The 216052-nt window shown below is 33.4% G+C and overlaps 2 protein-coding genes and 3 long non-coding RNA genes across 6 annotated transcripts; 3 read left to right on the forward strand and 2 right to left on the reverse strand.

Annotated features, from left to right (window-relative positions):
- The first annotated feature begins 6813 nt into the window (after positions 1-6813).
- Positions 6814-7873, forward strand: LOC135194193 (uncharacterized). The gene is made up of 2 exons (XR_010309707.1): positions 6814-6995; positions 7538-7873. It is a non-coding gene; the product is annotated as an uncharacterized LOC135194193 (long non-coding RNA).
- A 3666-nt stretch (positions 7874-11539) lies between these two features.
- Positions 11540-12095, forward strand: LOC135194195 (uncharacterized). The gene is made up of 2 exons (XR_010309708.1): positions 11540-11623; positions 11796-12095. It is a non-coding gene; the product is annotated as an uncharacterized LOC135194195 (long non-coding RNA).
- A 4171-nt stretch (positions 12096-16266) lies between these two features.
- On the forward strand, positions 16267-17505 carry LOC135194189 (uncharacterized). Its single transcript, XR_010309705.1, has 2 exons — positions 16267-16422; positions 17205-17505. It is a non-coding gene; the product is annotated as an uncharacterized LOC135194189 (long non-coding RNA).
- An 8786-nt stretch (positions 17506-26291) lies between these two features.
- LOC113391986 (E3 ubiquitin-protein ligase CBL) lies at positions 26292-108490 on the reverse strand. Of its 2 annotated transcripts, XM_026628158.2 has the most exons (13): positions 107668-108490; positions 45060-45206; positions 42620-42763; positions 41980-42105; positions 41094-41209; positions 39952-40058; positions 39366-39478; positions 38394-38488; positions 37414-37505; positions 32218-32455; positions 31456-31571; positions 30432-31047; positions 26292-30294 (listed from the first exon to the last, which is right to left on the reverse strand). In XM_026628158.2, exons 1-13 carry the CDS (start codon positions 108207-108209, stop codon positions 30077-30079), a joined length of 2670 nt encoding a protein of 889 aa, XP_026483943.1. In that variant the 5' UTR covers positions 108210-108490; the 3' UTR covers positions 26292-30076. The 2 variants fall into 2 exon arrangements, with proteins under 2 accessions (XP_026483943.1, XP_026483944.1); XM_026628159.2 differs by lacking the exons at positions 26292-30294; positions 30432-31047; positions 31456-31571; positions 32218-32455 and adding an exon at positions 35502-35696 and having other exon boundaries at positions 107668-108482.
- Positions 108491-109108: 618 nt separating this feature from the next.
- LOC113392018 (uncharacterized) lies at positions 109109-113421 on the reverse strand. The gene is made up of 3 exons (XM_026628218.2): positions 113298-113421; positions 111828-112723; positions 109109-109262 (listed from the first exon to the last, which is right to left on the reverse strand). Exons 2-3 carry the CDS (start codon positions 112721-112723, stop codon positions 109172-109174), a joined length of 987 nt encoding a protein of 328 aa, XP_026484003.2. The 5' UTR covers positions 113298-113421; the 3' UTR covers positions 109109-109171.
- Positions 113422-216052: the final 102631 nt, after the last annotated feature.

A 216052-nucleotide genomic window follows, 5' to 3' on the forward strand; every position in this document is an offset into this window, starting at 1 on the left:
ATGTTTTCCTTCACTGCCGAGCAAGAGATGAATTATAAACACAAATTAAGCACATGAAAATTCAGTGGTGCTTGCCTGGGCTTGAACCCACAATCATCGGTTAAGATGCACGCGTTCTAACCATTGGGCCATCTCGGCTTCTTGATTGATGTAAATAATATAAATTAAATTGGATTGACTTAAAACCTTTCAATGTATGCAGAAGATACATGTCTGTTTTACTTTGGTTCATCTATTCATACTAGCATAACAAATGCATACACTGATCTTAATAAACTTAACGAATGGTTAAAATATAATTTGTTAAAAATTAACTAAACTAAAACATGCTATATGATTTTTTATGCCATAAAAATATAGTAAACTACTTACCTTTAATATTAATAATTGTATAATAAAGCGCTCAATTCGAGAGAAATATAGATAGATAGATAGATAGATAGATAAAAAAGCTTATTTGGAAGTTTCATATTGAATCTATACGAAGTTGTAATCCAAATTATATTAAAGAATTTTATGATATCAATACATCAAAAAATAAACTGAAAAAACATATACAAAGCGAGTAAAAAAAAACATTAAAGAACTGCAATATATCACAGAAATATAACACAGGTGAACTCTCTTTTCCCTCACTCTTATAATACGTTGGGACATAAAATCCGACTTGAGTGGAAAGAGATCAGGCGCAGGAGCAATGGCTTTAAGTGATTTCCGAGGTCCGGGAGTGTACCAACTGCCAACTTCCAGTCTCCGGGCTGTTACTGAGAATTTCTCGAAGGAAACCCAATAGCTTTTTATTGGCGTGACGTGTGAACGGAGGGTCTCAAGATTTGCAGCGTTACATCTAGTCTAAAGGTATACTATATACCTTTTGAGGGAAAGGTATGAAGTTTACTCCACCAATGCGGGTCGGTGGAAGCACTTGGTAGACTCCACGCATCACGTGCAGGTTTCCTTACGATATATTCCATCACCGCTGAGTATGAAATTAATTATATAAACAAAATGAAACATATCAATTCAGTGGTACTTTGTGTCCCAGGTTTGAAAGAATTATCGGTTTAGGTTAACGCCTAGTAACCACTGCTCATTTTTTTAGGTCTCAGGTAGACGACCTAAAAAAATCAGCGGACGTGCTGCGAAAGCGATCCCTCAGCCTCTCCGTTTCCGTGCTGATGACGGCCATCGCAGGGATTTTTAGTGAGTAGAAATCTCACATAACCCGACATCCCCATCTGCCATTAGCGCTGTAAGAAATTTAACGGAATTAAACCATTCCTGTCTTTTGTCCAAAAAACCATACTTATCGTTTACGACATAAATAAAAACTAAAAATCTCGTAAACTATTATTGTGTGAATCCTAGGAAGAACGCTGATAATAAAACAATATAAATTGTAACTATGGTAATATAAAAATAATACCACAAATCTTGGGAATTAAGATGTCCCTTGTGTCTGTTGTTATATGGGCTTATTCATCCATCAAACCGGAATAACAATACTAAGAATTGCTGTTATCTGTGACGGTAGAATATTTGATTAAACTGTTGTTATATAACGCAAAGCGCAGAATTGGATTAGCAACACCCGATTTGAGACGTAGGATGCAGGTTGAAGGATCAGAATTAAATATTTTTCTTTATATAACATAAAAATAACAATATTATTTTGAATAATTAAATTTAACTATATATAATAAAAAAAATAATAAAGGGTACTGATGTAACGGACTATACTATACTATTTACATATATACGTGAGAATGAATTATTATTTTAATATTATTTTTTTTTATATAATAAACATAACATCGGTCGCAGCGCCACCTACCGGGTTCAATATAAGCCGTCCGTAGACCCAGTTAAGCACATATTAAAATTTAATCAAAATTGGTCGAGTTGTTTTGGAGAGTTTATATACATACATACATATATAGAATCATAAAAACATGCATACAAATAAATTCATGAGATTGCATAGTAAATGTATACATATACATGGAATAATAAAGGATATTTAAAGGAAGGACATTATATTAAGCTTACTTTTTTTTCATACGTTTTCGGTGAAATCGTTCGTGTATTCAAGGATATGTTCGTGTATTGCCGAAGAAAATGACGTGCCACTTTTTGAGGAAAAATCTCGACGCCAGCTTTTTTCCATACAAAATTCTATAGATTTTAGGTTGACCCGCGCCGAATGTCATACTCGTTGCGGAGCATATATATGGGTATGATGCTTGACAGCTCGGTTCAAATTGGACGCGTGGAGTGATGCGCTCGCCGCATCGGCCGCGTGCAAGAATGCATATCAAATTACATAACTAGAAGTGATACTAGGCGGTGCAGCTGTGCGGGTTATACTGCGAGGCTGCTAGCTATGGTTGATTATTCTGAAATATGGGAGTGGCGCAGATCCGTGTGTCGGTGTAGTGCCTACTCATATATCAATGGTGGATGTATGGCAAAATATATTAAAATGCGAATGTGCTTCGTGCACTTTACCTATAAATAATACAAATGATTATTACAAATGAAGGTATGGCAGGCCGTCATATAAATGAGTGTTCTCGATGAGACATCATATTTATTACATAAAAGCGATATAAAGAAGGTCGGGGTTTACCTCGAATAAAACATAATAATGAAATTAATATGATATAGAAACGGTTTGATGGTAGCCGACTTGCGAGAATATCTAATTAAAAATACGTATGTACTGGGCGATACATACTGATAGTAGAGGGTTACCTCGATGACTATTAATTATGAAATTTAAATCAAGTATATTAACAAATAGGCTATAAATAATGATTGAACTTCTTTCAATAATAATTAATTTGTTTAAAATAACTAAACATATTGCTTGTCAACTTTGTCTTCCATGTTGCATATTCTTGTGAACCGTAAGCGAAGCAAGTTGTAGCGATATTATATTGTAAAACTGTGACGATCGACGGATGCAAGTTCGTAAAGCGGTCGTTATAAAACTCTTCAATTATTATCAGTAAACAGATTCAAGTTTGGTATAACTGTTTGGTACGATCACGACCACAACGATCTAATGATGTTGATGTTTTAAGATATTTATTGTTAAATAACAAAACCTTTATAATATATTTGTACTATGCACATGCAAAATGATCGCGCACGAGTACTGTACTGAATATACTCTGGTGGATTCTTGATGATTCGACGCGTGGTCTGAGACTATATGGCTTGACCGAGAGTCGCTGCATTAGTGTCCCTTGTGGCGATGTCTTCTTGAATTGCTTCGGTGATGCAGTTGCGAGGTTTGAGGTTACTGTATAACGTCTTCGGCGATACGATAGTGTCCCTCCTTCTGTTACCAATGAGGCTGCCTACGTGAGATAGTTTCGGGGTTTGAGGTTACTGTATAACATCTTTGGCGATATGGTAATGTCCCTCACTCTGTCTTACCGGGTTACTAGAGTAGTGTATGTGCTATGTGTACTGAGCTATGGCTGGTTGACGTTACGATGACGTTATTGATGTCTCTCATCAATTAGTAGTACCAGAATCACGACCGAATGTTGCAGGGCGTTGCGGAGGCTGTAATAATGCTTAAGTGATACGTTTATGCAGTGAAGGACCCAAATAAAGGATTTCATCCAGGCTGGCATCACTATATATGGCGCACTAATCGCTTTATACGAGAAGTGTCGTTTGTAGCAAAATGTTCGTCCTTTTAGGGACGCCTTCTTAGCTCAATGTTAAGGATATTATAAGAGACATTGTAGTAGGGCACCTAGTTTAGTAACAAGGCTGCGTATATCTCTTCGAAGTTGGTTATCATGTGCAAATAATGATCTGAGTTCTAAGCTGGTTTAGATAATCGACTATCGGGTGTGTGCCTGTTGTAGGCTAGAGTTAAGCATATCCACCGTATAGTTATAGATTTAAGTAAAACGTGATACGCGATGCGTATATAAGGTTTATAAGCTAGTTAAGAAAACGTTCGATTTAGTTATAAGTCTTAGTTATAAGAAGAATACGATTATACGTTTATGATATATGATATATATATTCATACTTTTTAACCTACTACGGTAGAAAATTAACAAATTATGTTAAATCCACTTAAATGATTCCTACGCGGTAATCTATGAGTTTCATTGAATATTATTCCACTATTTGGAATTATTACTTATTATCTTACGATAAAACGACCCTCTGCGACAGTGGATATAGCAACGAATAACGTTTTGCTTGCATTAGGCCGCCTGATGGTCGTGCACTTGAACTGGTATGAGAAACAGTGATTTAATGCAATGATAATCCAGGGTTTAACCCATTGTCTATAGATTTCCTCAGCTATGACTGATTGACTATTTATGGGACTTTGATCCTTATTTTTATTATTATTGTTGTAGCATTGGCTACTTTATAAACACCGCAGTTATGGCCGTGAAGCCCACTGAACCACGGTCTAGTTTGTTGATTTATTTATAAGTCTAATCGTCGATTTGAAAAACGTAGTTATTACTGTGCTCTCCGCTGGACTACGGTCTAGTTATTAATAAGACTGTTAGTCTTTTATACACCTCAGCTACGACTGTGATACCTGCTGGACTTAAGTTCTAGTTCATATATTATTTAGCAAAGTGTTGACACACTATAAAATTGCACTTCCCAAGTTCGAGGATCGTTCGCCGATCTATGGTTGGAATCTACAGTTGATGGCGGGCGCGGGGCCAATTCAACCTCCTCCCCCTTTTATATTTTTCAAAACAGTTAAATATATAAAGATGGGTAGGAGCGACATCCTTCAGCTACTCGTAATAGGTGTTAAAGGAAATGGGACCGGTATCTCATATTATTATTCAAATTAATTAAACAAAATATTTATATTAAAAACGCATTTAAAAGATAAACCTGGTTTTATTTGACTCCTCTATAGTCGATTGAACTTATAATCTCTGACGCTCTAAAAGAACACGGTTATTACAAAAAGTCAACGTTATATGGATCCTAACTAACTAGATGAAATCACGAGCCAAAACGATATTTAAATATTTAATATACGTAAAATTATATTTTAACTAAGATAGGAAGGGAATAGTTACATGTCTTTATTTATGATCGTTCAGCAGTTCCCTCGTCATGAGTTATCCTCTGCAACAGCTATATTATGTTGACACTTAAAACGAGATATCTCAATTTACTGCGTTTTTAAAGTTCTGTGTGTGCTATTAATCGTTGACAAGAACTCTAGTCAGGAGTCAACCTAAACAAACGAACTGACGTATAAATGTTGCAAGTTAAATAAAGCCTATTAAAAACGGAACAACCCAATACGTTTTTTTTCTTTGAGACTAAAATGTAATTAGTAACAGAATATTAATCAATATTTCGTAAAAATAACAATTTATAAATTGTATTAAATGTATTTTAATGAAGATATAATTTTTGTGACAAAAAATGAAAAAAAACTATTAAAAAGTTTCTACGGGTCCTTTCAAAAGCTTTTACAGAGAATTAATCTCAAAGTGATATTTCTCTGAGCCATTACATAATATTTAGGTCGCAGATATTGATATCCTAAAGACATATACTTTGAAATCTAATTCATTTATAATATGTGAAAAATGTAAGTGAAAAAGGGTTTAAAAAGAAAATAAGGGTGGTCTGGAGGAGACGAGAAAGGCTAATTAGCCATAAGTCCGCCCGTTATAAAACACATAAAATAATTGTTTATATTTTTGTTTTGAGTATTATTTCTATATTTAGGAAGGGAATAATTACACTATTATCCGATATTTTTTTAATCTCACACGAAATTGTTATTAAGGTGTGGTATTTCGGCCACCATAAGGTACATACATCTGGCGGCGCAGTGACCTGCGCGAGAACCTCACATACCTCTTTTAGAGTATGCGTCACACCTCTTTTAGACTGCTTGACTAAATCACAACCCTTCTGTGTGCAAACAATAATTGTAAAAATTACCGCTGAATTTCTTTCGCCGGTTCTTGTCAGGTGCGGGATGTTAATTTCCGAACCGATGGTAGATTTTTGACTATCAATAAGCAAGTTTAACACTTCTGAATTGAATAAAGATCTTTGACTTTGATTTTGACTTTAGCTAAGTGACCAGCTCGAGAGCATGGATAGCTCTTCGGGGTTCCGTCAGTCAATGACATGTGTAGATTCTTAATCGTATCTGTATATCATCTCCTTTTCTTTTCTTCTACCCTCCAATTTCTCATTCTGTGTGCTACCACAGGGGTGGCGTACGATAGGTCCAGCCTGTTGAGTGGGGATAAACGAGAACTAGGACTAGGAATATATAGCCAAGGAGAAGTTTGTTTCGTCTACTACGTACTTCCGCCACCCTGGCACTTTGAGGTCCGAGCGAGGGACTCAGTAACTAAGTTGGATTCCTCGTTCCAATTCATGGGATGACCGCCATTGTGCCGTCAAAGTTACCTACCTGCCGTCAAAGTTCCCTACCAAATGAGATACGGTAACGACGAAAACAGGCTTGTAGACAATAGTCGATTTACCACTCCAGCAGTAGACTGCAGGCCTGCTGCTTGACCTCGGTGTCATTGGTGATCGCTTAACTTAACTTAATTAGTAATTAAGCTTAACTAAAACTCCTCGACACCGTTATACCACCGATTGCAGAATTGCTTTTCGTCGCCGTCCTTCTCTCCGTCTGATCGGAATCGGAATTAAAAATAGCGACGCTCCATACGCCCGTTTTCTAAATAGTGGAAATAAATAAAACTATTTAGCAGCTCTATAATAATATAATTTAAGCATCAATAATTAAATTATTAAAAGAGGCATCACATCGATTATTATTGGAACAGGAGTTATAACGAACCGATCACAAGGTCTGTACAGCCACGGTAAATTATATGCTCTATAAAAGTGTAGGCAGACAGTGTACTGATATCATTGACTACAAAATGAGATTCTTGGTGCTATTTTCTGTGCTCTTTGCGCTTCTGTGCACGGCAATGGTACTTGTTTAATAATATAATATTTTTAAATGAGTTTGATTTTTGTAGGTTGAAAAGTTTTTTTTTTTTTAATGATAATAGACATGTTCTTCTGTATAAGATAATATGGATTATAAAATGAGTTAGTATTCGTTGATTTTCATGCAGGAAAATTTAATTATGTATATATTATGCTTATAACATGTATGTGATTGATGAACCAAGTAACTCTTCAGCTTATTACCGATTTGTTCGAATCTGCTATTCGATCTGTTTGTAGCTTTAAATTAATGTTATCTTTCAAACGAATTATTCAAAAGCGCCTGTGCCTACCTGAAATAACTATTATATTTTTTAGTTTTTATGCTATAATTCAGATCAGCAATTTTAAGTATACTTCGGTTTGAAGGCACAGCCACTAGATAAATCTTAGGTCACGAATTTGATGGTGCATTGGTGATGTAAATGATGTTATAAAAGAATGAGGTTACCCATTTGTTAGCCCTCCTACCGTATCGAAATAAAAAAATAAGAATGTAAAATCACATTTTTAAATATTTCAGGGTGACGATGGCTGGAGCAAAAGATTTGGCTACTCTGCGAGACACCCACAACTTGCTGCCCACCTCCCAGAGCAAGTTAATATACAAGATTTACTTGAGGCTCTTGTAGCAGCTGCCCGCTTACATATACAATAACAATTTAATTGTTTGTTTAACTTCAGCTCACTTTTAATTATCTAACGTATTACTTCAAGTTATAACAATCTTCGTTCGATAAATTTAATTGGCGACCAAATGTCGTGTTACAACGCGAATATGCCACGTATTAATATGTATATGTTTCATAATTAAAACTGATTATATTTTACTTAGAAGTAATTAAAATGTGCTCTTGTCCGTAATTGTTTTTATTTTATTTCTTATTCATTTTACATGAAACCTACTGGCGGCGCAGTGGGACCCAACACGACTATAACGCACGCCTATTTTAGAACATGTGGCTCGCCAATACTTTAACTCCTTGGCCAGCAGCTAGTGAGCGGGATCGCCCTAGATGTCCCTGTAGTCTGACAGAGTCAACAGATTGTCCATTTCCTGTTCTACCCTCCAATAAGTAAGCGGTTCTATTTCGAATGAGAACCGCCATGACGCCGTCCAAGTCCTCTACCCAGTAAGGTAGGATGAAAAATTTTGCAATTTGATGTTTGCCAGGAAGAAACCCATGCTAATGTAGTTATATAGTAACAAAGGTAGTTTTTTTCTCAATCTGGCACTGTACGAAGTTGGTGCTTGTTAACCTGACTAAAATCGACTTCTTTACGGAGGCAGCCACTATTTGCGCGAAGCTGGAAGGTCCTTTTCACCTCAGTTACCGATGCCTAAACTTCTGCAATTTTCTGGTACGAAACTGCCAACTCTTTCAATTTCTTGATGAAGCCATCCTTTAAATTTGAATGAATAAATCGCCTGTTCTATAAAAGTATGGGTAGATATTGATACGGCTCATTGGCTACAAAATGAGATTCTTGCTGCTATTTTGTATGTTCTGTAGTAAGCGTTTGCGATTATGTAATATCTGTGTTTTTATATGAATTTGACAATGTGTAATTGGATCAGATAATTTGGTTGTAGGATAACAGTAAATACTTTAATTTAAAAAATAATGGTGCAAAAAGCTTCATCGGAAGTATAACACCTAGCCTTATTGCCTCCACTGGTGACAGGAGGGCTGGTTCGTTTTTAGCCCAGAGGATCGGAATTGCGATTCAACGGGGAAATGCTGCTAGCATTCTTGCCACCATTCCACGCGGTCAAGATTTACACAGTAACTATTTTTAATTCATATTTGTATATAAGCACTTAATGTTATCAATTCTTATAATAAATAGTTGATTTTTTTAAATTTATATTTATGGATAAAATTAATACTTATTAAAAATGTATATAAATAATAAACGAAGTTTATTATATTATTAAAGGTAATACTCACGCTAAAAATATTACAGTTAAAAAAATTAAGTATCACTATGAAAATGTCCTACTGGGCTAAAACCCTCTTTAAGGAGAAGGCTAGACTAATAGTTAGTTTCATTGATTTTCATATAAGGAATCTTTACTAATGTTTTAAATGCGAACGTAATTCTGTACGTTATGTTTTCATGGCTAAACCACTGAATCGAATTTTATGAGATTTCGTATGAAGCAAGTTTGAACCTCAAAAAAAGGCAAAGACTACTCTTTTAAATCGAAAACCTATTTGCCAATGTCTATGGAAAGTGACGACCACTTCCCACCATGTTATGAATTTGGCAGTCTGTCTGCCGTATCAAATAAAGTAATAATACGTATAAGTAACAATATATTTTTATATATTTCAGGGTGATGTCGATTGGCTAAAAAAAATTTACCACTCTACGAGACCTAACCGACTTGCTGGCCATTTCCCAGCTTATGTTAACGTCCAAGATTCAATTGCTGCTCTTGGAGCAGTCGGGCGCTTACATTAACAACAAATTAACTATTTGTAAATTTAGTTACTTAACTTCAAGTTAGAACAATCTATTTTCGACAAATTTGATTGGAGATCAAATGTCGTCAAATAACACGAATATCCCTCTAACAATCATATATATGTTTAATGATCGAAACTGTTATTATAATTTTTGAAGCTGCCATTAAATATAAATGGTGAATATAAGTAATAAAGTGTGCATATCTGATATTGTTTTTTATTTTTATTTAACTAACATGTCATTGAGGTTTGCTATTTCGAGCGACCACCAGTATACCTCGCGCAATTCCTTGAGGACTCAGCATAGCCACATCGCACATATCTTTTAGAGCATGCAGCTCGCCAACACTTCGACTCGTTGATATGCTTATCCAGCAGCCTACTGATAAGCATATCAACAATAACTTTTAGGCTACAACAGTAACTTTTTTGTTAAATTCAAACGCGCACGAAGTCGCGGGCAGTATACAATATAAATAAACAATAAACATTGAAAAATAAGATAAGGTTTCAAGTTGTCGATTTCGAGCGATTTGCCAAATTGCTTGTTTAATTGAGGATTTTACCGTGATGTTTTCCCTTAAGCCATTATTTTATTAATTGATTACACTAATTGCCAAGCCGGTAAACGAAGTTGGCACGTTGGATTTAATTAGACAAAAAGCGGGTAGAGACCTATCTCTGGGAGGTTCCAAAATTGGACGTATCGTTGTCTAACACAGGGAATAGAATCTCCATCTCTTACTGTACCATTTGGGGGGCCGGGCGCTTTTCCTTGGTGTTTATTATCAAAGGAGATCACTCGCTGCCGAGCGGTGACAAATGCCATCCTTGGAAACGAGAAGTGCTGGAAGGAGTTGGCCTCCTTCTGCGAAAACGTCATGTCACAGAAGTAGGCCGTGAAACGGGTGCTTGTAGAGAGTGCCCCCGCTAATACGCTCCGCCAAAGATGACTGGGGAGCCGCATCGGCGTTATGCGCACCTTCTCTCACCACCGTAAGCGTCGCAAGGACTAGGAGGGTTACTCTAGCTTAAAGGCCCGTGTAGACTAGCAACACAACGAACGAACAGTCGGGGCGTCACGGTTGTATGTACAAGCGATCCCGTAGTGCTCTTCGAAGGTATAGAGAGAGCACCGTCGGATTTTTGGCGAGTTTTCCGAGTAGGAGAGTAGGGTGTGGAACCTACTTTCCTACTTGGATGGTCTTCTCTCTAGGGTTTGTGTCAGAGTTTTCCAGGCACGCGCTAAAGTCGCCGAGAACCATTATCGTTTTCGTTAACAGCCCAATTCCGCAGCTCTGACACAAGTTGATCTTCATTCAGAGGAAGATGAGTTTGTCACTAATGTTAACATGGGAGTTTCCTCCTCAATCTGGCGCTGTGGTTGACGAAAATTTGGTATCAACTTAACAGCTTCGACTTCTTTGTAGAGACAGCCATTATTGGTATCTTGGTTCCCAATACCAGAGCAAAATGCTCTGGAGTGAAAATGCTCTGGAGTGAAAATGCTTAGTCGTTCAATTTATGGACTTATGGGGCATCTCAAGAATGAGCGCTGCGTAGCAGCCAGGTTCTACACGCAGCTCCACCGTGACCATATTATTGATATATTTAACTTGGACCTCAGATCGAGTGCTTTTTTAGGAGTCCAGTATTGTTTTAGGCATCTTCTCCCTGAATGCCTGACATAAGTGCAAGCGTTCAAAATCCTCATCCTCAGGCTCGGCGGCATTAACCTACAGCTTAACCTCAACAGACAGGGCCACTATCATTTCTTATCGACGCCATTTAGCCACAAATTGTAGGTTTGCTCTTTGCTATTCTCGTCTTCGTCTCCGTATCCAAGTCAGAATATCACAACGCCAGATATGCCCATTTTTTAAAAAGTCTTATTTCAATAATGCATTTAAATAATATATTATAAATAATTGAAGCATCAAAAATAATTCAATAGGCGTCAAATCGATTATTATTGGGATAGGCTCTAATAATGAACTGATTACAATAACTATGAAGCCATGGTTCATTACCTGTTCTATAAAAGAATAGTCAGACATCGTAACGATATCATTAACTACAAAATGAGATTCTTGGTGCTATTTTCTGTGCTCTTTGCGCTCGTGTGTGCCGCAATGGTAAGCGTTTTTGATAATATTATATATGTTTAAATAAGTTTGTTTATTGGCAGGTTGATCACAATACTTGGTTGTAAAAGTTTAATGATGGATCATTTCCCATTACGCAATTGAAATTTAATAATAATTTGAAAAAAGAATAGACATATACTTACATTTATAAATCTTTCAGGGTGAATTCGACTACACTGCAAATTACGCCAGGCTTGCTACCGAAATGCCACCCAATGTCAACGTCCGAAATTGGGTTAAATCTCTTCATGCAGCTAAAAACTTACATCAACATCAATAGCTATTCGACATCTCATTGAAGTAAATATGACTTCGAATTATAAAGATCTAATTTTGATAAATTTTAACGATAGACCAATTCTCTTACACCTGCAGATATGTATATCTCACTAATTTATATTGATGTTCAGTTATCGAATCCAACGTTTTATATTAAAGTAATAAAGCGTGCTATTATCTATTATATTATATTGTTTTAATTTAAACCAGCATCCTAGCCGGATTTTAGAAGCAACTTACAGATCACCGGACTTTAGTCCCTCTGGGTAGTTATCGTCCACTCATTATATATTCTACCACCAAGCACCAATACTATGTATTGTTGATGGGTGAGTGAGCGTTGTAACTACAGGGACAAGGGTTATAAAATCTTAGTTCCCAATGTCGGTGGCGCATTGGAAATATAAGGGATGGTTATTTTTCATACGGTTCAATGTTAATGGCCAATAGTCATCACTTAACACGTCGCCCATTTCCCTTCTACATAAAATACAATATTTATATTGGAGTTTGGTGCGGTTGAACAGAATCCTCTGATTAATCTGAAAATGCAACCGTTCAAAAATATTCTTGGCATTGTACAGTCAGAGTAAGAAAACCTTCGTTAGTTTTCAAATTCATTCCTTTATCAAGTCGTAAACTCTTAGTACCTTTTAAAACTAAAGCACTAAACAAGCAACTGCATGTAAATTTGAAGTAACAAAGTATGATAACTTGGTTCAAAATAGTGTAAAATCTTTGGACTACGTCTAGTTTCATATCAATATGAAACCTTTTTAATGGCCTAGTTAGTCATTACAAGATTTAAATTAGAAATGATATCTTCTACTGAATTGTCAAAGTCTGTCACTGTCATATATTTTCTTGCAATATTTTGCAATCTTAGAATAAAAACGCTTGTAATATTATTCGGCCGTTATTTTAAGTGACGGTTAATGTAATGACGTGACATGTGATGAGTGGTTCCATCGGCACCGGGAAGTGGTGGTTCCTTGGCCTGCAAAAGCGGCGCATATAAACTTTATCGAAAATCTATGGGATTTAATGGTGCAGCGGTGGATAAATAATAACGATAGAACCAAAGCAGCTGTCATAGAACATTGTTTGGGAGGATTTCAGAGGAACCGACATATACTCTCGCCTTGTTGGATCAATGCGACAGCGACTACAAGCTGTGACTGACACGAATGGAAGATATGCTCGTTTTTTCATAAAACAAATAAGATTTTATTTCACAAACTTTCGCGTTTATAATATTAGTAGGAAGTAGGGTTACTACTATGCACTCTCTTTTATAAGAGACAAGACAATATACTAATCTCCGATGTTACACGAGCATTAATATTTATATTAATTTATTTTTATTTGACTATTTCTTCTTATTATTATAGCTTTTAAGCGCTATTTTACTCTTCGCTAAATGCGACTTATAATGTCATTGCGACGCAATATGTCATACTTAATCGGTAAAGCAGATTATCGCTCACACTGAGCACAAGAAAATAGATCTTAAGGTGACGAACCTTTTTTTACACCGACTGTACCTAGAATGCTGGCGCTATGAACTCTCTGAACTAATAGGCTTAGTCTTCAGTGGCTTAGCTATGATAGGGCAAAGCGGTACCGTATAACAGGGCCTACTAAGGTGGGGATGACTTGACGTACGTAGTTATTGCTAAGCGATATCTTTGACGTCTATTTCAAATGCTATCTACCGTTAGGGCGCAAGGAAAAAATAAATTCAAAATCCGTATAATAGTAAAATCAGTATTTATTTAATATATTATAAATAGTATTAAAGTATATATCGGGCATGGGTTTGTTCTTTCTTAATGTAATTTTTGGGTACTTTCGTATTATATCGTATAGGTCGCTCGACAACTAATGCGGGAATAGCACTTCTTAAACATATTTACGATGCTTGGGAAAAATCACAGAATGCTATTGGAGTATTCTATGATTTGTCTAAATCATTTGATTGTGTAGAACACGAGACGCTTCTTTATAAGCTCAAATACTACGGTATTAAAGGTAAAGCTTTTGATCTCATTGCTTCATATTTAAGTCAAAGAGTCCAGCAAGTCTTCTGGATCTACGGAAAAATGGGTGTTCCACAAGGATTAATTTTGGGTCCCTTTCTATTTCTAGTATATATAAATGATCTTCCTTTCTATGTTAAAGGTATTTGTGATATAGTGTTGTTTGCTGACGATACTTCACTGATTTTTAAGGTAGACAGGAAAAAAAGTGACTATGACGATGTGAACGGTGGATTATCACAGATACACGATTGGTTTACAGTAAATAATTTAGTTTTGAATACTCAAAAAACAAAATGTGTAGTTTTTACGCCACCCAATGATAGAAAGCAAAATTATAATATATCTTTAAATGGTAGCCGTTTTGATGTAGCCGATACTACGGTGTTTTAAGAATAGCATTGGATTCCAAATTTCAGTGGAGTCCTCATTTATCGTCCCTGACAAGAAGACTTAGTTCCGCAGCATACGCGGTTAGAAAAGTTAAACAACTAACTGATATTGATACGGCTCGTCTAGTATATTTTGGCTTGGTTCGGTATATTTTCACAGTATTATGTCATATGGCATATTACTTTGGGGTAATGCTGCAGATATTGAATCTGTTTTTATTTTACAAAAGAGAGCAATCCGCTCATTTATAATCTTGGAGCTAGAGACTCTCTTCGGGATGTTTTTAACAAAGTAGGAATACTCACTGTTGCGTCACAATGTATTTACAACAATATTATGTATATTCACAGTAGCGTTGATCACTTTGATAAAATCAGTGATAATCATTGTATGTTCACAAGAAGTAAAGGTAAGCTTATAACGCCAAGATTCTCACACCGCAAAGTCAATAAATCATTCTTGCGGCAAGATATCCGTTACTACAATAAAATTCCGCAGTCATTTTTAAATTTGCCGTTTCATAAATTCAAATCATTTGTAAAAAATACATTTGTAAAGGCATATGTATATCGAATACGATACAAGATTATATAGATGATAAAATAGCGTGGAGTTAATACTTGTTCACTTCCAGACAGTATAAATCCATATATAATTGTATTTAACTTACATGACTGTATTTTTAGATATTGAAAAAGAGTAACTACTGAGTTTCTTGCCGGTTCTTCTCGGTAGAATCTACATTCCGAACCGGTGGTAGCTTTACTTAAAATAGTTTGTTAAATGACGATTGAAAAGTATATTTTGATTTTGTAAAGGCAGGCCGAGCGTCAGGGCGTCTCGGTAGCATGAAGAGACGGAGAAGGTACCGCTGGTTTTTAGTGAGTATTTCGGTGCACCGGTGCGCACTCAGCATCCAGGGTACGGGCGTGTCCCACATACCCCCCTTCTCACTTTCACGCGGTGGAAACGCGTAAGACTTTTTTCCAGCGAGGTAAAAAAAAAGATTGGATTTTATTTATTTTCCCGTGGCGCACCCTGGCAAGGGCATTCGACGCCTCTTCTCCGCGTGCCTAGATCTAGGCAGACTCTTCGTTGAGAGGTATCCTATCTCGCCATGCCTGTGTGTGTGTGGCTTTTGCGGTCCACCGCATTTGCGCTCTCGGCCACGAGGTGGTCTTATACAAATCGGAGGCCCTTGTGTTCCATGGGCCTCGAAATGCGCCACTACCGGAGATGGTCATCACAGTCGGCGATACCTCCATCGGCAAATGGTCGACAATGAAACTTGAAAGAGTCTTTCGCGGGCTTCCTAATGCCATATCCGCACCTCTTGAGAGTAGAGCTGGTTCTCCTCCGCTTTTGCTGCCTTATCCCACCAGAGGTTATTTGAGTGGGCTTCGGCCTCGAGGTTCCACGGTGGGCTTCCGGACAGAAAGCAGGCCGTGGTGTACACTGTGGACACCGTGCGGTATGCTTGAGCCGCTCTGAGCGCCGTGGCCCGCCGCGGCCGTCGCAGCGAAGCTACATTTGCGGTATTCAGAGCGTCCACCCATATCTGCGCCCCATAGAGCGCACCACACCAGGCGCCTACAGGAACCATCAACTTAAGAGCTGCGAGTTATTTGCGGAGGCAGTTATTATTGGTATCTCGGTTCCCGATGCCAGAGTATACAAAATGCTCTAGAGCGAAACCACTAACCCCTTCAATTTCTGGACTTATGGGTTATTTCCATCTTTTTGCAGCCATCCTTGTCTTTCTTATATTTCTCCGTATCCCAGTCAGAATAGCAACACAACGCCAGATATGTCCGTTTTCTAAATAGTCTTATTTCAATAATGCTCTTTAATAATATATTATAAATATAATTGAAGCATCAATAATAATTATAAGGGTGTCACATCGATTATTATTGGCGCAGGCGTTAATAATGAACTGATTACAATAACTATGAAGCCATGGTTCATTACCTGTTCTATAAAAGTATAGTCAGACATTGTAACGATATCATTAACTACAAAATGAGATTCTTGGTGCTATTTTCTGTGCTCTTTGCGCTCGTGTGTGCCGCAATGGTAAGCGTTTTTGATATTATTATCTCTTAAATAAGTTTGGTTATTGTTAGCTTGACTAGAATACTTGGTTGTACAAGTGTAATGATAGATCACTTCACATTACGCAATGGAGAAAATTAATAAACATTTTAAAAAAATTGACATGTTAGTCTGTACAAAATAATATAGTTTATAAAAAGCTTGGAGTCAGTATACGTTGATTTATATTCAGGATGTATATATTTAATATTCAGTTTAATGCCGTTTTTGTAGATCACAATCAGAACTGGCTGTAGCTTGAAATTTCATTTATTTTCCAAAATAACTATCCATAGTTAGATTTATTGTGTATTTTCTAAAACGGCAGTTATTAGCATATCGGTTTGAAGGGTCAGTGAGATAGTGTAGCCACAGGCACAAGGGATATTCTAGTTCTGAAGGTTGGTGACGTATTAAAGATTTTAGTGATGATTAAGATTTGTTACGGAGCCAATGTCTATGAAAGGTCGTGACCGTTCAATATTATGCGTATATATTGCCATTAAAAGCTTGGAGCTAATACTTGTTGACTTCCAGGTAGGATGTATAACACATATATATAATTGTATTTAACTAACATGACTGTATTTTTAGATGTTAAAAAGAGTAACTACTGAGTTTCTTGTCGGTTCTTCTCGGTAGAATCTGCATTCCGAACCGGTGGTAGCTTCACTTAATATAGTTTGTTAGATGGCGATTCAAAATTCTACTTGAATAAATATATTTTATTTTTAATTCTACTACAACTTTTTTAACTCTTTCAGGGTGAATTCGACTACACTGCAAATTATGCCAGACTTGCTTCCCAAATCCCACCCAATGTCAACGTCCGAAATTTGGTTAAATCTCTTCATGCAGCTAGAAACTTACATCAACATCAATAGCTTTTTGACATCTCATTGAAGTAAATATGATTTCGAATTATAAAGATCTGATTTTGATAAATTTTAACAATAGACCAATTCTCTTACACCTGCAGATATGTATATCCCACTAATTTAAATTGATGTTCAGTTATCGAATCCAACGTTTTATATTAAAGTAATAAAGCGTGCTATTATCTAATATTGTTTTTTTTTACACTATCGGTATTTTTAAGACCGACATACTGACGACCGGACTTTTGATGACATTTTTTAAAACACTAATTTTACTTGATTAAATCTTAATTCCCGAGGTCGACGGCGTATTGGTAATGTAAGGGATGGTTATTTTTCATACGGTGCCAATGTTAATGGCCAATAGTCACCACATAACACGTGGTCGATTTTACGTTCTACATAAAATACAATATTTATATTGGAGTTTGGTGCGGTTGAACAGAGTCCTCTGATTAATCTGAAAATACAATCGTTTAAAAATAATGTACGGTAACAATATCAATGTTGACCACTTAACGTTTTATGGACCAATTTACCTTCCTATCTATGCCATAAAAAACACAATTAATAAAAACACATTCCTTCAATTTATATATTTTTTTATAATATTACATTATAATTAATCACTGTATCTGCGGCGTGAAGGGAACAAGCGTTCGTAATTAAGATTAATGTCAGATGGATGAGCGCCCGGCCATTCGCGTCGAGCCTGCCTACCTATAGGTATGTAATCGTATGGCACCTGTAATAAAACATATTATATATTGGAATTTGGTCCTCTGATCAGTCAGGTATTTTTATCACCAAAACCTAAATGTAACCTAGCAAATTGATCCAAGGCGTTATTTCTGGTGATTTCAACTATTTTCTGGAGCGAAGAGTTCTATCCTTATAACAGTGTTTCGAGTGATCTACATATTATAGGACAGTTTTCATTTTTTTTTTATGATCCTTTGTAATGTTTTCGTATAATTAAAAATTGTAATTGTTTTGTCTTTTGTAATAAAAAAACAATTATTATGTTTTTTTTTTCAATCCATTATAATATGATTGGAACAAAATGAAATGTATATCTATAATGTATTAAGAAATAATATATTTATTAATAACATAAAGGCCTTAATTTTCAGCTAAAAATTAAAAATAGTTACTGTTTCTTATTAATAATTTGTGGCTTTACCCCGCGGAATTTATGAAAGTTTACCTATAGCATACAAACTGACACCCACATTTTATCTCCTAGAGGAGTGAATTCAAAAAAACTAAAATTGTCCTTTCCCGGAACTCAAAATATCTTAATTTACTTTAACATTTATAAAATTAGTATAGATTAACTAATTTTATGACGTTACACAATATATACAAATTGTAGAAAATACAACCGTTCAAAAATATTCTTGGCATATATCCAGAGTGCTGGTGATTTGTACTCTCTGAACTGATAGGTACAGTCTTCATTGGCTTAGCTAGTACTGATATAACAGGGCCAAATAGGGTGTGGGGATAGCTCGACGTACGTAATTATAACAAAGCGATATCATCGACGTATACTGATTACTTTTTAAAAGCTATCTACCGTTACAAGGAAAAAAATATATAGAAATAGTATGTTAAGAAATTGCCCATTTTACGTAGAGGTCCGGTACTTCTATCAGCCTTGCTACGCCACTGCATCTCTAGGCTCAGAAATGTAGACACAGTTTCTCAATAAGGTATTTAGTTTATACAAAAGTTATCGTGATTGTTAAATAAATTAAAGACACCAGTCATAAATATGCAATAACTCACCTGGGTCATAACATTCGTTATTAAAACGAATGCCGTTATGGCAACGAGTAAAATATTCATTGTTACGCGATGACTGTTAAGAGATAGCACACAAATATTTATATTACTACTTTTTCGTGGTTGGAACGCAATAATTTCTAATTAAAATCATGTTATGGACGCTTACGCAAATAATCTTGTTTAATTATTTTTTTTTTAATTGACGATGAATCTCTGAAATTGTGTCCCTAATTTGCATGGCCGGATTTAGGGGAGGTTAATCGGGGCAACTGCCCTGGGGGCTGCACAGGAGGCCCTACAATAAAGGTTCCGAAGATTTAATAATTTTAATTTAGAAAAATCTCCGCCTTAATCAACTACTTTGTTGCCCAGGGCCTCCACTCCTTTGTGGCCCCAGGGCTTCCAGACCTCCAAAATCCGGTCCCGTTAATATGTGTGTATATATATTTCATTTTGATGTAGAGGGTGAAGAAAGGCATTGCGAAGAATCATACAAATAAGTGAAAAGAATAATGAGACACCATTCCCCAATTTTTGTTACATGGAATTGGAAAAATGCGACCTAACAGAGGATAATTCTATGTGACCTTGGGTTTAGCTTAAGCGTATTAAGGATGGGGAATTGATTTGACTATTAATGTTTTTCTTTACAAATAATACGTCTAACATATTCGCTTTTCCAAGTTTTTCATGTTGAAATTTCTTACTCAATAACATTATTTATAAAGGTATAGAAGGTCTAAAAATAAAAGAGACCAGTAAGTAGAGTTAAGGTTTAATTTTGTAGTTTTTAATTAGATCGGGGATGAGGTTAATTCCCCTTTATTTTAACCTACTGATAAAGGGTTTTCCATTAAGGGCGCTTGATCTTTGAAATGCAAAAAAAAATACATGTAGGAGAGATATTTGCGAATTTTTTTTTTTATTTGGAAGGTCTATCGACCCCATTATGTATGGAATATGACATCATTCAAATGACTGCCTCGGCTTCGGTTGGTGGCGCGCACACGAAAGGTCCAATTTTCGATGACTCTGGCGCACAAATCGGGCTGTATTTGATCGATGGCGTGGCGTATGTTGACTTTGAGGGCATCGGTGGTTTGCGGCTTGTTGGCATAAACCTGCGACTTAAGAAAACCCCACAAGAAAAAGTCCAGCGGGGTCAAATCGCACGATCTCGGTGGCCAGTTCACGTCGCCTCCGCGCGAGATGACCATGTCCAGAAATTGCTCGTGCAGAACTTCCATTGTAGCGTGTGCTGTGTGGCACGTAGCGCCGTCCTGTTGAAACCACATGTTGTCCAGATCCATATTCTCGATTTCAGGCCAAAAGAAGTTGGTTATCATCGACCGGTATCGCTCACCATTGACGGTGACGGCCACACCATTATCGTTTTCGAAAAAATACGGACCAATCACGCCTCCGGCCCAAAATCCGCACCAAACAGTCACTTTCTGCGGGTGCATTGCCACTTGGTGAACCTCGTGTGGATTGGTCTCGTCCCAAATACGGCAATTTTGCTTGTTGACATAGCCATTCATCCAAAAATGCGCCTCGTCGCTGAAGATGATTTTTTTGCCAAAATCGGCGTCAACTTCCAACTGCTCTAATGCCCAGTCAGCGAACACACGGCGCTGTATATGGTCATTAACCTTGAGCTCTTGGGTCAGCTGGATCTTGTACGGGTGCAGGCTCAAGTCACAACGCAAAATTCGCCAAGTTGTCGTCTGCGAAAGGCCGAGTTCCTGTGCGCGACGCGGAATTGACTGCCGCGGGTTTTCGAGGACACTGTCGCGCACAGCGGCGATATTCTCGGCAGATCTCGCGTTACGTTGACGCACGGGAACCGGCTGATTGTTAACTGACCCGGTTGACTCGAATTTGTCCACCAATCGACGGATAGTCGACTCGGCAGGACGATCATCGCGACCGTAAAACGGGCGAAGTGCGCGGAACGTTGCTCGAACTGAAGACCCATTTTCATAAAACAATTTTATGATTTGCACGTGCTGCTCGACACTGTAACCTGCCATGGTGGTTTGGGAGGACGGAATGAATATAACACCCTGCATTTGACAGCTGTCACTCAAACAACATGGCCGCAATCAGCTGTCAAAGTTCAAGCGTCCCTATTGGAAAACCCCTTAGTAGTCACTGCCCTGTGTAATCTATTAGCTAGGTTAGCGAGGATGAAGACAGCAGGTGAGACCGTTTTAAATAACAAATATTTTACCTAGGCGATATTTCTAATGTATTTCAATTATTTCAACTTTCGGGGAGAGGATTGATTATCCTTAACACGGGTTATTTAATTAGCCTAGCTAGGATAGCCTTGTACTTGATCTGTGTTTCGTTTGATGACCATGTCAAAGTCAAAAGTCAAAAATCTTTATTCAATATAGAAGTGTTTACACTTGCTTATTGATTGTCAAAAATCTATCACCAGTTCGGAATTTAGCACCTCGGACCTGAGAAGAACCGGCGAAAGAAACTCAGCGGGATATTTTTTTTTTTTTAACCTTTATTATTATTGTGTTATTATAACATGTTATTATACACTGAGACTTATTGTCCTAGATCAACAATGGAATTGTTTATAAAGATGTATTTTGCGGAATAAATATTATTATTATTCTAATACAAAGGTATATATATATTTATTTGAAATAAAATATAATTCTCTAAAATATAAATTTCTTTATATTGACTACAGTTGTAAATTACAATTTTACGACCGAGTTACAGAAAAAAATCTTGCAACAAATATGTATTTTCTTTTGGTTACAACTTCACTTATGCTTAAAATATATTTATTTGAAGCAACAGTAAGTTATTTTTGTATTTTTGACACTTTACTAAGTCTATTAAATATTTTTTCGTCATTTTAGCTACCGCTGAAATCACCTGGGTACCTACTACTGTCTAAGATCTTACCTAGTTTCTTATTGCAAATTGTTATTTAAATTTTATTTAATTTTACGTGTACAAATGTGTCTATGGCTTTTATTAAAATGTTTAATTCTTTTTTGGGTGGTCTGAAATTAATCTTCTACTGCTTCTCCGTTTTTTTTTATTCTCAGTTATCTTTTTAATTCTTTAATAAATGTTTTATTTCTGGCAAGTGTGAATTTTCTGCCTGATCGTATATATTCCGTATTGTATTTGTGTGAAGTTTATTTATAGAAATTTTAATGATTAACAATACTTGCCTCGATTTTTATTTTCCGCCTGTTTTTAAATTTTATTTTAAATAACAAAATAATATGATAATAAATGTTAAAATTTAATTGGAATAAATTACCTTTCAGCCTCAACCAGACGGTTATAATCCGGAAATAAATGATCAATTTGAAAAAACCACAACAACAGACGATAAACCTTATAAATCCCTAAACTCTAATGTCATTGATGAGAACAATGAAATACTAGACAAAGAATTCGAATCACACAAAGAAAACAAATCAGAGCTAGCTAATGTTGAAATCACCACACCCGTACTAAGCTTTTATAAAAAAATAACATTTGCCATACAATTATTTTTGTGTGCACCGAAAATAAAATCCGTTCTTACAAATATAGGAACATGTATTGTCAACGGGGTGATGGAAATAGTTTCTTTCTATTTACCTGCACCGTTAATACCTCTCTTAGCAAGTGCAGCTGGTATGATTATACCATTCGAACCGGTAGTCATGTTGAGAAGACAAATGCCAGTAACGAGTTACAGAAGAGCATTAAAAACAGCTGTGAACGGTTTTCTAAATACATTTAATGTTTATAAATACGACAACGACGATGAAGATCCATATATGACGAGGAGATTTAATCGAAGATTTATGGATGCTCCTAAAGAAGAAGTTAATACAAGCAAACCTTTTGATAAATAAACTACGTTATTTTTAACGATAATCCTAATACTGTCGATTGCTTTTCAAATATTTAAACCTCTTGTGCAGCAAATATTCTAGTTATATAATAAGTATGGTTGATTTCGAAAAGGTCGTTAATATTAAATTCATCATTAATATTTTTTTCCAAAAAAAAAAAACAAACAGTTTTACAACATTTATACAATACTTATACATCAAAATTATTTTAAATATATCTTATGTTATTTAAATTATTGTGTATTTAATATTATGATCATTAATGTCTTGCAGTATCTTTGAGATCATCAAAATGATTACCAACATTAGTAGACATTGTAATAACACCAAAAAATGGACAAAAAAAAGTAGTTCTCACAACAGTTGACTTTTCTCTTAAACTTTGTTTAGCTGGAGTAAAGATATCTACTTCTATTTTCTTCTTTCTTCTTGGTTTATCTTTAGTTTTAATTGTTGTGTCATTTTTATTAATATTATTGACGGTAGAAATTTCTTTCTTATTGAGTTTAAGTAATATATTTTCTTTGTCGGAGTTTAAGGTCATTGCTTTGTCAGATAAATGAGCTTTGCGTAAACTTTTAGGTCTAGAGATCTCCATGCCTTTCCAGAAATGTCTAAATCCATTTTTATCTAAATATACTTTATCTGTTGGAAAATCTCCACTGTTCCTTTTTTGTATAAAGTCTTTGAAATGATCTCTTACAACATGTACCGTTGTTTTAAGAATATTGTATTTTTCATTTCTAAACATTGTTTCAGATATCTTCTGTAGGTCTATGTGTTCTTGGAATTGACCAGATATTTGATGGAACTATAAAAAACAAAAGAATAATATAGAAATCAGATACAACCTATAATAAGCTACACGATTGGTTAAACGACCGCAATGACATTTTTTAATTAGCAAATAGACTGCTCAATTAAATGTCCTTCGTAGGAGAACGTTAATCGTCTAAATGTTTGTACGGTACTGTCGTTGTAATATTATAAATTATATTTCTAGACTTATATTATCGTAAGCTTCTTTCCCTGGTTTCACTCGGATATGATTCGTGTTGTCCTTTTTGGTCGCTGGTAAATTGTTCCTTCCACCGTTCTCTGGGACTATTTAGGCGCAATGGCCTAGTCTCTCTTGATAATGACTACCGTGTGTGAAATCGATCAAGGGGATATTATTATTATCGTCTGGGCAGCTGGCAAGCTCCTACATACCTCCTTCGGCTTTGAGAGTTTTGCAGGATACTGAGCAATGTATTAGCGGAATCATCTTGCTTTTGCTTACGTTCTGCTACCTCCACCAGTGCGATTACCACCTCTCGTAAGACGGGTGCCGATAAGCCCTACTTGTAATGACAATGGCACTATCGCACTGGATAGCTAAGGGCACTTCACCTATGACCACTGATAGGCTAAACATCTAAGATCTTCACGAGACGCACATCAATAGTGTGTAATCATTCAAAATAAGCACCTTGACACCTGATGCTGGTTGTTATAAAAAAAACCGTGTCTGTCAAGTACTTGTGTAAACCTAAATAAGCCTGTTGACTGAGCGATCAAAGCGAGGCTGAACTACCTACACCTTCACCAGGCTATTGAACTCAGATCCTCCTTCCGTCTACGGTTCAGAGCTCGTTGAGTAAGAACTCTAATCTTCTGAAAGTAAAGAATCATGAACGTCATCATAGTCTTTTGGGAAAACTTAGCTTAAAGTTTTCCCCTTTGTCTATAATGAAAACGAACGGGGCGTGCCGAGCTTTGGAAGAGAAGTCGGTTAGTCGGCAAGCTACGTGAAAGCGGGGGTTTATAACCGAAAAAATATTAAACCCAGTTTCAATTTCGTGCTTAGAAATTTAAAACATATTATACTTGAAGTTTATTTAGTTTGCCAATGAGGGCGAACCTCAAAAACTGATCCGCTTGAATCAATGGGCCCATGCAACCATTGTTTGTATTGACAAAACTACACCTATTCCTGGTTAGTATTTTTTTTTAACATACCTAAGCCAGTTTTTTTTTTGCTTAAACTTAAATCTTATGTAAACAATAAGTGCATCTTAAAATATATTTCAAATACGAAATAGACCTTGTAAACACTGAGGAAATAATACCCTTTTTTAATCTTATTTGATGTTACTTACCGTAATACATAAAAATGTTAAGTATATAAAATCCATAGCGAAATGTTCTGGCGATGAATAATTGATTTTCATACACAGAAATGTAATTATGATTCCGAACATTAACTTTTCACGCTTATAATACTATTTTTTCATTATCTGATTTTCTCGAATTAATTTTAACATGTTTTTATTTTTCTAAGTGAATTGTGATAGAGTTTTGTTTCTTTTGAGTACTTTTATTATTTACGTTACTGATAGAAGGAGCATATGTTTACTTCGATCTCTTAATGTTAGCAAATAAGACTAGATCATATTATTAGTAGGTACTTAAAAAGTACAGTTAGCAAAAAAGGTCTTTTTTATGCATAACCCTTTTTCTAAGTAATATGATATAACTTTTTTACCCGTGAGTCCCAGTCTTCATGTGGGATGGGACTTCTCCAGCGATACCAAAAAAAAATGGAGGACTTATCTGGTGGATTGTTTTGTCGGCATTAATTAATTAAAATAACCCTATTGTTTGTACACATTTCTATATACTAATGTTACGCAGTGGTCGAAATTCGACTATAAAAATTATTGAAAATTTGGGGAAAACTTTTATATTTTTTTTGTTGATTACATTACAGCTAATAAATATCAAGAACAAAAAAATAATGGAATAAATTAATAAAAGGAAGAAAAAGTTACTAAACTGTTTTTTCGTTGCCTATTTAAGTAAGTATTCTCAGTGACAGAGGAGAAAGTCGGAGCAGAAAAATTAAACTCATTCCAAAATTCACACACAATCGCACACACATACTCTAATATATATCTTCTATAGGCATCTGTTTGTACGCGATTATCACAAAAACTAGTCATGATAATTTCAGTCGAATTTTCTGATTTATTAGCGTTAATAATTATATAATATATATAATAAAATAAATTATTAGGTACCTATTAAGTTTTTAATATTTTATTAAAGTTAGCTAATGATAGATTTTGCCATTAAGGTCAAATTATGTTCGCTTCAATGGACAAAGGTATGCGAAAATAATATTGAGATGATCTACTCAAGGAATTCTATATTAAAATCTACGTCGGTTCTGTTCTCTTATCTGTTTAGTGTGTCACTGAGAAGCGGAAAGAGTTCTTTGAACAATATTTGGTTTTAAATAAAACTTCAAAGATAATTTTGCTTAAATATATTTGGAAACATACCTTGATGAAAGCGTAAACAATACCTAGCCTCACCAAAACATACATTTCCTTTAAGCCGAAACAAATAAAATTGTTTTTTATATTGCAAGGAAAAAATCTCAATGAAATATTAAAATAAGTATATTACAAAAGATCTTCGTCGTTTTCAATTTATACAAATCCACCATAAATAAAGATTAAAAAAATAAAAATAAAATGTTGCCATCTTCATGTTATTGATAAATTTCCACTAGAGTTGCTGCGATATAGAAAAATATATTTCACGTAGAACATAAATGATTTAATTTATTTAAACAATTTTAAGGAGATAAAATATTTAAAACTTTAGCGAATGTTTAGTTAAACACTGATTTCTCTCTTTCTTTCATTATTGGTTTAACACTCGGAAGAAAAAGACACAATATTTGTTTACTAATCACTCGCTTAACAATGTTAAAAGGGCGCTAATATTTAAATTATTAAAATAATAAATTTAAATTCAGCTATATTTAAAATAAAATATCCAGTGGAAATCCATCAGAGTTATACTTTTCGAAACCGCCATTAGAATTGTAATCAACAACTAACATTAGTAAAAGTGCATGATAAACGTGTAAATATTGTCGAATGATATGATACTAAATTTAATAGTTCATTCATACAATCACGGGCACTTTTCAAATTGGTACCGTAATAATCACAATGTTGCCAATTAAAAAATTTAAACGAGATATGATAAAAATAACTGTTTAAAATAAACGGTAGGTTTTTATTAATTTGACCTAAAGGGATTTATATTTCGATATATTTAAATAAGCAAATAAATAATGCTATTCATTATAAATAACGCCTTTTATGACAATTAAAAAAATATGACTACAGATAATAAAAAATAAACGTCATAAAATATGAAAAATAATATATGGAATAGGTTTATTTTTTAAATTAATCAGTATATATCAAGTATTAGTGCTATTAATGTAGTATAAAAATTACAATAATTATTATAATAATAAAAACTTCAGAGAGTTAAATTTACAAACTTTCGACGTCAAATTTAAATTCAAATCACGCGGAAAAATTATGAAAAAATCGCGTTAAATTTATCGTTATTCTGGTTATCATAATGCGTTATCACTTTTAAAGTTACGTTTAGAATATTATATTGTACGTACCTACGATTACTTTTCTATATATTTTATACAGAATATCAACAAAGAAACAATTATTAAAAAATATCGCAATTTAAATTAGTGAAATTTCTTTGAGCGAGATTTCAATGCAACGATTCTATGTCACGTTTATTCGCAACGGATCAGAACGAGATTTTACTTCTGTCACGTATACTAGTGCATGTTTTAATATTTGTTTATTTGTAAAATAGTAATTAGTGTTTTTGTTACACTGTCAATTTTTAAACTAATTTAATTGAAACGAATTGTTATAATACTTCAGAATGATTATCGTGCATCGGCAAACATCGGAAACATTCGTATTTTAATCTAAAGAACGTTTGTCTAAAGTAATTTGGTCCTAAAACATTTTCAATTTAAACTCTATTACTAACTAATAAGTGTCAATGTTTTTAAAAACAACAATAGTTTCAAGCCGTGCGAGCGAGACGGCAAATCTATGAAACATTAGAACTAAGATTTTGGATCATATAGAGACGATGTAATTCATTCAATTTCTCTAACTTTTTCAAATTTAATTATGAAAATCGTTATGACAGTTTGTAACAGATGCGATGGGTCATTCTTAAACATGATGTTAGCCGAAGCAAAACACTTACTCTGAAGTTCTGTACATGATGTAAGAAATTATCTCAAAAGGCATATGAAATATCGCAGTAATAGTTCTTTACAATTAGTTATGAGCCCACTGTGTACAATTCAATGAAGAAACAAATTTATCTGGCCCGGCGACTGTCAATGTCATCGATTTCAGTGTTGCCATTATTATTTTTACGCTAATTAGGGTAAAATAATTTCGAACAATTTTTGCAATTATTTATAATGACTCTGAGGAGTCCTGACCTTTGCTGATATTGAAAAATGGTTAGATAAAAAAAATCTGATCATTATATAATATTGCGTTTGACAAAATGGCGTCGTTAGTTTACCTGTCCAGATAAATTTGTAGCATTTTAAGTTGGTTATCCATTTAAAAGACATAGAGAATGGACTAAGAGTTCCCTGTCAAGTAAATATGGGCGGATAAGTGTGACAGAGACGGAACGATTATGAACAAGGAAGGAAGACAGGTATCGGCCGCTCAATCGCTTCGTCTCTATATAAACAATGGTCAATTTTTTGATGCTATTCTTCAATCCATTCTCTATGTCAATGCTTACTAATAATTAGTTATTTTTCCTTACATTTAATTTTACTTTTGACGTAAATATTGCTATTTATAAAGAGGTTTTGACAAAAAAAAAGTTAAAAACCAACCTATCAAAGACAAACGCATTGTTACAATTTTAGATAAAAGTACTCTGTCCTTCTCTTACACCGTAGTAACATCAAGTATGACATTGACAACAAACCTTAGAGATTCGATACAACTACAGGTGCGAAAAGGACAAAATACCTGAGAAGTTTGCATCTCGATTAGGCCTACAGGTTATTATGTATGTGGACTTTTGTCCGTTAGTTTGACTAGTTGATTGGTGGATATGTACTCATATGCTAGAGGCTCGTGGACAATAACTACAATTCTATAGATATTACTATTGTAATATTATAAGACTTAAAAAGAATCATAGCAAGATTAAGACTAGTCGTATTTTAACCTAAGTTTCAGTCAATTCATTCATCATTCACAATCGATTAAAACGAACGATTCGATTTTGTATTGAATTTTTTTATCAATAACAATATTATTATTATTTCATTTAGAAAAATATCAAGAAGATCGAATATAAAAAATGATTGTCGTGTTTATATTTCGTGATTTAAGCTCATCGGTAAATAAATTTACTTTTGTCCGTCTGTGAACCGAATGGTTGAAGTCGTGTAAGTATTATATTTACTTAAACAATATTTAAAATCGATTCTAAATTATTGCGAATATCATAAGTCGAAGTGTCGAATTACATATTTTAATTATGAATATATATATATTTATGCAATTTTTAAGTATTTTTTTTAAGACAGCGTTTTTATACGAAAATATAGAATTATATGTTTATATACAAAGCTAGTATTGTTAAAAAATATAGCGAGAATTGAATACTGATTAGAGAAACACTGGAAAAAATTATAATGTATTTAAACTATTTAAACCGCAAATAAATACAACATTTTAAAGTATATTTTAAGCTAAAAGTATTTTTTAAATCTATAATACTATCGGTTGTATCGATCATTTGTGCATTATATCTAGTGTTGCCATATGCGAATCTGGCATTTTTTACAATTTGCCTAACCAGCCCGTAACATTTGAAAAATTTAAAACGCGTTTATGTACAATATATTCTTTTTTTAAATTCATAGACGAAAACGCTAATAGATTCAACACGCTAAACCGCCATATAACCACGTCGTCGCTTACTTATTTAATAATTCTATAAAATTTATGAAACTTTCTATTTAATTAGATTTAAAATTTAGACCTAATATTTATCACGGAATAATTTTAATAAAAAAACAAGTAATTGAGAAAAATCAAAGCGTGCAACACCAAAAGATTACCATATTAAAAATCTGCATAGCCATTTTAAAACCACAGACTAAAAAATGTCAAAAATTAGTGCCGCTAAATTTAAAACAATTTTTTAACACTTATGCTGTATTTTAGACCCGAATTCGTGCAATATATCGCAAGCCATTTCTAGATCATTCCGCGTGATACCCAATGCTCTCACTACAATGTCTTTTGGATAACCCTCCCCAACTAAACGAGCAATGTAGTCTAAATTTATATTTTCATACGACACATTATCACCGTACTTCCTGCCGTGCTTGTCGTGGGTCAGAGGATTGATTTTTTTGGCTGTAACAAAGAAAAAATAAGTTTAAAGAGTTGTTATATATTATAAGTTACAAAAACACTTAAGGAGTTATAAGCCTATTTTTCTGTCCTTATCGCTAAAACGACGGTAATTTATTTTAATTCATAAATAAACTTACGTGCAACCGCTAATTCATTTTTCTCCACCGCAACATTTTCGTAAGGCGGGTCCTTGATCTCTTCAGAAGGAAATTTCGGCATTGTCGTCGATTTCGTCGGCTGATTGTCCAAGCTTCCGCTAGTAGTTGACGGTAAAGATCTTTGTCTTGGCGGCGCTCTATTTTCCACTCTCGTATCTCGGTCGAAACTCGATCGACCATTTTGTCTATCTGGTTTATCTGGTCTTTCTGGTGGATTTCGGAAGTCTATGTGTCTTTCTTGCATATATCTCTCCGTGTGCCTGTCCATGATTCTGTTCTCTGAATTAGATCTATCCGTTCTATTATCTGAAACGCTTCTATTTTCTAACCATTCTGATGATCTGTCGTGTCTCTCCTTGTCTGCGAGTCGGTCGTTCTGGTGTCTGGTGTCGGCTAATCTGTCCGGAGCGGATCGTTCTGGCCGATCCGTTATGTGTCGTTCGGGTCGGTTGTCAGTGGATTTTTCCGGTTTAGGGTCCGATGGTGTTCTGTCTAATGGTTGTCGTTCTGGTGGCGGAGCGGGTAAAGGTCTACTGTTTGATTGGGGGGTGCAAGCTCGTCTTGGTTTTTCGAATGCTCTTGGATCTGGAGGTATCTGAAAAATGTTATAAAAAATCTTTGATGATGATGTATAGTAAGGAAAGGCAAAGCGAAATGCTTAAGTCGCTGATTTTTATATGTTTTTATATTCACAAGTAATCCCTTATCAGCGAGATTAAGTGAAATTATAGCCGAATCCTTCTACTAGTAGAAGAGGCGTTTGTCCAAAATTTGGACATGTTACATAAAAAAGTGAGTTCGTGTATAAGAAAACTAAGATTAAATTTGATCTAACCGATTGAACCCATTTTTTTAAATTGCTTTAAAGTCATAATTTAATAAATAGTCTATTTTGCAGCTGTAAGATTTTAGAGTGAGATCAAAATATACACTATTCCTAAAACAATTGGATAATAAGACCATTTACCTAAAATAATTATATGAGTATTTAAAAATATTTTACCTCGTGATTCCTGGTATCGATGAGGCCCGTGATAGTTTCAGTTGAACCTGTGATGACGGAGGTGAGGCGATGTCTGGAATCTGGTTCAGGTTCCAGGGACGAGCGGCGACGAGGTTCTAATTGAAAAAATAAATCTTACTGTAAAATAATGTTATTACAGGTTGAAGGCTAACGAAGAACGATATGTCTACGTATATGGACTTAGTCAGCTTATTGTACCACAACGTGCTGTTTATCAGCTTCGAGGACAGAGGCTGCCAAGTGGTTTGCCATGATTCCAACTAGTACTAGAACTTCGGTTCGGTTCGGCCCGAACCTTCGGTTTTTATTATCGGTAAACTTTCTATTTCGTGTTCTGATACAGACTGATGTTGAAGAGCCTTTTCGTCAAGTTCGTGTTGTTCAAACTTTTGTCGTTCAATGGCACAAAGCCGAGGCATAGAAAAGTTGCAATTATCTTCAAAACTGAGTTTTTTTTTTCCTTTTTAATATTGTCACTGAGATTTATTAACTTATAATCGTACGAATGAACTTTTATAGTCTTTGGATAAATTCCTTTTTTTTAGCAAAAGATCCAAGGGTGCCTTTAGACACAACCCCACCCACTCATCATACCGGCAAACGGCAATACTCAGTATCACCGTGGTCGGGTTTGTAAGGTGTGTCAGGCAGCCAAACAAACCCTGGCGGGAAAGTGCTCTGACACCAGTCTGTGTCGGAAAACGTGTCAGAAGGTCCGTCGCACCCTGACGTACAACGTACCCACGACGGAGGCCGAGGCGAGGTCCTGCACGCTGGAAGCGGCGGCGATGGTGTCGGCGGGCGACAGGCTCTTGCGCGGCGGCAGCGGCGGCGCGCGCAGCTCCCCGTACGCGTTCTCGGCGGGCGCGGGCGCGCGGCGCGCGGCGCGCGGCGAGTGTCGCGGCGACGCGCCGGCCGAGCGCACGCCGGGCCGCAGCGCGTCGATCGTCGACGTGGCCGCGTTGAACTCCGCCCAGTCCTGGGGCGGGGGCTCTTTGTAGTGGAATTCGTGTCTGACCCCACTTATTTGCGTTTGAAAATCGTAATACGTGAAAAATACTTTTATTATCTCACGAACTCGTCCTACTGACTTCGACACGGCCACCCGCTTCGAGTACCAAGCTTTATTGAGTTCTCGCGTGCTTGATTTACGATGATTTATATATATTTTTTAAATTCCAATATTATTGTCGTTTGCAAATTGTAAAACGTGATAAATTATCTCTCTCTCGTAAGCGTGGTGTAGAGCTGACGTGGCTCTCGGGTACAGCCATAGAGTTAGAACACTTAGTCGATATACATGAATTCAACTCCGACAAGCATTATTGAGATTTCACGTGCTTCGTGTATTTAACATTAATCGGTGAAAAATCAGTGGGAAAATATTCATATATCAAATGAAATTCTGAAACATGTGCATCCAATATTCACTGACCCGCCTTGAACGAACCGTTACTTTACAAACACAGCGAGTTGATCGTATCTAATCGAAATCAACTAGTGGTCCTTGTAACCTTTTGGTCTAATCAAGGCTTAAATAATTAAAAATATAATCTAAAAACTTTATTATTACTACTATTAAGCTTAGAACTCGAACACAAATTAAAAAAAAGAACTATCATTTGTTTTGTGAATGTAAATTTAATTTGAAAATAAATACTTTCATTTAGGTTTAGTCGGCCCACTATGTATTACAGAAAACCCTTAATGGTACGCGATATATAATGTTTACTAATTAAATACCCTAAATATATTATTCATGAAGATTTTTGTATTGGAATTTTTTTCTCACATTATTTTACAACATCGTAGAAGTATGAATTAAATACATCGTACTTTAAAGTCGGCTAGAATGACACTACTATCCTTTTCGATTCCAATAACTCAAAATGCTCCTTTGGTTAGTCTATTCAAACCTCAGATCGGGCCAGTAAAAAGTTATTTGTTTTTGTCAAAAAATCTCCGAAGTTTGAAAGTTGGGAATAAAATGCTCATGCTTCGAAAAGCACGTAAAGCCAGTGGTTCTTGATAGAACAGACCATGTAGTGAGAGAAAGGTGAATGCATCTGTGATACACAGTTATTCAATATAATATATCCTGGCTAATTCGCCTTGAGAATAATTGGCGTGGCTCAAATGAAATAAATAATAATAATAAATATTGGACAACATCACATACATTACTCTGATCCCAATGTAAGTAGCTAGAGCACTCGTGTTATGGAAAATCAGAAGTAACGACGGTACCACAAACACCCAGACCCAAGACAACATAGAAAACCAATGAACTTTTTCTACACCGACTCGGCCGGGAATCGAACCCGGGCTCGGAGTGACGTACCCATGAAAACCGGTGTACACACTACTCGACCACATTAGTAGTCAAAATTAGAATTCAATATATCAGGAGGCCATCATTATTCCATAAATATTATCCATCGCTTGGCTCGTGTTCTTTGAGTGTCCACTAAGAATAGTGTTTACATGAGACCTCGAAATTCGAAATAAAGTCCTCCCTTTTTTATTAATCTAAATTCAGTCCACCGAGTACAATAAAGGCTAAATAAATCTGATGTGTTACAATCTAATTGAATCGGTAGATGAAACAACAATTATGAGTCAGTCGTACATAAAAATATAACAATTCATGCTCCATGCAGTCATGCCATCGTCTTATAAAATTTGAATAAAAAAAAAAAAAACAATCAGAAAAACATTGTTGTGTCATAGGATAATGATAGGACAAGCGAGGAAGCAGACGCAAAGAAAAAACAAAAAGCACATTCATTCAAGCGTATATTGTCAACATTTAAATTACACTTAAAAATAAATAATTCATGGACATCATAAACATAAAAACTACAATTTAAAAATAATATGCAAATTAAAAAAAAAAAACTTAAACTATAATCCATAATTTATGGACATGCATAACCGAATCTTATATGTATAGCTGTGCTTTTTTTTCATTGGAAAAAATAATATTGTGATGTATTTTTTGATATCGGTACTAGTGACGTCATACGCCAAGTTAAAATTTTATTATCTTTTGTCGAATTAAATATTTTAAGCACAGCTATCCATACAGTATACAAACAACTAATTTATCTTGCACCATGCCATGTAAAATCAATAATTTAAACATGTATTATATTTAATACATACTTATATTAAATACTACCGTCCTAGCTTACAATGTAAATATACCATTATAGAAATAAAAAAATAATCACTACAAACTGCATTCTTTCCGTCACCGGGGAAGATAAAATGGCGCGAAAGGGCGGCCATTTTGCGATATCACTTACTCGAAAATTACATTAATATTTTCAGTCAATTTTGCAATCATAATTGTTTAGATATAAAATATTATAAATAAGATGAATTCATTCGAAGTAAAAACATTCAGTACAAAGTAAATAATATTCGATCATTTAACTTCTAAAAATCTTAACGTTGTAAAATTACGTACAATCACTAGAAAAAGTCGTTTCATTAATACAATTCAAATGTAAACGAATTCTCTTTTTCCTATGACAGTACGTTTTACTAAAGATAAAAATAACTCATATTTATATTCGGACTGTAGTTTAATATTATATTAATGTTTAATAAAGGCGGATTATTTAATTTCGATAATACTTAATAATAATATAATCAATTACACAATAAAACTATATTATAAAATACTTTGAAGTTAATCTACGAAATGCCTTAGTCAATCTTCAAGTAGCTATTCTTAAGTTAAAATCAACCGTAGGTTGATTAGTTTATATTACGAAATTAATTATTTTATATGTATACGTATTTTGAATGTTTCAATAAAATAAAATGTGTATTTTCAAAAGAAAATGTTTACTTTTATAAAATAAAAAGAAACGAACGACTAAAACGACTAATTTATACGAAATCCTCAAAAGAAAATTTATTTAAATCAATATCAATAAAAAAATCACGAAAAACTCTTAATAAATAAAACTATTGATTAAATTTCATAAGCAAACACGATACAACGCGATAGTACAGATTAAACTAAAGTCCGCATACAAGGAATAAATCGAGCGCGTGCAACTCAGCACACGTGTATGTAGTGAAACGTTTATGCATCAGAAACGTTACTGAATATCGATCAAAACGTTTCACCGAAACAACGTATCATATAATGGAATGTTATCGTCGCTATTTTCCGCGAACTAAACATGCTGTGACTTGGTCCGTCTCTGCGAAACAAACGACATACTTTGACTATGCTTACATGCGACGTATGAAACTTGAGTGCATTGAAAAATGAACTTTATACTTCATACAGTAAATTTCAATTTTATACATAGTATAATAGAATGAGCATTTTTAATTTAGATCACTTGGAGCTTAGGACTCTGTATTGTTGTGTTCCGGTTTAAGGGGCGAGTGAGCCAGTGGAAATACATGCTCAATGACATAACTTTGTTCCAAATGTTAGTGATGCATTGGGCGATGTAAGGAACGCTTAATAGTTCTTACGGCGCCAATATCTGACCACTTACCATCGAGTGAGTCATTTGCTTATTTTATAAAGAAAATTTAGAAATTTCAAATCTTAATATATTAATTTATATGTTTGGTTAGTCTATCATACTGAGTCAAAATCATTAGACTAATATCCAACAAAACCTGCACAGACTATGCAAAATCAAATGAAATGATAAATAAAATAATTGCTGGAAAAATGTTCTAAATTGATAACACTGTAGATTCAAATCAAATATCAATGCAAAAAAGTTTCAAATATACAAAAAAAAAAAAATGAGCACTATAATTTATGACAAAACAATAAGCATAACATAAACCCACATACATACATGCGAGTGGCATAAACAAAAATGCATGAACCGTGCACATACTAAACAAAAACATCATTTACATTCACAAACACAGTCATTGTGATTTTTCTTATGTTTTAATAATAACTACATAATAAAATTAAAACTATTTTAAACGGATTTCAGCTTTAATTAACTACTTACTGTGTTCTCATTATAATGTAAATTATTGTGTGAGTGATAAGCAGTAAGTGATAACTTCTTATCGCTTCGTTACGTAACGCGTTACGACGTCAGGGGTAGGTAGGGAATAATTATATTTATAATGTAGATACACAAAATTCAAATGTACATATTCTATAATATAATATAATATATAATATATTTTGTAATCAATAAAAGATTTTATTAATAATTAATCTTTCCTTACATTATCATCAATTCAGTCAACAGGTAACCAATATTAAATAGTTCAACTTAGATTGGTTTAGGTTTGGTCCCGAAACGCATATTTAAATATTTTTGAATGTTTTGTTATTCACGTGATGACTTATTAATAAAATACGTCACACATTTTATTATTTATTCCCCGTTTTTTTTGTCTATCGTCAGAGATTCTTAAATAATTTGCATCTTTTTAACTGTCTGTTCCGAACCCAACACAGTCAGAACGTCTCCACGAGTTGTCTATATTAAACTTTTATTAATGTAATTAATAAGAAATTTTATTAAATATAAGGATAATTTACCCTAAACCCCTATTTCTTGCTCCACCCCGTTGCATTGGATGTACCTCCCCTCTTTTTAATTCGTAACGATCTTTATACAAGGACAGACAATATTTCAATAAATATCGTCGTTGTCATTGTATTCTAGTAACAATGAATACTACCATTATTAAGTATGTATTTGAAAGTAAAAGCTATAATTATTATTTCTCCATAATTACGCTGGCTCACTAGCCCTTAATAATTAGAACACATCTGTACCATACACTCAAACCCGTTTAAAATACGTCTATATACGTTAATAATTTATTTATAACGTAACACATAAAATGAATATTACTTATTAATATTCATATTTCGAAATTTTTATTTATATATGTGGTCAAATAGTATATAATGTTATTTACCTCGGAATCGTCAATATCGTCCGTCAATCCGTTAAACGTTGCGTTCCTCGACGACCAACCGTTCGAGCTACTCGATATTGTGACTTCAGAACCTGGAAACAAAATTGTTTAATTAATCACACACGTACACGCACACGCACGCACACGCACGCACGATCGCACGCTTGCGCACTTCAGAGTCTCTTTTATATACTTAAAACTAACTATAATTTAAATTTTAGAGAGAATTATGATGAATGAGATTAATCATTCGTAGATTTTATTTAACACCCAACGATGCCGACATATAAAAGCTAGTACAATATAAATCACTAATTGTTAAATCCTATTTGGGTTTCGATGACCAGCGATATAAATAATACATTAAGTTACTTCATTTCATTTTGACCTTTATTTGCCCTAAGTAGGACTATTATTTGAGAAAAAAATTTTTACAGAGTAGCATCGCGGGACCGGAAAATTATATACATTTTTTATATAAAATCTAAACGACATATTAAATATTATTTGTGTCTATAATTCTTAAACCTTCATGTGTTCGTATCCCGGTATAATTTGATCAACCGCAGTACAGCAGTACGGAGTACGATCTAATTCTAACTCCTCGAAGACAGACTTAAGCTCACTCCATTTAAGAAATCAAAAAATCAAAAACAAAATATACTTTATTCAAGTAGGCTTTTACAAGCACTTTTGAATCGTCATTTAACAAACTATTTAAAGTAAAGCTACCACCCGATCAATGTAGATTCTACCGAGAAGAACCGGCAAGAAACTCTGTAGTTACCCTTTTTCAACATCTAAGACCCATCACTTTCTTATTTCCTATTAGACGTAAGTGTTTAAGTTATCTTCGTGACTTATATTCCTTTTAAACTAAGTACATACTTAGTCCAATCACACACGGTCAGATTTCATAAACAAACAAATCTATAAATTCCGCCCACTGGTACGCACACTGATTATAACATTGTACTAACTTGAACCATTACAGCCGGATGAGCCGGATGAACCGGATGAACCACCAGACGAATTAGACGATACGGGTTTAACGGCAGTCTTCGTATTCGGCACTCTGGAATTTAATCGGTCATGATTAAGTACTACGCATATTAAACATACCATACTCAGGGGTAGAGTGGTTTCAATCGCACGTACACTTTGAATAAGTAATGGGTACTAGCTACGTTACTGGTTGGAAGCAGTTCAGGTTTAATTCGACTTCCTAACTGTTAGTTAACATGTTTTTTATTATTGTTGTTTTTAATTTTTTTAACTTTTATAATTGTGTCGTGTCCTAATAAACATTTATTTCTTCCTTCTCTTTATTTAACTACGCCTCGTGTCCCATAAATTAGTATTTACAATAAAACATATGACGGTTAAACATTTCACATAGTCGATTATCAAATTCGTAACTTCAAAAACGACTATCAAACATTATACTTAATTTAACAGCTGGATAACTAACTCTCAACTTAGTTTCCACAAATGTGCATTGTTTTACATGACGTCTATATTTATACCGACAGGCGCGTTGGTATGCCGCAGATCCCGAGGTTATGAGTTCAAACCGCAGGTCGGGCTTATGAAGAAAAAATCATTAGATTTTTCTATCAGCCCCAAGTCTTGAAGTTGGAGGTGTGTACACTCCTGGCCTCGGGTACCACGATAAACCGTTGGTCCTGCGCCTGAACTCATTTCCATCATATCGGATTATGAGTGATGAAAAATACAGTGCACGTGTGTTCGCACACACATATCCTGCGTAGCCGGCTACGCATTTTCCCTTGAAACTAGCCGCCGTGGCTGAAATCGGTCGGGAGAAGGTAATTTATGCAATATAAGGAGCTACTGTTGCGTGTTTCATCCATTGGTTAAGGAGGTACGATGTCAGTCGATATTTTTATATCCTCGATGACCTGATGCAAGAGATAACAATGCAAACTAACTTGGCCTCACTCGTCGTGTTCGGCGGCCTCGGAGGGACGAACGCGTCGACGACGACTTGCTCCGTTCCCTTGATCTCAGCTCGACAGAACGGACAGCCCTGACCTTCGGAATCCTGGAAAATTTTAATTTAAAAATAAAATTCGTCCATTGGAATAAGCATCCGATTCAGACCCGAGGAGAGCATCAATCTTTAGTATATTCAAATGGCAGGAGGAGCTACGACAAAAGGAAGCTTAGTTTTAGATATTCCATGCGATTTGCTAATATATCTACTTTATTATATACTATATACAATTCTCTGCTGGTATGTATAGCAGAACATTATTCTACTTAAATACTTAACTCATATCAATTTTATTTTCAAATGTTGAAACTTCTTTAAACTTACTCCTGCTGCCATTGAATTGGACTACTAAAACTGACTAAAAACTCAGATGTAAACCATCAGAAATTCCATGATATTCATCCAAATAATTATTTCTATTGAAATTTGTATAGCTTAAAATAATATATGGATATCATTCACTTAGAAAAATCTAACAACCAAAGCAGAATAAAAAAAAAATATATATTAACAAAACTCACTATCTGCCACGCTGTAAGGCAAGGGGTGCACAACAAATGTCCACAAGGTTCTATTCTAATGTCTTTGTCGTTTTCGGCACAAATCTTGCACAACTGGAATGTGCTACCTGCAATTAAAAAATACAAATCAAAATTAACATAAACTTCAACCAAGGCTCTCATAAAAACCGACAACAAACTCAGTAGTTACTCATTCTCATTACTATATTAATAATAACATTTTATATCCTGTATAAAGATCAACGAATACTTTAAGATTTATTTTATCTACGTTTATATTTTATTAACATGAAATCAAATGTATTATTTGGTAAATGTAAAATACAGCACTTTGACGCATAATACACTCTGAATCAGTATCACATTAGCAGCCTGTTAATTTCCCACTGCTGGGCTAAGGCCTCCTCTCCCTTTGAGGAGAAGGTTTGAAGCATATTCAACCAAGCTGCTCCAATGCGGGTTGGTGGGATACACATGTGGCAGAATTTCGTTGAAATTAGACACATGCAGGTTTCCTCACGATGTTTTCCTTCATCGCCGAGCACGAGATGAATTATAAACACTATGCACATGAAAATTCAGTGCCTGCCTGGATTTGAACCCTAAATCATCGGTTAAGATGCACGCGTTCTAACCACTGGGCCATCTCGGCTCTTCAATCAATATCAATTAACTATATTTCATAATGTGACATTTCATTTTTAAAAATAAATAGATCTTGTAGGACATAGCACACAGGTTTAAAAAGTCATCTAAGTAATTTCTAACTAAATACCTAAGAATATATATAACCTATTTTGTTTTAAAATTTCTTTGACACACTATCTACTTACGTTGCCTGCGCATATATTGTGCAATAGCACAGTCTAGCTTCAATAAGGTATAAAACATAAAATAATATATCGTTTTGTCTGATTGTAATTAGTTATGCGTGTTTAATAAATAAAACATAATAATACTCAGATCTAGATAGATGACCTAGTACTGTTAAGAATTCAAATAACTCTTTTATTGGATCGCATAACCAACGAATAATATATTGCTGTCTCATTCACACGATCGGATTAAAAAAGTATGAAGGATACGAATCTGTCTTGTATTTTAAATAGATAAATCCCCGATAAATCAAAGCCAAGACGTACCCATTTCACAGTACAACTCGTACTGTTCCTGTGTGACTGTTATGTGATCTTCGGCGGGTGATATGATCGCACTGCTCAAATCTGGATTAACATCACGGCCGTTCGGATATAGATAGCTGAAAGAAAATAGTTTGTTCGATAAAAAATAAAAATGAAGCTGAACCGTCAATAGTTTTCCCCACTAGCACAAGCTATAGGCTAAATTGGAGGCTAAATAATAGTATTATTAATCCTTTAAAAATGGGCCGTTGCTACTATTCTATATGTAATTAAAAAAAAAAAAAAACTTTGGACAGGATTCGCGATAAATGTCATGTTCAAATTCTGCAATTAGCACTTTTGTATCATACATTTGATAGAAATTTATTGTACGTATAAAGATTTCACTCGTGTTTACTTGTACTCGTACAGTGCTACGTGTGCTTTATGGTTTTTGGGCTTCGGTCAATCTGTATGACTTTACAGAATTACCGTGGAACGACAAAGACCCAAATAAATATGTACATATGTATATTTTTCATAACGTAATTATACTTTTTAATAATCTACACGGAGTGAAACCAATCAATAAGAGACTACATGACACATATTATTATTTTTATATCTGTGCGCGAATTCACAAAATAGATAATATAAAATCCTAAAACCAGTTTTCGGATCCTAAAATCACATAAATTTAGCACAACATACACAATATTGCAAATTCTTTGATGTAATTAAAATTCATAATTAATAAAATTGAAATATGAAAAACAAAATATATCTTTGCGTCCTTTCATTAAATGTACATTCACACACGCACGCACGTACGCACACACGCACGCACGCACGCACGCACGCACGCACGCACGCACGCACGCAAAAATTAAGTAATAATTGAACTCACAATCCTTCTCTATAGCCGTCCAATAGCGCCTGCACTAAACTCTTGTTCTGCGGTATAGTCTGTAATATTTCACCATCGACTGTAACGTAGCCGATAGCCCACTGACCGAGACGCGTACAAGACAATCTGAAAAAATATAATTACATTTTCAACTTTATACAACATACGTAAGGGTTCATTTTAAACATTGCCCGAGTAGAGGTTTTTATCATAACGTCCTATTGACGCAGGTTTTTTTTATAAATAAATATGATACAGTTCGCTTACTTCATTACATAGTATAAAACAAAGTCGCTCACCGCTGTCTGTCCCTATGTATGCTTCGATCTTTAAAGTTACACAACGGATTATGATGCTGATTTTTCAATAGATAGATTGATTCAAGAGGAAGGTTTATATGTATAATACATGCACAATTTAGTAGAGAAACACTGATCATTTTAGAGGTTTCCAAAGTGATGTAAATAAACACATTTTTGAGCTTACATTACAAATGCTGTCTCAACCCTACGATATAGATCAAAATAATGTACTACAGTATCGTACACCTTAAAACATGGACTTTGATATGATGGTTAAGTTAGGTTAGTAACATTTTTCCGAAGAATTTGAATGAAATTTAAATAATTTTCAAACCTACCTGAACACATAGCTTCCAGCCTTATGTATACACTTCTGAAGCCTCGCCTTAACTTCATCGTATGTTAGAAAGGCGACGTAGCCAGGATGAGTGACGGCCAATAATTGCCAATTACGAAGTAATGTGCTCCACGGCTGGAATAATCTGTAAAACAGAGGGATATTTAAATATAGAAATATATATGGAAAAATTATACTGATGAACTATAATGTACTGCTTAAAATTAAACCGTATTTTTTCTCTATATTTACAATGAGTAAATAGATTGGTAAATGGGCAACTTGTTGGTATAAGATCACCGACAGCCAGAGCCAAACATTAGCGCTGTAAGAAAATTGAGCATTCCTTACATCGCCAATGCACCATCAACTATGAAGTTATGTCCCTTGTGCTCGTTTTTTTTTTATGGCACCGATGGAAATGAAAATGTGCCACCTGATGGTTAGTGGTCACCACTGCGCATAGATATTTCTTAATAAACTTGGCAACTATAAAGTTTTTTTACTTGGCTCATTTAGCTCACTCACCCTTCAAACACAAGAATAGTAAGAAATACTGTTTAGTAGCACACGAGTGGGCAGCACCTATTCAGGCTTGCACTAAGCTTCAACCCCATTTCTTTTAAACTATTTCAATTTTGATCCCTTTGTTGTTGTTGTCGTGTGGTTTATCTTTATTTTAACCTGGTTATGTGTTTTTTTTTATTGTATACATAATGTTTTAGTAATTGCCTTTATTTGATATTAGATTTCGTTGATTTTGAAACGATCATGACGTTTTTATGAAATAATTTTTTTTCCGGAAAACGAAATGTTAACATTGCGTGAAACAGTATAAGAGATATACATTCACAACTGTATGCAGGCTTATTCTTTTGTTACGAACAACTTTAAATGGCTGCGTCGTTTTGATAAAGGATTTGAATGGGGTAAGTACACCGAAAAGACTCCTAGGATTATCCTGCTCCGGGGCTCGTGGAAGACAACAATGCGACCAGACTGTAAAATTATTTACTCTACGCATATTATATAAAAGTACAGGAAATATTTCGTACCGAGACGATGCCGAATGATCAATTTTTTTCCATTTCACAGTTCGAAATAAAAACAATATATTGAAAACAAAATATCACACTTGAATTGGCATGACTTCGACAGACTTAAGAAGTTTTTTTTTTTAATTTACTTTAGATAGATCGACTAACTAAAGGGCTATATGATGGTATTTACCATCATCACCATCCATAGGAAATAATAACCTTTCCTAACATTGCTAATAGGTAATGTCCCTTGTCGCTGTTAATTACACTGGCTCACTCAACCTTTACAACGGAACACAACACTAATAAACGGCACCGTCTAGCTGTAAGTGATTATTAAGTAGTTTGTAGTAAGAGTTCGCATAGAAGCCTACCATATTATGATATATATATATAATAACTACTGGTTGTCGCCCGCGACTTCGCTCGCGTTTTCGGGAGTTGATTGTCATGTTTTAGGCAAAAAGTAGCTGATATCTTTCCTTGGAGTTTAAGTTTGCTTCATACCAAATTTCATCAAATTCGGTTCGCTGGTTTGGTAGTGAAAGAGCGACAGACAGACAGACAGACAGAGTTCCTATCACATTTATAATATTAAGTATATATTAATTGTTTTGCTTGTTGCTACACTTGTATAAGTACATAGTCGTATTATTCACACTCAAAGGTGTCTGGAAGATATCTCTTACAGAGCCCATAAGCTTTCCTTTGTAACACAGTATTTGTTCCTGTCATATATTTTAAGTACACGATTGGGACAGCTGTTCAATATAATATAATAAATGGGAAAGTAACTCCGTCTATTACCTCTTCTCGCTCAAACCACCGAACCGATTTAGATGAAATTTGTTATGGAGATAGTTTGAGACCCGAGGAAGGTTGGTAGGGCTATGTGCAAGCCCGTCTGGGTAGGTACCACCCACTCATCATATATTCTATGGCGAAACTGCCACAGTTAGTATTGTTGTGTTCCGGTTTGAATGGTGAGTGAGCCAGCGTAACTACAGGCACAAGGGAGATAACATCTTAGCTCGCAAGCTTGGTGGCGCATTGGTGTGATGTAAGGAATGATTATCATTTCTTACAGCGTCAATGTTTATGGGCGCTGGTGCTCACATACCATCAGGTGGCCCAATTGTCGGTCCTACCTACCTATTACATAAAAAAGGACGTTAGGCTTCTTTTTTAATTCACCCCCGATGTGCCGGTTTGTGTGCTATGGGTAATTTTATAAATTTCACGCGAGTAAAGTCGCAGGAATCTTTCAATCCACGGATATTACAATAACATAGTAAATGTTATTATAAATATTATAACTTAAAACATAAGAGATAAAACAAGTAACATCACATTAATATCAGTTTTCAAGTTATTGAATTGAATCATACAAACTTAACTTACCTCGTAAAGACATCAAACTCAAAGTTCGATATGAAGTCGTTACAAGTGAGATCTATTGTAGTTTTAAGCGCCATCGTTTCCAGTCCTGAAGATATCGGGTGCACGTTGTTCAACTCCTCTCGGAAATGTTTCCACGGCACCAATGTACTGTAACAAATACCATTTAATATTAGCATATGTTTTTAATTTTTTTTATTTATTTTATGATATAGATTGGCGGACGAGCAAATGAGCCTCCTGATGGTACGTGGGACTGTAAGAAATATTAATCACTCCTTACATCGCCAATGCGCCTTCAGCCTTGGGAACTAAGATGTTATGTCCCTTGCGCCTGTAGTTACAGTCGCTCACTCGCCCTTCAAACCGGAACACAGCGATACTGAATACTGTTTGGCGATAGAATATCTGATGTTTGTTGGTACCTACCCAGACGAGTTTGCACAAAACCCTACCACCATTAATCCGGCGAAAAATTTTTTTTATAACCAAACAAACATTTAAAAAAAAAAAAATTATTTTGAAAATGTTACGAAATTGAAACCTTGAATCGAATGACCTTAAAATTCTATACATCTATAGTAATATTGTAAATGCAAAAGTAACTCTGTCTGTTTGTTTTGCTCGTTCACTTCATACCACTGATGCGAATTTTAGGAAATTTTGTATGAACGAAGCTTGAACTTCAAGGAAAGACATAGGCTACGACCAACACCTAAAGCACGACCGACAACTACTACTAGTTTAAAATAATCCCGTGAAACCGGTTCAGAATGTAGATTACATCGAGAAGAACCGTCAAGAAAAGTGGTACTCTGGTCGATTTGTTGAGCTCATAGATCACGTACAATAAAAACATCGAAAATATAAATACAAATAAAAAATATAAAGACTCCGTGTTGTGGTTAACGGTAATACGAAGTATAGTGCCAGTCATGGAAAATTCGACGTTACTATTAATTTAAGGCGTTGTCATGGAATATTTTAGCCCTGTTAGGTACAATTCATTTACAAGTTAAAGGGAAGGGTTCACACCCACGCAAATTTGTAAGTGCACGTACCAACTCGATTATGACAGTCAATATTATTATTAAACGATGTCAATGGAAAGCTGTTCGTATAGAATATATCCCACTAATTTTATGAATGCGTCTGTATGGTCGTTTGTTACTCATTCATGCAAATACTACTAAATTAATTTTAATGAAACTATACAGTAATATATAGTGGAGTGCCTAGAGCGTCAAAATCATGCAAACCTCGGACCTTTGTTACAGTGGATGAAAAAATAAATAAAAAAGGGAATGTTTAGTTAATAACATAAATAAAAAAGTTTACCTATTGAAAATTTGTGATTTTGTTTTTTTTTTTAAATAGATGATTCAAATAGTATGTGGCATATTAGGCTGTAAAATGATTTTTTATATCAAAATTAAGTTAATTTATATTTTTCTATAAGCGTAATAAGTGGGAAAATGGAGTAATTCAATGATAATCAAATAAAAGTTACATTTAAAATAAAATTTTGGTTTATTTAGGCATTTTAAGTCATTGATCTCTATCAAATATTCTCTTCCACTTCAGTTATTTTAATTTTTTTTCCTTTTTTGCATTGACATTTTTTTTCATAAGCAGGAATTGCGTCATTTTTCTTTGAAATATTTTTTTTATCTTTTATCAATTAAAAAGTTAAAAAGCACAAAAAAATTTTTGGTAAACTTTGAAAGTTATAGTATAAAGAAGAAAATGCCACTTCAAGCAAAAAAATTCATTCACTATAACCATTTTCTGATGTCAAAATTCTTAGGCGCTCCACTAATAGCTTATACATCAGAATAGCCACAAAGGCTATAGTTTATGAGGATATCCTGTAAATTGAACGATAAGTAAAAGTTAAGTAGGTCGGTTTTTTTATTTAATTATTAATTGTAAGAGTTACATGAATCTATACTAATATTATACTAATATTGTAATGAGGTAAAATTTGTTTGTTTGTATGTATCGGGTAATCTTCGAAACCAATGTTCCAATTAAAAAAAATCACTGGTAGTAATTATGCCTGAGAGCTACAATGTTAAAAATATATTTATATCATATCATTATATTTATTAATAAATTGCGCCCGTGCGAAGCCGAGCTCGAATAAATAACTTATTCAAGTAGGCTAATAAAAGCACTTTTGATTTTGTTTTTTTTTATACGTTCAAGAACGATAAAAAGTTGGGCTAAAGTGTCCTCTTTTTGCGGCCACCAATCTGCTCCAATGCGGTTTGTGGTCATGTTGACATATCGCAAATTTACATCCGATGCATATTCCTCACTATGTTTTCCTTGAACGCCGAGCACAAGACAAATTGAACACATCGAATATTAGTAGAGCTTGTCTGACTTCTAAACCACTGAGAAATCTCTGCTCAGGAGTATAATTGTATCACACGCATTACAAATATTAAATAGGTAAACTTAATATACAAAAAAAATTAAAAGTAAATTAACAGCCTGTAAATTTTCCCACTGCTGGGCTAAGGCCTCCTTTCCCTTTGAGTAGAAGGTTTTTAAGCTTATTCCACCACGCTAATCCATTAAATTAGACACATGCAGATTCCCACACGATGTATTTCCTTCGCTACAAATTATAAACACAAATTAAGCACATGAAAAATTAATTGGTGCTTGTCTGGGTTTGAACCCACAATCATCGGTTAAGAAGCTCGCATTCTAACCACTTGTTATTTTTGATTTGACGTTCCTTATACCATTTCAGATAAATTATCGGGTTTGACATCAATTCGAATTGATATACATACCTAGTTAATATATAAACGCGATGTTTATCTTTTCAGCTCATTACGTATTCCCTCCATTCGTAACGTAAAACATTTAAAGAGACAACATTTGCGAATGCGGTTTAAGAATTGCGAATGAGAACAATTCAAAATAGTGGAGCTCGCTCGGATGCTCTTTTATTACGAACCACAGACTGACATTGAGATATTAACTATTATTCGCTATCGTCATCATTTAAATACGACTCTTAATGAATCGCTGAATTATTAAACAATTAAATCACTCCAGAGCAATTAAATGAAAATTTTGTATTTCAAATGTATACCTACTTATTTAAATATCGGAGAGAACATGTTTATAGGACTTAATATAATAATCAATCAAATTATGCTTCATTTAATACAGGATTTTAATGGAAATATCGAAAAGCGCCCGAGTATCTTTTAAATATTATAATTGTAATATTCAACGTCGTATACTTGAGTATTCCTATATTATTAAACCTACTTAAATCAATGCAAGAACTAAACCAATATTCAACAAATATACCAAGCATATATATGTATTAATAATTTCGTGCAGGTCTACGATGGACCGATCGAAACCTATCCACAATAGGCTATTTGACAATGCGAAAAATAAAGTGTCCCTTATTGTAATCAGTATGTATGATGACTTTAAAAATGGATATCTATTAACGAAAGTTGAAAATAATAATTAATTTATTCAAAAATCCATAAATAGAAATGCATTTTTTAAACGTTTGTCACGTGACGCAAAACGCTCCTGATTGGTCGGGCTTATGATGACGTCACTTGCTTGTTAACCTCGTTCGCATACTGTATGTGGATTACATATGCTACAGATTACAATACAGGCAAGTGACGTCACCGACCCCATTGTAGCGCCTTATTGTCAAAGTAGGGTTTTCGCGCGCTATTTAAATATTGAATTTTTAATTTAATATTTTTCAGCAAATATGTACTCGAATTAAAAAAAAACAAATTTTTACTGGGTTCCTTAACCTCTACTAAATAATATAAAATGGATTTTAAACACCACTCAAATATTACAGATCGTTAAAAAATTATTACTTTTTTTGGACAGCATGTAATCGAAATATTTCGATATTAAATCCATGAAATTCAATGACATGCGGTTCGTGACAGTTCAGCGGGCGGCCATGTTTGAGGTTTACGGGTGCGTTCAGAAAGTGTGTTCCAAATAATAATTTCGTGCAGGATTACGGTAGTTAGTATATTTATATTTATTTAGTTTTATTTATTTTACCCGAGCGCAGCCGGGTTTTCATCTAGTATCAATATAATCTTTTCAGAATGAACGAATAAAACGACTGCGACATTCGAGGTTATCGTTACATATGAATGAATCTCAACACAATCACACATAGATATATACAAAGATATCTGTAAATAATTATTTCGCCCTTGAAATAAACAAAGCGGAAACAGATTTCCGCTATTAATATTTGTTTATCAATAGATATAGTGCACCTGAATTGTGATAAATTACTATGACTCATATCCCTTATCGTTCGCGTTATAAAAGCGTAACGCCCACACGATCAGCTGTAAAATGTATTTTCTTTACATACGAAGATATCTCTTCATATAATCTATCATACGAACAGGAAAAATTATATATTATGTGTAAAAAAAATGTTATAAACAGTAAAAAAATATCACTCGAGAGTTATGTTCGGACGATCAGAAAAATGCTTTTTAAAAATTATTTATTTCACAAAAATATTAATTCGTGTGCGAACAAGCAGAACTGAGACAAAAGTGATTTATTAGTATATAAAAATTATACAAAATAAAAATCCTGCGTTTGCATTTATATTGATAAATCTACAATTAAGCTGTATCACGGCGCTGGGGTCCTGGTAACGCGAGTCTTTGACATTTAGTAATTTAAATTGATTGAATTGGAGAAATTCTTTATTTTATAGCATCACATGCAAATGCACCACCTGATGGTAAGTGGTCACCACTGTCCATAGACATTGACGCCGTATGAAATTTTAACCATTACCTACATAACGAATGCGCCGCCCACCTTGAGAACTCAAATGTTAAGTCCCATGAAACACAATTATACTTAGTAATGCTGCATGGCAGAAGGATATATAAGTTATACTGTGAGTTAAAATATTAGCACATTATTGCATTTTAACAATAAACACTAACCAATTAAAAAAAAATAAAGTATACTTATTTAGCTTCTCGTTGAATGCCTCAGATACATAAATATTGGACAACATCACATACATTACTCTGATCCCAATGTAAGTAGCTAAAGCACTTGTGTTATGGAAAATCAGAAGTAACGACGGTACCACATACACCCAGACCCAAGACAACATAGAAAACTAATGAATTTTTTCTACATCGACTCGGCCGGGAATCGAACCCGGGACCTCGGAGTGGCGTACCCATGAAAACCGATGTACACACTACTCGACCACGGAGGTCGTCAGATACATTTATTATTGTATGTTTATTTAATTAGATATTAACACTTGTCACAAAGAAGCCGTAGCTATTATTACAGCAGCGTGTTTGGCTTCACGAATACTGATGCAATGTTTGATTTGTATCATCACTGTAAACTACAGAACAATCCTGTCCTATTTTATTTTAAATAACATCAAACAATTTTGAATTACTTTATTTATTTCCGATCCAAAATTAAGCTTAAAGCTCGAGCTAGTTGTGGGGACGACAATAGCCCAACGGGGGCCGGATCGAACCTGCAACTTTTTAAATACACTAGGCGGCATGTAAACCATTACGCTGCTATTATTGTATTCCTAACTAATGTAAGATCTCAATGAATGTAGCCGACATTCAGACGATAAATTTCCAGTAAATAATTAACAATGTTAAATAAAAATGTAGTTGAGATGGTCAGTCATTGACCTCAAATCATGAAAATCGGTTCATAACCAAAAAAAAATAGTTGGGCTTATGCCTACTGTCTATTGAAAAAGTTTCGAAGCTTATTTCAAGACGCTGCTCGACTGCGACCATACCTACGAATTGAGAACCTTATCCTTTCTGAAGTTTCAAATTCAAAAATCTATATACTAAAGTTAAAATTAGATGTCATTTAACTTAAACCGCTATATTACGTAGGTATTCAATACAAACACGGTGGTTTTCTAAAACATAATAGAAAATAGGTTTATTGAAAACCGCAGAGGTTAGAGTACGGCAGCAACATTGAGTTAAATCCTATTACTGTACGCTTTGAAAACTCCATTATAATATTCCGTCCTCTAAGACCTCAACGTTAATAAATATTAAGATATATACATATATTAAAATAAATACTAACATAATATATATTAATACAAATATGTCACAAAAATTTGAAAGGGATATAGAACAACAATTGATTGTCAGTTTATATAATTTTAGTTACCGTCCGTAGCTTTGGGGGGAGGGGATGTTCCGATATTCCTGTCTTTTTCTGTCCTAGACATCGCGTCTGCAATGATGACCGGCTGAATAATAGTTACAATGTGAAAACGTTACAAATAAACAAACTCATTCTCTTATTTATGTTAGTAAGAACGAAAAAAAAAAAAAAAAAAAACCCGTAAACAAAATCAAATCAAATCGTATTGGTCCAAAGTAAGGAATGTACGTTTCAGCGAATCTGGAAAACAGGAAGTGCGTGAAGTTTACTTCCCTTGACGAATATATCGTAGTAGAATCTTTATTACCGTAAGTATTTTTATTTTTTTATTAGGATCTTAACATATGTTGTCCGTGCCTTTGCTGTATCTTTAACTCGTAATTCATTTTTTTATTTTTGTACGTCTAATGCCTGCATAATTTTGGTACTACGTATCATAACAATTTAAGTTTGAGATTTAATTTTTTTTTTCGTTCGTAATTATTTATTCGAATTATTAAGTATGTATTACAATACATTTAATCAGTAACGAATCCTATTAACTCTATTTTTAAATGAGATTTAGGTAAAAGTTCAATTGATCTTTTATAATTTTTATTCTTAACTGTCTTAAACTTAGGGTAGGGCTTTGTGCAAGCCCGTCTGGTTAGGTACCACCCACTCATCAGATATTCTACCGCCAAACAGCAGCAGCAGTTCCGGTTTGAAGGGTGAGTGAGCCAGTGTAACTACAGGAACAAGGGACGTAACATCTTAGTTCCCAAGGTTGGTGGCGCATTGGTGATGCAAAGAATGGTTAATATTTCTTACAACGCCATTGTCTATGGGCGGTGGTGACCACTTACCATCGGGTGGCCCATTTGCTCTTCCGCCCACCGATATCATAAAAAATAAACTTCAGGTTTCTTTATAGGTATATTTAACATCTAGTTTTCAATGTCTAGTTAATATTATATAATGTCTCCACATTTATGTGTGTAACAACAGCGGATACTCATCATGAATAGAATTAATCCGTTCCCCATGCCCTTTTTAATTAAAAATAATTTTTCGTACAACAATTAAAGGGATGGTAAAGAAATCTGACACTTTCAAAATATGAGACAGCTTCGAACGAGCTTGCGTTGATCCTCATTTGGAGAATCTTACACACCTCGAGAGCACTCGACTACATACAGATAGTACTTACGCCTAAGTATTCGATATCGATAGATACGAGGGCTGCGCTGCAATTGACAGAGTAGAGGCACTTGAACGTGAAACAAAGCGGTCACTTACTGCTGAAGGCGGCGACACGCACGCGTAATTGTATTGGGTAGTCACGTGAGAACTATTCCTTTTAGTTCTCTTGAAAGAGAATTTCATATAAAAATCCTTTGTTAAACTACACCTTCAGTAAATATATAAATAAAATCCACCTGTAAGAAAGATAGGAGGTTCATATTTCGTCCTGAGAATTGGAATTGCGATTCAACGAAGAAATGTATATAATATACGTCATCATTTATACAATAGTTATTTAATTTTTTTATATGCATATATTAATATGTTAAGGACATATTAATATATGCATATAAAAATTGCAATTAAGTCTTATTTATTTCAGTTAAATACAATGAATAGTTAACAGGGAATTTTGAAAATAACTCGTTTTATATCGATTAGATCATTACCCTACAACTTAACTTAAAATTAATCAAAGTCAAGATTCTATTTTTATTAATATTATAATACCTAATAATAATCTATTGTTATTTATATTATAATACCATTATTAATCAATTTAGTTACAAAAAAAAAATTAAATAAAAATCTATCACCGATTCGTCACGTAGATTCAACCGAGAACAACCAGTAAAAGAACTCCAAATCAAAATATTATTTATTCAAGTAGCTTCATAAAAGTTGATTTAAATGTAGAGCTACCGCCGGTTTAGAAAGTAGATTCTACCGAGAAGAACCGGCAAGAAAGTCATTCGTTACTTTTTCCACCATTCTATTTGGACAAGAAAATTACATACCAATTTCAAAATCCGAACCATAAAGATTATCAGATCGCGAACGTAGAAGACGTTACAAATCGTAACAACGTTAAGTACAGTACTTAACGGTAAAGACGTGGGTCAAGTAGAACACGAATCAACACTCACTTACCATCTTGACGTATGCTTACAAATTAGCTGCTACTCAAATACACAAACAAACCTCCGTAGGGCAAAGAATACGTACCATTAACCCAAATCGCTAATGTAGTGGACGTTTGGTTAAGTACTTGTGACATTTACGGTAATTTGAAAAATATTTATTCTTGTTCAGCTATTTGAAAAGTGAATTTTTATACTGCTCAGACTCACTTGGGTAGCGTGACGTTGTATACAGTATAAAATCTTTCCTAATTAATGGATCTAATGCAAGAAGATTTATTCAAAACGTACTGGTAGATCCTAAATTTACCACGTTCAAGCTCTTGATTCAAATATTATTAATTAATATAAATGACAAAAACTTAAGATTTCACTCTCGATATAATAATCACCTTAAAATGTAAAAAAATATAAATACGTGAGATTAAAAGAAAGAAAGAAAAAACGTATGCATACATCCAAAATCATTATTTATATTTCCTTCTAAAAGGTATCCTTCTCGGGGGACGGCACAACTGGCGAGGTTTAACAAAATTTGTACATCGGAAGTTCATTTTAGTTACAAATAACAAAAGTTTTATGCATGCAAATAGCAAACAGTATCTAAATATTAATACTATGCTCAAAAATATTATTATATATTAGTAGTGTTTTAACAACCTATGTACATATAAATATAAGTAAAGATATGTAAATGATAAGCATTTGTCACATAGACGTTTTCCTGCACAGCCGAACACAACTATTTGTCCGGTTTTGGTATCATAATTTCCTTGACGTTTACCCAATTAACTCGGGAAAGGCGAAGCGTATTCTCTTTTTAAATGTCACAGCTGCTTAAAATATTTGGCAATATTAGTGACCACCAAGATGATTTCAATCCCCCTTGGAAGTGATATTCCTTGAGCAAACCAGCAGTGTTGTATGCTCATATAATAAATGCTTCAAATTACTTTTCAGTCGCCATCTTCCAGAGTAAGTGTGGATCAATTCTAATTTCTGGAGCACTTCGCCGACTTTAATAAATGTGAATCAATAAAAGATATATGGAGAAATTGATTCACTTAACGATATAACTCTGTGACACGTTGAATCTTCTAAGTGGATTTAGAATTGTGCTCACGCAAATAAAATAGTAATTATGCATCTTTATTGCTTAAGTAATTAAGAAGAGAAATAAAATTTATATAGCTACTTAAAACGAAGGATATAGAAGTAATAAATCTAATGGACGTTTCGTCTATTTACTCGTAATTCTTAGCTGAAAATCTTTTGGAGAATAATTGTAAGTTATAGCAAATGTTGCTTATGCAAGTCCGTATGGTACCAAAATTCTACCAACAATCTCAAATAGTTTGTAGTAATGTGTTCTAGTTAGAAGGATGATTGAGCAAGTTTAATTACAAGCATACGAAACATCATACTAATTTATCTGATCGGCGACGTGTTCACGGTGTAAGTAATGGTTAATAACACTTGCCAAATAAATAGATTTAAAGCTGATGCAAAAATTTGTGTTTATAATTCATCTCGTGCTCGGCGGTTAAGGAAAACATCGTGAGGAAACCTACATGTGTCTAATTTCAACGAAATTCTGCCACATGTGTATTCCACCAACCCGCATTGGAGCAGCGTGGTGGAATATGCTTCATACCTACTCCTCAACGGGAGAGGAGGCCTTAGCCCAGCAGTGGGAAATTTACAGGCTGATTATGTTTATGTTTTATGTTATGCAAAAAAATAATCCGATCACGATTCGATATATAGAAATCGATATACACTGATCCTCATACAGGATGAATACTTTTAACTGTAGACGATATATAAAAAGATGTTCTACATTCGAACTGTGAAATGAAGATTCAAAATTGAGAGTCAGATCCTTTAATGAAATATAGATATATTTTGATTTTTATAATTTTTTCTTACTATCAGACGACAAATTATGGTATTTTGATAAATACTATTATATTACTTTATAAATATATTAACCTAATATTTTCCATACATATTAATATTTTAAAGAGACATGTAGGGTGAAAAAGAGAAATCAGAGGAACTAATGATTCAACTCTAAAAAAAATTTCAATGGTAGATAGGTACATTATTCCTGAATGCTATCTATACTAATATTATAAATGCGTAAATAACTTTGTCTGTATGTCTGTTTGTCTATCTGTTGCTCACAGATAACCACTATTTGATTTTGATGGAATTGGTACAAAGAAAGATTGAACTTCAAGGAACTACATTTTTATGCCAACACCTAACTAACAACCCCTAAAACCGCGAACGAAGCCGGGAGTGACAACTAGATGAGTATAAATATTTTCTATATCATATAATTTTATTTACTAATTAATTGCATCCGTGCGAAGCCGAAGCGGGTCACTAGTTAAACATAAAGCTGTATCCTGTTCCGGACATTTCTGTCGATATTTGGATGATCTACATTGGTCTCATAGAAAGTTTTCGTGTAAACGTTTTAGTTCTGGCAAAGTTTGCGTGGAAAGCGCCCGGACCGACAGTTCACACTAACTTCGTTGACATATTAATCTACACTTCAAACATATAGACAACTATTATATAGCATATAAGTCCGCTTTGAAACTAAAATAATTTAAAGTTCCATAGAAATTGTACTTTTGGAAAAATAACCGTATGAAAATTCTATGTACCGTCCACTAAAATAAATTTATGTTAGTATTAATAACATTATCTAAATCATTTGAGGTGGTCCTCGGTAACCATAAAATTCTCAAAACTTCGGTACAACTTCGGTGCAGATAAATAACATGAGATCTACAAAAGGCTTGGCTTGAATTCTCAAACGTGACCTACTTACATTTTGTAACGCCACAGCTCGGGCAGCGCAGACACGGTTAATACTCTTTACCGTCAAACTTTTACTGAGATCGGAACAATACTTTCAAATTTCACAATTCAATTGATTTAAAAGTAATGAATATGCTCTACTAATGCCAGACACTGGCTATACCAATTTCTTGAGAAATCTGAGAATTCATTTAACATGTTTTTGTTTTATTTATTTCCATTTACAAGAACTTTTGGATTGTCATTTTTTAAATATCTCTCGTCAGAGTTCCACTTGAAGCAAACTCGTATTGGAATGTAGTTTTAAGAAATATAAAAAAAACAGCGTCTACTTTTCCCAGTGGTAGGTGACGCCCCCTCAACTTTTAAGAAAGGTTTGAGGCTTGAAGCTAACCTAACCTAACCTACCAATATACGATCTTAGTTCTCAAGGTAGGTTGCGCATTGGTGGTGTAAGGAATGTTTAATATTTAGCCAGTCCACCTACGTACAATATAAAAAAATACGCATGTAGCCGATTACCAACCGACCCATAACGTTACAGGTTTTCTCATGATATTTTTCTATTTCACCGATCACCAGATGAATTATACATACAAATGAAGCACATCAAAATTCAGTGTCATGATGAACGTAGAATTTTCGGCTTGAATTAAGAGTTACAACAACTTAACCATCTCGGCTTTTACGAAATACTCTCTTCAGTATGAACGTTATATCGTCTGTACGTAAATTAATATTGTTTAGCACATGAGCCGTACGAGTAACTCGTGTCTACGGTTGTCTCGTATTATTTGATTGTTTAACTTTAATAGTATTCGCACGCCCATTGTTCGCTTTGCGCAACGCTTTGTTTCACGTGCACATATATGGGAGGCTTTGTATGAATTTCTATCACGCTTCTAATACGTTTAAGGTGGCTAGTTTCAAATTGCATTTAGAAGCGTGTGTGTCATTTGAATGCGGTTGTGAACTAGGTATCCAATATGTTATGAATACGTCTAGTAATCTAAGATATGCTTTGGTAACTGTAATGGAAGACGCATATTATTGCAATAATGTTGTCTATGATATACTTTATATATGTATAATAGCTGCATGGTTTAATCAGATATTAAGGGACCGTTCTCACAAAGACGGACCGTCTATTTGGTCCGTCCGTCTAAAGATACGGATATCCCAGTGGCAATTAATATGACACTATTCCTAGAAAGTGAACGGATCACGGTTTTTAGACGGATGTTTTGCCACTGCAAAGAGCCGTCTAAACGCCCGGTGTGAAGTGTGAACGAAGCTGCCAAGGAGACGACTGACGGACAGACAGGCGACAATGTGCCTCACTCTTACGCTAAACCAGGCAAATATTTTTTCGTCATCCCCGCTCGTGCAAAATGGACGTCAATCCTTGAAATATGAAATCGCTAGTCGAAAATAAAATTTGTGCGACAAAACGTTGGAAGAAAAGAGAATAAGAATTTCGGTTGACTTGATCAAAAGTTTAAGCAACGTAAAATCTACGTATATATTTATTCACCACTAATTTCAGGATTTTCCAAATTCCGCCGGATAAGGATAAAAATTGTTGTTTTGCTTTCGATAATATTGTTTGGTGTTAGGATCACTTTATTTGAAATATAATACAAACAAATTGAACGGATGTAAAATCAAGGGGCACAGCTAGTATATATACCAAATGAAATGAAACCACCAATAGAAAAAAAATTTTTTTTTCAAACAATATAAAATCGATCTAAACGTATCTATAAATTTATAAATCACAATAATGACACACCAACCGTCGCAGATGAAGTGTATCTTTTAATGTCTGTTGAATGAAGGAAATTGGATGAATCCATTCGATTTACGACGCTATAAAATGAATGAATGATATCAGAACGAGATACGAAATTTGTTTACTTGGGCCTTTACGATTTTATCTCGATGTCGTGATTGGAATACATGTAATTGCTTTCCACTTGACCTATCGACGAATTTACGAACTTGTCACGTTATTATCGTTGGATTTATTTTGTTAAATCGATTACTATTTCCTATTGAAACGTTGATTTTAATCAACAACTCTTTGTTCTTTGAAATTACAATCAATTTCTATCCCTAGTACAGTATATAATTATTCTAGTAATATTTTAGTATCGAACGTAGAATATTTAAATTCATAATTAAAAAATAAATGCATTTAAATATGAAAGTTGAAATGCAATCATTGTAATTGCGTTAGTTAGTTAATCTCACGTCTAAATTGAGAGCTGGCATGACCTTAATTTTTAAAGATTATCACTAGTGTAAAACACGGAATCTGGTTAAGATTATTACATTTCTTGTGGACAAGCAAGGTGGTGTTAATATCCTGGCGTCACGGTAGCGGGCGCAAGCGATCCCGTGATGCCCCTGAAGAGACGGAGTGGGTACCTCTGGTTTTTTAGTGGGTCTTCTGGTGAGCTGGGGCACACTAGGGGTTCTCGGCACCAGCGATACTTATATCACCCCCCCCCCTCCCGTAAGAACGTTTTTAAACCAGAAAAAAAAGGTGGTATCAATACATAACATACACCAGGAAAAACAACCTCTACTTATCCCAGAGCTGGATGAAACCTCATTTTCTATGTCAACAACATAATCTATTTACTGTAATCGAGTTCCATATAGAATATAATAATCATTTCTTTCACTTATCCAATTATATACAAAAGAAAATATTTCTATTTATTGAAATAGAGATCGAATAGAGAGTTCTAGTTAGCATGAAAAGACTTAAAGGCATATGAATGCTTTTGAATGAAAGTTTAATAGAGCGTGTATTACAATATCTCTGATAAGTATCAAGATTTCCTAATGATGCATAGATATTATATTTCTATACTTTTCCACAGGCATTTTATACAGTGAAACGAATAAGAAAAAATAAATCTGCGATGTGCGTAAGAAAAAGCTAGTTTTTATTAAGTTATTGTATCTACGTGACGTGACGTGTTGACGTGAAACGATTAAAATAACATGTAATCCATGAACCGATATGCACCAGTGGTTAGGATGCGAGAATAGTAACCAAAGATTACGGGTTCCAAGTTCACTTGAAATTTCGCGTGCTTATTTTGCTCGAGAGAAACGTAATACCGGATGTAATTCTTCAACATTTGCATTCCCCAACCTCTCGCGTCGGGCTGTAATTAAATAATCTGGTATAGCATTCAAGCTGAATGTACATAATATACTACGAATATATTATATTAAAAACAAAATTTTCGTTCACACTGCATATTGCGACACGCGTACTGTGACACATAAAAACAAAAACGATTTTGAATTTTTTTTTTTCGTAATAAGAACAAGGTATAATCCAGATGAGCCTAATTTATCCCATCTTTCGATTGTCGATCGAATCCTGACCAATGGGCACAAAATAAATCGACCATAATTTTATAATAATAATAAATTAATTTATGTATCCAGTATATTCCTAATATTACTAACATATATTATATCTATATTGGAAACATCATAATATATCATTAATATAATGTTAATCTCGGACACAGATAATTAAATCCGCTTCGAATATCGAGAAGTTTTACAATACGGATATGACTACCATTAGCAGTAATGTATGCGTCTCTCAAAGCATGCATCTTGCACAAAACTAAAATCACATTCGTACCAACTTTATGAGTCTGATATTTTAAAGAGATTACTTATGTATGCTATTATTCAATATATGCGTATATTTCACATCATTGCTATACTTCAATACGTAGGTATATAATATACGACTTCTAATTGTTAACTGATTCATTGGTCTATTGGCTAACATATGAGGCTGTTAAATCCGAGTCCGAGGCTTCCCTTGTCGGATCAAGAAAGCCCGATAGACTTTCTGACAGACCTGTATATCTATCATGATATCTACTGCACAGTTGGCTTGTCCGTAGTGTTTGAAATCAGTCCGGAAGATCATCATTTAATGTAAAGTACGAGATTTTATTTTACAACGAAATAAAATAACCTAGATACGAAATGGCAATGTAATTCACTCACAATTATCGTTGTTAAATCATGTCTTTATTAATATACGATCAATCGGTGAAAACGAGAATATACAGAGTATTTTGCCGGTCACTTAGAACATAATGTACAACCCATTCCAATCGAAGTAAGAATAAAGATAAACAAACCTTAGATTTAAGCATTTCATGCGATTTGCTAATAACTTAATATATATTTATTTATAATACAATACCAAAATTCCGATCACACTTTCGTTGACGTTCAAAACGCAATTTTCTCACGAATCCTTAGTAATCTCATATTTTAACAAGCTCTCGAACAAAAATATCACGTCAATTTTCCTTTTGTTTATTTGCCTTTTCTCCTATTATGGTGGGGATAGACTATAAATAAAGATATTCTTTTATAGGATGACCTAATTTCTAATCCACGTCTTCATTATCCTATAACATCATAAGTAAGATAGAACTGTAGTTTCTAAGATGCAACTTTGTAACTTGATTAAGTTAAGACCCATGGAAACTGCTGAGAAATACTTCAGGATGAAATAAGGCTTGAGATCCATTACTTAATCAGATTATAAGATATATATAATTTTATATCCTTTATGTATTTCTTATTAGTCTAAATTTTATCCGGTAGGGAATGGCTTCAGGTAGTTGTTGCGTTTACTATTTTAATCAATGGTGTCCCGCGTTTGTCTAGTGGTTAGTTTTTAAGAATGAAGATTACGAGATTAAGTGTACACCCCGGATTGAATCAACAACAACAAAGTACTAAGTTATTGTGTCGAGAAATTGTCAGTCATAATCCTGCGTAGTTGCCTATTCCCCTTGACAATTATTTTTACAATTGCGAAGGAATATACGTAGATCGAGTCACAAGATAATTTAAATTGATTGTCACATTTCGGGTAATACTCGGTCGTGGAAAACTATGTTAAGTATCGTAGGTGGTAGGACTTTGTGCTAGCCTATCTGGGTACCGCCCACTCATCAGATATTACCGCCAAACTGTAGGACCCAGTATTGTTTTGTTCCAGTTTTAAGGGCGAGTAACTACAGGCACAAAGGACATACCTAACGTCTTAGTTCCCAAGGCTGAAGGCGCATTGGCGAAGTAAGGAATGGTTAATATTTCATCTCCATTGTCTATGGCCGGTGGTGACGACTTACAATCAGATGGCCCATTAAATAGAAATATCTACCTAAGGAACAAATATTATGAAATAAGCCGATTTCATTTATTTTACAAATATATATTCTTAGCTAGGATGAGTAAAAGGCACTACAAAACAAAGGAATCTATAATAATATTATGGAGAACAATACCTATACAGTACAATAGGATGGAAGGAACTTTAGGTATATAGAATTCCTAGTAACCACATTCTACCTATACCAAATATCTTGCTTGAGTGCGAAAATTGATACTTTAAATGATAATTTAATTCGTCAGATCTTTGTAAGGCTAAGTTTTGACCAATCAACGACCGATTTATTTTATATATATATATATTAATATAAATAAAAATAATTATATAAAAAAAATTTTAAAAAAATTTAAATTTAATTATAATTTAATTCGTCAGATTTATTGGAAGGCTAAGTTCGGACTAATCAACGACCAATTAATTTTATATAAAAAAATATATATTTATTAAAGTAAAATACAGATAATCGAAACCAAATGTAAAAGTAATGATACCCATGCGATGCATTTACAAGCAGGAAAACTGACGATTATTTAAAAAAAAAACACTCGCAACTCAGTTGTTACACGTGACAGAGGTAAAACATTTTCGCGTCAGAATCTTAAATACATTATTTACAAAAACCATTGTCGAAAATAAACGTGAAAATAAGAAAATCATATAAAAACTCATTGTTGTCATTATGTATGTATGAATGCGTGTATCTATGTACACACATAACACGTGTATGTATTTACCTAATAGTTGTGATTTGTACTCGCTGCGTAAATTAATTGTTCGACAATAATTGCGAACAGGACAATCTTATTCACACCATCAAGACAATTCCATGACTAATCGCTAAATTATAATGCGTGACATTTTTATAATTATTTTCGGTGTTGAATTATTGAACGTCATCGGGGGGTGAATGAACTGCATCATTACGAAGTTGCAATACGATATGACGGTTAAAACATGACAGATTTAAAGTACGTTGATATTGAACCTTTTTGATTTAAGTTATATTTAATTATATATATTTAATTTATTTTTAAGCTCAAATCTAAATAGTACATTTCAATGGCATGAGGAGTAAGGATAGATTAGATTTACATATGTAATATTGTATTACAATTACCAACTTAATACATTTGTGTTACTAACAGCAGTGCGATTCTGGAAGAATTCACTTCGTAACTCACTCGTGAAATGTTGACAACCGACTTACGGTGATACGCAATTCTGATACGAGAGACCTATAAATTTTATAACAATTACTATTCTGAAATTTCACGCTCGTTTTCTGCGGTGAGTTTCGAGTTTCTTCTTACACAATACCTTTACAACTCTTCATTTATACCTATATAATTATTTAATACAACAATATTCCATCCTACTTTTGTTTACATCATTACAACTTCGCTAACATTTAAAACGCCATTTTTCACGTTGCTGTAATGAAAACCACAGACTATGTAGATGTCGACTAATGTCATGTCAACTCAAGGACAAAGTTATTTGTCCTCTTGTGATTGAAATAGATTTTAATATACAGCTACTGAACTGTTTATGTATCTAAATTTTATTTTAAATTTGTATTAAGTAAGTAAGTAAGTTTTTTAAATTGGTTATTATATTAAATCAATTTTCTGGGAGAGCGAACTTTAGTACGAATTCGGTCATGTTCGAATACGAATTTCCACCACCGTCCTTTCTGATCATTTTATTTCGGTTGCTTTGAAATAAATTCCTAGTTTTTATACATTTTCGAAAAGCTAGATTCAACACGAGATTATCATTATTTAGATGATAAAAAAGCGTGCAGCTAATAATTGATGACTTTTGACAGGCTGTATTATATATATTATTGTTATATTATATATAATTGTATTTAATTGACGTACGTTCGTATTTAAAATTTTAGAAAAGCGTAACTACTGATATTCTTTATAGCTCTTCTCGGTAGAATCTACGTACATTCCGGACCGGCGGTTAAGCCTAACGTTTAGGTAATAAAGTTCTGTAAAATAACAATTCGAAAGTGCTCGTAAAGTACTATAATAAAGTATATTTTGATTTTTATTTGAAATGATCTTAAGACATCTTACTTAAAGTATGAATAAATAACATATAACTCACAAAGCAATAAAAACATTTTCATCGCATTTTATACTTTCTTTCAAAAACAGGTGTATTTAATTATAATATCATAGGGATATTTTACATATATTTACATAGTTTTACAGATCAACGAGTATATTAACTTTAAATAGCGGAGATATCAATCAGTTTTTAATTTTGTTTTTAACAAAGTAGGAATACTCACTGTTGCGTCACAATATATTTACAATAATATTATGTATATTCACAGTAGCATTGATCACTTTGATAAAATCAGTGATAATCATTGTATGTGCACAAGAAGTAAGGATAATCTTATAACGACAAGTTTCCGACTCCGCAAAGTCAATAAATTATTCTTGGGGCAAGACATCCGTTTCTATAATAAAATTCCGCAGATATTTTTAACTTTGCCGTTTCATAGATTCAAGTAATTTGTAAAAAATACATTGGTAAAGAAAGCATATTATTCGATACAAGATTATATAGATGATAAAAAAGCGTGGAGTTAATGATTGTTGACTTCCAGAATATATAACATACATATATAATTGTATTTAACTAACATGACTGTATTTTTAGATGTTGAAAAAAGAGTAACTACTGAGTTTCTTGCCGGTTCTATTCGGTAGAATCTACATTCTGAACCGGTGGTAGTCTTAAGCTTCACTTAATATAGTTTGTTCAATGAATATTCAAAAGTGCTTGTAAAAACCTACTTGAATAATGTATATTTTGATTTTGAGTATCGTGTGCCTATATCATGTGAAAATCTATAAGTAATGTGGAAACGTTTTTTATATTGTTATGCCTAACTGTAGAAACTACTATAACAAATTACATAAAACTTATAAATGACGATACAGGACGTTTCAGATAAACTTTTAATATATATATTACAAGGCCGGCGACGTCTGCCGACTGTTTTGCTTGTATTATTAATATTATTATATAAGGACCTCTTTACAGTTTCATATACACTAAGATTATTAATGCGGATGGAACTCGGTCTGTCTGTCCGTCTATGACTCTGATTTCGATGATGATGATGAAGTAAGAACTCCAAGAAAGGTCATATTATGCTACTTTTTATGCCTAATAACACCTGGCCAATCCCTAAAACACGAGCGAATCCGCGGGAGACAACTAGTGCGCTATAAATGTTGACTTGACGTGACGAGCGTGAATCTCATGTTCTTTTTTAATATTTTCTGCTCATCTAAGCTTTATTCTAGTGCTTAGAATGGCCAAGTATCAAGAAGGGTCAAGTGTATAAAGGTCTAAATTATTCAGAATTAATCAACATTAAAAATAAAACTAGTTTATACCGGTTTCATTAAAAGGGTAATCACAGGAGAGCTTACATTTAGTATCAACATGATGCATGTTTCCGAAATTCCTTTCTATATTAATTCGTAGGTTCCGTTCTTTGACCACAAAGCTGAACATCGCAATTACCAAAACCAAGCTTAGGAATTATTTCATTACATCGTGGTAATAATATTTAGCACATGTTTTGACGAAATGTGTCCTTATATTTTATGAATTAATATAAATATTAAAATGTATTTTTATATTCATTTAAATAAAGTTAAAATATATGGTTGTCTTTCGAGCGGAATTAGCTAGAAAATGTGAATCTTAGACGAAGATTGCCGGTTCAAACTCAGGTAAGCAGCACTGAGTTATAATGTTTAATTTGTGTTTATAATAATACATGTCCTACTCATGAAGGTGTGTATGTGTGTATGTATGTGGATGTAAGCTCCAAACCTTATTTTAGACTAAGTATTAATTTTTTTATTCACAAGAGAACGGCTGGACGGTTCGTAATTAAAATAGACATATAATTCGATTATTTTGTGAAAGTAGACATGAGGTTTGTTTAACGACTATATTTTAATTTATTCCCAGCAAATCGAAAAGGTGACAACAAACTGTCGATAAAAAAATTGGAAAATACTATGAAAAATTCTATAAAATAACACTTTTATACCGACGAGGTTAACCGTTCTCACACCCACTGTTTTATTTTGCCCCAAAGGGTCAATATTAATCTCATTATTGTATTGTTACCACGTCAGTACATTGTCAAATAAGGTTGAATTTATACATAATAAATTAATACTAAAAAGCAAACAGATCTTATAATACTTTTTAAAGGCGTAACATTTGAATACTAGGGTATCTTTATTTAACGAATCGTTATTTTAGATCATTAACCAACAATTTTTGAGTTACGTGGTGGTAGGGCTTTGTGCAAGCTCGTCTGTGTAGGCACCACCCACTCATCAGATATTCTACCGCCAAGCAGCAATACTCAGTATTGTTGTGTTCCGGTTTGTAGGGTGAGTGAGCCAATGTAACTACAGGCCCAAGGGACTTAATATCTTAGTTCCCGAGGTGGGTGGCGCATTGGTGATGTAAGGAATGGTTACAGCGCCATTGTCTATAAGCGGTAGTGACCACTAGTGTAGTAGGTAGCCGCTTGCTAGTCCGCCTACCGATATCATAAAAAAAAAGTGTTACAAGCCTTTAAAGTCCGTTCTATATCTATCTCGTTTTATTTATGCCTCGTAGAATATTCTACCATCGGTAAGCAAAACAAATCTATCCTTATTAATATTATAAAGGCGATAGTTTGTATTTATGGATGTTGACTCATTTACGCAAAAACTACTATAATAGCTATAATTTATACGAAGATTGTGTGAACAGTACCTAATAACCAACCCCTAAAACGCAAGCGAGGCCGCGAAAACTAGTTGTTTAATATACCGTTAGCCTTAATGTATATAGTTAGCCAACATTTTTATCTTTAACAAGTGACTATAAGGAAAATAATAATGCTAAAAACATACCATACCAAGAAAATAGTGAAAAAAGCAAGACAAAGAAGAAAAACAAGAAATACGGTCCCGAATTCTTCAGCTTCTCCCAAATCGTCAATCATTCGAGTAATTGATACGTTACCAAGTATATTCTGACGAGGGCTTACCACGAATTCGATGCTGTCACGGTTGCATGTTAAACGTATAAATATGTCCCACGCATTTCCTACGCGTGAGTAATTTAAGCAAAAGTCATCGTTACCTATTTACATATAAATTCCTAATTAATTTCGGCCTTTGCACTATTCTCTAAAAAAAAAAAAAGAATTGTTATAGGTAAGAAAGAAAAACATAATTGTAATAAATGTTGAACAACATCACATATATTACTCTGATCCCAATGTAATTAACTTAAGCACTTGTGTTATGGAAAATCAGAAGTAACGACGGTACCACAAACTCAAGACAACATAGAAAACTAATGAACTTTTTCTACATCGACTCGGCCGGGAATCGAACCCGGGATCTCAGAGTGGCGTACCGATGAAAACCGGTGTACACACTACTCGACCACGGAGGTCGTATAGTAAAATGTATATTTAGATGATTACTGTGCAGGGGATGATTAGCTGCCTTCTTCTATCGAATCTGAAATCAATAATAACTGAAATCTGATTGATTCAAATGCATACCATACAAAAACGTTCCATAATTGAGTAACTTTAGGAGATACTATTTATGCTTAAAAAATACAATAATTAAAAAAAAAAATAACCAACATCACAATTCTAATATAATAATTCTAATATATAACCTCTATCACTACTAACACTTTCCACGGCTGGGCTAAGCATTGCCATCTGTTCCAGAGAACTACTAGGACCTTATTCGATCGCATTATTTTCAAAAATCAATATTTACAGCAGATACGTCTGTTAGATACAAACTTACGCGTTTTCCGTTTGTATTGCACTATCGACACCCACGATCAATGTTTTTATCCAATAGGCCATATCAGCGGAACAAACAGAACGCAAATATAAAACGGAGTCAAAGAAAACATAATACAATGTCGAAACTTTCGTTTTCATCGAAGACGTTGTGAACAAGGCGATGGATCATAATGCCAAACTAAGTTCAGGTGATCTGAAACGTCGTTTAATTTTTGACATAATTCGAAAAATTTCAATAGATTTAATATAGCGTCAGAACAGACAAAATGCTCCAACATTAATATAAAACACAGTCTTATAATATCGCTAATCAAAATTCTCACGGCGTTGATTGAAAGGCAAAAATTTTAATAAGTGAATATTAAAAATAGTTTTAAATAGGATGATGTAGAGAAATACGCTCAATACGATTCAGCGCTAATAAATAATTTTCTAACCCAATAAAAAAAATCATATAAATTTGGTTTAGTATAAAGAATCGGTGGACTTAAATTATAAGAAAAGAAAATCTGTTTTAGGGTTCCCACTTTGATAAGTTCAGACACTTTCTTTTTAATACATATATTTATTGAAGGAAATAAAATTACAATTTGTAAAAACCCTGACAAACTCCTGGACAAGATATAAACCTATCTCACGGAAGTAAGATCAAGTTGCATTAAATGTAAAAAGTATCGATAATTATCTAAGTGCTTCCAACCTAACTAAACTAAACTAACCATCTGATTGGATATGACACAAAAATCACAAATCGAAATCATTTTTCACTCAATTCACCTATGTTCAGGTAAAAGATCGATATTCCATCTACAAATCCACCCACGAGAGACTTTGGCACTTTGAAGTTTAAAAATCCTATCTAGTATCAACGTGACCTACTTTTTCATTAGCACTTGTTCAAAGAAACTTTATCAAGCTCAATAGAATCTTGTGAAGACCGATAAAATTAAATAAAAGATCTCATGTTCTTTTCAAACTTTAATAATGTGGTATTCGTATAGAATTCATTTCTTGGGTAATTATTACGCATCAATTTAAAATTGTATCAATATTTATAAGGCACCCATTCAGTACCCAAGCAGAAATACTTGAAACTTTAAACATAGATGTAATTGTCATATGCGGCTTGAAAATAAAGTCTTACCAGAGAACTATGCGCCGACCATCATCAAATACAGCATTCAGATGAATACTTAACCGACCACAATGACATAAAACTAAGATATGAAAATAAGACTCAGAATATTTTAGTTAACGAACTTCATTACGATAATAATCTATTTAATATACATGGTTGACAGTAAATCTGAATATTAAACAACTTAGACGAAGTAGCTCTCTAATTAATGCGCGTTTAATTACAATCACTGTCAAATTGAGGTCGACCTCACGTCAAAGGCGACACGTCAAAATCTAACTCTGCTTCAGGACGTCTTAACACAATGATGAATTTTGGTTTTTAATTAACTGTTTTTTTTAATTGAACTTAAACACTTGAATTTGTTGTTTCTACTCCATCTGATCAAAAATATCAACAGACCTTAATCTATGAAAATTTCAAAGTATCCATTTCGAATTCCTTTGATTTAAATTGTTTAGCTTAAGACGAAGACATACATCACACATACGAAATATTTCAAGACTAGAGTTCAATTAAAATTACATCAGTTATCCTAAAATATACGTTGTGATGCTGCCTGGAAAAAGAAAACTGCAGCCACATGAAAAATGACGTAAATCAAAACATCTAGACAAGATACACCAAAGGCACGGACAAAACATCTACAAAGATTTGATTCTCTGATAGAAAAAAAAAAACTAATTTAAGAATCTAGGTTCTTTTTTACCAAATTTTATTTATGTAATTTTCTACGTCGATCATTATTGGATCATGCTTTTTCCTATTTTTTATTTTTTCTTGTAATTCATGTGTAGCGTGCACATCTTCAATCAATGTCATATAATCATTTCTTTTTAAACACGTGTGTACGAAACCCACTGCTTGTTCCTGAAGATATGAGAATGAAATTACTTTTATGTGTAGTAAATTTTAAAATTAAAAAAAATATATAGCTATTTTGTATCGTCATCGTGTAAATCAACTTTGTAATGTAGACCGAATGTCTACCGAAAAAAGAACCGGCATACAACTCAGTAGTGAGTAACTACTGAGTTGTATGCAAATTGTTCCATCAATACATATTTATTTATCCAAAAATTCTTTAAATAAATTATATAAGTACATTTGCGAAAAATATTGCAAATATCTGAATTTAGAATACTGATCAACTTAGACCTATATATTTAATGAAGGTATTTAACTTTTCTTTTGATACACCCACTGATGATCTTAAACAGGTTGAGCTTGAGTAATTAAGCTACTGAATGAAATACGAAGATAGCCCAGAAACTAATGTTTAAAATAATTGAAACAATATTTTAACTTACGTCCATACATCAATTACAGAATCGCAATCGGCTTGAGTCTGAATTATTCATTCAATTCAAGTTCAGTATTGCCCAACACCAACCCAAAAAAACACCTTCTATTTTTGGCCATTCATTTTTTACAAACAAATGCTAAACCATTAATCGGATTTTGAGATATATTTTCTGTCTTCGTATTCGAATAGTTCTTTTTTTAAAATACTGAAAAGAGCCCTTACATCTTGAAGCTCATATGACACGAATTCGCAGTTCGAAATGCAAGGTGTTTGACCTACTTTATCCAATACCCATGAGTGAATGGCATTATTCAAAACTTTTCTATATGTTGGAGAGCAAGAGTGAACTCTTCCAGAATACTTCACTCGACGACTCAATAAACGAACGCTTTTAATAAAAAATGCAGAAGTTTCTAGTTACATTTTTTTATTTTGTATTTCAATACTAATATCTACAAATTCTTGTCAGTTTTATATTTGAGAATTAATTGATAGAAATTTGTTAGATTAGTAAATGAAGATTCAATTATAATCAAAACTTTTACAAAACGATAAATGATATCATATGATTGTTTCATCTCATTCGCCAACAACTCGGCGATTATCTTTACCAATATTATAAAAGCGAAAGTAAATTTGTCCGGCTGTCCGTTGCTCTTTCACGGCGAAACCACTTAATCAAATTTGATAAAATTTCGAATAAAGGAAGGAAGGAACTCCAACGAAGGTCATGGGCTATTTATTTTTTGCCTAACATTTGACGATAAATCCCTAAAACACAAACGAAACCTCGGGCGAAAACTAGTACATGCAACACATCACAGTTCGTTTCTAACTGGTCTCGATATATACCTTTATTTATGTCTTTTAAAGACCTAATACTTATAAGATGAATTGAAATACACGTTCTATTGAACATTTTATTTAGGAGGTTTTTATATGTCGTCAAATATTTTCATACCTAGTCCCTATACAGAACACATTATTTTGTATAGGAATATATAATTTGAATGAACTATCGTTTTAAACGTAGAATAGATTGTTTTTAAAATAAAAGCATGTAGAAAATTTAAAATTCGTAAATTTGAATGAGACGTCCGTTATAAAACGACAAGAACTTCTTACAGGTGCGTTCTGTTTTCGCATAAATTTGTAACATTTTTAAACACACTATTCGTATTTTATTTTAAAGTAATTTTCGGCAAATATTTTATGATGATATATGAACATATCTCATCTCAATAGAAGTCTTAGCTTAGCTCAGTAGTGGAACAAGTACGAGCTGTTATCTGTCTCTAGACTGCAATATCTATTTGGAAAAGTAAGCCTAAAACATCTTGGAAAATAAGCAATTTATAAACACCGACAAATTTGATATACCTTCCAATGATTCGATATGGATGTGAATTCAATTAATTATTATCCAAAAAATACACGATATCTTTCTCTTAAAAATATTTTTTATCGTATTTAGCCTTCAAATTGTTAATAATTTGATTTTTCAACAAGTTATTGAGCATCGTTTTCAAGACTTTTTATCTTTATAATTACGCTGCCCCAGTTTCAAACAAAGAGGCACAAATTATGTATCTTTGCGTTGCTTTTTAAAAAGGCTCTTCAAACATAAAAAGCGCCATTTGGCTCACTAATGTAGGATAACGAAGATTATTCGATTCAAGAAAAAAATAAAAGTAAATCTTTTAGAATGAGGAAACTTTATGAAAAAAATATTATCGCTGGGTAAAGTGATTGTTCTCGATTAATACAAAACAAGTCGGCTTTTCTCGGTCAACTATTTGCACTGCAACAGAATAGGGACAGTATGTGACAGGACAAGATTCTACCAGCTTGCAATGCACCAGCGTCGTGAAATCTCTTCCAAGCCTTCCCAATAACAGGAACGAAGATCTTTGCTTAACAATGGAACACTAATGGACTTAAAGCAATTAAGTGGCTTATTTTAAAATTAACTCAAGTTACAATCTTATAAAAAATAACACAAAACGTTTAATTAAAGAAACGCTTGACAGATTCAACAAAAAGCCTCTTAAAAAGCAATGACTACATGAAAACGTAACAAATATCATATTTAAAAGATAAACATGAGACGAGCATATTCCACAGTCCTAGTAACGAATGCCGTTACTCGAGCCAGATCAATTAATGGCATGAACCGTTAAGTCGCAGGCGCATCTTAGATCTTCGACTGTCGGCTGCACAAAACTAAGTGCCGATTTATCTACATTTGAATAAATTATGTGTTAACGAACAGGTGTATCGAATATTTGTATAAAATCACCAGTTACCGATGAAGATTTATACATTTATCTATTTAACATGTATAAATGATTAATTAATATTACTTTTTCGATCCTAATATAGTTTAATTGAAAATCAATTGAGAATTATCAAAGAACAAATTTAATTCAAACATCGATTTGAATAATAATTTAAAACGATTACATACAATTAACGTATTTTATGTTACTGATTTAAAAAGTCTTGTATTTATGACAGATTATAACTTAATCCTAATTCCTATACCTACTTCGAATCGTGTCAAGAACAACGTATATTTAATAGCTCAACCACCCCCTGCAGATTGAACACGAGAAAACATTTAAGCTCATCAGCATCAATGTTGAGTTTCTCTTAGAACACACTTATCAATTATTTTCCTATTAAATATACATTTAAAAACAATATTCTTAGTTAAAATATTTTCTTGATGGATATATTTACAGTTTTAATCAAGCTTCAATTCTGGTTCTTATATATTTAGTTGAGTCTTTAATAGAAATGTATTCGATTTTAATAGAATTCTCGAAGTACAAAGTAAGTATATAGAAAAAAATTTTTTTTTTCTTTTGGAATTTGATATAACAGACATATATTTATTGGGATCATAAATGGTGTACTATTCTATAGCACACTTCGTATCTCAATCGTGAAATGTAGAAAGCCGATGTTGATACGCTAATTTAATCAATACATACCTTAAATACTACTATGTATTCTAGTATATTTCACATATAACTGACATTTTATGATCGTTCTCTGCGGTGAATTTTGTGAACAGAATCCTTCGAGAACTCGTCAGAGAGAGAGAGGAGACATCAGACATCTCCTTTAAACATTCTAGGGCATAAGACTGTCTAATCGCGCAGCGTCGTTATAGTTATACAAAAAAAGCTATCCAAATCGTTAAAAGTTCTTCCTCAGTTTACAAATAAACTGTTAACGGTAGTATCAATAATAAAAGTATAAAGTGTCATAAATCATTGCGATAAAATTTCGCTTTAAAATATAACGGTACAATCGAACACAGTTAGGTTTTACATTCAAGAACTGGTATCGCAGGTGAAATCGCATTAACCATACAAATTATTCCATTTAATATTATACTTTGTCGAATTATTGCAAAACGATAACATTAACATTGTGATTCTGGCAAATATATACAAAATAATTGTTACTGGATAGTGTTTGTTTGAGATTAATAGTCTTCGATATCGTTTGAATGATCACTATTAAAGTCGGTAATGGTTGCAATATGTGTGTCAACGCTGTATGGCGCTTCATCAGCGCTTGAACTTCTTCATCGTTCAACCAATCTCTGTGACAATTGGACTATAAGGCGATACTTCTGGCAATTTTTGCTAGTATTACGTATAAACATAACATTAAAATGGATCGCAAGATCTTAAAGGCAAGATTATTACTCTTAAAAAATAAAAAAATAAAAAAAATAAACAACTAATTGTAACATTATTTATTTGCTATGTACCTGCTTTTTGTTTCTTTTATATTTTATTTTGTTATTATTGTATAGTTTTAAGTCTATAAGTGTTGACAACGAATACCGATGTACGGATAAATCTAATAGGGTTTTTGTTACATCGTTTTTAATACAGTACAATATAAATAAAATGTATATTCACTTAAAATAAGTAAAATTAACGTGTTTAATTTTGGATTTGGCTAGTATTTAACAAATTTAACAATTTTAAGATGAATTTATGTATCAATTTATGAAATATATTCTGACATGTATAAACATCTAGCCTGTAATTAATTAAACAATGTAGCCATCAATGCCTTATGTTTTGTTTAATTTTTAATTTTGTTTCATTTAATTATGTTTAACTTTAATCACAATTGTTTAAACGTTCCCTTAGTATACGTTTATTGATCTCATTAATTGTATAATGTTACCTATTTGATTTTATGAATGTTAGTCTTATTTTTTAATTTTAATAATTATGTAATTAGTATCAGTGGAAACTTAACTGATGATTGTAATATTGTATATTTTTAATGCCGAAAGTGTCATATAAAGTGCCTAATATAAAATATATATATATAATTTAAATACAGAATAAAATCATTGTAGTAGATTTAATTTACTATGAATATTTATTTAACTCTTGAAGAAAGAAAGAAATTACGAGACATTTGACGTCTCTGCTTCGGTAATTTCCCTTATAAATATAATAGAGCATACCAGAGCCAATCAAAGAGCGGCATGCCTTGTAATTTAGACGTAACTGGAGCGAATTTCATTTCCAATTCAGAAGCCATTCAGAAATTAGAAAAAATCAACGAGTAATTTCAACAACCAACTCCGAATCGTATTCGACGAAGAAAACTCTTTCAGAAAATAGGTAAACTAAACTTTAAAGTGCATTTGAAAAAAAATAACAAATATTTACTTGAGAGATATAAAATCTTAGCAACCTAGGTTGGTAGCGCATTGGTGTGATATAAGGAATGATTAATATTTATGGTCACCACCATTCACCATCAGGTGGCCTATAGGCCTGACCGCTTAGAACTTATTTCATAAAAAAAAAACTTACTTTAATTAGTAAAGAATATTGAAGAATATAAAATTTATTTTAATTTTGATTTTTTAATTTGTGAAATGAAATCTTATCAACCGTATTTTTATCAAATACAGACCCAAAAAGTACGACTTGAAGACGTAAAACAATTTGTATGCAATCGACTAGAAACCGCTTGATTAGTACTAATCTCTTTTAATTTCCATTTAATGGGAAACAATGGCCTCAATGTGTCCTTTGCGACAAACAGCTGTAATTAAACCAGTAGGTACTTGGTTGCGGTAGTGCCTTTGCGGGGACACAAAGCAATTTATTTTATAGAAACTAATATTATCAAGTGAGACTGGGTCTTCGGGGGCAATTTTCGCGGCAATCTCTTTGTAATTTCTCATTCGCGGTATACATACAATTACTTTGTTATGGATAGGTATTTAATTAACTCTATATTCAAAATCGAAATATTCTTTATTGAAGCCTACTTGAATCGTCAAGTTACAATGCTGAATTAAATTTAAAAGCTACCATCCGTTCGGAAAGTAGATTCTATCGAGAAGAACCGGCAAATAATTGAGTAGTTACTCTTTTCCATGATTTTAAATACAGAGTATCAGTAAGGTTATTGAGTAACTAGCGACCCGCCCCGGCTTCGCGCGGGTGCAATGCTGATACTAAATATACTACAGAATCTCTTACAACGTTCATAGTTTTTCAGTCATTAGACAATACAAACCGCATTACCAATGTAAGCGCAAAAAAAGGATTTATTTACGACATGACTTCAGAAACCTCTATTATTATTATTAGTGTTTCTCTACTATATTGTGCATTTATTATACATATAAACTTTCCTCTTGAATCAATCTATCAATTATAAAAAATCGCATCAAGATCCGTTGTGTAATTTTAAAGATCTGAGCATACATACGGACAGTCAGCGGTAAGCGACTTTGTTTTATACTATGTAATAATATTCCTTATTTATCAATGTATTTTGACATGAGCTTCCTTTTAGGTTTTCGTAGATATCAATGTATATTATTATTATTATATTGAAGAAAAGGTAATGACGTTTTCCGATGAAAAAAATATACATTTGAAATAAATCGATAGTTGTAAATTAATAAAGATAACATTTAAACAATTAGTAAAACCAAAACATTTTCCTGTCTGAATATATAACGTACCGACTAACCAGGCATTCAGTTGAACCGTAGGCATTGAATTTATTAGAGCAGCGTTATTAATATAGGATAGGAGCTTACCCACGAAAAAAGAAAAGTGAAATATATCACTACAATAGAACTAAAACAAGCTGTAAGCCTATAAATTATTTTATATAAAATATTTATAAATAATCATTTAAGGTTGTATAGCTTTTAGCTATTGACTTATATTCAATCACAGAATTATATAAATGTGATGAATACTTTTTGGTTTGACATTTTTATAATAAAAGTAGAGGAAGAATATTTTTTAGAATTTGACATGAGAATTGTTAATCTGGGTCGAAAAGCGGAAGATAATGGATGATTGTAACAAAAACTGGAAAAATAAATATTGTAAACTATATTAAATATTGTTAATTATTTGACGTTCCTGTTTACTTGAAGCTGGGTCTTCAAAACGAACCAATTTTATTATCTCAATTTGCGTTACAGCTACTCTTGGTACTCACCAAACGTCATAGTTCTTTATTAGTTGCATGTACTTAGTAGCCAAATATCGCCACTATTTTTTCCAACGCATTCTCAGTTCTAATGGTAATCCGTCAAACGGTGTCGAATCGTATTCATCACAAAACGGAAATACCAATATCCATTTATATATATATACATACAGTTGCCAGAGGATCAATCCATAAGATCTAAGATGCAATTGTGAATGTGATGTATTGAAGCGAAATCATAAAACCATTAATCAAACATAACAAAACAAATAAATACTTATCGTCAAAGAGTATAATATTATATTCGGGCGGTTATGTTACGAAACGTTAAGCTTCTAGAAAAGTAATTTATTTATTACGTTATAACACAACATGCAAACAATTTTCTTAGGGAACAGTAACAAAGTCGACTTCGTAACAATCTGAATTACCTTATAAAATACATTACGAATATGAAGTTTATTTTCAATATAATTGAATTCGCGGGTAAACATACGCTCCTGAAGAATGATTCGTTTTAATGTTTTAATACAGGTTATATTGTATGGTGTGGGTAAGTCTGTTTTGGATAGGTTGTATATTATTATAAACATTAATTTAATATGATGTCTTGTTGGCTAACAGAATGGTAACAGTCTGTAAACGTCACTCGGGTAGGCTTAGATTCATCTTCGTTTAAGGATCGGGATGGGATTGGGGCATTTTCTACCTTACTGCTCCAATACGCATGTGGAACCTTCGCGTTCAAACCATTAAGGTTCATTCCGGCTCTTTGTATATATATTTTTAGGGTATATAACAATTTTAAAATTTATAAATAACTACAATGATTCCTATTTATTTATTTTTTCAAAATATTGTGTAATTTTGTTCTCAAAAAATTGAATGGCAAGATCAAAAGATTTCCACACGGATATGACGACGAAATTAAAACAATTTCTTTTCAATGATTTTAATAATATTGGTTGGCTTCAAATTCTCCAAATTCTTGCTTTTTTATTGCTCTTTTATATGATTTACATATACCTATTTTGGCGGACGGGCAAATCGGCCACCTGATGGTAAGTGGTCACCGCGGCCATAGACATTTAAGCTGTAAGATTCACTTATAAATATTCCTTACCAACTCCACCAAGCTCGGTAGCTAAGATGGTATGTCGAATGTTCGTAGTTACACTGGCTCACTCACCCTTCAAACCGACAACAACACTATATATTTCGTTTTTCTAAACTCATCTTACAAAGCGATTATATTATTAAAGAAAAAGTTTAAAATATTAATAAACTATGGTTTAACTTTTTCATTAGTACGTTACAATATTTCGGTCCTGTATTCAAAACCAGTGTCGGAACAACAATAAATTATTGGGATTTTCTGTACTGATATTCGCATTTTAAATATCTCTCTATTACCTATACTACATATACATACAAACATATATACGCTTGTTTTCTTTATATTGTTTTTCGCTGTTGCATAAACAATTTGGTAATATGTCTGTCTTTGCGTAAGTTCACTACCTAACTTGGTATTATGATATTACAGAGACCTGTCCCGGAATCGCGCGGGTGTAATATTTTAGTAAAGATTTTTTTTTTGATATAAATATAATTTACACCTATAGGACCAGGAAATAGTGTAACTTTTTACTTGTAATTTTTTTTTATTATTATATTAATTCGGAAAATATAATATATATATATGTACAAGTAGACTCTTAAAATATCTAAATATACGTTAAAAAAAGTCATATAATCTTTATTCTAAAACTCTTACAAATGTTTAGTGATAACAACAAAAATTACAAAACAAGAAAAGTTAATTTCTCCAACAAACAGCAGCCGTATAAATGACAGATCGGCTACTGAAAAGAATCGTGCAAACAAATTCCGAAATTTCTCAACTTTAATTAGTTTCCGAGAAACAATAACAAGTGCAAACAATCAAAATGTACTCGATCCAAGAGCCCGCTCGAATAAAGTATATTGTGATTGAACTTGAATTATATAGTACTAGCTGAACCTGCGCCCTTATATACTTACCTATACATACCTATATCACACAAATCCCTCGAGGTTTTATATACAAAATAGCCTATGTTCTTTCCCGGTACTTCACATAATACAACAACAAAAACTATATCCATACAAAGTTTTATTAAAATCGATTCAGCGGTTTAAGCGTAAAGAGGTAACATATAGAGTTATTTCCGCATCTTATATACATATATATAGTATTTACGGGACGATAGCTGCACATAAACAATCGGTCATGGTCTCATTTTGAACAGCTCCAGCCGTAGATGTGCAGAAAGTTAAGTCGGATTCTTGATTGCTATTTAGTAAATGTAACGATTTAACAAATAATTAATTTCAGAGAGTGGAAAAACGTTACTGGCCGGTTAGAGAGACGACCTACGGCTGTTTACGAAATTAAAAACGTAAACAACATTAAAATAAATTGCTATCGACAAACTCCAATTCTAACTGAACTATTATTTGATATTAAAAATTTAATGTAAAAGAGTTTTCATCATTTTGGCGCCAGCGGTTCGCAATGTAAATTCCACCGAGAAGAATTGGCAAGAAACTCAGTAGTTACTCTTCTCCTTGAAACAATGAATATAAATAAAATAATCATATACAATTTTATTATATTTATATATCCTGAATTAAATCAGCGAACAGTCAAATCTTCAATATCAACACAGTCTGTTATACTTTCGCCTCTTAACTACTAAACCGATCATCACGATGATATCGTAGGATGATTTGATCATTCCAAATTTCGCGACAAGCGAGATGTCAATTAAATAATTAGACAACGATGATAACATTTCTCAATCTCCCAAATTAGGAATAAAACAGACTCTTTTAACTCTGACTCATAAAGAGATCAGTATTGTCCATAGGTTGTCTAAAAAAACCGAAGCCGCGAAGATGGTGATTTTGTTACGCAAAGAGAAGGTACTTACTGCACTTCTCGTAGCGCTGAAGGCCACCGCATCTCGAAGAATAACAATTGTTTTCCTACCACAAAAAACCAACCCACTCCCCCCTAACACGACAACAATTCATCTAAAAAATACTTATATTCAATGATATCAAACTCAAGCAATTCGACGTCACGAATCGAATCAATCGAACATAGTGAATCAATTCGCATCAAGCACATGTTTTGCAACGGTCACGTTAGGTAAGATTGTTTACAAACACGTACAAATTGTTTACGCGCAATGGTCGCCATTGCTTAAGAGTATTGTTCACTTGTATTTTACTATCTTAACATCAATCCATATATCGATAAGGTATGTGAGTTTTAATTTTCAACCGTGTTACAATTTTTTAGTAACAGGAAGGAGGAAATTGGCGAACTGTAAGTGATGGTGATTATCAATCAGTATTCAAATAAAATATTTAGACACGTGTCACGATAGACGCCTTGAGTGCAATGGAAACATAAAGAATTTTATATGTGCTTAATTCTAATTTTATGGTTTATCTTATTGGTTTTATTAATTATTATTTATTATATAAAAGTTAAAATAAATGTATAATAAATATTGGATAACATCACATACATTACTCTGATCCCAATGTAAGTAGCTAAAGCACTTGTGTTATCGTAAATCAGAAGTAACGACGGTACCAAAAACACCCAGACCCAAGACAACATAGAAAACTAATGAACTTTTTTCTACGTCGACTCGGTCGGGAATCGAAAACGGGTCCTCGGAGTGAAGGAGTTTTTAATTATTGCTTATGTTAATTTATATTTTCAACACATACATTGTGTAATATGATATTGCACGGTGAGACTACCTGTAACTTGTAGAACTTTTGTCTTGATAATTTTGAAATGTAATTTATTTTTTAAGTGGTCAACACCACCCATAGACATGGGCCCTGTGAAGAATATCATTAATTACTTACATTACACCAACGCGCAACCAACAAATTTTATTGCATATAACACTATTGCCAATTACCAGATTCCTGGCTGCTAAGAATTACACGCTAGATAATCTCAAAATCGTTTTTACGACATGACCTGGTTTGACACCGGGACCTCGGGATCTGCTGCACTATAAGCTACCCACCACGACGAGGCAGATAACAATTCACACATATTAAATTAAATCAATAAATAGATACCTATGTGCAAAGACGTGTAATATTTTACGCCTATTAGAGTAACCCACGTGGAAAAACGAAATTGTACCTTTTATTTAAATGTTATTGTGTTAATGTCAATTAATTATAATTGATTACCACACACTGTAGTAAATTTTTCATTGCATTCTCCGGTGATGTTTTATTACCTGAAACAAATTACACAAATGAATTAAACACATTAACAAAATGAAAAGAGCAGAGATGACCAAGTGGTTACGACACGTGAATCTTAACCGATGGATGCGGGGTCCAAAACCAAACAAAAAATGGTACACGCTTCAGCATGAACTATCTCTCGTACTACTCATTATATAGTACATATGTTATATTTTTCTGGATACACAAAAAAAACTAATATAATGATACTTTTGTTTATTTAAACACATATAACGTGGTACGGTGCTTTCTATTGTCAATGGAAAATCTTAATTATTAATATATTAGTTAATTCTATTTAAATTAGCTCAATATCTATTCTTAATCGTGACTTAGATGACATATTGTTGGTACCAACGAACGCATAAAACCTTTAAATAACCTTCTTGGTAAATATTCTTTTTGGTCACCAATTCCTATAGACGTTGACGCCGTATGAAATTTTTAAGTCTCACCAATCTTGGGAACTGAATTATGCTGGGAACTGTTATGCCCCTTTTGCCTTTGTTTAAACTGGTACACTCCCCCATCAAGCCGGAGCACTACAATACTAAGTATTACCTGCCGGTAGAATATATGACAAGAGAGTTGTATCCACCCAGGAGGGCTTGCACACAACCCTACCACCAAGAAAAAAGGTTTTCGTTACAACAAAATTCTAAATATGGAATAACTATTCACTATTAAAAAGTTAAAAAAAAAACTATAAAACAGTAAATTATATAATTAGTATACAAGTTGAGCAGATAATTATTTTAATACAAATACGTACGAACGGTGCAAATTAATATTGCAAAAAAACTTGTGTCCGTTTCAAATCCCGTGGGAGCGAATAGTTACGGCTATCGTATCGTCCAGAAACGTGTAAACAGTAAAGAGAATAAAAACGAAATTAATAAACAACTCAAATGAATCATTAAACAGATACGGTAGGGAGAACTTGATTGATTAAAGACCGGTAACTTCGTTATGTTTAACGAGAAACTTACGTTTACTGGGAACAGAGTACAGCCGTAGCCCTTACTTTGTATCCAGATACACGATCGTTAAATTAATTCACATAAATTAAACTAACATTGCGTTTGCATTTCTTTAAGTTACCTAAATAGGTAAATAAAAAAACAATGCTATAATTTCGCAAAGCTGATATAGTCCAATTAAAAAAAGAAAGAAATTAAATTAACCAACGATCATATTTCACCTATGACATTGGCGCCGTAAGAAATTATAAATATTCTTTACGCCACCAATGGGTGACCAACCTTGGGAACCAACATGCTATGTCCCTTGTAGTTACACTAGCTCACTTACCATTTAAATCGAAACACAACTATATCGTTGTTTGGCAGTAGAATATATGATGACTGGGTGGTACCAACCCAGGCGGGTTTGCTCAAAGCCCTACCACCAAGTACCTCGTTGCGTCGTGAGGAAAGACTAGTGTATCACTGCGAACTGATGCAGCGTAGTGGATTTATCTCTAATCTTCTAAAGTTAAAACGGTCTGTGATTTCTTTGCCCAGCAGTGGAACATAAGCTGGCTGTTACTTTATATAATTCCACCGATCGCTTTGATGAATTATATTATAGCAGAGGGCAAGCACCTCCGAAATTTCAATTGTTCGAGTGATATTAACTATTCAGATCATGTTCTTTTATAAAGGAAACCTTCCCGAATGAAACTAAATGGAGCCTTCATTAAAATAATTTATTAAATATACCAAAGTTTATTATTATTTCATATAATAGACTGATCAACATGAATTCGTGTTTTTATTTATAAACTGTATTGCATACTAGTTTCGGCCTCTGTCTGCGCCCACGTGTATGGGAGAAGATTGCGCTTTTAACTATGTCTAATGTTCTTTTCTATGCTCTACACGTGTATACACTTTGCTACACTCTCACGTTCAGACTCAGAACTAACTTTAGCTTTACTGGCGTGTAAAAATGCAATATTCATGAATTTCTCGAAAGAAAACCAAAATAATATTGAAGACCTGATCCAGAGTTTGATCACAAGACTTGAAGATCTACGGCCTAAAAAAACATTTAGACAGTCAAAAAAGAAAATAAATCATCTGCTTGGGCACACGTACTACGAGACTCAATTATCATAATATTATACAACATGAGATGAGACGGTTCAGTGGTTAGAACCCGTGCATCTTAACTGAGGATTACGGATTCAAACACGAGCAAAGCACCACTGAATTTTTATATGCTTGAGTTTATAATTCATCTCTTGCTCGGCGGTGATGAAAACATCGTGAGGAAACCTTCATGTGTCTTATTTAAAGAAATGATGTCATACATGTCAAACAAACATTAGAGAAAACTTCTCCTCAATAGGAATGAGGGCCTTAGCTCAGCAGCGGGAAATTTAGACTACTTTAAAAAAAAAAAACAATTAGAATGTTTTTTTAAGTACGCCGAAATAACAACACAATTGTATATCAATAAGAATCACTTTATCATATTAGGTCTAAAAATACATTCATGAGAATTAAATTACCAAGGGACCGTATATTTTTTTTGGTCTTTCCGTAAATTAGAATAGAACACGTGAAAGGCGAGGAAGGGTTTCCTCGTTGCAAAATCAAAAAGGTCTCACGTTGAACGCTATCGTAATTACCATAAATATTAATGCGAATGAATAGGAAAATTAAGAATGATCACATTACACATAGATAACAATAAAATATTACACTTGATACAGATAACAGAAAACAGTTAATTTATTAGAGCGTAAAATTTCGTTCGACGTTATTTTACAACATGAACGTAGTACCGTAATTAATACAGGATTATGTACGAATAAAATTTTCAATGGCATCACGTGACGTTGCTATAACATTATGAATTAATGAAGTTGGCAGCGATGTTATCATAGGTAGGTATATAATATATAGGCCGAGATGGCCCAGCGTGTAGAACAGGTGAATCCTAAGCGATGATTACGAGCTCAAAATCAGGCAAGCACTGTGGAACTTTCATGCAAATATGTTTCCATTAACTCACATTGGCACAACGAGGTCGAATAAACTCCAAACGTTCCCCTCGATAGGAAAGAAGACCTGAGCCCAGCAGGACATTTATATTTATAAAACCTCACTATCTAACAGTACCCTTATGGCAGTTTAGCTTTTCTTACTTTTATTACTGGCTACCCATCTCGACTTCACGCGGATACAAGAAGGTATATACTTATTGATGGAAGAATAAACACAAAGTTTTTTTTTAAGCTAGGTAACTATAAATTCTTGACTATTTCGTATGCATGTATTATAAATTTAAGGTCACCTAGCCTAAAACCTAAATCTCAATCTTGAATCATTATAATTATTGATGAGTCCCTCATTAAAATACGCTGCGTAATTTGTAAGATCTAAACGTACAGACGAGAAGCGACTTCGTTTTATATTACGTAAAGATAATATGTTTTTAGGAAACAGTAAACTATTGTTCAAATTTCGTTAAAAACAAAACATTCAGAACCACGTCTTTAATTGTTAGGTTTTTTATTAAAAGTTTCGATAACTAAGCAAATAAGTTAAACAAAGGCACCGACGGTTAGTCTGTGAAGTTTCAATAAAAATAATAAAAACTGTTTCATCGAATTTCACCTGCGTGGAATTCGTTTTGTTCATTGAAACAGTTTTGTAGTGCATATAAAATATTTTAACAGAACACTTTCTTCAATGTAAAATGAATTATCCATTTTGCCATCGGATTCTTTCAAAATATATTCATTTACTGTAGGCATAGAAGCGAGCAAATTTATCTAAATGCAAGATATTTATTGCATATGTGCATTTAGTAAGGTAAAATTAATAAATTAACTAAAAACTCTTTTAAAAGAAGGTTTTATATATATACAACATAAAACGTCTTTGCTATTAAACATTGAGGACATTAATCCCCTGGAACCAATCCTGGATCTAGAATCAGGTCAGGCTTATCATATATCATAAAATTTCAACTCCGTTGACAAAAAGGAAGCTGTTTGAAGCTTGCAATATTTAACATGAACCAACTAACAAACATCGCAAGTTAAATATGCTTATAAACATTGATTATATAATCTTAAATAAATATATACACATCGAAATTAAAATTAGCTACCGTTGAAAACATGACAGCTTGTAATTGAGGCTAGAACGTATTCATAAAACCACCATAGCATCTATCCGCCTGTACCAATTGTGCAATTTACGTTTAACTTCGGATTGACGTATTTTCTAATGACATTTTCATTAATAAAGGTAAGTGCTCAACAACGTATATACACACTGGCGCCGTTAGAAATATTAAACATCACTTACATGGCCAGTGAGCCACCAACCTTGGAAATTAAGATATTATGGCTGTGACACTCTTCAAACCGGAACACAATAATACAAATGATTGCTGTTTGGCGGTAGATTATGTGATATGGTACCTAGACAAATGGGCTTGCCCGAAGCCCTATCACTGAATGACTTTTTAAATATCTTGTAATATTATCACAACTATACTTCAATGTATCTATTTAAATACAAGTGCTATTTCGGGGGTGATTAGTAAAATAATGCTGTCTTCTTCAACCGAATGTCAAATCAATGATGACGGACGGAGACAAAACAGTTTAACTAAATACCAGCTATAGAAGGATTATAAGTCAGGCCGTATCAGTATATAGCCTTTTCCAATCGAAGGAGTAACAATAAACTAAATTACCTTTACTAACTTTAATTTAAGATAGCAAATAATTAAAACGCTATTTTTTCGATAAGCCATAATGAATAAAAATAGATAATTCAAGATTTCGGACCAATCACATCGTGTCAGTTCAATGTCAAAAAAATTATTGGCTTTATTCCTCTTGTGATTGGAATAGTTAATACGATAAGATGACCCAGTGGTTAGAACGCGTCTATCATAAACCGATGATTGCGAGTTCAAGCTCAGACAAGCACCACTGAAATTTCATGTGCTTAATGTGTGTTTAAAATTAATCTCGTGCTCGGCGGTGAAGGAAAACATCGTGAGGAAACCTGCATGTGTCTAATCCCAACGAAATTCTGCCACACGTGAATCCACCAAACCGCATTGGAGCAGTGTGGTTGAATATGCTCCTAACCTTCTCCTCGAAGGGAGAGGAGAACGAAATGACGAAAATGGTTAAATCGACCAAATCCACACCCATTTAATATACAGAAATAAATTCCAGGAATATGATACATAGACGATTGTATAATAAATATTTTATATTAATAAACAGGCCATGTCGATGTATCTAAAAATCAGATGCATGTCAATGAAAAACATATGGAAACACCTGGGAACCTACCTCAATAGAGTTCAAATAGGTCTGGCTGTAACCCAAAAAAAAAAAACATTCCATATTTTTCTGACGTCTATTATAAATAGCGGCGAAACTACCGAACTGGTAAATACAATCTATTAAATAGATATACGAGGCAGATAAAAAAAAATAAAGATCATTTCCATGAGATCTGACATGTGGTTGAACTTTACATATCATTGCACAATAATATAAAAAAAAAAAAAACGAGAGGTGACGTGGAACCCACCCAGTTGGAACGGCATTGCATTCGCTATATATTCCGTACTATGTATATAATAGACAATGAAATAAATTAACAAAGTTAAAGAAATAATATTGTTATTAAAAATCAACAAAAAAATTTCTAAATAATATACGATAGAGACGTAGAAAGAGAGAGATACGTCTGGATAGAGAGAAGAGAACCTAAACGCTTTTTCCTCAAGTGACGATTTCTTGCAAATCGCTCTACTGTAAGCCGCGTAAAAAAATATAAAAAAAAAAGAAAAATTTACGTCAGATAGTTACCGAGTTGTAAATCTATAGGTCGAAACGGAAACTGTCAGTGCCCACTACCCACATGGCCGGCTAGCAGATGACGCCCGAGCGGCCATTACCGGTCTATGTCTTTTTGCTTTTGTGGCGGGAAACGCATCCCGTTGACTCCTCATTCGCAGACTACATTTACGTTCAAGTACTAATATGATTGTTCGAAGCGACAAAGTTTGTTTATCATATTGATATGTAACCGTAAAATTGCAAATAGCGTTAGATTATAATCTATCTCGCGAGATTGTGTACTCTCGAAAGATTGTGAACTGTAACATACTGGTTACAATTTAACGTATTACTTTTCGGTAGATTATAATATCTACCGAAGCTAATTAAAGTTTAATTATAAAAACTCTAACATAACCTAACCGAAATGTCATAAACTATCGAAATTTTTGACGTTTTATTTTGAGTTAAATCACGAAAAACTTTTTTACTTGGTTGTAGGGCTTTGTGTAAGCCCGTCTGGATAGGTACCACCCACTCATCAGATATTCTACCGCCAAACAGAAGTACTGAGTATTGTTGTGTTCCGGTTTGAAGGGTGAGTGAGCCAGTGTAACTACAGGCACAAGGGCCGTAACATCTTAGTTCTCAAGGTTGGTGGCGCATTGGTGATGTAAGGAATGGTTAATATTTCTGACAATGTCTATGGGCGGTGGTGACTGGCCCACAGGTAGTGGGTGGCTCATTCGCTCGTCCGCCTACCGATATCATAAAAAAAATAATGAATTCTAGAATACTTAGAACGTTTTTCCGAATCTTTCCGAAGATCTCAAACGACACCACGAATCTACGCTACCTGAACTTCAAAACGGCGAAGTATCGAATGGACCGTAACGAATACTGTTTCACATCCGTGACTTGTAGTTGGTAAGTCAGACAATAGTCGATCGACGGGGTTTGCATAGCCGCGTGAGACATGCCATCTCACTGAAACTATAAATAAAAACATTCTTAGCTTACATGTAAAATTTTAAACCCATGCTAACAATATAATTATTTTAAAAAGATAATACGCACTCAGGGGCATGTGAATCATCCGAATTGCTATAATTAGTTAATAATATGAATCTCTTGCTATTATTTACAACAATAATAGCAGTAATCATTGTAAAAAAAATCTCTTAGGAACATATATAATTTAGGATCAAATTATAAAAAAGTACTTACTAAAATAAAATCACTCACAGATGTCTTAATACGTTTTACTATTAAGGATAATTCAAGTCTAGCAACATTACATTTTTTCTAGACGATAATCAAGGTTCTAAATATGGTAACACAGTATTCGTATAACGATTAAATAAGACCGATAAATTATTAATTAGCTCATGAGACATCAACGCAACAAAGTATACATTTTATCACACGTCTATACTAATTTTACAAAGAGGTAAAACTTTGTTTGTATGCATGTAGCGGGTAATTTCCGGAGATCCAATTTTTACTTGTTCGCTGGTAGCTAGAAAGCTATCTACATAATTCCCGAGTGCTATAAGGTAGGTACAAATTATATTTATAACATATAATTTTCTCTATGAATAAATTGCACCCCGCAATTGCAATTGTACAAAGGCCGTGTCAATATTTCATCATGAAATTGAAAAATAAATACATAACCCAAAGGTAAGCTTTTGATTATTTCAGTAAAAGCGTTTTATCTTCCCTTAAACGATATCACTTACGGCAGTCATTGACGAGAGATAAGGCAACAGCACAGGAGATAATGTGTGTTCAATGCACAAGTTTGGGCGCAACACAGGTGTACTCTCTAATCCGAATAATTAAATGGAACAGCAAATCTGATACGACCGGAATTTAGGGGTAGGCTTTGCTTGCTTACGTTCACTTTCCAAACATCAACCATGATTTCAGTTTTTGATGGATGGTTTCAACCCAAATAACACAGGATCTACAATGAATGAATCAAACCAACGAGGCAGTCAACTTTACACACCGTGAGAATGCAATGGATCCTTTTACTGTCGTCCATGACATTTAGACATCCGTTTAACTCGTTCTCAAAGGTTATAACGAACTCTGGTTAGCTAGTTTAATAACCCAATGAACTTTAATTAGCATCCTATTGGCACATAATACAAGGATGTCTGATCAAAACATACCGATTGGCTTGTTAAATTGGCTTCGAGCCATCCATGGCTTTCATTCATATTTCCACGACGTTGATCTATTCGGTAGTCATTTACTTCATAGCATTTGTGAATTTAATTGGGTAATCAGTTTTATAATAGTTTGAGAGCTGACGTTGCTTTGCATTAATATTGATGATATTATAATAACTGTTTATAGAGATTAATAGTTAGAATAGTAAAATTTTCAAGGTTTTATTTGATGTTGGAATTAACCAAATAATTATATTAATGTTGAAGTTTCTTAATAGAAGAATATACGTACTTACGCAGGAGAAATTAATAAAAACATCGGAATGATAAAAACAAAATATCCACAATAGAATCCATTGATAACGAATGGTTTATTACGTACATTCATTCAGAGGGAAATTCTGACTAAATAAAAGGACGCAGTCGTTTACGCCTACGCAACTAATAATTGTACAAAATGAGTGCCATATTCAATAGATTCAATTACTACGTAGTTATTTACAGATGTTATTATATAGCATAATATATATAAATCTATTTGAAAAATTAGTGGGCTGAAGTTGTAATGGGCTGGTCATGTATGTTGAATAATGGTCGTTGGAGCAGACGAATCCTAAGAGATCGTGGATTGGTAAACGCAACGTTGGGCGTACTCAGCTCGCCAACTTCTGGACACGACTGGGTGCAGAGACACGGCATCTTTGTCACCTTGGGAGATACTTTCGACGAATAATGATGATTTTCTATCATCATATCCGTTTCACATTCGATCTATAACTCCAGGCAAATCCTAAGTAATCCCTTATGGCACATGTCACACAGATAATAGATAACATAATAATTATACATATATTTGTGCTTATAATTCATCTCGCGCTCGGCGGTAAAGGAAAATATCGTGAGGGTTCCCTCAGTGGCAGGTTTCTGCCATGTGTGTAATTTCAATGATATTCCGCCACATGTGTACCAACTCGTATTGGAGCAGCGTAGTGGAATAAGCTCCAAAACCTTCTCAAAGGGAAAGAAGGCCTTAGCCCAGCAGTGGAATATTTACTGTTACTTTACGTTTAAGCTGATATCAAGTAATCATTAAGTGTTATTATTCTAGGATTAAACTAAGATCGTATAGATGATAAGTAATCTTGGACTTAGCAGGTACTCGTTAGGATTAATAATATAATTGTATGATTAGGTATTACGTATAATAAAAGACTGTTAAAAATAAGTAACTACTTATATACATGGCGATTCTTTTCCGTGATTCTACATTCCGAACACACAGCTTCAAATTTACATTCTAAAATGACAACTCAAAGATGATCGATATTCGGATAAACTGTTTTTTAATTGATAGTACAGTTTTGTTATCTTAAAACTGTTTTAGCGTAAACATTAATCATACAATAATATCTCAATGTCATGGTTTATAGAGATATATTGAAAATTTCAATAATTAAAATGTCAAATAAGGTAAAGTATGTTAGAGGTGATAATACCATTGATACACTTGATCAAGAATTAATATTAGACTCTAAGTTAAATGACGTACACTTATGCTAAACTTAAGCTCCAATTTAAACCCATCAAAAATAAATCCTACAAAGTATGAAGTTAATTAAGTTAAGTTTCTACTTAAGCCTCGTATCTTAGACGTGTAATAACCGCATATCATATAAACTTATGAAGTATTATATACCACTTATACGTATATTATTAATTTCAAGATTTTGCTATTACGTTAATATTCAAAGTCTAGATTTTGAATTTTGAGTTACATATATTATTATGTATAATGATGAGTTATCAGGTACTTTAGATTCTTTAGTCACAGTAGCATGCAAAAGCGATCCCATGGCGCCCGCCGAAGAGACTGAGTTCATTGCAATCTGATAATATCTGACAGTATATGGCAGATAGACCACATCGTGGTAAGTGGTCACCTGTCAATGTAAGAAATATTGATCATCATTTGCACTGTCAATACGCCACCAAACTTGGAAAAAAAAGCTTTTGCTTGCAGTGACACTGGCTTACTCACGAATCGAATCAATATTTTATATAGTATAGAAATAAAAAAATATTTATTATTAAATATATATTATCATAAATGTTTAAAGAAGATGCATTATTATTATTACCTTAGTAATGGACTTTTCTCTCAATTCTTGTAGTTAAAAATTTCATTCGCGTAAACAAATGGCACTAGCATTATCCAATTACGAGCTACCGGATCGAACGCTTTTCGATTATATTAAAGACAATTATAGGGCAATTGAAATTTGCGTCACGAGTGACGTCACCGATCCCCGATTAAAGCAATCGTTAAAATTCAAATGAAAGATGGAAAATCATTATCGTTTATTAGCAAATTTAATTTTGGGTATGGTCCATTAAAATTCGAGCGCGATCTTTTTTTTAACGCATGCGAAAATTTGAAAGGAAAATGCCCTCATGAATGAATTATTATATAAAACAAAGAATTTCCGCAATATATCAAAGCGGAAATGGATTATCTGATAGGGCAATAAATTCATGAAATAATGTTGCCGATATTGGTATCGTGTTAATAACTGATAACACTGTAGGCCTGGTTGTTTTAACAACAACTATAAAATATTTAATAAGAAACTTACGTACACGATTTACTCGACATAAATATTTTACACGATAAAAAAAAACTTATTTAACTTGACTTGACTAACCTAACGCCGGTAATTCCGGTAAGCAATGTATGAATATTCTATATTAAACAAATATTTTCAGGTAGATCACCAGTCACCATTGCATGCGAAAGCGATCCCGTGGCGCCCGCCGAAGAGAGTACCCCTGGTTTTTTAGGGGGTATTCCGATGTACTAGTCGTCCTGGGCATCGACAGATCCCACAACACCTCCCCCCTTCACATAGAGGAATGCATTTTATAAACCGTTTAGAATATAATAAATAACTATTTGACGACCTCCGTGGTCGAGTATGTACACCGGTTTTCATGGGTACGCCACTCCGAGGTCTCGGGTTCGATTCCCGGCCGAGTCGATGTAGAAAAAGTTCATGAGTTTTCTATGTTGTCTTGGGTCTGGGTGTTTGTGGTACCGTCGTTACTTCTGATTTTCCATAACACAAGTGCTTTAGCTACTTACATTGGGGTCAGAGTAATGTATGTGATGTTGTCCAATATTTTTTTTTATATTTTAACTCTTATACTATTTTATCAAATATTGTTTTTACCTTTAAGACAAAATTTTGGCAGACTAGATTAGGTAGGTCTTAATCTAAAACCGGTAGATTTGATTGACTGATTTAGATAACTATAATATAATTCTGTTTTATATAAACTAATTATAATACCTGATAGTATACAATTAGTCCCCAATATCTTAGATATCTTTATTAGAAACGGAAGTCATCCATATATAACGTAAGCCTACATAAACGGATGACGGAATAATAATGAGGCAGAAATAAAAAATTGAATTAAATTTATCATTAAGTAATAACGTAATCAATGCAAAATAAATTATGTTATCTTGACCAAAAGAAACCAATGAATCGTACGAGAAACGATAAAGAAGAAATAAGCAAGCTTCCCGAAGACAACGGACACACAGCAAATTTGCAATATAAGGAGGCCATATTAATATTATATCCTTACTATTGATTAACGAAATTCTAAAGCTGAACAAAAATCTAAGTTTCCTCTTGGAAATATATAAATACTATCTGAACTTACGGCTTTACCCATGCGAAACTAATAATCTATCTACTAATAACACACAAACCATCACTCCCATTTTATCACCCCCCCCGGAAGGTTGTTTTATAAAAGTAGTCTATGTCCTTTCTCTGGACTTAAACTATGTAAGTACAAAATTTCATCTAAGTTGGTTCAGCAGTTTAATAGTGAAAAGTTAACAGACAGAGTTACTTTCGCATTTAAATAATATTAGTATAGATTATTAAACAGTTGAAAATCACAATTTCGATGTACGACTTACATTTCTTAACAATATCGCTGTTGATTCATTTGGGTACTATGTACCTACATGCCGAACCGTTAGTAGTTTTACATTTAAAATACGATTCAAAAGTGCCTGAAAGAGCCTACTTGGTTGAAGTATATGCTCAAAAAATTGTCTGGAAGTTACAGCTAGGACACCTTTTGCAGCTCATGCAACTGTTTTGAATATAGTATATCTATATTGTAGTACTACAAAATATTAATAATAAAAATAAAACAGAGCTAATATGACTTGACATTTATATCACAACAAAAATAACAATCATTTTTTGACGACATTTTAAGTTCATCGTGTTGTGGTTAATATGAACTGCATTCGTCAAGTATTATGAAAAATGTTAACATGAGCCTACAATTTGTTCTTGCGGTTGAAACTAAAAACGATATTTCGTGTCGTGTTTTGTGTGGGATAATTTTAGACGATCGACGAGCTCAAAATCTAGTTATCTATATGTGTCATAAACAATCCACACATTAGTGGATTACACTGATTTAAACAAATGCCGACTGCATTTCTCTAAATCAGAGTACTTTACGTATACCATCGATCAAGACCAAATCCAACATAACATTTAGTTCCCAAGGTTGGTGGCGCAATGGTGTTGTGAGGAGTGGATAATATTTCTTATAGCGCCATTGTCTATGGGCTGTGCTGACCACTTAACATCAGGTGGCCTATTTGCTCGTCCGTCTACCTATTATCATAAACAAAAAAAAAACTAAGGGGTTTTAATTATTTTTGTTCTCAAATAAACCTTGTTCAGTTTCTATCAGAAGCGTACTTAGACATTTTTAATACTTTCCGACGACCAAAGTCATCAATCAACATATGACTTGTCTAACTGTAACTGTAACACTTTCTTACTTTGTCACCAAGCAATCATTGCAATTCATTGTTGCATTTTAATGGAAGATTAATGGGTCAGGATGAATAGGGTCAGTACAATTGGAGGTCATGGTTGAACCGCATTGGATTTGAAGGTTAAAAGTCAATGTATCCAGTGATATTGACAATGAGGATATCGACACATGCAAGCTGTTAGGTTTTAGTGCAAACGTGTATTTTCTCACATACATGAAAATAAACAATATTGTACTCTGCATACGTTCTGTTGTTACAGGAGTTCGGTATTTTCGATATTTCAAACAAAAACAATCAAAGATTTAAGACAACGTTCAATGATTCGCTATAGGTATTCATATTATGTTTAAATGCCAATGATATTAAAAAGCAATTTAATAACATGTTTGTTTCCCACCTCTCCCCTAAGGTAGAGAGTTTAGAACATTTTCCACCTCGCTGCTCCAGTGCTGATGGGATACATATGTCGTAGCATTTCATCCGAATCATGCATGTTTCCTCAGAATATTTACCTTCGACGCTGATAACAAGTTGGACAATATAGAAATGAGTCAACTTGCCCGATTCACCCATAAAGGTTTTTTTTTTGGGTTTGAACGCATTTTTCGATTAAAATTCACGTCTTACACAATATTAATTAAACGCAATTTGACGTAAAAGAATGGGGTTACAAGTATCAATGTTCATATGAAATAAGAGCAGAAGGGTCACCTCAGCTCATATGAGCTTTATAAAAGATACACATTAAACACGAGTCGCTTTGCAAATTTGTTATATCCTCGGAAGCTAAATTTATATTTACTTCTATATCAGATATTTTTTTTACTAGACTACCTAACATCACAGAATATCCATACTTGTTTGCACTGCACTGATATTAGGTTATTGTAATGTTCATCGTATTATATATGCCTGTTCGACTTAATTTTTCAACAAATTGTTTTGTAATTTTCTTTGTAAGTGATTCAAATGAAAATCTTTTGAGAATATAAAGAATTTCCGCACAGTACACCTACCTGTAAATATCCCACCGATGGGTAAAATATTCATCTCCTTTTGAAGAAAAGGTAAGGAGCAAATGTATGCTGCTCATTAGAGTATTAGCGACATGAAAAATATAACGCATATGGAATTTTTGTATTCGACACGTGCAAATTTTGCTCGTATTTGAGCCTCCATTTTCGGTTATGATCAACGTTTTCTAACCACAGAATCATCTCGTATTTTTAATCATACGGAATACCAACTACTATTAATATAAAGTCCCGAGACATCTTAGAATAAGTAAGAACTAACTACGCAAGGCAAAGGTCGTTCGAGAATATTTATAGGAGTCCAATTCTATATTGACTACAAACATTTTTCACGCGGTGGACGACGTCCAATACGAGCTATAAATACGTAAGACACGCCCCATTCGCATCGTATCTATGAAACTGCGTACCATTCATAAATTAAAGCGTGCGTACAACACAAATGTCGCTTCAAGGGCATTTGATAGACTCATCATTTCCTGTGTCTGATTATTTATAAGTATTTATTTATATGTTATAATTTAAAATAAGAACGATAGGTATATTATACTAAAAAAAATCGTCGTTTTTTATAAAATTGTAATAGTACGATCAAGTATTTTCAAATTATTTGGAAAACTACACCAACACATTCTTATTTAGCTGAAATATTATTAATATTATATGAGACATTAATTAACACATTAGTTATTGTTTTATATCTTAATAAGCCGAGATGATCCCGGTGGCTAAAACACATTTTTTTTAAACGGAAAATTACGAGTTCAAATTTAAACAAACCCAGATTTTAAGCAGCGTGATCGAATCCACTTCAAATGTTTTCCTTAAGAGAGGTGGACTTCGCCCAACAGTGGGAAATTTACAGGTTGTTAATTTTTGCTTTGAAATCTTGATATGTAAAACAATATAATTCGACCAAGTACAATTGAACTATTCTTGGCACATAATACATGAAGACATCAGAAACAAAAAGATACGATAAAATTGTATCATTGTTGAATAACCAAAATCCCTTGGCACATATCCAGCATTGAACATGTGAAAGTACCCACAAAGGGAACAAAAATAAATCCATTCAAGAAAACTAAACGTTAAATAAGGTTGTATGTATATTGAAGCGTTTCTCTGAAAATAAACCTTAATGCTATAAATACAAAGACGCTTTTGAAACATCTCGATATTGGCTGGAATTTCCATTCAGTAATATTGTACGCGAAAAAGAAATATAAGTTACATTCAACAAAGTTGATATTTGATCAATAGGCGTGAAGTGAGAATGGAGTCAATGAAGATACGTACGAGAGGTCAAGTTCGGGGCTAAGGCAATTGCTTTATATTGGGTAATAAATAAACGATATATTTACTGATAATATTCATTAAGTGGACACAGTTTTATTGACAATAAATTCGCTATTGCTACGTGCCTAATGTTTAATGTGTGTATAGGAAAAAAAAATGCATAAAAAAATTACGATTTCTTGGGAGTCTCATCGTATAAAAATAACAAAGTTTATTTAGGACACGAATACTTTAAAATTGAAAAAATTATATATGTATATACACATCTGACAAAAAAATTGACAAAGTATAAAATACTTAATTTAAACTAAAAACAACAATAAAAAGAAAAACAATAGAGGTTTGAGGAGCAATTACTGCAATGGTGTCCCAAATAGGTGAACCATTCAGCTTCCAAGTTAGGTTCCAAAGCCCAACGCAGATTTTTAATGGGCATATAGAACTAACAAATACATAATTAGAAAAAATAATAACAATCGTATCATACATAGAATTATTTATATACAATAGTTAGTTGATTTAGAATTAATCGTATATAAACGCGATATAGCACATATATTTGAATCCACTCCAAAGTCTATAAGGTTTTTTTAAGGTTGACTATTTGGAGGCACACAATTATTTATAAGCTCCACGCGAACTCTTTCTATAAATCAAGGAATCGATAACAATTTCACTTGATTGAAATTATAAACGGAAACGTCGCAACCATTCTTTGATCCAAATATACTTTTAAGATTGCTTTTAAAGAATTTCACTAAGAACCCAAAATTTTATTGCTCTCATTACCATACTAAATTTAAAAAAAAATTCACAACTTTTGATAACAAAACAGTTAATTAAGTCAGATAATTTATCATCCAAAAAAATCTCAACGTCCATTTAGTTCATTAATAAGGCTATAACGAAGTTACGACAGGAAACGAGAATCATTTCGTCAAAAAATTATTATATTGATAGCATGAAAAATCCTTTTCGTACATCAACTCGTGCAGCGTATTCACCTTGAGAGTTTATTGATCTTAGAGATTATGTGAAGTACCTGCCGTGTCCTTTTATTGACAGCGTGGAACGCGTCTGAACATATCTACAGCGATAATATTACATTCTCTATAAATGCAACGAAAATCTTCTGCAAATAAATCAATTGATATATTGATAAAAATGTAGAACACATTGGTGTTCATAATATATTATTGATTATGTTTACAATGTATCAAAATTATGAATTAAATAAGTAACAGACTATCTGTTAATACCTTTCCCACAGCTGGGTTGGGTTTGTGAATGTCATGTGGCAGATGTTCATCCGAAACATGCAGGTTTCCTCACGATACTTTCATGACCATGATTGGTACTTCGGTTTACAGCGTCTTTTAGCTTGATACACTTCTGACAGATTTTCATTCGATACGTGTAGGCTTCCTCACAATGACCTGACCATTGAATCTGACCACGATATGAGCACAAGCACAAAATTCATGAAATGGAAATTCAGTGATGCTTGTCTATTTCGAACCATAAATCTTCGTTAACGCTTTTCGAGTTCTAACCACTGAGCCATATCGGTCGTATGTTTACGTATTACTAAATAATAATAAGCTTTATAAAATTGTAAGGTCGTTACATTTAAACAGGAAATAACAACTTGACAAAAACACCAGCCGTACGGCAGTAAGCACGAATTTAAATTCTCCAATCCAAGCCAATTTTTATTAGCGTTAACGAGATTTTGATAGAGCAAAAAACTACTAAAATTTCTACTTTGTTTTTGTTTGAATCTAACAAGGTACATATTTATTTACAATATCTTGACAGGATATATCACAAGTCATATTCACGACTGACTGCGCGTCGTGGTTTCGCCTCCGTATATCATGGCGTGATATTATATTATATCTTAGAGTCTTCTCAATAAATGGGCTATCGTATACAAATATATTTAACATAAACAATTAAATAGCAACAACTAGATAACATTAGTATAGATTCAAAGGATCTAGAAGCACTTTTCATGTTAGATTATAAAATTAAATGAAAAGCTAACCATACGCAGTTTATACGGAGTAGAACTGGCCAGAATTTCAAGTTTTTTTTTTATGACATCGGTATGCTGGCCAATGAGCTACCTGATGGTATATAGTCACCACCGACCAAAGACATTGATGCTGTAACCAATTTTAACCATTCCTTACATCTTCAATGCGTCATCAACCTTGGGAACAAAGTATCTTGTGAATGAAGTTACTGCTTCTCTCACCCTTCAACCCGGAACATTAACCAAGTATTGCTGCTTGATGGTAGAATATATGATGATAGGGTGGTACCTACTCAGGTGTGTATAAAAGCCAAGTTAACTTTTATTCTAAAGTAACTCAATTCGCACAGTTAGACCATTAGAATAAGGCGTTAATACAAAATTTTAAGCTATATAAATTAGTGTATTGGTGACAAAATAACTCCAATGATTATAAATTTAATTATTCTTTCTTCTACCCGCTGCCTTATTCATATTCCGTTTGACTGGACCCTCAATTAAAATGTCAGCTGCACGTGACATTTAACCGATCACGAAGCGTTATGCTAAAGCAAATACTTTGTGGCAAACTGGTTTTTATTCTAAAGATTGAAGATCATAGCATTTCGCCTTCAATGCAATATACTTTCCGTTTTGAAATTTATTTATGTAACCCTACCATTCACAAAACTCACTCACACAAACACATTAAAACAAAGGTTAAGTAAGTCTATATATATGTCCCAGTGTTCGCCACATCTTGAGTAGAACACTTTTCGCTTATTCCTTCAAGTAGGCTGGTACTGGATACACTTGACGCATTCACATTCAGGTTTACTCACGGCGTTCATACACCGCCAAGCACAAGATGAATTATCAAGACAATTTACCACGTGAAAACTCAGTGTTGCTTGCCCATGTATAAAACTGCAATTTTACGATAAGATTACTTTATTCTAATAACTACGCCATTTCAGTTCACACAATCAAATTCGTTCTAATTTCTTATATATTTAGTCGAAAAAAAAAACGAATAAAAATTCCGCTTAAACTAACCAAACGTACAGATTACTCTGAACATCCATGTCTTCGAACAATGAAGGTACGTTCAACTTAATAAATATCTTCATTCAATCCTCAACGTGGTATGATAAAAATTAATACTCCATTTCATTTATGTAAGAATAGGATCTTATCTTCAAGCACCACAATAACATTGAAAATATTGGTATAATTTATAATTCCAAAATTTTTTGTATCAAAATCATTCCGAAAATAAAAACAGACATCACAAGTACTTTGTTTATTAAAAAATATATTATAGCAATAAAGATTTATTGATCCATGTACATTTTGCATGATAATTGAACATGTATGGAAACTTGCTGATCAAGTAAACAAGTGGAAAACTTGGATAGGTATATTTATATGAAATTCTATTTTCTTTTTTAATCTAAAGTACTGAATTTTACTCCGTTCTATTGTCGTAGTTGGTAACAACACACTTATAAATATGTTTGTTTGTATGTAGGTGTAAACTCAGGTACTAATAATCCAATTCTATTTTATTTTTTTCACTAGTGAATAGCGTTTTTATTCTTGAGTGATATAGCATATCAATAATATCATATCATCTTCTTTAAAAACAAATTTCATCCGTCGCTAGTAGTATATGATCTCATAATCAAAATATATACTTAATTCAAGTAGCTTTATATCCACCTTTGACTTTTCATTTTAAATATGACTCTACCACTGATCCGGAATGTATATTCTACTGAGAAAATAATATAAAAGATTAAAGCGATCAAATAAACATGCACTTGATACCTATAATATTAATATTAGAATTGATACACGTGTATTTGCATATTAATATAATGTGAAATATTAATTCAGAACGGATTATTGTTTAGCAACTGATAGGAATGTACATTTATGATTTCATAAAATGTACTTCCGTTGCGAGAAATGCGCTTACAGCCCTATCAGGTTATAGGAAATACTATTTCAGTCTCGTTGAGTTAACGGATACGGTTATGAAAACTAAATTTATGATCGACGTAATAACGGCTAACAATATTAATAGACTTTTTTTGCAATTCCGTTACGAGGACAAGTATTAAAAGTAAATTATATATATTTTCTTCATTCTTTATCTTATAAATTATATATCTTATTTCATTCGTCAATAGCGCAATGGTTTACGGGTCGGCTAGCGATGTAAAAAGTCGCAGGATCGATCCTGACCCCTTGGATTATTGACGTTCCCACTCCTAACACAAGTGATAAACTTAAAAGGAGGGATAAATAGGAATATTAGTAATTCCTTGATTAAGATTTGGGGCATTGCTAGTATGCGAAAGTAACTCTGTCTGTTGCCTCTTCACGCTTAAACCGCTGGAGATAGTTTCGAGATCCTGAGAAGTACATTGGGTTAATTCAACCACTGGAGAGGATAAAATAGGGGCTGACGGTTTGTGTCCTGTAGTTATAGTTTTATAAATGTCACGCGGGTAAAGCCGCAGATTCAGCTAGAATTAGTATAAAACTTGATTAAGACCATGTAAAGGATACGTGAATTACTAATGGAGCAACAATACGAATCATTGATAGCATTATTTGAATAAGAATAAATAATCCACAGACATAAGTAAATTAGAAATTAAATATTTATGAATACTTAGTGATTATACTGTTATATGAATCTTAACAGGAGTTTAATATAGAGAAGATAATATATCCGTCGATAACAATCAGACATAATAAACAACAAAGTCATCTAAAACGACTGTCCTGACTATCGGGAACTCCATCCGCCGCTCAAAACATCCGGCAGACATAACGACCCCATATGTACTGACGTCATTGCGACGTATTATAACGTTAATAAAACATTACACATATGTACTAAATTGGCGGAAAGAGATCAGTGGTTCAATGTTTTGTTTTAGGATGTTGAACAAATTCTTACGTTTCTTAGTCAAACTGACTTAGAATATTGAGAAAACATTTTGGATATTACCCAAAACACTAAAGCTTCATTGAGGAGTTGTCAGTTTTTAAGAAATTTAAGCGGCTTTTTGGTGTACCTATTGTATGTTATAATACCCGAAATCTTTGCTTAACGTTAAGATGCCTGTCTGCCAAAAGTTCGTCGACATGCTTTTAAGAGAATCCTTTGACGTTAACAATTTCTGCGAGATTGCTATCATCAAAGGCTAATGATGTCGCTGATGAACCTTGTGTAGGCTGCTTAGTGCGCATCTTCATCGTTCATGGTGTGTATTATTTTATTGACATTTAATTCGCATTTTTACATAAATATTTTAAATATCAATGTTAAATTGTTTTACAAAAAAATTTTTTTTTTTTTAATAAAATATTCAACGCATTTTTGTAACCAAAGCAAAATTCGCTTTGAAAGACAAATATAGTGTGTGTATAGTATATAATAGCGTTTGAACTAAAATCAGATTTTTATCTTTAACTTGCTTTAATTGCATAAGGTTTTCGAATGTAGAATTTTGTTTCGCTTTCATTTATTTATTCAGTCAGTTTTTTGCAAGCGATGCGCTAACGAAAGCTATATATATCTATTTTAGTTCAGTTTATTTCTTTAAATAAACTAAGATTATCATAGAGCAATATAGCAAACTCAAAAATAAAATTTCTTCGTTCGCCAGACATAAAAAAACAATGTCTGTATATTATTCAACTATGTTGTCTCAAGGCGTTTCGCGTGGGAAAATTTTAGGTCACATTATTTATACTTTAACATAAAATTCCGATTGTGCGCGAATGTTGTAAAAACAAACGAATGTGTTGAAACTGCTTTTGCAAACGTGATAAAGAAATTATTATTCAGTGAATTTCTACAGTACGTAACTAATATCAAAACTTAAATGTTACTTGTACAAGATGATTTATGAGAATATTCCTTTTACAGACATTAATAACTCAACTTAATCCAGATTTATCTACTGGTTGTCATTTTACTAAACGATCAACTCGCTCCCTTTATAAAGTCCATCTGTCATACTATTCAATAACAGGAAGGAAACTAACATGTGTACGAGCTCGTTTTAATTTGCATCCGTCGTGAGTCAGACGTGAACACGCACAAATATAAATGGTACCGATGTAATCTAAAGAAATTTATTTGCAAATATTTATTGCTAAAACATATTTACATTACACTACCCGTCCCGACTTCGCGCGGGTAGAATGAGAGTATAACGTTTTAATTGTAGGACCAACATACAATGAAAGTCTTGCTTTTTTTCGGTCAAGAACGTTTACGACAGTCGCAGCACTATTTAGCCAATTTTCAACTCAATCTGTTCAATGATTTAAGAACGCATAAACGACAAACATCCACAGGTAGATGATAACCTAATGTCCAAGAAAGTCGTACTAACCTGAGATTAGTTGATTCGAAGATTTATTTTGGTTAATGTTTTAGATTACCTCCATTCGATTACTGCTATAAAATTTAGGTATTCTATATTTGAACATGAGTAAAGGTTACTGAATTTCGTTGGAATCCATTCGCATAATGAACATAAAAAAATATTTTTTCATTTTCAAGTATCCCATAGTCTTTTTTAGAGATAGTACATAAATTATGTTATTAATATACATTCCTTTTAATGTAATATAGGTATATTATACATATAGAGACGGACATAAATTTACACGTTCACTAATATATAGTTAATACGTGTTTTGCCCAACTAATTTTTTATTTTCTAAACATCTTTCAAAGCCTTGTAACTTAAACTGTAATTTCCTTGGCGACAAATTTACATGATTTTATTTCTATATATTGTACTACAATAAGTATTCTTTACGATTTCTCCCTAAAATGACATCATTATGATAAAATTTCATTTTGTTTTCAGAAAAAAAAAAATACGAATATTTAATAATAATTCTTATAAAACTATGGATTCGATTTCAACTACTCAGATCTTTCATATTTGAAAACGTCACGCACTATAATTCTATATTAAGACGGAAATGAAAAATGACAGTAAATTGAAATAGATTTAACGGTATACCGTTTTAGAGCATTCATTGAAGTGAATTATGGAACTGTACACCAATCAACCTATTGAATTGGAAATACGACCGCAACGCTCCGTCGAACAAACTAATTGTAGCTTTGCTTTTTTGCTACCATCCTTTATAACATCCAGGACCATACTTCGTCGACAGCTGACTGTATCTTTAACGATTGTTGGGTTCATTCAAATCGTTTTACAAAAAGTAAATATAGATTATTATTTATTCAAACAGCTCTTAGGAGCATTTCTTATCGTCACGTTAACGAAATTCAATTAAAACTAGTGAATCTCCCGCACAAGCTTCACGTTTGTTCAAAGGATTTTTTAAGAATTTCGAAACCTATGACAGGTTTTGTGTTGATCTCATTTCATTATAAACTGTAAGTCACTCATCTACATTTGGCGCCAAAATTATGAATAGTAGACATTAGTTCAGTTAAAATTGGAGTTTGTCGAAAACAATTTACTTTAATTGTGTGTTCGTTTATAAATTTTTTTCTTATATAGCCATAGCGTCGCTCTCTAACCAGCCAGTAGCTTTTTTCAAAATAAATTCTTTGTTAATTCGTAACAATTTAGTAAAATGCCATCAACTCCTTATTTTGCTGCACATCTATGTCTGGATTTGTTCAAAATAAGACAATAACCGTTTTTTTTATGTGCAGCTATCGCTAGTTATAAGGGAACTTTAAATAGTCGTAAAAGCCATATGGACTGAAAATTATAAAGAAAAAAACCAGGTGTTTCCTTCACTTCTCTTCTTAAAGCTAGATTGGCAACTGCGTATACCAATCTCTTATTCTTGTCCCAAACTATTTGGGGTCAGCACTTTCCTTCTCATTCTCTTCTAATATTCGTCATCTGATCATTCACATCCATCTCTCATATATATGTCCCTAGAGACTCCATTCATTTCTTCTTAGGTCGTTCTCCTGTCCTCCATCCGCTCATACTTATCACTCGTTTAGTTACAGTATCCCAAGTACAATTATGTACACTAACGATTATATTACGATTCCACGACTAAGCCAATGAACCGAATTTGATTAAATTTGGTACGAACCCAGGTTGAAACCTAAGCACATAGTCTTTTTTTTATATCTAGAACCTTCGACCGCTAAAAAAACGCGACAAGAGCCGCGAGCGAAAACTAGTACACAAATAAAACTTATATATATATTGTTTCTGTGGAAATCAACGAATTCGAATTCCACACTTTCTTAACATCTATAATCCTTAAGTAAATTAAAACTCATATATGTACAATACGTTTATAATCAATATTAAATGGAATCTACAATGTATTATATATATATAACGAATTAAGTATATACCTAGTAAAAGTGTACCGGACTTTGATAAACCATTAACGATTATACTTGTCAACGGAAACAGTTGGTCCTAATCTCTCCATTCAGTATGATAAAAAGATTAGATTGCGTGTCATAGTTATGAATGAGTATGATATCGGTAGTATTTTTAATGTCGAACGAGGTGGATTTACCAGCAGGCTGAAAAGCCTTAAGCCTACGACAGATTTGAGAAATTATTTAGCAATTTAAAAAAAAAAAACTGTTTGAAATATATATGTATATAAAGAATTCCTCTACATGTCTCGTCAATGATTTCGTCTTCTTCCTTTTTATTATGCTTGCTAATATTCCTAATAATATTTATTTATCAATTTATCTTAGCAATCTTCCCAATGCCTCAATTCCTTGTGGAGTAATATTTTAAAAAAAAACCCGATTGTTATTAGTTGAGTGGAATAGTGTAGTGGAACTGTTTGTAGTGTATAATATAGGAGAGTTATTATTAAACCATTTGGAATATGCAACAAATCCATAAATTGCAATCAAACTACCCGAGTATATATCAAAATGACATCTTAGGGAGTGGAGGAACAGTGTTACACTTCCGTGCCTCATAAAGCACGTAAATTCATTGATCTTGTGTTCGATATCGATCCGGTCGTATAGGATTACCGTCCTCCTCTGTCTGTGAGAGTGGAGGGAATAGAGAGTGCAATTATGATTGCCATACTTGGACACTATGACAATATAGTTGACTAGATTTTATTACTAATAACTACTTTTTTTTTACTTTGTATTTGAATCATTGGCATAATACTGTGTAGTCATTGCGATTGTGTATTACATAAAAAAAAGTTTTATGTCATTCAGATACCAACATAACATTACAATTATATGACTTATTTTTTTAATTACAAAATGAATGCTCTCTGGTACAGTGATACATGAGTGCATTACAATTACTTATATATGTATTCATATATTAAAAGTCCAACAAATCTTACATACTTGAGTGTACACATTTAAATTATTAGAATTAAACATACTATGGCGAAAGTTAATGAGATGCAATATATATGTTTACTTGAGCTCATATAACAAATATTATATTTATAAATACAGCAACCAGCAGTTTCTATGTGACCGCTGACAACTAGTCCGAAACCTATCACACAAAAAATAATAACAATCACTGTGTATTACATAAAAACTTGAAAAGGTACAAATTCAGTTCAAGACCTTTCCAATGATACCAAATTAAACAAAACAAATAAATTGTCATATAAATATGTAATAAAATCGTCCTTACTGATTTCACAAAAGGGGGGCAAGGGAGATCATCCACATATGCAGGACATATTACAGTGCAGAAGTGTGTGCACAAACACAGGTGCGCTCTCTATTTACTCACTCTCATAATACTATAGAATGGCAAATCTGAAAACATGCTTTCCGAGGCACGGGAGTCTACACTTCCAACTTACAAGTTCTGGTCTAAGAATTCTTCAATGTACAACCCAATATATTTTTATCCACTCGACCACTGGATCAACAAGGCAGAGACTCGTATATAATATATATAAATAAAAGATTAAATTAGAAGTATTAAATTTATGTACATATTGAAATAAATGTAAAAAAAAAGAAACAGCCATTTAATTTTTAATTTCTGTCCCCACTCCAAGCAGTGCAAATTTAACTAATCTGTGTTTTACACTGATGATTAAAACTGACTCATTTCATGCATGCTGGAATATATATAAATAAGCTATTTTAAGTTAAGAATAGCTATTTAAATCTGATTTGTAAAGTTAATATTGTAAGTTCTATTATCTATCGATTAAAAGAGTAAGAAAACCAGTGTAATTTCAGGCTAAAACATCTAAATTCTTAATATTAGTGGTGCATTGGCAATGTAAGTAATGAAATATATCTTACAGCTTTATAATATAATAATATATTCTCACATATATATAAAACATACTTACAAAATTTTAGTTACATTTTTAAAAATATCATAGACTCATACTTACAAAAGACTATGTTGATACAGTAATCAACTTAAATTACCTACAGCATTAAATAATTACAAAATTTTTGTTTGTTAATTGTATTAGTTAAATATGAATGGCTATAATTTAAGCATAAGATTACTTTTCCTTGCTTGCAACATGTATTTTAATATTTTAGAATTGTAAAAGTGTACCTTCACTATTACTAAAATATTACTAAAATAACCAACAAATGATTTGAAGGATGAACCAGTGCTTCTATAGGCACAAGAGACAATATCTTAGTTTCCAAGGTTGGTGCATTGGCAATGTAAGGATTCAGTAACTGCCAATCTATATCTAAAAAATAATAATTGTACAATTTACTATGACCAAAAAACATGCCATAATTGCCCTTAAATGGTATAATACCTACATATTGCACCTAAACATATTGTCATTGTACATAACAACAAATACAACATAAAGGCAGAGCAATTTGCTGTTCTAAAAAAAAAATGTAGATACAAAACTATTATCGTTTTCTAAGCTATGAATGCACATAGGAAGTACTTTATTACCTGTGACTTGGTAACAAATGCACACTCATTCACTTCCTGGCATTCAAACATATTCCCACATCTGTGTTTGTGTAAATACAAAAAAAAAGTTATCACTCGGAAAAGTTCAGTGGGAAATAATTGAACAATTGTTGTGTAGTTTAGTTGTATAGAAGAAAATACCATAGTTGAAGATATATTTCTTCAATGAGAAAACAAATATTAATTGAATATAATCAAAGAGAGACTTAGCTAGTTAACATAAATTAATTATTTTTGATGTAAAGCAAATAAGCCTGGAATGGTAAGTTTACCTACACAGGTAGCAACTAGCAAGGACAAATTCTACCAGCAAACAGCAATACTTAGTCTTGATGTGTTAAGGTTTATAGGACAAGTTAAGCCATTGTAACAATAGCAAAAGAGACTTACACCGAGACAAGTCTCAAGTTATGTGGTATTGATATTATAATAATTTTTAATATTTCTAATAGAGCCATGTATAAAGGTGGGTATTGGCCAGTCTACACACCTATTTCAAATAAAAGAAATAAATGTACACAAATGTCTTATTGAGTGAATTATCCGCCAATGACTTTAATGACAAATAAATTCTTTCAGTTTGTGTTTTAGTAGGACGTATGGATAACTTTGTGTTTCTTCTAATACTATTATAATAAGCAAGTTTATATGAAATAAATGTATCTAACATGGTTAAAAGAAGTTCATAAGGATAAATCATCCATGTTTTACGTATAATTTAATTTGCTACTGTATTTAATGATAACAAATTAAACAAGAACAAACGTCGATATAACCTTACCTGTTTCCGAAGTTAGTTCTCCAGAATTCGGCAGCATCGCTTTTCGTAATACGAAATTGGTCGCCCGCGAACGTTCCGTTGGGAAACATAGCTTTTAATTCGCTTAACATATGACTGAACACTAAGCTAAGCTTCGTCAAGTTACGTCTGTAATGCGAATTCTCATCAAACATCTTTTCTTTACCGTCTTTAAACAGCTTTATAGCTTGTTTACACTTTCTTATCAAATTTATAATAAATATGTTAAAATGTTCATTATTATTCAACTCCTGCATGTTATCCTCATATTTCGAGTATATTATACGCAACCTCTGATATGTATCGGGCAAAATATCAAGAATAAACGGCGGACTATTTTTTAAGTTCATCTTATGATGTTGACATAATTTAACCACTTTGTCCATTAATTTCCAAGTCTTATCGAGAGTCCGTTTGTCCGTCGCCAGCTTAGTGGGACAGACGGCATCAGAAAAAGCACCATGTAACTTCGAAAATATCGAAGAAATATTTTTCTGTTGTGATTTGTGACGGGGAGCCGCCATATTGAGAGTCCGATGACATACAAAAGAAAATAACTTTTTTAACAAGACACTAAACTCAAAACACTCTTATCACTTTATAATTAAGTAATCTATTATGTGTTTTTTCATGATCACACAAACGCACCACATTTACGATACAAATATTATACACCAAGCGGCAAACGATCGCTCACTGACACATTCCCAACGCGTATGACAACTTTGTTTGACAAATTTACTGAATGACAAGTTGTAGGAATCTCCGGACTAGGAGCTTGGGATTCGTTCGACGTACACTTATGTTGCCCTTTTAATTTATTGTACGGCATCATAGTGTTGCTAGTATGATAAACAGCACAAACATAAAATTATAGATTATAATTTTCAAGCATGAAATTAGCTCTCTTAAAATTATTAATTAATTAATAAAAGTAGTACTTATAAATTTGTTAGTAACATTTTGAAATTACTTAATTTAATATGATTTATATTTTTAAACACGATTTCAATTTTGACCAATGACAATTGTGATGGGACTTATATAATTTGTTTTTTTTTTTTTAACTAAAATCTTTCTTTGAAATACCATTTTAATCATTTTTTTACTGCTTCTTATGCCATAAATTATACCTAGCTTAACCAACTTTACACGAGTTTTATAATATTTTTAAAGATTTAACAAATAAAATAAAAATATTATATAAAACATTCATTCTTGAAGAAATAATAATTTGCATTTTTCTTTACCTTAATTCTTAAAATTAATAAAATGTAAACTGCCATATTTTCAATATGTTTTTCCTATAATACTATCGAGTTCATAATTTTTGTACAAGATGGCGTTGAAGATGCTGATAACATTTAATAAAGTTTGTATACCTGCAATTAGATGGCGTTGTTTTCAAATTAAAAACAAAATAGTCTAAACCTCTTTATTTTTCGATTTTTTGTAAAGTACCTAGTGCATAATAAATTGATAGTATTTAATCTTCGTATTCTTCATTTTCTTCAGTAGTAGTCGTTGTACGTCTATGTTTACGTCTTCTACTGTGTCGTTTTCCAATTTTGTTTAGCCTTTAAAAATATTTAGTTATTAAAGATTGATTATTATATATACTTATTTAATTGTTAAATAAAACGAATAAAAGCTTTTTTTCACAATAATTATGTTAATTGCAGAACATTAGTTTATCTACAATATTTTTATACACTGTGGTTTCCTAGTGTTTCGAGCAGAAACGAGAGAGCGAGAGACCTATAAAAATAATGACGTGCTCTTTGAAAATAAATACATAATACTTGATTATTTCCAATACAATAAAATTCTTATTTAAGATAACTTCACTTTATTTATTAAAGCCAATGACAAAGGAAATGTTTTCATCAATAATATTTAATATCATGAATGTCAGTATACCTATATGCTTTCAGTAGTTACCAAAATAATTTTAAAAAATCTATAAAGTATAATAAAATTATGTTTATTCTTTTTATATATTTTTTTAACGAATAGCTATTGGTTATTTTTAATTTATGTGTACTACGTCAAATTCAATCCATTCAAACTTCCAATATAATTGCATTAATTAATATTTAGAATTCAGCTTATTTCTTAGTTAACTATTTTAAAGCTTATTATGTATTTGTTTGCCTCTACGTATTGTATTAGTTAATTAAGGTTGTATAGATTAAGCCATATTAAAGCCGCAGGGTATTAACTCTATTTCTAGCCCAATAAGGACTTATGCTGCTATTATGTGTTAATGATGATAGCAAGATGCCATCACCAGCTTAATAACCTTATCGGATTATTATCCTGCATATATAGTCAAATGTAGACGTTTAACAGTACGTAACTATATGCTTCTACACATTTTATAAAACTTTAACAGGTCCTAATTGACGTTTGGAAGCGATGAGTAAGACAAGGTCCAATATGAGAGTTTTTTTTTAAAAGTCATAGATAATCACTTTGTTCAATATAGAAACGTCATTACGTCACATTTGTTTATTGACTGTCAAAAATATGTAAGGAATGCCACAGATTTGTGAAGAAATGGCGATAGAATTTCAGTTCGATGTTCATTTATTCTATATGTCATTCAAATTAAAAATGAATACGTTGCTGATGGTTAATTTCTATCAAGAATTTATTATATTATATTAATGCATTTACAAAAGAGAAAATTAGTTTGTAGTAGACATGTATTTTTATGTAAAATTGTAAAAGCAGCTTATGAATAATTATGTTATTAGAGTATTACGGCTTCGCTCGTGGTTTTCTTTGCTCTAGAAACTTGAAAATAAAATGCACAGAAATCTAGAAAATTTCAAATAATTCCATGAAAAATGTTTTTAATAAAAATCTACTCGAGTTACAATTTTTAGTGTATTTTATGTTATTTTTGAGATGTTTTATGATATAAGAAAGCTGATTTATCTTTTGCAAGTCAGTGAAGAGTTAATAACGTCATTGCAATTTGTACTTTCGAACTTACTAAATTATTTAGAAAATAATTATAACAAACTACCGACGTATCTCTTCTTTTCTAATGGACATTTTATTGAAGGCCTCTAAGCCCCATCCATGAGTTTTCTCTTTATTTGTCATATCAAACAAAATTCTGACCTATATATAAATACTAGCTAAATCTGCGATTGTACCAGCGCGAAATTTATAAAACTGTTTCCACCGATATTACCCATTTAAGGACTGAATTAAAAAAATGTAGTCCATGTCCTTCCCAGGGACTCAAACTATTTCCATACCTAATTTTATCTAAATCGGTTCAGCGATATAAGCGTGATGAAGTAACAGACAGAGTTACTTTCGCATTAATAATATTAGTTTAGATATTGTTTTAAACGGATAAGCATCTATTAAACAAGCGATCGGATCTTAATGTGCGCTTCAAGTCAAGTATCTTGAAACGTTTTTGGCGATATCGATCATAAAGTACTAAACATATTGTATGTATAAGCATTCATTTTATAAATATAAAACGTTTAAAGTTAAAATGTTATTTATTTTAATATTGATTTGTTTGGTCTAACAAAGAAATTGACCTGAAGTTAAAGGGAAGTGGGCAAAAGTCAGTGAGCGTCAATGTAATTATATTGCATTATTATATAAAAAAAAAAACTGAACGAATTTCGTTAAGATGTATACGTGGTTTTTTCAGAACGTCTATGAATTTAATGCATTTTAAATCGTCGTTATAGTTTCGCACCTTATTGAGAAATTAAGTAAAATCTATGAAAAAAAATCGTTTTTTTTTTTTTTAAGCTCTGAGTAAGTTGTCAAAGAAATATATGTGGGTTCATTAAGGGTCTACCACAATAGGGTACAATTTGAATCATAAAAAGCCACTTAAAAATAATCTCTTTTGAATCAAGAGAATACATTTAAAATTAGACAAAGTTCAATAAGAAAATAAATCGTTAATATCAAACCTTAGTATAATATATTAGTTAATTAAATATTTTAGATTTAATATTATATTATTTTTAGCATGTAGATATATATATATAGGTAAATAAATGTTAGAACAATATAAATACAGCTACAAATTTAATTAAAAACAATTATATGTATAATTTTCATTAACAACATAAATAATATTAAAATAAATCATTTACTTTTGGTAGTCACCGCAGGGATTTTTCTCATAAGCTAAAAACTTCAAAATTCCATTCTTCACACCGATCAGCACGTTATCAGCTGAATCGAGAGCAAATGTGTTAACACCAGATACGTTGAAATTACCTAAGTGTTTTGCGCTCGCATTTTCCGCATCAATACTGTAGAGGTTACTATTTTCGTCCATTGCAAATATTTCGTCTGATCGACTAACGAATACACCGGTCATTCTTTCACTGGGCAATCCTTTGATTTTAATCGGTACGTTTTGACCTGCTTTCAATACATAAGACGTTTTAGTCGCTGCGAAAAATATGTTATTTCTAGTATCTACCGTCAAACCGTGACCGTTAGGTATAGGTGAGAACGTTTCCTGTTTTTGGCCATCATTTGTTATTTTATGTACTCGATTCTGCGGCCATGTAGCTATGTACATAGTACTTCCATCACTCGAAACTGTTATATACATAACGTCTTCCCCCAAAGCCGTGTAAAGTTCGATTGAGCCGTCATCTTTATATTTATAAATACCATTATCAGTAGCAAGATATACAATATCGTTGAGGTTATCAACGGTCGTCGATTGACCTAAACCAGCTACTTTTATTGTCTCGGTTTCACCACTGGGATGTAAGACTTGCAGGTTCATTTTCATTTCGTCGCTTATTAGCGTGTAGAACACTTTACCGGTCTTCCAATGGACAGTCATATCAGCTGGTATGCCAGTTATGTTTTTAGGTTCGTCCATTGAGTAATAGAAGTCGTTGAAATTTATTAAATTCGCACAGAATACATCTCTATGTGCTTGTTTGAATAAATCTTGTCGTGTCATAACTGGACTGGATAGAACATGTTTCGCAGTTAAGCAGATAAGTAATAGAATTAGTTTCTGCATCTGAAATAATGAATTTTGCGGTAGTTACACTGCTTTTTCTACAATTTAAACAATGACATATAGGTAATTTATTATGAACTACATAGATCGTTACGGGTAAATCAAAATTGTATATAAAATTGAGTATTGAGTGTTCTATTCCGTGATACCTATAATCGATTTGATTGTTTGGCGGACAGACATATTTTGTACGCTGAATATATTCATGAGATCCAAGAGGCAATGATATACGTATAACGTTGTTAAGTATTAATATCAGATTAATTTATGATATACTGAAGACGGAATTAGTCAAATATTTATAATAAAACGAAATATAACTGTTTCTAGTTTCTTAAAAAGTATTATACGATCTTTTGACATGTCTGCATGTATTTATGAATGAGTAATTTGAAATTATTTGCAAATAATAAGTACCAATGACGATTTAACGAACGTATTTTAATTTGCTAATATCAATAATGTTCTATACTTTCGTGCTAAATATGGTCATTTATAAAATAATTTATGATTGGTGTAAGAACAATGATCTATAAACCGAAAATATTAAACACTAACACACAGAGCTACTAACCTTTAGTATCGCCTGATTTATTTATTTATAAATAATTAAATTAACGTTATATTTCAACGCATTAAATTAAAATAAACTTTCTTATAATTTCACACTGTGCACACTTATCACTCGGAGATTTCCTAATGACTGACTTTATAATAAGATATCATTTAAATACCCAGTGTGTTGTACAATGAGTAACAGTTTGGATGTTTTAAAAACACCCATATTGTCAAAGGAAGAGGGTTCAATTCAGATATCATATGTCGCCGGCTGTACTTATTCTATTTGTTGCAATTGTCCACACGTTATTTACAAGAACCGTTGATAGTAAATATAAACATTAAAGAATTAACAATAAATATGTTCAATAATGATTCATTGGAATTCCGTTTAATGATTAATGAAGTGGTTTATTATACGACGTTTATTTGGCTATTTTTTTAATATACAAATACAATATTGTCAGATAGTCAACTTGTAAGTCCAATGTTTTTAATGGTGTTATAATTTTAACACAACGCAATTTAGCTGTTAGAGAGATTACTATGTAAAGCTGGTAATGTTGCATGTTTTGATCTCGCCTGGATAGATACCATATAATTTATACCACCAAACACTAATATAATTAGTACTGTTGTGTGTCGAGATATTAATAGGTAAATTTTGTCTTTGATAGATTTATTTCTATTATCATAAATGGCTCGACTGAGTCAATGAGTGAGACTGAGTTGATGTCAGTCTGGTTGTAGTTAAGGACGATACAAAACATTTAACGAAATGAAAACCTACAATTTGATTATGATTTTACTATTAATCAGTACTCTCATATTTTGTATTATTTATATCCGCTATCACAAATGGTACTTTTTTTTTTCATAGCCAAAGGATCGAGCAGATCAGAAAGGGCTTGATCGTCGATAATTCCAGCTGCTCTACGTTGGATACGGTCGAATGGAAGGAGCTGGTACTGGGGAGCACCCGCCCTGAGGTGAGAGCAGTACTCCATGTGAGGCCGAATTTGCGCCTTGTATAGTCTTAGGCGATGGGCCGACGTGAAATACTGTCTTGCCTTGCTGAGCACACCGAGTTTTTTTTATGCCAATTTGGCTTTGCCTTCCAATTGACCGCGGAACTGAACGAGGCTCGAAATATCAACGCCCAGTATTCCGATACTAGCTGTGGCGGCTATCGGAATGTTCTCAAATCGTGGAGATACGACGAATGGTGTTGGCGGTTAACGCGCAAACTTGCGTCTTTTTGGGGTTGAAGTGGACTAGGTTTAGCCGGCCCCAGTTCGAGACTTTGTTTAACGAAGACTCGATTTCAGACACAAGTTTGTTCCGGTTTTCTTCGACGTTTTCACGAGAAATAGAACTATTGGATTGCTTCAGTTACAATGCATATCAAGGGTAATAAAAATATTCAATTGATGAAATATCCAAAAACTCTACGGTCATTTTATCCTAACAATCCCTAAGTTGAAAAGTTATATAATTCTATTTATACGTGTATTAAATATTAAATAATACTTTTTTTAAATAAAATAGAACGTAACCAATTTTGTCTGAGCTGCAGACGATCCGAGTGCGCCGGGAAGATTTAGCAAATTCGCATAAAAATATAGATCATTTTAAAGTGATTTCGAATGCCGATTCAATTTACACTTTAATGGAAAAGTTTATATGGCTTCGACAAGTATAAAAATGTTATATGCTCATAGAAAGTATATTACCTATGTCGTAAATTTTCTCGCCTTCATAAGAATCTATTACCTAACGTGGAAGAATTCATAAATTTCCGATTTAGTACATATCGCTGCTTCAATTAAATGATATTAATAATAATTATATTTATTTTTTTGTACAACCGATGGGTAGACGGTTAAAAGTCCATCTGATGGAAAGTGGTCACCATCGCGCATAAACATTTGTTACTTGGCAGAGCAATCTAAAAGCCTGTCTGAATAGGTACCACCCACTCGTCAGATATTCTACCACCAAATAGCAGTTAGTATTGTTGTGTTCCGGTTTGAAGGGCGAGTGACCCAGTGTAACGACAGGCATGAGGAACATAACATGATAGTTCCCAAGGTTGCTGGCGCATTAGCGATGTAGGAAATGGTTAATTTTTCTTATAGTGCCATTGTCTACGGTGGTGACCACTTATCATAAGGTGGCCCATTTGCTCGTCTGCCGTCGTATGTATATTATAACGGGAAAACCAGGTAATTTAAACATATATCAACAGCCGCCTAGTGATTTAAAAGTCCTGTCCCCTTGGGTTGTTGTCGTCCCCACTCTTAACACAAGTGATAAACTTAAAAGGAAGGGTAAATACGAATATTAGCAATTCTTTAATTAATTTTGGGCATGGCAAAATATTTGCTACTACTCTTTAAAAAAAAAATTGTCTATGATCAAAAAAGAATAAGGCCCGGTCGGTATTGATACTTATTTTAGGCATTAAAAATAGTAGACCTTTTTTTAGTCACTTATTTTTTTTTTTTTTATATATTAGCGGTGGCAAACGCGCAGGAAGCTCACCTGATGGAAAGTGACTACCACCGCCCATGGACATCTGCAACACCGGGGGGCTTGCAGGTGCGTTGCCGGCCTAATTTGACAAGTATTCAATATACATATGTCATATATAATATTCAGTCGTCGATCTTCAGTGATTTCTATACACATTGGTGTTTTATAAAAACGTATTCGTCCACACATGTGTAACCTGTCGCAGATTGGAATTATATTGAACAAATTGAATGGCGAACGAAAGTGCGATCGTACATAACTTTTTGTTTTTGATTCAATACTTTTCATTCATCGATGATATGGTTTAGGTAAGTGTTTTGTTTATAGGTAGGCGGACCGGCAAATAGGCCACCTCATGTTAAGTGGTCACCACCGCCTATAGACATTGGCACTGTTAGAAATATAAACCTTCCCTTACTTCGAAAATGCGCTACCAACCTTGGGAACTAAGATGTTATTTCCCGTCTGTCTGTAGCTACACTGGCTCACTCACCCTTCAAACCGGAAGACAAAAATACTAAGTATTGCTTCTCGGCGACAGAATATCTGATGAGTGGGTGGTACCTACCCAGACGGGTTTGCATAAAGCCCTATCACCAAGTATTACTTATAGTTTAAGTTATACATAATTTTATACATAAAGATTTTGTTATTTTGTTAGTTAAGTGCTGGGTATGAATTTCTTTCCTAATGAGGTAGGAGCATCACGCTTATCCAATGTGGTTAGGTAGATATACATAGGGAAGTAATTCAGTTGAAACGAGCAGCTTCCCTTACTGCTTTTAGAACGAGATTATAAATTGCAAAACTAAGCACAGGGAATTTGTTGCTCCCTCTTGTTTGAACTCGCAATCTTCTGTAAGAGTTCACGTGTTCTAACCACTGGGCCGACTCAGCTCCGAATGGTTGAGTCAAATAATGTTTTTATATGTTATATATTTGATAAGTTAATTACATAATTATGACTACCCGTCCCTGCTTCGACGAGCTAAATAAGGGTTCTATATAATACGCTCTTATTGAAAAATATACCAAGAAACAGTTTGTTTTGGACCATTAATCTTCACAAGCAAAAAAAGTGTCCAGAAAGATTTACTGAAATTTTAACACAATCGGATGAATAATTTTGTACCGAATACAGGGGAAACATACACAGAAAAAAACATTTTTAGGGTTCCGCACATCTTATAAGATCACTTTGTTGTCCGTCTGTCTGTCTATAGACAACTTTAACTCAGTCAAATCGGTTAGTTGTCCGTTTCTCTCAGGAACACGGAAAGGTTTAAAGTTGAAATTAATATCAAATTGAAGCACTTGAAGCTGTGAAAAAATTAAAGCGCTAAATCTCACAAAGTCGCTATAAAAATATATGGTCATTTAGGTCGCATTTCCCAAACATTGGTAAAGGGAATCGAAACCTGTAGGGTACTTCGTTTATCTAGAATCATGAAATTCAGCAACAAGCAATATATTGTAGCACAAGTGCAGGAAAAAATCTGAAAACCGTGAATTTGCTGTAGCATCAGTGTTTGTTTGTTTATATGTCTGGTGGTGCGGAACCGAGAACCTCGGAGACCGAGACCGACTCACATTGCCCGGTTTTATTAATTAATATATCGTTAAGGAAAATCGAATGAATTGAAACCAATCACTGGATATCAAGTAGGCTAACGCATTTAGATCATTTATCTAATATTGATTGACTGACGTTCTGACCGGTTCAAGGGTGTTATTATCAAGGGAGACTATAGACGCATCTGATATTTGATAGTGAACAGGTGTTTTCGCTAATACAAGTGTACTCTCTATTGCCTCGAGCCTCTTAGTCCATTGGGACACTTCCAGAAAGACATGGCGCAGGACCAACTACTTAATACATTTCCCTAGACACGGCAGTGGATACTGCTCACTCCTTGGTGGCAGTTCGATGAGTAATAATGACGGATAGAAAAGACATGATCTAGACTAGAATATATATTTGACCAATGATTCGAGATTTATCAAATTTACTGTGAATGTACATAATATTGTTATAAATATATTGTGACGCAACAGTGAGTATTCCTATTTTGTTATAAACATCCCAAAAGGAGTCTCTAGGCCCAAGATTATAAATAGACCGGACCGGAGTATCTGTGATAATGTTTTTATCACTCACGTTTTTATCACCGTTTACATCGTCGTAGTCAATTTTTTTCCTGTCTACCCTAAAAATCAGTGAAGTATCTTCAACTAACAACACCATATCAAAAATATTTTAACATAGAAATGAAGATCATTTATGTATACTAGAAATAGAAAGCGACCCAAAATTGATCCTTGTGGAATACCCATCTGTAAAGTAGACCAAGAAGACTTTATGCCATTAATGAAAACTTGCTGGACTCTTTGACTTAAATATGAAGCAATGAGCTTAAATACGGTAGTATTTGAGCTTATAAAGAAGCGTCTCGTGTTCTACACAATCAAATGCTTTTGACAGAATACTCCAATAGCATTCTGTGATTTTTCCCATGCAATGTAAATATGTTTGAAAAGTGCTATTCAAAAATTTTACCGAAATGCCCCATATTTCGTTAGTTGTTTGATACTGAGGGTTTTAAATACATTTATGATATCTATTAGGATTGCCGGAAAGTAGGCACATCGATACGATAAGGATCTTAAGGAGAAAACATCGAGGGTTTTCTCTTTATTTGTATCCGGCTCATCTAAAGCCGGTCAGCAATACTTAGCATTATTTTGTCCCGGATTAAAATTTGTGTGAGCCAGTGTATCTACAGACACAGAAGACATAGTATCTTAGTTCACAAGGTGGTCGGTGGTGTCTTGACGATGTAAAGCATACCCAATATTTCTTGCAGTACCAATGTCTATGGGCGGTGGTAATAACTTAAGTTTTGCCGGTTTGTCTGTTTATCTTAAATAAACTAAATATATAAACACAAATAAGATATTTATAAGAGGAATTGGTATTTTATAAAAATCTTAGTGTAAATTAAGAAGAGAATAACTTTGTGGACTAAATCTGTTTTTATTTCAGCTAATTTCTTAGTTAAGTTTATGTTATTAGTAGTTAACGTTAGTATTATATTGTGTAATTAAAAATCATGTAAATTCCTAAGAAAACAATTGAAAATGTGTAACATAGTAAAGCACCGTATTATAATCATAATAAAGTCCTCAGTGACATATATATTTATTCAGTTATCTATGTACAGTTTGAGTGAGGTTGAAAGACATCATTTTTCACAGACCTGCGTCATGCCTTGTAATGAATGAAACCGCCGTATCCCTTGAACTTAAATGCCATCGTTGAAAATTCAATGAACGACCTTAATCCATTGTAATAAGTACCATTTTAAATTCAACAATATGTAAAATTAATGTTGTTAAATCTATAAGATGTCTAAATTAACTAGAGCCATCTTATAGGTATAAAGGTGGTATGGTTATGGGTGCATGAGAGTTCCAGCTATGGTGGTCTGGTTAATTTCACTATTATGGAAATTTCTTCCTGATACGACAAAGCGGTTGAAGGATAGTTTAGCGGTTTTAACGCTTTAAAGCGATTTTAATCCTATTCTTTTGAAATGGCTTAATAATTTGTAGACTTGAGTTGCGGATTTTATATATTATATGAAATTTTTCAAATTATATAATGTATTTTTATAATGAGACAAGTTCTGATCCGCAAAGTTTAAGATTTTGTATCTCTTAGTAAGTATTTAACTATCTGAAGAAGTTATATTTGGTGATAGAGCTTTGAGCAAGTCCGTGGGTAGGTACCACCCACTCATTAGATATTCTACCGCCAAACAGCTCCTCAGTACTGTTGTGTTATAGTTTGAAGGATGAGTTAGTCTGTGTAACTACACTGGGGACATACCATCTTAGTTCCCAAGGTTGGCGGCACATTAGGGCTATATAGAATAATTATATTTTTACAGGGCCATTGTCTATGGGCGGTGGTGACCACTTACCATCAGGTGGCCCATTCACCTGTCCGCTCTTGAAAATATTTGGTAGTATGTGTAGTATTTAATAGTATTGACCACCAGTATTATAGAATAAAAAAAATCTTCCCCCTACTGGGAGATGCCTTGGTCCAGGAGTGGGACAATTAAACAATACTGTAGTACATTATTTTGATCTATCTCGTAAAGTTCAGCCAGCGTTTGCTATGTAAGCGCAAAAAACCTGTTTATTTATGACATCAAATTAGAAACCTTTAAAATTATCAGTGTTTATCTACTATATTATGGATTTTATACATATAAACATTCATCTTGAATCAGTCCATCTATTAAAAAAAAGTCGCATCAAAATCCGTTGCGTAGTTTTGAGATTAAAAAAGCATATGCAGCGACAGACAGACAGCGGGAAGCGACTTTGTTTTATACTATGTAGTGATTTGCTTGCTAACTTGCTTGTATATGATATTTCATATGCAACCTATCTGTTTTTGGAATAAAAACTCTAACAGAACTACTTGAATTTATAACTTATAACGAAAAATCGAGAGAAAAAAAGTTTTTTAATAAAAGGTTTCGAGAGTCTGAACGGTAAACTAGAATAATTTGCAATTGTAAATGCCTTCCGATCATTCGACCGTTTTTTTTTTTTTTTTGAACTTGTTGAAGTAAGAACTCCTTTTACGAACTATTCGACAGCGTCTAAAGTCCAGCGAAATGAAGAAAGTTTGTTTTTAACTTGGGATAAACTATAAAATGGCGGAAATTAAGATTTTTGATCACAAATATTTTGTAATTAGGTCAACCGTATCGACACGGTGATTTTTCAAATCTTTCTCATTTTGATGGTGTTCCATATCTCGACACTTGTTGTGGAAGCCGCTTTTATATCGCGCGGTAACATCGCCTTCGTCATCCATGTTATATTTCCATGTGTTAGCATTTATATTCGGACTTTTAATCTTAAAAAATGATCATGGAATCATGGAACGATTTTCTGTAGCGATATTATTTTCAGTTTAATTCGATCAATTTCTGTATTCGGTGATACTTTTTTTTAAATGTCAAATAAGTAGATTCATTGGAAAATGTGCCACCAAATGGTAAGTGGTCACCAGTACTCATCGAAATTGGTCACCAACGCGCCACCAACCATGGGAACTATGGTGCTGTCGTATACCTGTCGTTACACTAGCTTACTCACTTTTCAAAACCAGAACACAATAGTAGTATTTTTTCTGTTTTGCGATAGAATCAAACATTCTTCAGTAAAATAGAGAGTAGTACCTACTCAGATAGTCTTGTACATAACCTTCAATATATTTATTATATTTATCGGATATAACGCTTCGTTTCTTTTACTAGTTCATCTCAAGCCATAGAAATTTTTGTACCGATGTTAGATTTTTTATAATCGATTAGCAAGTGTACCAAGCTACATAATTATACTGTTTTTTATGTTATAGGTAGGCGTACGAACAAATGAGCCATCTGATGGTAAGTGGTCACCAACGCCCATTGACAATGGCATTGTCGGCGAATTATTAACCGTTCCCTACATCGCCAATGCCTGTGCTTGTGCCTGTAGTTACACTGGCTCACTCACCCTTCGAACCGGAACCCAACAATACTGAGTAATGCTTGGCGGTATCTGATAAGTAAGTACCTACCTAGACGGGCACAAAGCCCTACAAGTAAATAATAATAATTTTGTAATTTATAAGTTAAGTATTACTACCATTTTGTCAAATTTGAACGAGTATACTTAACGCACAATAATGTATTCAAAACTTAACGGTTTATTCGCAAACTGGTCAGGCGACTTATTGGCGCCTGCGTTACCCGAATTGACAGCCTTAATGTGGACATGACGATACCATCCACACTATTATCACAAACACGCAAATAAATCAAAACACTGTAAAGTAAATTATGACTATTGTGACTGAAATTAAATAATTTTTTTAAAGAATTGTTGGTTACATATAGCAACGTTGTTGAAAATTCAGACTTGGATGAGTAATGAGTAACAATACTCGCCTTATTGCCTCGACTGGTGACGGGAGGGCTGGTTCGTTTTTTGGCCAGAGGATCGGTAACTATTTTTAATTCATATTTGTATATATTTAAGGAATTAATACTAAATTATAGAATTCAATAAAAATCGTTAACGAACGTTTGTGTGCTAAAGGATGTTACAAAACTAATCATATATAATTCTTTGTTAAAAACCTTGGAAATGAAAGCGAAATTTTTTATTGAAATTTGAAATATACTTTATTGTACATTACAAAAAACACGAAACACACAGAAAAAAAAAGTAAAATAAAATTAGTAAAATACAAAAACGAAAAATAAAAAATAAATGTTGATTACGAGTGTTCTACGATGGGCGGACTTATGGCTAATTAGCCATCTCTTCCAGACAACCCAATCTGAGAGAGAATTTTTAAAACCATCGGCGTAGGCGGTGCAGTCAGAAACTCACATACAAATACTTACACACTAATACTTATACTTACTACATATATACATATGTATATATAATATATATCTCTATTACACACTAATACATATTTAAGATACTAAAATGTTATATAAAGCAAATTAATTAAAGTCGTCTAAATTATTATTTAGGTAATAGTTTTTAACGGTTTTTTTAAAAGCTGAAATTGATGGAGCATTTTTCATATCTACCGAAAGGGCATTCCATAACTTTATGGTCTGTACAGTAAACGAATTGTTTAGGAATTTTGTTTTGAGAACAGGCATTTTGAGTGTTAGGTACCACTTAGATCTTAATAAAGAAGGATCCCCAAGGAATTAAATTTTTTTCTTTAAATACGTAGGAAAACTCTAGTTAAATAGCGCACAGTACAGAAGGGAAAGAATATGCAGGTTCCGGTGGAGACGTATAGGAAGCCACTTGAGTCTTGAACGATATTCGGAGACATAATCATATTTTCGTAGGCAAAATATGAATCGAATAGCAATATTTTGAAGTTGCTCAAGTTTGTTCAGTTGGTTCTCGGTCAGATCAGGTTAGCTTGCATCTGCGTAATCTAGAATTGATAAAAAGTGAGAGTTTGCTAGCATAATTTTGGTAGGAATTGGAAGTACAGATTGGAGAGTCGCCGTAATGAGCTCAACGCAGCGAATATTTTCCTACTGACTTCTTTTATTTGTACTGACCATGATAATGTCTGATCTAAATACACACCAAGATCTTTAACGTTGGAGTAGTAGGGTATTGTAGTGCCTCTGTATTCAACGGCTGGTAAATTTAATAAATCTACCTTCGAGATCATGCCTGGACTACCAATTATGATTGCCTGCGATTTACTTGGGTTGATGTTAAGTCCGTATCGCTTACTCCACTCAGAGATTGAAACAAGATCGTCATTAATAGCATCAATCGCTGCAGGAAAATCTTTAAGTGTTGCATGTCGATAAATCTGGATATCGTCAGCATACATAATATGATAGAGAGAAATGCATAAAGTGATAGAATTAATGAAAATTGAAAAGAGTAAGGGAGATAAGACGCCACCTTGAGGAACCCCAGCCTGGACATCACACCACGAGGAGAAAGTCGCATTATGGCGAATCCGATGTCGTCGGCCCTTGAGGTAACTTTGAAACCAATCTACCACCGATGGAGATATGTTAATAGAACCTAACAAACTCAAAAGGATTTCATGATCAACACAGTTAAATGCGTTGCTAAAATTCAAAAGAATCAAAATTGTGAGTTGTTTATTATCCATGGCTGCACGAATGTCATCCGTAACCTTAACCAGAGCAGAGACCGTACTATGACTTGCGCGGAAGCCGGATTGGAGAGGGTTGAGGATGGAGTGATTGTTGAGGAAAGTGTTTAACTGTTGGAAAACTATTTTTTCTAAAATTTTGGAAAGAAACGGAAGAATGGAAATCGGTCGGTAATAGGAGTTGTTAATAGGATTAGGTTTTTTGGGAAGTGGTATGATATGAGCATCTTTCCAAGCATCAGGGAATGTGCTACGGGTGATGGAGTAATTTAGGATGTGCACTAAAGTAGGAGCAATAATGTCTAGGATGGGAATGATCATTTTACGGCTTCTGCAGTCAGTACCAACGGCATTCGAAGACGTGGATAATATGTTCTTCTTAACATCACATTCAGTGATAGAGGAGAATGTAAACGGTGGAAATTTAGAAGTTGGATGCGAGGAAGAATATATTATACACTAATACATATTTAAGATAATATAAGAAAAGAAGAACTGAGAATTGTGAAATAGGAGCGTAAGTAGATCGCAACGCCACCACCCTTCCTCCCGCTACGATCATTGCGAATCAGTTGGAAACCGGGCAACGAGTAAGGTGTCGATGGTAAACAGGGCTTTAACCATGATTCGGTGATGAGGATGGCATGAATATTGCTCCACAGAGTTTCTTTCGCCGGTTCTTCTCAGGTCCGAAGTGTTTAACCGGTGGTAGATTTTTGGCATTCAATAAGCAAGTGTAACGCATCTATATTGAATAAAGATTTTTGATTTTGACTTCGCCCGCGTGATATTGTAATGCGTATCACATTAATTCTATTTCCAAACTGTCATTGATGGGATCGCAATCCAATCCGAAACCTGAGGCATAGAAGTATATATACACGACTAACATCCTAACGTCGGCTAACAATTAATAATGTCACTCTTACAAAACCTAATATTTTTCACTCGCTCGACGTTGGATTTCAATTCAGAATCACGTTTAATTCAAAACGGGAGTAACTGACCTGATTGGAAGTCAAAAGAAAAAAAACGTCAACCAAATAATTTAGATAATACATAATAAAAAAATATTATATTTTTCATTCGTCTTATCCACATTATGTCTATACTGCATTTAAATTGAAGAATCTGCGTAGGTGTCACCAAATACGGTCATGGCACTCGCTTGCAGGAAAGATCGAAGTTATTCAAATAAATAATAATATCTGTGTAAGTACGTTAAAGCATTGGTTATCAAAATGTTTTAAAATCGATAAGGAATTAAAATCAAGATATTTGTTTTGAATAGACTCATTAATTTAATTAGGCTTTTATTTTCATATTCGTAGAGAAATATCATTAAAATATTACATTAATACTCGTGTAGATTTGTATCTACTTAAATAGTCTGAACAATTTAAAAATTAGCTTAGTAGGTAGATTCTACTGAGAAGAACCGGCAAGGAACTCAGTAGTTACTCTTTTTCAACATCTAAAAATATAGTATGTTATGTTTGTACATACGTGAACGTATGTTTATATAGGAATAGTTAATAGTTTATATAATAATTACTTGTATTGAATTTTATACTGTTTACATAACAATATGTTATATATTAATAGCGTGAGCCAATTTTTGTCCAAGTGATTATGGGACGATGGCTGCACATAAAAAATCGATTATAGTCTCATTTTGAAGAGCTCCAGTCGTAGATGTGCAGAAAAATAAAGAGGATTCTTGATTGCAATTTACTATATCGTTACGATTTAATAAAGAATTAATTTTAGATAGCGGAAAAACCTTACTGGCCTGTTACAGAGAAGTACTACGGCTATATAAGAAAAAAAAAAGTAAACAAAATTGAAGTATTTTTTTTATCGACTAACTCCATTTCTAACTGAATTGATGTATACTATTTGATATTAAAAATTTCATTAGAGTAAAGTTTCATAATTTTGGCGCCAAATGTAGACGAGTGACTTGCAGTTTACAATGAAATGAGATCAAAATAAAACCTGTCATAGGTTTCGAAATTCCTAAAAAATCTTTTGATTAAACGCGTAGTTGCGCGGGATAATAATATATTTTATGTGTGTATTATTGATTTGTAGATTCGATGCAATTTATTTTCACGTTTCACATTAACGTTTCATATTCCCTTTCTACAGCGCGTGAAGCCGAAGTGTTCTATCGATAAGCTGTCCTCAGAGCATCCGGGGCTACAGTTCCGGGACCAAACCCCATTTTCCTGAAATAGAAATTTCTAAAACAATACAATCAACATACCGACATATTTAATATTGTATATATGCGGCAAATTTGTATATTTGTTTTTATTTTTTTATAAACATTCAAAATATATAATATATAAGATTTATATGCAGTTGAAATAGTTTAATTTGTTTTAATTATTCAAAACCGGACTCCTAAAAAAAACAATTTGTTTGGAAATAATTACACTTCTTGCTTAGATCCGGTCCTTCTTGATCCGGCCCTGGTCATGTGCTTTTTTTTAAATAAATAAATAAATATAAATATTGGACAACATCACATACATTACTGTGATCCCAATGTAAGCAGCTAAAGCACTTGTGTTATGGAAAATCAGAAGTAACGACGGTACCACAAACAATCAGACCCAAGCAACGTAGAAAACTAATGAACTTTTTCTACATCGACTCGGCCAGGAATCGAACCCGGGACCTCGGAGTGGCGTACCGATGAAAACCGGTGTACACACTACTCGACCACGGAGGTCATCGTCATTATTGGGGATAAGATGTTAAAGCGTAACAGATAAACTAACATTCGCATTTATAATATAAATTAGGACGAAAGCTGTTATGCGATCCGACCCCTTTGATTGAACCGTCCTTTGACTATTCACTAGAAATCCCTTTATAATCTCAAATTAAATGTACACTAGTCTTAATTAAGGGCACAAAAGTTAAAATACTCTTTATCCAAGTAGGCCCTTACGAACCTTTGCATCGTCATTTTACAAGATAAAATTAAATGTTAATCTTCCGTTATTTTGGAATGTATATTCATTCGACTGAGAGAAACAGGCAAGTTTGTTTTGTTTTTATGATATCGGTAGGCGGACGACCAAAGGGCCCACCTGATGGTAAGTGGTCACCACCGCCCATAGACAATGGCGTTGTAAGAAATATTAACCATTCCTTACATCACCAATGCGCCACCAACCTTGGGAACTAAGATGTTACGTCCCTTGTGCCTGTAGTTACACTGGCTCACTCACCCTTCAAACCGGAACACAACAATACTGAGTACTGCTGTTTGGCGGTAGAATATCTGATGAGTGGGTGGTACCTACCCAGACGGGCTTGCACAAATCACTACAAGCAAGATATGAACTGTTGATTCACAATATATATTCTGTAATTTTATGAATGTGATTTTAAGAGAAAATGTGATACTCATAGCGTTGGTACAAACACAAACTTGTTACTCCTGTTACTCGTTTGCATAGAGTACATAACTCTTCTGTGGGATTATATTATATAAACGGCTTTACAACAGGTTCCCAGGAAACGTACAAAATGCCTCTGTTGCCAAATTAAAAAAAAAAAAACTTAAAGCAAGCCTTTGTGCGAAAGGTTATACAATCAGTGAGTTCATGGTTTATAACTTTGGGAATGAAACGATTGCCTCCTGGCTGTTTGTCTCTGTGATATGGAATATAAATAAATATATGTAAATAATCATAAAAACCGCTGAGCCTCTTTTGCCGGCACTCAGGTCAGGGTATTTTCTTTTCCGAAGCAATGATAGTGTTTAATTTGATACTCAATAAGTAAGTGCAATGCTTCTATATTCATATGCGAGCGAAGGGACGGCCGGTAAATACTTTAAAATGGTAACATTAACATTATCTCTGTTTTCCACGTGAACATAAAATAAGGTAACACTTAGTAAATTAAAATAGTGTATTATTATGATAATGTTATAGTAATGAAGACGGACTTACTGGCGGTCATAACGGTACGGTGCTTTAGTTTTGCGGGCATTAATATTAGTTTAAGTGTACGATAGGGTTGGCAGATTAAGGTTCGATTTATTAATATATTTCGAAGTACTTCTTCTCTAGTTTTTGAAGTGATAACTTCTTCTAAATATCTGCTTCTAAAGATTTGACTCGTACATACTTACATTAAGAGTTAATTAAAAGCTTGTTAAAAACTAGCCAAGTATTAATGTTTCGACAGATTAATTATCTGTCTAAATCCACGTATTGACGATAACTGTAGTCACCATGAATATATTTATAGGAATCCATCAAGTAATGGAATGGAATGAGAATTTTTAGAAAAAAAAAATCGCTTTCATATACGATTAATTTAAATTAAATTTAAAAATTTCATTATTAGAGTCAATAAGTATCATTGTTTTTATTGATATGTGATAGCCCAGTGAGTAAAACGTGTAAATCTTAGCCGACGAAAAACATCGTGAGGAAACCTGCACATGCCGTTGCTGAGTATTTCCTTTGAATAGTGATACATGTAGTTGTTACACGATAGATCTTCTTTTTTTGAAGTGATAACTTCGTATAGGGGGTAAACCGTGGCGTTACGTAACGCGTTACGTCGCCAGTCTGTCTGGCTTCACGTTCTCTCACACATACGGCAGCGGTAGGCTGGCTACTCCTCTCTCACTCTAACCCACAGCGCTAGAACACGAACACGTGTTTGCATGCATTACCGTCTCGTCGACGCTTAGGCGTGCGACGTTGAATGCACATGTCATTCCTCCCTCGAGTCGACGACGGCGTCCTAAGCCGAGGTTCGGCCTCACAGGAGGCGCCCTTAGGACGTGCGTATTCTGAGCCCTCAAGTGGGCTCCCAACACAAGGCTTGAGTAGTTTAGCTCGCCTACACCACCCGGTGACGCTGTAGAGGTCATTAGGGCCAACAGCAACGATCAATTCGAAAAAAAAAAAAAAAAATAGTGCACAATGTAGCTGAACTATTAGCAAATCACGTGGCATACGTAAATCTAAGGATTATTTATCTCTCTCTTCCTCGATTGGAATAGACTAAAGTGTTTGTAAAAATCAGTACTAATTAATAAGATTTTTTTTCATGTAATGGTCAACTGACAAATCTACTAAACTTATACGATATTTTAGAAGATGTCTTGCATAGACGGTTCTTAGTAATTTCTTTACAGTTTCAACAAGTCCATAGAATTGGAACGAGTACAGCGAATTTGTGAATTAATATTGGTGTATCACAAAAGTATATGTATTTAATAGTTAAAATCAGAATTATACCTACGGGAATTGAAATCGCGTTGTTACTGTTTAGATATTTGTAATGAATTGAATCGGCAACCCTCATTAGAAGCCAATTCGGTTAATTGATGAATGTTTCGCCAATAACAGAGGATTTAATATTTTGAGCTCATTTTAGTTATGGCTGTAAGTTCGGTTGGTTTATTCGAATGTATTTATTTGTTAAATTGATTGCCAACACCGCGGTTGGTGAGTTCTGATTATTAGGTTAATTTCGTTGTTTGCGGACATTATTTTGCTGGTTATTGGTTGTTTCGTTCAAATGTTGATTGAATACGTCTTTATTTCGGTCTGTCTCTTTGGTTTCCTGCTTTATTTTGTTTAGTTTTAGACGCTGAAGCCAATAAAATGTAACAGTCAAGAATTTTTCAAGAGTTGCGTCATGTTTGGAAATTTAGGGTAACAGTTCCACGCCTCGACGAGCTGTTACTTCTGCAGCTGAACTCATACGATATTTTCGAAAGACATTTTATCGGATTATAAAATGGAGTTAAAAGAAAGTGTAATTTTGTTTGCGTACATCCGTGTTTAATACAATGTACATCGGAAACAGCCTTTAGTCTTCTCATGGGAGACTTGCCAACGATGAACTCTAAGCACTATCAATTTCCGGACTCATGCTGACTTTGATAAATTCTCAATATTCTTTTACTGGTATCGTACTTACGACTTCAAAATCTGCAACTTACAAGCAAGCCACTGGACCAACGAGGAATCCCCCAGATCGTACCCAGAGGAATATTATTAAAAGTATCACACGGTAATTAATAAAAGGAATAATTGAACGAAATACTTCATTATTCGCGCGAGAGATTCGATTTTAATAAATCAATTGCATTATTTATACAGACGATGTATTCAACATGAGTTTATTACGGCTTCGTAAACATTTTATTCATAGTTATTCTATTCTCCTTTCCTTGAAACTTAATCATCTTTATTACTTATATCCTTACTAATATTATACATGCGAAAATTAGCTGTTTTTTTTAATATAGTTAGTCGGACGCCCAATGTAAGGAATATGATCTATTCCATATATAGACAAAGCGTCACCAACATTAGGAGCTATGATGTTATGTCCCTTGTGGCTACAGTTACATTGGCTCACTCACCCTTCCAGACAGAGCATAACAATACTAATTATTGCTATTTGTCGGTATAATATGTGATGACTGGGTGGTACCTACCCAGACGGGCTTGCACAAAGCCCTACCACCAAGTGAATTGAAATTGTGACCATTCTCTGCCTATCTTAGTTAAAATATAATTTTACGTTTATATTTATTATATTTAAATATCGGTTTGGCTCGTGATTTCGTCTAGTTAGTTAGGATCCATATAACGTTGACTTTGTGTAATAACCGTGTTCTTTTAGAGCGTCAGACATTATAAGTTCAATCGACTATAGAGGAGTCAAATAAAACCAGGTTTATCTTTTAAATGCTTTTTTAATATAAATATTCTGTTTAATTAATATGAATAATAATAATCGAATGTATGAGATACCGGTCCCATTTCCTTTAACACCTCTCATGAGTAGCTGAGGGATGTCGCTCCTACCCATCTTTATATATTTAACCGTTTGACACAATAAACTCAATATCTTAATTTTTTATTTAAATTTAGAACGCGGGGACATACTTTTAGTCTGTTTATTTTAAACTGAATTCTTGTAAGACTTTAGACCAAAGAGTCTTTATTCGACAACACTAAAGATTTTATAGTAAATTACAGTAGTATATTTACAGTTTTAGCATCGTCTATCATTTGGAACTTAAAATTTCGTTGAATAATTCAAACATAACAACCGGACGAGTCTCTACGGAACCTTTCATTTTTGACTCGGTTTTTTATCGCTCTACTGTTTTTAAATCGAGCCCTGTAATTAGGGATACACATGGATTTCCTTAGTTGTATGGATTTGGACTATTGATTTGAAGATTTTTTTTTAATATCATTTATTTTATAATAAGAAATGTTTATACTGAAGGACAAACATACAAAAAAAAAAACAGGTGTGCGTCTCGGGACGCCCGACAGAAGTGATAACTTAAACTAATTCAAATTGATCTATTTAATGTTGAAATTGTTTAACTTGATAATAGCTTAGGTTATCACTTAAATGTTATGTATATTAATATGATAATTTAAGGAAATGTTATTTATTAATAAAATCTTTTATTGATTATAAAATATATTTTATTATCAGTTACAATTCTTGAATATGTACATATTCATAATGTATAAGAGAAAGGGAAGCCAGACAAATTGGCGCCGTAACGCGTTACGTAACGAATTTACATTCCCATACGAAGTTATCACTTCAAGGAAACGTTCATATATCACTCATTTTACATTTGTCGCTATTTAAGCTCCGCATTCAAAGAAAATACTCAGCAACGGCCTGTGCAGGTTACCTCACGATGTTTTTTCCTGTGCTAAGATTCACATGTTTAACTCACTGGGCTATCACATCGCAATAAAAAGTAATTACTCATTGACTCAAATAGTGCTTATTTTTAATACAATTTATATTAAACTTATTCTAAGACGAATATTTGTTTTTCTAGAAATTTCCATTCTTTTCTATTACTTGATATATGGATTCCTTTAGGTATATTCATGGTGACTACAGTTATATTGATGTAATATATATATATTTTTGTTGTTTTAAAATTATAATGGTAGTTTCGATACATGGATTTAGACAGACAGTTTGTAGATATAAATGTATATATATTGTAATTGGTTTTAAAGGGTGTATTTAATCTTGGATTTTATAGAAGGGAAACTAAATACATGTGTTTATTGGCATGACTTGGGAAGACCGGGTCGTAAGCCATCACGACGAACGGCGTGTTGATCTCTAAGCCCGTATTCCTTCTTTACTACCTTATTACAATTGTATACTTCGTTGCTGCATCCCTTTCACCACCTAAAAAAGTCCTCCCGTCACGTTGGTGCACCATAAACTCAAAAACTACCAAACAGTTTTTCATAAGGTTTCACCAAAGATCGGAGTGATTCATGAGAAAGTTGTATATGTATAATTAATTCGGTTTAATATATCGACTAAAACAGATGTTTATTATGATACTAGATGAAAATCCGGCTTCGTTCGTATAAAATAAATAAAACTAATCAAATATCAATATAAATATACTAACCACCGTTCTCCTTCACGAATTTATTATTTGGAACTCACTTTCTGAACGCACCCAAAAGTAAACGTCAAACATGGCGGCCCGTTGAACTGTCATGTCATTTCATGGATTTAATATCGAAATATCTTGAATACACGAATTTTGAAAATATATGTTATCGACTAAAAAAATCTACAATTTTTAAACGATCTATAATTGTGGATATGTTTCGATCGGGTCTATCGTAGACCTGCACGAAATTATTCATATAGATAAACGTTTTATGTAGGTCTTCATTCTAATTGTGCGGAGCCGGGTCTTCTTGCTAGTATTATTATAATAAGAATAAATTATATATATATTTTTGAATGTTTAGATTATTTACGTCTGGTAAACGTCCCGTGACGGTAGGGTATACATTTAATTATTTAAATTCCGTAATTTCCTTATGACAGTACGAGTTACTTTCATGAGGAAAATGCGAATTTTCAGATGGAAAAATCTTTACTTATTTTCTTATTGACGTTTCTATTTATTATAAACGATATTATTAAGTTAGGAGACGGCAATATTTTTTGAAGATCTTAGCTCACAGACGCTCGCATTTTACATCGTAAATGTGGTAAAAATATTCATAGTGATGCTCCTAGTACTTGTTTACACACTTACAATTCAATTACACTGGCTCACTCATCCTTATATCATATGAAAGGTTGATATAATGATTTATAAATGGCTTATGCCCTTAGAAAACCTTTAAGACTTAAAATACAATTTAAATAATAAAAACATATATTTTTTTACTACAAGCTACTGTGAATACTGTGAATTAATTTTACTTGAAACAATTTCGACGACATCGGTCTACAGATATAATATTTATTCTCTCACTCTCAAAATCCAACGGCAATCTGACACAAACAGACTCGATCAGGTGTAGAACACAAGGCTTTACCTGCTTTCCAAGGTATAAAAGCGTAATACCGTGAACGCCACAGTTCATTATACTATAGAGATATTTATTGGTAGCAAAACCTTGGACTAAATAATCTATATAAAAATATATCTAGATAGTGCTGTAAAAGAACTAAAACAAACGAACGAACTTTATATCACCAATCACCATACTAATTTACTAGTGTGCGTCTGCTCAGTGGGCCATTATTGGTCAGTATTTATTTCGACGCGTTCTACTTTACTAGTGTGCGTATCCAACTATCAAAGAGCAACACTAAACACCTTATTTAAATATACTAAAACTAAACACCTAGAATTAGTTATGCAAAACATTTTTTGGGCAAAATCGTACGACATAGTTATATACATACTCATACTTCCCGTGCATTTATTTATTTATATTTAATATACAATGTTCAACAGGCTTTCTTGTAAAAATGCATAAATATTTTTTAATGCATTCCGTCGATCGTTTGAATGTATTTTGTGTTATTTGTGATAATATATTACTTCTTATTCAAAGTTGATTGATTTAATTATAAGTAATTTTATGAATGCGAAAGCTATTTTGTTCATCAAAAAGCCTTAAGATGAAAACACATTGTGACGTAACTATTTTGTAACATAAAAAAAGGAAAACGGATCTGCTACTCATCAATACAGGTTAATTTATAACCTATCAGATTGGAATTGATATGTCCAAAATTATTTTTCTAATCATTGTTACGTTTAATTTAATCTATTATGAATAAAATTATTTATTGGTTGAATTATTTCTTTAACCTCTTATTTACTCAACCCATCATCATGAAATTTGGCATTTACGTTATCAGGAGAACAAAATAAGAGATAGGTCATAAGGCCCCTTAAACTAACTCATAAAAGTATTTTGGTCTTTATTTAAAAAAAAAAAAAACTTTTCTTTTGATGTTTTAACTAAAATACTAAAAAATAAAAAAGCCGCTTTCACAGTGATTTATCATGTACGAGTAACTAACGACTCAAGATTCGGCACAGCATCCGGCGATTAGATACATCTGCCGCTAACAAATACGAACCTCTGTGAGGCAATCTCTATTATCTAGCGAGGTATGAGTATTGACATTTAAATATAATAAGACAATAGTTTTATGCGTAATTGTTAAAAGTACATTCAAATTAAGTAAATCGATGTTTAGATATTAACTTCCTAATTTGACGTCATTGCAATTTTTTAGATTCCAAAATTTAAGCGAGTTTTAATTGTGTATGTGTGTGTATTATACACACTAGTATATATAATTGTTTATAAGGCTTCATATATCGAGCATCTGTAATCAAACCCGAGGTCGGGATAATAAAAATTTACCGAGCCGAGCTTAGGTTAGATTTATAATATAACATATTTTTATCCATTATTTATTGAACAATGTATGAAATCAACAAATAAATATTACTGGCAAATGTTCCAAAGCGTACATACGTACATAAAGAGTAAAATCAACCAAAAATTCTAATCAAAAAAGTCACGAACAAGATCGTACTTTAAAAATTTAATTCGTACGAAAAACTCAATGCCCATAAGTATTGATACAACAATGCTCTTCATTTCAGCGTACATCAAAATTTACGACAGCGAGTGCCTGACTCTCTTCCTATTACTACACGTTCGTACTAAGACGACTATTTTCTCACCAATCGACTCAAATTTAGTGACATCCCGTGTTGCGGGTTCGATTCCACGATACATTGTATTGATCTTTAAAATCTAAATAGCTCAAAGAAAGATACTTACACATTTTTTTTTTATTAAATTAGATAGGCGGATAATCAGTTGGTGGGAAGCGAATGGTGGCAACTTATGGTAAGCGGTCACCACCGCTCATAGACAATCGAGCTGTGATATATATTAACCCTTCGTTTCATCTCCAATGCACCATCAACCTGGAGGACTAAGTTATGTCTCTTGTGCCTGTAGTTACACTGGCTCACTCACACTTCAAACCGTATAATAATAAATAAATAAAATATTAGATATATGCTATTTTACATATGAATGACAATTATGCTGCTAAAATTCTTTCCAAGATTCCCGTCGTGATTTGTACAGTTGCTATTTTTAATAATGATTTCTTTGAATAATTCGTATGTAAATATTTTATGATGATTTGTAAACAGATTAAAAATGTAAATAAACGCTCAAATCGTTTAAATCTATTGTTTCAAATTACCCTTAATTATAATTAAACTGATTTAAAATTCAAGTGGAGATTACGGTAATAATCGCGGTTTAAAGTTTAGTAAAGCGTCGAGTTGAGCAGGATTATTTTAGTTTTGGCTGGATTAAAGTATCTTTGTGAATTTTCTTTGTAAATAATATGAAAGAAAGAATTAGTGACTTCCGTAAGTTTAGTGATTAGCTCATAAGGGTGTAGAACTCGAAGTCCTAGGATCAAAATCGGGATCAATAAAATAATATGATTTCTTCTTGGTAGCAAACCGGATTTTGGAGATTGTATACATTCGTAAAGTCGTGTTATTTCGATGTCCCATTGGATTGTTACAATGAGAGAATAGATTGCACTTGTATTGGCGGCTTCGTTCGGTTTTTAGGGGTTAGTCGTCATGTGTTAGTTATAATAAGGTTCGGGTCTTACGTTTCCTATTTCAGGTGGCCCTGAGGAGAACGGCAGCCGATATGGCCTGGTGGTGCCGTACTCTTCACTAGTGTGTGCTTACGCTAGTGAGTTATCGAGATCACCTTCTTCCCCTGAGGAGAGCTGTGCCGAGCCATGAGCGAAGCACAGTACACAGTACAGGAGCGCTCGCTAATACATTTTATCAACACTTTCCCATCTGTGTCGAGGACGGTCGTCGCTGTGATTTTAATGGGTAATGCCACACAATCCAGTTCCCATTATCCAAGAGCTCGTGTACCTTTTTGAAGGTTTTCACTGTGTGAAAACATAGCCTATTTCCCTCCTTTCATGCTTTCATTTCTCCATACCAGATTTCGGCTCGGTGGTTTAGCCGTGAAAACGTATCAGACAGACAGACAGACAGACATTCGCATTTGTAACATTAGTATAGATTTGCTTAACGACTTGAATGAAATAAAAGCCTTTTATGAAAATAATAATATGTACGGAATATCATAATGTGTACGATCATCAGTGGAGCGGTATAGAAATATGGTCCGCAGTTAAAAGTGGAAACAAACAGTGTTCCCCGAGCTCACCGAGTTAGGTATTATAGGTTATGTCGTATTTCTTATTATTTGCACCTGCACGTACTCGCTACACAGTCGATGTGGTGTTTGTAACAACTGCTTTGTAGTGAATTGTTTTAATATATGATATTTTATAAAATATTCGTTCTAGTTTACAGTTATTGACTTTCGTTGATTATATTTATTGGAATGGGAGTGAAGGAATATTCAGAGCATATTATACCGTGCGGTTCTAATGGGAGTGGGGGGATAAAGCTAGTTATTTAAATTGCGTTGTTTATTAATTTAAATCAGCGCCTATATACCAAATTCTATATGTTGAATTGCAAAATGACAAACTCCGCTACAGAATTTCAACCCCATTACGAACTTCATGAAAACTTATAAACCCCATTTAAGTCCATTAGGATGTAAATTTCGAAACACCCATTCTTAGTACCTAGCTATATTATGTAAGAAATTCCTTTGAAAAATCTCGTCCTGTTTGACCGACTAGATTAGGACGTGCATTGTATTTGAGTTAATTTAAGATGTTAAAGAATACGAAAAAACCAAAATATCAATGAAATGGAATCGAACAAAATCACAAATGCGTTTGAGTTTTGAATTGAAACATGATTAATATTATTTTACATGAATATAAATAATATGTTAATATTTTCTAGAAACGCGACCAGTTTTCAACAATAGGGTGCTTTAGCCAATCGGCTCTCAATAGGTTTAAAGAGATAAATTTGAACAATCAATCTGTTTGAATGGAAATACTACATCGATGGATACAATTTGGTGATCCGACCGGATATAATTGGATTCCTGTGTTTGGGTTTTCGATGCCTTTCGGTGGATTTTTTATTTCGACGGTTAATAAAAGGATACATTACAAATTATCTTAAATTATCGGCTTTTTGCTTGGATGTTACTATATTTAATTTTATTTTTGAAATTAAATTGTAAGTTTGTTAGAATAATGTTTTCATTTTTGTTTTTTCTGTCTTATGTTCGTAGTCAAATGTAATTCTATTTATTCAATATTACTTAGTTATTCATTGTCATTTGAAAACTACCACTGGTTCGAAATAGAAATATCTTGACCTGAGAAGAACTGAGCAGGGTTTTTTTTTTAAATTTGTGATTGTGTACAATAATATCAATATCACAAAGAGATAGGCATGCGGCGACCATTTCAATCCCAAGACGTGCTATCAACCATGAATTCACTAATTGTCGTAAATCTTAACGTAACGCACTCAAGCGTTCTTCTCAATTTTTTTTAATTTAGCGACAGTGGTATTTTGAATGCTATTTGGGACCATGTTGTAAAAACCTATATTAATAGTAACGACATTAAACTTATATATTTTTTTATTAGTATTTAAACTTATATTTTTCTTTGGAACTTTGGAAGATAAGTTAGAGCGCCAAAATGGTATTGTCGAAAAATGAGGTTTACTAACTTAACACAAAGGCTCATTTCCCAAAAGTATCATTTTGGTGCTTACCCCATTCTTCCTTTATACTGGCGATATAATTAATAAGATTAGTAATTATAAAATACATAAGGTGGGCCATTTATTTTTATTTTTTTATGATATGGGTAGACAGGCAAATGGCCCACCAACCATCACATTACATACCATCATGTGGTCACTACGGCCCGTAGACATAAGCGAGGTGTTCCCAATCTTGGGGACAAAGATGTTATATTCCTTGTGCCTGTCTTCTATCTGGAACAGAACAATTCTAAGTATTGTTGTTTGGCGGTAGAATATCTGATGAGTGGGTGTTACCTGCCCAGACGGTATTGCACAAATCCCTAACGTCAAGTAGATGTACCGAATATGGACACTATATTTAATATGGAATATAACACATAAATAATTGAAAAACACGTAAATTCGTTAACATTGATTAAAAAACAAAACAAATCTTTACATAACAATTGGAGTAAATTTAAATAAAGATTTCTTGACCTCCACAAAGGTCCACGAAGATAACGTTATTCCCAACACCCTTAATATTCTATTTGTATTTACGAATATTGTATTTTTTTTTAATCTAAATAAAAGCTTCTTTATAGCGGTTTCATCACGTAAAGAGATTATACGACCTTTATTATGGGAAAAAAGTAATAGTTATTTGTGTAAGGTTTTAATAGTTATATTTGTTAAAATTGTTATGTATTTTGTTAGTATGTACAACATTGTGTTTTTATACGATCAATTAATATTTCGATTATTGGATGTTAATTTGACTAATTTGCGATAGCCAATCAGAAGCGTTCGCCAATCACAGCGAGGACTTGATCATAGTTGAGAACGGCTGGATAACGGGAGGCATTCTGGTCTGAGCGCTCAACGAAGACAACCATAAATTGGTATAATAAATAATTGTTAGAGACAGTAATTACTTTGTTTAAATTGACTGACCTAAGACTCCCTTTATTTGTAAAAGATTGAGTCAAAATAACCCGAATATTAAAACATTAAGATTTTAATTCACATTAGCGGGATCAAATCTAGGGTATCACAAGCATTATCTATACTAATATTATAAATGTTAAAGTAACTCTGTCTGTCTGTCTGTCGCTCTTTCACTGCCAAACTAATGAAACGAATTTGACAAAATTTGGTATGAAGCGAACTTGAACTCCAAGGAAGGACATAGGTTACTTTATTGCCTAAAACATGACAACCAACCCCTAAAACGCGAGCGAAGCCGCGGGCGACAACTAGTAAGGAATAAATTAAAGAAAAAAAAAAATTGAATGTAATTTGGCAAGTTTTTGACCTTAGATTGAAAATATTTAAGAACAATACTTGGTTTGGTACTTGGTCGTAGGGCTTTGTGCAATACCGTCTGGATAGAAAAATCGTCAGATATTCTACCGCTAAACAGAAATACTCAATATTGTGTTTCAGTTTGAACGATAAGACAGTGTAACTACAATCACAAGGGACATCACTTCTTAGCTCCAAAGGTTCGGCGTATTGGTATAAGGAACAGTTATTATTTCTTATAGTGTCAATATTAGTGGCGGTGACCATTTACCATCAGGTACCTCATTTTTCCGTCCACCTACCCATGTTTTAAATAAATATTGATCAATAAACCGACACGACTCGCAAGAAAAAACATTATTTCCGAAATTTTCGGGCCAAGTTGGGGCAAGCACCACTTAGTTACTATGTCCCTTATTCGTATTTATAATGACTTTATCGTGAGGAAACCTGCTCATGTCAGGTCAGAAGTATGTCGACAAACTCGCATTGGCAATGTAAAATGATTCTGATCAAGTCTTTGCAAAGCAGAAGAACATTTAGAGGTTATCAAATATATATAATTTAGGAACGAACTGTATAAAGTCTTGAAGAAGACCATTTGAGTATTATTCTTCCCCACAATACACGTACGCCCATCTCTGATCTGATTTTATCTTCCTCCAATCCTATTCGAACTGATGAAGTTGAAATGTAATTAATTTGAACACAGGAAGATAAATAAATATGTTTATTATGTAACGCCTATGGGATATGACCACGTGTCGTCAAATTGCACTTATGTCTTTTTTTCTAATAGGTGCTGTAGATAATGATAATTATTGTGAAAATTAATCTCCTGTATTAATCATAGTATAAAATGGAAAAAGGAGGTACAATGTAGAAGTGTGTACTGGTCATACAGCCTTATAGTCCTGTGGAATAAATCAGCACAGCATGCCACATCAAGATAAACATTTACATGCTCTCTGAAGCAAAACATTGTAACACTAATTTCAAAATTAAGGGCTGTTACTGATAATTTATATTCGGAGAAAGATAATAACATATTTTTCGATAAAAACTCGGGACTTCATGATTCTATAGACGTATAAGAAAGCCAATTTATTGTTCTATTAGTTTTCTGTTCGACTCAATTTAATTAATAATAAACGAAAACTTTAGATAAGCTATCAAACGTTACCAATTTTTTGAAATCTGATAAAGCGTTTATAACTTTTGCCAAACAAAAAAATACATACGAACAATAATATTAAACACAAAATTATCTTTGTTCGTGTAAAAATGGCAATCGTTCAAGATAAAAACGTGTCACTGAAATACACATAAAAACTGCCAGCGCCGATTATTATAACGAAAAGTTAAAAAGTAATTGATGTATTAATTATTGAGTCGGGCTTAGGGTTGTCAATTTCATGAAATATTCACTTTTTTTAGATCATATCCAGACAAATATTTACGTGTCAAGTCTAGAATTTGCTTTTCTAGGTACCACCCATTCTTAATTTATTTTCTCGTTAAACAGCATTATTTAGTATTATATTAGGTGACGGCTTAAAGGCTGAGTAAGCCAGGTAATCCACATGAAGTATAACTACTTAGTCCTAAGGCTGGCGGTATATTAGCGGTTGGTTAATATTTCTTAAAACCATAGATGGTTGTGACAATCAGTACAGTTGCCGGTCTGAATATTTATTAGAAAAATAACATGGAAATTCTGAATAATATTATAAAGTATATGTCAATATTTAAACCCTTCAAAGGTCCGCCGTTACAAAAGGTTTTTTCGATCTAATTTGACGCCGAGTCCGGCTATTATATTTTAGGGTCTGGCAACACAAGCTGGGTTACCTGTATGTCTATCGAACATTTTCGTTAAGAGAAATCGAAAAATACATATACTGACATGCAGGTATTTTCAAAACTGGTTTGGTTCATATATATTTGTTTATAGATTTACTCACTCACGAAGGCTCGCTCCTTCTTTAAATGATTGTTTAAAATGACATTTAGAGTCAAATTGACCCCACGAGTCTAATTAAAATTTAATAATACAGATAGTTTATTTTGTTATCAATAGATGGCGTTAATAGTATATTAAATTGCACTTTTATTTTCATAAGTTTTTTAAGTATATCAAAGAAATTCATATACAAATTGAATTTCTTGGATCCATAGTTGGTTAAATTAATGAATATATTTAGTAAATGAGGAGATGTATGTTTCTTTTAAGTAACTAAAAAAAACGACTACACCAATATTGATAAGATTTATACCAGAAGTTACAGTGCGATACCAAAACGCAATCTAAGGTTTTAACATATAATGTATGTTCTAGAAGGACAACGTCTGGCGACGGTTATGATTGTTTCAAATAAAAGATACGTAGTTTAATTTAATAAGTACTTTTTGCTCAGTGATGATTTTCTAAATCTGACAGCGTTTATTTCGAATCATGGTGTTCAAATAATGCAATTAATTCTCTTTGACTTATTAAAGGGCACAATTCAGACTTTTATACATTCTCGCTTGTCTTTATGTTAAGCAGAGGTTATATTTGCAACTCAAAGGCACATATCTATTGTCGTTTGCCGCATCCAAACAAAACATTGTTTGTTAGATTCGTGTAAATATATTCCAATCACGTACTTTACTAGTCCCGAGCCAAACATAAGCCGACTGTCTTTTCTTATTTCAATCGATGGCTACTTTATTTGTCTTGTGTTTATCGATAAAAGTCCTTCCCTACCCCTTATCACTAAATTGAATTGGTACGGGACAAAAGGCCTCGAACCGCCGAAAATTTAGGGTTGTCTCGTGAATATATTAGTTTATTATCTGTATTTTGTTTAAAGGATACCTTTAAGAAAGTTGTAGGAAAAAATTGTCTTTGAAACATTGTAAGATATTTTCAAGTCAAATGATCTTTTATTTATGTAGCTTTTCTAAGCTACCCCCACAAAAGTCAAGTCGCGCTATCTCTACAATGGGACATTTGCAGGCTATTTTAGTGCAACACAGTGATATGAATTATTTTCAAGTTTCACTCAGTTGTTTTTAGATTTGAATATAATCTTTACATACCAGGTTTCCATTGCACTTTGCTTGTTTTATATCTATGTTGGGTTTATGTCACCATCCAAGTAGACATTGGTGCTGAAAGAAATATTAGCTAATACTAACATAGCCAATGTGCCACTATTCTTGGGTACTAAGTTATGTCGCTTGTACATGTAGTTACGTTGGCTCGTTCTCCTTTCAAACCGGAACGCCACACTATAAAATATTGCTGTTTGGCGGTTACAGAAAACACTGTCACCAAATATAAATTTTATTTACCGTAATTGAGTACCCTGAATTCAATTGACGTATAATTACGTTTTATAATAAAAAATAATCTGCAATTTTGTTCATGATTTTAAAGGATTTTTAGTTTTTATTATATTTTTGTAATAGACAAAGGAAAAGAGCAAACATTGACAGCCCTAGCCGCTTATCTAGCGCATGATTAAACTCTCGTGCAACTTCTTGCAGAAAATACAGGAAAGCTCCCACTTTTCTTTCTGCACTACTTTTTTATTCCATATTACTACGGAGTAGCGTCAGCATAATATTATTAATGTTAATAACAAATATAATTTTAAAAACTAAAAAACGCACTTTTAGCACGCAATAAAAATTACAAATGGAGCGTTTTGTCCAAAAATAGTAGTTTAAAAAATTAAAAAACACGGTTTTAGCTTTAAGTACCCTTTCATTTGATATCCATATCATGGGGGTGGATTTCAAACAGGCAGTCCGCTATCTTGGGGAGGCCGCCATATTGGATTTGTAATGACGTTTCTTAGCTAGTATTGTAGTGTCATCAGAACTCAGAGCATGTGCAAAATTTCATCCTAATCGAAGACCGGGAAGTGGGTCAAATTAAGATTCCAATATTTTCCTACATATATAGTTAGTTACAAGTGATGTTAATAAAAACGTGTTTAAAAAATACATAACATATAACGATAGTACATAAGTGGCTAGCTTAAAAGAGTGTGGATCCCAAGGTCTTCCAATCAAACCTCAAGTGTAATATAACCAGTGATTGATTTTTTCAGTCGAGAAATACTCACCAGTGACAGTAAGCACGTACATCCTGTTTGTTCTGCGCCTGAACGTTTTCTGCTTGTGTCAGAATTGCCGTTTCATCGGATTATGAGAGAGAAGGAATATGCTTCTATATGTTCTGTGCTGCCTGGTCTCTTGTCAAAAATCGGTCAGGAGAATATCATTTTCATTTTTATTTTACTAGATTTGGATTCAGTAAAACTAGTCGGTTACATTTTTATCATTTACTTGGCCACTAATGTAGCTTTGAAGGATTAGTGAACCAGTGTAGAAGCACATACTAATTAGTGGTACACTGTATGTGGATACTGTATTGATAATTGAGCGTTGACCATGTTGATGAGTACTTACCACCAACCGGTGGTAAGTACTCATTGTTGTTTGTTTGTTTACCCACTTTACACATTTTACTTGGTGGTTTATGTTTACCACCGAGGAACAATACTTAGTACTATTGTAGCTGCTTGGTAAGGACCTCTTCAATCTTGAAGATAAAGTTTGGAGCTCATTCATGTTGTTCCAAGGCAGGTTGGTGGATACAAATGTGGCAAAATTTATGTCACTCGATGTCATGATTTACGATAAGCTAAGTATATAATATTTATATCCACACGATCCCGCAGCCTCTCCAATCCAGGCCGAGGACGGCCTTCGCAGAGGTTTGAATCCCACGTAACCCAGTTTACCCCAACCCCCACTGTGGGAAAGAAAAGAGAATTTCTAATATTATTTATTTTTATTTTAACTTACGACTCATTTATCATATGGATAAACTTTTCACTGTCATCATTTCTGTCATCTATGAACTTGAGACAAGCGTATGACAGATTCGAAAGGTTACATTTACCTTATTTCAAAGATTAAGTGACATTTTCTAGACCTTTTCTGATAAGAGTCTAAAAATAATGTCAGCTGTCTATTTTGTTGACTAAAAAACATCCTAGAGTAATGAGAACGGCGCCGAAGCATTCGAAGACATGTTTATCAAAGTATTTATATCAGTTTCCATGCCCGAATGGGGGAGTAATGTTGGACAATCTCCGCCCCCCCACTCGTTTACTTTTCTGACAACTGTATGCAAAACTGTATGATGATTGAGTAGTCGAGATGTAAGGTTGTAACAAAAAAATCCAATACACAATATTTTGCATCTATAATTTTATTTAGGATTAGCTGCTCATGCAGTTCCGGTGACGTTAAACTTTGGGACAGGAACTGTAACCGTTTCACTCATAAGGTCAAAGCGTGTTATACAACCTTAGTAACGCAAATAGGACAAACAAACATTACCAATAAGTTAAAATTGTTGCTAGCTTCCAATTACAATAAACTTTAATCTAAAAATCTACTTACAATTTTATTTATATTGAAAATAATTTCCTTGCTTTTAAGCAGTAAGACGAACACTCACCTTGTTTAATAGGATATGTAGATTCCCTGCTTGTAATGGCTTATTTGCTAGGTGTAGGTGAAAGGTCAGTGAACCTATTTAGCCTTAACACGTACAAGCACTGCTAAACCTTAGAGGATCCTATAACCAGTTAATTTATGTATATGTCAACTAATATTACGTATTAGTACTCATACATCCATATGTATATGCACAATAACTTTTTCTGTCTGTCTGTAAGGCTTTGATGTAAATTCGGTGTAAAGCAAGCTTTAACTCAAAGGAAGGACATACTATTTTGTACATAACACCTGACGACTAACACCTAAAATGCGAGGGCGATGATGGGTATTTATATCCTCCGTTATCGCCCTATATTTAAATAGTAACCATGTTTTTATGGAATAACTAATATTCCTACTTTCATAATAACAAAATTATACAAACACCTACGACAATATTTCATTTAAATTACTTAGTACATGAAATTCACGCTTGTCGTGTCAACAGTCTGAATATGAAACGGGAGGAGCTTCGATGCACAGCAAGGGTTTATAGTTTTATTAGTTAGGCATTACGAAAAATACACTTTATATAATTAGTACGGAAGATTTTTTAATGGATTTTTAAATTATTTTTTTGCTATCTGTACTTACCACAATTTGAGGGCAGGGGAATAGCGCGCGCCTAGATAGGCGTTCCATTACAATAGCTCGATTCTTCCACCACCTGCATACACGAAATTTTATTCAATATGCTGTCAAGATTCAAACAAAGCCCGGAGAAGCTGGGACTTCCATTAGCGTTTTAACGAGTTACATTTAAAAAAAAAAAAAATATTCATTAACGTACATAAAATATGTACATCTAGCCTCTAATGTGTCTCTGTGGTTAGTATGAGTAATTAGAACTGAATTGTCAGCTATGGCGGGTCACAAGCTCATCAGATATTCTAACGCCAAACAGCATATTTAGTTTGTTTTATCAATAGATTTTTGTATTCCGATTTGAAGGCTGAGTAAGGGTAACTACAAGCACTAGGGATGAGATCTTAGCTATCAAGTAGCTCATTTTGAAATAAGGAATCTATACATATAATAAGATCGGAACTGATCGAAATCTGTGCATGGAAGTTATTCGAGAAAAAATATTACTGGAGGTATTTATTAACGCAACAGATCACATAAATATGTTTTTTAGAAATTTTGTCTGTTTTCTGTTCGTTTGTTACCACTAATCTTGGAATCGTCTTAACCATTTTGGATGCGGTTTTCACTGATGTACTATAGTGACCTTGGATGACCTTTTGTTTTATTTAAACCCGTTCAGAAATAAAAATATATCACTGAGACCTTCTCAATAGTCCACTTAATCATTATGACATTTTCGCTTGTACCAATTCTTAACAATGCATATAATTTTTGCCCTTCATTACAATGGAAAAACCATCATCAACCTTTCAATCAAGAAGGAATTCATTGCGTAACAACAGTAATATAATATAATCTATACGCAATAACATATAATGTAGTAGTTCCAATGATTGCGATATATCGGATACAATATTAGACAAAGTAATTGGCTGGTCAGTACAAGATAGGATTATTACCCATTGATATCCGTTCAATATGATCCATGCTTGTCAGAATTAGGGAACGTTCAAGTGACGAGAACAAGCGATTATTCTTAAGAATATTGTGATAATGGTATACTTCAGAGTTGTTTTTTTAATTTACATTTTAGAGGATCATATATTCGGAAACTGTTTGGGTATGATAGTAATATATGGTATGATTCCTTGGTAGGTCTTTGTGTAGACCCGTCTGGGTAGGTACCAGTCATTCATCGTTTGTTCTGCCGCCAAGTGGTAGTACTCAGAATTGTTGTTCCAGTTTGAAGGGTGAGTGAGCCAATGACACTACAGGCACAAGAGACATCTTATTTCCCAAGGTTGGAATGGTTATGGTTTACTATGGGCAGTGGCAACCACTTACAACCAGGTGGCCCATATAACACATGATAGAATGCGTAGCATAATGAAATATATTCCAAACCCTTAAATATTTTTTTGACGATGTTCTCCTACCTGATTTCTAGAGGGGCCATTCTCAACGAATAATAATCAATCGCGTACATAATACTATTTCGCTAGATTTCGTAGAATATACAGTGTTTCGTTCGATAATAATCGGCCTTGAGAAGTCGAAGTCTTTGCGTGTTTGTCACCGCGTTTATATCGTTACGGTATAAACTGAATAGACTTATTTATTTCTTTACCAAAACATTTAGGGCGTCAACAATTGTTTGGTCTGGCATTATATGCCCAAGTGAAGAATAACATTATTTTAAGCTATAACTTTTTTTTCAATTAATTTGAAAGTATTATAAACGCTTATAACTTGTACCACACGAGTTAACTTTAATAATCCCTTTGAATAGTTATAGTCTTTTCATTCGAAACGGATGGTTATTTTTTTCAATGCTTATTCAAAAGCCAAATTGAAATGGCAATTTATTAGTTGTGTAATACTTTAACGAGATTTGTATGATCGGTCGTGGCATTTGTATTATGGGAGGCTTTGTGCGAAAATTAGTACTTAAATTACAAGTGAAATACAAAATAAAGGGCAATTAATTTTCATCACGTTTTAACAGACATTTATTATTTTTTATTTCCAATGTGTATTGACGGTGTTATTTACTAACAGGTAGACTGTTTGCCTATATGAATTCCTATATATTTCTATTTATCTATTTCTAGAATAAAGTTATCTGGGTCATGTTTTCAGACGGATAAAGACTCCTTCAGACTCCATGGGCAAAATTGAGGGAAGAAGTGTTGGCTCAGAAACAGGGCCGAATCTACCATATGGCTTTTTGGGCCCCGTGGATTCAAGGGGGCCCCAGCTAAGTGAAGTCAAAGTGAAAAATAGACGATAATGCGAAAGAATCCATAACTTTATTAAATTAAACAGATCGTATGGTTTACAGCTCTGTGAGTCCTGCAATTAATCAAATCCATTCAATTAATTTAATTCAAGTCTACGTCTACTCAGATATATCTTAGGTGGACCCCTAAGAAGAGTTAGCCCAGGGTCCACTAAACTTACAGTCCGGCCCTGCTCAGAAACACCCCGGAATGCACCAGGATTGGACATGGCACATTTTTATCGTTTGGCGAAAGGCGTTTGGGATTTTCGTGCAAGTAAAAACCGTTATGCCACCTCCATATTTTATAATTATGATATTATATAAATGTTATTGTTTTAACGGTATTTTAATAACATTTAAGTTAATTATTCTCAAACTTATTATTAATTTATTTCATTGTGTCTGTTTTTTAAAATAGAATATATAGTGCACGCGACTTCGATCCGGGTGTCCCAAGAAACCTTTCGTTTTTTAAGTGAGTTTCTTCAGCCGGCTGTTTTCGGGTCAGGATATTATCGTTTCCGCACCAATGGTTGTTTTTTATTTTCATTCAATAAGTAAGTGTAATGCTTCTATATTGAAAAAAGATTATTGCATTTGAATTTCAATATATATTTTTGTTTTATAATTTTGTATTTAAATCTCAGGTTAATTTTATATTATATTTTAACTGTGACGTTACAATTACAGAAATATATTATATATGAATTAAGAATACAAATAAAATAAAAACCGGCCAATTGTGAGTCAGACTCGCACATAAAGGATTCCGTACCCTATATATCTATAAAAACAGCAAAAAAAAAAATCATTTCTGTTGAAAGGGAGTCCCCCCATATTTCTTTTATTCTATTTTTATTATTTGATGTTATAACGGCAACAGAAATTTCAAGCGACTAACTATCACGGTTCAAAAGATACAGCCCGGTGACCGACGTACGGACGGACAATGGAGTCTTAGTAATAGAGTCTGTTTTAGCCTTTGGGTACGGAACCCTAAAAACAAAAATATACACATAATTTTGAATAATTAATATTATTTATGACATAACCTTTTATAAGCCTTTTTAACTTAAATGTGCATCTAATATGTTTAACATAGTGTAACATAAACCGCATTTTTATCTCTTTAGACTTTAATACAAGCAAAAACTGTTCAAACATATAGCGTTACTCATCTTATATACCATATACATAAGCCCAGGATTAACCTGGACGTTCGCCAACCCTCCATTACTATACCTAGGCCATTCTAGACCGTTTAGGCGTTACGACTTAGGTCATGGGATCAAGTTAGTTTGAATTTGGACAGTATGGATATGTTTTATATAATTATACGTATATGTTGTTATGCTATCGTCAGTATGTGTTAAAGTTTATAGATAGATTATTTAATAGAATATTATATTTATAGTAATGAAGCGTGGAATTCTATTGACGTTAATATAATCTTGTAAATTGACCATTCGATTCGTCGGTGCTCGCAAAAGCTTGAAAAAAGTGATATTAAAACTTTTGATAATGTTATTGTATATGTTAATTATAACTCGTAAACAAAATTCTGTATTCGATATTAAAATACATATTTACATAAGAATTATTTGTATTAAAGCCTTAATTATAAGCAATTTTTTTTTTGGTTATGTAAAAGTCGGCGGACGGTCAAATGTGCGATCAGGTGGCACATTTAAGTGGCCACCACCGCACATACATTGACGCTGTAAGAAATAATAACCATTCCCTACATTACACCAATGCGCACCAACCTTGGGAGCTAAGATGTTGTCACCACTCTTCAAACTGGAACACAATAATACTAAGTATTGCTGTTTGGCGGTAGAATATCTGATGAGTGGGTGGTACCTACTCAGACGGGCTAGCACAAAGCCCTGCCATCAAGTATAAATAAACAAGAATGCTAGCGGCATTTACCCGTTGAATCACAATTCCGATCCTCTAAATCTGGCAAAAATGAACCAGCATTCCTGTCACCAGTCGAGGTCACGGCAGTCAATCTCAAAGGAGACCAGGCAACAAACCAGACATATTAGTATAGTTCAAAAGTGTGTGCGCAAACTCTGGTACATTATTTACTCCCTCATTCTCATAATCCAATGGGACGGCAAATCCGATACGACCGGACAGAGTATAGGCACAGGACCAACGACTGTCGTATCTTCTGAGACACGGGAGTTTAAACACTTCCAACTTCAAGACTTCGAGCAGTTAATGAGAAATTTTCGATAGAAAACCCCAATGTTTTTTTATCGGCTCGACCTGTGGTTTGAACTCAGGACGTCGAGATCTGCGGCCTTGTATCTAGGCATTAGAACATCGAGCTACTACTTCAAGATCCCAAGTGCGTCAACTGCAAATGAGACAAAAAATAAATAATATCATTGAAATATGTATTCGAATTGAGGATTTCCTCTTTTATTGAAGTCGGTTAACATTCAATAATTTTACTATTTAGTAACTTAACATATATGTATATATATTAGACAAACTATTATTAGAGAGCCGAGATGGCCCAGTTGTTAGAACGCGTGCATCTTAACCGATGATTTCGGGTTCAAACCCAGGCAAGCACCACTGAATTTTCATGTGCTTAATTTGTGTTTATAAATCATTTCGTGTTCGGCGGTGAAGGAAAACATCGTGAAGAAACCTGCATGTGTCTAATTTCAACGAAAACCGCATTGGAGCAGCGTGGTGGAATATGCTCCAAAACCTTCTGCTCAAAGGAGAAGAGGCCTTAGCCCAGCAGTGGGAAATTTACAAGCTGTTAATGTTAATGTAATGTAAAAACTATTATTTGGTAATCGACAAAATCAAGCATTCTACTCCTAATTACTTTTCGCTTACATTGTCTTAGACATAAATGATACTATGTAAGTGCTAACACTATTGTGGTTTCCAATAGTCGAAAACCAGTAAGATCCTGCCAGGACCTCGGTCAATACAATCCAACGGTATAGTTAAACTTGTTCTGCTAAGTTTGAGTTACGAAGTGTGGATTTAACTACCTAACCTTAAAACTGGCGTCTGACTGATCGATGAGATAAATATGACGTCATTTATATTGGTTACATTTTTAATCTGTGTAACTTTATAGCATCATTATTAGCCGAACGTAGTCCACTGGAAATTGGTTTATCCTAAGGTATGATGTATTTTCTCGGCAGCTTCGAACTAAACTGGCTGGAAGGCAGATCCACTGTATTTACTTTTGGACTCATCTATATTAGTTAGTTATTTAAATAATATCAGCCAGGTTTTTTTATGGTATAGGTAGGCGGACGAGCAAATGGACAACCTGATGAGTGTCACTTTCACCCGTAGACAACATAATCAGCCTGTAAATTTCCCACTGCTGGGCTAAGGCCTCCTCTCCCGTTGAGGAGAAGGTATGGAGCATATTCCACCACGCTGCTCCAATGCGGGTTGGTGGAATACACATGTGGCAGAATTTCGTTGAAATTAGACACATGCAGGTTTCCTCACCCGTAGACAACGGCTGTAAGAAATATTTATAATTCTTTACATCGCCAATGCGCTGCCTAACTTGGAAACTAAGACGGTATGTCCTTTTTTAATTATAAACCAATTTTGAAATTTCAACTTTTTAATTTGTGATGGTATCTTGCGTGTTACGACCTTTTAAAATCTTTGCTTAATGCGACTAATTGTCACGCCGCGATAAAAAAAAAAATTCGAATAAAAATCGTTGTTTATACTTTGCCATTTGAATATACTTTTAGAGATATTATTACAAGAGATTTAAATTTGAGTTTGTATTCGTTGATTTTCATATACGATCAATAATTGTAGACGTTAGTTAAACGTACGTTATGAATGATTAAAAATACCAACTGTAGCGATAATACTACATTCTGCAATCAGAACCAGAATTTTTTACATAAAATGAATTCTTGTAAAATTAAAATAAAAAATATATACAAATTTTTTTTTTATAATAGCTATTGCATTATAAGAATTCGAAAGTGTTTTGTTATTTATAAAATAAATGCAGGCCTTCTGATGTAAAGTGGTCTTCATAGAGAATGGCGCTGTAGGAAATATTAACCATTCCTTACATAGCCAATGCATCGCCAACCTTGGGAACCAATGTTTCCCTTGTGAAAATTAATGAGTTGATTTTGCCCCCAAGGCGCGCCAATGTGAAATTCATATCAGAATTAATATGAAAATAGATTCACATCTGGCGTAAAAAAATAATAACCTTTATTTTTAAATCAATTACTATAAATATAAAGATTCTTATTACGAATCGTCATTATAGAAGTACATAATATGCATAATTCTAGCGTCATTAAGTAATATATTTTATATTTTAATTAACATAGCAGCCGTATATCTATATTAACGTACGGTGACAGCAGACAGCTTTATTTTTCTGGGCAACTCAGTTGGGAAATTCACGCAAAAGCAAATTACACCAAAATACTTTTAAAACTAAAAGGGACGCTTTAATTTATGTTTACAGGACGGCCATTTTGAAAATTAGTAGGTCTTTTAGTTCCGTTATAGATATTTACAGCGTAGTTTTAATGTTAAAAGTAAAATAGAGATTATTTCATATTATGTTACCCGCGCGGAGCACAAATGGCTTAATGGATAAAAGTACTTTAATCTTAATAAAGATTCTGGTTCGAATCCGGTTAAGCTTAAATCACACTGCTTAATATAGACATTTTCTGTTAAATCATGGATTTATGCTCATTGAAGTGATTTCTTCGACTTACCCTTAGTGAGCCAAGTGAGTTCAATAGGGATAACGTGTAAATGTTAACCGTTGATTACGGATATAATTCCGGGCAACAGTCCATCACGTCATAGGAAAGCACTAGTGATTTCATCCTGTACAACCGAGACGAGAGTAATTACTGAGTTCCTTACCGATTCTTCTCGGTGGTATCTACATACATTCCGAACGATAGCTTTAGGATAGAGAAAATTCTGTAACATGACGATTCAAAAGTATTCCTTGATTTCGATAATGCATATGCCAGAAGTATGTTAGATGTATAATCGCTTCTGAAACTGTGATATGAAATTCATAAAGGCGAATAGATATCTGGGATTGACGAATTTTAAATATATCATTATTTAAAAATAACATTATGTAGAAAAAATTCATGCAACTAGACAATTTCTATGTACGATTTAAGCAGCGTTAACTGTGCACTAATGTCCGCTCGCGGCTTCGGCCGCGTTTGAGTGAGAAGGGCGGTGGTAGAGATAAAAAGTAACCTATGTCCTATTCCAGACTATAATCTATCTCTGTGCCAAATATCATTCAGATTCGTTCAGTCTTTCTGACACGATTGAGTAACAAATCAAATATATTTATTGTTAATACAAATTATCATCAAAGAGGCACTGTACCCCTAAACTAGGAGACCCCTTATCTTAGGCCATTGATTTCCCAATTAGTGTTTATATTTATTAGCCTTATTACTAAGTTTAAATTCTATGTTTAAATATATTAAGAGAGTACCAAGAAAGAGAAAAAAAATATACAAAAATATGTCCAACTAATGTGATAAGGAATTTTCTTTATTATATGTACTATAATATAATATATGTATGCATCAACATACAAACATCCCTCCGTCCGCACTATCGCATTTATAATATTAGTAAGTTTTATTAAATGATTTTTTTTTTTAAATATTTGTAACTTAAAGATTAAGAAATTGTCCAGTTAAATTTAAATTATATGAAATACTTCGAAAGTGATGGGATAATCGGCGCTCAGTGAAGCAAAGCCGTGAAACCCACCCAAGCTTGATAGAAAAATTGATTATGATGGTGTAAATTGGCCCCAAAAATTTAACGGAATTTAAATTTAGTGTTGTTTGTTAAATGATCTTAAAATAAATTCGATGGTTAAAGTATATTTTAATTCATTTATGGTTTTTAGTAATATAACACACGTATAAGGCAGATATCCTGCGTGGGTCGGCTATAGCTATCAGAATTGGAGCAGAATGGTGAGTTTAACCTACCACTACCTCAACAGGAGAGAAGGTACACTAGCGAGCTGCCCCGGCTTCGCAAGGGTGCAATGCTGATACTAAATATACTACAGAATGTTTTTACATACAACGTTCACAGTTTTTTGTGATTAGACGATACAAACCGCATTTTCCCTGCATTTTAAATCTGTAATATCTTCGAAAATATTCATCATTAGAATCACTTTATCTATTAAAAAAAAACCGCATCAAAATTCGTTGCGTAGTTTTAAAGATCTAAGCATACATAGGAACTGACATAGGGAAGCGACTTTTTTTTTTCTATGTAGTGATATTTATGTCTAACGGGTTAGCATGAACTTTAAGACCTTGATTCTGCACTTTTCAAATTTGATAGCTGAGTGAGCCAGTGTAACTCAGGCACTTTAAATATGACATCTAATTTCCCAAAGTCGGTTACGCATTGTAAATAGTAACATCTCTGTTATTAAATTTGTGTTTGTAATTTCTTCTCGTGCTCGGCGATGAAGGGAAACATCGTTAAGAAAAATTGCCGTATCTGTGACCACCATCCCACATTGCCGCAGCTATTTACGGGCTGTTAAATTAACAGCAAAAAGTACTTTCTTACTTTGACGGCTGCTCTACCTAACCAGGTTGTATTTTTTAAACACAATCTGGGTAGTTGGTGATCTTTCTCAGATCGGATTGCCTGGACCCTTCCAGGCAATCAAATCTGAGCTTAAATAATAGCTAATTGGCCATAAGTCCGCCCGTTGTGCAACACATCAATTATTTATTTTTAATCCTGATATTTTCTGGATTTTTTGTGGTGTAATAATTATTTTAATTAACAACATTAAAGTTACCGTAAGTTAAGGTACAGTGTTTCCAATTACTAGCTTAATTGGTATATATAGTAGAACTTAGACCAACGTTATATAATAAAATAAAATTTAATAATCGGTATGAGCTCTTCCATTTGTTCTTCGTCCATTCAATTTGTAACTGACTAAGTTCATCAACGTATAAGTTTCAGATTAATATTCACAAATTAAATATTTTTATAAGACAAATAAGAGTTTTTTTCAAATATTACGTATTCAAGTCAAAATGATTACTTTTTTTGCTATGGACCAATTGCCTGCGCCAGTTTTTCATTTCGCCCGCGTTATATGGGTATGGATAGCAAAAAAATTTTTTTTAAATTTTATTTTAAATTATTTATTGATCGATCTCAAGAATGGTTTTATGACACATTATTAAAGAGTTATCAAAGTTTTACATTTTCTGTACATACTTGTGGTAAATCTTTGTGTCAGTTCGTCTGGGTACACTCCTCCTAATAGTTTCATATTCTACAGCTGTTCAGCAATTTATGAGCTGAGATGACCCAGAGATTCAACTGTTCAACCGATGCTTACTAGTTCAAATCCAGGCAAGCATCACTGAATTTTCATGTGCTTAATTTGTATTTATTATTCATCTCATGCTCGGCATTGGAGGAAAACATTGTGATAAAATCTGCATGTGTCTAATTTTAACGAAATTCTGCCACTTGTGTATCTACAATCTGTATTGGGGTAGCGTGGTGGAATTAGCTCCAAACCTTCTCCTCAAAGATAGAGGAGGCTTTAGCCAGACAGTTGAAAATTTACAGGCTGTTACTTCAGCAATTCATAGTATCGTTGTGTTCCGGTTTGAAGACCAAAAGTTTAACAGCTCCTACAAACAACTTAATCTTTTGAGAGTATAGCTACTGCTTACGGTCTCTGCTTTAATAAAATCGCTTTATACTATCTGATTACATCAATACTTTTTCATGTTTCTCTGTACATCAGTAATCTGTGTCCACTTGATATGTTTATGGACTCTGAAGGCTTAGCATCAGAATTAAGTTTTAAACAGTGTCTCCTGCAACTACTTTGTTCACCACAAATGTTTGTACAGCTCATTTCGGTCTCGTTCTGATTAAGATGTTTGTGTTCTTTTTGAACTTTACAAAGAAAATCTGGAAGGAGCACGAAATTTACTTATACATTTAATGTTTATGTGTACGGTATTTCGGTTTTATTGATAAGCAGCCCAAAAGAGTTTTTAAAAATTAGCTAAAGATAATGTAATATGTATATATCGACGTGCACGTAGTATTTATTGATTTCTATGCAGAATATATATAAATTTAATATCATAAGACAATCAGTCTCATGATGTTTTGATAAGAACGAAATGAATAACAACTTTGCCATTAGAGTTGAAATCACAGTCTTCAAATGCACGCGTTCAAACAACAGGAAAATCTTAGTTCAACTGATTACTTTATATTCTTCGCTTATATAAAAACACTTACAAAATAAACTTCGGAATAAAACCTAAGACTGACAGTTAGCGTGAATTTGCTCGCATGCAAAATGAAGTCAAGTTATAAACTATCACTTGGAAAGTTTTTTGCTGTCTGTACCCCATTTCGCGTGCCTAGCTGCGGCTAGAGTACCTAGGCATTCAGCATAACAAGTGACGTGCCACAAATTGCGTTCTTAAGTTTATTCACTTACCATCTGCTACTGGAATACAGATAGATAGATAGATAGATTATATTCATACTTGTTAGTTTGTTTTGTAAATGAATAATAAATTCATTTATTTTATATAATACGTTATTATGTGTGTGTATGTTTATGAAATAAAAAAATACGTATTTACAATCATAATGAAAGAGTTTTTATTATTAAAATTATTTAGTCACCTTGTGTTTGGTTGGTGATGAACGTTGCATTTATTTAAATTTAAAGTCGGTAGATACACTGGCAACTAGGTCAAATGGTACGTGTCGCTACCACCGTAAGAAATATCAACTACACCTAACATCGTCAATGTTAAATTTGAGTTAAGTACATACCTTGTGCTTCTTACTCACTCATCCTTCAAACCGGAACACAACAACATAAAGCAGTGCAATTTGGCGTCAGAAAGGGTGATACCCTGACGAGCTCGTCCAAATATTTACCACCAATTAAATAAATCGATACTTTATGATAATCTGATTAATAAAAAAAGTCTCGATTGCTAAGAGTAACTTTTATCTCTATTTAAAAAGAATCGTACAATGTTGACACTATGAAAGTCAAATGTGATCTCTGGAACAATAGCATGCTAACAGATCGTTACCAGGACGGCCTAATATACTTAAGTAAATGGCCCATAAGCAGGAATAAACAGCTAGCACGAGCATTACACTCGAGGCCGAGGAAATAGCACGCATTTATGTTTCAGGAAAAATGAATAGAAATAAGTTTATCAATATTAAATTCGTTTGTAAGCCGGATTTTGAGTGACCAGTTCAAAGTAAGTTGGCTGAATTCGTGTTGGCTTCATTTAGTTTGTTAATTGGTGTTTGAAAGCACGTGTGCAAAATCATGCTGAAGTCGTTTTGCAAACTTTATTCCAAGTTTCATCCAAACCACCTACATGTCTTAAAATCCACAACAGTGTGATTTTTAAGGCATTTTCTGCTTCGTACAACCACTCTGTGGAACCAACTTTTGTTGGCGGATTTTCTCAACCGATACGACTTGGGAACCATTAAAAAAGAGACTATACATAACTTAAAGGTCGGCAATTTCAAACCCCTGGGTGTTGCAGATATTTATGGGACGTGGTAATAATTTTCCATCAGGTGAGTTTTCTGCTCGTTTTCCACCGACACCAATGGAAAAAACTGAATATGTCCTAAATAAATTTGCTAAATAAATCCTAAACAAATTTAATTTTGAAGCTGAGATAGTCCAGTCAGACGACGTGAACCTTATTCGAGGTTTGGGAGTCTAACTTATGCAAGCACCACTAAAATTATATGTGTTTAATTTGTTTCTTAAATAGTTTATCTCGTGCTTAAAAGGAGGACACAGTGAAAAATCTTGTACGGGTAGCATGACAATTTTTCATATGTGTGTAGCTTTTTGGAGTAACCTCAAAATTTTCTACTCGAGAGGAGAGGAGGACTCATCAACGAGTAAGCAAATCTTTTATGGGAAACATTCATTACTTTTTATTAATTTGGTTACCATAGATCACACATATTACAATTAGCCTAAGTTCAACAAAATACCATAATTTATAAAATATATTTAGGATTCCCAGAGAACCCCAAATCTATTTTTGTGGCACACTAGCTAACTCGTGTAGTCCCATATTTAATTTTGTACTTAACAAAATAATAAAGTGTACATTTAAAATGTCTTCGAGTGTAGTCTAAGCTAGTGTTATAGTTATCGGTAGCCATGTACAGGTCACATAAAAGACTATGGGCCCCCAGTGCACAATAGCCTGGCCGGTACAATCACGGTTATATTCCTTAAGAATTCTCTCCTACTAAGTTATGAACTCCTAGTACTATTTGTGAGACGAGTTAATTTTGTATGAATTTTTGCCCAGTTTTCTTCTCGATTTTATTTCATTTTTTTTGCAATGCCTTTTGTATTCCCAATATTGGTTTTCTCTTACTAAGCTATGAACGCCTGGTACCATTTGTGATGTGATTTTTGATGAAACTCGCAACCCACCTCGGGATTACACGGACTTTATTTTTCGAATTTATTCATAAAAAAAATTATAGCTTTACCTTAGCAAGAAGATATTATATTTAGTTTCTTATTTTATATTTATGTTATAAATAATAAATATGAATAATGGTTACATTGTGAAACATAGATCGAAATCTAAGTCTTATAGATTGAAATTTTTGTAATAATAACATCCAAGGGCAAAAAATATATTGTTAATTCCAGTCATCCGACCAACCGTTTCGCAGCGCACGAATGCTACGAATGCATATGATTTGGAAATTGTGATAGTTTTGAATATAATATTTGAATATTATAGTGTAGAAGATAATTCGAATTCTTATATATATTGATGGCAGACGGTAACTTATAGAATATTCCATTCGAAGTAGGAACAAAGTTAAGCAGACCTTAGCTTTACGTATTTGTGGTAATAACTAGCCTATATTGTGCACTACTAAGAGTTTATGATTAATATATCATTATTTATAAGACTATTACACTTAACTACTTATATCCACTTTAATTTTACTTCCGAAATTCCAATAACAGTTCGTGGACATTTAAAACGCCATAGTGAATATCATAGATTAATCAAGCTTTCGACCAATGATGTCGCGTCAATTTGCTGTCAAATGTTATTTATTTAGGTTTTTTCCTGTTTTGGTTGGAATAGAATATACATATTTATTTGAATAAAGATTGTTAGTGAATTAAAGAAAATAGCTTCGCATATAAACTGTATTTCTGTTGCAAATTAGTAAAAGATAAGAATTTGTTATCATGTGTATACTTTTAAAGATACAAGCATTATTGGTTTTAAGCGCTACAAATTTCTAGTACATTGTTCTGCAGTATCGCCTAAAGTTTAGCCAGATTAGCCAAGTCTATTAAACACTGTCAAAGTTCAGTCATTCGATATAGATATATTTATTATATAAACAAACATTTCACATTTATCGATCTTTCTTTTAGTAAAATCGATATTCGTTGGCGTAGAAGAAATTAATTGCAAAGCGAAGGACATACGCAAAAGGGAGCCTTTATTAAGGCCGCCAAGTTATGCACGTCACGCTTCAATCACATTAGTCGAATAGGGAATAAACTGGTTTCGTTCAAATCTAGAGTTAACGGGTATCTTCTAGGCAAGCGTAGACCTTAAAATCAGGCAAGACGACGGTCGAACGTCAGCCTATTAAGGGTAAAAAAAAAATTTTAATCAGAAAGCGACTTTGATTTTATTCTACTAGTAGGTAGTTTTCTCTGGCCTACTTTGTCATGTGTAGTAGTTTTTCGATAAAACACACATAAAGATGAGTCATAATATCAATAGACATCCAGACAAAACCATTCGTTTATTATAGTTAACTTATTCTCAAACGAAACGTATGTATTTTCCGGAGGTAAACTAAGATGTTATGTTAAGTACAAACTCAAGTAAATTATTAAGCTTAGCGCTATTAATTATTATAACTAAACTTAACTAAGCTGAATGTAACTTCTGGATACGAAGTTCACTAATTATTTTCGATCGAGGAAGATAATCACAAAGTCAATACTAAAATCTCAATCTGGGAATCTATTTACAAGCGTATTATCTACATTAGTTACTGATTAGAGGTAACTCATTATATATGTTACGGTTTATGTATTTCATTCGGATAATTTTGATTCTACCCGGTTATTTAAATTTGTTCAGATTTTTTTTTTATTGTATGTAGTCTGATTATTTCATTTAAATTGAACTCTATGCTCTTTTTTATATGATAAATTGTATTTAAAATAATTCGTTTATTTATCGTTCATGAATCAGAAATATAAGTTAGTTTTAAACACGTGCTTAAATTATTATTTTTCCAATCATGTTCATAGTTTTTAACTTGTTTCATAAAGAAAAGTTTAATATTTTAACATAAGTAAGCTTTAACGTTATCAAAAGCTTTTATATAACTTCAATGTTCAAAAGTTTAAAACCAGTTCCACCCAAACGGTTAAGCTGTAAGTATGTTCACACTTCTGGTATGTGTGCAAATGTACTAAAATGTATTAATTAGTAATTATGTAATTAAAAGCACATCACACAAGATATAATTTCATAGTTCCCAAGCTGTAAGGAATAGTTAAAAATTGTTACAAAGGTGGTGACCACTCAAAATCATAGTATTCCTTATTCAAGTAGACTAATAAAAGCACTTTTGAATTTTCATGTTACAGTGTTGGATTAAATTTAAAGTTACCACCGGCTTGTAGAGAAATTCTATTGAGAAGAACCGGCAAAAAACTCAGTAGTTACTCTTTTCCGCCATTTTAATTACAGAGTATATCGGTAAAGATTTTTTTTTATATCCTTTCCTGAAAGTCATAAACACTAAGTCCACGCTTTTTATCTTTAATATAATCTTGGATTGAGTAACATGCCTTATGAGTTTAATTTTTTTTAATTGACTAAGTTAAAAATATCTGCGGAATCATAGTATACAAACTTACCATCAGGTGATTCACTTGCAAGTTGAACTAACTATTATAAAAACTTAACGAGCAAAAACATGAAATTAACTTGTCACGTCTACATTTAAAGCGGATGACGTAGAACTACATACATAATAATATTACAGGTACTAAAATTTGGACCAAATCGCGCTGCAATTTCTGGTACAAGTTTTATGGGTAATGTTTTAGAAGGTTATGTAGTTAGGCATGACAAAAAAACGTCTCTTCGTTACATGACTGCCAAAAAAGGAATGTAATGTTTTTAGATTCCATATATGTATGTGAGTTTTCTTGTTCCATCATAACTTTTAAAATACTGAACGGATTTAGGTAGGTAATGTAAGGATTCTAACAATACCCCCCGTATTGTTAGAATTCTTACATTGTCACTAATGACACAGGATTCTATAAATAGTAAATCGAATGATATGAATTAATGATAAGGTTATACTAAGCTATATCTCGGTACGTTTTGGTTTGTCTAGATTTTAACTTGCACGGTAACACATAAGCTGTGGTTGAAGCATTTGATGTATTCACAGAGTGAATCGATCCAACCTAATGACGATAATGATTGATACAGTTCACTACTGGCTCTATTCACTCTGCGTGTATTTAATTGTGGTCGAGGTCAATGCAGGCCTATTCGAGTACCATCGATTTGACTGAAAAAATAAATCGTATAACTACTTCTATAACTATGAACATTATAATTTGGTTAAAAAGTAACAGCCTGTATATGAAGCTGGCTTGAGACTTCGTCTTCTTTCAAGGAAAAAGTAGCTTAATGATTTATTAATATTATTATTATTATTTTTTGTACGTAATATTGTAACCGTTCCTGGGTGAGACTGCTTTCAAATCCGCTAGTTTCGTTATTGAACTTGGATGGATTTTCTAGTAGCCACGTAAAAGCTTAGTCCTTACCCTCCTCCTGATAACGTTGGCATGGATGCTCTTCAGATCATTTTCCAGTGGTCATTCATAAGAGTTGTGCAGTTTATATTATATTGGTCAAAAGTGTGGCCAAATACTTTCATAATCTGATAGAAGGACAATCCAGACCAAATACAACGTGCTATCAATGTACAGGACTGTTAACAGTCACTTTCCGAACTTCATGATTTAAATACAGATTGCTATTGATGTTGGTAAGTAATTTTTGTCGACCGTAAAGCTTAATATTATTTTATTAATCTGACCTCGGGTCTGATGCCTTCACGACTCCAGGCTCAGTCACAATTACACTATCGAGAAAAAATGTCTCATTGCAAAAAAACATCACCTTCGTTATTAAGTCGTAAAACTTAACCAAATTAACAGTTACTTATTTCGAATTGGAAAGATTTTTGCAATATGAGTTGAATTCTGAGTAAGATCTTGATAAAGGTACTTTGTTCCATTTTGGTTTATTTTAAGATCAAGTTTTTGAATTAAATACTGTTCCGTATAATAATTATTGTAGTTAATATCACATATAATTTTCTAACATTTCACGGATAAGTTCGAGTTTGTTCTTGCACAGTAGATTCACAGTTGTCTTATTTGAGTTTAGGGGACTGTTTAGTCTTACTGCTACCAGCTGCTGTGCGAGCGGTCGAATAAATTATCCAAATTCAGTGCTAACAAGAAATATAATTTTATGATGTATGTACTGTCTCATCGCATACGAAACGCTTGTACAAATGTTTGGCCAACTACTTATTGTTCGTGTCTTGCTTTACAATATCAATAGAGATATAAAATTTTGGATGTAAAGTTTGAAGCAGTTTTGATGATATAAGAAATTTTCGAACTTTACGCACAGTACAGAAGAATAATAATAATTCGTTTCCAGCGATAAGGTATAAGGAAATATTTGAGTTTTAAACCGAATTCTGATGCATATAATATATGAAAATCTGTCTGTCTGAAAATAAAGATTAGTAGTCCATTAGTCATTAAGATATAAATTTATAATAATATCGTATCTTAGTTCCTCTGGCTGGCAGTGCAAAGGGGTTGTATGAAGTAATAAATATTCTTCGCATAGACAATCGTTACCTCAGGTGCCCAATAATGCCTGCTCATATGAAATGTTCAAAACAAAAGTTTGATTATAACACAAATATGACCGTCTCAAGGTAGACGAGGAAAAAATTAAGGTTACTGATATAATTTATAATTAAAGAAAATCAATCGACCTCCGTAGTCGAGTAGTGTGTACACCGGTTTTCATGGGTACACCACTCCGAGGTCCCGGGTTCGATTCCCGGTCGAGTCGATGTAGAAAAGGTTCATTAGTTTTCTATGTTGGCTTGGGTCTGGGTGTTTGTGGTACCGTCGTTACTTCTGATTTTCCATAACACAAGTGCTTTAGCTACTTACATTGGAATCAGAGTAATGTACGTGATGTTGACCAATAAAAAAAAAAAATTGACTACTAATTTAAATTTTAAATGTTTAAATTTATTATTAAAATAAATAAATAAAAATACTACAAAAATACAATTGTTGGAACAAAGTTCTTTTACGTGGTTTTCTTAGACTGAATTGGCAGAAAACGTCACGTACGGAAAAAGCTGTATGCCCCCTCCCTTCCTTTCCCTCTCTTTCTCTCTGTCTCTCTCTATTGTATACAGTTACTAATAATATATATATTTTTAAATTCATACGAAATTTTTAAATATCAATTTTATTTTTTGTCATTTAATAATTCTCACGCGTCGTGAATTTATTTAATCGTGTCTGTTACGTAATATATCTATCTATACACATACATATATAATAAAATTGGAGTGTCTGTTTGTACTATAAAAATAATCGCTTTTTACTAAATGCATATGCATGTAAACACGGTACATATACCAAAATAACATTTTTTACAATTTTGGCTGTCTGTCTGTTTTTTCCGACTGATCTCTGAAACGGCTGGACCGATTTTGACGGGACTTTCACTGGCAGATAGCTGGTGTAGTAACTAAGGCTACAAAAATAACTATTTTGTTAAATTCAAACGCGCACTAAGTAATTATTTTTCTTATTATTATATAAAGTGATATGAAATTCAGAAATATAAGCCATCGGAGAGTGGCATGACGGCATAAGAGAGCGTCATACTGGCAGTGGTCACGGCATACGATAAGAACTCTCGGCGGGAGTTCACGGCGCCGTCGCGATCAAAATGGCCTGACGCCTGACCGCCTTGTCCGTGCATAAATATTAGCAAAATTTCATCATTGAACACATTTTTGGTTTTATCCCATAATATTCTTTGCTTTTTACTTTTATTAATGAATAAATTTCATATTTGATTATCATGACCATTTTATTGAAATATATTTTTAATTTAAATAAACCAAACAAACCGAAACCAAAGTGGTTCGATGTCACAACACCGGCATGGATGGACAAGATCAAATGTGTTTGGTATTGCCGGTACATCAGCCCGTCACAACCTCGGGCTGAGTTCTAGCGGTCGCGGCGATCTACTCTAAACTTGGCGGCCGGGATGACGGCACTCAGGTGATAGCTTGCGGTAGACAGGCCGCTTATACCCAATGTATGTGTCGTTAGGTTGATGACGTAACTGTGACGGCGCCGATGAACAATTGACCTAACCGCTAAATTTATATTATAAAGTTCATATTTAAAAAATGAATTCAAACAAAACTCCAATATCGTAATGTCCGAATATTCGAAAACAATTCTACCGTTTGAATAGTATTGGAAGTTCGTAATTGATAACAAATGTATTCAAACGATAATGGCCTTTAAGTTAATGCATTTTCATTACATTATCCCGTGAATTTAGTTGTAGTAATAAATTTGTATCGCTGTAGAATCGTTCGCTATTCCATTGCACATTTTGGTCTGGATGTATTTCCTTCCAATCTATTAGATGGTAGTCGATTAAAATTTAGTTTATCTTTTTCTCGAGTAGTAGAGTTATTGACGCCTCTGAACAATATTGGCTTGGAAAATAGGTTCACTTGAAATATTAACGTCTTAGTATCCAACAACGGCTTTATAAAGGGTAATGCGTTTGTTTTGCTTCTATCTGTGTTAGGTATATCACTTATAGGCTAAACATTTCATTTCTAACTAAAGAAATAAGGCATACATCACAACACTAATTTTAGATGTATAATTGGAATATAATATTTTGTTTAAATATTCAAATAACACATTGACCAATCAAGAATATTTATATTAATTATTTAACTAAAAGTATTTAATATAATCTATCATTAATTCACTTAGGAGATGCTATTGCTGATGTAACAGTCTAAAATCTAAATCTTTATTGGAGTAGGCTCTTACAAGTACTTTTAAATCGTCATATTAGAAGCTTAATTATAATATCAAGCTACCACCTGTTCAGAATGATGACTCCATCGAGAAGAACCGACAAGAAACTTTGTAGTCACTTTTTTTAAGTAATAATAATATATCAGTATATATATTAATACTTTGTTTACATAATAATTAGTAACATGAACGCCTTAACTATGTACTAATATGAATTAAAAATAGTTACCGTATAAATAATGAACGCGTGGAATGTTGGCAAGAATGCTAGCAGTATTTTATATATTAAATCAACTCAAAAGAAGATGCCTCAAAGGATGATGTAGGCGCAGCATGTCTTCTTCTTCCATACTTCTCTGTCTGACGTCATCTCACAAGTAATATTATTTCCAGCCATATCGTTTTTCACACAATCAATCCATCGTTTCTTTGGTCGTCCCATTCCTCTATATCGTACGTCCATGCTCAAGATCTTCCTCACAACACGGTCCTCATTCCTCCGCATAACATGCCCATACCTTGACAGCCGGCATCCATATAACCAGCCTAGCAGTCGGATATTTTCAGGCTGTAACTTTAAAGAAAAGGAATAAACATTAATTTTGTATAGGATTAGAAACAATGCAACATTGATTTTAAATGAAAAACGAATAATTCAATACAATTGTGTAAATATTTCAAGCTTTTATTCTCACGCGGCCGTATGTATTATTACGTCCGTCGGTGTGTAGAATTTTACGTTCTTAAATGTTTCAGTTGTGTACGGGAAGTGCATAATATATTACAGCAGGTTTAATTCAGTATACTTACAATGTACATACTGGTTTATCTTGTTATCTTAGATATTCTATGTTTCTATGAAACGCATATACCTACGTACAACATCTGTTTTTTTTTTGTATTATACACATAAGTAGGCGGACGGCCTGGGCCACCTGATAAGTGGTCACCACTGCCCCGATAATTTGGAACTGTGAACAATATTGACCATTCCTTACATCGACAATGCGCATCCAAACTTGGGAATGAAGATGTTATTTCCCTTGTTCCTGTATACTGACTCACTCTCTATATAAGAACAACATACTAAGTAATACTGCTTGGCGCTAGAATATGATAAAGACCTACTAAGTAAAACTGTAATTAGATTTCCTTTTTAGCTAATATAATGCAAAAAGAATCATTTTATTTATTTAATTTGATATTTACAATATAAACTTAGGATATAATGGTTGACGTGCTTTAGACCCCGTTCTTTTAATACGTTATTATATTTGATGAGTCTTTACAATAGTATTCATAATAATTGAACACGAGATCATCACAACTTTTTAAAATTCGAATAATTTCAACTGTTTTCTTAAAAACATATAACTGCGAAGGGATGCTTCTGATACAATAATAATAAAAACTAAAATTTTATCCGAAACGTAACTACATATTCTGGTATATTAAATAACTAAGTTTTATTTGTTGATGTTTAATTATTCGGTTAAGTATTACATAAAAATCTCATATATTAGCATATATATGGCTTTGTGCAAGCCCGTCTGGGTGGGTACCACCCACTCAACACATATTCTACTGCTAAATAACAGTACTATGTATTTTTGTGTTCCGTTTAGAAGGGTGTGTGAACCAATGTTATCATAGGCACAAGGGATATAACATCTTAGTTCCCAAGGTTGGTGGCGCATAGGTGATGTAAGGAATGGTTAATACTTCTTACAGCGCCTTTGTGTATGGGCGGTGGTGACCATTTACCATCAGGTGGCATAAAAAAGATGGGAACGATTGCTACTAACAATAATTATGTAGTTACATAACATTGTCCGTTAGTGTACGTCATAGTTAATTTATGCATATTAGTGGCATATGTCTGTCGATGCGTAGAACAATAAGTCATGAACCGTCCAAGGTCCGCAGCCAGTTAATTGGCAAGACAGCAGAGTGACAGATCAATATATCTCGGATAGGAGACTTGATGACACTAAGCAAGCAAGACGGAACTAGCGAAGGGAATTAACTATTTAAATTTAAAATTGAATTAATTCTGTAACTTTTTATTGTAATATAATAAATACAATGTTGTAAAACTATCATATTTCTCTGATTTTAAATGGTACTTGGTGGTAGGAATTGTACATACCCGTATGGGTACCACCCACTTATCAAATATTCTACTGCCACATGGTAATACTTAATATTTTTGTGTTACGATTTGAAGGGTGACAGCGTTGAGAAGCGCAAGGGACATAACATCTTAGTTGCCAAGGTTGGAGACATTGGATATGAAAATAATGGTTAATTACAATACTAGTCTATGAGCGGTGGTGACCATTTGCCACCAAGTTGCCCATTTGCTCGTCCACCTAACTATACTATAAAAAAATAGTTACATATATCATATTCAAAGGAAGGTCTGAATGTATGTCTCTCGTGTGCTTTTTGTATGTACCCTGAATATTAATAACGCTTCAGGATGTTTTTGGTTCGTTTTAAGTTCTTGCTAAACAAACCTGCACGGGTGCTATCTTCTCATTGGTAATTCTACATGTTAATATTGTTTTGTTGCGGATAATTTAAGGTTGAGCCAGTGTAATTATCCTATTGTCTATGTTTAGTGGCGTGATGGTTTAATAATAGAATGTCTATGGGTGATAGCGATACCATGCGGCATTAAATATTTGTAAAAAGATATATTTCATGGACACACAGTTGGAACGAAGTTGCTTTTGATATATATTATATTTTAAATAAGACACAATTAACAACGTACGATAATAATTCAGTGACAAGAAATAAAAACGTTATTTAAAACAATAACAAAATATAATTTTAAATAATATTAAACAAAATTGAATGTTACAGAAAGAGAGAGAAAAATAAAGGGGGCATAACGATTTTTCCTTACGTGACGATTTCTGCCAAGTCGCAGTCCGTCACTGCCAGTTTAAGAACTTAGTTCAAAAAATAATGTTACATAGCTTATTCGTTTATTTAACATATAAATTAAAAACAAGGAATGGTTTATTATTTTAACAGTTTTTGTGTAAAATTTATATGTACAATAAAACTTTGTATGAAGTTGTTTATATAATCTTTAATATATCATGTAAGCAATGATACTCCTATGTATTATTTATTAATATTATGTCCAAACCATTCCAAATACAAACATTTATTGAAAACTCAAAGGAGTAATCCTAACAGAAGCGGGTAAACTTAATAACAATTTTGTTTCACGAAGCTGAGTTCATTAGGTAAGGGTTTGACAAAGTCTATAGAAACTCGTGTCTTTAAATCCTATATACTAAAAACTTATAACTCATAAATGAACATACGTGTACAATAAAATAAACCCAAAAAATAAATAGTACCCAATACATAATTGTTTCTCGACATATTATAATACAACTCGTTTTTTTTTTTTTTTTTATGGCATTGATTGGCGGACGAGCATATGGGCCACCTGATGGTAAGTGGTCACCACGGCCCATAGACAAAGCCGCTGTAAGAAATATTAACCATTCCTTACATCACCTATGCGCCACCAACCTTGGGAACTAAGATGTTATGTACCTTGTGCCTGTGATTACACTGGCTCACTCACCCTTCTAACCGGAACACAACAATACAGAGTACTGTTATTTGGCGGTAGAATATCTGATGTGTGAGTGGGTGGTACCTACCCAGATGGGCTTTCACAAAGCCCTACCACCAAGTAATCGTTATCCCGGCTATGTATAATATATCTATATTAAACGATTTGCAAAATTATTTCAAAGGCTATATGTTATATAAATTACGCTACGACCAATAGACGCAGAGTATCAATCAAAAATGTTGCAAAAGCGAGAGAATATTATTCCTGTTGAGAGTTACTGTTGCGTGCGCTGCGTAAACAGTTAAAGAATCGCAATAATAATTGTCGATATCTATATATATATATTCTAGAATCTGTAATATAGCCTAGCAACGCGGACAAGCATCTAGTTGAATGATAATGATACAACGCAACATTACTGTCTTCTTTTGGCCAAGGACTACCCTGGTCTATGCACTTCACCAAAGTTTCATCATAATTGGATGAATAATTTAGAAACGTATAGAGAACAAACATTGAGTTAACTTTTATTTATTAAGAAGACGAAGGTTACTAACTTTAATTAAGAAAAAAAAAACAAATAAATTGAAACTATTATAACGCACTAATCGACGTTTAAGATCCATGTTTTGAACACATTGATTCAATAGCGCGTTCACGGGCCGATCAGTAAAAAATGATAAACTTAAAAGTAGGTGTACATAGGAATATTAGTAATTCCTTAATTAACTAAAGGCATGGCTACTATTTTTTTAATTAAAAAAAAAAAAAAACTTTTTATATGCTACATATAAGCTCCATTTGAAGCCCTCGATAATTTTGTGTTGTAAAACAAAACATAAAACCTGTTTTGTAATATTTCACGACAAAAAAAAAACAGAACTATTTTTGAAAGATCCTCAAATTACTAAAGTACTATTTTCTAGTATTTGCACTAACCCGATTCCTTATATTTATCTCATGATAAAGGTTGTCTGTAAGAGATTGCTTAAAGCAATAAGACCGTCTTGAACACTCTCACTGTAATAAATTTATTTGTACAGAACTTTTCTTTTTTTGTTAGTTATAAATACATTTTTATTTCTTTCTTCTTTTTAATTACTTGTGAAAAGTCCGTCTTGACAGATGATTGCGGGTTCTATCCCGGGCCAGCTCCACTGAACTTCCACGTGTTTATAAAGCATTTCGCACTCGGTGATGAAGGAAAACATCGTGAGAAAACTTGAATGCGTCTAATGTCAATGAAATTCTGCCACATGTGTATTGGAGCACCCTGGTGGGATTGGCTCTAAGCAAAAGGAGATGATACAATTTGCTAAGCATACATTACAATTTAATTACAACTAAATATTTTTTTAGTGAAAAATCTCGTTTATTTCTATATATTTTCCCGAAACTATCTAATAAACTGAGGCATGGTTTTCAAATGTCACGAGAACGGAGAGCTAAAGGAAAGCATTCACGGTCCGCTGCTGGACCCGAATCAAATCAAGTATGTCTTGATAAGGGTTAGATCTGATGTGAAATTAAATCCCAACACGTGGTTCTCAATTGAAACTAAATTGGGCGAATTTTTGCACAAATATTTTTGAGCAGTTTTGTTTCTAGGTACAGCTTAATTCAGTTGAATGTTTTCGTTTGAAAGTAATTTATTATACGAGTATATCTCATCTAGGAAATGGTGTACTTGATGACGAATTTCCTTAATCCATAGTCACAAGAAGTTTAAAATTACCAGCACGGTCCTTGTTCCTGTAATTGTCCTGGCCTACTCACCGTTCAAGCGAAAATCAATACAAAGCATTCATGTTTTGTGGTAGATTAAGTATGCGCTCCCCACTTTTAGTACACTAGAACCTACACAAATCCCATCCGGCACTTAACCAGTAGTTGTATTTCTTTGAGATTTTACTTCATACATGATAATGAAGTGAAATATGGCTAATCCTGTCCCATAACCAGAAATAGTTTAGAGGCAATTACAGAGTTTCATTATTTTCTGTAATTTAATAACTCGTGGAAAACTTCCAAACCCAGACAGACCAGCCCATTTCATTTTATGCTTCGATTCGATCCAGTTAACGAGAAAATGTTATTAAAAAAAATTGGAAAACACATATGCCATAACATTAAACGTGACAATATTGCATTGTGGTTAGCGGTAGAACATACAGTTATAAACGCGGGTGACCGGGTGGTACCGCCCAACCACCCGTAACGTGAAATTTCGCTGTACTCGTATAGAATTCCTGTGGTTAGTTGCTTTTATCAGGATTCTCCGATCCTTTACAAATACATTTTCGTTCAAACAGAGAACGTTACTGTTAAAATTCTTTGAAGGAAAACTTCTTCTAATTGCTTCTGTTTCTGTGTTCTTTTTAAAGTTTTAGTTACAATAGTATTTATTTTCAAAATGAAAGAAGATCAAGTGAACGACGCTGTTCCTATATCCTTCGGTACTATTACATACGTACATATATATTCAGCAATATAGCATAAATCGAAATTAAAGGAACTGCCCATAATTATCTTAATATTAGATAAACGCCTCATGTTTTTTCGAGGAAAATATTTTTTCCAAGTTTATTTGTTATGATTCTATTCTCGAATCCAAGGACTAAAATATTAATGTAATTGTTACATTCAAAATACTAAAAATACACACAGAAAGACAGTTTTTGCCATATAAAATGAAATCACAATTGGTAATAAAAGTGACGTCATCACAAAATAGACCTAAAATATAACAACTAAATCACTGATTGATTTGAATACAATTATGACGACTTGCTATTACAGTACCCTCTTTTTTGCTTTGTAATCGAGTAACATAGTTTTTGTACACATTTTTTATTTCGCCAAACGTAACGATAGATTTTAACCTATCGCGGTCACCTGGTGACTTCTCAACCGAGTCAGGTATGATATTTAAATCTTACTCTAATATAATATTTCAAATGTATAGCATAATCTTTGTTTATGATAATTCAGATGCAAATATAAAATAGGACAGCACTGGGAACGGTTCATAAATCTTATCTCCTACAGATGCTAATTATTGCTCCGTATATCGTTAAGGAAACTCGGAAACTCGCGAGATATATGCTTTAATTCATTAAATAAACAATCAAAGTATTCTAGCGCTTAAGTGGCTCGTTTTAAGGGAGAATTTGCTTTGCGTTACTTGTGTTTCTTTTCCGTCTCTTGTTTACATGTTCGTGTATTCTTGAACTTGTCACTGTTCCATTAAGCGTATTTATTTTATGAAGTTCATAAAATATCTCTTTTATCTCTTTCTTAAGATTATTTAAGAATCTTACCAATATTAAACAGGTGAGTTATCTGGTTTATTTTTTGCAGTTTATCATTAAAAAAAAATCTGTTTGATATAGAAATGACATATTACTTACGGGTTGTTTGATAAAGAATTCTGACTGAATCAGTACCCCCATAGTAGTTCATGATCGCATTGGGAAATTAGATATTTCCACCTCGAAACAAGGACGGAAGACATATTAGGAAGAGTTACAGAATGCAAAATTTCAATACAATTGGCATCCTACTCTGGGGTAATGCAGCTGACATTAATACTATTTTTGTATAAGAGGGCTATTCGTGCAATTTATAACCTGGGCCCAAAAGATTCGTTAAGAGATAAATTTAAAGAAATTAAAATAATGACTGTCGCTTCTCAATTTGTTTTTGATAATGTTATGTATGTACGCAAAAACATAAACGATTTTCCCAGAAATTGTGACGTACATTCTATTAACACTAGGAACAAGAATAAACTTGTTACTCCAAGTACCCGATTACACAGGGTTAGTAACTCTTTTTTGGGGCAATGTATACGTTTTTACAACAGGATCCCAGAAAACGTTCAAAATTATTCAATTATAAAATTCAAAAGAATCGTTAAAGAGCGTTTGTGTGCTAAAGGATATTACAACACTAATGACTTTTTAGTTGACTGCACACCTTGGGAATGAAATGATCGCCTCCAGGCTGTTTCAAATAACTAAAATATAATTATTATTGTACATGCAAAATGGAAAAAAAAAAAAATATCCCGCTGAGTTTCTTTCGCCGGTTCTTCTCAGGTCCGAGGTGCTAAATTCCGAACCGGTGGTAGATTTTTGACAATCAATAAGCAAGTGTAAACACTTCTATATTGAATAAAGATTTTTGATTTGATTTGATTTGATTGAATTTTAGTTAATTTGGATTTCGTATTGCATTTATCATTTAGTAGTTTTTAATATCAGATCCCGAGGTTCTAGATTCAAACCGACAGTAAGTAATTGGGTTTTTCAGTCATAAAATTCTCAGTAACAGCCCAAAGTATAGAAGTTGGAAATGTATATACTCCCGTGCTTCGAAAGCACGTAAAACCATTGTTCCTGTGCCTGAATCCTTCCGGTCGGAATTACCGTCACTTCGAGTTATAAGAGTAACAGAAATAAGAATCTGTGTTTTCACACACACTGGTGCACTATAATATATCCCGCGTAATTGATTGATCTCCCTTGGCCGAAACTGGCTGGATGACATCATCATCATCAATATCAGGAATTCTTTAACTCCCATCTACTGACAGAATTACTGTCATATTCTTAACTTATAGATCTACTAGAGACCCGCCGAATTACATGATGTAAAGGGCCATATTGATCTATATGAAATTCACAATTTGTTTAAGGTACTTAATTGGATAAGGATTAATGCTAAATTGCTTCAAAAAATATATATATATGTCGCGGGTTCTGGCCTTATGATATCAAATAAATATAGCTAAAAATCTACTTCGAAAGTCTCCAATTGACACGTTTTTCTAATCATTCGAATAGAGGTCCCAAATCCCACGAACGCCGTTGTAAAGTAATTCGAAGATAAGGATTAATCGCAAATAGCAATTGAACAAAATAGCGATCTGTTTGATAAGGGTAACCATACGTTTGCTACTGGAATTATAAAGTACATATAGCTTTAATCACAATTAACCCCCAAAAACTCTGGCTCATAATATTTTGTGTTTACAATTCATCTTGTATTTGGCCTTTAAAAAGAAAACTTTATTTTTCCTCCATTTCTTACGTTGGAATAAGTTAAATGATTTTCGTTCTGTTAACATGTTTGGTGAGGCCGAATCGTTTTCAATAAACAGTTTGAATCGAATAAAGTCGAAAAGTTGCAGACTTTTATTAAACAGTTTTTTAATTGAAAGACTATTCAAACAGACCAAATAAATTGCGATTTAGCAGTTAATCAATTAAATTCGACTAGTCAGAATTCGCTGCTGTTATTTCTACATAAATTTATCTTTAAGGTAGTTTAGTAACAGTCCGTAATAATTACCCAATTAAACACACGAATACTCGGTTTCATTCTGCTATCTTATATGGATAACAAAATAATCTTAACAAATGTAATCTAATTTATATTATGTAGCTGTTTTAACTCTCAGTCGTGTCACGCACACTAAGACAAAAAATCTTGTGTGCACGACCGTCACTCACTCATACTAATGCACGACGATAACAATTTAATTTGGGGGGAGGGCGGGTCGACTTCTTGAGTGATTAGATTTATAATCAGTGAAGATACATCTAATTGACTTCGACGTATGTTTATTAATGTTTTTGTCCTATTTGAAGTTAAAACACTTGGAGCAGTAGCGCAAAAACATTGGTGACAGGCTGGTTATTTTTTTGCCCAGATTCAACAGGGAAATGCTGCTAGAATTCTTGCTACCGTTCAACACAATCATGATTTGTACTATTTCGTACTATCTGTACAAGAGCTGAGACGCCCCCGTGGTTAGAACGCGTACATCTTCACCGATGATCGCGGGTTTAAACCCAGGCAAGCACCATTTAATTTATCATGTGCTTAATTTGTGTTTATAATTCATCTCATACTCGGCGGTGAAAGAAAACATCGTCAGGGAACCTGCATGTGTCTAATTTCAACAGAAATTCTGTCACTTGCGAATCCACCAACCTGCATTGGAGCAGCATTGTTATATGCTCCTCAAAGGAAGAGGAGGCCTTAGCCTAGCAGAGGGAAATTTACAGGTTTTTACTATTGTTATATGATTTGTGCAGTAACTATTTTTATATAAACATATAGTATAATAAAATTGGAGTGTCTGTTTGTAATATTAAAATAACCGCTTTTTACTAAATACATATACACGGTACATATACCAAAATATCATTTTTTACAATTATTGTCAATCTGTTCTGGATTAGCCAATCTCGGGAACGGCTGGACCGATTTTGACGAGACTTTCACTGATGTTATAAGGAGTAACTTAGACTACAACAATAACTTTTTTGTTAAATTCGAAGTCGCGGGCACAGCTATTATTTATTTAATGTGAGCGATAATGCGTTGGCTGGTTCCCCATGGGATTGGCAGTGACAGAAATCTGCTGGAACACAACATCATCAATGAGAATGAATATTACCGAAAAAGTCTCTTCTTAAAATAAATTTATGGTAAACGTTAGAGAGATTTTAAGGATTCCCCAATTTGCGAAAACGTAGGTTTGAATTTCAAATCTCTTTTTCGGGGTGCGAAATGCGAAGTGCGACAAAGAAAGTATTTCATATAATAGTTATTTTAATTAAAACGAGTATTAAGTATTATTTAAGATTTTAATCGGTAATAAATTTTTAAAACATTATTTCTATAACCCTTTACTCGGTGGGGTTTTGTGCAAGCCCGCCTGGGTAGGTACCACCCACTCATCAGATATTCTACCGCCAAACAGCAGTACTCAGTAATGTTGTGTTCCGGTTTGAAGGGTGAGTGAGCCAGTGTAATTACAGGCACAGGGGACGTAACATCTTAGTTCCCAAGGTTGGTGGCATATTGGTGGTGTAAGGAATGGTTTATATTTCTTACACCGCCATTGTCTATGGGCGGTGACCACTTACCATCAGGTGGCCCATTTGCTCGTCCGCATACTGATATCGTAAAAAAACCCTGTCTTCGCACGCGTGCCATTTATTAATAAAGAAAATAATATGATATAAATATAATTTATAGCACTCAGGAATAATGTAGACCACATATTTTATGATAATGAAATATCTTTTATTATTCGATCATTAGCTCCAGAGATTACTCCTACATGGAAACAAAAGTTTTATTTTAATATTAGAATACGGGTAATCTACAGCAAAAGAAAAACTAGAAACTAGAAACGATGTCAGTTTATATACTGTTTGCTTCTCCATTAAAAAATATTCCTGGAAATAAATATATAATAAGAAGCAGAAGAAGAAGAAGAAGAATATATAATAAGAAGCATGATAAGAAGAAGAAGAAGAAATATATGAATATGGTATGGGGGTACCACACCAAGTGGTACCCATTACATAAGACAAATACTCCGCCAATCTGATAAATAAAATATAATAGACTAAATAATCATGAATACACTGACACACATTCATTAAATTACGACTGAGTCGATTGTAATGAAACTAGACATAGTAGACCCGGATAGAGATTGTATCTGCGATCGATGGAGTCGCGGGAGAAAGACTGCTGTACGAAAAATTTAAATCTTATTCCAAGATAATATTATTTCAAAACATTTAAAATTCAATTCCGTTAAACAACTTCATAAAAAAAGTAAACTATTATTTAAATTAGTTTATCGTTGTAACGTAATATAAATTAAAACTTTTCTCAGAATAATTTTCACTAAAAATGTTAAAACCGAGCTCAATTTAAACTTTAGCTGCTAAAATCGTGTGACCTCTACACGTTGAAATTCGCACGGCAAATATTTCAAACACGGCATTCTACTAATAATACCCCATCACACTCATCTACGAAAGTGTTTAGGTAGCTTGTGATATTATTTGATATATACTCTATTCCAACCATAACAGGAAAAATGCCAAATAAACACCATTTGACAGCAAATTGAAACGATATAATTTATCGAGAGCTTGATTAATCTATGATATTCACTATGGATTTACGAAAAAATGGCGTTTTAAACGTCAGCGAAACTGTTATCGGAATTTTGGGAGTACAATTAAAATGGTTAAGTATAATTGGTGGTGTTATATTATAAATAAAGATATAATCATAAACTCATAGTAGTGCACGACATGGCCGAGTTATTAGCAAATAGCAAATCGCATGAAATACGTAAATCTAAGGTTTGTTAATCTTTTTTCATACTTCCATTGGAATAGGCTATGTTTTTCTTTAAAACTAGACATAGTTAATATAGCGATATAGAGCCGAGATGGCCCAGTGGTTAGAACGCGTGCATCTTAACCGATGATTTCGGGTTCAAACCCAGGCAGGCACCACTGAATTTTCATGTGCTTAATTTGTGTTTATAATTCATCTCGTGCTCGGCGGTGAAGGAAAACATCGTGAGGAAACCTGCATGTGTCTAATTTCAACGAAATTCTGCCACATGTGTATTCCACCAACCCGCATTGGAGCAGCGTGGTGGAATATGCTCCATACCTTCTCCTCAACGGGAGAGGAGGCCTTAGCCCAGCAGTGGGAAATTTACAGGCTGTTTATATGTTTATGTTATTAGTCGGAAGAGAATGATATTTAACATCTATACACAATTACTCATATAGTAATTTAACAATAATACCATTTCATACTAGATTGTATTTTTTTTTATTATATATGTAGGCGGACTAGCAATTGAAGCACCTGGTGGTAAGTGGCGTTGTAAGAAATATTAACCATTCCATCACCAACGCACTACCAACCTTGGGAGATAAATATGCCTTGTGCATGTAGTTACACTGGCTCACTCAAATCAGAACAACAATACTAAGCATTGCTTTTTGTCGATAGATGTTATGTGTATATATCAATCTGTAGATATCGAAGTTTTAAAATGAAGTATATGTTAGCGACTAGCCCTAGCCCCCAATATGGTGTTATGTCATTGCATTATACCATTAATTATATCACATTATTATTATTATTATACAATTATTCTTGTAATTAATTGATCAATAAATTGTACAACCTTCATGAATATTATTTTATATGGAATAACATTTAATACTGGCATGTAACACTATTTCTTATTTTAAAAATGATTGAGCTGTCACAAGGAAAACAATTGGTTGTGAGGGATTGTAAAGAAATATAGAGAGATTGGAGCATCATTGTAAAACATAATTTTATTTTGCCATCGCGAACTACTGAAATTACATATACTTTGTCTTAGTCATATATATTTTCAGATTATGTACAGTCAGCAAAATAAAAAAAAAATGTAATCGCTAATACATGCTTAAATTATTTACAATATGCAGTTAAAACACACTTGTTCGACCGACATACACGCGAACATTAATGCTAACACGCCATCGTATAAATATTGACACACAAAATATGTTAGAATTTGTTATAATTAATAAATTAAATTTTATTTTTTCGATCACGACATATTATAAAACAAAGTTCCTCCTCCGCGTTCGTCCGTCTATCTGTACGAAATAAACTCAAAAACTTCAAAACGAATAACCGGTTTTATTTAAAACGAACGGAGTGATTCACGAGGAAGGCTTAGGCGCATAATGAATATTACAAAATATTTAATTTTACGATGATTGTTAGAGATCTCGGAAAAAAACATGTCGACTGAGAGTTTTACTTTTTAATATTTGTAAATCTGTAACCGATAGAGATATATTGTTGACGTTATAAACGTATTATGTAGACCCTTATTCTACCTGTGTGAAGCTGGGGCGGGTAGCTAGTGAAGTATATTTTGATTTGGATATCGAAATTTTGAAAAAGTAATATTAGAATATAAATAAAGAAGAACTATTAACATTGAGTCCTTAATTAGTAATAGCCTGTAAATTTCCCACTGCTGGGCTAAGGCCTCCTCTCCCTTGGAAGGTTTGGAGCATACCACCACGCTGCTCGAATACAAATGCTGCTTTATCTTTGATAAACCTTGCCCGCGTGGAATGGTGGCAGAATGCTAGCAGCATTTCCGAGTTGAATCACAATTCCGATCCTCTGGGCAAAAAACGGGCTGGTTCGTTTTCTTCAGTCACCAGTGGAGGCAGTAAGCCAAGGTGATATACTTTTAATGAAGCCTTTTGCACTCCTACTCCAAGGTCCAAGAGTTTCAACAGCAACGGTGATAAAAAAAAATCAATGAGTTCTGTAACACGGCAATGTGTGTTAACATAATAAGCCATTCAGGTGAGTAATCTCGATCTGTGTTTTCTTAGAAGTTATTCCTATGAATCCTTTTATGTAGTGTCACCAAATCTCACGGTAAGTGTACACTATGCCGTTTCAATCTGGAATGTGTAATACTTCCCTTTAGTTTCGATGCCAGTTCATTGACGTGAGTTGAGATTCCCTTGTTTGACGGTGTTGATCTTTAGGTCCTCGTATATATAATTGTTACTCACGTAGTATTTATGGTATATATAGTATGGCTCTTAATGTCTTACTTTGAAATCTTTCAAGAATTTCTATGTTGCTATTGCTAGCAGTTCCTATGATAATAAAATAAAAAACTAATTAGGTATAAGACATGAATATTTATAATCCCATATATGTATGTACATATATATACCTATAATAAAATACGTACGTAAGGTTGTTTACCATCTAAGTATGTTTTTAACAAAGGAGCAATATACTTGTCAATATTAACATTTAACTGTCTGTCGTTTTGACGTAAAATACATTGAGTCATCAGAAAAAAGCCCCATTTTTCTTGTCACACCGAAACGCACTTTTAAAATAAGATCAGCGTTTATTTTAAGGGTGGGCTCTTGGAGCGATAGAAAAACATTTTTTTTTAAGTTATTGTTTGTGAGAAAAAATACAATTTATTTGAATTCGGTGGACGAAACAATAGTTTAACATTTTTTTTTTTTAAATATTAAATACTAAATTTACTTACAAAGATTTCCAAATTCCAAGCGAATTTAACTAAACCACATAGCTCTACTTGACTGCTCACAGTATCAATAGCTATACCAATCCTACGTTAATTATTTTTATATTTTTTGGCAATGCTTAGTCAAAAAAAACGAATTCAAAATATCTGGCATTTGATTTCTTGTTTTGCTGACCGTATCAAGGTGAGAGCTATTTTAATATGCTAATGGTCCAAAATAAATTTGGCATAGGCATTTTTTGTGATTGAGGGGAGAATTCAATTTTTATATCGTCATCTTTACTTTGTGACTCCTTAAGTTTGACAGTTATAATATTTTCATATATTTCGAAGATGTCTTCGAAGAGGTGACTCTTTGTTTCTCGCTCATGATCAACGTTTAAGGAAATGATAGATATAATCTAGTTTTTTTTTCAAAAAGCCATTTCAGATGAACAAAATTAAAAATATAGCCAATATTTAAAGGCAACTTCATAAAAAAGTATTTTACATAAAGCAAAACACATCTGTCGCTAATGTTAGCTTTTTTTCTTTTATAATTCCTAAAAGAATGCTTACATTGACAAAGCGCTGCCTAATGAAATACAATAACAGCATACATTAACCTTTTCCCTTAACAAATAACAATTAAATTTCTGTTTGTCTATACTAACGAAGTAATGTAATTAAAATTATTAAAATATTATAAAAGTTTCCATCGAAAACATAATCCTGCAAATCCTAGATAATTACAGAGTATATTATCGAATAATATTTTATTGTTTATTATCTATCGTTTGCGTAGTTGGTTGCGTAGTCATTTGTTCAAACTCAATTAGGGCTAATAAAATATCATAGAGTTTTATTACGCACGTAAAGCCGTTGGTCCTGTGTTTGATATATTTCCAATCGCATCAGTTGGAAGACTGTTGTATCCTACAAAGAATGGAATAGAGACACTTGAATAAAATATATTTTGATTTGATTAAAGTCTACCTGCGTTTGTGCACGCGCTCGATTACTGCAGTACTTCTTGCGTAGTTGAATGATTTATCTTGAGAGTTTCCGCCGGGGTAGAAATATGAGGATAAATTTATTATTTATTAAAATTTAATAATAATAATAAATATTGGATAACATCACATACATTACTCTGATCTCAATGTAAGTAGCTAAAGCACTTGTGTTATGGAAAATCAGAAGTAACGACGGTACCACAAACACTCAGACCCAAGACAACATAGAAAACTAATGAACTTTTTCTACATCGACTCGGCCGGGAATCCAACCCGGGGCCTCGGAGTGGCGTACCCATGAAAACCAGTGTATACACTACTCGACCACGGAAGTCGTCAATTTAATTAAGTGTTTTGCAAATAAGACATATTTATGTATCTATTCTGCTTTTAGCAATCCTTTGTCCCCGAGTACTTAGCTCGATTGATAATTTTCAAAAGCGTAAAACTATTTAACAAATAGAGTAAGGCAACTTTCAGTCGAGTTAGTTAATCTCAGAACTGTTCTCTTCACAGTCGGTTGCAACATGCATTGTTCTAGTACGAACTTTGACGTCACCTAACAGGTTAACGTCCATAAAGTTAGCGTTGTACGCTCACATTTACGCTTTGAAATATATGGGCGAGCGTTGCGCAGCGATACGCGGCGATTTTATTTTTAATGAATATTTTTTTGTTCGAGGCTTGTATGTCTCCAAGTTTAAAATATTACACTCTCCGATACCTAAAAAACATCTACTCTAATTTTCACATTGATCCCATGAACCTACAAATACTTTTTTGCATTTCTAATATCAAATAAGGATTTCTAATGTTTGCAGGATTCTAATTAATTACGTTAATTTAATTATATTACGTAACCACATAGTTCATATAAATATAAATACAAATAGTGGATCTAAAACGTACATACTGTATTATAAAATAAAGTTTTTTTTTATATACAAAAATAACACGATATAATCCTTCCGGCCGATTTTGGTCGCCGCGGCCAATCTCATGGAAGACTAACTACGCAGGACATGTTATATTGGCATTAGAGTCTAGGCGGAGGACCAACGAGTTTACGTCTTGTCCGAGGCACAGTGTACACACTTCCAACTTCCAGACTTCGGGTTGTTACCGAGAATTTTTCGACAGAAAAACACAAACTATTTATCGGCGCGACTTGGGATTGAACTCAGAACCTCGGGATCTGCGGCATAATATCAATAGCTTCATAGTCTTAGCCAGTAAGTGGAATATTTATAGGTTGATTACACATACATCAAAATAAATTCAAAGATAGGAAACATTAAATAAACTCGATAAATAGGCTAAATATCACTCGTAGGTCGTTTGTACAAAACGGAAGAGTTCAGACTATTGTTTAAAAAGACGTCTTATTTTGACCAGATGTTTTTTAGAGAATATATTGCCGTATGTTTCTTGCAAGTTTTACTTGGGTACTTAGTACAAGTTAGAGCACTACAGAACACTCATTTAAGACTATGAACATTTTCATGTTGAAATAATAATTTTCCTCATAATCTCGTAAGCTCTAGTCCTTTTACGTGTCGGAGATGCGCTTATGATGTCATTATGTTTTATATTATTTTTGTTATTGTGAAGTTTGTGTTAGATCTCGCAGATTTCTCTTGTATATTTTGAATTGAAAATAATGATTGGTCTCTTCTGAACGTCTATCGAGTTTTTCCAGATTTCTGCTTTTATTTTTCACGTCATTGCAGTACAATCGTTGCTGCTAAAATTTTACTGCATTTTGTTTTCATTTTTTTTTTTAATAAATACTAAATTTATGTATAAAGTATTCACGAAAGTTTATAGCTTGGAAAACCCAGTGTTTAGTGACCTGAACTTTGACTCGTAGATTGCGGGTTCTAATCTGGGAAAACACAACAGAAATTTCATGTGCTTAAATCATGGAAACTCGTAGGAAAGCCTTCCAAGGAGGTTTGATACACCGCATTAATAAGCACATAATTTTTTAAATTGTGAAACCTCATCGTAAGAGGCAATGGTTTGAGATCAGCCTTTGTTCAGTTCAGGCGTTTGTTACTATTGTATTACAGATACATATATCATTATAATAAATATTAAATAGTCCAGTAAATTATGATATATGATTTAGTACATTCGAATATTCTGGAGTGAATCTTTGCATAATACGATTTAAAGTAAGGATCCTTAACAACAACTGCTGCGCAATATTACGATGACGTTTCAAGAAGCGAGACTTGTTCTACTATGCTATGTCATAGCGGGATATTAATTACAGATATATTTTATATAATAGGTAGACCTGACTACCTGTATTAATGATTGCCTACAACAATGCGTCAACAATCTCGGGAGCTAAGATGTTATATCCCTTGTGCTTGCAGTGGCTTACTCACCCTTCAAACCGGAACACAACAAACAACAAACTTAGTATCGCTGGTTAGAGGTAGAATTTGTGATGAGTGGGTGGTACCTACCCAGACGGACTTGCACAAGCCCTTTCATCGAGTAAATACGCAATAAAAACATCAGAATTAAACACGTACACACTTAGAAGATGTTCTTCACAATTATAATGTATGTGATGAAAAAAATTGCCTTTGATTTTAAATATCGTACCATATATAGTTAGCGACCCGCCCTGGCTTTGCTCGGGTGCAATTCTGATACTAAATATACTACAGTATGTTTTTATATAAAATGTTCACAGCTATCTACTAATAACCGCATCAAAATTCGTTGAGTAGTAGAGTAAAGATCTACGCATACATAGGCACAGACAGACAGCGGAAAGCGACATTATTTTATACTATGTAGTGATTAGATTCACTTCTTACCTTTGTATATTGTTGCTATGACGTTGAAGATGTTATGAGGTTCGAACCTTAGTCAGTATGAAAGTCATCGATTTTTCTGAAAAAAATACTCTGTGAAAATACAGAAGTACCGAGCTACTCAAATTGGCAGTAGTATACTCTATATAGGTAAGCCCAAAAAAGAATAGATATATTCGGTTATGTTAAATTGCCTTCCCGTAAAATAACAGAAAGATAAAAATAGCTGAGTGTGTGTACAGTGCACATAAAAGCCTACACTCAAATCTGTACTCTAATATTACTAGAGAAAGTCGAAATTGGATACGGAGACGTGATCACCATAATATTGTCAAAAGTTTTTAGGTTGAAATATTATTTTTAAATTTTACCAAACAATGTCACGAGTCCAGAAGCTCGTTCCATAATATTATCTTCTTTAGAATATTACTTGTCATACGCCAACATTTTCTATCGAGTCATGTCTTTATAATTTCCTGTGCGGTAAAGGGAAGAAGAATTTTCCTATAAGCTAATGCGGACTTGACATATATTTACGAGCTGCGAGTCCGTGACATCTCTGTTATTAATAACTTCTTTCTAATGCTCGGAGAATTTGGTGACCTTACATAAAAGGCAAATGGAGCGCGCGTAGCATCATAGTGAAGCATCAAAAGCGAATACAAAATTAAATGCCAATGGAAATTCGTCAATAATGAGTAGTAATTAAAGTGACAGTTCCACATTTGACATATTAGAAAAAAATGAAGCGTATTCGTGTGCGTGTATTCGTTTATGTCGCTTGACTATAATGTTCAGCGCGCTCCATTGTTTTTTATTTTAACTTGCGTTGTCGATATATTTAAATAGTATTTATATAAAATACATTTGTGTACATTTACTAAAGCAAATAAATATACGTTTTCATTGAGTTTCTCCTTCTCCAGAGAATTATAAAAGAATTCGGCAGCCGAGTGTGACAATTTGTGAGCTCGTTAAATATCCTATTAAGCGTTTTAAAACTATGATTATTGTTTTAGTAAGGCTATTGTTTGCATTGCTTATTAAAAATGTTTAATCTCTTATACCTAGTCAGGGTTTTTTATTAATTTGTCAACCTAATCGACCAGCAAATGGCCTCGATTATCCTGAATTGGTGACCATTTTCCATAGACAATGATACCGTATGAAATATTAACCATTTCTTAGAACACCAATGTTGAGAACTAAGATATTACGTCTGGTATTACACTACCTCCTTCAGCCTTAAGACCGGATCACAACAATTCTGAGAATTGCTGTTTTACGGTAGAATATATTATAATGAGTGAATTGTACCTAACCTTGCACAGTTGCACAAAGACCACCAACTACCTTACTTAACATGTATTTTTACTGTATGTTTTAAAATAATAATACATAATTCAAATTTCTATTATAATAAACACATTGTAACATCAAATAATTATACGGATAGACAAAATTGTAGCCATTATTTTTGGTTAAAACTGACACACTTTTAAAGCGTATTATGTATGCAGAATAAGGCAAGCTACACATTTGCATCTCTTTATCTATATAGTTTCACGTTTTAAGAAATATATAATATTAGTTTACGGATGCTGTGTATTCTTCTTTCGAATGTCAAATCAATGAAGTCAGTTAAGCTCTCGCTAAGTAGCGTTTAGAAGTAAGGATGTAATTCACACAAGGTATCTATATTCACAAACGCCATCTTCGAATATACATCTTTGTACACTGTACAGGTATATACAAGTATTACCAGATGGCAATATATTTCTGTAGATTGTAGTTCTAACCTGTATATGCTTAGTAAAGTAATGTGGAGGTAAGAGTACCTGTGAATTTCCCACTGCTAGGCTAAGCCCTGTTCTCCCTTAGTTTGGAGCATATTCCACTTAGCTGTTCCAATGCGTGTTGGTGGATACACATTCAGAAAAAAATCATTGAAATGAGATACATGCAAGCTTCTTTCAAGCGTTTTCGGACGTGATTTATAAACACAAATAAAATACATGAATCCTGTGGTGCTTGCCTGGGTTTATACTCACAACCATCGGTTAAGATTCAGGCGTTCCATCTACTGGGCCACATCTGCTCTGCTCTGCTGTAACAATGTTCTAATCGTTTACAACTGACATGAAAAATATGTTCAATGATTAACGCTCATATTAAAATATATCTAATAATTTATAAATATTTCCTATAAAAAACTATTAAGTGTAAAATATATCATTACGAAACCGTAAAATATTCGATAATAAATATTTTTCATTAATTTAATTAATATATTTGTCACTTTGAACGACAATCGTTAGTCTGTAGTTACCCTTATTGATGAGATTCAAATCGCAAGCACTAGATTTAAATACAGATCAATCGGGTTTAAATATAAATCTATTGAGATCAGGGACGATAATCTGTTGAGAAAACTTATAACATTTGATATACGCCTCTGCTATGCGTATAAAAAATCTGTAAGAAATTCATGATACATTTTAATTAATCAATATAAGAATTGTTTAAATTAATTCAAACAATTAAACACAAATCATGACCACGTGGAATGGCAGCGAGAAATTTATCAGATTTTTTTTTATGTATATATGGTCAACCTGATGGTAGGTTACCATCACCCATAGACATTGGCGCTGTAATAAATAATTCCTTATATCAAACGAAAGCATCACCTAAGATGTTATGTCCCTTGTGCTTGTAGTTACACTGGCTCACTCACACAATAATACTAAGTGTTGCTGTTTGGCGGTAGAATATCTGATGAGTGAGTGGTACTTGCCAACCCCTTATCTAGTTCTCTGAGTGAAAAATGAACCAGCCCTCCTGTTACCAATGGAGATAAAAAGATGGCGTGTTGTATACTCTAGTAATTTTGATTAAAATTATATAATAACATGACAGGTTAAAGTTCCAATTAAGTGTAAAATGTAAGTATATCATGATACAGCCGAGATGGCCCAGTGGTTAGAACGCGTGCATCTTAACCGATGATTGCGGTTTCAAACCCAGGCAAGCACCACTGAATTTTCATGTGTTTAATTTGTGTTCGTAATTCATCTCGTGCTCGGCGGTGAAGGAAACATCGTGAACCTGCATGTGTCTAATTTCAACGAAATTCTGCCACATGTGTATCCACCAACACGCATTGGACCAGCTTGGTGGAATATGCTTCAAAACCTTCTCCTCAAAGGAGATGAGGCCTCAGCCCAGCAGTGGGAAATTTAAAGGCTGTTAATGCAATATCATGATTTTGATTTTTGGTATTGACTCGCTTTGAACATTTGCACATTATTCGAGGCCGTGTTCTGCACGTACAAGTATGGATGAACTCGGCATGCGATTGGCGTACACTGCTTGACGTGCGACGTAGTAGCCATGAGGTATTTTAAAAATAAAATAATTCTACACTTTCAAATTTCGTGTTTTGATTGTATATATGTCTAGATAGACTGTCAACGCTGAAATACTGGCCAGTAAGTACACGCACACTAGTAAAGTTTTATGACGTTTGACGTGTGTCAAAAGTAGCTGTCACGCACACAAATATAATAAAGATGGATTGTGTGATTCTTTTGTAAATAGCGATTATATTATATCTGACCGCTGCGTAATACTAAAAATTAATTTATACTAACTAATAGTATTAAACTAACACTACCCGTCTTAACTTATACCACAGGTATTACGTCGCCTTTATGTTTAAGTACGTAATTACGTATAAGCAATTAAGCATTTTATAATACAATTAGTATTGTACCAAGCGATGTATGTAGTACTTATATGCTTAAGAATCTTACGCATCAGCTTTCTTATGTTTAGTATGTTTATATTTAATAGTATATATGTGCGGAAGGGCAAATGGGTCACATGATTTGAAAACGGTCACCACCGCGCATATACTTTGGCGCTGTAAGAAATATTAACCATTCCTTACGATGATCCATTTGACATATCTATAAAATTAAAATATTCGCTATTAAAGTACGAGCTCATGAACATGGCTCATAAAAATGCTTTTTAATCGTCATGTAACAGTGTTAAATTAAGAGTAATCACTAATTCGGAAAGTAGATCCAAGAAGAACCTAAAAGGTAACTCAAACTCAAACTCCTTTATTCAATATAGAAGCATTATACTTACTTATTGATAGTCAAATTAAACACTACCACCGGTTCGGAAAAGGAAACACCCTGACCTGAGAAGAACCGGCGAAAGAAACTCAGCGGGTCTTTTTTTTTGTCAATCTAAGTAAATACATATATTGAATACGACTAGAAATAGCCAGGAGGCGATCGTTTCATTCCCAAGTGCTATCGATCATAAACTCACTAATTGTATAGCCCCCTTTCGCACACAAGCGTTCCTTAAAAATAACATAATATATGTCGCATAAAAATATGTCGCGTTTAAAAATAACATAATAAATGGGAAAAGATATATGACATATGTTTTTTCAAATTTCTGGTTTAGTTACGTTATATTATGACAATGCTGTGTATAGCTGTCATTGGAAAACAGCTTTAGACTAATTTATTGTATAGCTTCTTCTTCTTCTCTGCTAATTCTACCTAATACAAAAAAAATATCTCTTCGACCACTTTATGTTATTTTATAAAAAAATACATTTTTATTATGATGTTATTGTGAGTTCGTTTTGAAACTATAAGCTATTTTATCGAAAAAGTTTCACATCAATCGGATTAATAAAATTTATAATATTAGTAGAAATAAAACTAAAATTTACAAAAAAAAATCTTTAACGTAAACTAAATAAATGAATAAAATGAATAAACTAAATAAAATGAATGAATCTATTTAAAAAATAAAATAAAATAAAAGGTATATATATATATTACTGTAATTGAACATGAGAAAATAAAAAGGCTTATTTATTATTTATTTATAAATGAATGAATATGCTTGGCGTTTCTCTGAAGGATCAAATCTGGAACGAGGTGAACCGACAGAGAACGAAGGTGGTCGACATAGCTCAAAGGATTAGTCATCTAAAGTGGCAGTGGGCCGGTCACATTTGTCGAAGAACCGATAGCCGTTGGGGCAAGAAGGTTCTATAGTAGAGACCGCGAATCGGCAAGAGTAGTGTGGGACACTCTATGCCACGGTGGAGCGATGATGTACGGTAGGTGGCTGGTAGGAAGTGGATGAAAAAGGCCGAAGATCAGGCTCAGTAGCGCGTCTAGGGAGAGGCATATATCCAGCAATGGACTAATACAGGCTGGTTATGATGATGAATGATGAGGTGTCGCTTAGGATTGACGCGTTTTAATCACTGGGCCATAAATTACAAATATTTAATACAAATTATTCAAAATCTTCTTAAGAACCTGATTAAAAGATGCGGCTTTTTCTATATTATCCGTGATTAGGTTATGCTGTCTTCTTCATCCTAATGTCAAATCAATAATATCAGAAAGAGACCGAGTATTTTTAACTAAACATCTACTAAGCATAGTTTATAAGTAAGGCCGACCATTTTTTGTACAGATAAAAGGTCAGTCATGTTTAATGGCAGTCTATAAAGTGTGGTCATAGGACACATTAACGCTGGTTAGTGGGATCGAGTGCGCGGATTGAAGCCGGCCGGTTAACGTAATTATTGCCTAGTGATGTACTTGGGTGTTAAAATTTAAAAGTATCGATGGATGCCGATAAGCTGACTTAAATTGTTTCTAAATTCAAAATCCTTATTTGGCAATAGAGTTATGAAAAGGAATGTGTGAGGTAAATTATACTATATATAATGTAAGGAGTCCATCATTGAATTGTTAATACCCGTACTTCATAAATCGTTTTTGTAGCCTTGAGGGCGATATATTAATATATTTGCAAAAGTATTCGATAGTAATATTTAAACATTGATGTGCTATATTTTACTATGTATAAAATGTTTTGGAAACGCTTGTGCATTATTTATTTCCTTACACGAACATTTCTTTGGACTCACGGAGATCAGGAACAGGCTTTATGTGCTTCATGAGACATATGGGTCTTTTCAGTTTCTAATGAAAATTCGAATAACTAACTTACGTAATCAAGTGAGCGTAGAGACCCAGGAACACTTCGTTTAATATTTTTCATTTGTATTACAAACTGATAAATTATTATAACCGATATTTAATTATTATAAAAGGTATTTTTTATTTTGAATATTCTCATAGTTTCAGTTTCATTCAAACATTTATTTAATTCAAATTTTAAGTAATTTAAAAGGCCGATAGTATGAACATCACTAATCACAAAGATTTATAAGGCGGCATTCAATGGTAACGCTTTAACCTTTGCTCGCATTAGCTGTATATCGATCAGTTGCACAACACTATTCTGCTACGGAATGAATAGAACTGTGAAGAACAGAATAATAGTTGAATCAAGATATTGTATAATTGTGTTTTGAAAAGTAGTTTTGTAATTGTATAATTATAATTGTAAGTACAGTCAAGTTCTATATATCTGTAATAGGGATTATTTAGTTATTTTTTTTATGATATAACTTGGCGGACGAATATACGTGCACCTGGTGGTAAGCGGTCACCACTGCCCATAGACATGTTATGCTAAACAACAATACTATACATTGCTGCTTGGCGGTAGAATATACGATGAGTGGGTGGTACCTACCCAGACGGAGTTGCTCTGGCTTACCACCAAGAAATGTTATGTAAATAGACAAAGTCAAAAAAGTTCAGCAGTGTGATTCTGTAAGAACTCACTTCGTATCTAACTCGTTAAATGTCGACAATCGAGTTTCAGTGATACGCCATTTTTATACGTGTAAACATCCTTTAAATTTTATAATTATTATAGTCTGACATTTCACGCTCGTCTTCGGCGTCGTTTCAACATTCGAGTTTCTTCACAGAGAATACCTATATAGTACATGTTTCTACTATACTTGACATCTAGGGTAAAAAAACAGACAGACAGAGTTACTTTCGCATTTTTTATATTAGTATATATTGATGGGTTTATGTTTGGATCATCTAAATTAGATAATATACATACAGCCACAGGGATTGTTTTATATCCCAAGGTTGGCGTAACATTGGTTTATAGAAAAGTCTGAAGTGGACATTGGCTACCATTAATTGGCCCACTTAATAAAAACTGACATCAAAACAGTGTTATTGAGTAAGAACTCATTTCGCATCTCACTTAAACGAAAACGACGGTGATGCATGTTATAATTATTAAAGACAATGGCCGATATATTTTTCTGACATTTCTCAATCGACCACTGCGTTGAAATTCGACTTTGTTCTTACAGTATGATTCTATATTTTTTTAGTTTTTATTCTAGATTTTTGATGTTTGAACATCTTAGCGCTCGGTACACGATAACTGAGTCTTCAAATGTCAGACGAGTTAGCTTAAGACTTTGGAAGTTAGATGACGTCAGTGTAGGATTTGTTTACACATCAAATCTCGTGAGAAACTTGGCTTGTATAGAACACAAGTATATATTCAAACAAGAGTGTAATCTCATATTCTGATGGCAATTTAACACAACCAGAAAAAGGTCGTTTAACTGACCAATGGCGATCAAGGGAATTTCAACCCTAAACATACCCATATAAAGATTAATAAGGTAGCAGCACCACCACAAAAGTTCACTCATTGAGAAGAATTTGATCTTATCCTTCATTAATCATTCTGATTATGGCGAACTATATTAAGTATTCCTGCACGAGGCATACCATGAGTTATATTAATGTATGCATTACACACACACGTAAAAACAAATTACATAAAATTCGATCGACAACAGTTCGACAGTGACACACTTAAACGTTTTTTATTCGTCTTAACGGTAAATTAGTTGCACACGTGCATGTGTGAAATGTCATGGGAAATGCACTGTTGACACTCTCGTACTTTTTACAACTGTATAATATATAAAAAAAATTATGCTACGTTATCTGTATATAATGTTACATCATAATATAATTTTGCTATTTGCTTTTTTTTTTAATTTGCCATCTGACGCTAAGTGGTAAAAACTAGAGATGGTACTGCGTTAAGACATTGGTACTGTAAGAAATGTTATTCATTCCTCACACACGAAGGCGCCACAACGCTCATTCGCTATGTACTGCAAATAAGAGGTCATGGGTTCCGGTTCAAACCGGTAAAAAATGGTTGTTCTATTAAGATGTTCTTAGTAGCAATCCAAAGTTTGGATGATACAGGTTTTACTCTCCCCTAATTTGCAATCGTATTTTATTATTTTGATAGTGAAAATTTGGCCGAGAAGGACGACTGATAAATAGAAGTACTTTAACTTTTATTTTAGAACATCGATTGACAATTTTGGGTTTTTTGGGCTAATTTATACATCCGCTATACCGCACTCTACTACTTCGTAGTTTTATATTATTATAATTAAAAGAAAAGTATTATTAATTTATTAACAACATATTAGTTTTTATTTATATATACTAGCTGTGCCCGCGACTTTGTGTGCGTTTAAATTAAACAAAAAAAGTTATTGTTGTGGTCCGAGTTACTCCTCATTACATCATATCCCAGTGAAACTCCTGTCAAAATCGGCTCAGCCGTTCTAGAGATTAGCAGGAACAAACAGACAGACAGACAAAAATGTGACAAGCATGTGCATTTAATAAATAGCGGTTATTTTAATATTACAAACAGACACTCCAATGCACATCATTGATGTTTCCCAAGAGTACCGTGACGGGCGTATATACTTTTTGATCATTTTCTTTCATTAAACTTGTTACAATATAATATATACGTATATTATATTTGTATTGGTTGATTACTTTATCTCTTAATCCAATGTCAGTTTCAATGAAATATTCAAGAAAATTGCAATTGCATTTAAAATAATGACATGACTGTATCATTAATTTAAATGATTCTGTTTTTTATAATTAATTGTTATTTAGGATATTCGTATAATGAAGAGAAATGTTTTGCTCGACTCTTATCTTTTGATACCTTTGCGTAGTTTATAATTATTTTTTCACATCATTTTAATTTGTTTACGGAAACATTGCCGAGCCGAGATGGCGCAGTGGTTTGAACGCGTGGCTCTGAACCGATGATTTCGGTTTCAAACCCAGGCAAGCACTACTGAATTTTCATGTGCTTAATTTGTGTTTATAATTCATCTCGTGCTCGACACTGAAGAAAAACATCGTGAGGAAACCTGCATGTGTCTAATTTCAACGAAATTCTGCCACATGTGTATTCCACCAACCCGGAACATGCTCCAACCCACCTCAAAGGGAGAGGAGGCCTTAGCCCAGAAGTGGGAAATTTACAGGCTGTTAATGTATATGTATGTAATGTATGGAAACATTGATTAATGATATTCAAATTCGATCCAGTTAGTAATACATAGTTTCAATTTTGGAATCTGTAAAAATAAAATTAAATGAGCGAAAAATTTGTAAGGAAAATTGTTGGTTTCAATACAAATTTGAGCAGCGTGGTGTAATACGCTACGGTTTTCCGTATTAGGAGCGGATACCACAGCCCAGCAATGGGACATTAACAGCTGTCACTTTATAACTATAGCGAACGTAATGTAATGTCTGTACAAACAAAAAAAATACCATGTGTACCTAAATACACATAAAAAATCAACATTTAAATAAATTCAATTTCACCGTCATTTTTGAAACGTTTGTCGAAAAATTAATAATAAAAATTTTCTATATTAAAACAACACGAAGTCCGGACCGAAGTTATTTCCGTTCACACAAAAAATATATCCAATATACATATATATATATGTATAAAAAAAACTACACTAGGTAAACGAGTAAATAAATTTAATAAACATTGTTACGCTCGTCCCGACAAAAGAGTTCTGATCAAACAAACACACGAGTAAACTGGAATATCGGAATTCACGACACAATATCACAACGCTTAGAAGTACAGTCAGCTAAAGAAATTTTGTGTATATTATTTAGCTACTAAAATAAAAACACACTTTATTTGTATAGGCTCTAACGAGCATTTTAGCTTGCCATTGTACAAGATATTATTAGATTTTAAGTTTTGGCGTATACCGAGAACACGGTGAATAGAACACTAAAGTGATAAGCGAATTCATTTACAAGATATTTATATCTTGTTGTATAATATTCTACAAGCTTATTATATATTATATAAAGATTCGAGATGGCCTAGTCGTTATAACACGATCTTAAGCGATGATTACAGGTTCAAACCTAGACAAGCACCACTGGTTTTTTTTGTGCTTAATTTGTATTTATAATTCATCTTGTGCTCGCTGTTGAAGATATCGTGAGGAAACCTGAATGTGTCTAATTTCAACGTCATTCTGCCACATGTGTAACCACCAACCCTAATTGGAACAGCGTGGTGGATAAGCTCCAAAACCTCTTAATAGGGAGAGGAGGCCTTAGATCAGCAGTGAGGTATTTACTGTTACTATATTTATTACATCATTGTTGAGATGAACACTATCGAGATTAAGATGATTAAAAATATTGCTGTCACGAATAATGCTATCAAAATGAACGTATTAACGTTGATTCGCTCCTCAAAACTTCACCAAGTCTGAGAGAGACTAGAGAACTTATTCATATTCAGTGACGTTAAGTAATATCTTGTTGAAATTCTTTTTCTAGCATATTCTGTGTCTATGTACGTATGTTCGCCAGCAGGATGACATGAAACTACATGATGAAGTTGCTCCCTAAATCGACAATTAAGTATTAAGTCGCTCTAAATAGGCATACCTTATAGTTCCATCTAACTTGCTCATATGAATAAAATGCGAGAGAAATACATTCGGCTATTTTAATTGTATTTGATACTGGTTTTCGAACGCGGCTTCACTCCAGTTTTACGGTTTGATTGTCAGGTATTATTTACACAATATATTTATAAATTATAGCATATGTGTTGTGAAGGAGTGAGTGAAAGGGACTGAGAGTAAGAGGGATAGATGAAGTGACAAGATGGAGGAAGAATGAAAAAAAGGAGGAGAACGAAAATTTAAATTTGCGGGTGATGTTATAGTAGTGCGGCAAAAATAATTTCATCCTTTTTACACTTATCGTAATAATAATTAATTATTTTTTCATTATAACGTCTCACGTGTGTTCATAATTACATGAACTTTTTTATTTATTAATTGTTTTTTTTATGATATAAGTTGGTGGACGAGCAAATGAGCCACCTGATGGTAAGTGGTCACCACCACCCATAGACAATAGCACTGTAAGAAATATTAACCATTCCTTACATCATCAATGCGCCACCAACCTCGGGAACTAAGATATTATGTCTCTTGATGCTTGTAGTTACACTGGCTTACTCACCTTTCAAATCGGAACACAACAATACTGAGTACTGCTGTTTGGCGGTAGAATATCTGCTGAGTGGGTGGTACCTACCCAGACGGGCTTGCACAAAGTCCTACCACCACCTACCACCAATTGTTCTGAATGAATAAATTATCATGAACAAAATGTAATAATCATAAAAAACATTTAAATTAGGATATTTTTGCTGCGGACTGTACACTGAGTCCCATGTGTGTAGTTGTCATGATTTGTAATATTGCGCTGCTCTACGTATATTTTCTTAATAAACTATTCCTGTTCACAATAAATATACACCTGTTTGTTGAAAATTGTACATTTTGTTATCAAACAAATGTCAAATGAACTTCGCTCGGTGATTATAAATTATTCAGTGATTTTTTTTTTTAACAATTCAATCGGAGGTCGAACTGTTTATTTAGTTGTCTCTACATAAAAAAAATCACTCGTATTTGGCTTTTTGTTTGCGTTATACCCTGTACAAAATAGCTTGATCTTTTTGACAGATGTAAATTTTTCTGATCGACATAACTTTGCAATGAAGGACATATTATTTTTTTAATTTAATGATTTTAAAAATTGTAAAAATATTTTAAAAAATACGTATAATAAAAAAGTTCCTAAAGATTCAAGCGTTATCCGAAAATTTTTAGTAATTTTTTATTATATGTTATTGCTTCAAAGTTAAATTTAAATAGAAACACTGAAAATAATAACGCTTGTACAATGTTACATCGGTCGGACGGTAGGGACACGAATAATAGGCAGTAACTGCTACAAATATCGATTACAAAAATCCTTATTAAAGATCATTGTTAAGTTATTGCTACGAACGCGGGTCCTTTTGGTTGGGGTCTCTTTAGCTGGTATAATTCTCTTTAGAAAAATAAGTTAAAAAAAAAAATTAAATTAAGCAGTCCATCGTTCCATCGACTGTTATATATGTTATGTTTTCTGTTTCTCATCACTAGATGAAAAGATAAAATATAAAATATATAACAGCCGGTCTGTCAAAAAGATCAAGCTAACTTGAACAGGGTATAAAAAGACAATTTCTTTTTCTATATTCGAAGTAGAAATCACTCGGGATAGGATTTGCGTTGCATGTGACAGATTAAGTAGGAAATTTCTAAATAATTAGATGATTACAATAAACGCTTACAATATTTATTGTATGTTATAATCAATTAAAACAATAATAATAATTAGATTTAAATTATTTTTGAATTGTATTGATAACATTGATATTAAATAAGATGGTACTTTGACTTTTCTGTTCGTTATTGGGAATCATGTGATTTGCAGTGAGGCTATATAAATGAAATGAGCTCCTTTGAAATTGTTCTTAAATTATTCTAACGGCCCCTTAGGCCATTCATTTATTACGTAGTACGATTTCGGGGGGGAGGGGGCTCGTTTTCTTACAAGGGTTTGGGAAGGAGTTTCGATAGTTCTTACGTAAGATAAAAAAAATACGCAAAGTTAAAATTATTTGAAAAAGGTTCGATGTCGAGGTTCGCTCGGATGCTTATAGGTATAAAATAATATTTCCATTTCCATGGTAACTGGCGGGCCAAAAAATAAAGATTATTAGTACCTTTGAAATTAAAATTAAATTCTTCAAAAATTGATTCTTTGAAACTTAAACATTAAACCAAACGTGTATTCATTTTTTCCTTTAGGTTCTTACGTAATAAATATTAAGCAGGGGGAGGGGGTCGGCCTATTCTTATTTTTTCTTATAATAGGGGGAGGGGGTCAAAAACAATTTTAATTTAATTTAAAAGGCTATTTTCTCGGAAAACTTAGTAACGGTGGTTTTTTACTAAGCATCGATTTCTATATTGTAACTTTCACACTTCTAAACAAACTCCGAATTTTATCTCCTTAGGGGGTGAATTATCGAAAGCGTTTTACATTTAACCTTTGTTCATAAAAGCATGCCGAAATAGCGATTTACATATAACATTTCAAACAGACGAACTTTCATCCTAAGTTTCACCCTATTAGGTAATGAAGTTTCAAAAAATCTGTGTTTAACTCATTATGTTTTTTAAAATAAATTTTCAGAGGCGGCAAATTTTATCTCCCATTTAACCCTCTTAGGAGACGAATATTGAAAAATCCCCCCTTCGTACCCACGTTCCATAAGAAATAGGCCACAGTTCTAGCCTTGGCAAAGAATTTCAGTCGTCGATTATTCGACTTCGTGTAAAGTATAAGGACAATAAAAAGATAAGGAGTGCCGGATAGACCAAAATAACAATTTTTATCCTTTACTTTTTACGAAAAACGATGGTTTATTTACGAAGCGATTTTAAGCAATACAGCATTAATCCTTACCCAATTAAGTACCATAAATACATTATTAATTTAATATAGATCAATATGGCCCTTTACAGCATGTAATTCAAATGAATATTTTCGAAAATATTACAGATTACAGATCTGGTGACAAAATAGCTGTGAACGTGCACTCGTGCGAAGCCGGGGCGCGAGTAATATAATAAATAAATACAGATTAAATTGTAATAGTTTTCATAGATTCTACGAATTATCCAAGCAAACGTAATCCTTCATAATCTTGGATCAGTGCGAGTTACGTGTTGAGAATCATTTCCATATATTTGTGAGCCGGTGTTGTATTTAGCCGGTGTAAGCCTTCTATAGTGCGCGATAGGTCAGTGTTAGGATCGAGACCTACATACTGTATTTTTCTATTCAATATTTACAACGCAATCTGTGATTTTGTAAACGTAATTAAAAAACGGTATGCTTTGCAAGCCTATTTTTGTCAGAATATTATCTTATGATGATGAAACCTTCTTCCAATTTTTGATAGACTCTGTATGACGCATTGGATAAATAATCTCCAGATCGAAGAATCAATGGATGAGAGATAACCACTGGAACAGTTACTCCAAATTGACAACTACTGAGCAAATATAGCTCCCTCGGATTGGACATACCACCGGGCCAAGGAGCCCTAACCCACCGGGTCAAAATACACGGTAGCTGTGGCTACCGTAGTAGGACATGCCCGGGCAAGGACGTTTGCCTCGAGGGCTGTACTCCGCTTGGCCTAGGTCAAGCAGGAGGAACCAACTCTCTCTCCTTCGGATTCGGGGTCTAGATCTCAAGACAGGTCATGCTCGGAGGAAATACTCAACGTGTGAAATGTTCATACGACGTCTGTGTATCATGAGCATTATGATCTGGGCTTCATTAAAACAAAAAAATACAGACATTTTTTTAGAAAAGCGCGTTAAATCTTATACTGCATCAGTACTTACTAAAAAATAAGCATAAGTCTATGATCCATAAAAAAGAAGCATGGCTTAAGGGCAATCAGGAACTTAAATATCGAATTTTGTCATTTTGGCAATCTAGAGACCTATCTCAAGTAAGCCTTCTTGAACCGGTCCTCTACTCTTCTCTTTGTCAAGTCTTCTCATATCAGATAAAGAACCTATCGAAGTCACGGCGACATGAGTAGATAGATCGTTTATTTAAAGTATTATTTACTTAATATTGATTTAAATATATCTAAATCTTCTCCAAAGTATGCTAATTTTGGGAACGATTTTACTAAAGTAATAGAATAAATCCGATAAAACTATCATACATGGTATTTATATGAAAATCCCAACGCTGGTCCAAGGAAAATTATTTTATTTAAGACAGGGGTCCACATACTAAGCCGTCACGTCCTACGGCTTATGAAAATAAATGTCTGAGAACATATTTAGTGATAGGCAGGTTTTCCTCGCGTATTATTCTTCACCAAGAAAATAGTTGTTAGCAGAGAGAAAACAGTTAACACCATAAAATACTCAATATTAAATTCGTTATCTATTTTTTTTTTTGAATAACCGTTGAACCTACCACCATCTGCTTCGAATGTGGTCACCATCGCCCATAAATATTTGAACTGTAAAATATTTTAGCTATCATCGCTAATTCTCCATAAATTTTGGAAAATAAGATGTTAGGTACTTGGGACTGTTGTCTCACTAGCTCACTCACCCTTCTAACTGGAACGCAACTATATTAAGTACTGTTATTTGGTAGTAGAATAAGTAATAAGTGGGTGGTACCTACTCAAACAAGCTTGCATAAAGTCCTAGAACTAAGTAAGTTAACAACAATTTAATCCCATTATCGTCTCAACGAACATGAAGTTTACAAATATATTTTACATCATATCTGGTTTCAGTGTATCACAAGCTTAACTAATTTCAGTTTTAATCCCTCCATGGAGAGGCTTAACCATATTTACGGTGAAGTTTCGATGCCCCCTGAATCGCCTTGTATGTAGTTTACCGGGGTCTGTACACGGATTTACTTAAAACGTTTATGTTTATTCCGTGAGAATAGATTGAGCCTGTGTTGTAAACAATCACAAAACAAGGATTTAAATATTGACTGTCCTAATCGCAGTTGCGTTCAATTGTTGCAAACATAAGGCTTCGCTCGGGTAAAATAAATAAAACTAAACAAAAAATATATACTATCTTTTTTTTTCTCGCTGGAAAAATGGATTACGCGTTTCCCCCTCGTGAAGTGGGGGAGGTATGTGGAACTCGCCGGTGCCCAGGACGACACTATGGCGCCCTAGTACACCGGAATACCCACTAAAAAACCAGCGGTGCCCCCTCCGTCTTTTCAACATGCGCCACAGCATTGCTTTCGCATGCTACTGCGACCTGCGGCGCCTATTGTGGCGGGGGGAGGAGGTATAGTAACTATCCTTGCACTAAATTATTATTTCGAACACACTTTCTGAATGCACCCTTAAACAATCATTGCCGCTGGTTGAACTTTATGTCATTGAATTTTATAGATTTAATATTGAAATATTTCGATTACACGAACTTTGCGAATATAATATGTATGTTCTCGAAAATCCAAAATTAAAAAAATAATATACATTTTTTAACGATATATAATTATGGATAGGTTTCGATAGGGTCTATCGTAGATCTGCACGAAATGATTAATATAGATTTGAATTTAATTATGATACAATTACAATTTTTGCTGTAATATTTTTGAGGTGCAATTTGTTTGAGCACAATGAAAGTGATACTTCAAGGTTAAAGTTGCAATTTCTGCCCTTGTTGGATGATTGGAACATTACAGTAGAGGTATTTTGTAAGAAAATCGAAATTCACCGCAGAACTCGAGCGTCACAATGTGATATGGGACATTGAATACAATAACTATAAAAAATATTTGACACACGTAACAAAATGGTGTATCACTGTCAGTCAGTCAATGTTGACTACATTTCGAGTGAGATACAAAGTGAATTCTACACATAACTATTGTTACCACACATCTTGGAGCTATTAAAGCAAATATTCTACCAATTATATTTGTAATCATTTGCGAGGACAATTTTCCATATAGTTGATCCTCTGACTTACACCGTAACAACACAAGGGACATAACATCTTAGTTCCCAAGGTTGGTCACGCTTTGGCGATGTAAGGTTTAGTTGTCATTTCTTACAGTGCCTATATCTACGACCAGTTACCTTATATTATAAAAAATATATATCACTAGTACTCTAGAGCACGACTGATGCTAAGTGGGCCGAAAATATCAATAGACATTTAAATAATGGAAAATATATATATTGACATTGTAATTTGTTTTATTTACCCGTAATACAAATAAGTCGTGGCGAATTTGTTACCGTTAATATTTTTATAGGTTTGAAATTTAAATTTGGTATTTTTTACCACGACTAGTTAAAGTCCTCTAATGGGTTATGTGTGCACGTAATTGATATTTTAGTTTATTGAGATACATTTAGAAAGTACATATATTGCATAAAGCGAGGAAGAAGGGCCATGTTGTGAGAAATGTATTAAGAATGGATGTGGATGGATATAGAGGTAGGTGACGACCAAAGACACGATGGATGGATTGTGTGAAAGACGATATGGTTAGAAAGAATGTTACTTGTGGGATGACGTCCGGCAGAGAAGTATGGAAGAAGAAGACATGCTGCGCCGACTCCTAATAAAATTGGGATAAGGGCAGGGGGATGAAATATTGCATAAATCTATTGCAGTTTTGATATTATATGCCATAAAATGGCTTTTATCGAGTAACGTAAAAGGTAAAGTAATTACCTTTGTACAGTCAGAGTAAGAAAACCTTCGTCAGTTTTCAAATTCATTCCTTTATCAAGTCGTAAACTCTTAGTATCTTTTGAATCTAAAGCACTAAACAGACAACTGCATATAAAATTAAACTAACATAGTATGATAATTTGGTTCAAAATAGTGTAACATCTTTGGACTACGTCTAGTGTCATATCAACATAAAAACTTTTTTATGGCCTAATTATTCATTACAAGTTTTAAATTAGATATTATAAGGAGAATTAGTGTGAGTTTCCGAACGTCATGCTGTCAGATGTCTTTTAAATTGATTCGCTTTTTGGCGGGAAGCAGCGCGATATACGGTCAGGCGTATCATTGTAAACTGTTTTTGTAATAATATTAGCAAACTAGAAATTGATTAAAGTATTTTGTTATTAATTAATTATTATTTTATATTCATGTAATAAATTTATTTAAATTTAAATTTGTTTTGTTAATAATATGATATCTTCTACTGAATTGTCAAAGTCTGTCAGTGTCATATATTTTCTTGCAATATCTTACAATCTTAGAATAAAAACGCTGGTAATATTATTCGGCCGTTATTTTAAGTGACGGTTAATGTAATGACGTGACGTGTGATGAGTGGTTCCACCGGCACCGGGAAGTGGTGGTGATTCCTTGGTCTGCAAAAGCAGTTTTTTATTTTCTTAGCATTTTCTTACCCTGACTGTACATGCCATTACTGGGCGAAGATCTACATTTCAGAACTACACTGCTCCAATACCGATTTGTAGATGATTAAGTAACAGTAGTACTGTACCCAATGTTGCACGTTACTTTGTGATATTTTTCACGAGCACGAGATTTATAATAAAGTCAGTATTAGCACACGGAAACTCAGCTGTGTTCGGGTATGAACCCGCAATCACTTCGAGTCATTCTTTGTCTTGTCTATATCGAACAACATTCGCAATTACCGACTTCTCGAATACGTCGAAATAATGATCTGTCTGAATGTTCATTTTGACAGATCAATTTATAACGTTTTTTTTTTTGTGGTTTTTAATTTGTTCCGAGAGGGCACAGATGATTTCGCCAATGTCATTTATAAACTTGCAATGCAAATGTTTAAAAATGGAACTGTCAACCGACATATAAATATAAAGATATTTATGTACAATTTTATCTTTATTTTAGTATTCCCTGTGAGTTATTTCAAGATTCATTTCGATATGTTTAAGCCAATCAGCTTCAGAGAAACGACCCTCTGGCATTATGTCCTAGAATATAGAACAGAAAAATAACAGGAACTTTGTTTTTTTTTACTGCACGTGACAATGATGACAGATTGTACGAGATATTTATTGTATTCTTTTTTTAAATACTTGATTGCAGAACATATATGTACATATATATAGTATATTTGCTAAAATATTAGCAATTTATAAATACACTATATAATATGTTATATTTAGGTAGAGGGTTAACAACTCTACAAGATATAAGTTACCCATAGCATTAATATATATTATTTTAACATATCGTGAGTGGACAAATTTCAATGTTAAAAAAGTAATTTTAAATGATTTTCACACATATGTGTTATGTTGTACTGCTGAGTTATCTGCCGCTTCTTTAATTCTTAATCCCGAACTAGTGGGTAGCGAAACTTCGCGTTTATTCAAAAGATTTTTTTGGAATTTCGGAACCTATGACAGGTTTTGTTTTGATTACTATTCATTGTAAACTGCAAGTCACTCATCTAAATTTGGCGCCAAAATTATGTAACCTTATTTAAATGTTTTTTTTTAATGTCAAATAGTATACATTAGTTCATTTAGAATTGGAGTTTGTCGATAGCAATTTACTTTCATTTTGTTTACGTTTTTAATTTTTTTCCTTATACAGACGTAGTACCGCTCTGTAACCGGTCAGCAACTTTCCCGCTCTCTTAAACTAATTTCAATTAAGAATCGAACTTGTAATTTTTTTTTTTAAATTAAGAATGCATAAAAAATATAAACAATATAATTAATAAAAGTCCGTTCAACAATCCCCTCAATTCACTGATATATTCATATAGATGTTCTATATTATTGTCAGAATCAATGAAGGTCGCCGAGGTGTTACATAATTATTATGTTACGTGAATATATTTGTAACAACTAGTATAATAACATCTGTTTATTGAATTTAACTTCATTACTTAACACTAATACATGCATTCGTGTGCGTCAAACTCACACGCCGGTGACTTTTTTTTTTAAATTTAACGTCAATGTCCTTAGTTCGAACGGTACGAGTTTAAAAGTAAATTTTAAGATTGATTTTTTTTAGTACCTATAAATGTAGGTGTCCCAAAAATTTTTTTTATAGCACAAGAAGCGCGCAGGCAAATTGATCACGACTTCCTATAGACATTGGCAAATAGTAATTTCTTACATAACCAACGCAACACCAACCTTAAGAAGTTCGATGTTATGTTCCTCATGCCTGTAGTTACACTGGCTTACCTTCCAAACCAGAACACAACGATAGTAAATATCGCTACTCAAATATCCTATTATTTGGTGAGTGAGTGGTACCTTCTTTATTTTAATTTTAATTTCCAGGGTCAGTCGGAATATAAGGGATGGTTAATATTCTGTACAATGCCACTATCTACGAGCGATAGTGACCACTTACCATAAAGTAACCCAAAAATGTTTCGTTGTGTTGGTGCATGTTTATATCTTCAAATACACACACTAGTGTTCCTTTAGAGAATAAATGATATCGACTCGAAGCTAATTTCATCAGACTCGTAATAGCATAATGAACACCCGATAGAGTTATCATTAAATTCGAACTGAATCGGATTCCGGCTAGCATCTAGTTGTTTTAGTGTTTAGGTTACGGGGAAAATATACTGGAAAATAATGAGATACAAAACTAAAACAAAACACAAACGAAAAATATTAAGAGCCAATCGGAATTCGGCTGTTCATCATGTTCATTAATAAAATAAGAAATCTTTGTCAAACATTGACTTTTAAATGTTTCAATTTACTCAAACATTAATCTCTTTGACGCATACATACATACGCTCTTTATAAAAAATATATATCACAGTTTTAAATAAAGAATTCGTTTTAAGAAATTTTTAAATTTATCGATTCCAATTTCAAACCTTTTGACTTTAACTTAAAGTAAAAATCCCGCCAATAATTTAAACATTACCGGCCAGTATCGAACGCGCAAAAACTTCGAATCTTCGACTTCAGAGAATCGATCATATAAAAACGCATCGAAATTCCATATTCAAAGTTGCCATCTGGCACCCAAACAGTATCGCCGACGGCCATCTTTAAAAAGAAAACTGGTCAAAGAATGTACCTCGGTCAGCCGAGTTTTGCACCTGTCACTTCTGCTCCCAACTAGTTCTTAGCGGATGTTTCGAGCATTCACCCAGAAGAAACGAGACAGATATATAAGCGTGCCGAACGAGTGAGACGAAAATAGAGATATTAGTGTTGCTAGATAGAGACATGTAGCGTCGCGTGGCGCTAGAGTGGTTCGGACGATAAGTAATCCTGCTTTGCTTGTTTTATTTAATAATCCAGTTATAATACGAAAGCGTAGTTGAGAGGTTTCTGAAGGAGCTCGTCGTTATTGCGTTGTAATAAGGGTTGTTTTAAGCGGTTTGTAAACAATGTAATGATAACCCTAATATGGAGTAAAGTTGAACTGTAAAGTAAACAAGAGTCGACGCGAATGTTAGTAGTTATAGTTAATTTTAATAATTGTGATTGGTGCTTTTGTTGTAATGTTTTTATAGATATTTGGTGACATTATTATTTTTTAAACACTCAATTTGATATTGTTGCTTTAAGTAACTTATGCAATTATATTAAATAGTATCTAAATTATTTTATTAAGCGTTTTATTTTATGTAGTATTTGAGTCGAGATGATCTAGTGGTTAGTACATCTTAATCAAAGATTGCGGGTTCAAAGTATAACTTATTTTTAAAATAAAAATTTAAAAATTAAATTAACGGTAGTCATATATAATTATAATAATATCCATTTGACCGTATTTAACGGTGGACAATTTTTATGACAAGCCAACCGTATAACAAAAGTGAATTCTGTATATAAATTAATTCTATAAAAATCAAAATCAAAGTATACTTTATTCAAGTAGGCTTTTACAAGCACTTTTGAATCGTCATTTAACAAACTATATTAAGTGAAGCTACCACCGGTTAGGAATGTAGATTCTAGCGAAAAGAACCGGCAAGAAACTCAGTAGTTACTCTTTTTCGATATTTATAAATACAGTCATGTTAGTTAAATACAATGTGATGTAAATCCGAAGAGACCGTAGAGAGAATGGGCAGGTGCAATACACACACACACATACACACACTGTAAAATTCATTCTCTGGCCTACTGAGATTATCTGTATGGAAATTTTATTGACTGCACCCGGGATTTGATCCTAGGACCTTAGATTCTGCAGATCTAAAATACATTTTAAATATGACAATGATATTTATAATATATGTGATTATAACTTTACTATATATATTTAAAAAAAGAACAAAGAACAACGACGATTCTCAACGATTCTAGAAAGTTCTGGAAGTAGCTGTCAAAGTGTTGGGAAGACTGGTATAAGTTTTCTTTTATGAAAGAATTAGATTCGAATTTCAAAGATAAAATGATGCCCGAGTTCATGACGCATGTATCTGGCTATCTGTATTATGAAATAATATTATATGAATGCCTGTTTTTTTTTTAAATTGCTCTGGCTAGCAAGGGCTTCAAAATATCGATCATAATAATCATCGCTGGAATTGTTTTTTAATATTTTTATTTTAATATAATTTTTTAAACTAAGCTTTTTTCCCAACGCTTAAATAATGATTATATTTTTTTACATTACCTACATATAAAAATGAAATGCCAATACTTTAAGTGTCAAAATTGTTAAATTATTGCACCTCTACGTACAGGTTATGATTGGTCTGAGCCTTATTATTTAAAAAAAAAACAAGCGGCCATTTTACAGTAGTTGTCAAAAAACATTAATTCATAACGTCATTCCCGTTTCAAGTCATGTGCGAAACGAGTATCGTGTACGTATTCTTTATGATATAAAATTTTAAATTTAGAACGTATAAAAAATGATTGACATCTCATTAAGATTTATTATCTGTGTATAAAAGTTGATTGTTATTTAAGTTAAAAGTAACTGTTCTCGATATTCATATATGCATATATTTTATAGGGTATAATTATTTAAATTAAATAAGGCATTTTTAGGACCTATTGAAGTGTGTCTGGATCTATGACGTCATGGTTATACAAAATATTGTTTAACGTCACGTTCATAGAAGGTAAATAATGTTTTGTATGTATAAACACACACCACATGCACATTAATTATACTCACACATGCACACACATGCATTTTCACACTTTGTCTTCATTGTTAATTTCAATTATCTTTTTATGTATATTAATTAAAAGATCTTTATTATTTTGTTGATTTGATTTAACATACTATGTTATGAAAGAGTGATCTTGACATAAAAATGTATTATACTCACTAGAGAGTTCCAACCTTAAATATGCTATGTACACTATTTTAAAGACTAAACTTTTTAATTATTTTATGTTTAAAAATAAATTCCCTGGGCTGGACAAAGCATCTTCTCATACAAAGTTTGTAGGGAATTCCGCCATATTGATGAAATATTAATGCCGGTTGGTAGACATGCACGTGTAGCGTAATGTCATTCGTCTTGTGCCGGTTTTCTCACGATGTTTTCCTTCGCTACAGAGAACGAGTTGAATTATAAACACAGGCTCTTGCTCGGGTTTGAACTCACAAGGTTTGATTCACGTATTCTGACAACTGGGCCATCTCGGCAAATTTTTTGGTAATCATAACAGTAACCTTGAGTACATATTAGTTGTTTTGTATAATATACGACCTTTTGTGTAATATTTTTCGGGCTAGTAATGTTAGGAAATCAATTTAAAAACTTTGTATGGTTTAAAATCCACTAAGAGTTAAATTTTTGGATTACTGGACGGTAGGGCTTTGTATAAGCCAGTATAGGTAGGCATCACTGACTGATATATTCTACCGCCAAACAGCAGTGTGTCAAAGTTTAGAGGGGGAGAGACAGTGTGACTACAGGCACAAGGGATAAAACATTCTAGTTCCCAAGATTGGTGGTGCATTGATAATATGAGAAACTATTGATATATCTCACAGTACAGACGTCTATGGGCAGTGGTGACCACGTACCAGGTGGCTCATTTGCTAGTCCGCCTAATTATATGCTATAAAAAAGCTAACTACTCGTATATACGAATGGTAGAACTCACTGCGGAATGAATATACTTATACTTTAATACTTTTTCCTGTCGTCAAACACTTGGAGAGTGTATGTTTCTATATAAAGTTAGCTAGTGTTATGGAACGATATCAACTAGCTACTCATTCCGACTTCGCTCGGATATGATAAGTGTGTACATAAAACTGTAATGTTGAAGGTTAATTTTTTTTCCATTCTAAAACCTTTGCTTAAGTAAAACAACGTAAGTTTTTTTTATCACAATTGGATCAATGGCTCACAAACGTAAAGAGGACAAACATACAAACATTAATTTTTATATTTAAATAGTTTAAGCCCCCGGCTTCATCCGTGTAAGGAAAGGGAACGGTTAGGGGTCTGCGAATTAGCAGGTATTAGTTAAAAAAAAATCACCTATATCCCCCACTATAATTCCCAGCTATAATCTATCTCTGTGCTAGATTTTATTCAGATTCTATCAGCTGTTCTGGCGTCATTGACAAATATTAATCAAGTATTCATCGAAACATTCGCGTTTATAATATTACTTATAAGATGAGTTGTAAGACGTGGCTCTGAACCGATAGTTCAGAGTTTTTGGTGGTAGCACTTTATGCCAGCCTTTCTGGGTAGACACAATCCACTCATCAGATATTCTACCGCCAAACAACAGTACTCAGTATTGTTGTGTTCCGGTTTGAAGGGTGAGTGAGCCAGTGTAACTACAGGCACAAGGGACATAACATCTTAGTTCCCAAGGTTGGTGGCGCATTAGCGATGTAAGGAATGGTTAATATTTCTTACCATCAAGTGGCCCATAGGCTCGATCGCAAACTTATGCCATAAAAAAATGAGTTCAATCCACTGAATTAATGTTCTTAATTCACATCTTAAAACGTCGCGAGGAAACCTGCACTTGGGTGAGTATTAGGCAAGTGTATCCCGCATTGGAGTGGTTTGGTAGAGTAACCTTCAAGACGGATTTCAAGGTTACACTTTTTACTTTAAGATGATAGTATTTACAAGATACACCGATATTGGATATCCTCGGTATGAAGTCTTGCTTCCGGTCTACTCGTCATTTTCCTTCTTCAATCAAAACATATATAAATAACAGGCGTCTAGTTCTAACAACTCAATTAATCAGATTACGTCTATTCTTTGTGTCGTGTAACGGGTGATGTTGCTATTATTTAATATTTCGAATGATTTTGAATCTTACGACATCTGAATAGAGTCGAATTTTGTATGGTTAGTATTATGATAAAATGTAATACAAACATTATTTACGCATTTGCTTGAGAAGTTAAAGCTATGTTATTATTAAAGAAAGTAGGATGTGAACATAGGTGTGGACCAGAGGCTCTAAACCTTTGGATTTTTTAATAAAATGTATTTCTTTGTTTGTTTTTTAAATTCGTACGAATATTTATGATGATAAATTGATTTAATAATACCATATGTAAGGATTTTAATTATAATGTGAAGTTCTGGAATGTCCTACGGATGAGGTGAGGTCTTCTATCCTTTTAAATAACGGTTTGAAGCTTATTTCACAACGCTGCAATGTAGTTTGCAAAATAAACTTTGTTTTTTTTTTTTCTATAAACTATATAATATATATCTATAAACACATTACGTATATAAAAATTCAGTGATTTACGCTTTTATAGCTTGGATATTTAATACAGCTTGACATTTAACTCATGGGTAATATTAATTTAATTATTAAATAGTAAATAAATTATATGAGTATAATATTTCTTCAAATTAAATATTTCAAATATTTTTTTCTTCACAAAAGGTTTACAAAAGCCGTTTTATAGTATTAAAGTTAGAAAAACGCTACCAATCTTCAATCATGTTTTCTTTTTATAGATAGATATGTACGAGAGCTAAGATATGTCTATTTATTTATATACTGGAATCTTTGTTTATAACAAATAATAGAGAACGATAATTTGATGTTGGATTGAAAGAATATTTAATTATTAATCTCATCGTCATCATTAAGATTAACCTGTATTAGTCCACAGCTGGACATAGGCCTCCCCCAAGGCGCTCCACTGAACCTGACCTTCGGCCCTTTTCATCCACATATTATTAAGCTATTCTATTATCATAAATGCGAATGTAACTCTGTCTGTCTGTCTGTCTTTTGTCGTCAATCGTGTTTTCTCTATATATGTATTAAAAATAGACACAATACAATAAATAAACAACATTTGAGAATTATTCAATGACAATTAATGCTATTTTAGAGAGAGATGGCAGAATTGTCAAGTGAGGAAAAAACGTCATATGCCTCCAAGCAACCTTTCTCTCTCTTTCGCTTCTTCTCTATCTCTTTCTTTTATAGACGGTTTTAATAACATTATTTAAACTATTTTTTTATTGTTGTGGTACTTCAGACATATTAGGTATTTTTAGTAACAATTTCTTATCCTTTAATTATTTTCAAAAATTATTAATGTATTTCATTGTGTCTGTTTTTAAATACATAAAATATAAAGCGGCAGCAACTTCGTTTTAACTCTTCTTTTATTTAAATCGCATATTATAAAGTTGATAAATAAAAAAAGCTGATGTGGCTGGAAAAAAGCTGGATGTCGGAATCTTGACGACCTCCGTGGTCGAGTAGTGTTTACACCGGTTTTCATAGGTATGCCACTCCGAGGTTCCGGCTTCGATTCCCGGCCGAGTCGATGTAGAAAAAAATCATTAGTTTTCTATGTTGTCTTAGGTCTGAGTGTTTGTGGTACCGTCGTTACTTCTGATATTCCATAACACAAGTGCTTTAGCTACTTACATTGGGATCAGAGTAATGTATGTGATGTTGTCCAATATTTGTATTTTATTTATTTAAATGAGAAGTACTAAGCCCAGTAGTGAGTTATTTACAGGCGGTTATTTTACTTTGTTGTGACGTCTATTCCACGTGGGAAGTTTTTAACCTTAAACGTAGAATTTCCATTTCGCGTCAATTAGATTTTATTGCTCTGAAATTATACGTAAAGGTCTATGTGGTCTTTAAATAAATTACACCATTTCTTCCGCCAACTAGTAATTTAGTTGCTTGACGAGATGTAGTACTGTGACGGTTCTAGCTTAAAAAAAAAAACATTCTCGAGATAAACGCATCGTCTGTAATTGTTTAAGGATCCACGTCTGTCAATAGACGCGAGAATAAGAAATATATTAGACGTAATAATATATATGTAGATACGGTTGTACATATATGATTGTCTTTCCAAGGCCCCAGGCGCGTCTATCTGTGTAAAAGTTCGCGTTAATATAAGAAACTACTTCGGACACATTTATTTCAGTTTTACCAAAGACAGATTGTTACATGTGATTCAGGTGTACCATACATTAATTGAAGCTGCAGCTGTACCAGCACGAAATTTATAAAACACTCCAATGTTAATCCCTAAGGGGTCACCTCCTAAAAGTAGCCTATGTCTTTTCCCGGGATTCAAACTATCTCCGTACCGATTTTCATCAAAATCAGTTCAAAAATGGACAAATGTTTTGCATGACAGTGTCAGACTATAGAGTCAGGTTATAGAGTACTGCCCAATTCCGGATTTTTTTTTACAAAAGATTGATTATTATCCGACAAATTACATATCCAATCAAAAGATTCTATATTGTATACTCTGAAGTATCAATCATACTTCATTATCGCTGCACCGCTATCACATGTAGACAAATTCAAACTAAGCAATCAGAATCAAAACAAAAAACCCGTTGAGCACAATAGTGGTGGCGCTTACAAATTGTAACCAGCTCAATGCATTATCTATCTTAGCGAAGATTGTCCAAAAAAAATATTCAATAATAATAGACAGGCAGGATTATAGGGGGTGCCGGATTAGCCCGAGGCCGGATTATCGGGAGTCCATAGGTTCATATTTTATTGAAATACGCTTATGTCTGTGACGTGGCGTGTGTGAGTTAATCAATACAGATAAAAAATGCACGGTTTAGGTGTTCTCTAACAGACCTAAAGTTCATTTCGCGACATTATACATCCGTAGCTTATTGCAATCGAAGACGGACTAACCATAAAGGAATCTAAGATATTCATAATCCCTGCGATTTACTTCTGATGAGATTTGGTATGGAGATAGTTTGAATCCCGGGTAAGGACATAAGCTACTTTTTGGGGACGGGCTCTGCTATGTTATTCGCTAGAAGTAGGTCTTGATTAATATATATTTATTTACAAAACAAAACGAATGCATGTAACTACTTATATCCAGTTTAATTTTACTTCGAAAGTTCCGATAACTTTCAAAACGCCATTTTCAATTACCATTTGCTAAAGGCGCACGTTTTGTGTGAATGCGCTGAACGTGTGTTTACAGCGTGTTTACATGCAAACGATTTAATTACAATAAGAATCTGACTACGGTGTTTCTTGCTGATTTTTCTCGGTAGAATCTTAATTTTAACCTTTAATAACAAATACTTTAGTGGTGGTAGCTTTACTTTTAACAAAGTTGTGAAAAATGACGAAAAGTGCATGTGAAAGCCTACTAAACTATTTTTATAAACATTCGACAAAACGATGCATACCGATGTCGGACGTAATATATTAATGCGTCGTGTAACACGACCCGCGTATTTTTTCCAGCGTTTGTTTAATTACTGCTTATGGTAGAGGGTTGGGGGTGCAAAAGTTAGGCAGCCTGTCCTTTTCTGTGCCGCTGATAAGAGGCTTGAAAAATTTTGTGGTGATGGCTTCACAGACTCAGGTTCGTATTTATAATGATGATGTCCTGATTGTCCTGAACAATTTCAGCATTGTAAGCCAATTTAAGGCAGACTAACCAACTTCTGGACATAATATAGTACACAAGTGTGTATACAAATACAGGAGCCCTCTGTATTCCCTCACCCTCATAATCAGACGGGACGGCAAATCCGATAAAACTGGAGTTCAGGCGCAGGACCAATGGCTTGACGTGTTCTCCGAGGTACAGGTACCTACAACTTCTATGAGAAATTATCGGTAGAAATAGTCCAATATTTTATATCGGCCAACCTTGGATCCAAGACTTACATCTATGGATATATATCTAGCCACTTGACCAACGAGGATTTCGTAATATTTCTAAAAGTACTGGTTCGCCGATATTAGCAATTTTCACTTCGACTACGTCACTATATTAAACTATATCTCAAAAACTACAATATATTAACTTACTATATACTCATAGTAGTAAATACACACATATATAATAATTGTAGTATAAAATAAAAGCGCGAAAGGAACTTCGTCCGTTCGTCCGAAAATATAAGTATTTGTAATGTATGCGTTCAACAAGGAGGTCCATTGAGATCTGTTTTATTCAGACTTGGAAAGCGTGACTACAATTCAAATTTAAATTCTTAACTTGAAAAATTAAAATAAAGTTGCGTTCAGTTATATACGCGTGTTTAGTTTTATATATCTTCATTATTTTGTGATTTAGGTAGGTGGACATTTATAGGTCACATGTTAAGTGGTAACTACAGTCCAGAGTCGTTGGCGCCGTTAGAGATACGAGAGTTAACAATTCCTTAAATCCCCAATGCTCCACAAACCCTGGGAACTAAAATGTTATGTCCCTTATGCCTTTTATTGCTAAATATTTATGTTTGGTGGTATAATATAAAAGTGTAATGAAGTGGAATGCTATATAATATACTTGGAGAAAGTGAGTAAGTGACTTCGGTGGCTCCCAAACATCATCAAGCTGTACTATCGGTTCTTGACGAGTGAACTTAATAAATAATAAAAACCCTTTTATTTCTTGCTTCAGTACAGGTTTACAGTTTAGAGACATTGTGCATGCATTATTTACATAATTAAATATATATGTATATATACTTTTTTGTGGTTTATTTTTGCAAGAACCGCTCTCGACGGCAGGTCCTCCTGAGATGACCATTGTTCTATCTTTTGCTTCTCGCATCCAGTAGGTGCTTGCTACTTTGGTTACGTCGACTGTCTAGCGCGCAAATGGCCTACCCCTTTTTCTATGGTCCGATGGTCCTAGCCATGACGAATTAACATATAAGTACATGTTTAGGTATATTATATATTGATAATATTATGACGTTATTTTCTTCTTAAGCATTAAAATACTTATAATTGATTTTTATTTTTTAAAATTAATTCGAACGCCGTCACAGTTTATAGCTAGTTTTAAATAAAACTCTTATTTAGAAATTTCCTATCGAGCAGTTCACATCGACTTCCTCGTACTTCATGAATAAAATAAATGAATGGAAAGGTTCCAAACTTCGATTGAGACCGCCAAAGGCCGATCTGTTTGCGAGACATGTCGCCAGTTAGAATGTTCCCACACAAGAAGCTTGGCTATACTATACAAATACATATATTGTATTTAATCAGCCGTACTATGTTACTGTCAAAGAGCCACTAGCATAGTTGGTTTTGAATATTTGTTTTGTATATAGGTACATATTTAAAGATAGATGAAGAGTCGATATGGATTGGGGTATAGATTTCAAACTTAAGAAGGATAGCAAGTTCAAATTCTGACAAGAAAATTAGTCTTACTCATAAGCAGAAGATCCTCACGTTTTAAATAAATTCTACAATAATAGTAAGAGTCTTTAATTTTAAATACAGCATTACTAAGTCCCCCATCCCCTCGGACTGACTCCGTGGTCTCGTGGCTTCATTTTTTCTGTCGAATAATTCACAATAACAGGCCGATGTCTGGATGTTGTACATTTCCGTTCCTCGGAAAGTACGTAAAGCCGTTGGTTCTGCGTCTGAACTCTTCCCGATCGTGTTGGTGGATGACATCATCATCAACATCCCTTCTTAATTTATCAGCGTGGAATAGAGACCCTATAATATTCATAGAGTAATTAATCATAAAATCAATTCAAGTTTTGTATGTACAATATGCTATATAGCGCTATATTTTGTATGAAACGTAACCTTATCTATCTCTGAGAAATACTTGAATTGCATTCCCATAGATACCGAAATTGCCATAACAATAATTTATTTAAACGTTAAATTATGTACTCGTACTTTCAAGATGACGTGATAAGAAATTTTGCACAACTTTATTGGCTTTGAATTTGTTCAATCAAGTTTAAAAGACAAGAACATAATAGGTTATATTATGTACCTTTTTGGTGGTAGGGCTTTGTGCAAGCCAAACCGCCAAACAGCAATCCAACCAATGATTAGTACTGTTGTGTTCCGGTTTGAAAGCTAAGTGAGCCAGTGTAACTACAGTCACAAGGGATGTAACATCTTAGCTCCCAAGGTTGGTGGCACATTGCCGATTCGAGAAATAGTTATTAATGTTTGGAATATTGAATACTGCTGTTTGGCGGTGGGTGGTACCAACCAAAAAGGGCTCGAACAAATCCCTACTACCAAAAAGGGACATAATAGTGTGGAGCTTGAATAAATGTAATGTCCCACTATTGTGATAAGGCTTCCCCTCCTTTTCTAGGGGAAGCTTGAATAATCATAGATTTGTGAAATAAAATACGTTTTAAACGTCAACGATGCTCTGATCAGAACTTTGGAATTGAAAATGAAATGAATATAAAAATTGTGTTGTAATTTAAATGAATATATATTAAAGAAGAACTGTTTGTAGTGCACAATGTAGCTGAGTTACTTACAGACCAATTGAAATACCTAAAGCTGAGGTTTGTTTATCTTCATTCCTTCTTTTATTGGAATAGGCTTTAGGTGTGAGAATATAACGTATCTCTATTGCAAATTTAATTCAAATAAGTCCAACAGTTATGGTGTGATTTTGTAACAAATATCCAAATCTATATATAATATTAGTAGGACACTGGAAACGATAAATTTAGATTAGCTGTTTGTTGATTTGTTTCTAAATAAGTCAACACTTTTAAATTTTATCCGTGTTAAAATTATGTATAAACCTGCATTTAAAAATTTAGTGACACTTGTGATTGAAAACTTTGATTATATAAACATATTTGTCAATTATCAATTATAATTTAATTATCAATAATCACTTTTATGTAAGTAATTATAACCAGCAGCAGACTTTGAGAGCAAGAAACTCATTACAAGATAAAATAATATGTATTTTATATCTTAATGTTTTAATCTAAACGTTACTAAACTTTTCTTTTTTTTTTAAATATAGTTAGGCGGCCTAGCAAACGTGTCACATGTAGGTAGGTGGTAGTCACCACTGTAAGAAAGCGGTAGAATATCTGATGATTATGGTACTTATCGAGACGGGCTTGGAATAAAACTATTTTGTATAAAATACATAGAATCTTAGATTCCAAGATTGACAAAGCCCAAAGGGTTAGTATGATAAACTGACAGTCACATAAGTCCCAAAATCGACAAATGTAGATGTAAATGAAGAGGATCTGATCTGGAGTGGAAACTACGTCTTGGCAAGCGAAGCGTAGGATGTCCTCCAGGTAAATGGAGTGATGATATACGCAGAATAGCTGACAGCGGATGGAAATTGAGAGTTGAAGATGGAGTGTGAGAGTGAATGGCGTTGAATGACATTGAGTCTATGTCCAAGTGTGGAAGAGCATAGGATGATGATGGTATACATATGCAAAGATTAACCATCACGTAGGTCTTTAAATCGTCTACATTTCAAAAATTAATTAAAATAAATACGCGTGCCTCTCGGGACGCCCGACAGAAGTGATAAATTAAACTAATGACCTCTGAGAGAGGAGAAGCCTGCCTACCGCTGCTATATGCGTAAGAGTTAAGGAACTCAGACAGACTGGCGCCGTAACGCGTTACGTAACGAACCGGTTTACCCTTCCATAAGAAGTTATCACTTAAAAAATACTCTTAACGAAGCCGTACAAGAGACCCATCCAAAGCTGGGTTTTTAGAAATCTTAAAAAAATTGAATATTAAAGTTGTATTTGTATGTACTTTACTTTACTTTATGCTTTATTGTACACCACACAGAGAAGATCCAGCCTTAATAAAAGACGCGTACAATTTAGGCGACCTTATTGCTACATAGCGATCTCTTCCAGGCAACCAACATGTACATATCACGTATCTATTGTTTGTCCATTTTTATTTATAATATACATAACTAAAAAGTA

The sequence above is a fragment of the Vanessa tameamea genome, chromosome 27, assembly GCF_037043105.1.
Source record: "Vanessa tameamea isolate UH-Manoa-2023 chromosome 27, ilVanTame1 primary haplotype, whole genome shotgun sequence".
NCBI lineage: Eukaryota > Metazoa > Arthropoda > Insecta > Lepidoptera > Nymphalidae > Vanessa > Vanessa tameamea.

What these genes read in the sequence shown, in the direction of transcription:
- LOC113391986 (XM_026628158.2), bottom strand. Translation starts at nt 108,209, where the DNA reads ATGGCGGCTCCCCGTCACAAATCACAACAGAAAAATATTTCTTCGATA. An exon ending in GAGTTTGATGTCTTTACGAG is followed by an intron (nt 42,764 to 45,059) that starts GTAAGTTAAGTT and finishes TCTGTTTTACAG; the next exon opens with ATTATTCCAGCCGTGGAGCA. An exon ending in GCCTTACAGCGTGGCAGATA is followed by an intron (nt 39,479 to 39,951) that starts GTGAGTTTTGTT and finishes AAAATTTTCCAG; the next exon opens with GATTCCGAAGGTCAGGGCTG.
- LOC113392018 (XM_026628218.2), bottom strand. Translation starts at nt 112,723, where the DNA reads ATGCAGAAACTAATTCTATTACTTATCTGCTTAACTGCGAAACATGTT. An exon ending in CCCTGCGGTGACTACCAAAA is followed by an intron (nt 109,263 to 111,827) that starts GTAAATGATTTA and finishes ATATTTTTAAAG; the next exon opens with GCTAAACAAAATTGGAAAAC.